Source organism: Drosophila novamexicana, unplaced genomic scaffold (assembly GCF_003285875.2).
Source record: "Drosophila novamexicana strain 15010-1031.04,08,12 unplaced genomic scaffold, DnovRS2.1 tig00001270-arrow-arrow-pilon, whole genome shotgun sequence".
Lineage (NCBI taxonomy): Eukaryota > Metazoa > Arthropoda > Insecta > Diptera > Drosophilidae > Drosophila > Drosophila novamexicana.
The window spans coordinates 738,225-1,026,582 of NW_020824847.1; the positions used below are offsets into that span (position 1 = coordinate 738,225).

The 288,358-nt window shown below is 41.5% G+C and overlaps 18 protein-coding genes and 1 long non-coding RNA gene across 28 annotated transcripts in view; 4 read left to right on the forward strand and 15 right to left on the reverse strand.

Annotated features, from left to right (window-relative positions):
- Nucleotides 1-6,675: 6,675 nt before the first annotated feature.
- On the reverse strand, nucleotides 6,676-20,621 carry LOC115766857 (synaptic vesicle glycoprotein 2B). 3 transcript variants are annotated; one of them, XM_030710913.1, is made up of 4 exons: nucleotides 20,486-20,621; nucleotides 9,700-9,924; nucleotides 8,867-9,617; nucleotides 6,676-7,915 (listed from the first exon to the last, which is right to left on the reverse strand). In XM_030710913.1, exons 2-4 carry the CDS (start codon nucleotides 9,734-9,736, stop codon nucleotides 6,772-6,774), a joined length of 1,932 nt encoding a protein of 643 aa, XP_030566773.1. In that variant the 5' UTR covers nucleotides 9,737-9,924; nucleotides 20,486-20,621; the 3' UTR covers nucleotides 6,676-6,771. The 3 variants fall into 3 exon arrangements, with proteins under 3 accessions (XP_030566773.1, XP_030566774.1, XP_030566775.1); XM_030710914.1 differs by having other exon boundaries at nucleotides 20,482-20,621; XM_030710915.1 differs by lacking the exon at nucleotides 20,486-20,621 and adding an exon at nucleotides 13,310-13,400.
- A 19,087-nt stretch (nucleotides 20,622-39,708) lies between these two features.
- On the forward strand, nucleotides 39,709-41,299 carry LOC115766832 (60S ribosomal protein L17). Its single transcript, XM_030710871.1, has 2 exons — nucleotides 39,709-39,799; nucleotides 40,688-41,299. Exons 1-2 carry the CDS (start codon nucleotides 39,719-39,721, stop codon nucleotides 41,165-41,167), a joined length of 561 nt encoding a protein of 186 aa, XP_030566731.1. The 5' UTR covers nucleotides 39,709-39,718; the 3' UTR covers nucleotides 41,168-41,299.
- Nucleotides 41,300-42,049: 750 nt separating this feature from the next.
- On the reverse strand, nucleotides 42,050-43,545 carry LOC115766831 (zinc finger protein 184-like). 2 transcript variants are annotated; one of them, XM_030710870.1, is made up of 3 exons: nucleotides 43,307-43,545; nucleotides 42,857-43,223; nucleotides 42,050-42,789 (listed from the first exon to the last, which is right to left on the reverse strand). In XM_030710870.1, the coding sequence occupies exons 1-3, from the start codon at nucleotides 43,469-43,471 to the stop codon at nucleotides 42,179-42,181; spliced, it is 1,143 nt and encodes a 380-aa protein (XP_030566730.1). In that variant the 5' UTR covers nucleotides 43,472-43,545; the 3' UTR covers nucleotides 42,050-42,178. The 2 variants fall into 2 exon arrangements, with proteins under 2 accessions (XP_030566730.1, XP_030566729.1); XM_030710869.1 differs by having other exon boundaries at nucleotides 42,050-42,798.
- A 519-nt stretch (nucleotides 43,546-44,064) lies between these two features.
- LOC115766895 (flotillin-2) lies at nucleotides 44,065-163,624 on the forward strand. Of its 5 annotated transcripts, none has more exons than XM_030710969.1 (7): nucleotides 44,065-44,193; nucleotides 45,451-45,596; nucleotides 155,296-155,483; nucleotides 157,959-158,097; nucleotides 161,040-161,607; nucleotides 162,012-162,195; nucleotides 162,267-163,624. In XM_030710969.1, exons 2-7 carry the CDS (start codon nucleotides 45,548-45,550, stop codon nucleotides 162,444-162,446), a joined length of 1,308 nt encoding a protein of 435 aa, XP_030566829.1. In that variant the 5' UTR covers nucleotides 44,065-44,193; nucleotides 45,451-45,547; the 3' UTR covers nucleotides 162,447-163,624. The 5 variants fall into 5 exon arrangements, with proteins under 5 accessions (XP_030566829.1, XP_030566827.1, XP_030566830.1 ...); XM_030710967.1 differs by having other exon boundaries at nucleotides 44,065-44,163; XM_030710970.1 differs by having other exon boundaries at nucleotides 44,065-44,163; nucleotides 157,989-158,097.
- LOC115766811 (glucose dehydrogenase [FAD, quinone]) lies at nucleotides 48,224-50,488 on the reverse strand. The gene is made up of 2 exons (XM_030710846.1): nucleotides 50,320-50,488; nucleotides 48,224-50,260 (listed from the first exon to the last, which is right to left on the reverse strand). The coding sequence occupies exons 1-2, from the start codon at nucleotides 50,486-50,488 to the stop codon at nucleotides 48,546-48,548; spliced, it is 1,884 nt and encodes a 627-aa protein (XP_030566706.1). The 3' UTR covers nucleotides 48,224-48,545.
- On the reverse strand, nucleotides 56,025-58,115 carry LOC115766893 (glucose dehydrogenase [FAD, quinone]-like). The gene has a single exon (XM_030710965.1). It carries the CDS (start codon nucleotides 58,089-58,091, stop codon nucleotides 56,232-56,234), a length of 1,860 nt encoding a protein of 619 aa, XP_030566825.1. The 5' UTR covers nucleotides 58,092-58,115; the 3' UTR covers nucleotides 56,025-56,231.
- On the reverse strand, nucleotides 59,395-61,516 carry LOC115766894 (glucose dehydrogenase [FAD, quinone]-like). Its single transcript, XM_030710966.1, has one exon. The coding sequence runs from the start codon at nucleotides 61,514-61,516 to the stop codon at nucleotides 59,660-59,662; it is 1,857 nt and encodes a 618-aa protein (XP_030566826.1). The 3' UTR covers nucleotides 59,395-59,659.
- On the reverse strand, nucleotides 75,032-76,930 carry LOC115766812 (glucose dehydrogenase [FAD, quinone]; the record flags this gene model as incomplete). The annotated part of the gene is made up of 1 exon (XM_030710847.1): nucleotides 75,032-76,930. A coding segment is annotated over exon 1 (1,899 nt), but the record flags the coding sequence as incomplete, so codon positions are not given.
- LOC115766896 (glucose dehydrogenase [FAD, quinone]-like) lies at nucleotides 90,422-93,741 on the reverse strand. Its single transcript, XM_030710973.1, has 3 exons — nucleotides 92,913-93,741; nucleotides 92,773-92,809; nucleotides 90,422-92,238 (listed from the first exon to the last, which is right to left on the reverse strand). Exons 1-3 carry the CDS (start codon nucleotides 93,734-93,736, stop codon nucleotides 90,517-90,519), a joined length of 2,583 nt encoding a protein of 860 aa, XP_030566833.1. The 5' UTR covers nucleotides 93,737-93,741; the 3' UTR covers nucleotides 90,422-90,516.
- Nucleotides 105,954-119,352, reverse strand: LOC115766889 (glucose dehydrogenase [FAD, quinone]). 2 transcript variants are annotated; one of them, XM_030710961.1, is made up of 3 exons: nucleotides 118,447-119,352; nucleotides 108,264-108,514; nucleotides 105,954-107,895 (listed from the first exon to the last, which is right to left on the reverse strand). In XM_030710961.1, exons 1-3 carry the CDS (start codon nucleotides 118,902-118,904, stop codon nucleotides 106,520-106,522), a joined length of 2,085 nt encoding a protein of 694 aa, XP_030566821.1. In that variant the 5' UTR covers nucleotides 118,905-119,352; the 3' UTR covers nucleotides 105,954-106,519. The 2 variants fall into 2 exon arrangements, with proteins under 2 accessions (XP_030566821.1, XP_030566822.1); XM_030710962.1 differs by lacking the exon at nucleotides 118,447-119,352 and adding an exon at nucleotides 109,569-109,660.
- On the reverse strand, nucleotides 125,252-127,720 carry LOC115766897. Of its 2 annotated transcripts, XR_004018341.1 has the most exons (5): nucleotides 127,365-127,720; nucleotides 126,343-126,761; nucleotides 125,699-126,291; nucleotides 125,554-125,646; nucleotides 125,252-125,425 (listed from the first exon to the last, which is right to left on the reverse strand). It is a non-coding gene; the product is annotated as an uncharacterized LOC115766897 (long non-coding RNA). The 2 variants fall into 2 exon arrangements; XR_004018340.1 differs by having other exon boundaries at nucleotides 125,699-126,761.
- On the reverse strand, nucleotides 128,438-131,330 carry LOC115766891 (glucose dehydrogenase [FAD, quinone]). The gene is made up of 2 exons (XM_030710964.1): nucleotides 130,291-131,330; nucleotides 128,438-129,494 (listed from the first exon to the last, which is right to left on the reverse strand). Exons 1-2 carry the CDS (start codon nucleotides 131,261-131,263, stop codon nucleotides 128,590-128,592), a joined length of 1,878 nt encoding a protein of 625 aa, XP_030566824.1. The 5' UTR covers nucleotides 131,264-131,330; the 3' UTR covers nucleotides 128,438-128,589.
- Nucleotides 133,996-137,594, reverse strand: LOC115766813 (glucose dehydrogenase [FAD, quinone]). The gene is made up of 2 exons (XM_030710848.1): nucleotides 137,271-137,594; nucleotides 133,996-135,675 (listed from the first exon to the last, which is right to left on the reverse strand). The coding sequence occupies exons 1-2, from the start codon at nucleotides 137,592-137,594 to the stop codon at nucleotides 134,071-134,073; spliced, it is 1,929 nt and encodes a 642-aa protein (XP_030566708.1). The 3' UTR covers nucleotides 133,996-134,070.
- Nucleotides 140,188-144,768, reverse strand: LOC115766814 (glucose dehydrogenase [FAD, quinone]-like). Its single transcript, XM_030710849.1, has 2 exons — nucleotides 142,866-144,768; nucleotides 140,188-140,303 (listed from the first exon to the last, which is right to left on the reverse strand). The coding sequence occupies exons 1-2, from the start codon at nucleotides 144,766-144,768 to the stop codon at nucleotides 140,188-140,190; spliced, it is 2,019 nt and encodes a 672-aa protein (XP_030566709.1).
- Nucleotides 146,293-148,364, forward strand: LOC115766815 (glucose dehydrogenase [FAD, quinone]). Its single transcript, XM_030710850.1, has one exon. It carries the CDS (start codon nucleotides 146,293-146,295, stop codon nucleotides 148,213-148,215), a length of 1,923 nt encoding a protein of 640 aa, XP_030566710.1. The 3' UTR covers nucleotides 148,216-148,364.
- LOC115766890 (glucose dehydrogenase [FAD, quinone]) lies at nucleotides 149,100-154,089 on the reverse strand. The gene is made up of 3 exons (XM_030710963.1): nucleotides 153,995-154,089; nucleotides 151,358-151,809; nucleotides 149,100-150,681 (listed from the first exon to the last, which is right to left on the reverse strand). The coding sequence occupies exons 2-3, from the start codon at nucleotides 151,737-151,739 to the stop codon at nucleotides 149,183-149,185; spliced, it is 1,881 nt and encodes a 626-aa protein (XP_030566823.1). The 5' UTR covers nucleotides 151,740-151,809; nucleotides 153,995-154,089; the 3' UTR covers nucleotides 149,100-149,182.
- A 24,860-nt stretch (nucleotides 163,625-188,484) lies between the features above and the next one.
- Nucleotides 188,485-198,372, reverse strand: LOC115766842 (probable 4-coumarate--CoA ligase 3). The gene is made up of 5 exons (XM_030710889.1): nucleotides 197,528-198,372; nucleotides 191,972-192,182; nucleotides 190,584-191,126; nucleotides 190,399-190,513; nucleotides 188,485-189,860 (listed from the first exon to the last, which is right to left on the reverse strand). The coding sequence occupies exons 1-5, from the start codon at nucleotides 197,801-197,803 to the stop codon at nucleotides 189,218-189,220; spliced, it is 1,788 nt and encodes a 595-aa protein (XP_030566749.1). The 5' UTR covers nucleotides 197,804-198,372; the 3' UTR covers nucleotides 188,485-189,217.
- A 25,639-nt stretch (nucleotides 198,373-224,011) lies between these two features.
- LOC115766821 (potassium voltage-gated channel protein eag) lies at nucleotides 224,012-272,877 on the forward strand (the record flags this gene model as incomplete). Its single annotated transcript, XM_030710857.1, has 16 exons — nucleotides 224,012-224,090; nucleotides 245,078-245,198; nucleotides 250,601-250,713; nucleotides 252,550-252,600; nucleotides 256,775-256,906; nucleotides 257,659-257,771; nucleotides 258,397-258,540; nucleotides 261,591-261,687; nucleotides 261,755-262,101; nucleotides 262,164-262,319; nucleotides 262,411-262,483; nucleotides 263,570-263,769; nucleotides 267,542-267,794; nucleotides 267,890-268,302; nucleotides 269,775-270,062; nucleotides 271,768-272,877. Coding segments are annotated over exons 1-16 (3,690 nt in total), but the record flags the coding sequence as incomplete, so codon positions are not given.
- An 8,469-nt stretch (nucleotides 272,878-281,346) lies between these two features.
- The window catches only part of LOC115766822 (E3 ubiquitin-protein ligase highwire), a 66,965-nt gene continuing 59,953 nt past the window's right edge, over nucleotides 281,347-288,358 (reverse strand). The window contains exons 19-24 of the mRNA XM_030710858.1: nucleotides 287,957-288,358; nucleotides 285,552-286,925; nucleotides 285,146-285,487; nucleotides 283,055-283,519; nucleotides 282,788-282,981; nucleotides 281,347-282,022 (exon numbers count right to left, since the gene is read on the reverse strand). The exon at nucleotides 287,957-288,358 is cut by the window's right edge and continues 966 nt beyond it. Coding sequence (XP_030566718.1) covers nucleotides 281,539-282,022; nucleotides 282,788-282,981; nucleotides 283,055-283,519; nucleotides 285,146-285,487; nucleotides 285,552-286,925; nucleotides 287,957-288,358 — 3,261 coding nt within the window. The 3' untranslated portion in view covers nucleotides 281,347-281,538. The remainder of the gene's footprint in view (nucleotides 282,023-282,787; nucleotides 282,982-283,054; nucleotides 283,520-285,145; nucleotides 285,488-285,551; nucleotides 286,926-287,956) is intronic.

Sequence of the window (288,358 nt, forward strand, 5' to 3'; positions counted from 1 at the left end):
AATAACAAATACAAAACGGAAGAAAAAAAACCCCAAAAAAAAAAAAAACAAATACAAATATTAAAATAAAATACAAAAAAAAAAAAAATAATAATAATAATAAACAAAAAAAAAAAAAAATGAAAATGAAAATAAAATAAAAAACACGGGCCGTAATGCAGTTGCGCAAGTTGTTGCATACCAGATAAATACGGAATAAGCGAAAAGTTATATTAAAATCATACTATATAAAATATACATATATATATATATGCATATATACATTTTTTCTCTTCGTGTTGAGCAGCAACTTACACACACACACACAGGCGCATTAGGAGTTGCTGTTTCCATATATAAATGCAAAATTCATCAACATCAATTTTCACATGGCGGCTGTTCCAGTTAAATAATAAACAAAATGAAAGGAAGCAACATGCAAATCAACATAATTATATGCAATAGAATAGATACACTCCAACACACACCCAGGCACAATCACACACGCCCACACACACACGCACACACACGCACACCCACACACAAAGTTAATATAGCAAGCAAATTGTAATAAACCGAGTTTGTAAGAATTGCCCGATTTGCGGCGCCCGTTGCATATGTTTGTGCTTTGTTTGTAGTTCTAGTTTAAACATTTAGCCATTATTTTTTTTTTTTTTAAATGAATTTGTAAACGAAATTTTCATTACTTTTTTTTTAAAACTATTCTCTTTTTTGTTTAACGCTGCATCGATTGCATATTATTTGTCTCTGATTCTGTTATCTAAATATATATATATATATCTGTATATATATATATATATCACAAAGCATATGAACATGTTGTCCATCATTATTTATTTAAGCAAACAATTTGCAATTCGCACAAACAATTTGATTTGTGAGCGATGCAAATTGCAGAATATGGAAGCAATATATAAATATAATAATTATGTAAATGCAATATGTAATAAACAGAATTCAAGTTGTACATGTTAATAATCAACTGGTAGTAATGCACACACACACACACACACACACACACACACACGCACAACCTTAAAAATCCGTAGCTCTTCCTGAACCCACACGCTAACTCTTCGCCTTGTTTCACACGCGTTCCATCCAACTCTACGTTAACTTCTGGTAGTACTCGACGCTGGAGAGCTGCTCCCGATCCCAGTCAAGTACCGAGAATCGATTTCCTTAAATCGTTGTACATATAGTTGAAATTGTTCATGGTTTCTACTTTGGCTGCGCGCTGCTTTGAGAAAGGCGTTCGCCATGCGGCCTTTTGCCTCTGCGTTCTTCTCTCCGTTTGGCATTCTCGATTCTATAGATATACCTACTATACATCTCTATATATATATATAGAAACAAACAAATATATATATATATGTGTACATGTACCAAGTTTGTGCTACCAATAATATGTATAACAAAAGCAAAACTCATTGAAATGCTGTAAAAAGTTTCAAAGTTGTTCGAGTCGAAACAATTGAAAAAAAAAATAAAATAAATAAAAATAAAAACAAAAAAAATATGAAAAAAATAACAAAAAAAAAAAAAACAAAAAAAAGACAAAAATGCTGTAAAAATTATGAGAAACTATGTATGTATAATTAATGATGAAATGTTGCAAAAATTAGTGAAAATAAAAATAAAATTAAAAAAAAAAATAAAAAAATATATTCTCACGACTTCTGCGAATATCTTAACTTAATTTTGTTGTGGTAAATTAATAAATTGTTTACTTCGATTAATTAATTAAAACTATTAATAATTTATTAAATCAAAATTTCGCATGTAAAAACTAACTTTATAAATGAAATTCTACAGTTTTGCAGTTATAATGTTTTTTAATTAATAATTATTATTTATTAATTGTTAAAAATTATTTTATTTATTGCAAATTGTTGTCAAAAATTCTACACTTTGTCGAAACAAGCTGCAGATAATAATTGATAAAAATGATTCACAATCTATGCGAACTAGTCTCACAAATTAAATTGAAGACATTTTCTTTGTTTGTCGAAAATTCATTAAACAAATTTGTATAACTTTTGCTATAACTTTGAGGTTTATTTGTATTTTGCTGGCTTTTAATTTGATTAATTGATAACAATTATGAAAATTTTTATAATTTTGTCATATACAAACTAGTCTTAGAATTCTTCAATTTAATTTGTTTTTGTCAAAAATGCATTTGAAAAGCGTTCAACAAAAAATTGTTTAACTTGTCGCAACACATTAATTGGCATTAAGAGAATTTCTATTTATTTTTAGTTTTATTTGTATTTTCATTTCCCTTGACCATGCTCTAGAATTATTGAGTACTATTATTGTAAATAATTTGTTACAAATTGTAAGACTTGTAATTTAAGTTCGACTACGTTATCCGATTCCAACAAATGGCTGAAACTAACATCGATGCCATTGCCAAATGTCCTTCTTGTGTGGAGCTACAAGGCGGAATCCAAACACATGTATGTACTTATGCAAAATCTCACTATTATTAATAATATAATTGTTACTATTATTATTATTGTGATAACTATTATGTTCTTGTAGATAATATTATAATTTTGTCCTGAAATGTGCATCGCATAGTAGGAGACATCTTCGACCTTATAAAGCATATATAGTCTAGATCAGCAGCAATAGCTGAGTTGATATTGTCATGTCCGTCCATCCGTCCATCTATCAGTCCGTCCGTCCATCTGTCCGTCCATCCGTTCGTCTATCAGTCCGTCTGTCTGTCTGATTCTATGCAAACTAGTCTCTCAGTTTTAAAGCTTCGTCTTGAAGCCTTGCATAGCTCACTATATATTATAGCTGCCATAGGAACGATCGGTCGAAGAGCAGTTTCAGGTTATAAGCTCGGCATTTATAAGTTTTACTGTTATCTAAATCGAAACACTATATCATAAAGCTGTCATGGTAACGATTGTCCAAAAATGAGGTTCTATGAAAAACTTTATTGTTCATCAAGATATCTTGATCAACCCAGGCATTTACAATCTCTACTACACATCCCATCAAGAGCGCTTTACCATATTATATAGTTCTTTTTGCAGAATCAGTCGAAAAATGAGATGAGATATATAAAAAGATAGTTTCATCAAACTCAGCGTGAATGAGCTTCACTCTCCTCACATTTCTGCTAAGCCGTAAGGCAAATGTCTACAAGGGTATTTACTCTTCGGTGTGCCATAGATATCCCAACTTTCTCGCCTTTTAACGAGAGACTATAAGAGTTAAGCGTAGTTAGAAGGTTGCGTAGCTTATAGCGCATTTACATGGACTGGCTATTTAACAAAGATGGAATATGTTATTTAGCTTATTGTTTTCATATCATATCATATCTTAGCTGAGGTGGCATTTCAAAAATGAGTTAAGTTTTTATTATTATAGGTCTTAACTCTCTCGAAATTGCCAGAAATCAAAGCACAGTTCAGTTCTTCAGTTATTTGGGATATTAGTCAGATCTACGGTTTTCTCCTGCTGTTGATTTTTTCAAGCATGCCATGACGCAGCTTTTGCCTGGGGCTAGAGCTATATATATATATATATTTAGATAAAGATATATAGATATACATATATATATATATCTGTACATGTATCTATTAAACGTGTCTATTTGACTCTTGCTGTGTATTTATTTAATTAACGTTAATTCTGGTTTTAAGCTAACTTTGCCAGCATTTGGCTGACGCTGCAAAAATTCATTGAGCAAATAAATATGAGGTAAGTCGCGTGTGCGCGCATCCCACGTACAGCAAATGCAGATACCAGATACAGATACAGATACAAATGTATCTCGTATACGCATTTGTATCTGTATCTCTGAAATGCTTTTAAATGCATGTATATTTAGCTTGTTTGAATGTTTTGCGTGCCGTAAATACCAAAATGTACCGCACAGTAACTGACTGGTCTTGTGGGTGGGGCTGTGTGTGGGTTTGTGGGCGGGGCAGCCTGGCTAGACATCCATTGATCTTCGCCCTAATCAATAAGATACATATCATAAGTGGCAGCTGCATTTGGTGCTCTCAATTCGCACGATTAATTAAGTTACTTTTATGTTCCTAATTTAATCAATATAATCTTTTGGTATGGTCATTTTCTGTTCCTGCATCAATCAGATCTATTGCACAACAAGGAAGACACCCTCTCAGTTAGTTGAACGCAGCTGATGGGGTTTTCTATGGGATATTCCGATATTGTAGTACTAACGGATATCGCTTAGAGCAAACATCCAGTAACTGGTTAAGGTCAAAACCAGAATGAAAACTCTTTTTTAACTGGCTTTAATTGGCGCAACCTTTCCAAATGATCTGTTTTCAGTAGTTAACTGGTTCAACTTTTCGAAATTATCTGTTCCCAGCAGCTAACTGGCTCAACTTTTCGGAATAATCTGTTCCCAGAAGTTAACTGGTTCAACTTTTCGAAATCATCTGTTCCCATCAAGCTAACTGGTTCAACTTTTCGGAATCATCTGTTCCCAGCTGTTAACGGGTTCAGCTTTTCGGAATTATCTGTTCCCAGAAGTTGACTTCTTTAACCTTTCAATATAACCTGTTCCCAGCAGTTAAATGGTTTAACTTTTCGGAATAATCTGTTCCCAGCAGTTAACTGGCTCAACTTTTCGGAATAATCTGTTCCCAGAAGATAAATGGTTCAACCTTTCAATATAACCTGTTCCCAACAGTTAAATGGTTCAACTTTTCGGAATAATCTGTTCTCACCAGGTACCCAGAGAAAAAATGTCGCTGGTTCGGCTTACAGTTCGAACCAACTGCTCCTGCCCTGAGGCTTGGCTCGTGCAGCTGGTTTGCCGCATCCATGAACCCAAATTTCTGCTCAACCCTTGGCTTGTCCCATATTTGCAATATTTTTTGATTAATTAAGTGAGCATTGTAATTGGCTGTACGCAAAATACCCGAAAACTGGCATCTCCCTCGTATGGCATGTACCCTTGTATGGCTAGGTGTATGTCGAACAGTTGAAGTCCAAGTTTTTAGGCCTTGAAACCATGAGGAAAATATTAAGAATTTGGATCTGATTTGTCGTAAGATTCGTTTGATTGTTGAGGCATCAAAATGAGAATTCCGAAACTGTTTTGCAGCCTTGGTTCAATTAATTCATTAATTCTGCGAACAGCCTTACATTAGATTCTGGTAATAAATTATTCGATTCGTATTATTCATAATTCCCAAAAGAATTCCAGTTTTTCAGCTGCTTCAAATTGTCACAATTGCTTCAATATAATTATGCCTTGTTTTCTATTCAGCAATGATTATTCATATTTCTTAAAAGTAATAATTTTTATTTATTTTTTTATTTTTATTTTTATTAATGACACTTGTCTTAAATAAATTTCTAAAACTTTTTTTAGAAAATGCATTTCAATAGAGTGTATATATGTATGAATATATGTGTATAGAACTTTAAAGATATGTAGAAAAACGCGTGATAATTGCGTTAAATCCATTTTCACTCATTTTCCGCGCCTGCTGGCGGAATAGGCCACAAAAAGGAAGTAAGCAGTTCCACTGATAAAATCGTTTAAAATGGAAACATTTAAGTAAAATAAATTAATAAAACATTAACATATTTTTTTTTTGTTGCGTGATGTTTATTTTGTATTTGGGAATTTTTGTTTATATGCTTTTCATTGTTTTATGTAATATAATAACGTTTTTTTTTTTTTTTTTAATTTTTTTTGTTTATATTTTTATAACATATGGTAACTAAAATTTGCAAATTATCGTTTTCTTCCTGTGCTCTGCCCTAAATAACGATTGAGAGAGAGAAAAAAAAAAACAAAAAAAAAATATGTATAATAATAATCTTCATGGTAATAATGTATATTTATACATTAAAACTTTGTTGTTGGTTGTTTTAGTTTTTAGTTTGAATTATATATATGTGTTTGTATGTATAGGCATATATGTATGTGTATGTGTATTATTATGTAACATGCATTAATAATAGCAATAATAATAGTAATAATAATAATAATAATAATAACAACAATAACTGCCAGCAGGCGTTGCTGCTCTCGCATTGATCCCTGCTTGATCCTTCGTCTCTTCTGCTGCCATCCAGCCGATCCTCAACCCAATCACCTCTCTCTCTCTCTCTTTCTTTCTCTCTCACTTCCTTCTCTTTTATATGTTCTTGCTGCTGCTGCTTTTAGCTGGCGCCGGCGCTTGCCAAATTAGTTTTTTTTTTTTGCTATTTATTTTTTTGTGTTTTTTTTTCCTTTTTTTAAAATTTATTTCTACCAACAACTACAAAATACATACATATCGATAGCATGTTATCGATAGACACATAAAGACACATATACATACATATGTATATATATATTTATGGGCATGTGTGTACTATATATGCAATATATATATATATATATATCTTCTCGCTGGCTTTAGGGCATTTTTTAAATTCCGTTGTACAAACAAAAAGAATAATAATTGTAAAGAAGAACGAAAATGAAACGGAATTTCCTCTTAAAAGCTAGACACAAAAAAAATCGTTATCGTTATCGTTATCATTAATCATAATTACTGACGATCCGAAAAAATCGTAATATGCGTAAATACGTACGTACAAAGAAAAGACAATACGAGGGGCTGAGGGGGGGGGGGGGGTGGGGGAAGTTCTGGTATTTTCTTCTGTTATTTTTTGGCTGTTTTGGTATATACCGTATTTTTTTGCTTTTTTTTTTTTTGAGTGGGTTGAGTTGACGCGTTGACGACGCTTATCAAAGTTTTATCCAGTTGGATATTAATTGAGCTCCTTTCGCGTCGTATTGGGCAGCAGGAGGCACATGAGACCACCGCCGATAAGGAGGCCGGATACAATGAATGTCGGCACCGGGCAGAAATGATCGAGCAGCTGGGCAATTACAATGTTGCCAATGATGCCACCAAGACGCGCCGCCACCATCGATATGGCAACGCCGGTCGCACGCAACTTGGTGGGGAATACTTCGGTGATGAGACAATCGAGCGCCGCATTTGCCGCCGATATGGCGCCACTGAACACGGCCGATACGAGCAGATTCTGCAATGAGCTGCGCACCAAGTACATCAGGGCAGAGCATATGCCGGCGGTCATGGTGCCGGCAATCAGAAAGAATCGTCTGCCCAGCATATCCATGCCCAAAATGGCAAACAGATTGGCCGGCAGGGCGGAGGCGAGCGTTATCAGCGATTCCATGAACACCGACGATGGTATATCCGAATTGCAGGTGCCATTATTGCTGGCCGCCTGACTCTGATTGACCACATACTCGGTGACGGTGCAGATGTCGGCCTGTTGCTGGGGATGCGACTTCTCGAACTCCTCGTAGCGATTGAACACCTCGGGGAACCACATCATCAGGCCGTAGTAGCCAATGTGGAATGTAAAATTGATGGTGATCGAGACGAGCGTAAATCTCAATATTGGCGATTTGAAGAGGTCGCGACTGTGATCAACCATGCCGGTGATCATGCGATGATATTTGCCCTTGAAGCCGACGGCGCTCTCTGTGGCCAGCTTCTCGTCGACCTCCAGATCGTATACCAGATACTCTTCGGGCTTTTTGCGTGTGTTTGTCACAAAGATGCCACGGAATATGGCCAGAGCTTTGTCCTTTTTGCCGCGTGTCAGCAGAAATTTGGGCGATTCCGGCAGATAGAAGAGCAGAAAGCCAACCAGAAACGATGGGAACGAGCACACCAGCAAAAAGATGCGCCACGAATTGTATGTAAAATATGGCGATGTAACGCCAATTTGTGTCGGAATAATCAGCCAGGCCAGGCCGGCCACAAACAGATTACCAAAGGTCCAGAAGGCAGCCATGAAGCTAAGCATGGAGCCGCGTTTCGCTTTCGGTTGGAATTCGGCGAAATACGACCAGATGACAGGACCACTGCCGCCCAGCCTGTAAAGAAAACAAAGAAACTCAATCAATTATCAACAAGCCAAAGCGAATGTTAAATGCAGCTAACATGCAGTTTCATAGCAGTCAGCCAGTGAGAGCGAGAGAGAGAGAGAGAGAGAGCGCGAAACGTGACGTGTCATGGCCGATTAATGTTATTGTGTAAAATCGACTCCCAGTTTCAATTCGCATAAGCAATTAGCAAACGATTGGCAAAACTAATGAACATCAACACAGTCACAGTCTGCAAATAGCAGCTGGAGTAGGGCGGCAGAGAGGGGGAGAGGGGAAGGGGGGGGGGCGGGGTTGTGGCTTGCCACTGGGATTTTGCCTACTGACTCAGAGAGGCCAAGGCGAATGCTATTTTTTCCCCATTTTTGTTTTGGGGTTTTGATTTTTTTTGGGGCAATTTCGCATGCGGCAGGCCTGTAATATGATAATATCTACAAAATATGCATGACATATATGTTTGTACGCTCGCACAACTGGCCAGAGTCTTAATTAGCATAAACAGTCACGATATTGCGGCTCAAATATTTTGTTGTTATTTATAACATAGTTAATTGAATTAACACCTCGGCGCCCGAATACCCCCAACCATGCTGGCCGTGTGTCACTAGATCAACACAGAGAGAGAGAGCGAAAGAGAGAGCGAGAGAGAGCGAGAGAGCTCGTCGGACAATTGACTGAATATCCATGTGTATATCATTGAATTTTGATTATGTGCTGTTTGTTTATCTCGTGTTTATGTTAAAGCTCATGTTAAATGTTAACAGCCAAAAGTGAATTGTGTTGGTGTGGCAACGCCAGGCCTAACAGTACCTTGCAGCGGGCTCTCATTGCGCAATGCAGGCAGCTTGTGTCTGGCTTGTAAACTGCCTGATAAACTTGGGTTTGTTTTTTGACAGGGAAATGTGAAAGTAATATATATTTTTGATTTGATGGTGTACTTACGCTGCGCCATTGAGAAAGCGAAAGAGCATGAAATAGACGTAACTTTGCGAAAACGACGAGGCAACAATGCACAGACCGTTCATGAACGAGATGACAATCAGAATCTTTTTGCGTCCAAAACTGTCGGCGATGCTGCCCCAAAAATAGGCGCCCACCATCATGCCAATGAATATGATTGAATTCAGCCATCCCTTCGTCGCGGTATTCAAATCCAAATCACACTGGGCCGATGGCAATATGAACGACATCGAGATGACATCCATCTCCTCCGATGTACTGACCAGCCCGCAAATGGCCAACAGTATATAATGGAATTTGCCATATTCGCACAGCTCGATGGCCCGCTCAAAGTTTGCGACTATGGGCCGATTCGGTGGCGGCAACGGCGTCTTACGTTTCCCATCCTCATCGGAGCTAGTGTCGCCGCCGGCACCGCCAGCGCCAGCGCCGCTGCGCTCTACGTCCTGATGCTTGCCATTGGTATTTGGTTCCGGCTCGTAGCCGCGATTATCTGCCGCAAATTGATATTCCGGCTGTTTAACGCCCGTGCCCAGTGAATACGGTTGGATGATTGCACGATTATCAATATGCGCTATCGCGTTGCTCCTATTGCTATTCGAGCCGGTTAGGCTGGGTGAATTGTTTGGATTGATTGCTGCGTTGCCAGCGTTCCCTGCGCTCCCTGCGTTGCCCGCGACTGCCGCGTTAGTCTGATTGTAGTTTGGTTGTAGGCCAGCTTCTACATTATAGGCTATAATACACAATAAATAGATTGTAAATAAATATTGGCGCAGCAATTATCTAGTGGATCTCGGCTGTGTTTGTTTACTTACATTCGCTTTTACTTTTTGCAGAATCACCTTCTACCATTCTATAGTTCAAGTTTTTGTTTGGTTTTTGTGCGCGTAGCAAAAAAAATTAAATGAAGTGAACTTTGGTGTGGATTAGTTTTTTTTTTGTTTTCTTTTTGGTTTTTCCTTCGACTAGTTAGTAGATCTTCTACTTTGGCAAGCGTTAATGTTCAGAAAAGTACAGTTATGCTTTGATTTCTTAGTGATCTGTAAATAAAAAGAAAATATTGTTTTAGCAGGAGCATATATTATAATACTAAGCAGGGGGGGGGGGGGGGGGGGGGGCGGCTAAGGCTCATTATCATCAGCTGTTGTTAACATAAAGTTAACATGAGTCTTAACATTCGCCTTAACATTCGCTTTAAAAATTGTTTAAACTCTTCCGTTAACATTCGCTTTAACATTTGGCTTTACATTCGCCTTAACATTCGCTTTAACATGCATTGCAATTGTTGTTTTTCTCAAGTATCTATAGGCTCAGCGACCTATCATCGGCCAATACAAATCGACCCCACGCTCGATCGGACGATCGTTCAATTGGGCGTCTAAATTAATAGCCCATTAAAGTGTAATTGAAGAAAATGAATAAATGGTATACAAATACAAATGCAAACACCAAATGTGCGTGTGTGTGTGTGTGTGTGGGTATATACATATGCATATGGCAATGATGATCGACGCCTGAATGTGGCCGTAGATCGTCTAATTGACGCCACAAACGCTCTTCCGAAACGCTCAGTCACATAACGCCCTAATTGTTTAATAAAAAATTATGCCCAAAAATAGACAAGCGAATGAGCCAAATGCCGAAGGCGTGCAAAAAAGCAAATATACAAAAATTAAATAATAACCATAACACACAAATAAATGAAAGCGATCAAGAAATGTAACCAGCCATTGCGACGCATTCATTAACGGGTAATTGCAGTCGCATAATATTAATAATCCCGAAAATGTGCGACTAATCGCTGCGCTGCCCGTTAACATAGCGTTAACATGCGCACTGTTAAGCTGCTGTTATGGCCAGCCGATTTCAAGGCGAGCGGTGAAACTTGTTTGCTTATTAAAGGTGAAAACAAAAGCAATATACGCGTTACTAATCCGCGCTTGCTGCTGCTACTCGATAATTGCATATTTGTGTGTGCGCCTATTGACATTCTTGCGGTAACCGTGCTGCACGTGTCAGCCGATCGCGGTCAAAGGGCAGCCGTTTGCATGTCCAATTGGTCGAACGGACTGTTCCATGAATGTTAACTTACAGCTACCGCTGTTAAAGTACTGTATGTTGGCTAACAGCGAGCATGAGCACTGCTTATTGGGCCACTGTAAGACCCGTCTGTCGGATGTTAATGAACAGCCAGCGCTGTTAAAGGGCGGTGCAATTAGACGGCTGCTCACATGCATGTTAACTAACAGCGACCACTGTTAAAGGACTATCTGTTGGCTAACAGCGAGCATGAGCATATCATATTGGGATCTGTTAATGAACAGTCAGCGCTGTTAAAGTGCAGCCATTGCTTCTACTGTTTTCATTGCCATTTCTACTTCCGTTGATCGTGTGACTGCAAACAGTGATCGCAGTGACGGGTCACCGGTGACAGTGACAGTTGCGTGACTTCTCATTTGGCTGGCTTTGTTGTTGCCGATAGCCGCCAATGCTGATGTTGTTTTAATTTATGATTTATGGCGCGCAACGCGACAATCTTTCACTTTATTTATATTTATTAAACAAAAAAAACATAGCATAGACAACAACAGCAACAATTATGTACATCAAATCGTTTTACATTGAACCTGCCAAGATAACAAACGGCGCTCGCATGTGAAATGAAGGAGAACAGGAACCGAAACCGAAATCGAAATCGAAGTCGAAACGAAATCCGAAAATCGTATCGAAAACGAGCTTTCGTAAAGCGTCAGATCGAGAGAGCAGAGAGACTTGTTGCACATAAAATTAATGAATTATGCATGATTTGTATGCGATTCGCAGCAGACGTGTTTCAATTCCAGCACGTTCCGCTTTCAATAAGCCAAGCGGCGCGTAAACAATGCAAATATTAATAATCGTATTACTAGCAAAGCATCTGCTAAGCATCTAAGCATCTTAGCATCTGGACAATCGCATAATCTTAGAGCCTTAATCGCTTTGACCTCCGCCTACGCTTCCGCAAAATGCATGCCGCGCGGGCCCTTCACCAGATTTACATATGCCGAACGGCCTTCGTGCCAGGCCTGGCCAGATCCGTTGGGTGGGTGCGTGCCTATGGCCAAGATAATGTCTATCGATTCCCAACCGATTTATGCATGCTTATCATTGCAATTAAGCAAGAGAAAGAGGGAGACGGAGGCAGAGAGGGAGCGAGGTAGAGCAGCGCTTAGACAATTTATGGAAATAATATGAGTTTCCAGTTTATTTGTTTATGATCGCGTTCGCGCATTATTAACTCTTAGCGCTGTTAATTTGCCATAGGAGCACACACAATTACAAATAAACGCAGTGCAACTGAATGGAATAAACACTCCGTGCTTTGAATCAATCTCAATCTCAGACTCGGACTCGGACTTGGAGTCGGGCTCGAATAGGCTACAATGTCAACTCGGGCTAAATGGGATGAACATAACGTTGAGGGGGGGCATATGGAGAGGGGTGAGGGGGGGGGGGGAAACTGGGAACTGGCACTCTCTATATGGCGCAGCATGTTTTTTTATTTCGTTTTGTTTTGCATATCTGATACTAATTAGCACCTGCAAACGATATAGAAATTCCATTTTATACAGATTTCTTTATTATTTATGATCTGGCACAGGCCATAAGAAATTGCACTTTATGTGATGATATCTGCTTGACATGCCATTTGTTCGAATGTACGAACTACATAGATCGGCAGATAAATCAAATTGAGTCTAATTAGCCATAGATAACGCTTGGCAATTATCAAATATCTTGCATATTGTGTGGCGTTTAATGGGTAAAAAGTGGGTATATTGGCTTTGTGCAAAGGCATGTAACGAGCAGACGGGGTCTTTAAATTTGAAATATATATATGTTTGTTCGATTTCAGCTTCCATTTTGAGCCGCGTTCTTACTCGAGAACTTTAAGAGCTACCTGCAGCAAAGTAGGTTCGGGCATGTTTTACTTTCTGATTAACTGCACTCATTAGTTCACACTCGGAAAACGCCTTAGTTTTAAAGCCTCTGCCTTGGGACTTGGTATGCACACATTTATGTTAGCCATCTTTAAGCCCTGCAAGTCTCACAAAGATCAGACTTTAAGCAGCGAAGTTATTGAAGAACATATTTTCCAAAGTGTGAGGGTTTGGTGGAAGGAGAATCGCAGAGAGAGGCCTGCGTGCAAGCAGCGCGCGCGCGCGTGCGTGCGTGCGTGCGTGTGTCTTTCTGTTGTGCATGCGCATGTAAAAGGATGCTGTTATGCTAACAGCGCCAGATTGTGGCTGGGCTAAGGGTATCTGTTAGTCGGGCAGACAGGACTCGAGCACTTGGACTTGTTTTTAGCTGAAATGCAGTCGCTAATTTGGAACGTTCGCATTGCGCGGCACTGATTTACACATTTGATTTGCTATATTCTGTTACCTGCTGTTGTAATTCTCAAGTACGCGTCGCACTTGTTGATTTCTATCCGCTTTCGTTTTTGTTTTCTTCTCGATTTATATATATATTCTTATTCCACGAGTTTATGTGTTTGAAAATTATTAAAAAAATGTATAGTTTTGTTTTGTTTATTTTCTTTTTACTCAGCTGTGCGCTGCACTTGTCACTTAATTTTGTTATGATTATGAACTATAATTTGCTTGATTATAATTAATGCAATTTGGTCTAATTTTTCTTTGTGTGTGTGTTTCCTTTGCCTGTGTGTGTGTGTGTGTGTGTGCTTCCTATTCGTATTTTCTAATTATTTGTCAGCTGTGCAGCGTGTGTTTGTATTTGTTATTGTTTTTTTCGCTTGTCGTCTTTTTTATAGTTCTTGTTCTTGTTTTCGTTTTGGCTAACAGCTTGAATTTGGCCTGCGACAACATTAATAACTGTAAATTTGCGGCGAGAAATTCAGAATTCGCATTTGGCTAAACGAAAACCGAAAAAAAATTGATTAAAACAATAAAAAAAATAATATAAATTGTTCAAAGCGAATGCGCGACAAGTGAGCAAAACGCGTCGATTCTCGATTGTATTTCTCTTTTATTTATTTATTTATTTAATTTTTTTCGTATACTCTATGTTATGCGTGTGTTTATAAATGGGTGCTATGTGTATTGGTATTTGTATTTGTTTTTTGTTTTTTTCTGTTTTGTATGTTACTCGGTATTTGGTTAACGGGAGCGATCTTGTTAAACGTTCGAACGCGCCAAACAGTGGAAAGTATCTGAGGCGCGTTACGCGCGCGCTTTTAAATACTTACACCAAGCCGCGGAAAAAATTAAAAACAACATATATATCTGAGCCGGGGGAGCGTGCGAGCGCGCTGTACACGCACCAACAGCGCCAATAACAGTCGCCAATAACATAGCAGCAGATCAATACCAGTGACGCGTTAACACTAACATTTAACGGCGCGCGCTAACAGTGCGATCAATAACAGTGGGCAGCAGAGAGCACAAGCGCTGCTGCCGCTGCCGCTGCTGCTGCTGATAAGCGCAGCGCAGAATGATGGATTTGTGTGTGTCGCTTTTAAGTTTAACATTTCTCTTAACATAGCCCAGTTATGCGAGGCGTGTTATCGTGATTTGATGTTATGAAACATGGACAGTGCTGCCAGATATGGGAAATTGATCTGTTGAGCCAGCAGGTGAAGTTCTTGTCTTTTTTTTTTCTATAATAGCTAAGTTTATGAAAAAGACAACAAAAATTGTCAATCTTTTATATTTGCTTATATCAATATATGTGCACGTATATAGAAATTTAAATCTGGAACGCGTCAAAGCCAGCTCGATTTACAATCATAAAGCTCTCATTGCAACTCTTGGTAAAAAATGTGCTGAAATACTTAAAAATATATATGTATTTAATAACTTATATCTAATAATATATCATATCTGTTATCTATCTGTTAGGGTATTTGAAAAGAACTCTATTTGGCTTACATTGTATTTATCATGTATATGCATATCACGATATGGAATATCACGTTTCTGAGCCAATGCATAAACGCAGCAAATGCGCACAGCTCGGGCTTAATGAATATTAAAAAATTGTGAGCGCAAATGAGATTTGTAATATGCTAATTAATTGCATAGATAACAACAATAACAACAACAACAACAAGAAATCAGAATCGGTTGGGTCCAAGTGTGGCAAACTGTACCACAGCAATTGCATTCTTTAGTTAATGATATTGTTATTGTTGTTATTGTTGTTGTACAATGCTGCTCTGATTGGACTGCTGCTGGTGGGGAGCTGGTCTTTCCGGGTGCGCTGAGACAACAAACAGCTGCTGATAAGCCGACGAGCAGAGAATAGAGTGTGTTTTTATTTATAAATTTTGTATATGTTTTTTATTTTTTTTTTGCGCTGTGCAATGAACTTGATTGATATCGAGAAAAGCTAAGCCAAAGAACTTTACTAATACTAATTATGAAAGTGCGCAATCGCAAGCGCAATGCGCTCAAACCATGGACCTGCATGGCAATAGAGAGAGAGCCCAAGAGGGAGAGAGCGAAAGAGAGAGAGAGACTGAGACTGAGCTAGTTGACAGATGAGTATATATATGTATATATTCAAGGGAATTAAGTACATTAAACAATTCACAACAACTGCGGCTTAACTGATCAAAGACGAACGACATTTTCTAGCCTCCTATATGTATATATATATATATATATATATATGTGTGTGTGTATAGCGCTTATTGATACACTTTAATCGATGCCACATACTACATGGAGCTCGTGTGCGCTCACCGTGTGACTCAGTGTGGCCAGAGTTTCTCAGCTGAGAGATTCTGCTGCTGATTGCAGCTCGTAATTACACACACACACACACACACACACACACACACACACACACACACACACACACACACACACACACACACACACTTGTAAAGGAAAAGGAAAACAAAACAGTTTCTGAATGCATAAGTAAATATTTTGTTGGGTTTTTTTTTTAAATATTTTAAATATTTCATTTGTTTTTTTTTTTTGTGTGTTTTTATAAATATAAAATATTAGCATAAATAACTGAGACGGCAGATATTTTTAATGCCATCTCGAAAACAATTTCAAGAAAGAAACGTTTTTTGTTTTGTTTTCCTTTTCTTTTTGGAAAGAATCAGGAATAAAAAAATGCACTTGCCGAAACTTGGCCAAGAGTGTTTCTACGTCAGCCATATAATATAGTCAAACGATTTGAGATTTGATCTGTCAGCTATTTGGGAAGAACTGTGAAGCACGCTCAAGAAATCTTAAAAAAAGTACAAATTTAATATCTAACGATTTGCCTTATAAAATTATATGGCAAACTACCTCGATTTAAGAAGCCTGCAGAGACTCGCAATTGGCGCATTCTCAAGTTATTGAAAAGGTTTTTATGTGACAATTTCCATTTAAGACCAAACATTTCTATGGCGAGTGGCTCGATCTGGCTGTTGCCTATATATATATGTATATATACTGCCTGTAACAGAAGAATGAAAAGAAACAAAGTTTCACGACCGCTTATATTGATCCTTGCTCAAGAGAAAATAATATAACCAGGCTTCCTTGTAGGTAGGAGGATATATTGATATTGTGTTGATGTCTCTAATGCATAGAAGAAGACATCGCTGAGCCCATAAAGAATATATATATTCCAGATCAGCATCAACGGCCAAGTTGATATAGACATATCTGTCTGTCCGTCAGTCCATCCGTCCGTCTGTCTGTTGCTATGCGGAATTGGCTCTCCATGGGAGAGATCGTCCGAAAAGTAGGTTCTCATAGTTCGCACTTATAAGTTTCATTATGCTTATCATATATATATATATATATATATCTTACCCCATCCGGATTTTAACTATTTAAACTATGCTGCTCACATATGAACCAAATCCTATCAAGCTATATAATCCAGCCAAATGCTATGTTATATAGGTGCTCTATAGGTAGAATCAGTCGAGAAATGAGTTTATGGCATAATATTCCGTTTTTCAAGAAACTCAGCATTTATGGGCTTCCCTCCTCTCACATATTCCCAAAGCCTTCAGGCAAATGTCTGCAGGAGCATTAAATCTTCGGCCTGCCGTAGATATCCTTACATTCTGGCGTTTCTTTCCACTTTCGTGTCAAGAAATTTTTGTGAAACTGGCTAAAATTAAAGATTTTTGGAACGTTCTCTTTTCTCGAGATGTTCTGTGTGAGAAACGTGCCTGGCTTATGGCAACGACATGTCGAGATACTGCACAATCGGCCCGCGGGGTCTTACATAACGGTTGCTTAAATATATTTCAATTATTTGTTTATATCTTCTTCTTCTTCTTCTTTTGGACTAAAGCAGCTCGAGCTCACAAGCGATCGCTGGCTTTACGTGAATTTTGCTATCGATTGAAAGACGTGTTCTCTGCTCTGTTTGGCTTTTTGTTATTATTGTTTTTGACTTGTTTTTCTCTCTTTTTGTTGGTATTTGTTTTTGTTTTGAATCGCAATTGTTTGCCCGGCCATAGTTAAATTAATTAGCATTTGAAATCTATACAAATTGTTCAATTGCAATTGTCCGCGTCCTGTCAGCGGAGTTCAAAAAAATTTTATAATTATTGCAGTTGCTGTTGCCAGTCTCTTGTTGACATGATTGTTAGCTCTATTATGAATATCGGGGCAGCGAGTGTGCTCCAGTCGGGCGTGCTCGACTAGCAAATGCCCTTTAGACAGCGTGTGCTTCTTCCTTTCTAAGGCCCATATTAAGGGGCTTGTTGTCCCGTTTTTTCGAAATCTGCAGTGCCTAAATATGCCGCATGAAGGTGTGTATATAAACAGAAACGCTTAGTTCTAACTCTGCAACAAGAGTGTTTTTTTATCCATCTATTCTAAAGTCAAGTTTCGACAGAGTTAAGCGCCATAAGTGCTCGAAAAATGTTTGTGAATATATCTTTAAGCTTTAAGCAAGTGAGTTTTTCAACCAGCAACTAAATTTTTGATTAATTAATTTCAGTATTTCCATAAGATGCAATACTTTTAGTAGATACATATACTAGTAGCACAATAGACCTGGGTTGGCATAGGTCAGATCTTTGCGATGATAGCTTTATGATATTGTGAGCCGAACTGTATCAAGTTTTAGTTTAAAATGACCTTACATGGAGTCTAGATGTCTAGAGAAAGATAGCTTTAAAGCCAGAACCAGTGTTGCCAATCGTCGCTTCCCAAAAGTAGCTAAATTCTATCATCAAGAAGCTAAAAGTAGCTAAATTTGTAACATGCGGTAAGTTGTCGGTGTTGAGATAGATTCCATTTAAAAGCTAAATCTGTTAAAGACGTGAATGTTTTTCGGCTGTGTCTCTCTAAAAATAGCGAAATATTGGATTGACAATAATACGGCTAAAAGTTCATGTGAAGATGCAAAGCAAGCTTAGATCTAGCTCTGAAAATAGCCAAATATAGCTAGACAATAGCTGAATTAGTAATAATAGGAACTTTCGCTTTCGGCTGCCGACCTCTGAAAATAGCCAAATATAGCTAGACAATAGCTGAATAGACAACATTGGCCCAGAACGCACAGTTCTGCACAAATCTATATAGACCACGGATCTGTAAATATATATTATATATTATCGTTTGTGTCTCAATTCGTACTACTTGACTGGTTGCTGCATGCGCTATGGTTGTTGTCCTCGCTGCAGTTGACATTGCTTTGGTTCTGTTTTGAATATTTTTGCTGCTGTGCTTGTTTTTAATTTTAAAAAATATATATAATATATTTGGGGGCGTGTTCTGAATGGACATAAACAAGCTGCCGAATTCAATAGCAAAATATCAAAATTAGAAAACAAGCTGTAAACAATGGCAACAATCGGCGAATGCTCTGCATTTGTATCTGTATCTGCAGCCGTGTGTATCTGTATCTCTCTTTGGCTGTGTATCTTTGTATCTTTTGCTGTGGCGCATAATTCAACTGCGTGCGCCGAAAACTCGTTCGAATCGGTTTTCGTTTGTTTCTCATTTGCCGCAGACGCCCTTTGGTCAATTGTTTATTGTTTTCTTTTGCACGCAACTTTTTTTTCTTTGCTTTGTTTTTCTGCGCAAACATTTCAATTAATTGTTCGTTTAATTGAAAACAATGTGCGAAACGCAAAGAAAACCGCATCGAAATCGAAATCGAAATTGAAACTGAATTTGAAATGGCAAATTGGGAATTAGGTAAACAACAAAAATATGGTTGCTACTTATGCTCCAAGGCGATAAGTAATAAAAGCATGACTAATGATACGCGGCTGGTGAAATGCTAACTTGACAACATCGATCCCCGATCGAGCCTAGTCCCAATGCTGACTCAGCGAGAGAGACAGAGAGAGAGAGAGAGAGAGAGAGAGATGACTAAGATAGAGGAAGTGAGAAAATGTCTACAAAGTTATTGATCATCAGAAGAATTCAGGCGTCCTTTGCTGATCACGTGATCGTGTATGGGAACTACAATTACATGTGAATTCTTTCAAATCGGATTCTGCAAAGTCTCGTGATTATGCTGAGTGCACGATCGCTGTAAGAACTGCAGTTGCTGGCACTCAAAGATCTTTCGCTGATCGCTGATCTCAGATAGATCGCTCCGAACAACAACTATTAGGGATATATATTTTGAACAACAATGTATGAGATATTGCTTGGCTTGTTATTGTAGGAACTCAAAGATTTAAGTGGATCACTGATCGCAGCATGATCGCTCTAAGGACTGGTGTGGGTATATCGTGTTTATGTTAATTGTGAGACACGTTTTGCCTTGTAATTATTGGTTCCCAAAGGTCCTAAACAGATCTCAGATCGTCCTGCTGAGCACATATACCAAACTTTAGCTACCTTTTGGTTCTAGCTATGAGTTGAGCAGATCACCGATCAGTTAACGCTCGTTAAGAATTGCAAATGACAACTATTAAGATTCACTTGGTAAAAGCACACGATCGTTGCGAAGACGCTTGTGATATCCTGCAAGCGATTGCAGGTCTCAAATTTAACTGATCGCTGATCACACGATCGTTGTGAAGCAGAAAATTTCGTTAAATACTTCAGATATGCTCTGAACACTGATCGCACATGATCGTGATTAAATCCTTTTGGGTTTGTTGACTGATCACGCCTAAGATATAGCTGCAAAAGCTAAAAGCAACCAGATCTATAAGATCCTCAGTCCTTGATAGAATACTCGATCACAATTGCTCACAGTCTATATATATTTTGCGATCACTCTAGACAAGTTCTGTTGTTGTGCTGCGCTTACATGAACAAAGTTCAACAAATTGTTGTGTATTTTTTTCGCTTTCGCTTTCGTTTTCACTTTTATCGAATAATTTTTTGCGGCAATTCATTTTGCATAATTAATTAGAATGCATTATGCATTTGCGTACGAGGTTGTCAACTTAAAGTTAAAAAAAAAAAAACAAAATATTTAAAAAAAAAAAACGAATCGAAATAAAATAAAAATTTGCAAATAGTGACTAACAGCTAGACGCGTCGCGTTTATCGAATATTGCTATCGAATGTTAACTGTTTTTTTTTATATAAATTTATACTTTATCCTGTTGAGGGACTTTTGGCTTGTGGAGGGTTTTTTTTTTTGTAGGTACGCACTTACTTCTTGAAGATTTGTCGTTTTCGCAAATTTACGGCTGTTTCTGCCTTCCGGACCTGTTTGGTTACGTAGCACGTGAACGGTACTCAGCGATTTAACGGTATATCGATATCACTTAATGGAGAGCTCTATGCAGCTCCAAAAGCGATTGGACAATGCGTTCAGTCTGGCGCCGGGGCAACGTTTTTATAATCGCCGACCCGTCCCTCCATTGACCAACTGTCCGCTCTCCCGCCTCCCGCCTCCCGCTTTCGTCTGCCTCTTGATCTCTATCGCTGTGTCCGTGTTTGCTCGCCGTCAATGTCTCTTTGTTTTGCTCTCTCTCTCTCTCTGTCTCTCTCTACACCCTCTCTCTCCAATCTACCATCTCACTCTCTCTCTCTCGCTCTTTTTGCCGCTCTTGCCTGTGCTTGTTCTTGCCTCAAAGTTCTGTTGCTGTCGCTATCTCGGCAGCGGGCCGAGCGGCAGCTACTAGAGCTTCGCCACAGCTCGGAGCACATCTCTCGGAGATGACGACGACCACGACAGATGCTTATCACTTGGGGCTTATCTCCCCGGGGCCCAGACTCTTGCCCAGAAAGATCTAGCGCAACGGCAACAAAAAGTGGCAAAAGGCAGAAGAAGAAAACAACAACAATAACAACAACAACAAAATATGTGTGGAAAAAGTCATACGCCTGGGCAAGGGCAGATCTCGGTAGTGGGTGGACGGGTGTTGCCAAGGTGGGTAAGGGGTGTAAGGGGTGTAGGGGGCAGGCGCAACAACAATATCCGGACAGTAATAGCTCGCCATATATTAAATTATAAAATATATATGCCCAAAACTAAATGCACACACACACACACACACACACACACCTATCGAATATATATATACGATATTCGATACATATTTATGCAAATATATCGAAGTGTGCGTGTTTCTGTTTCTGCGTAATTGTCTTGTTCCACAAATTTTCCAATATAAATATATATATATTTTTTTTCTTCTGTTATTTGTGTTTATTTCCCAGTTTTTTGGCTGGTGATTGGGGGTCTTATTGATATTTAATTGGCCGCGAAACTTTCCAAGTTCAATAACATATTTGAGCATCAAAATTATTGCCTTAACATAACTCATCCTATTATGAATATGATTTGACAAATTTAACTGGAATTTTATATTTTAAAAATGTTCAGAATTGTTTTTAAAGTGCGCGCTGATTTTATGAAAGACCTTTGCACTTATAGGGATCTATTCTAAATATGTTCAAAAGTAAAACTTTTCATTCATTGGTCATCAATAAAAAGGATTCTAAATATATTATAGCAAAAAAACTGAAAGCTTCAACAATAACAAAATTAATAAAAATATAATACAAAATAAATGACAATAATAATTTTTTTAATAATAATAAACTTAATAATAATAACAATAATAATAATATTTATAATATAAATATTAAAAAGAATAATAATAATAATAATTTGAATAATAATTGTTATTATTATCATAATAATAATGATAATGATATAAATAATGCACATTCGCTTTCATTCGGAAATTGGAATTTTCTAGAATAAAATCTAGTATTTATCTAGTATTTCTGTGCACATAATATAGAGTTTATGTATATTATTTAATTTTATTTGTTTTGATAAAATTGTTTGTATTGTTTTCAGTTTTAATGCACTTTTTATAACATGCAAATTGATTTATAAACATCATTTGATTTGCAGAACTTAGACAAACTACTGTTACGGGGTGTCCGACTAAGTTCGAAAGAAGGACTTTTCGGAGTAGTTCAATTCTAATGTCAAGTCACTGCCTCGAATTTCTCATTTTAGGTACAAGCTAAGGCATCGCAAAGTACTTTGTCAATGATCAAACTGGCTCAAAAGAGCTCATCCGGAGTAGTTAGTAAGTAGTAGAATTGTGTTTCGGAGTCCCCATACGAAGTTCTTGAATTGGATTGAAAACAAAACATGAAATGTAAATTTCGAACTGGTTTCAGTAAATATTCATAGCGATAACTGCATATAAATAATCGACTCTAAGTAAACAAAATACTGAAGCCAATTTCGGAGTGTTCAGCTATGAATTGTCCTTTGTGAATAGTTCAATGGTTACATTGGTTCGATTCGAAGTATTTAGTTGGGAGTTTAACTGTTTTTCGGAGTCCCAATTTGAATTGGATTGAATACAGAGCATGAAATGTTAATTTCGGAGTAGTTTCATAAAATGTTCATTATGAAAATTGCATAATGCATAATGAAGCAAAGCTGAACAAAAGGCACTCCTTTTTTCGGAGTTGTCTGATAATATTTAAATTGTTCGTCGGAGTTTTCACTCGAAATACTTGATCAGCAATAAGCTCTCATATAATGCAGGGCACTGTCAATTCGAAGTATGTACTCAAACGAATTGCAATTAAATGAAGAAGAGTATTTCGGAGTGGTTGCAGTCATTCGATGCCAAATCGATGCCCAAATCCGAAAACAAAAGCAAACTGTAGAAAAATGCTCAACGAGCTCAGCAAGAACAACAAGAACAATAACAACAACAAGAGCAGAAAAAATTTGAATAGCAAAGAGTTGTTTATGTTTATCCAGTGTCAGCCGTCAACGCCGGGGCAAACATTTCCCGGTTAACTGTCGAGCCGCCTGACAGTCGCTGTCAACCCTCAACCCTCGTGACCGGGGGCATTGTCTACAGTATCTGTAGCTGTTGTGTATCCGTGTCCTTTCGCTGACACGCACAAAGTTACCGAAAAACTCGGTATCTTGGTTTATTTGTATTTATTTGATTTCATATTAAATTTTCCATTTGTTTTTATTTTTTAACAAGTTGTACAATGTTTGCATAGATCAAGATACTGTGAGATTCTTGTACATAGTGGGCAGTATACTTTATACCTTATACTTTATACGATTATTTGGCTCCAGCTTTTGAGGGCTGACGTCAGTCCAATATACACACCATTGTGATCGTATATGTTTTATGACGCTGCGGCTTATATTTTGTTGATGTTGTTTTGTGGCTTGTGCCACTGATGAAATATGGCCCAGACGCTGGCAAAAACGAAACAGCAGCAACAGCAAAACAGAAAGAGATCTGTTTATCTGATCCGCATCAAAATGCTTGTGATGAGATCGGCTAACCACGTGCAGCGCTTCGACATGCGTAGCCAGCTCAAAAGTAGGCAGCGATTACCTGGGCCGCACCCTGAACTCCAACAAAATCGCAAACACGGCCCGATCGATCGGTCAGCTGATCTCGTCGCGGCACGAGCGTGCCAATCAAGCCAATCACAACAATTGATCGGCTACTGATCTTGACCAAAATTGTAATATTTAATTCGCCCAAGATCTGGGGGGATTTACTCAGCATTTCTTATACCCTGAACCCATTCAAAACAAGTTAAATGGGTATAAAGGTTTTGTGCAAACGAATTGAACTGGCAATTGGAGGGTTATCGATATATTCTCGATCAGCATCAATCCTCTGCACTTTCCCAAGTTGAGCTAGGCAACTAGCTGGCTACTTAAAATTTGGAATACAGCTGCTTCTAGTGCACGTAGAGATGGTATTCATTTCATTTATCGATAACTCGCACAAAATCGATAAAAATCTATAAATCTCTACGGGTTTTTTTTATGGGAGCTAGAGCAGTCAAGTTTTGTATTAAGGTGTTGCTAGGGCTTACTCAGATTAAGAATATCTCATTTTTTTGGAAACCTTGTTCGCTCGAAAATATTAAAAACGCTCATTCCTAGTGGTATAGGCATGCGTCTTGGTATAGATACATAATTGCACTTCACTCTGAAGCCCTGAAAATTTCGTAAAAATCGGACAATAAATCCCGAACATAATCAAGAAAGCATAATTCAGGGTATGGGGCTAGCTCAGCCTGGGTTCTGTGTGATTACAGCAGCCGCTCGCAGCTGCACTTAGGGTATCACCTAGTCGGGCACTTGCAACTAGGCCACTTTTATTTGTGCTGTTTCTTTTGTTTGGCCATCATTGTCGAAAACAAAACGAGCAGCAGCTTTAGCAGCAAGAAGAAGGGTCTATCTGATATTTTATGATCTGTCATTTAATGATCATAAGATCATATGATCATTAAAAAAACCCCAAAGCCACTTATAAAACAAATCTGTTTATGCTTATTTGGCTGCACATTGACGCAAAGGCGTCACGTGAACCCAAATGCCGAGTCATTTTTGGCATCGGTAAACAGCGAACCAGAGCTGGAACTGGGATGTTGTTGGACCTCAATCGAATTAAGATTCGTTTCAGCCTATTTTTATTTTTGAAGGTTGGGCGTTTTAAAGAGTCAAGTCAAATGTTCCGTCATTTTGCTATAGAAAAATAGTTGATTAGTATTGAAACTGGAATTGATATAATCATACTCGATTATAATTCTAATTGATTATAAGCAATGAACCTGATGAACAGGGAAAATTGTGAACTGGAACTAAAAAATGAACTAAAAATGCTGTTGCAAGCAACTTCTTTTCGTAGTGAACCAGTTATGTTAACATGATGTTATCGTGAACTGGCACTGGAACTGTAGTTCGTACAGAAATTAGGGCACTGGACCTGGCTTTACGAACCGATGCTACAAATTTCAATTGCACGCTCGATGACAAATTAAGCCAAGGCAATGGCATAGGAAATAGATGGGGTAAAATGGGGAAATAGCCAACTGGAAGTGGAACTGACAAAATGGGGAAACTGGAACTAAAGCAGTTCTTAAGTGAACTCAATCAAACTGAGACTGAGTTATTATTAATCGTCCATGCTCAATATCAATTAAGACAAGGCAAATGTAGATATATACATATGCATATATGTGTATCTGAAAGATACATCTGATGCTCAGTGCAGTGCAGAGCGTGACTGCCAATTTGTTGATTCAATTCGTAATGCTGCTCTTGTTCTCGTTCTGGGTTGGTTTTTGGGCAACAGTCAAACGCTGAGCGCGATGACTAATTCATTGGGGACTTAAGCAGAAATCAATTCCCGATAGCCCCCGCAGCCCGATGAGCCAGCCCCCTTCTGGCTACCTAGCAACCCCCTAAAAGAATGTCGGATGTCGCGCAATGCGGCGCCAACTGGTTAGAACCGACGTCAATCAAATGATGAACCCTCCGGCAACATCTTTCAGCTGGAACGGGCGGCTGTTATGCCACAATTGACCGACGTATAGGGCCGATATGTATGTACATATGTATATACAAAATTAACTGACCGACTGAGGGACTGGCATTGGGAACTAGGCACTGCGTACTGGGAGCTGGGCAGTGCAACAGGCTGATGATCAACTGACGGCGTGGCAGAAACTCACAGCGAGTGTGTAACAGGTTTGAGGCGCCCGAGACACAGCCAGACACAACAACAAAAATCAACAAAGTCAGCCTAGACAACTAGCAGATACCCAGTACAAACAAGGAACTGTTTCACAGATTTCCAGAGACACAAAATTTGAGAAAGCTAACGAAAAAACAAACTACATTTCGTTGAAAAAGGTTGGTTAACATAATATCTTTTACAGAACCATAACATAAGCCCATATAACATGATATGCCGTAACATGATGGAACCAACGAACTTAACATAATCAATGAAACTTAACATTAGAGGTATTATGAGCATAAGCTTGGACATTTTTGTATGAGTCATGTTCTATGAATTTCTTGTGAAGCTGGTCTTTAATATATGAGTCGGTATTTTAGGTGAAGTGTGCTAGATTTAAAGACTTCAAAAGCAAACTGCTCTGTTAAGTGTTTAGAAATGAGATTAATTATTATTTTGAAATTGTTAATAAAACTAACGATAAACGGTCGCTCCATTTGGAAGTTAGTTTCTTCAGAGATCGCTTGGAAATTGGAGCCAGTTCACATTCAATATACTCCAAATCAAATTGTGTGCCGCAGTATGACTTGAATATAAACAAATGCCAGCAACAACAATAAAAATATCACAATTGTCACATGCGCTGGATCTTCTTTTTTGTTCTACTCATTTTGGTTGCTTTGTTTTGATTTGTTTAGTATATGTTTGTTTGTATGTATACATTGTATGTGCATGTGTATTTTGCTTTGTTTTCGCTTTATGCAAATAAGATTTAGCATATTTCTTCTGTGTTGTTTTATTATTATTATTTTTTTCTTTGCCCCCTCGCATTCGCGTTGTACTAGTCGAGCTTAGCGATTTGATTTAAAATGTTTACAGCTCGTTTTGTTTATCTGCAGGGCGCCAACTAATTCCGTATCTATATCTTCCATTTGATACAAAATGTGCAGTTTTTTAGCGGACAGTTACACGCAGTTGACAATGCGAGCTGTGTGTGTGTGTGTGTGTGTGTGTATTATATATTCTGGCTACTGGTTAAACAAGAGCGCGACACGAGCCGTCGTCTGTAGGGCCCATAAAGATCCATATTAAAAATATAATAGTGCCTGCAATAGAGCGAACCTTGCAGAAGAGAGATTGCAATGTAATTGCACGTGTAAAACGCGACTGTGGCTATTTTGCTTGTTTTATTTTCATTTGTTTTGTTGCTTTAAACAGATTTCAGTTTTTATTACGCTTGCTTTGCTTAAATTGCGTTCTAATTGCACCATTGTTAAGTCACAAAGTACACTGGAAGCTGTTGCCGTGCCACCTCTGCTAAGTTGTTCAGGACTTAGTTGCTGCACATTTTAACAGCGAAATGTTAAGTGTTAAGCATGCCAAGCAGTGCAGGAAGCTGCGTCTGTTGTGAAGCAAAGGGGGACTTCTTCTAGGCTTAACAGTCAGATGTTAGGCAGCCCAAGCAGTGCGGGCGGCAAAGAAGTACTGTTAACTTTAACAGCGGGCGTGAGGTATTGCAAGCGAAGGCATAGCAAGCTGCATTAAGGTAGTTCACGACCCAAACACTGTTAACTTTAACAGCGAACTGTTACGCATTGCAGTGGATGGCAGCACGGCAACCTGTTGCGCCTCTGCTAAGCAGCTCAGGATTCTGTTAGGCTGTTGCACAGCGTCATGCAGCAATTTGTATTGCGCACTAACTTGTTGCCTTGACTCCACTGCCTTTTCCAGGAATTTATTCTTGATTTCTTTAATATGCGTACCTATTATTATTTATCTCGCAGCACGTTTGTGTACGTGCATATACGTCTGGGTTTTTGTGCAGCAATTAAATGACTTCATGTCATTTAAGAAACAGTGTCCAAAGTCAACAACAAAGTCTAATTATAACTTCATTTGTTTGTTTTTATGTTCCAAAAAAAGCCACCTTAATAACCACTTAAACGTTTTTTGTTCTTTGTTATTGAAATATTAACAGTATGTTAATGTGAAACATTAAGTCATGGGTTATGTTAAACGTATGTTAACCAGTTCTGAATTGGTTCAAAATTATAAAGAAACAAAAATAAAAAGAGTACGCAAAATTATTCGAAACTGGTTTTAAATAATTTTCGAGCATTTTTTATTGACATTTAGTTAAATTCTATTGACATAATATTTGATTTTTATGTACTCGAACTAGTATTGAACGTATTCAAATAAACTTTGAAGTACACATATATTTATAGATATATTATCATACATATATGTTTCAAATGCTGTCTAGCTGATTACTAAGCTGGCAAATTTAATTTGGCCACTTTAGCGGGGGGTCATTTAAGGCTAGCTGCTAACCAAAACATTTGAATGCGGCATAAACAAATAAACGAATCTACAGTTAGGCCTGTTTTTGATAATGTGCCAAAAGAGAAAAACGAAAAAGTAATAATTAATATACGCCTCGTTTCGGCTACTGCTCGAAGAGCTAATGTAATTATGCACTAATTGCACAATTGACACACGGCAGCAGCTACCCAATTGTGAACTCTGTTAAAGGTATGCAAAATTTGTCGAAGGGCGCACGTTAATAATTGTGCTGACGACGATCTTTCGCTCTGACGTTCGTTTTGGTTCCGTACGGCCGGAACCAGTGCAGCTCACCTTCAAGTGAGCGAACACATGAGCAGAAGTGAAAACTGTACAACGCTGCGTATGCGTGTTGCCAACAAACAAAGCTGCTTCGCCCACACTCTACTTTTGGGGTTAAAACATTGGCAAGGCAACAACAGCTCTGGGCATAAATAAATTGGGCAGCAAATAAACATATGTAACTGGCATTCAATAGAAACCCCCAACACCTGCGGGCGACTCGCGCCCCGCTGAAAGCTGAAGTAAGCAAATATTATTATTATTTTTTTTTTGATTCAAAACAAGTGAATTTATGAACAATTAATTTATCGTTTTCAAATGCGCACTAAACTGATTTAATTGCAGCGCAGGGGCTGCCCAGAGGCGTGCGAAAGGGGGCGGACATTTGTTGCTGGCCCAGGGGGTTGGGCGTGGTTGGCTGGCGTTTTATTTTATGCATTTTTATGTAAAGCAACTCGCTCAGCGCGATTAGCGCACGTTGAAATTACTCCGCATATTATTTAATTCGATGCATCATCAAATTGATTGCAAACAACAGGCGCACAGCTTGCACGACTCGCACATACCCTGTGGGCGCAACAAAAAAAAGTACTCCAAAAAGAATATTTATTTGTGAAAAAATTTGAAGTAGAATTGGGCTAGATTGTGAAGCAAATTGTTCTAGCTGAATCAAGAGTTCAGTTCAGCCTAGGCAAATGTATTTGCAAAGAATTTGTAGAACTTTTAGCCCTTAACCACGCCCTCTCTGTTTTTGTGGGCGTGCCATGCAAACACGTTTTATTTTTAAATAGCTGCTAGCTAGAAGAGTTCACATACCAAATTTGTTAACGCTCAGACGCATAGTTCTCGAGTTCCGAACGCTTCTTTGGAGACATAACATAGCAAGTCTCTCATTCGGCTGTATCTACCCTCTCTTGATGCACAGGGCATTAACTGAATCGTGCCTAATAGCGTAGACCCATTAAATAGGGTAATTCCCTGCACAAGACACGTGTCTGTTGCTTTTTGTGTCGAGGTTTTTCAGAAATATGGGAAAACTTCAGAATAAACGAAAACACTATAACTAGACTAAACTACGTTTTTTTGCGGAAATGATTAAAATAATAATAATATATTCAAAGTGAGAATAATATACCTGAGCAGGTCTATTTAGAACCATAAATCCTAATATCTGCGCATATCGGAATGCAAGGTTCAACAGAGCTTAAATACTTTGCGGAAAATTGGCATGTACCTAGCTTTATACAACGGTTAACTTTGGAATAAAACAAGAATCTATTGTGCTTGCCTATAACAAAGTTATTGTACAATAGAAAATGTTCCTTAACATATTTGTTTTTCAGTTCTTAACTTAAGTTTCGCACTCTTTTTCTCTCTCAGACTCTTACCTGCAGTATTTTTGGCACTGCCAATGTCGCGTTTGTTGCTTTTTATTAATATTAATATAGTTATTGTTGTTGTTCTTATTGTTGCTTTTTTTGCTGTTGTTGTTGTTGTTGTTGTTGTTTTGTTGCTGTGCTTTGTTATTGTAATTGTGCCTCGGTGCTGCTTCCATTCAAATGTTGTGACTGCGTTCAGTTGCCGGATGAGGTCCTTGCTGCAGCGCTTTAATGGGGCGACTTTGGATACACTTTGATTTGATGGATTTCATACGCGAGCCAGACAAAAGTCGAGGATCAGGTGGACAGTTGGGAGAGAAGCGCAGTATTAGATGGCATTTAGTCAATGTACTTTTAAAAAAAGCCGCTATACTAGGATATATCATAGGGTATATATATACATATATATATATACTCTTGATCACTTTCAACAGCAGATTTAATATATCTATCTGTCTGTCTGTTTATCTGTCTTTTTATTTATATATCTCTCTATTTAATTATTTACATATTTTTATATTGACCTATCCTTCCATATGTCTGTCTATCTCTCCACCCATCTATTCATCTATTTACCCATCTATCTATCTATCTATCTATCTATCTATCCATCTATCTATCTATCTATCCATCTATCTATCTATCTATCTACCTATCTATCTATCTATCTATCTATCTATCTACCTATCTATCTATCTATCTATATATCTATCCATCCATCTATCTATCTATCTATCTATCTATCTATCTATCTATCTATCTATCTATCTATCCATCTATCTATCTATCTATCTATCTATCTATCTATCCATCCATCTATCCATCTATCTATTTATCTATCTATCTATCTATCTATCTATCTATCTATCTATCTATCTATCTATCTATCTATCTATCTATCTATCTATCTATCTATCTATCTATCTATCTATCTATCTATCTATCTATCTATCTATCTATCTATCTATCTATCTATCTATCTATCTATCTATCTATCTATCTATCTATCTATCTATCTATCTATCTATCTATCTATCTATCTATCTATCTATCTATCTATCTATCTATCTATCTATCTATCTATCTATCTATCTATCTATCTATCTATCCATCTACTTGTGTATATCTAGCAGAGTATTTCGTATAAGACATGGTCAAGTCTAGAGCCCTAGGGCTTATGATATGCTTTCTGCCAATAGATAATAATCTAAGGATCTGCCTAAAATATAATATGCCAGGCGAAGCATTAGAATGGGAAATTGTTGGCATTTATTAGACATTTGGTAAACACACATATCGAAAGCAAAGCTCTTCGTCTGATTGATGCAATTGCGATTTCCATCAATATATTTTGGCGTAATCATAATAAACAGTTCGTAATTTTGGCCCAGACGGCGTCTACTTACTTGATTGCAACTCAAATGTGGAACGTGGCAAATGATTTATAAACACAATTCCTCAAATCTAGTGTGAATTCGCTTGACTTATGTTATTGTGGGAAAAACATGAAAACAAAAACAAAAATGAAAATGAAAACGAAATGTTGAACAAATTAGAGGTAAACAAAACAAAATGAAACGATTTTCGCACGCGTTTTACGCACTTTATTCGTTCTCTCTGTGCTCTATTTGCCATGACTTTGTTTTGTTGGCCCGTTCTCAGTTGTGCTTTGAACGAGTCAGTAAATATATATTATATATTCTTTCCATATGCATAAGTAAATGATCTTGTATAGCAACATAAACAATGTGTGCAGCACGTGAGGATATTTCGAGTGATCGCTGACAAATAGGAACCAGCAAAAACGAACGAAAGAACGAAAAGAAACGAGCGCGCGAACTAGCTCACGAGCACTGGAACGAGTGAGTGTAGGAACAAACGAACTTAGGAATTTCTTTTTCTTTTTTTTTTATGGTGCGTCTGTATTTGGGATTTTTCCATTGGCATAGAACACACAAAGAAAACAAACAACATTAACGAGTGTGTTCGAGAGAGAGAGGGAGAGAGATATAAAATGCTTTTAAATTGAACAATTTGAACATTTTTTGTTCATTTTTATGCACATGCTTAAACATAGATGTTTATATATACACTATATAATTCGATTTTAACTAAATTCCTGTTGGTTTTCTTACACACTTGTAGAGGGTATTCGAATTTTGTCATGAAATGTGTAACGCAGAGAAGAACACATCCCATAAGGGATATATATTCCAGATCAGCGTCAATAGCCGAGTTGATATAGTCATGTCCGTCCGTCCGACTGTCCGTCTGTCTGTTTCTATGCAAACTAGTCTTGAAACTTTGCACAGGTCCGTCTTTCTTTTGGAAGCTGTACAAATCTCGAAACCTGATCGGTTGACTATATCATATAGCTGCCATAGGAACTATCGGTGGATAAATGGTTTCTTGTATGAAAAACTTTTTTGTTTATAAAGATATCTCGGCTAAACTCGGCATTTATTAGTTTCCCTATGCTCCCTTCATATATGACATATAGCCTTGAGGCAAATGTGTGCAAGGGTATTAGATCTTCGGCGTGTCGTAGACATCCTTTATTTCTTTGTCTTTATTTATGTTAAGCTGCGCGAATATTATTGTTCATTTTTATTGGGCTCTTAAGTTTGGATACTTTTTGCATACCCTACCCCTTCGCGGCCTACAGCTAAACCAAGGTCGGCTTGTTTGTTATTGTTTTCAATCTATCAACACTTATGTTTCTATATACTATATACTATTCAGATATATTGGTATATATATTTTTCTAGTCATCTAATCTTCATTTGAGGCCTATCTCGGCTGCGTGATGCCTGGCTATAGAGGCCCTAGACTAGGTTCGATCTGTACACAAATAGCTGAGCGTTATATATCATCTATTGGTCTAGGCTGAAAGGCACCCGTTTGAACCAGTTTAACCAGTTTCCGCAGGAAGATTCCGAGTTCGAGTTCGGGTGCGAGTCCGTCCAACTGTGTCAGAGAGCAGCAGCGGCGGTGTCATCCAAAAATAGATCACATATCGAAACATTAATTCTATTAAAAACGAAACAAACAGCAACACAATAATTTCATCAGACGTGGAAACCAACATGTGTGTGTTCTCACGAATATAGCAAAGGTTGTCCACAGACGACGCCAAGTGGTCCAGTCCCCAGACCCCAGACCCCAATCCCCAGTCCCCAGTCGCAGTCTCGATACTTTCGATACCCTAGTCAAAGGGGTATGTGGAATTGACCAATACTTTCGATAAGCTAAAACTAAGTTAAAGCATGCGAAACGCTGTCGATTTGAGAACACAAAATCTCTCTTTCTGGAAGAGGGTAAAGCCAGATTCATGCTACCATTAGTTGTAGATCAAGCAAATTTGTCTATTCACACAAAGATTTGCTCTAATTTGTCCAAATTCCATGTAGAAACAATGGAAATGGAACACCAAATCATCATAAGATCAAATCAAATAGAAATGCAATTCCATAATGAACAGGTTAGGTACAAACTGGAATCTACTTCTGAAAGAGGTCCAGAGTCAGTTTATCACAAAAGTTGAAGACAGAAGCAAAGTTTTCAATTCACAAATCCAACAACATATCAGATTCAACAACAATGTTCAGATTCTATGCAGAAACAATGGAATTGGAACACCTAATCATCAACTGCTAACACTATATCCTACAACGTTAGCCTAGTTCAGGCTTTTATATATATATATAAAACCAGAACCAGCTTAGCTCAAAAGCTGAAGATCGATCAAATTTGTTCATTCATACAATTATAAATGTTCATTTGCGTGCAGAAACAATGGAATTGAAACACAATATTATCTATCATCATCTATCACAATATCATCTATGCATACAACATGAGTTCAGTCTCTTCTAGATCAAAGAGTGAAGCGCATGCCAAACATAATACATATTTTATAATTTTATTTCAGCAATCGCAGTTTGGATGAGACAGCGTGGCATTTGAAATTCTAGCAGGGTGGCAACACTCTAGCGACAATCAACGGCGCCAGTGTAAACAAACAAACAAATATTTCTATTTACCTCACTTGATTTCATTAATTAATTTGTTATGCACATTGCGGCGTTGCCAGAATTCCTTAAATTCGACAGTTAAGTTGAATTTGACGCTGAATTTGTGAACTTTTGTGTCAAAGTCGTGTCCCTGAATTGCCGACAAATGCGCAGCATATCGAATGCATAGAATTTGCACGTTTTTCAGGCATTAAAATATGCTCAATAGAAATAGAAATAGTGTGGAAACAATGGAAACGAAACATAAACTTAAATGGCATAGTAAGAAAGAGAGAGAGAGAGAGAGAGAGAGTCGGACAGAAGCTGGACTTAGCACAGATTTGATTTCAAGACTGAACTCGCGTATAAAAAAGTTGATTTATTTATTTTTTATTAAGAAACAATGGAATCGGAACACAAGATCATTTATATCACGGCGATCTTCAATTTGTGAAAGTGCATAGAATATTCGTTGAGCGTCTTTCAATTGCAATTTACTATTTGTTTGCTCGTGCGTAAATAAAAAAAAAAGAACTAAATGAAAAAAGAAAACAAAAAATTGCTCGATTTTCGCAGACTGGTGGAAATTGTGCGAATGTGACGCAATTCTATTTTTCTTTTTTTTTTTTTTAGCTTTCACGTTTCGCGGAAATCGACGACTGATTATCAAGTACTTGACTTTGACTCTCTCTCTCTCTCTGTCTCTCCCGCTCTCTCTCCCGCTCTATCTTTCACTCTCTCTCTCTCTCTATCTCTCTCTCGCTCTTTCCCGCTCACCCCACATTCAGTGTGTGCCTGTCTGTCTGTCTGGCTGTCTGCAGAGATTTATGCCTCAGGTGGAGGTCAGCCGATGTTGTCTATGACGGGGGGTCGCCGCGTTCCAGGGCCAATTGAGCACTACGCTAGCTTGGACGACATGACAGACATTCGGGTACTCAAACATATATATATGGCTGCCTAGATATATGTGCTGTCTGTACTTAATGTGCGCATGCAACAGATGCTGCGAGCTGTACGCTCTGGAAACGAGCGGAATGGGGCGGAATGGACCGGAATGGAAAAGCAACAATGTTTTTGTCTGTTTTGTTTTTGGGATATTTCAATGTTGACATTGATGACGGCCCGTTTCCCGATCTGTGCCCGATCTGGGTCCGATATGAGTAAGCGAGCACGAATTGCTTATATGCCATATAGTTCAAGCAGATCGGTTTGTTGATGATGTCTTAAGGCCCCGGTCTGACGTCCAATGCGAGAGAGAGAGAGAGAAAGAGAGAGAGAGAGAGAGATAGTTGTAGTGGGTGTTGGGATTGTGCATATCTTTGGGAAGCCTGTGGAACCGGTTGAAAAGTGTGCGTCACATATTATTGCCAGCCCTTATTTTAGTATTCGGTATCGTCGCCTGATTTATATGCCATTTGTCTTCCCATAGTACAGATAACTCGTTACAATTTAAATGTGGCCCGTGTCGAACAACAATTGCATTAAAGTTTCCCAACATTTGAATGCAAATTGGTTATAAACAAATCAATTTGAATATGAAATACATAGGGCAACCGCAATAATTTTGAATAAGCTCCATTAATCCCCCCATCTATACTATATTCACATATTCAAATCATATTTTAATTGCTCTGTTTTGTACATTTGTACAGTTTGTGCGCTCCGATCTTAGCCCCAAAGGGCTAAGGCCAAATTAAATTTGTCGCCAAGTTTGTTAGAGGCCATTGAACCGCACCGTAACAGAAACATTTAACAAACCATGTTTAATGTTTCAGTTGGTTTTTTCGCCACCCCCCCTTTTTTTTGTCACAGAATTTTAACAGCTTTTCTATAAGTATGGGAACAAATACATGTGCACCTGTTTTCGTTTCATGCCCTTGCACAGAGTATTGCAATTAAGTCAACAAAAGTATGACGCACTGTCCAACCGACTTCACATACCCGCCAGTCTATCTGAACTCGGCTCTGGTTCAAGATATATTGCTCAAATTCGGTAAAGGCATACAGTTGGGAGCATAAGTCGGCATGGCAGGGATCGTATGGCTATGTCATATATATAATATATGACATATATATCATCTATGCCATCTATACACCATACATGTCACATATTTCATATATGTCACATGTGTCATACAAATCAGATCATATATATATATATCATACGCCTCATATATCATATATCACATATGGCACATGTGTCATACAAATCATATCATAAATATATATCATACATATCATATATGTTACATATAACATACATGTCATATGTGTCATACATATCATTTACATCATTTACATCATAAGTACCATACATGCATACATGCCATTTATATCATTTGTATTATTATATATCATATATGTCATATATCACATACGTATCATATGTGTCATATATCACATATATATTATAAACTGTAATACATCACATATAGATCGTACATGTAATACATCACACATTAATTATACATACATACATATCATCTATATCACATATATATATAACAAAATTGGGACTTTCAGTTTTTAGTACGATCAGACCTTTCTATAACGAACAGGCCTAAATGAACAATAGCTCGAATGTTAAGAAATAGCTTGGGTATACTTTGAAATTTTCATGATATTGGACGAAATGTGCGCAAGGGCATTTAGTCTTCGGCTATCTGAAGCTATTTTCCGATATCTTGTTAAATACCATTTCATATATATATATAGTATATATAAGTATATACCTATGGATTTGTATTGTTTTGAGTTTTGTTGATGTTTTCTTTTATATATTTTTTTGTTTGTTTATAATTTGCTTGTTTGCAAATATAATTTGATGATGCTGCTTCCCCTTTGGTATTATAATATTTGGCAAAAATTGCTTAAATGTTTTGCTGCTTTTTGTTTATTCAGATTTCATAATTTCTTCACATTGGTATTTTGTTTATAATTTATATTTATTGCATTGCTTGAATTTACACGAATTGTTATTTTGCTCGGCTCAATTAAGGCAAACTTTATGTTTATCGATAAATACCCAAACTTTTGTTTTTCTTTCGATTTTTCGTTTTGTTTTGTTTTTTTTTTATTGGTGAGAATTTTATATTATTTGCATGTCTGGTTAGCTAATTGTTCTGTGGCTTTATTGTTGCTGCATAATTATTATTATTTCTTATTTTTTTTTCTATTTTTTATTTCGATTTTAGGGGCTGTTTTTCACGCTCTGAAAACGCGCTGCGCGAACGGTAAACAAAAACAGAAAAAAAAAACCAACCGATTTTCAAATACAACGCGTGTGCGACAGAGAGGGCAAATACATATAAATGCACATGGTAAGAGCGAGAGAGCAAGAGCCAGAGCAAGAGCGAGAGCGAGAGAGAGAGCGCGCGTGAAAGGGAGATATATGTGTGTATGGCGAGATATAGCTAAGGCTTCGATTCAACGGATAATCGCAGATTTCGTGTGTTAATGTCGCGGCTTGAACTTTAAAACTGGGCACAAAAATTCAAAACGAAAAAAAAAATTCAGTTTCAGAAATTTCGCATTGTTTAGTGCGCTGTGCGAGAGCCACTCGAATGCCTTTTTTGTTGTTGCTGTTGTTGTTGTTGTATTTGTTGTATTATGTTTACTCGTATTATAATTTGTTGCTGCCGCCGCTGCGGCTGCGGCAGCGACAGCGGCAGCGGCATCTACTGTGTAGCTAGGTGCAGCAGCGCTGCCTGCCCTGCCCTGTTTGCCTCCGATCTGCCTCCGATTCGCCTCCGATTCGCCAGATTGGAGCGCTCAATGAGCTTGAGTGTCATCCACTTAGGAAGCGCCAACCACTGAACTCGCCACAGCCCCAACAACAACAACAACAGCGGCAACAACAACAACTAACAGCGCTCTAGTCGGAACTAGTCTGGCAGACTGGCAGATACCCTAAACAGGAGCCAAGCTGACATTGCTAAGATTCTAGCTTCCTTCCACACACACATCTGCTGTGCTTCTTCTTTTTCTTCCTTCAGCTTCATATAATAGATGAAGATTCCTTAAAGTTCTCGCATAACTTGAGTGTTTCTTGTTCGATCTCGTTGAAACTTTCAGGGCTTTATAATGAAATCAAAGTTGAAATCTATACCAAAGCCCAAGGCAATATCAGAAAAAATAAGTTTCTTATATCAGGCATCTGGAAAGTGGAATATTCTGTATACATTTAACCCATAAGAAAAGCCGCATACAAAATTTGGTATCTGCAGCTCTTGAAAACTGCGAGTGATTATTATTATAATGGCGATGAAATTTGTTGATAATTCGAAGGAAAGAGCTGCTCCTGAGATTGGACAGACAAATATGCTAAGAACAAGGCATATATATGCATATATAATATATTCGTGCGTTACATACGTTTGCAGGGAATCATAATGGCCGCTGCACCTATTTTCCATAGGCTGAGGGTATAACAATGAGGGCGGGATTAGCTGCGCAGGCGCAGGCACAGACGGAGGTCGCTGTCGCTGTCGACGTCGACGTCACCGTTGCCGTCGTCGTTGCCGTGATTATAATACAATGGGGACGATAATGCGAGCGATCATGTAAATTAGATTTGTCTCAGTCGGCAGCGGCGTCGACGTCGGCGCTGATGTTGCCCGTTGGCTGACGACGTGCACGTTCCGAGCTGAGCTGAGCTGAGCTGAGCCGCAGGCTCCAGAGCCAGCGGTGGGGCAACAAAAACAACAGACGCCTCAAATGATTTCCTTTTCTTTTCTTTTTGCCACAACATTTATTGCATTATTTCGTTCAAGTGCTGCTGCTGCTGCTGCTGATTCGAATTATTTTCTATGCTTTTTTTTTGTGAATTTGATAAAGTCTAAGCAGAAATGATATCAAGTATGCGCGCTGACTAACTAAGTACATGGAGCGCAAGAAATGTATGGGAAATTTAAGAATGCTCTCCTGATTATACACATAAATATAATATATATATATATATATATATATATATATATATATGTGTGTGTAAACGGCAACGACAGCAGCTAGTCGAAAAGAGCGTAAACAAAAAAGGAAAGAAAACAGAAAAGTATAATAAGCAGATGAAATCTCAACGAAACGCTGTGGCAGCAAATTGAATTAATTCAATTAATTTGCATTGTAAGTACATATGAAAATGGCAGAATTGTAATATAGAAATTGTGGGGAAGCAACTAACTAAACGATTGGAGCTTAAATGAATAACGTTTTGTGGTTGTGCCAAGTACCACTCATGAGCAATTTGTGCAGGTTGTGAATGCGCACAATGTGTTGCTGCGGAAGGAAATGAAAGCAACATATTGCGGCTAGACGAAATTACTTCAATTGCGCTCTTTTCAATATTTAAATTAATAAACAAACAACAAATTAAAAGGCGCGCGCGCTCTTTATCTTTAACGCACAACAGAAAGCTCGCTGATATGATATATACAGCTGCTGGTTTGAATACAACACTGTGTGCGATAGCTGCCACCCATATACACGCACGCTGTGCAACACTGTGTGTTGTGTTGTATCGATAACGATTCGCTGCCATATCAAGCATGGCCGCCCATCGACTGTCAAAGGTTCTTTTCCGGTTTCGTACACGACGAAGGAGGTACGCTGAATTGGCAAAGCCGCAAATAAATTTTTAAACATCGCCATAACATATATATATACACGAACAAAACGCGTAAAATATAAAAGATCATAAAGTGCTGTTTGCTGTGTGCATGAAATTGCAATGCTTATGCAAATACAAACAGCCACAAATTGACTGCAAAAATTGTGTTATTTTTTTTCTGTGTACATACAAAACATATATGTATTTTTTTTTTCTTGTTGAAGTGATTTAACGCATTGGCATTTACTATATATATTTTGTAGATATTAAATAATGGGCCGTTACTCACGTGAGCCAGATAACGCCACCAAGTCGTGCAAGGCGCGCGGTCCCAATCTACGTGTTCATTTCAAGGTAAGCATTCCCGGAAAGATGGCTCCTTTGCGGATGCAGACGGACGCCAAATATGTTGTTGTTGTTGACATTGGCAAAACTCTGCTTAGGCCGTAGTGTGCGTGTGTGTGTGTGAGCGAGCGTGTGCAACATAAATCAGTGAATCGTCTGCCAAATTAAATGCAGGTTTTCACTTTTGCATTGTTGCTAGATCAATATGGACAAGCTCATCAGCTGAACGCGGCGATAATATAAAGACCACGTCGCGCTCTTCTAAAGTCTTGTCCACAGCCCTAATTAAAGCCAAGTCGTGGGCGCACTTTAATGTGTAAAATGCGCGCATTTTAACGCGTGCCTTTTCAGTTCAAGTGTGCCCAAAACAAATTTAGCCATGTTAAAACAGCGGCGAGCAGCGTTCAATGTGGTCGTCTCTACCTGTAGCTTGGCACAACGCTCAAAATCTAGGATTTTTTGACTAATGATAATTACCATTGGACAGTCACACTGGAAACAAAAAAAAAACGGGCGCATTATGTTTGTAATCGTGCATAACCAAGCGATTATTGAAATGCATGCGCCCATAGCGAAAACTTCCAGGCATGTTAAAACAGCGGCGATTTGCTTTTAATGTGATCGTCTCTACCTGTAGCATGGCACAACGCTCAAATATTATCAAAACTGGCGCATTATGTTTGTGATCGTGCATAACCAAGCGATTATTTAAATGCATGCGCCCATAGCGAAAACTTCCAGGCATGTTAAAACAGCGGCGATTAGCATTTAATGTGATCGTCTCTACCTGTAGCATGGCACAAAGCGACACACACACACACACACATGTATCAATTACTCGCTTGCCCCTTTTAACTTTCTGTAATATTGTTAATATGTTGGTTCCTTTCTTGTTAGAACACGCACGAGACAGCACAGGCCATCAAGCGCATGCCCCTGCGTCGTGCCCAGCGCTTCCTGAAGGCCGTCATCGATCAGAAGGAGTGCGTGCCCTTCCGCCGTTTCAATGGTGGCGTTGGCCGTTGCGCCCAGGCCAAACAGTGGAAGACCACGCAGGGTCGTTGGCCAAAGAAGTCCGCCGAGTTTCTGTTGCAGCTGCTGCGCAATGCGGAGGCGAATGCTGACTACAAGGGACTCGATGCCGATCGCCTAGTTGTTGATCACATTCAGGTGAATCGCGCTCAGTGCCTGCGTCGTCGCACGTACCGTGCCCATGGTCGCATCAATCCCTATATGTCGTCGCCGTGCCACGTCGAGGTCATCCTGTCCGAGAAGGAGGAGGTCGTCGCCAAGGCAGCCGATGATGAGCCCACGAAGAAGAAGCTCTCCAAGAAGAAGCTGCAGCGCCAAAAGGAGAAGATGTTGCGTTCTGAATAAAATGTGTTCTGGAACGTGGGCAGTGGCGGTGTACGTCGCCAGCCGCCAGACGCCCAGGCCGGTGTTAAACAACTGAAACAAACGTCATTTTTTTTTTTTTTCAACAATACAAACATAAATTCACAGTTTCAATATGCTCGTGTGTGTGTCTGTGTGTGTATATTTAAGAAAAGGAAAGCAACTGCGATATCATATCCAAAAACTCGCCTCAAATTGCAAGTTAAGCCCAAAATGATGCTTCGATCTTCTCCCATTTGTTAGTCTGGACTAGCGGAACCGCAGCGGGACGCAATAAAGATCATTATTACTTGTATTTCATGGAGGGCTTCAATGGCATCATCCGGGATGTATTCCCTTTGCAATTAGCAGCTATATTATTAACTGGCTTTGCCCACTTCCTGGAAACTCACGCGCTCCATAAAAGCACCTAACATTTTACATAGATCCTTGGCAAATAAGATTGAAAAGAGGCGGACTTATAAGAAACTAACTCGCAATAGCTGGTCATAATCCCAACTACCGTTACCTTCAGCTTCATGGGTTTCCATCAGTCTGGCCATCAAGCACATTTGTTTGGCTTGTGCTTGCAGTCTGGCAACGCAGCGCGTCCAGTGTTGCTCTCCCTAGCATTAATTATTTTCGTCTGGATAAGTTTGAAAATGATATATACACAATGGCACAGAGCCTAAAACAGCTGTTAGTATTTTCTAAACAGCTGTTCGAATATTGACAAGCAATAAGTCCGTTGTGCAACACTGTTTTCGTGCTGCCTCACTCGCACACGCAGCGAGCATATTCCGGCTGAACGTGAATGTTTACTTTGTGCAAAGAAAGAGATAGCATGTTGGCGAGCATCAGTTAAAAAGAGAAAGGAGAACCGGCTATCTATGAAATGTGCCATATATTTGCATTTCCTATAAACGAAATAACATATTTGTGGCTAAATACTTGTTGGCTAGATGACTTGTTTTCAGTTCTGTTTTCGATCTTGGACATCCAAGTCGTCGGGATTCATTTGTTGGCCTCGCCCAGTGGCCGTTGGAGCAGCTTGTCGCTGTTGGCCGCACTGAACTGCGGCTTTCGGCGCACGATCTTCGGATTGGGATGCTTCTGCTCGACAATGTGCTGCTGGAGCTGCTGCTTGCGCATGAAGCCCTCATCGCAGACAATGCAGGCATATGGCTTGCGTATGCTGTGCACAAAATGATGCACATTGCGATTCTCGGCGCGACTGAATTGCTTGCCACAGATCTGGCAGCTGTAGTTCTTCTCGCCGCTATGGCACAGCAGATGCTTCAGCAGGTTGACCGCATTCGTGAACGTCGCCTCGCAGTGCTCGCACTTGAGGTCGCGCAGCTGCGTGTGCTTCGACTTGATGTGATTCTCCAGCAGACGTTTGCGCTTGAAGCTGCGCTCGCACTGGCCGCACTTGAAGTTCGCCTGGTTCTGGTGTATGGTCAGCAGATGGGTGCGCCAATTGGCACGCTGTGCAAAGCTGGCGCCGCACAGGGCGCATTTGTATGGCCGCTCGCCGGTATGGACGCGCTCGTGCTCCTCCAGACCCTGACGGCGGGCGAACGTCTTGCCGCAATACGTGCAGCTCAGGCTGTTCGGGCGTGCAACTGCGGCAACTGCAACTGCAAAAGTTATAAATTACATTGCGGGTAATGGTACGAGACTGTGCATCACCTGTCTGCTGCGGGCTGAAGCTTTGCTCGTCCTCTGTTTCGGAGCACTTGTCCACGGAATCCGTATCGTCGGAGCACTGCTCTATCAGATTCATATCTTCGGAGCATTGCTCAAGCAGTTCGCTTTCCTCAAAGCAACGATCCATAAGCGCATCCGTTGGCTCCGGACACTCTTCGATCAGGTCGTCGACCAGGTCCGACTCCAAACTGTTTTCGTCACTGAGGAACTCTGACTGCCGTTTGAGACGTGCCTCATACAGCCGGACTGTGCGTTTGTGCAGCTCCGTTATTTCCAGACGTGCCGCAAACAATTGACGCTCCATTTCCTCATAGTTGAGCAGGCTCACCTTGCAGGTGCTGCACACGAACTGCCAGAAAGGTGAGAGGCATGGTTTAAGAATCTCTTTATCTTTTATAATTATTATTATATTGTTGCCAGCCAGGCTCTCACCGTCGAGTGCAACTGATCCTCTTGCAGCTGATAGCCCAGCACCATGGCCAAGATGTTGGCCAGGGTTTGTTGCTCGTCGCCCGACGCACTGCAGCGCTTTTCGAACATGTGCTCGTACACCTTTCCGTCCGCGAAGCTGCAGTTGCACAGGTAACAGCGCGGCATTTTCAATTTAACAGTTTAGCTGCGGTTCGTTGGGTAAATTCATCTCAGACAATTGGCCAAAATTTGCTCTAAAATCAGCTAATTGCGATTTATCGATAAACGATAAACATGCAAAATCGTTTCCCGGCATTTACAAAACGCGAGTTGAGCAAAATAAATGAATGTTGAAAATATTCGATTTATTGCTGTCGCTTTTCGCATTCAAACATTTGTTTTATGGCGCTAAATTGAAAGTTCAATTCATTTAATATGGGCATAAAATCAGAATACATTTAATACTAGCATATTTGTCTTGCATTCGCCAACAAATAGCGTATTTTGCAGTCTTGAGTGCAATTTTTTGAATTCCCAATTGTTGTTGATTTTATTTAATAATTTGTTTGCTATATTTATATTGATTTTTCAGTCTGGCGTTTAATCGATTAGGCGCTTACAGCAGTGTTGCATAAAATGCCAAAATTGAGCACACATTTGCGGCAAGCTGGTCACACTTGTCGATGAATCCCATTACATTTCGATAGCAAGCAGCGCACACATCGATAGTCTTAATAGAAAATATAACATTGCCAATTCGATTGCGGAGTTCTGCGGTAAAGTGCCGGAACAATTGCGCGTGGTTATTGACGCCTTCCATTTAATTCATAAATAATACAAATAAAATAACAATCAAGTGTTTGCGAACGTGTGTATTGGTGCGTACTACTTGTTGTCGTTTACAAACGGTATTATTTTGTTTGTTTGTTTTTTTTTTTTAAGTGTAAATGTGGGTGCATCTGAAAGCGAAATCTGTGAAGTGCCGCTAGTTTTTCGCGCGTATCGTTTAATTTTTTTCTCTCATAATTATTTTGCTCTTTTTGGCGCCTTCTGAGCGGCGGAGCATTTGCTGCGTTTGGCGGCAGCAATAATAACAATTCAATAATAAAAATAAACGACAAGTTCTTGTTTACTTCCAATAAGAATTCGGCACAGCAGCAGCAGCGGCAGCTACCCCAACTAGAACGCAAACAGCGGCAGCAGCAGCAGCAGCGGCAACTAGGGGTTATTTTTTCTGTGTATATGTATGTGTGTGTGTGTGTGTTTCTATTGTTGCATTTGCTGTGCTGCTTTTTGTTCTAAGCTAAATAATGTACATATATATATGTATGTATGAGAAGCTGAAGATGAGCTCATGATAAGGTGGCGCGTTGTCTGTTCTCAATATTTTTGTTTTTTATATCACACGCACACACACACACACGCACACGCACACAGCACATATCAAACATCCTCCCATCACATTGACGTCGCAGCGCAGTTGCTGCGCTGCTGCGCCACCCAAATGCTTCAATGTTTGCGTCATGCGGCCGCCACCAGACCCATTCTATGGGACGCCATTAGATATTGTTGTTGTTGTTGTTGCTGTTGCTGTTGTTGTTGCTGTTCTAATTTTATATAGCGTGCGTTTTGCTGTGAGTAGGTGCTTGAATTTTGTTTCGTATGTGTATATTTTTTTTCGTGCGTATCAAATCGAAACAAAATAATTCAATTATCGCGAGACTCATTTTTTTTTGTTTTGTTTGGTTTTTAGTTTTATTTATGCGGGAATCTTGATAAAAATAATTATTAATGGAAATATGTCTGTGCTGGTGTGTTTTACCCATGTGTTATCCATATAAATTGCCGAGAACAAGTTGTCGTTAATGTTGTTGTTGTTGTTGTTATTGTTATTGCACTGATTGCTGTTGTTGACGCTGCCGCCGCCCAAAAGCCAAAAGCAAACGCAAAAGCACAACAAAATAAATGAATAAAATAGAAGCGTGCTTAAGCGCAATAGGGAAAAATGTGTAGCATACTTTCCGGCGGCACAGGAAACACTCGTGGCACAAAAAGTGTTGCCTACCACTCGGGCTGGCAATTGAATTGAAGCTCCGCTTCATTTATATCGGTTTTGTTGCTCGCTTTTGTTTTATTTATGCCATTTTGTTATTGTTATTGTTTAGCCAACACGCATAGTCGAATATCTGCCATACGCAAAACGTGCACACATTTAAATATTACATCCAACAAGGAGGACAGCCCACAACAGATTCTTCCAGCATGGGCAACATACACACAACGGGCCCAAATGAGGCTTTAATTGTTTCAGGTGAGTTTCTGCCATAATTGCGCACTATGGGCAAGTTTCGTATTTATATTAACATAAACATACAGCAGGGCGGGTCCGTAAATACAAAGCAGAAAAAATGATTTTAGTTCGGTTCACGATTGCAACCAACTCAGCCTGCCCTTTGATTTGGTTCATTTGAATTTAAGCTTTGGCTCATGGTTAACAAATTTTTCTGGGAGTTTCGTTTCCGCACCGGCTTGCAGTCCATATTGTGGGTTATTTGTAAAATTTGTAGAAATAAAAACAACATAAACTTCGATATGCAGAACGTGTTACGGTTCGAATCGTGAACTTAATCGCGAGCCTTGGTTCATCACATTTATTTCAGTTTACCATTAACTTAAATTAATATTATTTATATATATCCACTTGTCGAAGTAGGTAAATTGTTTATATTCAGCGCACTTTAACTCTTGTCGTAGCTATCAAAGTCTTGCAATAATATTTGCAATTGATGAAAAATAACATTTTTTTTGATAATACATGGTTCGGGCTTAGCTTTTAATTTGCCTGTTCTTTGAACCGGCTCAAGGTACCGTTCGTTTTGCCTCAAATGTTGTTGACACGCCTTTTTGCAATTTGAAATAGTTTCATATAATCTAAACACAAGCCCGTCGACTAGCTCCAACAAATATCTCTCTACCCAGATGCTATTAATGCTGCCCATTGTGTGGTCTTAAGTACTCGCACATTTGCATATAAATATATAAATTTTCTCTTACCTCTTTCCTGCTGATTGCCGCTCTCCGCCCTTTATACTAACATTTTAAATGCAGCAATTAAGTAAAACCAACCGCATTGTTGACAGTTGCCAGCTGCCACGATTCGTGCTGCATACTTTGCGTCGCTTAGCCAGAAATCGCCAGGCCTGCTCATTATTTCAATTATGCTCAAGTGGGGTATATTAACTTTTTGAAAGAAGTCTGAAGCTTCTACATCAACTGCAGATCGGGCTTGTTTTTAAATTCCCAACATTTCTGCACATTTTCTGTGTTTTTTATACCCTGAACCCATTAAAAATGCGTAAAAAGGGTATTATGTATTTGTGCAAATGTATGTAACAGGCAGAAGGAAGCATCTCCGACCCCATAAAGTATATATATTCTTGATCAGCATCAATAGCCGAGTCGATCTAGCCATGTCCGTCTGTCTGTCCGTCCGTCTGTCCGTATGAGCTAGATACTTGAAATTTTAGATGTAGATGCTCCTAGTGCCTGTGCAGATCGAGTTTGTTTCCGATAATCGATATTTTACTCTGTTTCCAAGCAATCGATAGAAATCGATATCGACATCCGGTTTTTTGAGCAAATTGGGTAAATATTAAGAGCTAGAGTCACCAAACTTGATATGTTGCTTCTAGAATATTATATATATATCAAGTATCTTTCATTTTATAGCTATCGCCACCTCCCCGCTACCACCGCAGAGCTATAAATCAAGTTAAAAACCCGACTAAAATTGCCCACCAATTTAAGCCACAATTTTGATGCAATTGACCTTTTGAGAATACACAAATATTCTATGGTACAATAAGATATACTGTAGAAAATTTCGTTAAGATTTCGTAAAGCAAAGTTAAGTTTTACTGCGCATATGGATTCCAAGAATTTCTGTATACATGTACGCACACACATTCATGCGCGTTTGCTTCGAATTATATCAACAGTATTGCAATTGCGATTGTTTTCTGTGCTGCTATTTTAATTCGGTCTTATCTCAATAATTAGTTGTTATTATGAGTAGAGTCGTTAGCAGATAATGCGGTCGTTTGCGAGCTCGAACCCTGCTGAACATCAAATATTCTTCGAGAAATTCCTGCTTAACTCAGACCTAAAGCACAAGAGAAATTCGATCAAATCTTCGAAACAAAAACCAAAAAAGCACAGAAAGAAAAGGAAAACGAGAAAATTAGAATATCTTTGTCACGCCGAGGTTTGAATACCCTTGTAGACATTAGCCTTAAGGCTTTGAGGATATGTGAAAAGAATGAAGCTGAGTTCGAAGAAAATATATTGGAAAACAGAAAATAAACATACAAAAGCTCAGTTTTCAAACGATTCTTGAAGCATAGTTCAATTACTAAATGCCCGAGTTGGTCAAGTTGTCTTGATAGACAAAAAAGTCTTCCTACTGTTCGATTGATCGTTCCTATGGCAGCTATATGATATAGTGCTACGATCCGACCATTTCTGATATATGTACTGCCCGATCTAGAATATGTATATGCTTTATGGACTCGCAGACGTCTCCTCTACACATTTCAAGACAAAATTATATTACCCTCTACAAGGGCATACGAAAAGCTAGGGTATCGCTTCTCTTGTTACGCGTGCTTTGCGAAAAAATAAGCCTCCTGCTGATGCATATTGAAATTTTTGTACGCATCAACAAAATCAACAACAAGGAGGAGGCTGGCAACCACAGGGGCAACGGGCACGGGCACCGGCTCTGCCTTTGCGTACTGATAACCACTTGTAAGCACACACCCCTTGGCTACGAGGCAGCTCATCTAGTTGCCACCCGCGCCCCCTCTACCGCCGGCTAAACAATTCGCAACCCCCCTTTGAACTGGGCCCCCATGCTACGTTTGCCTTGGGTACAGCCAACAGCATCCGCTGGCAAAGTTTTCAGTTTCATGTTTTGACTATTTTATGACTGGCGACAGCGTCGAAACCACCCCATTGGATATTGCGGCTGTGCCTAGTCGAAAGTGTTTCAACCCTCGTCACTTGGGACTGGGTGAATGCACTCTGCGGCCGGCCGGTCAACCCCCAGCTTGGGCTTGGGCTTGGGCTTAGGCTTGGGCTTGGGCAACGGGGCTTCGGGAGCAGCTCTCGCCCGTCTCTCATTAGGCGATTTCATTTAATTAACTTGGCCGAAGCAAACAACCAACTCGGAGCACTTCTGGCGTTACCCTTTCCTCAGAGCTCAGAGCCAATCGGCCCTTATCAGGTCGGCTGCCTTCTCGCCGATCATAAAGGCCGCCGCATTCGTGTGGGCGGTGGGCGGGAGAGGGATGACGCTGGTGTCCACCACGCGCAGCTTCCGCATGCCGTGCACCTTGAGCTCGGGGCTGACCACGGCGGTGGCATCACTCGCCGGACCCATGCGGCAGGTGGCCACCTGGTGGTGCAGCGTGTAGGACAAGGTGCGTATCGAGCAGCGCCAGTAATCGTCCGACCCGAAGGGCTTATCCTCACAGCCGGGCACTGGACGATCCAGGAGACGAGCGCCGACAGCCTGCAGTGCTGGCATCTGGGCGATGCGTATGGCCTCCTTGATGCCGTCGAGCAGCTGCTCCACATCCTGCTCGGCGGAGAAGTACTTGGGATCAATGCGTGGCCATTCGAGCGGGTTGCGATTGTGCAGCCAGAGCCGGCCCACAGACTGGGGTTTGAATTGCATGACGAGAAAGGTGAAGTGATCCTGCTGACTCCTGGCCAAATGGCGATACATTTTCTCATAGATCTCATCCTTGAAATTGGCGCCCTTTGTGAGCGCCGTGCCCTCATCGCTAGCCAGGCTGCCGTCCACCTGAATAAGCTCAATGTCGGGTTGATTCTCGGGAGATTGCGCCGTGGGCACTTTGATGAAGGTGAGCGTCTCCACGCCCCCGATGCTGGACAGCTGCGTGTCCGCGCGACCCAGCGTAAAGTCTTTTAACGTGGACACCGACAAGCGCGAACTGAACAGCGTCTGGCCCGTGGTGTTCGTCACAAAGGTGGGTCCGAAGTGGCACATGTGATCGTAGAGGAGCTTACCCACCGGCAGGGCTTGGACCACTGGCAAACCGATCGCTCGCAAATTATCTTCCGGACCGATTCCTGAGAGCATCAGGAGCTGCGGCGAGTTGAAGGCGCCCGCCGACAGGATGACCTCCTTGCGTGCGCGCACCTGATAGCGACGACCTCCGTGCAGCAGCTCCACGCCGTAGGCGGACTTAGTGGCGTCATCAATGAGCACGCGAGTGACCCGCGCCATGGTCAGAATGTGCAGATTGTTGCGACGCGGTCGGACGGGCTCAATGTAGGCGCGAAAGGCGCTGTGCCGGCGACCCTTCAGCGTGTTGGCCTGGACATAGGACACGCCCAGCTGCGACTCCCCATTGTAGTCGGTGCGCGGATGACCCGCCTGCTGGGCGGCACGGACATACGCGTGCGCCAAGCTGCTGCGAAAGCGCACATCCTCCACGCTCAGCGGACCGCTGTGATTGTGGTACGGCGACTGCTCCAAGCCTAGGAGCTGGGCGGACTCGCTGCGCAGGAAGTAGGGCAGCACCTGGTCATAGCTCCAGCCGCGGTTGCCCCGCTCGGCCCAGGCATCAAAGTCACGCCGATTGCCGCGATTGTAGATCATGAAATTAATGGAACTGGTGCCACCCAGAACCTTGCCCCGGGGCAGGGCGCAACGGTTGCCGGGCATGCCGCGACAGGCGCGAGGCTGCGGCTGCGATTGGTAGTTCCAGTTGGAGGCGGTCAGCTGCAGTGCGGGCGCCAGCAGCGGCACCAAGTGCATTATGTTCTCCACGCCGCCCGCCTCAACTAAATAGACCTGCCAATTGGGATTCTCGGAGAGGCGTGCGGCCAGCGTGCAGCCAGCGGCACCGGCGCCGACCACAATGAAGTCGTAATTGCCGCGGGGCACTGTTGAGGAATTTTATTTGAATTGGGCAGGCACTGAGATTCGGGTGCACATCACTTACGATCGCTGTAGATGGGCAGGCTGATCACATTGCCCAGTCCCAGTTGACGCAGCTGCTCCAGATTCGCCTGCTGCTGCTCTGTATTTCTTGTTTTCGTCGTTTTCAGGGCCAAGGCAAGTGGCAGCAGCAGCAGCAGCAGCTGCCACAGTGGAAACGGACGCCCGATCATTGTTGAATAACCGTACGCTTGGCCAATTCGCTGGCGACTGTGCCGGTGAAATTTGGTTTCTGGTCCATTTCAATGCTGTCTGCGCACAGTGCTGCAATTCCCATTTGAATTGTATGAATTTCCAAGTTGTGATGTAAATATATAATATATTTATTTGACTTCTACATTTCGGAAAAGTTCTGTAATTATTCCAAACATTGCCAAAGCTATTTGTTATCTTGATTTTTACGTCCTCCATGGTCACATTTCTCCCTTCTTTTTTGAGTATTTAATTTGATCTCGTCACATTCACTTATATAAGTTTGTTTACGTCCTCCTTGATTTGTTGAGTTGTAGTTATTTAAGTCTTGTTCTTGCCACAGCAAACTATTATTTAGAGTTATTTTCTCCTTGATCACATTTAGGAATATCTGTATCTTATTATATATATTGCATATTTATATTTTTGCATATATATATTTAACTGAAGTATTTAATTTTGCATGGTCACACTGTCTTCTTTTTATTTGTATATATCATGGTCATATTTATCTATCTTTAGCTTGTCAATGTTTTCTTTATGGTCTTCATCTTGTCGCAAACAACTTTTTATTGAAGGTCTTTCTTTTTTGCTCTGCCTATACGTACTGCCAACTCCTCCATGGTCACATTTAGCCTGCTTCATTTGACAATTTATAAATAGCCTTAGCTTTTCAGCTAGTCTTATAGGTATATGTTAGCATTATTTTTCCATTGTCACTTTATGTTGAGTATTATATATTCTAGGCTTACTCCTATTCTCCATGCTCACATTATAGTTCTCTACCCATATTGAAGTAATTTTGTTGCATTTTTCAATAAACTTTGTGCCACTGTGCAGCGTTGGCTTCTTCATGGCTTCATTAGCGTGATGCTTGGCTCATCTTAGTTTTCATTTGGGCTCAACGCATTTTATTACCAACTGCCTATTAGCGTTTATTGTGTAGCTTGCTCCCTCTCTCTCTCTCTCTTTCTTTCTCTCTCTCTCGCCCTCTCTTTCCCTCTGTATCACTCGGTCGCTGACTGTTTCTTTGGTCGCCACCTTTCCCCTTAACTTGGCTTTTGTGCGTGGCTCATTTGACCAGGCCCGTTGGCATTTGGACGGCTTCTTTTGCCAACTGCTTGCCTGGATTTCGCTGAAGTTCTGGTTCTGCGTCAGTTTATGTGCTGCCCGCTGTTATCTGCATAGCGGAAACTATAAACACTTGTTAGCTAACAACTGGAGAGTGCTTGACTCGGTGACTCCGACTCCGACTCCGACTCTGTCTTTGAATATTTAGCTTAGCTGGCTTTCTGCCAGGGGATTTGTTAGCTGTCAACCCCATAAGCAACCCCATTAGCGCGTTTTTTTTTGCTTTTTAATATTTATTATACCCTGTAGTCAGTGAACGTGTCCCAAACAGGCGGTATATTGTGTGTGAAAGGCGATAGGTGACATCTACCAAGAGTCAGCTACAAAATATATTAACTTGAGCAGTATTATTGGCCGAGACGAATTACTAATATACGTACAGTGCGAGCGAGAGATTTCAATTTGAAATTGATCGATAAATATCGATTTTAATCGCCGTTTTTTGAGCTTAAATCAAAAGTGAACAGGCCAGAGACTCGAAAAGATTGCATTGAATTATATACATATGTTTTCGATAGTTCGATAGTTCGTACCTTATCAATAAATTTCGATAAATGTCGATTTGCAAGCTTATTTTTTTAAGCATATTTCAAAGATTACAGTTACTGTAAATAACGAAGCTTTCTCCTTTATCAACACAAAACAAATATCTCGCTTACCAACTTCCACATACCCTATAAAAATATATATAAGCTATCGCCACGTAACATTTGATAGAGACAGGACAATAAGAACCCGAGCTACATAAGGCAAAGGGAAGAAGCAGCACAGATAGTTTGTATAGGCGGAAGCTAGAATGTTTGTAAGGGCAGCTCGCCGCTGTGTACAGGGTAACTGCTAGTCAGGCACTCTCGCGTAGAGTCCCGTGACTTGTTTGATTTTATTTTATTTCGCTTTTACACATGACAAAGTTGAAAGAAAACATAATTACGAACCTCGAACGCAATCTGGGCAGATTAAACGGGCTTCAGACTGACAGCCACCCTATGCCAGGCCTTTGTTTAGTTGCAATAAACCACCCCACAGCGGAGGCTGTGCCATGGGATGCAGACACGATGCCTGCAAGCGCCTGTTTGTCCGATCTGTCCGGCATATTGAAAATAGGCAGCAAGTGCGCCAAATCCCCGGCAACCATTCGTAAATCTGGCAACTGGCAATCGACAGGCCGGTTTGGTTTTTGTTTTGGTCAGGCAATCGCTGGATTCAGTCAAATCTGTCTGGCTGCCAGTCGAGTCACCTGCATATGCCCAGCAGCACCTGCTGAACCGTTGGCACTGGCAACGCCCACTCTGAATTCATGAATATTTGATGCTTTGATAATGAAAGTGCCGACTTTTGGGCAGGGGAAGGGTGTGCTGAGAGGGCGAAAAGTCGAGATAGCCACATCCGTGCTCAAACTCCAGCGGGGGTAAATGAAATGGGGCGCGAAATAAGAGCTGCTCGGTGATGTATTCAACAAATGGAAGGAATTAAAGTACTTTAAGCTTGACGTACAGAAATCGGCAGCAAAATTTAATTAAAAGATATTATAAATCAAAGAAAACAAGTAAAACTAATAATAATAAATATTCTATTTGTTGAATAAAACACAAACAAGTACTCAAAGCTAGACGTGCAAAAATTAGTAATTAAATATAATTTGATGGGAAAATAATAATAATAATAGTAAAATAAATAATAGTCAATAATCAATCACATAAATTATATAAATAAATGATATGAATACAAAATTTAATATATTTTTCGAGAGCCAACTATTATGATGTATCTAGACTCTAAGAAAAACCCAACATTTATCGATATTTCCATTTTATTTAATATATATTGAATATTTAAAATTATGTTGCACGCAAATATTATTTAACAGTTTATGTCTGTAGCTCTTAAGCGACATATTACATTGCCTCAGTTGGTTGTTCAGGAAAATAGATATTGGGCTCGTAGAAGCCTTCCTCTGCTGGTATATCCATTAATGTATACATTTTCAATGGATACAGGGTATAATTATTTGAACTTGTCTCGACTACCTTGGTGCATTTGCAGAGCTTAAAGCTGCGCTTCAAAAGCTGCGTTTACTTAAAGTTGTTTTCACCTAAAACCAAACTTTGTTGCATACTTTCAAGCGCCGCACACGAAGTGCTTAAACTTGTTTTGATAAACACAAATCTCGCATTATCGATCTAACAAAATTGTTTTAAATACTCGCATTTGAAAATAAAGTCAAGGTGAAGGCAGAACTTAAACTACCTACCCTAAGGACGGCAAGTAGAAATAAAACAAACTCAATAATTAACACGAATTTGGCAATTAGACAAGATAATTTGATGCCTAGCTAAAATTAGAAACAATGCATTTGTTCAGCGAAATAAAGACTGGAAAATACCCTGTAGACGGAATTAAAATAACATTTTTTGTGATTTATGTGCTTGACATGAACACAATGCATTTAGTTTGTAAATGAATATAAAAATGGAAAATATTAACTAAATTGGATGATTTAAAGCTTGACGAAGTTAGCTCGGATTTCTTGGACATGAAAATATCAGATGCGAGCCCAACTTTATGATACACTTTATAACACGTTTTATGTGCGAACAGGGTATTCGAATGGAACTCAAATGGAATATGTGATTGCCGCTCGCATATTATTTCCGCAACAATAAAAGACGAGAAACAGCATTTAATAAATCTGAAAAAAAAAGAGTCTAAACAAAAATCAACAACAAACAAAAAGGCGGCATTTGATTTGGGCGAAGTCGCAGACTTCATGGCTCTCAATTTGATGGTTTTGTTAGCATTTGTTGTTGTTGCTGTTCTTGATTAGCATGAAAATTGGCAAAAAGGCAGGTGAGCAACAAAGAAAACAATGAGAACAAATGTGACAATGAGTTATAGAAGAAGCAGATGCACAAGAAATAAATGATCAGATATAGATGGAAATGAAGAAGCAGAAGTATATAGAAGCACAAATGTCTTATGTATGTTTGTAAATACGGATTAATGTTACGAAAGAATATAGCTCGTGTGAATGTATAGAAAGAGATACTGAAATAAAAAATAATTAGATTAAGACACAAAAAAGTAATACAGATACAGATTCAGATTCAGATTCAGATACAGATACAGATACAGATACAGATACAGATACAGATACAGATACAGATACAGATACAGATACAGATACAGATACAGATACAGATACAGATACAGATACAGATACAGATACAGATACAGATACAGATACAGATACAGATACAGATACAGATACAGATACAGATACAGATACAGATACAGATACAGATACAGATACAGATACAGATACAGATTCAGATACAGATACAGATACAGATACAGATACAGATACAGATGCAGATGCAGATGCAGATACAGATACAGATACATATACAGATACAGATACAGATACAGATACAGATACAGATACAGATACAGATACAGATACAGATACAGATACAGATACAGATACAGATACAGATACATATACAGATACAGATACAGATACAGATACAGATACAGATACAGATACAGATACAGATACAGATACAGATACAGATACAGATACAGATACAGATACAGATACAGATACAGATACAGATACAGATACAGATACAGATACAGATACAGATACAGATACAGATACAGATACAGATACAGATACAGATACAGATACAGATACAGATACAGATACAGATAAGATACAGATACAGATACAGATACAGATACAGATACAGATACAGATACAGATACAGATACAGATACAGATACAGATACAGATACAGATACAGATACAGATACAGATACAGATACAGATACAGATACAGATACAGATACAGATACAGATACAGATACAGATACAGATACAGATACAGATACAGATACAGATACAGATACAGATACAGATACAGATACAGATACAGATACAGATACAGATACAGATACAGATACAGATACAGATACAGATACAGATACAGATACAGATACAGATACAGATACAGATACATATACAGATACAGATGAATTAAAGATATAGATAGAGATACAATGGAATATTCGTATACATATGCATTTTCATGTATATATGTAGATAAATAATTGTATAAATATTCCCATACCAATATTAATATCTATATATGCGGATACAAATACTCACAGCTGCAGATAAAGTTGAGGTGTTATAAAATAGAGTTCAATGTCAATGTCAAAAGAGCTCGTGCCGGCCTGTTCGAAAAGTCCAAAGTCACTCCGAGATGTTTGGCGGAACGAATCGATCTGTTGCTAAGGGGTGGGGAGGGTTTGGGGGTAAAGCCAAGAACCAGTTGAGAATTGTTAAAAGTTTCTTAAAATATTTATTGTTGTCTTAGGAGCTAGCTTAGATTAAAATCAGTTCATTATGTAGGACAAACAGAGATTGAATGCGGGCAAGATCTAACTAAAGCCCCGTTCGGCGTCTAAAATATTCCGGATCCAGCGAAGATCAGGAACGGGATCAATCGCAGCTAACTGGAACTTGTGGAACGGAGCTCAAACCTGATGTGAAACTAAACCTACACTAGAGCATGCTGACTGCACTGGGAATTATTTGATATAGCCATAATCCTGCTTGATCATATCGGCGGCCTTCTCGGCGATCATAAAGACGGGTCCGTTCGGATGTCCGGACATGATCTCGGGCATGATGCTGGCATCTGCGACACGCAAATTGCGTATGCCATGGACACGCAGGCGGGCATCCACAACCGCCGCCCGATCCGATTTGGGTCCCATCTTGGTGGTGCCCGAATAATGGTAAATGGTGAAGGTGAAGTGGCGCACATAGCAGGCCCAGTAGGCCCAGCTCTTGTAGGGATGCTGCTTGCAGGTGGGTATCTTGCGCTCCCACAGCTTGCCATCGATGGCCTTCATGCCCCGCTGCTCCATCAGGCTGATGGCCTTCAGCAGGCCACGCACCGAGATGTCCACATCGTACGGATGGGCAAAGTAGTTGGCATGTATCAGCGGATACTTGAAGGGATCGCTGCTCTTGAGCATGATGCGACCGCGACTCTTGGGCCGCAAAATCATGGGGAAGATCATGAAGGCATTCAGCGCCTTGTCCTCAATCTCGGCGAACAGCGAATCGTAGATGGACTTCTTAAGGCCAAAGGCGCGTGATATGGCTGGATTGGATGACATGGAACCGCCCACCAAGAATAACTCAATATCCGGCCAGCCATCCTCGTCGCGTTCATGATCCAGATCCCAGAAGGCAATTGCCTCACAGCCGCCGGGCGAACCATACGGACCTTCTCTCCGATTGAACCGAGTCAGCCAGGTGGGATCGGCAAAGTCTTCGAATTTCAGTGAAGTGGCATTCGTTGTAAAGGTCACCGCCGGCGCCGTGTGATCCTGCAGATTGTAGCCCACGGCCAGATCCGCAATCGGCTTTATGCCCACTTCGCGCAAATGCTTGGCCGGACCGACGCCTGACAGCATCAGCAACTGGGGCGTGTTGATGGCGCCCGCCGAGACAATCACCTCCTTGCGAGCGAGCACCTTCTGCATGCGTCCGTCGGTCTGGACCATGATGCCATAGGCGGTCTTTGTTTGCGGATCGATGAGCACCTTGGTGACCAGCGCCCTCTTCTTCACATGCAGATTTTGACGCTTGCCCTTGAGGGGATAGAGGTAAGCGCGATTGGAGCTCCAGCGTGTCGAGTTGCGTGTGGTGGTGTGCAGAAAGGCGACACCATTCTGAATGCGTCCATTATAATCGCGATATTTCAGGCCGTCCTGTTGGGCGGCATCGACAAAGGCCTCCGATATCTTGGAGCGCCAGTTCACATAGCTAATTTTCACCGGTCCGTCGCGTCCCACAAAGTCCTCCTCTGCATCTGGAACGCTGCTGCCCTCGTATTTCTTAAAGTATGGCAGCACATCCTTCCAGCTCCAGCCGGGATTGCCCAGCGCCTCCCATCGATCATAGTCACGGCGATTGCCGCGCGTGTACATCATGTAATTGAGCACGGAGCTGCCGCCCATCACCTTGCCGCGCGGCCAATTGCAGCGATTGTTGTTCATTGCCAGGCAGGCGTGATCCGAGGGCTGGGTGCGATACTTCCAGTTCATTTCGCCCAGCTGCAGAAAGTGCGCCACAATGGGCACATCCATGACCAGACGCTCCGGTCCGCCCGCCTCCAGCAGCAGCACTTTCCACTTGGGATTCTCGGAAAGACGCGCGGCCAGAGCACAGCCCGCTGTGCCGGCGCCCACCACAATAAAATCATATTCGCTTTCCATTTCAATGGTATTATCATAGTTCTCCAGCTCGACATCCGATTGGCCGCGGCGCAGGAAATTGATCGTCTCGAAGAGCACATTCTCGCTCTGGGCGGCGATCAGAGCTAGGCTGCCGAGCATTAGCCCCACCAATAGCTGGCATTGATACACTTTAGCCATATTCTTAGCACTTCACTTGAGGTTGCACACAAAAAAAAAAAAAATTGTTTTTCTATATATGTGTTCAAATTGTTCTTTGGATTGTTTCTTAGACGTTCTTTTGAGTACGGACTGTGCGCGCATGCGTGGCCCGTGCCGTTAGTTCGTCTTGCCCAATCGGACTCGTAACTGGTAATGCTGACAATCGCTCTGGCCAAGTTCAATTTAATATTAAATATAAGCGCTGCCGTCTCGGCCGAATCGTGTTTGCGAATCTTTTCGGCAGCGCGCTCGATCGGCAGCGCGATCGTTGTTCACGTTAACGATTACTGCCAAGAATCTTCAGAGCGGCAAACAGCAGCAACAGCAGCAGCATTGGCATGACTGTGGACACGTTCACAAAGCCAAATTGAAAGCGAAATTTGAGCGAACGCACTGACATTGACTTGAGCTGATCGTTCACACGATCACAGCCCCAGAGCATATTGACCAAATTGCGGAAGCTACGCAAAACTGTCTGCAGCTTGCAGGGCAACCTAAGGGCAATCTCGAGGGTCCAATTTTGACATCCATTTAAGCGGCGATTCTCGATTTATTGTCTGGCCCGAAGATCAAATCAGATCGATTGCCCGTGCTCTCAATGCGGAAGGGCCCACCATACGCGCACAGCCCATTTTTTTGTTTCTTTTTCTTATTTTTTTTTTTAATATTCCATTTAGCAACAATATGTCAACCCATTGGGGAGCAACGCATAAATTGTCTGCAACGATCGCGTTGGCTGATCGACAAGAGCATTGTCAAGTTCACCTATACGTTGTTTTCTGCTCTGCAGAAGGCTTGTAATTAATTTAATTTATGCTGTGCTTACGGAAAACAGTTGGTCGATCGACAAGAACAAGGGCAAAATCATATAAAGGTTCCTTACGGAACACGCAATTTGATTTTATGAGCATCGACTTTGTCAACCCATTGGCTAGAAGCTCTAAAAATGATACAGATAATATCGTCAATAAGATCTTTTGCCTGCAGCTACTGTTGAAGACTTTTAAGACATTTATTAGTTGCAGTAGAAATTTGAGACCAGAAGACTCATGTGGTCTTCAAAGGAGTCGCGACGCACGCTGAAATATATGAAATAGTCAAAAACCTTGAATGGGAAGTTCACAGACAAGCTCTACACGATCTCCAGCCTGTGCAAGAGTCTGGCTTTTATATATTAGTTGGCCAATTTAAGTGTCCCATTCTGTTCATCCAAAGATCGCATGCTTTGTGGAAATAAATAAGAAGAAGAAATAATAAGAAAATATCAGAAGACTTTTGGCAAATATTTATGAGTCAGGATATTGTACACAATGAATGACTTATGATCTAAATATAACCAAGTGGGCTGTGTTTTATTCCATGGAAACAATATCAAAGATCCCAAATATCGTTAGCTAGACCACATGCACGATCCTCACTTATAACTGTCACCAATTGGTATTGGAAAGAAATGGAAGAGCAGACAAAAAAAAACCACAACGATCGTTGGGTGAGCGGCAAGATCCCCGCCAATCCATTTTCTATTAATTTGTGGGGCATCACTTTCGCTAGCTATAGTTGTGATCCTCTTTGATCATATCGGCGGCCTTCTCGGCTATTAAAAAGACCGGCCCATTTGGATGACCCGCAACCAGATAGGGCATTATGCTGGCATCCACCACACGCAAATTTCGAATGCCATGGACGCGCAGGCGCGCGTCGACCACGGCGCTGGGATCGCTGCGTGGTCCCATTTTGGCCGTACCGGAATAGTGATAGATCGTGAAGGTGAAGTGACGCGCATGACACGCCCAGTAGGCGCGGGTCTGACGTCCGAGATGACGGCAGGCGGGCAGCTGCGTCTCCAGCACGCGTGCATTGATCGCCTTGAATGCGGGCTGATCCATTAGGCTGACCGCCTGCTCGATGCCGCGGACTGTTATGTTCAGATCATAAGGATGCGCGAAATAGTTGGCATCGATCAGTGGATGCTGCTGAGGATTGCGACTCTTGAGCCGAATGCGTCCGCGACTCTTGGCGCGCAATATCATTGGCATGATCATGAAGGAGTCCAGTTTGCTGTTCTCCAAATCGCCAAAGATGGTCTCATAGATGTCCGCCCTGACGCCGAATGCCAGCCGCAGTGCTGGATTCAGATGCAGGCTGCTGCCTGCCATGAACAGCTCCATGTCCGCCCAACCCTTGGCACGCGCATCATCGTCCAATCCGTAGAAGGAAATGGCCTCCACGCCGCCTGGATTGCGCAGGGGTCCTTCGTCTCGCAGATAGCCGCCCACTGCATCCGTGTTCACAATGTTGTGTATTCTCAGCGAGCTGGCGTTGCACAGAAAGGTCACTGCTGGCGCCACATGATCCTGCAGATTGTAGCCCACGGCCAGATCAGCAATCGGCTTGATGCCCACCTCGCGCAAATGCTTGGCCGGACCGAGGCCCGAGAGCATCAGCAACTGAGGCGTATTGATGGCGCCCGCCGAGACAATCACCTCCTTGCGAGCGAGCACCTTCTGCATGCGTCCAGCGGTCTGGACCATGATGCCATAGGCGGTCTTTGTCTGCGGATCGATGAGCACCTTGGTGACCAGCGATCTCTTCCTTATGTGCAGGTTGGGCCGTTGGCCCTTGATTGGGTAAAGGTAGGCGCGATTGGAGCTCCAACGCGTACCATTATGGACCGTGGCCTGCAGATAGGAGACGCCCAGCTGAGATGCGCCATTGTAGTCGCGGTGCGGCAGGCCCGCCTGATTTGAGGCCTCCACAAAGGCTGTGGCAATAGGGGTCCGAAAGAAGGAGTAGCTGATGCTGACCGGTCCCTGGCGGCCGGGTCGCGACTTGCCCGTGTCCGCGTCGGGTATGTGCGAGCCCTCGTATTTGCGAAAATATGGCAGCAGCTCGTCATAGCCCCAGCCGGGATTGCCCAGTGCCTTCCAGCGATCATAGTCATGGCGATTACCGCGTGTGTACATCATGTAGTTGAGGACGGAGCTGCCGCCCATCACCTTGCCGCGCGGCCAATTGCAGCGATTGTTGTTCATCGCCAGGCAATAGCTGTTGGAGGCCTGTGGCCGATATTTCCAATTCATCTCGCCCAGCTGCAGATAGTGTGCCACAATGGGCATGTCCATGGCATAGCTCTCCGGTCCGCCCGCCTCCAGCAGCAGCACCCTCCACTTGGGATTCTCGGAGAGGCGGGCGGCCAGAGCACAGCCCGCGGTGCCGGCGCCCACCACAATAAAGTCATATTCAGTGAGCAGCTGGTCGCGCTCGTCAAGGGCCTCGAGATCCATTTGATTTTGACCACGTCGCAGCAGCTCCAAAGCATCGGCCAGGGCATTGCCATAGTAGCTTTGGGCCACTGCAGCAGAGATCAGGCACAGTGGCCACAGCATGAGTAGTTGCATGCCCATCCGGAGAGTTGAGCTGACAGCGAGCAACTGAATCAACAATTAGTTCGGGAATAGAATCCATTAGAAGAAAGGAAATTCACTACTAGTTAATCACATTTATATCCGAGCTGATGTTTTAATTACATCGAACAGCTGCTGGCATCGGGTCTTGCGGAGGGTAGCTCGAGCTGGGGTTAGAGTCTCACAATGCGTTTCGCGAGGCAATGGAAACGGCAATTATTCAATATGCAGTTGCACTTAGCTGCGATTAAGAGCATGATTAATGAAGAGAAAACACTCTTAACCATATACCTATGATACCGATAGTAGATAATATTCAACTGCTGACCTGCCGTATGCTCTTTTCGAGTGAGACATTTAACTGATTTACAGCATTTTTTCCGGGACAATTCTTGATTCTTGCATAAATTTCTATGCAAATTTTATTGTGCCTAGAACTTTCGAAATACGTATACGATAGTATCGAAGATAGTCGGTTATTTATTGCAAAAACATGAATGCAATAGGAACTAATGCGATAATTCGTTTTCCCACCTCAATTTAAAAAAAAAAATCACAGACGACAGGTATAAAGAATTAATTAATCCTATACAGATCAGAGTAGCTGTAAACAGAATGCAATTAGAATTATGTTAAATATAATACAAAACAAAATATAAATAATAAGCTAATAAAAATGTCATCCAATTGCATTAGCAAAAAAAATGGTTCAGATTAAAGACGAATATTTGACGAATAGTTTGAACGAAGAAATATAATTCGAAGATCAAAAAACATGCCAGACAGACCGAGCCAAGCAAAAGATAAATTGTAGAGTATAATGAAGGAAACATATGCATATCCAATTAGAGCAGACAACAGGTAGTTACAACAGGTCTCAATAAGAGCTTAATGCCTGGCTTTAGCATTAGGAAATCGCAGATAAGTTCGAGTGACCCCTAGGAACAGACAGCAATATCTGTGGAGGAAACTAATTAGATAGAATTGCAAGTAAATGGAAGTTTTGCAACTGTCGTGTCGGCTTAACTGGAATGCATAGTAATAACTGAGCTAGAGAGGGAACATGGCAAACGCTCTGACCGATTATAGTATTTAAAAATACGTTAAGAGAATCTGTAAGTTCGCTGTTAATTCGAGTGACCCCTAGGAACAGAGAGCAACAACTGTGGAAGAAACTAATTGGATAGAATTGCAAGCAAATGGATGAAACTCAAACGACGAGTCGGATTAACTGAAATGCATGCTATTAGCACAGATAGAGAGGGAGCGTGGCAGACAATTTTACGGGGTATAGATACGTCAAGAGAAAACCATTTCCGGATCGCTGTAAATTCGATTGACCCCTAGGAACCAAGAGCTAGAGCTGTGCAAGAAACCCTTTAAATAGAATTGAATGCATAAAACTCAAATGTCTTTCAGGTTTAACTGAATTGCGTAATATTACCAGAGTTGGAGAGGGAACATATCGAACGATCCGAACGAGCATATTATTTTTAGATAAGTTAAGGGAAAACCATTTCCGGATCGCTGTAGTCGCACGATCGTCTGAAGACCAGCACTACTATGCTAGTAGCATCAGTAGATCGCTTTGCAAGTTCGAAATTGCAAATTCAAAATTCTAAATAACTTGGCTGATGGCAACGGATCGTGGCTTGTGACGAGGTTTGACTGCAATCAGTTGCATGATTCAACAACAAAATGTTGTATGCGCTCTAGAACTTGCCCAGCTGCCGCTCGAAACCATTGAGTTTCATCATTTGCTGGACTTTGTTTTGTAAATCTTTTAATTATTTCCGTTTGCATGTGAATGATTTAACAAGAGAATGGGCTTCGAATGGGCGACCTATTGTCAGCGTCTGAAGTCGCAGCATTGAATCGTAGAATTTGTATTAAAGCACGAGCGCCGACCCATGACATACTAAAAAAAAAACAACAAAAAACATAGCCAAAAAGATCTTTCAAGTTTTTTTGTAATTTGTTTAAAACAGTGTTTGATCAAATACCAACAACTGTTTAAGTAAACACACTCTTTTGACGGGTTCTACTACTTAGCATAAAGTCGAAACATTGCAAGCGGTTTTGGGATTTAAGTTTGTAAACTTTCCATTGTATGCAAACCGGTTTTAGTTTAGAAATTAATAACCCATAAATGGAAATGGAAAATTATTCGAATGCAAGCACAGAGCTGTAATTATGACAATTACAACTACATTGTTTTACAACTAATTACAACATTGGAAAAGGAGAAAAATTCAATTGTGGAATGTTTCGCCTGCTGTTTTTCAGTTTTCTATACTTAAAATCTGTATGGAATTTATTTTATTTTCTCTTTTTTTAAAGGTTTTTTGTTATTATTATCATATTTGTTTATAATAGTAGATCAATCAGCTTAAATAATTCCAAAGGCAACAACTTTGATATAAATACAAAAATAAAGTTTTTTATATTGAAATATTGAAATAATAAGACATTTTAACTATCTAATCGATCAGGTGAATCTTAAAATTAACTTCTTTTAATAAAATGATTAAGCAAAACAAAACAAAAACAAATAAACAGCCGCAAAGTCAGCTTCTCATTTCGTTTGTCAACACGAGCAAATCACAAATCAAAAACCGCAAGTTTGAGCTTATGTCAAGAACCAGATTTACTTGAATTTGATATACCCTTGAAGAGGGCATTATGAAGAGGGTATTATGTTATTGTCACGAATAGTTGGAGCTGTCTTTAATGCCATTCAACTATGGTTAATATTACAGGAAAACTGAATATTTTATAGACATTTTTATCTTCTGCTTTTCAATATATATCTTAGTTTAACAGGCAAAAAGCTCTTCCACTGAGTTGGGCCCATAAATTGTGAATAAAACCGAGCTGAAAAATGGGCACATACCCTTTGGCTTCATTTACCAGAAAAGCGCAGCTATCTTGACCATAGCGAGCTTGACAATTGTCTTCACATATCCAAAGTATCTGCAAAGCCGCATTTAATCGTATGAAGCTCAATCTGTCAGATATAAAGCTATGCTATGAAAGTATTGCCAGGTCACATGTTGGCAAGGGTGTTTAGTAGGCGGCTTGTCGTTATTGTTCGGGCTCAGTTATTTGTTGTCACTCTTGTGCAGGGTATGCGTCGGCGGCTAAAGCTGCGGCAGAACCTTGCCGGCAAGTTCTTGGCAGAGCCAGTTGGTCCGTTGGCTCGTTGGCCCGTTGGCCCGTTGGCTGGTTGGCGACCAAGGTTTGACAAGAATCGATGACATTCAGGCGGCGGCATTCGAGTCAAGGTAGCGCCGTTGCCAACTGGTGCGCAATTTCGCAATAGTTGGCAACTCTGCGCGCCTAACGGCAATTAAAGTTTTCGGCACAATCGATAGTTAGCTGCTGTTGTTGTTGTTGTTTTGCCAATTTGCTGCTAAGTAGTCAAGAATTTTGTTAGCCGTTGTCTTTGACCGACTTTTCAACCGGCGAAACTGCGGCCAAATGCGTTTGGCGGCTGTTTTTCGTCTTTGTTTTTCCTTTTATGGCGCGAAATTGTCACTGTTATTTTTCTATTTGTCTTTTTAGTTTAGGGGACGCGACTCTGACATTTGTCTGCGTCTGCGTGGGCGTGGCACTGTGGCATGCCACTCATGAACTCTGTGCCTGTTGCAATACTTTGGCTCAATCAGGCAGGTCCGTGTTGACGCAGCTGTTGCTGGAGCATTTCAGCCAAAAAAAAAAGCATGACTGCGATTCGATGGTCTTGTCTAGTGATGATGACTGGACGGTTTTTTTTGGTCTTGGCTTAGCCCCAGCCGCTTCACTAGCCATTAATTTGTCGCCGTGTAGATTGTTCTTTTTGGCGACAGTCGTCGGCATACTTGATTGTGTTCAACTGGGTGCGACTCGTTTTCAGCCTGTTGCGGCTTATTTTTATTAATCAGAATTTACATACAATACGCAGCTACGCACTATTGGGGTTTTTTCTGTATACCCTGTAAATGTTTGGTCTGCAACATGGGGTATACTTTATCTGTGACTCAACTTTCGGTCTGAACTCGGGAATTCTGAAAGCTAGAGCTCTGAAATTTGGTACGCAGTCTTTTTGGCCATAAACAAAGCTAATTCATTTGAAATATTTAATATTGTCTAAGAATTTCCTAAGTTACAGTCATAAACTTTTGGTATACGCGTACTTTTTTATATAGTATTTATATTCTTTGTATTTTGAACTGTCTGAAAAGTAATTTTCCGTTGAGCATGCGCGTTTTTTATACTCATGTGTATATTTAGTTTTCAAACTTGCTTGAACAGCTTTCCGTCTCGATGTACTCTACATTGCTGCTCTAATTGAATGTATATTTTTCTGTGTATATTATTCCGCTGCATTAATTATTGTTTAATGCAAAGATTTAATTAGTTTGAAGCTAAGCTAAATGTTTGTGGAATCGTATTGACTGGTATACATCTAGTATATCGATATCGTTGACTCTTGCTAATGAGTGAATTTCACAATCGCATAGCTTCAAATCGTTTGTATTGTTTTGCTACATTTATGGATTCGATTTGTAGACACTCGTAAATATTTATTTTGCAAACAGCCGTAGAATAAGCATATATATCTGTGCATATATTCGAGTAGAGAGAAGTTGCGCCCTGTTATATGACTAAACATAAAAAATCAACCATAAAAAAAACAAAAAAATAACAAAATGAAAAAAGCCAAACATGAAAATCGTTTTTTGCAGCAATAACGAACCAACACACAAATCTTCTACCAAAGAATCTTCAAGGTTGCCAGCAAAAGACACACAAAAAACACCGTCAAGAAACCAAGAAAGAAACAAACTAGCGCTGATTGCGAGAGAGAACGTTAGAATTGGTAGTAAAAAGCAATAAACCAGTTTTGAAGTACCGCATTCGATAAATGCATAGATAATTTGTGTATCAAAAATATATATAAAAAATTATATCAAAACTCCACAGCTGAAGATCTAAGCCGGTCAAACTGAAATTTTTTTATTATTATCACATGTTGCAAATACTAAAAATAATAATAGCATATTACTTAGCCAATTTGTTAGAATACAGTAGGGTACACTGGGGTACAGAAGGGTACAGTAGGGTACATTAGGGTACATTAGGGTACATTAGGGTACATTAGGGTACATTAAGGTGCAGTAGGGTACAGTAGGGTACAGTAGGGTGCAGTAGGGTACAGTAGGGTACAGTAGGGTACAGAAGGGTACAGTAGGGTACATTAGGGTACATTAGGGTACAGTAGGGTACAGTAGGGTATAGTAGAGTTATTAAGAGTACAGTTGAGTACATTAAGGAAAAGTAAGGTACAGTAGGGTACAGTAGCGTACCGTCGAGTATGGAAGGGTAGTGTATGTTAAAAAATATTATAGTATGGTACATTTGGATTCACCATGTAACTGTACCTTAGGGTACTTTAGGTTTGATAAATTTAGTAAGACTACCATATGCTGCATATAGGGTACGGTAGTGTACCATAATATATAATATACAGTTATGTAAAATTGGGTACAGTTGTTTCAATTAGGTACACTTGCATTCATTGGGCGGCATAACTCTTCTGTGTAGTACTCTGAGTTAAAGTAGGGCCCAGCAATTTTCAGTAGGCTGGAGTACTTAATTCAAAAAACAACAATTCAAAAAGCTCTGCCTTGTCTGACTGAAGCTACAAGCATTCAAATTCCGAAAAGCAATCAAATTGTTGGCATACATCTGCTAGCCAGGTACTGTGAATACGACAACAACAACAAGCGGCAGCAAGATGTCCAGCTCCGGTGCACAGGAGCAGCAGCAGCAGCATCAGCAGTTAAATAGCAGCATTAAGAGCCACAGTGCGGAGGAAGTGGCCAGCACCCCGGATCAAGTGGAGTGGGCGCTCCATGCTAAGCCGGGACCCTCAGCTGCCGCTTTGGCCAGTGAGTTATCGCCGGTGAACGGCTATCAGGAACAGGTGGCAACATCTGCCCCTGCTGAGCAGCCAGTTGACCCCGAGCATGAACAGGAGCTGGACTCGCGCTGGGGCCGCATGTTGCGCACGATGACCCGTTGCCTGGTCTACTGCACCGAGCGCCTGGCCGCCGGCTTTGGACTGAGTCGCCAGCAGACGGCCTGGTACAAACACTGCTGGGACAATCCAAGTCCACATCCACGTGGCATCACCATCCTGGGCGCCACGGATAGATTCATAGCGCCGCACTCCATGATGGCAGCAGCTGCGGAAGAGAACACGATTTGATTGCATCTGATTCTCTTGATATTTCGAAATATGATGAAATGATAGCCTAGCTTCTCGATAAATTATATAATAATGTCTTGTTCCCTGAATACACTGCTTTTTTGAGCTGTTACCACGGACACACCCCAAGACCAGTTTCTTTCATCTCGGGTGTCTAGTGTCACGTTTTTGACGTGTGACAAATTAATTAATTCGTTGGAATATAAAACGCAGAGCTATTGCTTTAATATCTTTGTGATGCAGTCGCTTCTGTTTTATTTGATTATTTTCTTGTGGATAGTATTTCTATTTTAATATGTGTCAGATATCCAATCTTGAGCACGTGCATAGCGGGTATTAAACGGTTTTGCACGGTGATTGAATAGCACTTTTTCAATACTTCTCAAATTGCTCTACTACTTTGAACACACATGCATCCATTGGTTTGATTGATTGATTGATTTCCGCCTTTGATGATTTACGCACTTTTTCCACACTTGCGGTTGAAATGAACCAAAACTTCATCTAAACGTGAAATTACATGAGATTGGGTAAATACAGTAGGAGCTGTCCGTCTATCAATCCATCCGACAATCCGTCCGTCAATCTGTCCGACCATCCGTCAGTCAATCAGTCAGTAGAAATAGTTTTTTGTATAAGTATCCGTCTGTGGGTTACCATTCGTCTTATTGAGACACTAGAAAAAGATCGTTAATCTTCTCTCTACACATTCCATATATATTTTTTTAGGCAAATAATTATTATAATCTTGATAGTGACAACTATTTTGACAGCTGTCTACACCCACTTTGTGCATTTCCTTCCTTCTTCTTCCGTTCTGCAAGTGTTTGAACTCTTGCTGAATGCCGACACTTAAAAATGTTTTATGTATATTTTTTTATTCATTTGATGTGGCGGATCGTTGAGCCGTTGACGTCACTTCCAGCTTGTTAAATACGAGAAAAAAAATCTCAAATAATTGCACACTTTAAAGTGCTCACGAGCTGACCGCAAACAAAAGTGCTACCAAAATAATTATGAGCCCAGTCAACTGAATGGCACTTGACTGACAATCGGCAATTGTCAGAGCTAAGATCTGATTCAAACTGAACAATTGTCCACATGCTTGGCAATTATGCATTATATGTTCAAACAACAAAAGAAATAACGTCTAACTTCCACACGCCGAAGCCCTAAATGCCCTTTTGATTGTCGTCAATAATATTATGGAAGTGCAATTTGATACGTTTATGCAGATATGTGGCCAGAATAATGTAGCTTGTGAATGCTGATTTTCTTGAAGGTAGCTTGGAAAATGGAAAAGCTCAAAAAGCGAATGATTCCTCTTATAGAACTGTATAAAATAGAAAAGGGGCTCTCGAGAAATTCCACCCGCAAGTGTGGAAAAATCGTGTTTTTCATGTTGGTTTGCAACATTTTGGTTAACTATTCGATCGGCCTTAAACTCATTTTCTAAGAGCTTTGCTCGAATTCATTTGAGGGGTGTTTCACACTTTTTGGAAAATCGATTCCTTCTCGGCATAAATGGGAGTAAAAGTGGGTGTAGACCTATAAAACGAACTTATAATAGCGCAGATACAAGTCTATTGTAGCTGGAAATGAATTTGAATCCGAAACATCATCCACCAAATTTAATATCTTGTAATATATTTAACTTGATTTGTCTTGCCTCTTCACAAATATTATAATAGCCTGGGGAAGGGTATACAAATGGGTTCACACTGAAATCGAAAATGTTGTTCAACTGCCAAACGTTGGGCTAGTGAACTTCAAGAGCTGCGTCACGGCAGTCATCGGCCGGACAATCGGCTTATCGATGGCCGATTGTCCGACTGTCCGATTGTCCGACTGTCCGATTGTCCGACTGTCCGATTGTCCGACTGTCCGATTGTCCGACTGTCCGATTGTCCGACTGTCCGATTGTCCGATTATCCGATTGGCCATGCTACGTAATGATATTCTATATGCACAATCGAACAATTAGCGATTATAAGCGCACATATTAGATAGACGATTCAGTTACAGCAAAACAAAGCAGTTACATTGATGAACCGCATATATGCGTACATTGTCTGTTGGGTATTTTAATTGGCGGGCCAGTGGCCTATTTCCGGGCATTGAGTAACGCCCAGCGCTCTTGAAATTAAGTCAAGGTCGCCGCTAAGAATTCTAATAAACCAGTCGCCGAGAGCCAAGTGTGATAATGATGCCGTTGATTATGTTGCCACTTATATTAGTGTAAGCCGTGGAAGCGATTATAGCTACTTAAATACAGGGCCAAATCTAGAGAGGGGAGACCGGTTGGATGCAGCGTTAGATGTTCTGTAGAAGCGTTCAAAACATTTCCGTCTCCAACAGACAATCATTAATAACAATTTCAATGTGACGTTGTAATTTTTAAAATAGCTTCAATAATTAATACACAACCTCTCACTCTCTCTCTCTGTCTCTCTCTCTTTACAGGTGAGCCCAAACTTAAAGTCTAGCTGGTTGCGAAGCGTGCGTGGTAAAAACTTCTTAGCCCTGAAATTCTTAATATTTTTTTCTTTTTCAGTTTAGTTTTTATTGTTGGTGTTGTTGTTTTTTGTCTTTTGGCTAGAGATCAAGTTCACTGGGTCTGGGTCAACTGGGTGGGCTGCGTGAGTTGGCTCTTGTCTAACGGATTCGCATGCAAATGCTAATTGACAAATCATATCAGACTATAACAAGTTTATTAACCTCTAAGTGGCACGTAACGACGCCGAACAAAAAAAGGAAGTTCATGCATTCGATACTAAAATACAAAAAAAAAACAAAAACAATAACAACTTGTTGCCCGCGCAGAGTTTGTTGATGCGATTTAACTTCCGTCAGCCATTGACCCAGTTAATGGCTCGCTTTAGCTTTGCTTTGCATTGCCAAATTTTTATGTATCTACGTCCAAGATTTGTTTGGCTCGGCGAAGGGCACACCTGGTGACAAACGGCAGAATAAGCCAACAGCAGCTGCAGCCAAATGCTGCATGTGCTGCGTCTGCATGCAACGTTGCGTATACGTTATGCTCAAACCAAGCTTTTCAAATGCCATAATCACGTGTAAACGTAATTTGTAAATGCTCTGTGCTCGTTTCTATAATTATTTAAGTCCACACAATGAACCAAATTTGCCAACTCAAACGCTGTTAGACTCCGAGCTCAGGTGGTCTGTTTGGGCGGACGCTGTGCTCAGAGCTTATTTATGAGGGAACTCTTCTAATGGCTGCGTATACGTAATGCATCAAATATTCTAAATGCTCGAGTTGAGAGTGCCTTACAGTCACATACCCTGTAATAAATGTAACATACAAGCGACCACAAGAGATGCGAGTGCTTCGCTGTCACATACCCTGTACTAAGTGAGGGGTAGCCTACACACGCCCACGAGAGATCACATGCCAAACTAACTCTGAATTAATTTCTGCGTGTTCCTTTCTAATACTAGAATCGAATACGCAATGCTTAAATAACTTTAAGTGCTCTAGTTGTGAACGCTTTACGATCACATACCCTGTACGGGACAGAGATAGCATGCAAGAGTTAAAAGTGCCTTACAGTCACATACCCTGTAATGTAGATGTAACATACAAACGATCATAAGAGATGTGAGTGCTTCACAAACACATACCCTAGATATAGGCTACAGGGGTCCAATAGACCACATACCCAATATGATTTCTCTAGCTAACTCTGAGTTCATTTCTGCTCAAGTTGTGAATGCCTCACAATCACACACCCTATAGTATATATAGTCTACAAATGCGCAGAAGAGATCACAAGAGGAAGTAAAAGACAGTAAATAGTTTGAGCTCTAAGATACCCTGTATTCGCTCTTGGCTTAAACAAATGTTATTATGGGCTACTAAATATCTTGTGCCTGCACACAGCACACATATGTATGACCCTCTTTGCCTGAGTACAGGGTATAAACAGGTATAACAATTTGCTCGCTTTACCGCACCTCCTCGACGACCTTCAACTGCGTATTTAACCGCCTGCTGACCGTTAGCCAAGTGTAAAATGTAGCTGTAAAATGGTCAAGAGTCAACTCTTAGTTTTTTTTTTGTTTTTGTTAGCTAAACTTTATTAATTAAGTCAACCAAAATTAACATTTTATCGCAGAGCCAGTTTTTTTTTTGTAGTGGAATGTTTTCTTGTGCCATTTGGGAAGGCTTTCCGGGCAGGGTCTTAGCTTTTAACACCTTGTGTGCGTATGTGTTGGACACACGTTTCCGTTTTTTCTTAGCCGGAAAAATACCTAATGCAATTTGCATTGATTAGTCAATAGTCAGTCGATTCAAGCTGTATTGAATCAATGGAGTTTCCGGCTTCCGATGTTATGGACATGAAAATTGCTGTTCAAGGTCGCCAATTTTAAGCTCTTGAGATGATTTATGGCCAAATTGTTGGGCGTTGTTCGCGGCGAGTGGCTCGTGTTGTGGCCAAGTTCAAAGTTGAATTTATCGCTGATGCGCCCTTTGTCAGGGCCAAAAAGAAAACAAATAACCAAAAACTTGTAACAATGGGAGTGCTCGACTAGGTGATACCCTCATCTCTAGTTACCTTCTGCACAGCGGTTGTGTTGCTTCTTTTCATTTTTTTCTTCCACATCATCGATAAAATGTTCTTCAGTTTCTTTCCGATTCTTATAAAATTGTAAGGGCTTAAATATGCTAAACCCTACTGTGAATACATTAAAGCGCAAGTATTTATCTTGATTTGTGTATACCATATGAATATCTACATACATACATAGTGCGCCTAGCTCTAATCATTTTCGAGCTATGCTTAACGAGTTCAAATAGGGAAACAGCTTGGAGAATTGGGGAACTGACCTGATTAGCTCGAGTCAGCTCAACGTCCTGATCAAGAGAATATAATATCGATTTCTGACTGTTGCATACATGCTCACACAATCATTATACCCTTTATTTGACCCATTTTCAATGGGTTCAGGGTATCAGAAGCCGTATATGGCGTCGATATCAGGTTCTGTCGCTCTTTGGTAAAACTGAAGCAACGAGCTATTAATTCAGCTAATTTCATTCAATTTGCATTTGCGTGTCATTTTGTGCTTTGTCATTTAATGACTGCGCCCAACTGTTGGGCTATATAAATTTCTCATAAGCTAGATATGCGCCTGGCGCAACTATCGTTTGTATGAAGCAAATGCTGCCTTGCTGACAAATCAATTATTTACCAAATGCAATTGATTTGCATTTGATTTAATACAAACGACAAAAAGTGATTTTATCAAAACAAGAATTAATAATCTAAGCTAAGCGATTACTTTATTTCAAATTGTATCGATATTTAATTTTTGTAAATTTTAAATTTAAATTGATTTGCGATTAATTGCCCCATGGAAAGGAACGTAAATATTGTGTTGTTTTAATATTAAAAGTGAGCGTAAATAAATGATGTCAACACATTCAATGAACGTATGCAAACAGGCCAATTTATAGCTTATAAATAGTTAAAAGCAATTAGTTGAAGTTGAGCGTAAATAAATCATGTTATCAAATTCAATGAATGCCAATTACTTTAAAAAACGTTTATGAAACGTTTATAAAGTATGTAAATAATTATAAAATTGCCTATTTTAAAGTATATTTGCGTCTACTTTCATATACTCGTGCATTTATTCATCGTATGAGGCAGCCATTCATCGTTGGCTTAGCCATCTCTATGGACACGCCCCAGTTGTTTGCTGTTGACAATTTTTGTGTTGCCTGCTTTTAGGCGGACGACATAAATTGTTGATGTGGTTGGGCCAAGCTCTGGGCTTGTTGCTGTTAATGTTGCCGGGTATATCTATTAAAATGTATGACACACAAAATTAATAGAATTATGTAATTAGCAAACGATGGCAACAAACAAGTTTGATTATTTATATTCTTGAGCGCATACGAGTTGATTTATCCTTTATTTAAACTAGGGCTAATTTATTTGCCATCAGCTTTAAATATCAACAAAACAAGGCAAAACAGCAAGTCGTAAATCAAATAACTTTGGGGATATGAAATGATATAGGAAAGCTTTATTTTCGAACAACTGTTCCCATGGGAACAGATTATGCAGATATTATCTGAACGCAGTCAAGCTAAATTATAGCTGAGTTTATCTTGTGTTTACATCTTGAAGAATAGAAAAGTTGGACATACCAGAAATTATTGTTCAGCTGATTCTTGCTATGAAGCTTTATGTTATAGCAATCCGACCTGATCATGATTTCGCTCATATATAAGAAGCTTAGTGAATCTTATAAGTGAGAAGCTTGAACTGCAGAAAGTAGGGTCTAGTTTTTCTATCTAGAACTCCTAGCCTAGTTATATGATCTAGTGGCTCGATCTGGCTGAATCTGATATACATACAGCCTGCAGAAAGACGCTAGCTTTTTATATTTAAGAAAACCCTTTGGAAAAAGTGAGATATTAAACTAAAATAAAATGAATATTAAACAGATATGTAGGGTATACGCTAGTCAAGCATTTTAATAGTACTTCATTTCAATGAGTTAAATTTATTAAATAAACTTTAGTTCAGATGTTTTTTTATAAATAATTATTATGCTCGTAAGTGGCTTATAAATAGTCAAAAATATTTACTATACAAATATTTCATTATAAATTAAATAAGACAAAAAAAAAAAGAGAATATATATAAAATGTAATAATAATTGCAATAATTATGTTTAGCTTAACTAGAGTCTAGAAATTATATATGGTACATAACTATGACTCGATTTCATGCTTTTCACGCCATTACATCATTTTGGGATAAATGTTTGCATGGGAAACTATTTGCTGTTGTTGTCGTTGTTATTGTTGCTAATGTTGCCAACTATTGTTGATTGTTGTTGTTGTTGTTGTTGTTGTTTGGCGTTATGTGATAGCAGCCCAAAAAGGCGAACTTTTGTTTGTTCGTTTGTTTGTCTTAACACTAGATTGAAACAATGGCAAACTTTTGTTCGGGACTTGATAATAAAAAAGCAACACGCTGTCCATGAAGGCGACTGTCCGACAGTGCGACAGTCCGACAGTGCGACAGTCGGACTGTCCGTTCGGTTGTTTGAGTCTTGTAAAGCTAGTTGACCCCTGAGCACACCTGACCCCTGCCCAACGACAGGCACAGCTAACTGCTTGTCAGGCTGTCAGCAGCTGTTGCTGCTAGCGTTAAATTGTTGCTGCTGCTGCTGTGAATGTTGCTGCTGTTGCTGTTGCTATTGCTGCTGGCGGCCGGCTCGCTGTCGCTGTAGCCATCCTGCCGCTTGACTTTATACTCGGGATTGTTGAGCCAATCCTCCTTTATGAGATCGGCGCCCTTTTCGGCGATCATAATGACCGGAGCATTCGTGTTGCCGCTGCTGATGGTCGGCATAATGCTGGCATCAATGACCCTCAGCCCGCGCACACCATAGACGCGCAGTCGTGGATCGACAACGGCCTCCGGATCCCAGCTGGGACCCATTTTGGCGGTGCCACAGGGATGATAGATGGTCATCGATATGGTGCGCACCTGGCACTCCAAATAGGCATCGGATAGAAACTTGTGCTGTTTGCAGTTGGGCAACGGCTTGCGCCAGAGCCGGCTGCCGAATTGCTTGAATACCTCCGCTTCGGCAACGCGCAGCGCAATTTTGGCGCCCTCCACCAGCGTCTTGGCATCCAGCGGATCATCAAAGTAGTTGGCATTGATGAGCGGATAGTGAAAGGGATTGGCCGAGCGCAGGCGAACGCTGCCCCTGGAGCGTGGACGCAACAGCAGCGGCATTATAGTCCAGCTATCCTTGTTGGCAATGGGATGATAGACCTCCTGATAAACGGACTCCTTAAGACCCATTACCTTCTTGACTCGCGCACCATTGTCCGAGTTAATGGAAGCGGGCGCCATGTGGAACTGTATGTCCGGCCAGTCGATGCTGCGATTGGAGTAGGGTGTATGCACAAAGGCCAAACCCTCGACACCGCCCAATGTGGTCATGGGTCCGCGTTCGCGCAGCACATACTGGAAGGTGACCGCAGTTGGATTGAAGCGATCCTGCACTATGGCCACGGGCTTGTCCACGAGAAACGTTAGTCCGCCCATGCCCACATGATCCTGCATATTCTCGCCCACAGGCAGATCCTGCAGCACACGTATGCCATGCTGTTCGAGATGCTTTCGCGGCCCCAGACCTGAGAGCATCATCAGCTGTGGCGTATTGATGGCACCCGCTGACAATATAATCTCGCGACGTGCCGCAATGCGATAGACCTTGCCATGCTTCACAAACTCCACGGCCTGGGCGCGCATGGTGCCCGGCTCGATGATGATGCGTGTCACATGCGAGTTCATGGACAAATGAAAGTTGGGACGCTGGCGTATCGGGCGCAGAAACGCCTTTGCCGTGGAACAGCGTGAGCCGCGTCGTATGGTGCCTTGGGCAATCATAAAGCCAGCCTGTTGGGCGCCATTGATGTCCCGATTGTCGTAGCCCAGCTGCGTGCCCGCCTCCACGAAGGCGGCGACCAAGGGCGTGTGCCAGGGCGATTCCTGCACGGTCAGCAGCCCGCCACGACCATGGTAGGCGCTCTTGGCCAGATAGGGATTGCGATTGTCCTCGGACTTCTTGAAGTAGTGCAGCACCTGATCGTAATCCCAGCCGGTATTGCCCAGCGAGGCCCAATGATCGTAGTCATGCCGATTGCCACGCACATAGAGCATATAGTTCAGCACGGAGGAGCCGCCCAGGACTCGTCCTCGCGGCCAATTGCAGCGATTGTTCTGCATGCCCAAACAAGCCTTCGTCGAGGGTTCCGTCTTGTAGGCCCAGTCGAGTTTGCTTAGCTGCAAATAGGCGGCTAGCGAGGGTACATCCGAGATCTCGTTCTCATCCGGCCCGGCCTCGATCAGCAGCACCTTCCATTTGCGCAGCTCGCTCAGTCGATTGGCCACCACCGCGCCCGCCGAGCCGCTGCCCACCACTATGAAATCATATTCGGGCCAGAGATTCAACTGGTCCAAGGGCCGCGATTCCGGATCCACTGCATCATAGCGATAATAGGTGATGGCCGCTAAGAGCAAGGGTATCAGCCAGAGTCCAGTGGTTACCACACCGAATGTGGACTTGATGACCGTCGTGATAAAGAGGAGATTTAGCACCATATTTGTCGGGTTCTACTATGATAATGATGGCAACGATTGGATAATTGTTTGGGGTTTTCTGTTTCTCTTCTGGCTTTTGATTTAGTCTCTCTCTCGCTCGCTCGCTCTCTCTCTCTCTCTCTAGGGTCTCTTTCTCTTGTGCATGGCGTGGCGTCTTCTTCGATCCTTTCAATCCGCTGTGTGAGGCTGCTGCTGCTGCTTTTTCACACGAGCTATTTTTATTGTACGTTCGATAGCTGCAAGAGAAAGAAATTTGTTTTTATCGATAGGTATTTAGATATGTTTTCAAATAAAAACTATAGGAGTGTCTAGTTCAAAATTTTCTACGAGGTTTAATTACTTGTCTTGCTGATTTCTGTGACTCTTCCAACTTCCAACGTTTTAGGGACCGTCTTAATCTAAGCACCAAGGTCACGCGATCCCAACGTCAAGGGGCCCTACCTTCAGAGGGTGTATCTGAGTATCTTCAACAGATTATTGCACTACCAAGTGGCAATTCAGGCTGTTCAGCTTGTACTCATTTAATTAATTAATTTTAAAGCGATTAACCGTGTGCAGCCTCGTAAATCCCCCAAACGAATATCTGCCGTACCGGTACGGCTACCTTTAAAGTGTTACACTTTATGCAATCGAAGTCATTCACAATTAGTTGAGCATTGTTGTTGATTGCAGTGGACGCTTGCATTTCAAATTTTGTTGCAATGGCTTTTAAGTGTCCCGTCCCTCACCCCCCGCCCCCTTGCTCTGCCCAGAAAAGGGCCATTGGCGTTTGGCACTTGCAGCGCCGACCTTGACGTCGATTGGGGCCAATATCGTTTAAGTGTTGAAAAAAAAACGCAACCGCTTTGGCAGCCGCAGCCACAACAAATGCGGCTTGTAATGAATGTAAACCACGCAAAATGCCGTTAAAAACTGCAGCAACAACAAAGATACAAAAGTATCTTTTGTTGTTGCTGCTGCTATTTTTTCTTTCGAATCGTGGGGCCATTCGTTTTTATTACAATATCTACAAGCTCTGATGTAAGAGCTACCAAATTGTTTATTGTTGTTGTTGTTGCTGCTGTTGCTTTCGGTTATAATTGGCGCGCGCTCGATTGGTAAATTTAACAAATCTACATACGAAATATCTTTTTGTTGTTCATTTATTTATCGGACTAAACATAATTCATTCGCCTTGTCACTCGATCAGCCGTTAAGACTGAACAACAACAACAACATCAGCTGTTGTCACGTTGTTGTTGCTGTCGTTATTGTTGTTGTTGTTGTTGTTGGCTTGTTATCGTGCGGGTGTTGAAACGTGCAGCATTGCGTTGTTTGTCCGTCTAGTAAACAGTTAAGCTCTTTGGTTTTCTGTTTTTTTTTTCTCTCTCTCTTAGGCTAGCCGGCTATGCAGCATGGGTAACAACAAACGAAACAACAATAAGTAAGAGTGCTTTAGCTGGGCGTGAACGACTAGAAGATACCCCGAATCCAGTGTCAAGGTGCCCTTACAAACATTCTAGGTTCTTTTTTCCCAGCTTCAGCTGCTTCTGTACTTATCCCTTTATCCGTATATATTTGGCATAATGCATGTTGATATTGATTACTTCGATATTTAATGTCCGATATTTATGAAAACTCTCAGGGACTATTTTTAATGTACAAAACACATACCAAGCAACAAGGATCTCGCTTTAAATTGTTTTCTTTAGAATTTTGGGCGAACTGAATCAAATAGTGAAATCTTTAAGATCTATTTAAACTCAACAAGAACCTCCACTTAAAGTGAGGCATATCTAGCTCTTGTAATCTTCAAGTTCAAGAAAATATTGAAAGTGTCTGTAGTTATCCAGATCAGCCTAGCTCTTCGTGCTGATCAGGAATGTGTACATAATATATGAAATCGGAGCTGCAGCCGTTTGCCTGTTACAAACACTTGCACAAAACCAATATACCTTTTCCAGGGTATATAGAAATAAGTAGTTCCCACCAGTTGATTCATACATTATGCACTGTAAATAACGGTAAAGATATGAGAAACTACCTTTTAAGTAACGAGCCGAGCCGCATTGTTTGCCTGGGCATTATGCTTAGACAGTATATATATATAGAGCATTAACATAGTATCAGACAGGAAATGACATATTTCAGCAAAATTCATTTAACTGAAGTGTTATCCAATTATTTGAGTCTAACTGGCAGCTTTGGTGTACAATTTGATAAGAACTGCTCTGAGATTTTTCTTAAGAATCTTTAAAGACTTAATAGAGAGAGAGAGTAACATATACTTAAGCCTGTTGACCTGGGAAATTACACATAAATTAATGGGTAATATTGGCTAAGAGTGTGTAATATCTGTAGCTTTAGCTGGCACCCATTAATTTGCTTCTAAAAGGGTATACTGAGTTGTGAGTTCATCAGTTGATATACTTGTGGTTAGATCAACCCGCTCAGAGACTATGTAAAGTTAAAGCCTTTAATGCTGGAAAGCAGCTTCTTGTTTATCACATGCACACGTTGTTTCCTTTGCGTTAGGTCTCCACATCTCGAAGAATTTTATATATTTAGCCCAAAGCATATATTATCAAATATTTAATTCAAGCTTCCTTACGAATGTTGTTTGAATTAAAACGTTTACGAATGCGACACATAGATGAATTCGAGGAATTGGAATTGGAATTGTTAAAAGTCTAGTTGGGGCCTTTAGGCATGCAAATTACAGGGTATGTTAGAGTGGTTGTCGAATTGTTGCCACATTCACACCTGCCACTGTGCCGCCAAATTGTTTTTGCCGCTTGACTGCGCTCGAGTGAGAGGCCAAATGGCTGCGCCCAGAGCTAACTCTAGCCCAGCTTCAACGACTTCTTCAGCTCCAGCTCTAGCTTCAGCTCGATCTTCAGCGCTGTCTGAGCTCACCCCCCTCTCTGTTAAGGCAGCTAGCCGCAACTTGAAGCTGTGTCTGAAGTTGTAATTGAAACTGAAACTGAGACCCGGGACCAAAGCGCACGCATTTCAGATAAATTCAGTTGTTGTTGTGCAAAAAAAAAAATAACCAAAGCCAAAACTAAATAAAATATTTGTAAAAAGTCGAAAAAAAAATAAGTGGCATGAAATTGGGTCAGCGGCAAACGAGTTTACTGAGGCGGCCCAAGTTGGGGGGCTAGCCAAGAGATGGTGGGGAAGCGGGGTCGAGTGAATGGGGGAAGGGGGAATGGTATGGCATGGCATGGCATGGCATGGGTTTGCCTGTGGTGCCAGGTAGGCCAGACAAACCAGTTGGGCATCTCGACAAAAAGCTGCTGCTATTGTTAGCCATTTGCTGTTGCCAAATGAGCTGTGTGTGTGCGTGTGTGTGTGTTTGTTGTGTGTCAGCCAATTAGCTGTAGCACTTCCTGGGCCCAACAATTGAAGGCCAAGCAAATGCACTGTCAAGTTTGGCACGCCCACGCGCTACATAGATACAAATGTATCTTGTATCTGATGGATGCGCCGGCACTTGACTGGCAACAACAGCTGTTAAATGTGCGCGCAATTAAAATGATTTTGTGCGTTAATTTGGCGTAAGCCACAAATATAAAAAGCGACAAAAAAAAAAAAAACTAAAAACCCAAACGCTGCTCGGCCAAGAGGCCAAAGTCAATGGCCAACAACAAGAGCAACAACAACAACACGAGTCTGGGCTACAAGTTGTTGCCGGGTTGTCGCCTGCTCTCGGGGTTGTTAGGTGTCAGTCACCTTGGCAGGCGTCAAAAGCACAAAGTCACAGCAATCAGTTCAGGCTGCGTGTCACTTGGGTCAATGTGCCAAAGGCAACAGCAACACCAACAGCAGCAACAGCAGCAACAACAGCAACAACTTCATTTAGTTGCAGCCGCAAGAGCAATTGTTGCTATTAATAATTAAATTAACAGTTGAGTGCGTTGCGGCAAATTTATGTTGTTCAGTTGTTATTTATTTAGCTGCAACAGCACCCAAGTTAATTGCAATGTTTAATTGTTGTTGCCGCTGCTGCGTGTTGCCTCTTCATTAGTTTGTGTCCTAAGTCTTTAGTTTTGTGCGCAGCGTAACTGCAGCAGACCGAAAAGTTCAAGCCATTGCAGAGAACCACTCAGCCTGGCAGAGCGTTGCCAGATGTAGAAAGTTGCTGCTGCAGCTTACTGTCAAAGTTAACCAGCACTTGAATCATTTGATATATGAAAGACATTCTTCTAGCATGCTGCTAAGCTATCTGCATATCAATTTATATCCATTTCTGCTCGCTGTTAGATCCGTTAGCCAAATGTCAGTGTCAAAGTTAACAAGCACTTTAGCGTAATTTCATTCACTCTCATGTTCAACAAGTGCTTAGCTGCGCAGCGCTGCCAATTTGTGGCAAAATAATTGCACCCTTACTATCACGGAGTTGCCACTCTTGCAAACAATTTATCGTTAACTGGCACTTACTTTTAACCATGACTTCTAGTCAGCTAATAAAGATTTTTAAATAATAATGTTTTTCTGTCAACTTGCTGTGTAGCTGCTGCTTTTGATTTATTGTTCTCCGAAACCAGCACATTTAAACTTCTAGTCAGGCTGAATGCAATAAAGATACTCTTGACGTTAATGTGGCAGTCGGCATTGCCTTGAACATTTTGCTAACAAGCAGCTGATAAAGTGTTGCACAATCCAAGTGGCAGTTATTTAAGTTAGCCGCGTAAATTCTCGTCACATAATTTGTTTCTACATGAATATTTCCTTTTTATGTTTATAATTCGCAAACAGTTTAAGCGCAGGCTTGACAATATCCCAACCAGGGCTTAAGCGTGGGCGAAGTTTGTTGTGGAGCAGGGCTTGTAGTTGGCTTTGCTTTGCAGAATTGTTGTTTGCGCAAGCTTGCAAAAAATAGTCACAGTGTGTGATTGCTGTTGTTGTTGTTGTTGTTGTTGTTGTTGTTGCTGTTGTGTTGTAGCCTACTTATCTAGGAAAGTGCTGCGTCAATGTTTTACTTGCTTTTCCTTTTACTCATGTATTCCATATATATTTTCAAATGTATCTCGCAGTCGTGTGTCTCTGCGCGCAGTTGTTGTTGTGGGCGATTGCAAAATATTGCCGCTTGCAATTGCTGCTGTTGCTATTGTTGTTGTTGTTGTAGTTGTTGTTGTCTCACTTGAGTGCCTTTTTGCATTTAGCAAAAACGCAGAGCATATGGGTTTTATTATTTTTGTGAAGGGTACTAGCCAAGCTGAGTTGCCTTTTTGCCAGCAGCAATGTCAACAAGTCCGCCAAAAGTTTTTGTTGCTATTTCTGCTGCTGCTGCTGCAGTTGTTATTGTTATTGTTGTTGCTGCTGCAGCTGTGCTGCACCTGCCCCTACGTTAAAGCAGCGGATATAATTTGGCAGTGCTTTGGCCAGGGTTTCACTTTAGCTGCATTTCCTTTCACACACATACACACACAGACACACACAGACACACACTCACGCACACACATGCTTATCGATAGAAATCGTTGCTTACTTGAAATTCTACGCGCACGAAACACAAAATTCGTTTGCTTCAGCGGTTTTTCTCGACTGCAGCTCAGGCGTATCCTGTGTGCATCAAAGCAAGTAAATAACAACAACAACAAAAAAAAAACAACAAAATATTGATTTATATATGTCGTTAATCGATCTGAGTGGAGCGCTGCGTCCGTGCGGCTGCGTTGCACGCTTTCAACTGAACGCAAACTTTAACGCGAAATCCGTGCAAACAAGCCAAGCGGCGACGGCGACGGCAGCATCGGCAACTGTTTGGCAACAGCAGCAGCAGCGGCAGCAGCAGCAGCAGCAACGACAGCAATTGCGATGACAACAGCAACAACAATAATAATAACAACAACTACGACAAATGGTTGGCAAGCGAGCAGCTGTTGCATATTATTGGCACATCGGCGTCAAACTTGTTGCAGATCAAACATGTTCGAAGCGCTGATAAGACAAGCGAATTAACGTGCTGATGATGCTTATGATGATGATGAAGATAGTTTAGATAATGATAGCAAAGACAGAAAAAGAGAGAGGGAGAGAAAGAGAATGGGAGAGAGAGAGAGAGGGAGGGAGAGAGAGAGAGAGAGAGAGAAGTTGGCTTCCATTAAGAATATGTGCTCGAAAGATTTTCTTGTCTGTGAAGTTCTTCTTCTGCAATAATAATGATAATAAATATTACAAAATTATGAAATATTATAATAATTATTAACTTTTGAACACTTTACGTTTATTATTATTAACATTTGAGTTTGCACACATTGATAAGAAAGAGAGGAGAGATAAGAAAAGTAATTTAAATGTTTAAAAATTTAGAAACTGGTTTTAATCAAGTAAATATGTTTGAACGACTTTTTGATTGTGCACAGCAATGATAAAGATAATGATGATATTTTAAATAATTACGATAAGCAAGATAGTAATAATAATGATAAAGATAAAGATCTTTTTGCTTGGGTAGAGCTTAGTTCAAAGATTCAGCGATGCAGTTAATAATACGCTGTTGTACACAGTTGAGAAGATAAGCAGATTAGCTAAAGGCTAGGAGCAGAAAACGAACAAAGACAAAGAGAGAAGAATAAAAGTAGCTAATAATGAGAAGAAGAACGAGAAGGATGGATGCGACTCAAAGAACTTGTTACGATCAAGCTTGTAGATTTCAGCTAAGCCGAGATGGACTCAAGTCAAATTAAAAGTCCGAAGTTTAGTAATGATGATTACTTTAGAGAGAAAAACTAATCAAGATAATTATGGTAAGAGTATGTGTGAGAGAGAGGGAGAGCAAGAGATAAGAAAGAGATGAATGATGCGAATAGTTTCATGAAAGAATTAAGTACTTAAGCTCAGATAAAGATTAGATTTAATTGATGAAAGAGAAAGAGAAACAAGGAGACATTTATATGACTTGCTAACATTTAGAATGTCAGCCGGAAAACCCAAGCTGTACTCAGACAACAATCGTAATGCTTATGAAGATAGTTAAGTAAATGCCATTGAATGGAAAGGTGAACAGAGTCGGTTAAAGGATTAAGAAATGCAGGAACTGAAGAGAGATGCAAGTAAAGCAAGAAAGAAAACAATACATAATCGATAAGGAAATAAGAAATAAACGATAGCTTGCCCTTGCCGTATCGATAACTCTTAATAACAATAACTTATTGATAAATTTTCGATGACCTATCGATAACTTGTTAATTAAAAAGCTACCGTAAATTTATAAATTAATAATGCCACGTTATCGATGAGTAAATAACTAATATATCGTTGAGCTTTCGATAACTTATCAATAGCAGCTACTCATAGAGCACTTGTCAACAAGAAGCTCGTTTACCTATCGATAACTTGTTAATCGTTAAGTTGTACTGCGTTCAAAAATAAGTAACGACACGTAATCGATCAGTCAATAAAAAAACGATATCCTGTCGTTGAGCTATCGATAACTTTTTGAATAGCAAACACTTAGAGAAAATTTGTCAATAAAAAGCTTGTTGGGCTATTGAAAACATGTTAATATCTATTACTTATTGATAACTTATCGATAGGTATGGTAAGAGCAGGTCGATAGCTTATCGGTAAATTGAAGTCTTATCTTCCAAGCCGACGTCTTTTTAAGATTTTCTATGCATGAAATCGATAAGAAATCTTCTCCCATTTCGAATGGCACATTTTCTGCTGGACATTCAGCCAACAACCGGAATTCTCGCGGAATCTGGCTGCCGGGAGATCATTAAGAAAAGCTGCAAGAATTTTTTGCGTGTGGCCAAGACGCGATCATAACTTGGTTAATTAATGTTGCCCCCAAAATTGTTGTTAACACACTTGTTGCTGCTGCTGCTGCTTAATTTGCTGTCGTTGTTGTTGTTGTTGCTGTTGTTGTTGTTGTTGTTGTTGCTGTTGGTGCCGCTTGCGTGACCGCATTCCGCGAATTACATTCGCATTTCCCACCCCCCCCTCTCTCTCTCCGGCAGCAGATGAATTAATGTTGGAAAATTGTTTAAAATGGAAAATAAAGTTATTTACTTTTCACTTTTTGGCTGAGCAAAGATTTTCGGCACAATATGGCAACGCGTTGCAACTGCCCACAAGCTGTGCCAAGCAGGTGTGTGGGGCAGGCAGCCAGACAGTGGGCCGTTCGGGCGGACAGGCTGCAAATGCGTTTGCTCCATTTGCTGCTTTTTTTTTTTTTTTTTGTCAACTAACCAACTGGCGGCGATAATTTATGTAATCTGGAGAAGAAAAAAAAATGGCAAATAAAACGCGACTAAAACTGAAGATTTAGTAAATCGTGTTGAAATATTTTTCCAACTTGTTGTCGCTTCTGTTGTTGCTGCTGCTGCTGCTGCTGCTGTTGGGTGTTAATGTGCAATTAGCGTGCGTTTTTCGACTGGAGGGGGATAGGTGGGCGACTGGGTCTGAATTCGCCAAAAATTCATTGCTCTAATGTTGCAAAAATGAAATGCGAACGCCCTCTAAATATGGCCAAAGGCCCAACAGGTAAAAGCAGAAAGCATTGGCTCAACTGGCAGATACCCTCTGCTCTTAAATGAGCACCAAAAACGCACTCATATAAGGTGTCTGAGCGTCGGGCTGGCAAGCGAGAGGTCGCTCGTTCAAATTAAGCAGATACTTTTAATTTTTTTTTCAATTTGTTTGTTAGGCTTCTAAGCATTAGATTAATAAGGGAGAGATCGCCGGTTCAAACCAAGTACATGTGTTCAATTTCGCTTATTTGTATATTTAGTATCAAAGCAAGCGAGAGGTCGCCGGCTCAAATCAAGCTGCTCTTTAAAACATTTTCTATTTGTTTATTTAGCGCATCAGCTTTAGACTAATATGGGAGAGATCGCTGGCTCAAATCGGTTAGCTCTTAATAATGCTGTCAAATACACAGACGTTTTCTTGGTTTGCTTTTTAACAGGGGCAACGCCGAGCTATTTCTGCTCGTTGTTAAGAAAAGGGATCAGAGATAAGATTTAATCCAACATAACTATATGAACAAGGCTTAAGTATAAAGTGATATATAAGGGTTCAGTTCAGGATTCGATCCATTGGCTCACCACAAATTAAGTGAGAGAAGATCGCTTGGTAAAGGGCCAAGACCCAACTAAAGCCCGGAAACCTAATCGCAGAGCTTAGTGAAACCCTTTCTGTGCACACTTGTGACCTACAGGGTATACAAAGTCAAAATGTACTTTCGCCTCGAGAAGCGTCAGGAAGCGAATGAACCACCGAGATGTGAGCGAGCTGCTGGCCACTCCGGCTAGCTGCTCTGGTATTGGTGCAACCGCATCCAATTAATGGCCAGCCAGCTAAAGACTCTTGCTCTGGCTAAGGGCAGTTACCAAAAGTTTCCGCCGCTATCGCGCTGCCTACGTGAGCCCAATCAAGTGCCTGGCCAGACACCTTCCATTTTGCCCATGACGTAAGCATTTCCATCGAACTGCTCAAAAAAAAAAAACAAAAAAAAAAAAAAAAAAAAATGAAGTGATTTTTTGTTTTTGTTTTTGACAATGCTGCCAAGCGTTTCCCAGATTTCTGCGCACCGCCCCGCCCCCCGCCTACCCACGGCCGAATTGCCAACAAAATTACATGTCTCCGTCATTCGTTTGGGACTTGCACCGCCCCCGTCCCCGCCCCCGCTCCCGTATCGCACCGCGTCGCCTGGCCTCGCCTCAGCTCGCATTGGGGCTCGCTTTTGCTTCGGGTTCGGTTTTGGCTCGGTTCGTTTTGGTTTGGATTCGGGCGGCATAATTGACCGAAATTAAGCAGACATTATTCAATTTGGTGCCGTATCTGAAGACAGCTGCTTTTGCCGGCTCTGCTTTAAATACCCTGTGCCCCATTTGCACAGGGTATGCTGACTTTGTGCGAATATGGCTATTCCAACCACTTATATTATATATAGTAGTATGTATAGAAATATGTGTAGATATATATATTTATATTATGTATAATATATATTCTTGTCCAGCATTCAATGCTGAGTCGATTCAGTTGAAAGCTTCAGTATGCGATTCGAGATCTCAGACACTATCAGAGCTGAAGATAAAGAAGATCGGACTATAAACACCGAAGCTATTCAAGATCGCATTTATTCAAGTCAAAGGGTTCAAGGGAAGAAGAAAGGGCCGCTGCCTTTAGTTTCCAGCTTGTCTGTGCTTGTATATTTGTGTGTATTTGCATCAAGTAAAGGGTATCTGCTAGTCGCGCACACTCGACTAGGAGCACTCTTACTTGTTTTCCTTTTCTACTTTTATTTTGGTGTGATTTTTTTGTTGCTTTGCCTGCATCGTCAAATGTGTTCGACATCACGTCGACACATAAACTCGACTCGATGCCGTCTGTTGCGGCATTTATGGGATAGTCATGGGGTGGAATTTCATATAGGGTATTTGCCAATGCATTCCACAGCCATAACTCGAGTACTCTGCAGCTTTTGATTGATTCAAACGAATCGCACACAAATTGATTTGAGTCTCTTTTCAATTTGTATTGTTTCTTGTCTGCGACTCACTGGCGGATGGCTTTCCGACATGACATTCGATAACCCTTGGTAAATGATCTTTTTACAGCTCTGCTCCCAGCTTTCGTGACTCAGTCACAGATCAGGCCATTTGGACGGTTTGGATGGGTTTTTGGCGTTGTTTTTTATTTATACTATTTTTCTCTGTATATTTGTTATGTTCATTTCATCAAAATGATTGTAGGTACGGATTAACTATTGTTTTTTGGTTTTTTGAGTAATTCACATTAAGCATAACTTCAATTACCTGGACAAACAAACAGATTTCAATGGGATTTGACCAGGTTGAGTTTTATTATTAATATTGTAAATATTTTAATATAGTACGAATACATTGTAATGCGCTGAATCCATTTAAAAAGTGTTTGGAAAGGGATGTACGAACCTGATAAATATAAGTTGTATCGTATTTCTCTGTTTGTCCTGACTGACTGACTGACTGACTGATTGATTGACTGATCAACGCAAAGCCCAAACCGTAAGAGATGGAAAGCGGCTTTAAACTCATTTTCAAAGATCTTTTAGAGAATTTATTTGTGCCACGGGCAAGGCCGGGTATACCCTCAAATATTCTATATAGACATAGGTTAAAATTTCGCACCCTCATAACTTGGTCAAATCTCATCCGATTTTCACGAGGTTACCCTTTTTGTTTTTGGTTTGGCCTCTAGGTAAACCACACATGTGATTGCCACATTAATGCCTAGAAAGTTTCACAAAGATCGGACCATAAAGTCCGAAGTTACACAAGTTAGCATATGCCATGAAGTGGATCTGCGGGAAGAGGCAGCTTAGCTGCTGGTTGTAAAGCTCGTAGCCTCAGCATAGTATTTACACAGACGTGTAATATCTGTTCGCGCTGGTGTTGTAACACTTCATTCAAGTCTTCTTCGCCAAGGTGTTGAATTAGCCGCGTGTTGATCCTCAGCGAAATGGGGGAAGAAAACAACAGAGAGCAGACATGTCCACCACGCCCAGCTCAACTTGCAACATACATTTGCGATGAGCACAACAACAACTGGCCGGGCAACATCTTTTACAAAAACCAAAAAACTTAAAAAAAAAATTAAATGTGCCAATTGCTTTTTCGTTCCCGGGTTGCGTGTTGCATTGTTTTTGGCTCGCGGCTGCCGCTCGCAGTCGATTAATGACCCAAATTCGTGTTGCCGCACTGACCACAGACACTTTGAGCACTTCGCACTGTGTGTCATCATCATCAACAACAACATCATTATCACCATTGCCATCATCATTGGCATCTTGGTCTTCTGCATTGTGATGAGCTCTGACTCTGTTGACTGTTTTATTGTTTACTCACTCGCTTCTGCTTTGGCCCAGCCAACGTCTTTCGCATAACACTTTCCCATTAATTTTGGACTCACGTACGCCGCATCGTTTCGTCGTTTTGCCACACCCCGCCCCTCCCGCCCTCTCCTTGGTCCAACTTTCGCACTGCCCTGCCCTTTGTGCGCCCACAGTTTGCCCTCAGTTGGCCATAAAATGACTGGGCATTTCGTTTAAATCAAATCAAATATTTACTTCGACGTCTGTCTAAAGGTCCTTATATAAGAAACGCCTTGGGTGGTTTATGTGCAGCTCTGCTCAGCACAATTGCGTATGCGTAGCCTGGTCTTTAATACCCTGTAGTTAGAGCCAAAATTAGGGTAACTGCAGCTGTGTATTAGATTCTCGAGCAACTTAAAGCAGACATTTCTAGCTGCCTCTCTATCGGAACTCTGCAGTTACAAGCCTTTGAGTTGTGTGAAAACATATTTGCATGCTTCTGGCTACGCATTTAGGGTATCCTGCTAGTCTAGCTATTTGCACTGCTCGGCATTCTATTTTATGGACGCACTCAAATTGCAAATTGTGAATTGTTTATTGGGAAACGGCACTGTCAGGCCAAAAATTAGCGCTGCGTCTTGCAATTGAATTGGTCAACCAATTGGGCCATGCCCCGGCGTATTGATCGACCGCATTAGCTGCACGCTGTTAACTTGGCCAACTCAACTAACGGCGCTAACCGTTTTAACTACCTGGTTTAAATGTTGTCTGGGCCGTTCCCCGGCTGACACCTACGAAATAAAACGTGAGCGCTGCCAAATATGTCGCCAATGCGTTAATTTTAGTGCTTAACCTTGGCACAGTTGCACAGCAATTGGTGTGAGTGTGAAAGAGAGGCAGGGAGCGCGAGAGCGAGCAAGAGCTTGAGAGACAAGCAGATGCAGAGGCTAATAGGTAAAATCGGTTGTACAAGCAGGAAATACTTGATGGCCACGCCTCAGCGTTCGCGCGGCTAGTCACGGAAATTGTATTATGATTCCATTTGATTGCCACTCAAGCAATTTGGTAATTTGACATTTGGCCAGGCTTTTAATTTTGACCAAATAGCGGAAGCCAAAAAACGCTCAAATGGCCAACGTCACGTATACGTGACAGCTGGCAAACGGCAGCTGGTGTGTGTATGTGCTAAATGCCAAACAGCCGCTAAATTAATTAAGTGCAGCATACTTTTCAGCGGCTCTGTTAATTTATTTTCGCTTAAAATATAAAACAGCGGACAAGTTGCCTGTTTGAACGTGGGCTTAAATTAAACCATAATCATTGATAGTTTTAGGCAACAAGTAATACTCACAAGACCCTTCAATTTCCTTTAATATAAATAATGTGTAAATGTAAACCGATTTGGCCACATCACTGTGGTGCGTGTATGTGCTAAGCGCGGAGCAGCAATCTGGTTAGTGCATTCGCTGCACAAAAAACTGTTGCATACGCGCAGGCTGCGGCTGAAAATGTAAATCAAAAAATTCAATTGCTCTAAGAGTTAAAAGTTTTTATTCGTTTATAGCTACTAAAAACAAATAAAAATACATGCACGTGCATTAAATTATATCAAATAGAAATAAATAAAAATATTTATATAAATATTTAACAAAAAGATAAAATAATATAGCTGGAGTTATAAAATATAACCTAAAACTAAACAAGATGTTGCTGCAACAAAAACAAAAAAAAAAATACGTTTTTTTTATAACACATTTGACTAGTTGATGGAAACGAACAACAGCAACATTGAGTGCAGCTAGCCAGCGGCTGCTCGACGTGCGCCCCAATCCTCCTTGATCATATCCGCCGCCTTCTCGCCAATAGCTATAACTGGCGCATTCGGATTGCCATTGACAATGGTTGGCATAATGCTGGCATCCACGACACGCAGTCCAGAGACGCCATAGACGCGCAGACGGGGATCAACAACGGCCGTAACATCCCAGCTGGGTCCCATGCGGCAGGTGCCCGCCGGATGATATATGGTAAAGGTGAACTGTTTGATGCAGCACGCCCAATACGCGTCCGATTGGAAGGCCAGATGCCGGCAGCCCGGCAGCGGAATGTTGTGGAGGCGCGAACCGAACCGCTGAAAGGCCTGCGTATTGGACACATTGATGGCCAGCTTAATGCCCTCCACGAGCACATCGATGTCCTGCTGATGGGCAAAATAGTTGGGTATCAGCTTCGGCGGCTGCAGCGGATTACGCGAATTTAAACGCACCCAGCCGGTGCTCTTGGGCCGCAACAGCAGCGGCAATATGGACCAGGTCTCGCTGTGCTGCAGCGGCTTATAGACCGTATTGTAGAAGCCATCGCGTAGATTCAATATTTTGCGTATCTGCTCACCGCCATCCGAGTTGATGGAGCTGGGCAGAAAGTGAAACTGTACATCTGGCCAGTCGACGGCGGGATCCTGGTATTTGGTATTCAAGAAGGCAACGCCCTCAACGCCCGAAAATGTCATCGGGCCGCGCTCCCTCAGTATGTACTCCATGGATACGGGTATGGTCTGGAAGCGACTCCGTGTCACCGTCAATGGGGCATCCACCACAAAGGTGAGGCCGCCCAGGCCCACGTGATCCTGCATATTGTTGCCCACCGGCAGATCCGATATGACGGGTATATTATGCTCCTGCAGATGCTCGGCGGGACCGATCCCGCTCAGCATCAGCAGCTTTGGTGAGTTGAGCGCTCCGGCGCTGAGTATTACCTCGCGGCGTACAAAGACCAGTTGCTTGCGGCCCGCCTTCATGTACTCGACGCCAATGGTGCGTTTCTCTTTGTCGAGCAGCAGCCGTGTGGCCTCCGCATGGAGCAGCACGTCCAGGTTCTTGCGTAGGCGCACCGGTCGTATGAAGGCCTTACCGGTGCTGCAGCGAGCGCCACGACGTATGGTGCTCTGGGTGAGCATGAAGCCCGTCTGCTTGGCTCCATTGATGTCCCGATTCTCGTAGCCCATCTCCATGCCCGCCTGCAGGAAGGCAATGGAGAGCGGTGTGCGCCAAGGTGCCTCCTGCACGGTCAAATAGCCGCCCGTTTCGTGATAGGGCGTGGCCGCCAGATACGGATTGCGCACATCCTCCGACTTTAGAAAGTACTTGAGCATCTGGTTGTAGTCCCAGCCCGGATTGCCCAGCGAGGCCCAGTGATCGTAGTCGTTCTTGGAGCCACGCACATAGACCATGGCATTCAGAACGGAGCTGCCGCCCAGCACCTTGCCACGCGGCCAGAAACAGCGATCGCCCTTCATCGCCTGGCAATACTGGCGCGTCGATGAGGGCGTCGTCTGGTACTTCCAGTCCAGCTCGGTCAGCTGCAGATAGCCCGCCAGCGCGGGCACGTCCGATATCTCTGTCTCATCGCCGCCCGCCTCCAGCAGCAGCACCGTCCAGTTGCGCACCTCGCTCAGGCGATTGGCCACCACGGCGCCGGCCGAGCCGCCGCCAATCACCACAAAGTCATACTGGCGCCGGATCTGCAAAAATTCAAAGCGAACATTAATCAGGGCCTTTGGTTGCTGCGAATCTAGCCTAAACACTCTGCACGGGCAACTTGACTTTATATGGAATAATATGTCCTAAAATGTCTTAGACTCTTGACATTTTCATATTATTTTCAGTGTAGCCTGTCTTTCTGACAACCAAAGTACGTTGAGGCACTAACAGAGTTCCCTTTTAACCTTCCCAATTCCCTATCTTCCTATAACCTAACACAGGTTTATTTAACTTGAATGGAATGGAAGGAAATCCGACCTTGCAAAGTTAAACCTTCACTTCGAAATTCCTCTTTAACTATCAAATTTCCTCAAGACTACCGAAGACCTTTCTGAACTATATAAGATTCGCGAGTTTCTTTTCCTTGATCTAATATTTCCAGCACTTGACTTGGAGAGTCTACTGTTCCTTGGAAGTTATTTCCCAAGGATATTAACAAAAAGCGACATCTGCACTTAACTAGTTCCTGGAACACTCCTAACTCAGAGCACTTGCAGCTTGGACTGGTTACTCACGATTGATGGCTCCTGGACTTTGTTCTCGGGATCGACGCTTTGATAGCGATAGTAGTTCATGCCGATCGCCAGCAGCGGGATCATGCCAAGCAAAGACGTCATTGTGCCAAACGCCATGTTTCAGTAATTGTCAAATCCACGGATCTTCCGGACAATTTCTGCCACCAACAACAGCGGCCGCTGAGCAATTGGAGCTAACGCTGGCCCGTTGCTTGGCTGGCGGATTTGTGTGCGGATAACCAAAACTGGCAGCGGGCGCACTCTCTGAGAGCGTAGAGCTGGCCGCTGAATCGCCGCCTCCCAAGATTTTTGGCGTATAGTTGCGTATGCCGCCGGGACGTGCCGACTTGAAATGGGCGCGCGCCCGTTCGTCCTCCTCCAAAATGTCCAAATACGATTTGATATACAAATGATGGCTCAGATAGTGCTTCTGCTTGTCCAGCGAGCGACCGGACCTGCTGGACAGCAACGAACTGGGACAGCCGCTGCTCGAGCTCGCCGAGCTGCTGCTGACCGCCGATAGCGATGACAGCGATGAGCAGTGGCACGAGGAGTTGTAGATTCCACTGTCGCTGCTCTGGGAGCTGCTGCGCTGCAAATACTTGCCGTTCAGCTTGGCGTAATGCGAATCACTGTCCGTTGGCAGGCTGCTGCGATTGGCCAGGATTTTGGTGCGCTCGTATGTCTGCTTGCTCAGATTGTATTTGTGGCGCAGTCTATAGTTGGCCTCGTAGTCGTCCGTGCTGTTCGAGCTGCAGCTACTCGATAGTTGGCTGGCCGGCGTGTATATGGTATCCTTGTAGCTCTTGCGATGCGGCTGTCCACGCTTTTGGTTCAGGTTCAGGTTTAGGTTGTGGTTCAGGCTGTGGTTCTGGTTCTGGTTCAGGTTCTGGTTCTGGTTCAGGTTGTGGTTCTGGTTCTGGTTGTGGTGTTGCTGCTGCTGTTGCGATACCTCTTGGCCCATATTTCAACTGCAATATGGACAGAACTGCAAAAAAAAAAAAACAACAAATTCTTAATAAAATAATGATGATGGATTTGCATAGATTAGAATGGCGATAAGCTGGCCTTGAGCCAAACCGCTTTGAGCCAAAATATTTTTGACATTAAGCCGAATTGGAGTCCCGAATATCTAGATGTTTTTCTGATTCTTCTTCCCATAACTCCATAATATGGCCCATAGTCCGAGCCATACGAAATGAAAAGCACTTAAATATATGCTGATCTATGCTAAGTTTCTTCAAAGTATCTTTTAAACAGAGAGAATAGTTAACACATAACTATATATATGGTATAGAAGGTGGTCTAAAATGCATAAGAGCTTTTCTGTCGCTGTCTCTCAATAGTCAACCCTTGCAATTAAAGCCTGACTCTGGGATATATTCGGTTGCATAAGATGGGAAGCTCGAACAGTCGAGAAGGCTGCAGCTGAATTGAGCTCAAAGCTAATTCCAATTATATTCCAGATAGCGCATTATAATTAAATAGTCTGACTTCTGGTTAGATAAATGAAATCATCTCTCTGCTGTTTCGTTTCTGCCTCTCTTCTGCCTATTCATTTATTCTCATGAAAAAATGAGACATTATCCCACGCCTCGAGCTCTCTGAACTGGCTAATCATTAACGGGGGCTCAGCGCGGAAGCGATGATGCCTATTTTGCAATCCAATTGGCCAATTGTTGACGTTCATTTGCATGGCCAGCACGCACACACGCGCAGCGGACGCTGCACGCGGTCACAAACAAAAGACTTAGGCAACGAACTTGTTTACATTTTTCGCAAGCAACCAAAACAAAAAAAAAAAATAGTTTTCTTTTTTTTTTTTTTTAAATCGAAAAATTGAGAAAATGAACGAAAGACAGAAAGAAAAAAAGTTATCAAATCACAGATTGAAAATCAAATTCAAATGATGTCAAAACGGCATCTCATTAAAGACATGCGCGAGCCCCCCTCCACCTGCTCTCTTACTCTCTCCCCCTCTCCCTCTCTCTCTCTCTCTCCCTCTGTTTTGCTGAGCTGCGATTATGCGACGCAGTTCAAGTTTTTCAAGTTCAATGCCGCCAGCCGGAAAAGCGCAACTTTGCATCGCGTCTCGCAATACTCGAGTTTTCTGGTTTTTCTTTCTATATGTATATATATATATATATATATTTTGTTTTTTGTTTTAGTTATTGTAAAATGCAATATCGTTATTTGGTTTGTTTGTCTGAATGTCATTTGCCGTCTGCCGCCGCCCGTTCGAGTGTCAGCTTTAATTGCGCACTGTCCGTTAGATGCGGCTGCTGCTGCTGTGGTTTTTCCAGTCTACGGCCACAACATGTTGTCGTGGTCGATTTAAACGATACCAGTGAAAGCAAACCCCACACAGTGCGCACAGAGACAGGCTAAGCCAAGCAGGAGGAAACGAGAGAGGGGGAGAGTTAGAGAAGGGCAGAGAGAGTGAGACTTCCTGACACTTCCTGCTCCTTGCTCAAATCGAAAGTTTAAACTTCTTTATTATTTGGGGTTTATTTTTATGTAATAGTGTAAAAACTTTTGTAAAAGCGATAAATATTGATCTTGAGACATGTTTTGTTAAGCTTAACTCGAAAAGGATTTGGGTTTGGGTATAGACACACTTTTCTATGCCATATTTAGGCACTCAAATTTTTTTATAAAGATCGGACTATAAAGACCGAAGTTACTCAAGAATGCAAAGCACATGCAAAGTGTGCGGCAGAGGGAAATATGGAAAGGGAGTGTAAGCCAAAGCAACGTCAGCTTGGCGCTGTGCTCTAAAGCATTTTTTTTTGCTGCTTAGCTCATAATAAAACAAACAGCTAAAATTTATGTCTTGTTTAAATAACAACTAATAAACAACAAGGCATGAACACAACAAAAACAAAGCTCTTTAACTGTTTAACTAATTAAAGTAACCATTGGCTATCGACACTCGGATGGCAAGGCATGTTTGCCCTGCTCGCAGCGCTAACTGGTTGAGAATTGCAAGCGTTAAGCCACGAAAAAACCAAACAAATTAAAAAAAAAAAAACACTTGCAGATATGTATATCTATATACTCTGATTTATATATGTTTTAACTACCCGCAATGAAAACGTGAAAATGTAATTGACTTGAAGTCTGGAAGTTTCCGAGTCGCGTTTAGAGCCCGTCGCGTCGCGCGGTTCGCTTGTAACTGAGCCATAAACCAAATACCAAAAATCTACACAAGCAAACTATAATTCAAATCAAAAAGCGCCGTTAACTGCCAAACGCAATAGTACACACAAAATAATAATAGTAAAAAATAAAAAAAAAAAAGATATAAAAGTAAAACGGCAAACGTCGAACTCGGCAGCTGCTGCTGTATGCAACATGTTAATTTATGCAACGCCCTTGGGACAGACCCCATTTGTGATTTGGGCCAGCTTTAGCCGGCTCGAACCCCAACTTCAGCTTCCCGAGGCTCAAACCCATCTTTGACGCCATCTCGTGCATGGATAAGGTGATGATGCAATCGAGCTCTTTTCAGCTTTTCTTCATTCATTGAATTTGTGTGCCTCAAGCTTTGCATCATATATATATTTATGTATATAGAGCCCCCCCCCCCCCTCCACACTACGCCCCTGCTCAGCAGCTACTCCCAGCGAACTATGTCTGTGGCTTTAGCTCCAGTATGATGAGCTCTTGTCGATTGTTCATTGTTGTTGCTCTCTTATGCAATTTACACATTGTTGGGAGCACAGTTGACATGAAGTTATGGACAGTTATTTGTCTGTCCGTCAATTATGATTTGACAGCTTTTAATTATGACTGGGCTTAGTTTACGGCTCATAATTGATGACATCTGTCTGCATATTTTCGGTCGTTTTGTGTGTTTTATTTGCATAGCTCAGCTTTTTAGTGGGTCACTCAGCGTGGCCGTAAAGCCAAGTTAACAGCCAACTGCAGGTCTTGACACTTTCTCACCTGAATCACGCTCGCTGCCGTTTGCCGCATCGAAACACATTTATTTATATATATATTTAAAAGACCGCGACTAATTAGTCAGCTGGCTTAGTTGATGCGTTAGTTAATGGCGCCGAGTTCCATTCACATTTCCGGCCGCGTTTGCTTCTGTTGCGGCACATTAGCCAAGTCTGTCTGTCAACCGACAACAATAGCTAATTACTCACGCGACATGCGCTGGCTATCGATAACATCTGTGCAAAGTATTTTCTTTCCTTATTGCAGTGAATTGTGCTCCAAATATCCGCCAAGCATGCCAGCGATAACAGCTGCGTGATTATTATTATTTATTTTCTTTTTTAATGCAATCTGCACGTAGTTTTCACATGTTATCGATAACAACTGTGACAATATGTTTGCGGGCTTCACTCCCTTAATGCAAAGAAAAGTTTTCAAGCTCAAACTAAGAAATGCACATGTAATCGATAACAGCTACAATTATTCGATTATTTTAGTTGTATTTTTGTAACATATTATCGAACACAAGTGTAATATTTTTACCTTTATAAGTTCATGTTATCAATAACAGTTGTTATCCACTTTTATTCGCATAACGCGGCGACAAGCAGCACGAATTATTGATAGCACTCATTATCGATAACAACTGAGCCATAACTTTCCATTTTACTTGTGACTTTCATGCTGTAAATGTTATCGATAACTGGCGGCTTATTAGCAAGAGCTGTTATGCCCAGTAACTATTATTATCGATAACAACTGGGCCATAACTTTCCATTTTACTTGTGATTTTCATGCTGTAGATTTTATCGATAACTGGCGGCTTTTTAGCAAGAACTGTTATGCCCAGTAACTATTATTATCGATAACAGCTGGGCCATAACTATTCATTAAGTTGTCAGCCTTATGTTGTAGATGTTATCGATAACTGTCGGCTTTTAAACAAAAGTTGTTATGCCCAGTAACTATTATTATCGATAACAGCTGGGCCATAACTTTTCATTAACTTGTCAGCCTTATGTTGTAGATATTAACGATAACTGGGGGCTAACTAGCAAGAGTTATACCCAAATTGTTCAATAATTTTGGCTGCTACTGTTATCGATAACATTTACTGTACAACTTTCGTTTGCTGCTGCAATAGCTGGCATGTTTTGCGTCTATATCATTCACCCACTCGTTTGTTTTTTTTTTTGCAACTGTGCAGTGCATGTAATCGATAAGATCTCCGCCATAACTAGTAGTTTTTGGTTGCCTTATCTGCCTTTCCCCATTGTCCAGATTGGCTGATCATGACAAGCTGCTGTCGCCTTTTGCATTTCCAGTTTTCCTGGTCTACGCCTTGGTCTATATCCGCCAACTTGGCTATGAACTTGATTTCAGCCAATGCCAATCAAGTGGCGCCCGAGCAGGGACATTTTTGTTGTTTATGGGCTTGATATTAGTTTGGTGACTGTGGCTATCTTTCAAACGTGTGTCTGCTTATCGGCGCTTACTTTCCTTTCGGCTGGTTTTCCGTATAATCGTTTTTTATGCCGCGGTAGCCGCATGATCGACTATTTATAGCTTCGACGTGCACAAATTGATAATAATTTGCGCGCGCAGATGTGAGGCGGCGGCACGGCCGAAAGGTAGAAAGTGTCAGCTGCCAGCGAGCACGTTCGCGGGCCCAAAGGGAGCTGGGCTTGTGGTGGGCGGTGTATGTGGGCTAAGGGGCATCGATTGCAATTACATAAGAACGCGCAACACGCACGGAATTCAAATGACGCAAAGAACCGGCCGAGAATTGGTAATGAAACGGAAATGAAATTGAAAATGGAAATGGAAGTGAAAATGAGAGAAATGGGCATAAAAGTGCCATCAAAATGGTATTAATCAAATGTCATGATCGGAATTGTTATTGAAATGAAATGGGATATGCACAAATGACAATTAAATGAAATGCAAGTGAAATTGAAACGTTCTGGAATGTTATGCATACAAGTATTACAGAAATTAGCTAAAGAAATAGATGGAAATGGAATGGGAAATTTGATTGAAATTAAATAAAGAACTAGATGAAAATGTAATCGAAAATGGAGTGGAAATTAGGTAAAGAAATATATAGAAATGGAATGGAAAATGGTATTGAAATAAGATAATGCAATAAATGGAAATCAAATGGAAAATGGTAATGAATTTAAGTGAAGCTAATGCATAATATAATTACATAAAATGAATATGGAGAAGAACTCATTGGAATTAATATGGAATTGATTTGGTTCTGAAATGAAATCTAGGTGTAATAATATATCTCTTTTATATAGAAAAAGGTTTTGAAATAGTTTCAAAAATGTCCAAAAATGACAAGAAAATCAAAGTAATAAATGACATTGAAATGGAAGGAAAATAAAATTGGAATCCTAAAGAAATTGAAACGAACATTAAAATAGTTATAGAATAATAAGTATTATAGTAAAGAAATAAGTAGAACCTTAAAAGTTAAATAGAAATAAAAAAAAACTAATGAAATTCAATGAAAATTGAGAAATGACAATCAAATGGAATTGAAACGAAATACAAGTGAAATGTGCGAGATATGGAAATGGAGCTAGGCTGACACAAAAATCGATATGAAACTGGAATACTCTGGAATTCGAATAGTTTCTTTGAAATGAAATGGAAATGGAAATAATATTGTACCTAAATGGAAATGCTTTGGAAATGCTATAAAACTGGCAACAATATGGAATGTGGCGGAATGATATTGGGAATGCCTATTGGCATATAAATTAAAGTTAAAGTTAAAGACAAACTTAAGATTACATAAACGAATTGCAAGCGTTTTGCGCTTTCCAAAAAGTGAAAATTAGGACAAGTAAATCAAGTGCGTGGATAGCTGCAGGTGTGTGTGTGCGTGTGTGTGCGAGTGTGTGTGTGTTTAGTACAAGACACTTTGCCAACTTGCCTCCGCTTGTTGTCGCTGTTGTTGCTGTTGTTGTTGTTGTTGTTGCAGCTACTGCTGCAGTTGCTGCTGCAGTTGCCGCTGCCGCTGCTGCTGCTGCTGCTGCTGCTGCTGCTGCTGCTGCTGTTGTCTGCGGCTGCAGGCGTTGCCTCGTCTGCAGTTACCACAAACGCAACCGCTTGCCACTTTCCTTTGTTTTACACATCTCTCTCTCTCTCTCTCTATATATATATATATATGTATATGTATATCTCTTCACTGTTTTTTATTTGCGTGCAACGTCTTAAAAAAAAAAATTAACACAAAAAAAAAAAAACGACAATAAATAAAAGTTTTTTGGGCATACGACGCAAAGTTCACTTGGGATTTTTAAGGCACAACACGATTAGCTTCAGCTGATAGCGACTTATTTAGTTGTTAGCTTATTTTGGTGCTACTTATTGTCTCTTTTATATAATTGTTGACAGTCACTGTCACGGCGTGGACGACGACAGCGGGCGCTTACTGTACGATACGCACGCCACGGGCTCGTCTTGTTCAATGAGCAAATCGCTTGAGCGCAGTCGCCGCTCAAGTCCCAAAATAACAAATATATAAAATAAAGCTCTTCGCTTAAGTCACGCCAAAAGCAAAGCAAGACAGTCAAGAGATCTTAGGCACACCGAAGTCTAAATACCCTATTTCGGTTTGGCATATGTGTGAAAAAGAATTGTGAAACTTTTTTGCGAGTGATTTGCTTGAAAAAGAACACAATCGTTTGTCGTCCGATTGCTCCCATAAAGCTATATGATATGGTAGTCGGATATTGCTAAGATTCGGAACATTTGCTTGTTCCATACTGAAATCAGCTGAAAGCCAGTTGACTTGAAATATCTTCAAAATAAATATCTTGTAAAGATTTTCATGCAAAAACTTAATTATATTCTTTATACTGAAGTTATGTATATATATTCATGCTGATCAAGTGTATACAGATATATACGCTTTCACAGCGCTGTCTTCCTCTATGCGTTGCATACTCTGTGACAAAATTAGAATACCCTAAGGCAGGGCATCAAAAGCTGCCGCCTGACCATTGCGGCTGCACTTTCGTTTTCATTCGTCTTCGTCGGCGTCTGCCTCTTCTCTGGCTCCTTCAACCAAAATGGCTTTTGTCTTCGTCTACGTCTTCGTCTACGTGCGCTGGCCAACGTTTGAGCTGGTTTTCTTTTTCTCTCTTCTGCCCCTCTCTGCATCTCTCGCAGAGCGTGCAGCTTTTGCCGAAAGCTTTTGCTTTTGCTGCTTCACACTTGACACTGATCGTAAACGATCAGTTTCGCTTATCGGCCTATTATTGATTGTTTTTCCTCTCCGCATGCTTAGATCACCTGCTGATTTTATTGGCTACCTGGCATATGAACACTCTACTTTCAGACCTGTCTCTATAGCTTTCCTGTCGAAATTCATTTGAGCTCTTACTCTAACTCTCTTCCCTACATTATTCTTATGCCCTAAGTCTGTTCTCTATACGAATCGACATTTTACCTGAATTTCTATACCCTTCCGGTGGGCATTATAATTTTGAGAGAGATAGGTTTCTGTTGCGGGCAGTACGAATGTCGCCCGGTCAGATCGGATTATTCATGTAAATGTTGTAGAAACGATTTAATTTGAATTTCAACATGTTTCATGAATAAAAGTAAGTAAAATGAGTTTTGGGGTAAGAGAATTTTTGATTTCTTTCTTTTCAAACTTTGCAAATACGATCTTCACAATTCTTCTTGCATATCAGCAAAACCCCAATTGAATTATATTCTTATCTTTCTGTTCTCTCTTGCTGACTTTTATAATTCTCTATAGAATCGACTGTTCCTGCATGCTCTTCCTACTTCTGGACTCTTCCTATGTCGTCTCTCTGTGCATATATTTAGCTCTAGCTCTCGCTCTCTTGCTTTCTTTCTCTTCCCCTCTCTCACTGATTTTTATTTCTCTCTCATATTCTGTAACTCTTCCTTGGGCTCTACCAATTCTAATATCAACATACTTTTTCTCTTCCCTTCTCACTCTGCCTCTCTCTCTTTTTATCTTTCCCTCTCTTCTCTTCTCACTTTCCCATCTCATTCTCTTATATTCTTATATGCTTTCTTCTTCCTAACTGCGAAGTCCTCTTTAAACTCTTCTAAAGCAAGTATATTAGTCAAACTTATCTCTCGCCTCATCTGTTTCTTTTATCTCATTTCCCACAAAATCTTTAGAAGGCTCTACAAAATCTAGTCTCTCTATTGCTTTCATATCTCTCTCTCTCTCTCTCTCTCTCTGTCTCTCTGTCTATCTGTCTATCTCTCTCATTTTCTTTCTCTTTTTTCCGCGAAAGGTTCTATTAACTCTAGTGCATAATTATAAGCAGAATCTCTCCCTGCCCCTCCCTGCCTTTCTTCTTCCCACGCTCTCCAAAAAGTTCCACCTTTGACATTGACAGTTGAGGTTCACATTCAGAGTGCAATGTCTTTCAGCTGAAACGTTGAACGACCCCCCGAGATGAACCCACACGATGCTTGTGAATTTGGTGAACCCACATTGCACCACCGCAACGGTGCCCACATTTGCTACTCGAACTGTCATTCATTCATTAAGTCATTCAAGTGGCTTGAAATGCTTTTTTTTCTTGCTTCTTTCTTTCTGTTTTCTGTGAACTCTGCGGGGACACACACGCTCAGCGCATTCGCAGCATGCTTGAATCAGAGCGCCAACATTGAACCCACACTAACACACTCTCACACACACACACACACACACACACACACACACACACACGCAGACGCACACCCCACAATTTAGCCAGTTAAATGAAGTCAAATAAATTTTCTTCCCAAGACATTCGCATATTTCTTGCCACTTCCGGCACTTCCCAGCCAGCTGGGGCTTGACTGGCTTTGGCCACGCGGTGAGTCGCAGCTGTGAAATGGTATCAACAACAACAACAACAACAACTGCTTCGCTTGGCCAGCGGTTGACATTGGAGCCGTTTTTGGAGTTGGCAAACTTTCGTTTCGCACAATTTTGGGCGGTCAATGCGCTGGCCAGGCAGACAGTCGCTGCTGCCGAGAGAACGGGGGAGGCTGGGGGTCGGTTGCTACAGCATAAATATTTATGCGTTGCACTTGAGAGCATTTCTAGCTGTAGCAAAATCAACCCCCTCGCCCTAGCCCCCAATCACAGCTTCAACATTGAATTTATGGCCATTTTCCGCGACCTAAGTCGTAGGCCCCAGTCGAGGAGTCGGAACGGCAAATCCATTGCGGCCATTATCAAAAAACCAAAAACGAGTAGAAATCAGAATGCTAGAGATGCTCAACTAGGCAATACTCTGTTTCCAAAAAAAAAAAAAAATAATAAATAAAAAATTAAGCATTGTTGGCTGAAGCTGATTTCTTGTAAAGAGGATAGCCCTTGCTTAAAAAAAAAGGAAATAAATAACATTTTAATCTTCATGTTATCAAAACTTTGTTCCATAATAATAATAATATTTTGGTGAGCTTAGCTTTAGAGCTGCAGGGCAAACCTAACAAATAAAATAAGATTGTCTCCAACCCCATAGTAAATCGTAATATATAATACAGCTTGACTGACTGATTGACCAACTGATTGATAGTTGACTAACTCAATCAAAACCCTTGAAGCTGACATTTGTTCCACCACAGTTCCACCCGCATGTGCGGAAAAATCGCGGAAAACGATTGCATAAGAACTTTTCTGCTTATCTTTTGATACATTTCTAAAAATTTAGTAGTCAAATTTTATTTCGCTAGGTTTCACACTTTTCGCTAAATCCACCTAGGTGGAAATGAATGAATGAATCATTATGGGCGAATTTTAAAGTTTCTTTCTGCATTAACACCAAATGAATACTTGTTTTGTTGAGAAGATCTTTGTATCAAGCTCAGTTTTAAGCTACAATATACCCCAGCCTCCCATTCCACACGCAACTGTGGAAAATGAGTGGAAAAGTTTCTTATAAAAAAGCTTTGTAAGCCAACCACTTGGCTACAAGCTGCAATATACCCCATCTGCCAGCTCAGTAAAGAGTATTTATTAACTGCGCTATGTAATTATAATGCATTTTGTTAACAAAATCATTGGCCAGGCCCAACCGAATGGCCACCACCTCCATACAAAAATAATATTAAGAAAAGCAAAAAATGCAATGCATTATTCAATACGTATATGTATCATTGTTCAAGCATCGTTAAGTTTTTTTTTATAATCCCAGCCCCAATCAGCATTACGGTACGGCCCCCGTCCCCAAAAACCTCCTGCGTAAAGCCTAATTGCAATCATCTTCGAAATGAGCTTGTAATTGCAATCGCTTCGGAATTCCATTTAACGCTTCCCCGGCGCATCTAATTGGACAACGCATTGAGTGAACTTATTTGATTTAATTAATTGGTTTTTTCTTAGCTAATTTACGCACTCATTGTTTGTACAATGAGGAAAAGTCTATCTATTGCCTTGAATTATTTGCTGGCCAGATTGCGTAACATCTGCCTAAGGCCATACTTAAAATGCTATTCGAATATTCGTAGCGGCTTTTCCGCTTTTCCCTAATAAAAACTCAAAAAAAAAAAAAAATAAATAAAAAAAAAATAAATAAATGAATAAATAAATATCTAATCAATAAAATGTATCTAATTGATGTTTCAGCTTCCTAGCTTTCTAGGATTCAGTTTTCTTGGATTAAATCCAGCAACGGGTTATTTAAGCGATCTGGCAGCATTAAAAAATTTGATGGGTTCGTTAAGTTGGCTGCGCCAACTAAATTTGATTAATGATCAATAAAGGAAACGTGCCATAAATCTTTTGTAAACGATCTGGCAACATTAATCAATTTAATGGGCGTGTTAAGTTGGCTGCGTCTGAAATTGATGATTATTGCAGAATAGTTTAATTGTTAAGATAGCTGTGGCTAGCAAATACTGATATTAACGTTGTCAATCGATTATTCGACACTTGTTGACGCTTTTATTCAGCTGCAACTGTTTCCTTAATTATCTAATTGATAAGTTTTGCACGTTCCGTGCGAAGCCTTAAACGTGTATCTTATGCCGACGACGTGACAGATTCAACAGATTTTGTATTGTAAGCTTGCATATAGATAGATGCGTACATTTATACGAATAATGTCACATTAGAATGATGGATGATCTAATGGATGGTCCCAAGGCATGCCTGTTCGTACTTCTTTCGCGAAGCAAGCTTAAAGATCTTGAATGTGATACAAATTTTACTTCATTTCAGATAAGTTGTAGAGTCTTGATTCAAGTAGCTAGTTACAAATGGTTTCGTTCGATAAAGCATTATTCATTATCATGTTATATATTTTATGTATCATATATATGTATATATATATCATATAATATTACTTTCTTTTCAACTTAAAAGAATTGAAAGGTATTTCCAAAAATTATATGCGAACTCTAGAAAATAGACTCAACTTGAGGAATTCGAATTCAACATTCGAACTAATATTTGTATCGCATACTCTTGGGTTCGGCCTAAATGAATAAGAAGTAGAAGACCAAAATATACGAACTGCATTAAGGCGTAAAAGCTTAATAGGTTTTTTAAATTAAGTCAAGCTTTATATTACTTATATATTGCATTTAACCAAAGCTTACTTTAACGTTTTTTATTTTTTTTATTGCAGGTAAGCTTCAAAGTTAAGCTAAGCTATTGGAATGGCAGCGACAGCAAAAGCTCGCAGTAAAGTCAATAGTAAAGTAGACTAAGGCTTAAGGTTTGTGTGCTCGCTGATCGCAGATTGCGGTTTGTGCGTTCGCTAAAAATGCGCAGGTTTGGAAAGCACTGGGAAATAATATTTCCCTGGCTTGTTGTTTATCGGTTTTTTATTTCTTTTATTTGTATTCGTTTAATATAACACCTATTTAAATTCAAACACTGATTACTTCGTTTCCAACTTAAGTGCTAATTGAGGTACTCCAAGTGTACGCGGCGAAGTATAAAAAAAATGGTTCATATTTAGTATCAGACACTCGCACAAAAAAAATAGTATATATATATGTAGGTAAAGTATATATGTATATCCATGTATAAAACAAACAAACGTATTAGCATAAATGACTCGATATTTACAAGAAGCGCTTATTTGACTAAGGACAACGCACAGAAATAGGAGCAGCAAAGCGAACTAAAGCTTAATAAATTAAACGTGCGATGTGCGCACATGCGACGAGAATTAACTAACTAAAACCTATTCCCGGTTAAAGAGCCTGGTTCAATGACACGAGCTTAAAGTAAAGCTCTAGCTTGAGATTAATCTTGTGCAAGCAACAGCACGCAGAATGAGCCTTGGAAAATTATTTTATGTGAGGGGAAGTTTTTAAAAGCTTTGCTTTAGATTTGACTTAAGTTGACTAAAATTAATCTTGAAATGGAAACCTTTTCTTCAATTCATCAAAATGTACGAAAGCTTTTGGCGAGCTTTTTTACGTTAGTTGACCAAAATTAAGTTTAAGCACATGAAAGCTTGAGCCTAAGCTTATAAGCAGTATTAAGCATGATAGCACGCTACGAGAACCTTTTGAAAGGATAAACGAGCTTTGGCAAATGGTTAAGAAAGCACATTAAAGATTAATTTAAGCCTAATTCTATTGACTGCTGACAATTGAGCTCAGTTGAAGCCCAAAGCTCTACAAACTGTTCACGATGCGCTTTCGATTGTCTCTCATTTCTTTTCCACAAAATAATTCTCAAGCTCAAAAAGCTACTTTAAGCAACTGTCACTGATTGATCAGCATATGCCTCCGGGCCGGCTCACAACTTCACCCTCAAACTCAAACCCGCCGCCCGCACCCGCGCCAGCTACGCGCTTGGCAATGGCCATTGTCGCACCCTTTCCGCGCGCGTCTCATTGGTGGCGGTCAGCGAACGCTTGGTGCGCCATTGCTGATCCGTCGGCTTCGTGGTGGGCGTCAGCCACAGCTGCTTGATGAGATCGGCGCCCTTCTCGGCGATCATGACAACCGGTGCGTGTATATTGCCATTGGTAATGGCCGGCATGATGCTCGCATCGATGACACGCAATCCGGGCACACCGTAAACCCGCAGCTGTGGATCCACCACGGCCCAGGGATCGCTGGGCGGACCCATTTTGGCCGTGCCGCTCATATGGTAGATGGTCATCGTGTACTGCCTGATAAAGCAGTTCCAGTACTCGTCGGTGAACAGGGTCAGGTGCTTGCAGTTGGGCAGCGGCTTGCTCCAGAAGCGTGCGCCGAAACGCTTCATCGCCTGCGTCTCGCCGACGGCAATCGCCGCCTTGACGCCCTCGCGCAGCACATTCACATCGTCCGGATGGGTGAGGTAGTTGTGGTAGAGCAAGGGATAGCGCAGGGGATTCTTCGATGCCAGCTTAATGTAGCCGCGACTCTTGGGCCGCAGCATCATGGGGAATATGCCAAAGACGTCGCGATTGTTGACCTCGCCAAAGACCTCCTGATAGAACTCATCGGTCAGACCGTGGGCGGTCTTCACCTGAGAGCCGCCATCAGACATTACCGAGGCGGAGGTCATCATGAAGTTCATATCCGGCCAATCATCGCTGGCATTTGCATATTTGGTATTGATAAAGGCGACCGCCTCCAAGCCAATGCTGGATGTCAGCGGCCCGTCCTCGGTGATGGCATACCGCAGCGCCGTGTTGATGTTCACCATGCGCTTCATCACAATCGAGATGGGATAGTCGATCAGGAAGGCAATGCCGCCCACCGCTATGTGATCCTGCAGATTCTGGCCGACGCCGGGCAAGTGCTGCACCAGCGGTATGCCCACGCGGGCCAGTTCCTCGCCATGGCCAATGCCCGAGAGCATCATCAGATGCGGACTACCAATGGCGCCAGCGGCCAGCACCACCTCCCGCGTCGCGTACACGTTCTGTAGCTGGCCATCCCGGATGAACTGCACCCCGGTGGCGCGTTTCGTCTGCGGATCTGTCAGCACCTTGGTCACGTGCGAGAAGAGCGCCACATGCAGATTGGAGCGCAAACGGGCCGGTCGCAGAAACGATTTGGCCGTGGAGCTGCGCGAACCGCGACGCATATTGAACTGGTAAAAGCCAAAGCCCGTCTGCTGGGCTCCGTTCACATCGACGATATCGTAGCCCATCTCCTCGCCGGCCTGCAGAAAGGCCGGCCCAATGGGCGTGTTGTAGGGCGAATCCTGCACTGTCCAGAGACCACCTGCAATGAATGTGTTTTTTTATTGAACTATTTCAAGGTGGACGAAAGCCTAAAAAGGGGAGGTGCGGGAAAGCTGCTTGAAAGCAACAGAAGAAATTAAATGTATGCAGCTTTCTTTGTGTTAGGCTTTGAAAGCTCTTGAAAATTAACTTAAAGCTAAAGCTGCTTGTAGGTCAGATCATATGCATTTGACAACTTTAAAAGTGTGCTTTATAGACAGCTAAAAAGCTTTTCTTTCAACTGATTGGAGTATTCTCTTAAAGCACCCGAAAGCTTTAAGTAATTATACAAGCACTTAAAGCTTTAAAGACGCTTTAAAAACGCTTTAATGTAGTCGGGCAATGTTAGTTAATTGTACGAGAACTTACCTGTGCCATGGTAGCGCTTGTTGCGCGCCAGGTACGGATTGCGCTGATCCTCCGACTTGCGGAAGTAGGGCAGTATTTCTTCGAACGACCAGCCGGGATTCCCGAATGCAGCCCACTGATCAAAGTCCCGCCGATTGCCGCGTATGTAGAGCATCGTATTCAAAACGGAGCTGCCGCCAATCACCTTGCCACGTGTCCAGCAGCAGCGTTTGTCCTTCATGGCCTGGCAGGCCGTCGGCTGAGGCTGTGTGCTAGAGAGAGAGCAAGAAAGAGAAAGAGAGGAAGATAGAGAGAGAGAGAGAGAGAAATGGAGATGATAGAGAAAATGTAAACAATTAGCAAATGTGTTGGCAGGGCTTTCATCATTAATCAACAGGTAAACATCGCACGACAATAAAATCGCATTAGCTAACCTATTCAAGGGCCACGCCCACCCACACGCCCTTCCCCGGCGGCGACAGCCACTTTGTACGCGCCATTGACCGTCCGCGGCAGTAATACAAACAAAACAGAAGCTGGCAACAAAACGTAGACGGGGCAACAATTGTTGGCCAGTGGGCAACTTTATTACAGCATCAACAACAACAAACAATAACAACTAACAACTAACAACTAACAACTAACAACAACTAACAACAACAACAATTGCCTTCAGTGTTGTTCATTAGGAAAAAGCTTTGTGCAATTGAAACTCAGACCACAAATTGTACATGATCTGCGGCATTATTTGGCACTTAACTCGTTTGCCTTGGGGCAAGAGCGTACGTTTTAGGATTAAAATACCAGAGTACTCAAAGTACTCATTATCAGTAGCAATGAGTATTAATGAATAGTTGCGAGAGTCTTGGGCTTGCCTTCGGGCTCAAAATTTTGTTGACTTTGTTGCCAATAATCAAGACAAGCAAATTTCTCAACTTTGTGGGTTACTTTGAGCCAATTAACTAGTGAAGAATAAAGAAACATTTTGCTATACTGCAGTTATCAACCATATTGAGTAGCTCTCAAAAGGCACAGAGTCTACACATTTTCATAATATCGATAAATATCGATTTTGAAACATGTTTTTTATTACCCAAGACTGCATTTCCCACAAATAGTATGGAGAGGCGAGTCTAGGGTATCTGCTAGTCGGGCTCATCTGTTGCCAAATGTTTGCTTCGCTGCCTTTCTTTCATCATGCGTAAGGCCTGAGGGTCTACAACAGTTTAGTCAGGAATTTCCTGCCGCTCCCACGGCCAGCTTTCGTCGCTTGACTACAAATTGTGTACAAAACGCCTACAACTTTTGATCTAATTAGCCGCCTACCTGCCGTGCACCCTCTTCCGCTCGCTCGCTGCGCTAATTAGTTTCGTCCATTGTCCCGTTACGCGTTTGTTAAACATACAGGAAACTGCAGTCGGCAGGCGACACGAACTGCAAATTGAATGACAGCAAATGAAAATAACAACAATCAACAATGAGCTCAGCAAGTGCAGCACAACTGCAGCTAACTTAATTCATGACAACACAATTAAGCATGCCCCAGAGACGCGCACTCGACTAGCAAATACCCTGTAAAATCTATTGCTAAAGTCGAATGAATACAACTCCAGAGTGTGCACAGCTGCCCGATTAGCTCTGCACTATGAAGTTGCTTTTTGTATAAATATTTAATATTTAATGAACTTTACGGCATAACTTGAAAGTTCGGAGAGCTAATGCTTATATCTAATAGGCTCTAGATAAATTAAGTATACGAGATCTCAGTTAGCTAATTTACTATGCCTAGCTCTGATTGGAACTGAGTTCAGCTGGTTCATGCGATAAAGAAATAAATTGGGAACATAGAGAAAATATCTTAGGGGTATTAAACAGTTGAGTAAGATCTAATAGAATAGAATAACTCTCGAATATATAGGGAATATATTTAGTTGGCTTTATGGCATAACTCGGCCGTGCGATGAGCTAATCGGAATCTCCAATGAAATTCTTTAATAATAAGCATAGGAGATCTTAGATACCAAAATTGTTATGTCTAGCTTTTATGGTAACTGAGCTCAGCTACTGTATTCGATAGTTCGATTCGGGAAATAAATCAAGAATATATAGAAAACATTTAATGGGCTTTAAGTAGTCTATACTATTCGTATTCATTGAATCGCTGAGCCACAGCTAATTAGAAATTCTTTTGAAATTCAGCGACTGAGTTCACAAAGAAAGTTAATCGAACAGAACTGAAAAGCCACAAAAAAAAAATGGTCGGTTTACGGTGCGAACCAACTGCCTTTAACCCTTCGAGCCTCATGCACCTGGCTTTCCACATTGATGAGTTCAGGCTTGGCTTCAAAACTCGGCTTGTCGCATATTCCCAAAATTTGATACAAGAATTTAAATCTTTAATAAACAATTGCCCCACAACGAGCATCAAATTTAACCAAAGTACAGTTCGGCTTGCAGTTCGGGAATTTAATTTGCAAACGGGTTTTTAAGAGCTTCTTTTACCTTCTTGACAAGACCACACAACACATGATGCCCACCCGACTGCTACAAATATATACAGGGTATTTGATAATTAACAATAAAGAAAAAAGGAAACGAAATGTCAGTTGCGGAAAACTTGGTCAAGTCAAGACAAAGATCGATGCAGATGGAAGACGGCAGACTTCAGATTGCGTTCAGTAAATTGAAGATTAAAGAGTCAGAGTTTCGGATATGAAAGTGTTTAAATGTCATGTAGTTGTTGTTGCTGTTGTTGTTGTTGTTGGTGCTAGTTTATTGATTCATGTCCATTTGCTGCTGATTATCTATGTTTGTTTATTGTGCATTGGCTTTGATTGTTTGCGCTTCTTCACGCCTGCCCGAGCTGGCGACTTGATTAATATGCTGGCATTTGTTTTGGCCCTCTTCTTTTGGGCGCCACTTGCCACCTGTCAGCTGCTAGCTGGCGGCTGGCAGCTGGCATCGATTTTCGTACCACTGTGCCGCATTGTTGGGCGTAGTTCGGCCATTCGGCTATGCGCCTTGACTCAATAAATCATTCGAGTTATTCGAGTCGACTTGGCCCGGAGTCTGTCATTAAATATTGAACTTTCCCTCTGCTCTTCGCAGTTCACGTTTCATTTTACATGTGACGCAATTTTCGTGTGCGTATTTTTATTAGCCATTTAACAGTTGGCGCACATAAATGTTACCAATTATTGTTAGCTCAGTTTTGCTTGCCCTCTCTGGGAGGGCAATTATTTTGCACATTAGTTATTTATGGACGCTCGCCCCGCTTCTTTTATGCTCTGCCATTTCGAAGCGTTTCAAATGCCAACTAAGTGGAGTCACAGCCTGAGCCGGCTAATGCCAACCATATATAAATATATATATGTATAAATATGCTCATCTATATACTCACATATATATAAATTGGCATGGCGCTTGTATATTAACATATAAATTGAGTCTCGAATTAAGCACAAAGCCTGCGAGCAGTTGACAACTCTTCAACTATCTGGAATAATACAAATGTTGTTGAAGTAAAAGATAACTCAGAGCGAAAAAGTACGAAAGGATCTTTGCAGACATTTGCCTGAAATGAGAATATCTAGAAAATCAGAATATATTGCCATACGGATCTGACTAGATTAAGCCTGGCTATTACGAGCTCGGAGCAGCCTACTTCTGCCTGTCACAATACCAATACCTCTTAATAACCCTGTTCTGTTAACAACCAGAAGATCTATTATCTATTTAGTATGTCTTTTACATGCTAAGAATGTATTTCCTAAGCCCTAAGGCGATGTCAGCTTATTTTTCGTTTACAATTGTGTGGAACAGCTGCATTTGTTTGGGTTTTTAACGCTGGAGTTTGACATCAAGTGGAATTTAAACAGCTTTTTATTTTATAGTTATGTTAACGTCACGCTGTTAGCGTCACATTAACATTTAAAGCCTTAACTAAACGCAGACACATTTGCATGATGGGCTCGTTGTTTATTTGTTAAACTAATTTCAGCGACATTTTGTGCTTCGATTATTGCAAATTTAAATGTAAATTCAATTGACAGCCGGAACAAACTGGCCAGTAAAAAGCCAGACACTTATGCATTAGATATATATCTATATAATGTATATAGATGTCGCGAACTGAAGTCAAGGTCTCCATTTGTGTCACGCTGATAATTGCAAACACTTGTTTTGACATGTTTTGCTATTTGCCTAATTTGGTTGTTAGTGCGCGCAAGTTCGTGTCCTAAGTCTTTTGATTTGCACTGGCCCCAAACAAAAAAAAAATCGGCAGAAAAGGAAAATTGTGAAATGTTTTTTAGCGCACAAAAATTGTTGATGACGCTTTAGACATATCAGTGACAGGTGTGTGAGTGAGTCAGTGGGTGTGTGTGTGTGTGTGTATCTCTTACTGGCCAATCTCTCGAACATCTCTGCTGAGCGTTTTTTTCACTTTAAAGCTACTCACTGAAGCCTGTCGCGCTCACGTACCAGCTGAGACGCTGTTGTTGCTGTTTTTATTATTGTTGGTTGTTGCTTGTTTGCGTTTCATGTATTTTTGATTGGCAATTGTGCTCATTGCAATTGGCCAGCAAGCCAGCCAGCCAGGCAAACAGACAGGCCGCGCAGGCAGCTCGCTTCAACTTTCAGCGCTGCTGCTGCAGTTGTTGCTCTTGTCGCTCTTGTTGTTGTTGTTGTTGTTGTTGCTGTTGCCTCTCCGATCTGGTCTGGTGTTTCATTTCATTTCATACCATTTCCAGCCTGTAACCGATTAACCCACTTTTATGTGCTCCGATCCGGTTTTGGCCATTTGGCATTCGTCGCATTTAGATTGAGAAATTGCTGTAGGATATGCCGGTTCGGGCCAGTTCCTCTACAAATTCGCACACACACACACACACACACACCTGGCCGCCCCTTCAGCATTTCATCTCATGCTTTTGGCCAGCAAACATTTTTGATTGATGTGCAACATCCGAACGCATTCGCTTTGGGTGTTCGCTGTCGGGCCAGGCGAATATATGCACTTTTCGGCGCTAACTATCGGCGATGACATTTATGACTGCATGCTCCAAACGATGCCGATTTGTTGGGGTCGTTCAGGCATTACATAAGAAACAACAACAACAGCAACAGATCTGCAGCAGGAGATGACTAGCCTGATCTCTGGAGTCAGGCGTGTGTGAACCTAATGGGCGTGTTCCTAATCTACGTGTGTTTGAGTGTATGTGTGTGTGTGTGTGTTGCCCAAGAACTCATTATCACTATAAATGTTAAGCTTCGCTGTTATTACCAACATTATTAATTTAACAGCATTTTAATTGCCCACACAAGAGTCAAATGTTGCAAAATGCGCTGTAAAAATCCAAATTTGTTGATTTTAAGGCATTGGTAATCCCCGCCAATTAACCCACTAAGGCCTAGTTAACCCCCACAGCTAACCCCTTATGCAGTGCCTGTTAACAGCTCGTCAACTGTATGTAAAAGCGCGTCACAACTGTTACATAGCTTGATTTACATTTGCTCTACCTACTGCTAAAGTAAACTACTGCAAATTTAGCATGTTGTTAAGCACCATGTTGTTGTTCCAATTGAAGGCAGTGTTGCCACCTGTCAGTGTTTTGCATGTATGGCAACTAATGTCTTGTTTGTGTTAGACACAGTTCTGTTTTGTATGTTATGAATTTTATTCGACCGATTCCTTGACAAGCTGCTGTCAACTCTTTGACGTGATATTGCCACATATTTGTATATGCATACAATTAAAAACGCGTTAGGCGGATAGTGTTGCCACCTGGTTATTTATATCACAAAAAAAACTCTATTTAGCTTTGAGATGATCTAAAAGAAGCTGGAGTATTAAAGAAGAAGCAACAATGTATAGTAAATGGCGTTGCCATACGATATAAAATTTTGTCTGAAAAGCGCGAATAGCTTAAAACAGAATTCATAACAAATTAAAAAAACGCAAATATTGTTAGCAAAAGGCTTAACTGTGGTCAAGTCTACGACAATATTAAATAAAAAGGTTGCCATCTTTGCGACATAGCGTTGCCATACGGTATATTCAAATTATCTCGCTAAAAGAAAAGGATAAAGCAAACATCAATGTAGCTTTCTGTGAAATAAGTGTAAAAGAAAGAAAAGTTACTGGCAGCTCAGTGCAGAAGCGTTGCCCTATTTCACATTTCCTTTGTTAGATTACAAAATGTAATTGTAATTGTAATTGTAACAGCGCGCCAAAGCGTTGCCACATGGCATGTGATTTGAAAAAAAAAGAGGCTGAGCGCGAAAAAAAAATGCACGAATTCTTGAAAAATGTTCAATATATATTTCCAAATATTTGTGTATCATATTTCGAAATACATTTGCCACATGCAAATCATTGGAGTGCAACAAAAACGATGTGGCAAGCAGTGTATTTCAGTTTCGGTTAAGAGCTAACACACAACTCGAATCTGGCCGATTGCGGCACAAACATTAAATACCAAAATATGTAAACGATGCTGGACCAGGGATTAGGTTGCCGCCCGTGGGGACAGGGCTCTAACCTTAGCCATCGCACACCAGCTAAAGCCAGCTAAACAGGCAACATGCAATCGCCGTTGCAGCTTGTTGTTGTTGTTGTTGCCGTTGTTATTGTTGTTGATTGGCCGCCACCGCTGCCCCTGCCACGCGAAAGTGATGCAATGGCGCGGAAAACAGGCGCTGATTGCCACACACTCCATTCAATGTAGGCGCAGGTGTATGTGTGTAGCTGTGTGTGTGTCTCTCTATCGATTTCGTATGCATTTAGCCGGGAGGCGGCAGGCAACAAACCTGGCAACTGCCCCGCTCTGTTGCATTCAATTACAAACAAATGCAGGCGCCGCAAAGCGAAGCGAACCCAAATGAAATGAAAAATGGAAATGCTCTGCGCTGTTCCAATTGGAAATTGTGGGTCCGTGTGTGTGTGTGTGTGTCTAATAGCTTTTGGCCGCATGCTAATGCCAATGGAATTCTGACTAGCCAAAAAAACGCATATATATATATATATATATATATATATATATATAGAGAGAGAGAGGGAGCGAAAAAAACGAACTAGCTCGAATAAAAGTGAAATTTTTGTGGTCGCTACAGGGCAGGGTCCAAGCCGGGCCCTACCGAAACAGTTAAATAGATTACGGTATTGAAAAGCGTTCGAACACAAAATAAACGCCAGCTCATGAATAATAAGCAGACAGGTGGCTAGCAACAGGTGATCAGGTTCAAGAGTTAGAAAAGTTGAGATTAAAAACAAACTGTTCCTAACGGTAGTGCGTTCTAATTTCAGAAGAGTTTTCATTGCAGAGACACAGAGAGAGAGAGAGAGAGTGAGAGAGAAAGAGAGAGAGAGAGAGTGAGGCACATTTATTTGATTTAATTGCAAACTCGATTCTATTCGTGGGGGGACTCTTCGTTCTAAAAACCGCAAGCAATTCAAGCTGCAAGTCACGTAGGCAGCGCGAGCAAACGCTCAAGAGTTTTGACTACCAAATAACACAAATTGGAACAGCTATCAGCAGCATGCCGACCTTTAAATACTCTTTAAGACATGTGGCTGGAGGTTTTGCAGATATGCTAGGGGTAGAAATGAAGCTTGTTGGAGCTGAGTCCGTCCAAGAAATCTTCCCTTAGCATCTATCTAACAGAATGATCTATATCAAAACTCATTCGTATAATCAACATAATTCAAAAAATGTCATATTATAGCCTTAACATCGAACACCTTAGCATATAATAGTATGAAGGTTCCAAAAGTTTTTCCCTAGAGCTATATTATAAAGCAATACCATGTTGATAAGATATTGCTTATATGCATGGCAAAACTGTTATATGCTTAGTTTAATTAAGTTATCTAGACTAACGAAAACAGTTCTCATACAAGAATTTTATCTTTAACCAATTCTTCCTATGCCAGCTATATGATATAGTGTACGAGGTTTCATGACAACTTCCTTTATTCTTCCTTTACTATTTGTTAACTCTTTGTCTAAATTTAGCCTTTTACTTTTAGTAATATTTGTCAACTCTTGACATTTTGCGTAGCTAAGCATCAGTTAAAGTTGTCGAGCATTGAACGGCAACTGTTTGCATACTCCTAATAAATGTCTCTAATATTGGCCTTTGATAACTCCGAATTTCGGAGTTGTACGTGCCCAAACGCAGGCTTTATCGATTTGAGAGACAAAGACGAGCCTACATACATAATTTGTTAATTCCAACTATCAGAGTCTTCGAGATAATAAAGACAGATAGAAGTAGCTGATTTTAATCTTTAACTTTTAGATATATGCCTTATGTAGTTGAAGATACTTTCCGTCTGTTGCGCGATTATGCTCCTTTTGTTAATAGAAAATATGACAGGCGGCTTTTTGTTGCACAATGTGCACACTGTAGAGTGCATTCTCTTTTATCTTTCTCTCATTTATCTATTTGCTTTTTTCTGTTCATTATAAATGCATTATTCAATGCAAAAATCTGCATGGTCCAATGCGGCTTTGGCAGCAAATTAAAACAGTCTATAGGCAAAGTGTTTCCCCATAAAGTCCATTTGCCATTTGTGTGTGAAAAGAGATCGCAAATAGCCAAACACTTTGACAGATTGCTGTTAACTGAAAGCGTTGCCAAGCGTTGAGGCTGTGGTCGAGCCTGAAGGTGTGTAGCCAGGTAAATGAATAGCGCTATCAAACCAAATATTTCGATTTGCCAGCCTGGCTCTGGGCCCTAAGCGTCAGACTAGACAAACTTTGGCTTTTCAAATTTGGGCTAAGCCGACCAGCAAAGTCTGTGGCTGAATGTGTTGCCAAAGGTAAACACGATTTGGAAACGATTTAGTTGACATTTGGCTTTAAGCAATGAAAATGTAATCAACTTTGTTTAACTGAAATATTAATCAATCTTGTATATTCGTAGTTATGATTGCTTTAATGTTGATATTAAGATGTATTTTCATGGTGGATACGTTTATTCAATTCAATCTAAATCATAAAAAGTTAACTGCGTTTCTGATTAACTTCTTTTTCTAAGAGAGAGATTTCCTCAAAAAGCAGTGCTTCGATATCGATTTTTATCGATTGCTTGGAAACGGGCTATCGAGTTATCGACTATGAGAAACTCCAACTGGGCTGGGGCACTTGGAGGACCTACGTTCAAAATTTCAAGTCTCTAGAGGTTTTGAGATTCTTGCGTTCATATATACGGACAGACAGACTCGACTATTGATGCTGATCAAGAATATGTATATTTGCACAAAAACATGACATCCTTTTCACCCACTTTCAAAGGGTTCAGGGTATAAATATATTACTTTCCAATTCTAGGAGAAAAATTGAACTATTTATCATTTGTTTATATTATATGTTGACCTACATGCCAAGTTTGGTGTATTTAGCTTCTATAATCCTCGAGTTATGCTTAAAAAACCATGTCTCAAAATCAATATTAATCGATATAATAGATTTGGGTTTATCGAAATAGGATTAACGCGTTCTACTTATGGCTAAGTATAATACATTTGCTGAACTTCAAATCTGTAGCTATTGTATCACCCGAGAAAGATGCGTTTGCACAGACCAAGATCAAGATCAAGATCAATATACGCCTGGGACATAGGTTTGTATAAGATGATTTTGGTTTAGGCGCATAAAAATCGTATGGTTCGGCTGGCTTTGTTGACAGCTAGCTTTAGCTAGTAAAGAATAGATTGGGATTCCCGCTGCGAACCGGTTTGCAGCCTTGGTTTGGCTAGCCAGAAATAAACGTTGTCTTACTCGGACACGCATCCAATGAGAAAAAGGTCTAAATCAATGAACGATGCGCAGCTCTTGGCCATTCAGGCATTTCACAGTCAACAGCCAAGCGACAAGAGCCGAGAGATTGGCCTAAATGGATTTGAATATGGAAATGGCGAGTCATCAATGTGACGCATCAGCAGACAGACTCAGACTCAGGCCCAGACCCAGACCGAGTCTCAGACCGAGTCTCAGACTCAGACTCGGCAGCAGCTCGTTGCGGCCCAGTCGCCGGGGCGTGTTTTGTTTGACTTGACCGAAAGGTGGCAAACCGAATGACAATTGTGTACTTGGGGCTAGTTGTTGTCGGCATTTATATTGTTGTCATTATAGCTATTTGGCTGCTCGACTGTCCCTCAGAGCAAAGTGGGTCACTGTGAAGGTTCTGTGCGGCTTACCGATATTTCCAGTCCATTTTGCTTTTGTGCAAATAGAGCGAGAGCAGCGGCACATCCGATATTTCCGTCTCCTGTCCGCCGGCCTCCAGCAGCAGCACCTTCCAGTGCGGCACCTCGGACAGACGTGAGGCCAGCACCGTGCCCGCCGAGCCGCCGCCAATGATAATGAAATCATAGGCCAGCTCCACCTGCGGCACATTAAACGGCCGATTCTCGGGATCGAACAGATCGTAATTATAGTAGGCTATCGCGGCGATTAGAAATGGTAAAATTGTCAGTTTGCCGACGCCGACAACGGCGGTTGTCAGCTTAATGGCGCTGGCTATGCCCAGGCCCAGTTTCGAAGCGCCCACAGCTGCCACGCCCGCTGCGGCAGCCGCCTTCGAGGCGGCGCTTGCCTTGAAGAGCAGCCCGCCCACCGAAACGGCGGCGGCGCCCAGGGCAGGCACAACAACCATAATGACAGCTTAATATATCGCACTCTCCCTCGGACTCTCCTGCTCTCTCTCTCTCCCTCTCTCTCTCTCACTCAATTCTTGAGCTCCGCTTTGATTGCTATCCTTAAACGTTGCTCGCTGCTCGCGTCGCTCCTTTGTCTGGTGTCTTGCACTCAGCACATCTTTTATTCAATTTCTTCTTTCTTTTAGTCAAGAATTCGCCTTGCACGCTTTCATTCACAATCACAAATCACGCGTCACGTTCACCAATCAACAATTGTTGTTATTGTGCACTTTCATTTGGGCAGCAAAAGAAAATACCACAAAAAAAAAAAAATATTGTTTCTTTTCTTTCTTTTTTTTTGAAAATAAATAAACAAAAGTGCGAGTCGCGTTGCATTCCTCGTCGCGTTCGAGGCGTATCGAAGAAAAAAAATTGTTTCTTTTACCCGAAAAAAAAAAAATTTTCTAAAAAAAAGGCAACCGACTTGTTTGGCAGCCGCTGCGTTTCTGAGCCACAAACGCAACTCGTGTGCGACGTTTTGTCTGCTTCGCATTTCTTGTTGCAAGCCCGTTTAAGCGGCCGCCGCAGCTGAAGCTCAGGCCGAGGCGGTTGCGCATGCGCTCGCCCTGCGCAGCTCGTCAGCCGAGGAGCTCTGTCTGCGAGTTGTCGCTCTGCAGCTGAGCTGGAGCGGAGCGCGTGACACGAGCCAAGCACGAACTGGCTGGAATTTTTGGAATTTTTGAAATCCAACTTGATAATAAATGACAAGCATCAAAGGAAAATGTAGAAGATATTATATTATTTATCTACGAAGAAGCATTTACCTCACTGACGCTTACTTACTCTCCATTTGTTTCTCTATCTCTCTCTCTCTCTCTCTCTTATTCTCGTTCATTCCCTTTTTCTCTCGCTCTCTCTTTATCCTTACACTTTTTGGCGTGTTCGCTACTGTTTTCCTTTCTTAGTTCATCCTTCTGTTGTTTTATGATCAAATACATATGTAAGCAGTACTTCTCGCAGCATTTTAACAGCACTTGATCCTTAAATTCTGTCTATCTTTAATTTCATGTGTTTTCCAAGTACAAAAGCTAAATATATCCTAAAAAAATCATAAAATAATGTTAAGCAGTATTTTTTGAGATTTCTCTATTTAAAACTAAACACATTCGAGGTACTTCTCTTAACTTTGCGATAAGATATATTTATAAATTGACAAAAGCTTTTCTTCAAGAAAGGTATATCTAAAATAGACTGTGGTCGCCGGGAAATTGGAAATTCCTGAAATTAGAGTTGCATTAAATGCAGAAAGCTGCCAAATTTATTTCAATTTAACTATATTATGTTAATTGTTTCCTGATATCAAACAATTTTCAATTATAGACTTTTAAAGCTCCATTTAACTATGACACAGATATTAACAAATCTGAATAATAGTTGCTGTACAACTGGTAATCATTGAGAATTTCTTTTTACAATGCAATTCGTGAATCAAAATCTACATATATATATTGAAGTGTTGACATGCAATTCAACACGCGCTCCTCTCTAATCTACAAACACACTAACACACAGACAGAGCGCAATGGGAGAGCGGTGCAGAGCAGCGCGTTCCAGCTAGTTGGCTCCTTTTCGGCTGCTGCTGCTGCTGCTGCGGGAGCTGTTGCGAAACGGTTGAGTACACGTACATGTTGTTGTGCTCGATATCATGGCGAGCGCATAACCGTTTGCGAACCGTTTGGCAACCGATTGGCGCTCCTGTCGCAGCGCTCTCTGGCAGCTTAATTCGCCTGCCGATGGGCATTTTGTATTTTTGTGGTTTTCTTTTTGACTCTTTCGCATCTTACTTTACTTCAATCGCTTCTCTTTTTATTTCACTTAACCAAACGACCTTCATGCTCACTTAACAGTTATGTGCACTTAGCGAACGATTGCCGGCTAGTGTGTGCGAGTGTGTGCGAGTGTGTGGGGTGTGTGGGGTGTGTGTGTGCGCTCACGTAAGCCAGCGGAGATAAGGAACTGAATTAATGTCGTCATCTCTTCAGGCAGCGGATGCAAAATTGTATCAGAAGAATTGCTAAAAATTGTTTTAAACAAAAAACCTGTTCGAAATGTTAGTCGCAATTGCCAAAATGATTGGAAAAACCCGCAGGAAAACAATAATTTTGGTGTGTGCCAATCAATTGGTTTCAATGGAACGAATGAATTGAATGATGTTTAATCATATTTAATGATATGCATTTTCTTTACATGTTCATGTTTCAAGTATCTATAATACTCGTTCACTAACAGAGCGTATTGCTGTTAAAGTGACGATTTCGCTGTTAAAGCGCATATAACAGAACAACAATTACACACAGTTTACCTAATTATTATATTGATACGGTTGTGACTATATTGCGAGGGGTATCATTATCTTATTTCCATCATAAACGGTTTTATGTAAAGCGATCAAATCTGTGTAAAATCGGGATAACAGAGTCGCTGACTAGCTGTGTCTGTTAATGTGACGCTGTTAGAACTGCAATAAATACGCGATAGTAAATTCATGTAATGTATAAGCTTGACTGGTGTATTGAATTTATGTTCGAATTGGGAAGCACGTTGAAATATTCATATAAAAGGCATGCAGAATAAAGCTGAAGGCGATAAGTTAACGAAGTCAGATAACTGAACAACAAGTATACGGGCTTGAATCTAATATGTTCCATACTTATTGTTATAATCATAAATTAATATACATTTTTAATATGTTTATTACTTTTTATAATAATACACTAAAAGATATCAAAGAATTGGTGCTTGCATTAAGCATTTCACATAAGTTTCGTAACATAACAAGCAGTTCTTGTTCGTCTGTAGAACAACTGTTAAGCTCGGTTTGTTACTGTTAGCATAACAGCGCATCTCACAGCTGTTAAGCATAACAGGCGTATGTATGTTATTAACACTCGCTGGCATTTAGCGCGTGGGATTCTCAATTAGAATCTCATTCAGTTGACATCAAGCTCGATTCGGTTCTTCTGCCGAAATGAATAATAGAAAATGTAGCACAACATACACTTAAAAAACGGTACTCTCCCACCTGCCTAAGGTTTAACCGCGCGCACATGTCTCAATCAAGTGTTTGAATGTCATCGAAATCCATTACGCAAACGAATCAAAGGAGAGGGGGTCGCAGCGGGGGGCACCCCGCGAGTAGGCTCCTCCGTGTTTGCCCTCAAAGAGCCGCCGCCGCCCCCGCCGCCCAAAGAAGAAGAAGAAGAGACGAGACAAAATGTAATGACCGCAAATTAACAGAGCGACAATAAAAAGCGCGAAGCGACGCCAGGTCGATATGCGATGGGATTGTTTTTCTAGCTGATGATATGGCTAATGTCACAAGGTCAGACGACGATCGGGTTTGGTTTTTGTTTATGTTATTTTTGGGCATTTTCTTTGCTGTGCGTGACTTTTCCATGCGAAAATGTGTCAGTTCCGCTGGGGACAAACGCTTTGCCCGAGCGCCGTTAAACAAAAAAGAAAACATGAAACGTCACTAACCAAATAAAGTTGACCAGCTTGTAGAGCTTGGCCATGTGCTGAGAGGGCCCTTCAATGGGATGTGAAGTCGTTTATTGCCATCCAAGAATGGTCAAGGGCTGAGAAGTGGGGCATTTATGACTCGATGTCATTGAGGAATGTGCAGCGCATGAGGCACTTATGGCCGGGGGCAATCTCTGGGGTTGTGCAATAAGCTCTCGTGCTGCGCCCATAAAGGCAAATGTATTGCACTGAGGCTTACGAAATTTGGTATGCGTTAATTGTGAGCTCTTTTCTAACTATAATTCAAATTTCACAAGTGTTGGGCTATAAATAATCGAGTTATTAAGATTTGAAAATTATTGCGAGGCCTTCAATCTATCTTATGCCCTATTGGCCCAACAGATGGCGCTGTTCGACATGGCTTTATTTCTTTTCCCATTTTCACACCTACCCTTAAGATATTTGGTACACCTCGACTATAAACCGTTCTCTTACTATCTGCTGAGTCTTTCAAGTCTTTCAATTAGGCTTAAGCCCCTCTCCTGCATTTAGTCGCATGCAATGGCAACGGATGCCGCTGGCTTGGCAATTGTTTAGCTTAACACTTAACATTTTCATAGCGAGATGATAAATAGTTGGGAAATGGTTGGGTGGCTAAGTGACCCACTATAAACCACTTCCGCTACAATTACGGACGGCACATAATAAAGCGCACACAAGTTTCCGGCTCGTTTTCTATCTATTTAGCTCTTTGTCACTTTCCCAATCAACACCGAAATTTACTCAAAAGCAATTAAAAGTGAAATGCAAAAACACTCGCAAGACGCACAATGATTATGGTATGTGAATTGAAGAAGAAGCAGCAGTAGTTGTAGGCAATCCGGTTGACATAACGTGTGCCGCGATATTTCTTTGACAAAAGATTTTGACCTGATTGATGATCAATTTTCACAATTTTGCATGGGAAGTCAGCTAAAATGGAGTTTTGAATAGTTCGAACTTCAAGTGGAGAAAAACTGTAGGAAAATCGTCGGCAAGTAAGCAGGTTAGGTTAGGTATCTGAGCGTTGAACTAGCAAGCGTGAGATCGCAGGTTCAAACCAGCATTATTTCCAACTCAAATACTGTCGATTTCGATTGACACGAAAGCCACAAACAATTTGTTTGTAAGTTGAATGTTTAAATTAATTTAATCTGGGCAACGCCGGGTAATTACTGCAAAACATATTTCTATTAGCTCGCATGAGGCAATTGAATGAATGAATCGAATATGAAGTTTATTAAATGACAAGCATTTTGCTGCAGCGAACATAAGGCGGCAAGTGCGACATGCATTTGTATCTGAAGCTCTGCAAATGTATCTATGCATTTGTAACTGTCAATATATGTGTATATAGATATATGTATATATATGTAATATACAAGTGCGCACAGCTGAGACCAAGCACAAAGCCAAACGGAGCGTGGCATATTGCACGAGCACTACGTGACCTATTCCCAAAACTTACAAGCGAACCACAGCAACCGCAACACTCGGATGTAACTTCCCAGATACAGATACAGATGCAGATACAGATACACGTGTGTAGTACTCGCATGTGGGTTACCGCACACACACACACGGTGGTTGTGGCAACAAGTAGCTCTTGGCTGACATCTCTCATCTAATCTGTTGCCTAAATGCCTGCAAATGAATTTGTGCCCGTCATCGTTGCCACGCTCACTCGTAATTCATTGTCAAATCTGCGTAACGCATCTCTCATGGATCTCATTGCGTACTTACAGACTAACCGACTCGATTTCGTATTACCAACCCGGCCAACAGCTTATGTCCGTTATGTGTGCGACAATTGCCCAACTCTATCCTCTGGCCTGGCCATAGAGCGCTTACTATGTGGAACTAGTTCATATGCCAACGATAACGTCCCTGTTTTTACCGTGAGTTACTTGGGGGAATATTCTGGGAGAATTACTCACACGACTGTCTTAAGAGATATACTCGAGAGAAGTATACTGCGATGAAGTACCAGAGATTTACGAAATGGAAAGTCATCATGCGCTTGCTCTCTTCTAATCATTCGTTGCCAGACTGTTGACTGATATTTACTGCTGTCAGTTTCAGTGTTGCCAGATTGAGAAGGTAGAGTTAGCCTTTTTGAAAACTATAACTACATTTTGTTTTTAATTTCAAATTATTGTTAGGTTACTGTAGAATTGCAACTTCTTACTCCTTTCTAATCTCTCGTTGCCAGACTGATTTACTTCTGCCAATTCCAGCGTTGCCAGATATAGCCATTTTTAAATTTAAAATTATATTTAAATTAAATTAAATATTTTTTTAGGCAGCTGCAGAATTACAACTTCAAGGGGAACGCTTGCTCTCTTATGTTTCGTTGCCAGATTGTTGGCTAACATATACTTTTGCAAATTCTGTGTTGCCAGCTTGTTAACATACATTTGCCTTATGCAAATGAATTACATTTCGAATTATTCAGAGCTAGTCTTGGCAAATTAGGTACGGTAGCTCGATTAAAACTGAATCTTTATTGAAATTGAATCTCAAGCCAACTACCCTGCAAAGTAGCTGAAACAACAAAATGGAATATCTGCTAGTTCCGAATTGAAGCCCCCTCGCTGCGTGGGGGCACTTGTGCGATACATCAATTAACTGCCATCGGTACGCCGCCAGCTGCGTTGTGGGGCGCCAAGTGGTATTCGCGGCATAACAATGAGCCAAAATTTGAAGCGATTAATTGTTGGGCTGAAAGTGAAAGCTATCCATCAATTGGCAAAAGCCATGCATCCGACCCCGACCCAGACCCATTCAACAAAAGAGCGTTACATAAGCTCATGTTTTTTCATTTATTTTAATTATTTATAACAAATATATAAATTTGATGCTGGAAGACGAACTACTGGGGGCAGTCGAATCCACAGGCGTGAGTAGTTTTGCGATGTGAACTGAAAATTTGCGACGACGTCAGGAGATTATTATAAATATTTATAATTCGCGCCAACTGAAAGAGATGGGAAAGATTGGGCGAGTGCAACAAAAAGAGAGGATTAAGAGAATAAATAATGTGCTAGAGCTTCCACTCTTCCACTTGAGAATCGCATAGAAAGGCAAAAAAGAGAATGCACTCACCTGTGCGCACCAGTTGCCGAGTCTGTGCCCCAACCAACGATTAAGAAAATGTTTTTATAAATTTTTAAAAATTTTATTCAATTGTTAATATGTCTGAAAATAGAGAGTCTTGAATTATTTCACTTTCAATTTAAAAAGTACTTACCTCGTGTGAATTGTCCCCAATATCAACAAGTATCCCCATCGCGTTCGATTTTTAAAGGGGGGTAGGGGCTGGGGGATGTCTGATCTTGTGATTCTTGGGGGAGGGATGGGTGGTGTTGGGGTTTGTTTATAATGTGTGTGGGTGTGTGTGGTGTTGTATGTTGTCTGTGTTGTGTGCGTATTTCCTGGCTTCCTAGTTCTTTATATAATTGTTTCTGTCTGTTGTCGTTCTCTCGTTCGATTATGTATTTATGTACAAGTTGCAGAGAGTCTGTTGCTATTGTTGTAACCAATGAAGAACAACGTGATATGTTATATCTATATATATATATATATATATATATATATATATAACCGAGAGCAAACACAAGGGATTTTCTCCTCGGACCTTGCTCCCCTGCTTTGTCAATTGGAATTGTTTAGATATATACACACGTATATATATATTGATCGGAATATCATCTATCGCAACAATTCGATTAAAGCATTTGCTTAAAGTCCTGTGTGTTTTTTGCATTCTAATTGGAAATGAAGCACACACAAGTTGGGGCTCGGACCATGCTCCACATTCTTGTGTATGAAACTAAATTTGAACTGAAGGAATTTGCCTTTAGCCATAAATACAATTAAAATAATATTACTTACAGTTAATCCACACTACTTTTGGGTCAGCGTTGTTTAAAAACTATTAAATATATTTATATCGGCAGCCTCCTGGCCTCTAATCTGTATCAACATTAAATATATAAAGCTTATAATCATGCAGAAGAGCAATTTTAGGCTAAGCTCCAACTTGGTTTCATATTTTGTGTCCGTGTGTGTGTTTGAGAGTGTGTGTGCGTGTGTGTGTGTGTGTGTGTTGCAGAGTTACTTGAATGATGTCTTCTTTCAGCTTTTGTTAGTTTTCAAATTTGATTTGGATTTGAACCAGCGGAGCAAACACAAGGAACCCGTCGTCCTCGGACCTTGCTCCACAAACCAATCAATGTTGCCATTATTTATGGGCATTCTTGCATATGCCCTATGATGCCAATGCCAATAAGGCCCAACTTCAAATGGGCGAACTGCAAATTAATTAATGTTAATTTACAAAATTGAATAAGCAACTAGTTTGTTTAACATTTAATTCGGCCTTTCTCTTCGGAATTTGACGCCTATTTTATACATTTAATTATTAATTATTGTAAATCTTGGCACGAGCTGCTGGGCTGAAACTGTTCATTACTTGGCCAGAATGAATCATTCGCTTAAAAGCATTGTTTAAGTAAAACCAAGGGAAGGAAGAAGCATATTTATTTATAAATTTTGGCAGCCATTCAAATCTAGGGAGCTCGTACAGTTGGACAAGAAAGTTGATGCCTTATAGACGTTATTAACACCCTGAATCCATTGAAAATGGGTAAGAACCCAATGAGTTGAACAGGTATCTCTAACACCCCATATGCCATACGCAGAACCGAGTAAATTTTGTTATTCCTATTGTCATATTGGTTAATCTCTATTTGAGCACAGCTCGATGATTATAAAAGCTAGATAGACCAATTGTGGGTTGTGGTTTTATACCATTAAGAATATTTAAATGTTCGGATATTGCATATTTGCATATGCCATAATGGAGCAAAGGGCAGGATCACAGCTTCGTTTTTCCTACCGCTGCTTGCACTTACCTTGGCGTTGTTAAAGGTAAATCCCATTTGCATTTTCAATAAAGAAATTTTTCCAGCAATGTTAAAACTTGCAAGGCCAGCAAAAAATCTCTTTAACCGTGTCTTTGTGTTTTTGTGTTTTGTGTTTTATAACGTGTTCTTGGTAACCAAATAAAACAACAAAGAGAAAAAACAAACTACATGTCCAAAACTTTCAACTCTGATACTTCATCTCCTTCTACCGACACTTTTATATAACCAAATCTGATCAAAGGTCCCGCAACTGATTCCAAATCGACGTCCATTTTTACATAACAAATTTTGAAGCACAACGAATTTTGTACAATTTTAGATGTTAGCACTACAAAACTCAGAAGGTGAATGAGCTCCCCACAATGCTCTGCTGGACTCCTGAGTCGGGCGCTGACAATTTCCGTGTCGCCGCCTGCTTTAATACACTCGAACTGGGTCAATATGTAAGCAGAGTGCTTACCCATTACCTGGCCTACTGTTTTGACAGTCACTGTACAAAGAGTTTTGAGAGCCACTGCGCTGCGCCAAGAGCTCAATTCGTGCCTCCAAGCCGGTAGCCTACTTGCCTAAATGTGCGTGGGCTTAAGAGCTCTCGGTGTGGTTTTGAAGTCATTGTAGAAATGCGCTTTCGCATTGAGCGCTTCTGTGCGATTTGTGGTTAAGCTTTGAGAGCAACTGTGCGTTAAGCATGCATCATGTTTTAGAGGCCACTGCGCTCTTAAGGCAACTCACTGCATGCAAGTTAAGCGCAGCTTTCAACCACCAAAGTTTTACAGCCACTGCATAGATAAACATAAGCCGAAGCGCGCTTTCGTGTCATGCAAAGCCTTCTAAGTGCATTCTAAACCATGCGCAAACGCTTGCAACTGCGGTTTGGGACTCACTGCGCGAAGCGCTCAAAGTGCCCTGCGAGCCAATGTGAGAAGCACTGTGCAAAAACTTAAGAAAACTTTGAGAGCCACTGCGCCAAGCTATGCAATTGCTCTAAGCTCTTGCCCTTAGCGCAGCTTCAAACCACAAATGTTAAGCTTTTTAGTGTGAACTGAGCAAATACAACTACAAATGTTTTTGAAGCTTGCTCAATTTATTATCTAACTACAAAATATTAAAAAAAAAAAAAAGAAAAAGATAGATCGTATAAATGATTAAAGTGTGTGCTGCAGCTACCTCAACCGAACAGAACTCGGAGGCTGATTCACAGGCTGACGGCACATTAAAGCTCCGTGTGGTGGCTGGCCCCACCCAGATAATCCTCCTTGATCATGTCGGCACCCTTCTCACCGATCATAATGATGGCGGCATTTGTATTCGCGCCGACAATATCGGGCATGATGCTGCCGTCGATCACGCGCAGTCCGCTGGCGCCATGGACTCGGAGCCGGGCATCGACAACGGACGTGGGATCGGTGGCGGGTCCCATGCGGGCCGTGCCCACCGGATGGTAGACGGTGGTGGTCATGTGGCGTATATAGCAGCGCCAATAGTCGTCTGACTGATAGGCCAGGCCATTGCAGGCCTCCAGGTCGACCTGGTGCAGCTTCGCTTCACGCTCGCCAAAGGCACGCGTCTCGGGCAGACGCTTGTAGATGTTCAGGGCGCGTATATAGGTATCCACATCCCGTTCATCGGTCATGTAGCCCGGATCGATGAGTGGTGCGTCGAGATAGTCGGCGCTTTGCAGCTCCAGGCGGCCGGCTGAGAAGGGTTTCAGGTGCAGCAGATATGTGATATACGTGTTGGACTTCTCGTTGGCCGACAGAATGCTCTTGGCGACGCGCTCATTGAACCCGGTGGCGGCCACATAGCCACGCAGCTCCGGACTCTGCATTAGGCTGAAGAAATTCGTTGTCTGTATGTCCGGATTGGGACCATGCAGCGAGGTGGTATTGATGAAGCCCGTCAGGGCAGTCGCCTCATGATGCAGCAGCTTGCTGTAGCGACCCATCAGCAGATTGTACATGGCATCCACCAGCTCCTCTTCGGTGGGCTTACGTGCCGTTGACTTATCGATCTGGAAGATAACTGGCAGGCTGGCATGATCCTTCAGATTGTGACCGACGGGCAGATCCAGCTTGACGGGCACGCCAACGCTTCTCAGATGCTCAGCGGGTCCAATGCCTGCCGAAAGTAGGGGGAAGTTATTATCATGAGGGATGTAAGCAGGGATTTTAGAGGGAGAAAGGGCGAGGATGGAGTATTGAGAGGGATATTGCAGAAACTTTTCACCCAATTTGCTTAGGCTTGGACCTTACCGAGTGAAACCGAATAAGTCAAATATAGTTTAATATGCTGAATCTTAATATCTCATAATGTCTCTTAATATGCTGCGAATCTGGCTGAACATCCTAGAAAGGATCCAATCTAAGATGCATACGGAACTCATTAAAACATAGTCAAGAACAAGGAACCTGATGACCTCTACGGATAAGGATAGTTTGTTAGTTGGGTCTAACACAAAATAACAGATTGGAATAGATAGCAAATGGGTGATACTCAAGGACTAGTCTAAGCTCCTAAGGTCTAAGGAAGACCAATCCTTTTTCAAAGAAGTATGCAAGCATTCAAATTGGAGTATTGGCTTGGGTCCAACTGAGCAAGCACTACGAATGTAGAAAGGTATCTCCGAGTCAAGTGTTCTTCGTTGGAATAAAGCGCATGTAGAAGCTATTATTGTTTTCTTTGGGCTTTATAGAACCTACAACTATCGGATAAGCTTATCACGGCCATAAAAGTCTCTAACTATTCATTCATAACATTTCTATTATTATTTTTGGACTATCTTATCGGGTTTATGCGATTCGGGCAAAGATTAAAGAGAGCAGCGATTAGCTGGGGATACGCAGTTTGACATTGAGAAACCTTGGACAACCTTGGGCTGCTTTGGAATACATTGTTTGGCTTTGCCTGCACCTACCTGAGAGCATGAGTATCTGTGGGCTGCCAATGGCGCCAGCCGAGAGGATTATCTCCTTGCTGGCCCGCACCGTGTACTCCTTGCCGCCGCGATGGACAAAGGTGACGCTCTCGGTCCTCTTTTGGTCGTCCAGATTCAGACGCTTGACGTGGGCGTGTCGCACAATATGCAAATTGGGCGCATCCTTGGGCAGATGGGAGCGCGCGGTGGTAATGCGTCGACCACCATCCTGGGTACCCAGTATATCCATCTGGCCGACAAACGAGCCCTCGGTAAAGTCCGGCGCACTGCCATAGCCCATCTCCAGCATGCCCGCCCGTATGGTCGAGCGGAATTCATTGTCCGAGACATAGTTGTTCAGTTTCATGGGTCCGCCGACGCCATGATCGCCGGGCTTGTAGTCCGCTCGGGTGGAGCGCAAATCCTCGGCCTTGCGGAAATGTTTGAGCACCTCGTCATAGCCCCAGCCGGGATTGCCCCTCTGCTCCCAGTCATCGAAATCGGTGCGTGTGCCGCGCGCATAGATCATCGCGTTCATGCCATTGGTGCCGCCAAGCATCTTGCCGCGCGGCCAGTGACAGCTCTCGCCCAGCATGGCCATGCAGGCGCGTCCGTTCGGCTGCGTATGGTATTGCCAATCCCACTTCGAGAACTGTGTGGCCATGTGCCAGGCAACGAATTCCGTTTCGATCGGCGGATCACCGCCCGCCTCCAGCAGCAGGACGCGCCAATTGGCCTGCTCCGCCAGCCGGCCGGCGACCACAGAGCCCGCACTGCCCGCACCAATGACAACAAAATCGTATGGTTCCTCAAAGCCGCCCGCCTGCTCCAGCCAATCGCCGCGATCCGCCGGCCACTGCTGCTGTCCGCTCAGATCGCAGAATTTGGTAATCAGCGTGTGCAGCAGCAGCGACATCAGCGTATTGGCCGGGCCCGCCGATCTGGCCGCGCACTCAGCGCTCAGGAACTCCATCTTCGTACCAAATATTTTCAAATAGAATACTCCGGCGTTCTGCCCACTGGCGCTGTCCGTGCGCTACTGTTCGCCGGCCGTGGCCGGCAGCCGGCATTTGTACGCTCTCCGGCCGCCGGCTGGCATTCGCATGCCGCACGCGTCGCCGTAAATCACCTGCGCCATTTGCATTGCAAATAGACCACAAATGCGTATATAATATATAGTTATGTATTTATGTGTATGTCCATACACCACAGCGAGCTCTGCCGGACGCGCCTTTATCACTGCCACACAGAGATTAGATGTGACATTCGAGAGCGGGTGCAGCCAGAGCTAAGGCGAAGCCGCAGCTACGACTGCAAAATACTAAACGACCACCGACTAGAGGTTGCCCCTGATAAGCGCCGGTGGGGTGGCCCATTCAATTATGGGCCTCAAATTGTTTTTTATGATCCCACTTCACCTGCCATCCATCCATCTATCCATGCGTCCATAGCTGTCGTGCCGCCTCTTTATCTCTCTCTCTCTCTCTTTCTTGCTCTCTCGCTTTTGATAAGTCACCAGCGCTGACTCCGATAAGCCAAAAAAAAATCCACTTGCAGGGCATTTCGGTATCTTGATGCGCTACCTGTGCGCGCACGAGCCGGACGGTGGGCGGCTTGTGCCACGCCCCTGGGCCAGGCATAAACATAACCTCACCCACATTTGTGGGCTCGGTCACAGCGACGCGCTGGGCACACTGCCAAAACAGTGCAGTCTAGCCAGGGGCTGGGCTCACTCTCCCTCTCCCTCTCCCTTTCTCACTCATTCGATAACCCAATAAATCTCTTTATTACTTGGTCTCTCTTCCATTCTCTTTTCTCTCTTTCCTCTTCCTTTTCTTCCCAGTCGCTTTCTGTTTCTGTTTTATCGGTCTCTCTCTGAGAGAACTCTTAATCTATCTTTCGCTTTCTTCCTGTCTTTTCCCTCTCCCTATCTCTAATCTTCTCTTTTCTCTTATGTTCCTCAATCGTCCCTCTTTCTCTTTTATTCTTTCTCGTTTTCTCTCTCTTCTATCTACTGCTGACCTATATCTAGTAAGATATTTAGTCCTCGATCGACAACGCGAAACCCTGTCGCCAGCTTTATCAGCACAACAGTCAAGGAGTATTTGTTCGTATCTGCCTGACCCCGAGATATCCTCTAATCAGTTGTAAGACACTCTCTAAGAAGCTCTCAACCACCCGCACCTACCCACAACAAGACTCCGCTCGCTTCTGTCTCCCAGCCCCGCTTTGTGGAAAACTGGTTCCTCAATCATTTCTGGTTTTGTTGTCGCATCGATGTTGGCTTCTCAGAGTATCAAGAATGTAGTTAAATGTGTGCCAAAAATCTAGCTAGAGCTCCAAAAATTCATTTACTTTTGCATTTTACGAAGAGCAGGGTAACCTATTAAGAATTAAAATATTTGTTATCTGTTTACTATGTTGTTGCCCGACTACATAAACAGGAGTATCTATTTTGGGATTGCCCGACGAGCAGATACCCTGAACTTAAAGCCCAGCTGCCCCTCTTCTCTTTAGTTAACTTCGGTGCTTAAGGTCCGATCTTTATGAAGATTTCATGACTTTAAAAGTAAGCGAGATGGCTGACGGTGTTCAAAAAGGTTTCTGTATTGACAAACTCATTCTGGGAATGGTATACGAGGATATTTCAAGTGCCTAGCTCTTGTTCAGATTGTCATCTTGATCAAGAATATATACATATATAATTGATGGGTGCAGCGATGCTTCCTTTCGTCAGTTACGTACAGCTGCCGAGGACTAATATGCCCGTTCTGCTAATTTTTAATCAAGCTTGGACTATAAAATTGTTGTGTTTAGCTCGTTTGATCGCCGAATTATGATAGAGCAAAATCTGGTTTGCTGATCGCTTTATTTATATTCGAATAATAGAAGAGAACCTACATTCTAAAATTGGCCTCTCCAGCTCTTATTTTGGTGGACGGACGGACAAGACGAGGCAGGGCTGCAAATCCGATAGCAATATCAATAATTCGGTTCTGGGTTGGAACCCATTTCCTGATTCAGTGCGGTTTTTGTTTGGCAACTTGAGTAATTGTTCTGTTTGTCAATTTGCTTTGATATAGTTTCTGCACTTGCATTTCAATCCATCCAATTGCGAAGTCACAAAGCAAAACATAAAGCGTAATAATGCATTCGTATGGTTCAAAAGCTTGTGAACTCTGCCGGGAACTATTTTAATAATTCAATGACCACACAGAATGACAAATAGAATGACAGAAATGTGCCATATTCGACTTGGCAGTTGAGGGAACGCACTCCAGACTCACTACGCAATAAATTAAGTTAATCGATCTGAAATTTGCGCAAGAAATTAAGTCTGAAGTCAGAATTTTTTGTTTAAGCTGCTTTAAAAATGCGGTTCTTCCAAGTTCCCACCGCCTAGACGTGGGCGCTTTGTCAATCAGTCAGTCAATCAAGCAAGCAATCAATCAATCAGTCAATCACATGCAATCGCAGAGCGTTTTTCAAAGGTCTCTGGTTAAGAGCCTGAAAGTAAAACGAAGTGGTTTCCTAACTTTCACCAATTTCCACCAATTTTCCACCGCTGCAGGTGGAATTCTTCAAAACGTCGTCTTACTACGCGCTTTCATCACAGAAGTGACACAATGTGAACCATTCAGCCTAGAAGGCTCCCACGGTTTCGGTTAAAACAATAATAACTCATGGGGCTTCCGATATAAATATATAGCTTTTATATTAATTAAATGTACAAAAAAAAAAAAAAGAAGATCAACTCCAGACGTGCCCTCGCCCGAGCCTCTACAGTTCATCGTCGTGCATATGCAGTCCCTTTTGCTGCACTGCCTCCGCCCAGTCCTGGGCTATAAAGTCGGCGACCCGTTCACCAATCATCACCGTGGCGGCATTCGTGTTGGCGCTGACCACGTTGGGCATAATGCTGGCATCGGCCACGCGCAGATTGTCGACGCCTCGCAGCTGGAGCCGTGGATTGACACAGGCAGCGGGATCCGTGTCAGGGCCCATCTTGAGGGTGCCCACCTGATGGTAGCAGGTGACGGTGAAGTACTTCGTATAGCATCGCCAATACGCATCGCTGCCGAACTTGTGCGCTCCGTCGCACTCCTCGATGGGCACGTGCACCAGCTGGGCGTGGCGCTGCATGTAGGCCTCCGTCTGCGTCATGCTCTCCTGGTGGCGAATGCCACGCAGCAGCGTTGCCAGATCCGCCGGCTTGTCCAGGTAGTTGCTGAACAGCTGCGGCGGCTGCTTGTAGTCCGTGCTCTGCAGCTGCAGGTGACCCGCCGATTCCGGCTGCGAGAGCTGGACAAAGATGCAGAGCACATGGGATTGGGTTAGCTGGCCCTGCAGATGCTCTATGTAGCGTTCCTGGATGGCGAGTCCGTTGAGGAACAGGGCCAGCGAGTCGTGGCGTCCGCGCTGAAAGTACAAATGATGGAACTCCAGGTCCGGATAGCGTGGATCGCTGCTGCTGTTCGCCGTGTTGATGAAGCCGACCAGGGAGGCAGTGCTGTGGCTGGCCAGCGGACCGGTGCGATGCATCAGGTACGTGTAGATGCTGTCCAATATCTCCTGCTGGCTGGCGGCATGGGCCACACCCTCGTCCAGCTGCATGAACAGCGGCACCAGGACATGATCCTGCAGATTGCGGCCCACGCCGGGCAGCTCATGCTGCACACGCAGCTGCAGTTGCTCCAGCTGCTCGCGTGGTCCGATGCCCGAGCGCAGCAGCAGCGCCGGCGAATTAATGGCGCCCGCCGACAGCACCGCCTCCTTGGCCACGCCCACGCGATAGGTGCGCTCGCCACGCACAAAGCTGACCGCCTCCAGACGTGCGCCGGTCGCATCGAAATGCAACTGATTCACCTGCGCCCGCTTCACCACATGCAGATTGGGGCGCTCCGCGATCCGACTTAGATGCCCCTTGGCCGTGGACATGCGCCGACCGCGCTGCACGGTGCCCGGCACCGAGGTATAGCCCACATAGCTGCCCTCGGCGAACTGCGCAACGCTGGGCACGCCCAGCTCCTGGCCACCGGCGCGTATCATGGCCTGTATGTCCTCGTCCTGCAGCTCGAAGGGGTTCAGCGTCATGTAGCCCTGCGGATGGGTCACATTGCCCACCGAACGCACCGAACGCTCAAAATACGGCAGCACCTCGTCATAGCTCCAGCCTGTGTTGCCCAGCTCCGCCCAGCTATCGAAGTTGTGCCGATTCCCACGCACATAGAGCATCGCATTGGCGGCTCCGCTCCCCCCAAGCATCCGGCCGCGCGGCCAATAGCAGCGTCCGTTCCGCTGCGCCTGGCACGCCGTGCCGCTGTTCTCCGTGAAATAGTTCCACATGAAATCGCTGAACTCGAGCCCAAAGAACAAAGCGGGCAGCTAGAGAGAGAGAGAGAGAGAGAGAGAGAGAGAGAGAGAGAGAGAGAGAGAGAGAAAGGGAGACAGTTAGTATATTGAAAAAAAAATAATATAAAAACAGAAATCGGACCAAAATCTGGAAAGAGATTTCAGGTGATCCTCCCAGATCCTCACCGTGCTCAGTGATAACTGGCCCCGTTTCCAAGCAATCGTTACAAATATCAAGTATCTTTAATTTTATAGCTACCCCTGGCGAAGATGGTTTAGTGTATCCCCTAGTCGGGCACTTGCGACTAGAGCTCTCTTAGTTGTTCTTCTTCTTTTATCATATTGATTAGTCGTAAATATGATTATAGCTTCATCTCATCTTCAATTTCTTACTCAACCCACAGCTCCTAAGATATTTTCCCTTATTTTCACTTGATTTTGAACTTATCTAGAGAGTTTCTCTAAAGAGTTTCTCCCTCTTGCTGAACAGGAACAGGATAAGGGATTCTATTATAACGTGAAATAGTTTTTAATATCTCTGATGGTTGATTAAAGATTTTTCTCGATATACCACTCAATTTCGAACTTATCTAAAGAGTTTCTCCATCAATTTTACTGTTGGCTAACGGGCAAATACAAGAATTAACCATAAATACTGTAGATGTTATTATCTTCTTTTTCTTTTTTGTAATATCTTCAAATAAGTGAATTCGCGTATCTCGTTAAGAATGCATTAGCTTGTAAATTGCTGTCTTAAGATAACCATCTCTTCTTCTTATAAGTACTAAGCAACTCCCTTATGTATGTAATATCCATTTACATTTCAAGTGTGTTCGAGTTTTGTAAATGTTAACATATGAGAATGCAAATTCAGCAGCTGATAAGCTGAAGATTAGTTAACAAAAATCCTCCTCCATAAATTTACGTGAATTCTTATCGCATATTCTGTTAACATAATGTTAACATGCAACTGATAACAGTGCTCGAAAGGGGGCACTCGGAGAAATTCTGAATAAGAGCAGTTATCACAAATGAATTGGCGGCAGATCGCAGGTTCGAACTCAATAGTTTATTTGTTATCTAGCAGAAGCGATAATAAATACATTACGAAAAGGGAGGCGATAAGGAATTGTATGAGCAATGTGTATTTTTCTCGGTATATTTTTGTGCATATTTAAATACCGCAGGTCGCCGGTTCAAATCAATTAATAATAATAAAAACTAATAGTTAAACATTGCCTTTTCGACATTATTCATTTCACATTATTCATCGGCACCGGAAAGTTCCTCTGATACTCAATAAAAATATTCACGTTTGCTCGTCGCATATTTTAGTATATATTGAAGTACTTGAAGTACCCTTTACGCAAAAGGGCAGTATATATGCATATGTTTGATTAGCGCAATGTCAATGCACACACGGAGCACATTAATCACTTGAGATACCCTTTTATTTGTTCAATATACCAAGCGGAGTTAGCCACGTCTGTGTCTGTGTAGTATTTTATATGGGCATAGCTGCCGCTTTTATGTCAATCCCGTTCATAGTTGACATTGTTTGTCCACCAAATTCACACAGTTGACGCTGAGTACAAGTGCAAATATGGGTTGAATTGCTTGAGACTTACCTCGGACTCGACGGGCGGATCACCGCCCGCCTCCAGGACGAGCACACGCCAATTGGGATTCTCGCTGAGGCGACTGGCGACCACGGAGCCCGCTGAGCCGGCGCCAATGACCACAAAGTCGTAGGGCTCGCCGAAGCCATCCGTGCCCACCACATCGCCATAGTCCGGTGGCCAGAGCGTGGTCGGCGCCACATTGCACTGGGCCGCGAGCAGGGCCTGCAGCAGCATCTGGAACAGTCCGCTCCAGAGGCCGGTGCCGGGCGGCGTGCACTGCGGATCGCCGGGACTGAAGATGTGGCTCTGGTTCGTTGTTGTTGCCAGCATTGGGAATGCGTACGCTTTGAGGCGACGCCAGCGAATGCATTTTGCTTTTATAGATGCGATAAGCGGGCAGCTGACCGAATGACAAACTGACTGACTGACTGACTGACTGACTGACGGACGGACTGACTAGTTATCATGGTGTTTGTGTCGCCTTAGCCAGCAAAAACAACCAGCTTTGCCTTTTGTTGACTTCACGTTTAGCTCGAAAACAACGAGAACAACAACAACAACAACAATTGTGACAACAACTATTTTTAATAGCACGAGCTGCTTCATGTGTGCCAAGTCGTCTCCCCAGGGACTCAGCACGTGAGCAGCTGCGATAAGAGGTTGACTGACTGATTGAAAAGCTGATTGACTGACTGATTTACTAATCGATGGACAGACTGATTGGTTGACCGTTTGATTGAGTGACTGACCGCTGGACTGATTCACTAGCTGATTGACCGACTGATTGATTGACTGATTGATGGGCGGACTGATTGACTGACCGATTGACTCTAATTGAACGATCGATTCACTGACTAATTGACTGACTGATTGATTGACTGACTGATTGATTGGCTAACTGATTGATTGCCTGATTGGCCGACTAATTAGTTGACCGACTGACTGACTAGTGGACCGACCGGTTGACTGACTAATTGACAAACTGATTGATTGGCTGACCAATTGGCTGGCCGATTGACTGACTAGTTGACCAATCGATTGACTGACTAATTTCGTGCTTTTTACAGCGTCTTTGGCATGACATGCTCACAAATCACGTCGGCATTAATATGAGTAATTCATTAAACTCAGAAACATACTGACAGCTCAGAGTTTAATTCTAGAAAGCCTAACAAAAGCCTGTGCCCAGCTTTCAGTCTTTTAAAATAGTTCAAGGTTCGGCTATATAAGCATAGTTCAGGCGAATGTTTTGCATTCCTCTTACTAGATCTTGTCCTTTGTATTAAGTTCTTGTAAGGGAAAACTTTCTTAGCCAAACTGGGCTTTTACGGCTTCCAATAGAGTTCTATATACACTATATCTATAGAAAGAATCGATTAGAAGATGACTTGTTAAATGGAAAATTTCGCATTGTTTTTCAATTTTTTGCTACAGTCACAACTGGTCGGCAATAAAGTTTTCCCAACAAAGCATTTCTGAGCCACTTATCTGGGAGATTATTTATTTATATATGGGATAGTCGTTCTTTCTTGTCAGCATTGTCTGGAATAATCTTGAATTTTCCATATATACAAACTCTCTGAGTCGTAATTCAAACAAGCTTTTAATTGCGTAAGCCTTTAAAGAACTTGTTGAGCTAATTGCTTTATGGGAATAATAGAGGCATAACAAAGGAAAACAGTCTCGCATAGCACCTGCATTTTGGCATTACCAGGCAGTGCTCCTGGCATGTTGTTATCTTCAAACTTCGAGTTTGCCAGAACTGACCTGCCTAAGGCTGAGCCCATAGTTTATTGTTCTATTATTAAATATTTTCCATTTATAAGTTCAATAAAGCATATTAAGTACTATCATCTTATCAAGCAGTTACTGCACATTTTTAATCGCCCGGCTGTAATTAGTGTATATATTATGACTGTGTTGTGCTGCTGTTAACCAGGTGTAACCCAGACCCAGACAATGTCGTTCAAGGACAGGCACTCTGTAAGCGCCAACAACAACAACAACAACAGCAGAAACAATGACATTAAAAATTGCCAGTTTTTTGCTGACCGATTAAAGTTTTTGTCTTATAATTGCCATAAAAGGCGCCTTTTCAACAAGCCCCAGAATAGAACCGCATTTTAAACAACAAGTCAACGCAACAGGCAACGCGATTGACATTAAGTAACGTGAAATAATGCCCAGCCAATGGATACCCTGTAGAGAGTTGTAGAATGGGAATGTCAAATATGCCGCAATTGAGCTGAGCTCTACGAGAACTGGACTGGCAATATTTGTCCTTCTTTCTATTAGCCTATATGATGGTGCATAATATTCCCGCCTCGGCTTCCTCCCCTAGTCCTACACCATGAGAAATGTAGTCTTTATTATATAACTTGGCTGTTGGCAGTCCGATCCTTATGAAATTTTTAGAGCCCAACTGTGTCACCCAAATGTGCGTGCATTCCAAGGCGGAAGGTTCTGTCTCAACAAATGAGTATTTTACAATTTAGCGGATAATGGGAGCAGTTAGCCAAAAAGTGAATTGTTTCTAGTACGCAAATACCATACGTCAACCCACTTGTCAAATTTGGCGCAGCTAGCTTCTGTAGTCTTCGAGTTATGCCTAAGAAACCAAGTCTTAAAATCGATATTACATTTAGGTGGCAACCCTGGCAAATGCTATCACAGAAATGGCGTCGCACTTATAATATACCTTGGGTATCCATTTATCCATACATGTTCCCATTGATGCACTTATCATTTACTGCTGTCTATGCACAATATTTTATTGTATCCTTTGCAGCCTCTAACTGATGGGGCGTTCAAAAAAAAAATGTATATATAACAAAAAAAAAAAAAAGGGAAATTAATTAAATTAAAACACAAGTTGAGTATTTGATGGTGCAGCTAGCGCCATCTGTCGGCCGACGGCAGCGTCTCACAGTCCGCTGTTCATGGCGATGCGCACGAATTGGGCGGGCGCCGGCGGCTCAGCATTGGCGGCAGCCGCAATCCAATTGCTCACGGGCAACAGATTGAGGCCAGCACTGAGATCTGTAAAGAAATCATCAGCAGATATAACTGAGAGTCTAAGCTGCGGCAGCAGCTCCCGTCCAGGCAGCCCGACAGCGCTCGCAGGCAGAGTAACTCACCCGAAGGATCGTTGAGAGCTGGCGCTGTTGCTGCTCCAGATGCTGTGCCTGCTGCTGTTACTGTTGTGTCCGATTGCGCCGCCTCCAGCAGCAACTGTTGCTGCGGCCGTGCTGCAACTGCGGACAACAGTTGCAGCAGCCCAAACAGCAGCAGCAGCAGCAGCAACTGCAGCTGCAATTGTCGGCGGGGCTGGATCTGGCGCTGCTGGAGCTGGAGCTGCTTGAGTCGCGTCATTTTGTCAGCAGGCGATGTCGTGTACTGGCCCGTATGAAAATCTCGGAAACCTTTTTGAAAACTTCAGCACAGCCGACCACTGTAAATGTGTATCTGTGTGTGTGTGTGCGTGCAGTGCACAGGCGGTCGGCAAACTGGTAAAACTTGTCGCGTTTGCCATTTGGTTCAGCGCCCGCTCATAAAACGCGCCAAAACGGCAACTGCGACAACAACAATAACAGCAACAATAGCAACAGCAGCAGCAACAACATGCAACAAATTGCAGGCGCCTGCTGTCAATGTCGCCAGAATGTGCTGGGAACTGATTCAGCTTGACTCCAGCAACAACAACAAGAGGCAGCACTAACAACAGAGGCAGCAGCAACAATAGCAACAACAGCAACAGCAACAACAACAACAGCAGGAGCAACAACAACAGCAGCAACAGCAGCAGCAACAATAGCAACTGCAGCAGCAACAACAACAGCAACAACAACAGCAACAACAGCAACAACATCAACAACAACAGCAGCAACAACAACAGCAGCAACAACAGCCACGGCAGCAACAATTGCAGCTGCAGCAGCAACTGTTGCTCCGGCTGACATTTCGAGCACAATTAGGCGCAAATGCGCTGATCGATCTTTCATTTTGATCGCCCCCGCGCCACACTTTGCGCGCCCGCAAAGAAAAAATTAGCAGAAAAAAAAAACTATGATCCAATCTGGTTTCCCATTCACATAACTCAATTTAATCTGAAGCATTTATTTATTTTCAATTGTTTGTACAATTATCTAGTTGGGAATTGTAAAAATGCTGCATAATTATGAATGAATGAATAATTTATTTATTTAATTTTTTTTCATATAAATGCATTTTGTCATGCCTTGAAGTACACACACATATTATACTCGGTCTTCCGCTTTCTCGCTGGTTCGAACCCTAAGCTTCAAGCTATGTGTGCTCAATGCGAAATATTGTTATTTATTCTCTTGTGACAAACAAATTTAAACACAAATTGCTTGTTTTGAACCGGCGACATCTCGCTTCTTAGTTCAACGCTCTTTTTTTTTTAATTTCTGTCTGTGACTAAGGAATTTGGCACTACGTTTCCCATAATTTGGGTTAAATATCCTTTTGGATGTGCCTGATCTTTTGGACTTGTAGCATTTAGCTTTTGTTAGTAAACCAGCTAATGCCATGCCTTTGGAACGTCGCTTTCAGTAGCTTCTGCACGTGCACATTTGCAGCTGGGCTGTTTTGTCTTTGGATTTGGATTTGGCAATTGTGGTGCGGCCAAGCAATTGGCTCTTGAATGGGACAAGGCTGCCAATACTTGAGCCCGCCAGAGGTCAACTCAGCATTGACCCCTGCCATTCGGCTCGAGTACACGAATACAGTTATTGTTTGTCCGCTTTGTAGCTCAGTTAAAACACAGCTTTTGACCTTCGCTAGGCCAATGTGAGTTTCGATTATATTTTGAACAATTTATTTGGCCACGAAAAGTTTGACGATTAGAAAGAGAGGTCTTCGAGCCCATAAAGTGTGCACATAATATATATATACAAAAACATATATATATATATATATATTCTTGATCAGTTTTAGTCAAGTCGATGAATGTTCGCAACGGCCGGAACGGACTTCTTTATAATATAGCTGCCTTAGGAAGAGTCGGTCGACAATAAAGTTGAATCACTTTTTTCACCTTCAAAATATTCCGATCATACTTGGCGTAAAAGCTTCCAAACTCCCTTAAAATTCTCTTTATATATGAAAGGAATCTTATTAAGATCGTTTTACTTCGGATAATTGGAATAATGGGAAGACTCTACCAAATTTTGTATAAAATGCTTTTCTTCTTCCTCAACATATTGGGACCAAACTTGGCATATAAAAGTCTCAGAATGCTCTTTATATAGGAGCACAATATTATTAGGATCTTCTCATTATATCACATAGTTTAATTTTGTGTTCGTTCTTCGAGAAATCTTGACGCATCCCAACGGACGACTATATCATATGGCTGTCATGGAAAACGTGCTCGGGAGAAGAGTTTCCCTTTTACAGCACTTGCAAGCCACAAGCCTAAAGGGTATTCAGTTGTCGGCATACCCTACTTTTGGTTTATGTATACATTTATTTATAGATTCTTATGTTAAGAAATATGAGCTACAGCTTGGATTTAGTTCATAGCCAAGATCAGGGTGCGAGAGGTACACGCGAGAGGGGGGCCAACTTAGAGCCAACCGCCGTGTGGATAATGATGCCAGTCCTCCTTGATAATGTCCGCGCCCCGCTCGGCTATCATGAGGGTGGGCGCATTCGTGTTGCCGGTGGGAATGGTGGGCATGATGCTGGCATCGATGACCCGCAGATTGCGCAGGCCGCGAACGCGCAGCCGTGGATCGACAACACCGTACGGATCCTGAGCGGGCGCCATTTTGCAGGTGCCAACCGGATGGTAAATGGTCTGCGAATAATATCGGGCCAGGCACTCCCAGAAGGCATCGCTGAGGTACTCCACCTCGGGACAGTTGCGCCACTCGTAAATGTTGAGCGTGGCATTCAGCCGCTGCATGGCCGGCGTCTGGGCGAGCCGATGAGCCATCTTGAGGCCCTCCACCATGACGGCCATGTCGAGCGGATCATCATAGTAGTTGGCATGGATCAGCGGATGGACGCGCGCATCCGAGGAACGCAGCTGCAGATAGCCACGCGAGCGTGGACGCATCAACAGCGGTGCGATCACAAACGAATCCTGGTACTGTATGGGCTCGAAGGAGTCGGCATAGTTGGCCAGCGTGATGGCGGCGCCGCGTCGCCCGATCATGCCGCCGTCGGCGCCGTAGCCATAGCTGCCCAAGAACAGCTGGACATCGGGCCAGTCTGCATGCGGCATCGATGCCACTTGATATTTGGTGCTGACAAAGCCCATCACCTCGCTGACGGGCATGGCATAGAAGAAGCCATTCTGGTCGTGGACAAACTCATCCACCGATTCCTTGGTCAGCTGCTCGGGCACTATGAAGGACATGTGCGTGCCCGGCTGCAGGCTGTCGAAGGTGTATATGGCGCCCGAGGTGGAGATGTGATCCTGCAGATTGCCGCCGACACCGGGCAGATGCTGCACCAGATCGATGCCCAGCGGCAGCAGCTGCTCGGCGGGCCCCACGCCGCTCACCATCAACAGCTGGGGACTGGCCAAGGCGCCGGCGGCGAGCACCACCTCCTTGTTGGCCAGCGCCAGATGCTGCACCAGGCCGTGCTCGAAGCGAACGCCGCGCACGCGCTTGCTGCCCGGCTCGATGACCAGACGCTCCACGAACGCCTTGAGCACAATGTCCAGATTGGGTCGCTGCCAGCTGCGACGGATATAGCCCTTGTTGGCGCTGCAACGGAGGCCATCCCTCAGCGTGCCGTGGGGCGGGGCGAAGCCCGTCTGTGTGCGTCCATTGAAGTCGCCGTCGGGATGGACCATGCCCAGCTGGGCGGCTGCCTCCATGAAGACTTCGAGCAGCGGCGAGGGGGATCTATAGCGTTCCACGCTAATGGGTCCGCCATGGCCATGATAGGGGCTCTCCTCGAAGCCGGGCACGCGCATGTCCTCGGCCTTGCGGAAATAATGGAGAACATTGTTATAGTCCCAGCCGGGATTGCCCAGCTGGGCCCAAAGATCATAGTCGCGCCGATTGCCGCGTATGTACATCATCGCATTGATCGAGCTGCAGCCGCCCAGCACCTTGCCCCTGGGCCAGAAGCACTGCTGATCCTCCATGGCCAGGCAGTAGCGATCGGAGGGCTCTGTCAGATACTTCCAGTCCCAGGGACTGCGCTGGAATACCGGATACAATTGCGGCAAATCCATCAGCAGCGGCTCGTCGCCGCCCGCCTCCAGCAGCAGCACACTCCACGCCGGATTCTCGGAGAGGCGTGCCGCCAGCGCACAGCCCGCCGATCCGCCGCCGACAATGACAAAATCATAGCTCGGACGCAGCTGCTCAATGAATATGGTGCGCACGCGCTGCAGCTCGTCGACAATATCCGGACGCTGATCCTTGATGCCCTTGTTCAGCATCAGGATGACCAGCGCCGAGGGGCCCAGCGTCAGCAGAAACCGCCACATGGTCACAAACGTGTTCACCGCCGTCATCTTGGATCCGAGTCGAGTCTGGACTGAATCGAGCCGGCGCGTGTGGCTTCGCAATTCCCCAAAAACGCTGACCCCGCCAAAACGGGTGCAATGACATTGTCTCTCTCTCTTTCTCTCTCTCTCTCTCCGGCATTTCGTAATAGTACTTTGCCTACCCCACCCACCGCTCAGCTAGAATTGGGTCGTTTGCTTTGTCGAATACCCTGTAAACTCACAAATCGCCCACATAATATCTATAGTTTATACATATATATATAACTGACTGATTGATTGACTGACCGCATGAATGATTGATGATCAGCACATCGTAAGAGCTGGAAAGCTAAAAGGCTGCAGTGCAAATAATTCCACCCGCAACTGTGGAATATGGGCGAAAAGCGAAACAGCTTGTTTGCTTTTGATCGGCCTGAAACTGATTTTCAAAGATTTTCGCAAAACGGGAGGTCGAAGGAATAATTTTTCTACAAGCGACGCACTATAAGGATGAGGGGGCCAATCAGGGCAATTGAGTCAAACTTACTAATGTGCCATTTGGAATATTTATTTATGTCCAAGTCTAGAATATAAAACTTCTTAGCCTGGCAACGCCGGGTACTACACGATTTTATATCTATACAAAGTATAGTATTAGTAGACTGCGGGGCATTCAATTTCAAAGTACACGACCGAAAACTGCACAAGCAAACAGAAAAAGAACAAAGGAAAAAGTGCTGCGACTAGCAGATACCCTGTGCCCAGTCTCATCGCATACGGAAGCACGCGTCTACAGCATTCATGCGATGTTAAATGGAATTAAATCAAATATAATAATAATAAATAAATATTTCATTTATATCGAAGTGCTGGTGACTGGACATAGCCCTTAGAACGCAATTCGTGTGTACAGGGTATGCTGTAGAAACGTCGCTGCTGCAGCTAACAGCGTTTGTCAACGCCGCGCTGCTCAGCACTTAACATCTACTGTTAATTAACAGCGAAAGCTTGCGCTCTGCCTCTCTCCCTCTCTTTCATTGTCGAGTTCATTGTGCATTGCGCTTGATTGATGAGCGTGGAGGGGAGGGAAGGCGGGCTGCATCCACAGCTGTTACTTGGCCGACATTAAGTACTTATTTACAGCTGAATGCAAACAAACGGATACCGAAAACAGGCAAAACGCACATAAAGATAACGAGTGGGGGAAGATAACGGCACGTCGCACTTGAAATACCCTTTCCGATGCGCTTTTGTAGCCTAGCCTTAAATCTGTCCGATTGTTCTTATGCAGGTTTTGCAGATATGCAGGGTAAATTGTGCAGCTCGTAGTTTGATAAAGATTCTTTGAAGGGCAGATAATTTTTCATTATCCATTCCATATCCGTATATGTATACTCTACACACGTATCAATACCTGACATATCGGGGCATTACAAGCTGCGCGACATTTTCGTACTACCCGCTGTGAGGGTATACGGATAATATTTTTATTGCGCTCACATTTGATGGGCACAAGGCGCACAGCCTTGGCCCGGCCGCGCACAGTTCAAAATGAGACACGCGCGTCGACAAGCTGCAGCCAAATTGGCAGCACTTTTTCTGCTGCTGCTGCTGCTGGCAGGAGCTGGTGGCGAGAGCACCAGCGATTGGCCGCGCCGGATCGAGCCGCCGCCGAGCGGCGCCAGCTTCGACTACATTGTGGTGGGCGCGGGCAGCGCGGGCGCCATTGTGGCCAGCCGGCTGGCGGAGCAGCCGAACGTGACCGTGCTGCTGCTGGAGGCGGGCCAGGAGCCGCCGTTGGAAGCAGAGTACCATGCGCTGAGCGGACGGCTGCATCACGACGTGCGCTACATGTGGCTGGACGAGGCGGCGCCAAGTCCGCGCTGCTGCCAGGCGATGCAGCCGCCGCACGGCTGCAGCTGGTGGCACGGACGCATGCTGGGCGGCAGCGGCGCCATCAATGGCAACGTCTATGTGCCCGGCAGTGCTGCCAATTTCCACGACTGGCGCTGGCGGCTCGGCCTCCGCGGCTGGGACTGGCCGCAGGTGCAGCTCGCCTACCACCAGCTGCAGCAGCGCCTGCAGCCCAGCCTGTTCCCGCTGGCGCCTTCGATGCAGCCGCTCGTCGAGCTCATCTATGCCGCCAGTGCGGAGCTGGGCGTGCAGCCGCTGCAACAGCCCCTGCTGGCGGGCAGCAGCATCGGCTACACGCATCTGGTGCCCGCCACCATACACCAGGCTCGACGCGCCAGCAGCGCCCGGCAGTATCTGGCCCGTGGCCAAGGGGCGCGGTCCGGCGGCGACAACTTGCAGCTGCTGCGCGGCGCGGAGGCGCAGCGTCTGCTGCTCAGCGCCGACGGGCGACGCGCGCGTGGCATCAACTACCTTCACTTGGCAAGCAATCGTACGCTGTGGGCGTGGTCGCGCCGAGAGCTGGTGCTGAGCGCGGGCGCGTTGAACTCGCCCAAGCTGCTGCTGCTCTCCGGGATTGGGCCTGGGCCGCAGCTGCGCCGGCTGGGCATCAAGCCGCGCCTGCAGCTGGCGGGCGTGGGCCGGAATCTGCACGATCACGGCATGCTGCCGCTTTACCTGCGCTTCACGCGCACGCACACCTGTGCTTTCAATGGCAGCGACGACAGCGACGCCACCGACGCCAGCTTCGCCATGATGGGCTTCATCAACTCGAGCGCGCCGGCCTGCGGCATGTGCCAGCCGGATGTGCACGTGGCGGCGCACACGCTGCTGCCGCGCGGCAGCGCGGGTAGCTTTGGCTACCTGGGCTTCCGCCCGGCGCTGATCGCGGCGCAGCGTGCGGCACTGCAGCAGACGGCCATGTTGCAGATCATGGGCTCCTTGCTGCTGCCGCGATCGCGCGGCCATGTCGAGCTGCGCAGCGCGGAGCCGCAGCAGCCGCCGCTGGTGCAGCATTGTTATGCGCGGCATGCCACGGACCGTGCCACCTTGCTGCGCTACGTGCGCTACGTGCAGCGCCTGGCGGAGACGCGCGCCTTTCGCGGCTGCGGCCTGCGGCTGTGGCTGCCGCCGCTGCCCGAATGCGACGCTCTGCCGCCGGACTCCGACGCCTATTGGCTGTGCCACATGCGCTACATGTATGTGGGGGCGTGGCATGCGGTCGGCAGCTGCCGCATGGCTGCCGCCGGCGATCCACGCGGCGTCGTCGATGAGCGGCTGCGCGTGCGCGGCATCCGCGGGCTGCGCGTCGTCGACGCCAGCGTCATTCCGGAAATAACGGCGGGCAACACCAATGCGCCCACCATGATGATTGCCGAGCAGGCGGCGCGCATGCTACGCGAGGATCAGCTGCAGCTGGACCGACTGCAGCAGCCGGAGCAAGAGGAGCAAGCGGCGCATCTACAGTCAAATGAGGTGCAGCAATCGGCCAATCAGCCTTTCGTACCACAAGCAGCTGCGGCAACCAATGAAATACCTGGTAGCTTCTATGCCAATCAATAGAACCAAAGAGCCAAAGCGCGTACAACAGCTGATAGGGCAAAATATACCCTCACTTAGTCCAATAAATGATAATATATATATTCATATATATACTATCGAATTGTGCCCATATATAACAGAGCAATAATATCCGATCTGCTATCTGTTTTATGTATATAAGATTTATACTGAGAATATTGAACATATTAATATTAAACAGAATATAACCCACATTATATATAAATGTATATATATATTTTGATCAAAATATATACATAAATCAGCACCCTTTTCAAATGCTTTGGGCATTTGCGCATGCGTAACTTTTGTTCATGAACAGGCTTGAAAACTTCTCGTTAGCTTAGTTTTCGCACTTATCTGTCATATAGAAGGATGCTGGTTATAATACTTATTAATATTGATAGCAATAATTATAATAAGAATGAAGAATATAACAAGGCATAAGAGTCAGCTTTATATGATATACAAAAACCCTAGTGCGAAAGAAATTTGTTCGGACTCCGATTCCTTCTATAGAACTAAACGATATGCCAGTCCATGTTGGGGCATGTTCGAACTTGTGCGTAAAGTTTAATAAGAACAAAGAAATTGTTTATACAAGAGCCATATGATATTGTGGTGGAGGAACTATATCGACACGGCTGTTAATGCTGATCAGGTATATATAAGCTTATGCTACCTTCGAATTGGATTGTCGTACGCATTTCAAACCTCAAATTCAGTGAAATACTCATTTTAATGGACGCTGGTTCGATGTTTCGTTCAGTTACAATAAATACATACAATTTGCTTATGAATAACAAAAAAAAAACTATTAATAAAGAACTTGCATTAAGTCTAAGAGCACAAAAAAAAAAATAAACAATATAAATACACGGACTCACACACAGATACAAACACACACACACACGCACACACACACAGATACAAACACATACTCGTAGACGCACAGTTGAAGTTTGGCTTATCAGACTATTGTATTCTTGATCCAGAACTCCTTGATCATATCGCTGCCCTTCTCGGCGATCATGATCACCGGCGCATTCGTATTGGCCGAGACCAGCTTGGGCATGATGCTGGCATCGATGACGCGCAGTCCACGGATGCCGTAGACCCGGAGCTTGGCATCGACGACCGCATCCTTGTCCCAGTAGGGTCCCATTTTGCAGGTGCCGACGGGATGATAGATGGTCGATGTATATCGCCGGACCATGCACTCCCAGTAGCTGTCCGTGAACGGAGGCAGCTGCTCGCAGCCCGGCCAGCGTATGCTCGAGAGCCGGGAGCCGAAGCGCTGCATCGCCTTGGTGCGGGAGAGCGCGACGGCGACCTTGACGCCCTCGATGAGGGTCTTCAGGTCGAACTCATCCGCCAGATAGTTGGGAAAGATGTATGGATAGTCGAAGGGATTGCTGCTGCGCAGCTTGATGCTGCCCGTGCTGCGTGGACGCAACAGCATCGGTATTATGCTCCAGGCATCCCGATTGTTAATCGGCTCGAACACGGACCGATAGAAGGCGTCCGTCAGGCCATGCGCCTTGCGCAGCTGCGAACCGCCATCGGAGTTGGTCGAGCCGGACACAAAATGGAACTCTATGTCCGGCCAGTCCAGCGAGCTGTTCGCATACTTGGTATTCACATAGGCGAGACCCTCGACGCCGCCCAGAATGGTGAGCGGACCCTGGCCGAAAACCGCATACTGCAGCACCGTGGACATGGTGTGAAAGCGATTCTCCACTATGGAAACCGGCTGATTGACCAGAAACGTGAGCCCGCCCAGACCGATGTGATCCTGCAGATTCTCGCCCACGCTCAGCTCCTTGATGAGCGGTATGCGATGCTTGGCCAGTTGCTTGCGCGGGCCCACGCCGCTGAGCATCAAGAGCTGGGGACTGTTCACCGAGCCGCCGGAGAGGACGACCTCCTTGGTGGCACGTACATGGTAGAGCTTCTGGTCCTTGACAAACTCGACGCCGAATGCCAGCTTGCTGACCGGATCGATCATAATGCGCGTCACATGCGAGTTCATCGAGATGTGCAGATTGGGACGCAGTCGGGCCGGACGGAGGAACGCCTTGGAGGTGGAGCAGCGCGAGCCACGCCTTGTGGTGCCCTGGGCAATCATAAAGCCCGTCATTTTCTCGCCATTCAAATCGCGATTGTCGTAGCCCATCTCCACGCCCGCCTCCACAAAGCTGGCCGCCAGCGGCGTATGGTAGGGTGCCTCGCCCACCGTCAAATAGCCGCCCGTGGCATGATAGGGCGTGCTGGCCAAGTACGGATTGGTATTATCCTCCGACTTCTTGAAATAGTACAGGGCATCGCGATACGACCAGCTGGGATTGCCCAGCGCCTCCCAGTTGTCATAGTCGTGCTTCGATCCGCGCAAATAGAGCATGTAATTTAGCACGGAGCTGCCACCCAAAACCTTGCCCCTGGGCCAGTTGCAGCGTCCGCCTTGCATAGCTGTAAGAAGCAGATTGTTAGAAGGATGCTCTTTGAATGGAAATTCCTTGGGGATAACTACCTTAGGATGGACCTTAAAGTAAGTTCTTAGAAACAAAACTTAACAAAGACATCTTATGAGAAGCCTCTTACCACGAGAGAGAGTTCTTTTTGAGGAATACCTTTAAGAGGGAGCTCCTTGGAAGGGAAACCCTTCTTCAAGGAACAAGCTTAAAATTGAAATTCTTGCAAAAAATCTTAGCAGTGAATGCAAAGAGAGTACATTATTGGAAGTCTCTTTAGAAAGGAATTTAAAAAAACATCATTCGATTGCTAAAAGGGAAAGGTTGCCTCTTCTTATTGAGGAATACCCCTGATGATATAGTTAAAGAAAGAAAACTTGGAAAAGACATTAAATATGACTTGCTTAAGGCAAATATCTTTAAGGAGCGAATCCTGCAGCGATTGCTTTGCAAGGAAATCCTCTTTGTCGGCACTAACTTGGTGGAGAATCTTACAGGAATACCCTTTTGGAAAGAAACCTTGTAGGGAAAGTGCCTGCAGGGTGAAATTCCTCAGCAAGAAATTGTAAAGGTAGCGTAAAGGTTGGAGAACTAAGAGGAAAACTCTTAGAGCCTTGGAGGAACATAGGTCAGTAAGAGGCACTTCTGTAGAAGGTCCAGTTCAACAGGCTTACCCAAACATGATTTGCCCGATGGCTCCGTCTTGTACTGCCAATCAATCTTGGAGAGCTGCAAATACCCGGCCATGAGGGGCACATCCGTCAGTTCCGTCTCATCGCCGCCCGCCTCGAGCAGAAGCACATTCCAGTTCTCCACCTCGGTCAAGCGATTGGCTACGACAGCGCCGGCTGAGCCGGCGCCTATCACTATGAAATCGTAGTGATCCAGTATGTCATCGCTGCTGACATCGCTGGGCTTCGACTCGGGATCCATGATCTCCTCGTACTGGAAATAGGCCACCGCTGCCATAAGCATGGGTATGAACCAACTGTTGCTGGTTGCCGCCGTCACCGCGCCACCGATCGCCGAGGCAGCGCCCACAATAGCCGAGCTCATCGCTGGAAGCCTTCCTTCGATCAAGCTGTGTCCAAGTCAAGCGATGGCGATCTTCCAATGCGCGACGTGTCTGCAAAACAGCAACAGCAACAGCAACAAAAACACGATGAATATGTCATGAAAAGTCACGTTTGTAATGTATGTAATCGGGTTAGGCGATTCGCTTGCTTTGGGGACGCAGCTTTTCACGCGCCTCAACATTTCGATCACGAACTTGCCGCATTTCGGCGATTTCGTAACCCGATCGCGGCTGCCGTTTGTCATGCATACCCCATCCATTTGCCCAACGGGGCATTACAACACGCCCGACTCGCTTATCAGAGCCAAACGATCTGCATGGAGTTTCAAATTTAACGAGCCTTCAACTTAACCTCAATGGACTAGTTCTAGTCAGCGCGAAAGCTCTATTGATTCTACGAAAGCTCTCACGTATGCAGCGCACGTGTGTGAAAGCTTGATAACTTAACCTCATCATTTAGCTAGATGGAAGGAATGAGAATGGGATTCTGGCAGGTGAATCTATCGCCGAGTATCGCGCTTTTATCGCTTTTGCATCTTCTAGCGATATTCATTCCTTTAGTTTGTCAAAGAATCTAGCGAAAGTGAATCATCAGGAAATGGGCAATGCATTCGCAGAGACATTATGCAACAGTGTCGCCTGGAAGATACATTAGCGATACGATAGAGATAACTTTGGGAAACAGGGTGCGTGATCTGATCATATTGAGAAACGAAAGACGTGATGTCTGAGAGTTAGGAATAGGTGTCGCCTGGGAGATATATTAACGATACATCAAAAAGAGATTCCATTTAGAAAGATTTCATTAGAAAAATAGAAATAGGCTTCGCCTGGGAGATACATTCGCGATACATAAAATAGAGATTGCATTGGGAAACAAAAGCTAGGAAGAGGTGTCGCCTGGAAGATACATTGGCGATACATAAAATAGAGATCACATTGGGAAACGAAAAGCGAAGTGTGCGACAGCTAGGAGGAGGTGTCGCCTGGGAGATACATAGGCGATACATAAAATAGAGATCACATTGGGAAACAAAAGCTAGGAAGAGGTGTCGCCTGGGAGATACTTTTACGACAGGAATGACTACTTCCTAGCTAATTTGTCAATATTTTCAAAGAGCTGTCAATAACCCGAAAGTAATATATTAGTTTTTTTGTAAATCTCTCAGCGATGAACATGGAAAACATTACATTTGATTTAATAAGGGAAACAACGGGCTATTGTTGCACGTGTTGCACAGCTGAAGCCAGCGGAGTTGGAGTTGGAGTCGGAGTTGGGGTAAAAGGCCTCCCGCATAAAAGTGAAATCTTTGCTGGCTATTATAAAACCTCAAAAAAAGAAGAAGAAGAAGATAAATAACAAATAAAAAAAAAACCCAGCGAATGCCGCTTTTCACTCCATTATTTCTGGTCAATAAGCCAGGCAACAATTGTTGTTAGTGCACACATACAAATATATGTATGCATGTGCGCATATGTGTATGTGTGTGTGCATGCAACCAGTTTGTTGCGCTTGCAACGAGGCGTGGCAAGCCGCCCTAGCGCTAGGCGCTGCACTTGTGGAATGCCAAAAACGTTTCCTGTCGCTGACTTTGCATAATCTTTGGCTAGCTTCGAGCTAAACTAACCGCTAACTGTGGCAGCACTAGCCAAAGCTCTTGTTGTTGTTGTTGTTGTTGTAGTCGCAATTACAAACTTGTTGTTGCAAACAGGTTGCCACCGCGCCGAGTTGAATGCGCGCAGCGCTGCTCAAGTTCAAGGTACCAGCGAAAAATACAAAAAAAAAAAAGCACAGCAGCCGCAGCGGCAGCAACAGCGGCAGCGCAGCTTTTGTGCAGTCAGCAGCAGCATGCGAATAGCCGCTAAATAGTTGAGCACACAGCGCTAAAGAGAAATGCATAACAGCAACAGCAACAACAACAACAACAACAGTTACAGTTATCACAACGAACACTTAACGAAGCGACTATGAATCACTTTCGTTGAGAAAGCTTCTCTGGCGTAGGCGTCGCTGTCGCTGTCGCTGTCGCTGCTGCCGCTACGCAAGCGTCGGCTTAGAATTTTGTTTTCTGCGCGTGCCTTGTTGTTGCTGTTGCTGCCGCCGTCGCTGCTTTTGTTGACTTTGATTTCTTTTTGGCGTTGGCACACTTTTGCATTCTGATTGTGTTTGTTTACGCGCGCGCACACACACACACACACACATGTGTACTTATAAGTTGCCCTGCTTTTTACTCACTTGCGCTTTGAAACTCTGTCAAAGGAATCAAAGCTTTTGCTTGCTGCTGCCTTTGCCTTTTGCTTTTGCTCACACTTTAAGCCTGCGTTCGTTCGAATGGGTAAGCTTTTTTGAACGCTTTCTTTAACACTTTCTTTCTGTGCGGTAACTGCGGCCGCGCGCTGCGACGTTCGCTGGGCAACTGAGGCATTGAGGCAATAAAACGGAGCCCAAACAGCCACAGCTAGAAATGGCCACTCCAAAACGCTCTCTTTCTCTCTCTCTCTCTCTCACACACACATAGGCGCACAGTCGAAGCTTGTTCGTGTGCGCCTTTGCGGCTGCGCAGCCATCGCGCTGCCCTTTGGCTTTGCGCAGTGGGCTTGCCGGCGGCGGCAGCGACGCCAACGGGCAGCGGCGTGCTGTTGTGTTGCTGTGTGCAGCTGGCGAATTGACCCGTTAGCTGGCACTTCAAATGGCCAATCGCTTCCTGTTTGGCGGCTCTTGCCGACCCTCTTGGCCCAATACCTGCTCATCCATCAACTCTTTGACGCGCCGTGACGTGTTTGCCGGCACGTAGACAGCCCACACACACACACACACACACACACGCGCGCAGAGCTTTGGCGACAGCGAAATGCTTTCACTCTTACTATATAAGCCACAACGACGCTGCGCCCCTAGCCAAAAAAAAATGCGTGCGACATTTGTGGGTCAGCTTCAGTTCAGCAGAGACCTGGCCTGCCCCAATGACGTCAGCAGTGCTCACCGAGCGGCAAGTAGCCAAATTGTTAGCGTTAAAACGGCTAAGTGTGGCTTAAAGCGCAGACAGACTATTGCTATACCCTGTAAAATGTAGCTTTCTGTGGCAGTTGATATGTTTCAAGTCGCTGGAAGTTTTAGACCTCACATCTTTAATAAATATAATATATTGTAATTAAATATGAAAAGTTTATTAGTTGCAAGTCAAAAATATTTCGTCTTATTTTTTCTTTTGTATACTTATTTTTAATGTTTAGTTCTCATAGTACTGTCGAAATGCTTATTTTGTATACATATGTTATACAAAAGTAACAATTAAAAAAAATTAAAATTTTACCAACACTTTTTTAAGTAAATTTAATAGGTTTATAAACACTGAAATACTGTGTTTTAATATATTATATAATATTAATACTTATATAATATTCTATTATGATATCATGTGCATTTGCAAATTTAGCTTTAAAAAGGCTAAATTGCCTGCACTATTAAATAATAACTCACACACTCACCCTTCTCTCACTCACTCTCTCTCTCTCGCTCTCGCTCTCTTCTTGCAGGTGGCTGCTGCGGCTCGACGAAGAAGCGAACGATCGTCGGCGGCTGGGCCTGGGCCTGGTGGCTGGTGACGGACGTGCAGCGGCTCTCGCTGAATGTGATGACACTGGATCCGTTGTGCGAGAACGTGGAGACGGCTCAGGGCGTGCCGCTGACCGTGACGGGCGTGGCCCAGTGCAAGATCATGAAGGTATGTGGGCGGGCGGGCGCCAGCTTTAGCCGCAATTTCTTCTTAGTCAACCTTCATCGAGTATCCTAGCAACTCTCCAAAGTGAGAGAAGTATTGTTGCAGCTTTTCAGTTATGTTATGCAAGTTTTCTAGCTTCTATTTATGCGCCTCTCCCCCCCTATTCTACAGATATTTATATGCATATATATACATATATGTATATCGTATATCGTATATCGTATATCGTATATCGTATATCGTATATCGTATAGTTAATTACCTATCTGAACTCTTGTATTTGGCATGCATTTTGGTAGCTACGTAGAAACGCGTCTGAAATTTGGCTTCCTTTGAGCAAATGTAACTTATTTTCAATGAATATTATATAAATATATTGACACCTATTTTAATCCCATTTAGCTATTTTGTTTTGTTTTATGTATGTTTTAACATTTTCCGAACCCCCTCCCCCTAACAAAAAAAAAAACACAAAAACAAATTCAATTCAATTATATTTAGCCTTGCAAGCGAATTAGATCTGATCCATCAAAAGTAAGTTTAGAATGAATCATAAATTTGTCAAAATTCTTTAGTTTCACACAAAACTCAGTCGACACAGTTCACATAGTTTCGAGTAAAGCGTTTGAGTCATTCTTGTGACTCGTACTATATCTCTTATGCACAACATTCACAGTAATCACAGTCGCTGTGAATCATTTGTCGCACAGTCATTTCAAGTATTGCTGTAAATAAGCTAAGAATAATCGGAGCAACGCATTTGCATGAGGAATCACAGTAGCTGTGATTCGAATCACACTTTGAAATATGCACCATGAACTAGGACCAGCACATTTCAATCATAGTTCGGAGCTTTAGCAAATGATTCATTCATTCACAGTAGCTGTGAACTGATTCATTGTTGTACCGTAAACAAACTCCTGCTAGGAGTGCAACACATTTGAATCATTCTTCACACAGATTCACACATTCACAGCAGCTGTGAATTGAATTACATTTCGCATTGTTGTATTTGACGCATTAGCATCAGGGCTATTTGAAGTACATATTTCGTATTATGTTCAGCGTGAATCAAAAATCACAGTACCTACGAATCAACCATTCACAGTGGCTGTGAATCGAATCGATTGTATTCGATAGATTATTATTTATGCTCACATACGTAATCGCACACACGCTCGCCTTTCAGATATTAGTTATTGTGTTTCACTTACGATTTGATTCGCAAAGTTGAGCCTATTTGGATCAATGATTCGAAATTATGTTCTTACTTAATTATTTCATTTCATTATTACAGTCATCTTCGTATAAAAATAATGATTATGCTAACAACGAGGTATGTTTATTGCGTTTACATCATTTCTTCTTCTTGTTATTCTGCTATATTTTCCTTTCGATTCGGTTTGGTTGATCAATTTTGCAGAAATGACTCACTCACACACTTACTCATCCATACACACACGCACACACACAACACGTGCACACATTTGAATCGGAACTCAGAGATCTGAACTCGAAAGTCCTGTTTTTAGCTGCCATATTATTTGCTGCATGTTTGTCGTTTGAATATTGAATTATGATTTGTAACACATAGTTAGCCAGTATTGATTCATTCATTTTAGAGTATACTCGTGCCTAGCTTAATTCAATGGAGTCTACAGTGTATACATATATATAACAGTCGAAATTTGTTGACATTTGTGTTTTTTTTACCTTTTCTCTACTTTCTTTTACCAACCACTTACCCTGCGCTCGAATCGCTCGAATCAAACTCCAATCAACTCAACTCAACTCGCCTCGAATCAACTCAACTCATCAAACGAATCCGACTAAAAAAAACTCAACTGTAAATGATAACAAATCAAAATTAACAAATCGCTTGACAAAAAAAAAACAAAATATCTAATATATAATAATCTTAACCAACAACATCATCTGATTGAATTACGCCTACTGCCAAACGTCTGCTAATGTTACTGCTAATGTTACTGTTAATGTTACGGTTACTGTTATGGTTACTGTTATGGTTACTGTTGGCAACGCTCAATGTGTGCTCGTGTGTGCGTGTGCCTCTGTGTGTGTGTGTTTTGGTCCATATTAATCACAATTCCTCAAACTAATCAAAAACTACTCGATAAATACCCGATAACTATTCAACAATTACACAAAACTACTCATTTATTTGGCTGTGGCTTTGGATCATCAACTTCCGCTGTGGCTGCTGTGCTGCTCTGTCTGTGTCACTTTCTCTCTCTCTCTCTCTCTCTCTCTCTATCCTATCTCTTTCTGTCTGTGTGCCGTGTTGATCAACAAATACCAATTAATGAATAACACTTACATCAACCCATCTAACCAATCATTCGCCTACCCAAACACACACACGTACACATCCAACAACATCACTATACACTCACACGCATATACACACGTGCACACACAAATACACACACACACACACACACACGCACACACGCACAGATGATGAATGTTTATTATTTTCATCATCAGGCCGACGAGCTGCTGGGCACAGCCAGCGAGCAATTCCTGGGCAAGAGCGTCAAGGAGATTAAGCAAACCATTTTGCAAACCCTGGAGGGACACCTTCGCGCCATATTGGGTAAGATATAATATATAAATATAAATGTGTTTAATTCTGACTGACTGATTGATGATCAGAAGAAAGGCTAGTAACAAAATATATGATTGACGGATTGGTTGAATCAGTGATTGATGACATAATAGCTAGAAAGCACGAAAAATATATATAGTTTATTGATTGATTGATTGATTGACTGAATTAGTGATTGATAATTAACAGCAGAGCTAGGAAGCTTGAAAAAATAGAAATATATATTATTGGCTGATTGAACGACTGGCAGAGTGATTGATGGTAAACGTGAGAGCAAGAAATATATATATTTACAAATTACCGACTGAGTGACTGACGGATTGATACAATGATTGATGATATATATTTGACTGGCATATAGAGTAGTCAGTTACTCATGATTGATGGTGATTGATGGTCCTTTACATTGACCTAGAAGATATAAAAATGTATACATATGCTATTCTGACCGGCTGATTGATCGAGTAAGTGATTGATAATAAACATAAGAGCATAAGAGCGAAATTTGGCGGAAAGAGCTCGTGTGAATGTTTATAACTCTTTTTCAAATATCTTTGTGGAAATTTATTCAACACGTGTTTCACTCTTTTTGAGCCTTTCACCCACAACGGGGGAAACACAAGTACTTATTATTGACTCATCCGAAAATACTTGACTCAGGTCAGTTCCCAGATGAGTTGAGATCTAATACCTAGATAACAATTCGCTGATGTAGAGCTCGCTCATTTGCATTCATTACGCTCAAAACCACTTGAGCTTTTCGAGTAGCTGTTGATTAGAACAGTTGAATCATTAAATATTGAGTGGATTCATTGGGTCTCAAGTCTAACATCATCAGCTTCTGATCAAGTTATATAACGCGAGTTGGCCTTGGCTGCCAATTGATTACACTAATCAAACTGAACTTGAATGGTTTTACGAGTGCATTCAACCGAACTGTGAGTGTTATTCGAATCACACCAAATGGCACTCATGAATGCGCATAATTGCGGCTTGGCTCGACTCGCTGGAACCCTGGCGCCATAATCGCTATATAGCTGTTATTCGTTATTGTCGGCATATAGCTATATAGCTCGGTATATATCTCATTCTCAAGGCGATTTCCATTTGTACAACACACGTTCACAAATTCAATTAGTTTAGTCGGCCCGCTCTCTCGGCTTAAGTAATTTTGTATTTCTCTTCTTTTGTATTACTTTTTATGTCAGTTGTAAGCGCGTCGAGCAACGCGTCGGTCGCGACGTCTTCGAGCGGGTCTCAAGTATATAGCCATATAGCCAGACGCACAGTCAACTGACCCGGCCTGGCACGCCCCTTCCCGCCCCCAATAGGTCGTTTAGCTAACATTCAATGGAATCGCGTGTGAACGGCACAGCCGGTGTGTGTGTGTGTGTGTGTGTTTTGTTCTTGACCTTGAACTTGCTTGGGGCATAACTCTAGATATCTGAATACTTAATTCAGCTGGAATATGTAGTTTGAGAAACCAAACCAATTTCCGTATCAGCCAAATGGAAGGTTAACTGAGTATATGTCATCAGGTTTTGTGTTGAAAGGCTTGAATGGAAAAGCAAAATATAGTGTCAAGGAAACGAATTGATAACTATTCAGAAATTTAAGATATATATATATATATAGAAAAATCGATTGTCAAAGAATATAATTGATAACTGAAACAAACGATCAATATCTATATTTATAGGTATACTTAGATTAAATGCAAGTCTTGGGAACATATTACTTGGAGTCCCATTAAAATAGTGTAGCTACTATCTAAAGTAAATATACTTACTTCAGCTTCAAGTCTTGATACTGACATATCTGTTAAGGCAAAGGCAACTTAACGATATCTTGCAGTGCCTGCAAATATTTGAAAATATGTCTATGTGTCTACATATATATGCCTGAGTTCTAGATGCTTGTGGCAATAACTTTCTGTGCCACAGGTGGCAACTCTTCTCAAGCAAGTTGGCAACTCTTCTCTAGCAAAATACAACAAACTAAATACCTTAAGCTTCAGACATTAAGCACGGAAATGCAACTTAATCTTGTAATAAATAGCCGAAAATCAAAAAGCAGAGTTGCCACCTAAGGGAAAAAAGTCAAGCCATAAGAATTTTAGTATTGCATTACTACAAAAAGTTAAATTAATAACAAACTTTTTCTAGAAACCTACAAAAATGGCTAAAGAAACCAATTTTTTGAGCTCGAAAGCCGCAAGCAAAAATGTTGCAGATCCGAGAACTATTTTGTGTATTTGTGCTCAACTGAATTTTAAGAGTATCTAACTTAAAACAAGGCAAATTATGCTTACTTCATATTAATGAATATTAAAGCTTATCAGCGCATCTAGCTCGCTCTGACAAATGTTGAAGAGCATGAATTAAAGCTTTTAAGAGAGAGAGAGAGAGAGAGAGCCCTGTGCTTATCTCGCTCTGACCAAAGCTCAAGGGTGCAAGCTTTAAGCATCTTTCTAGACAAGTGTGTGCGTGCGTGAAAAGCTTTGGACGTGACGTGCGCTGATAAGCCCAAGACTGGGCCGATAAGACTGCGCCAATGACGTCAAGAGTAATAGGAAATGTTTTAATTAAAAGTCCAGGGCAAGAAGAAGAAGAAGAAGAAGAAGAAGAACATTCGAGTGAACAGCGTGTGGCTAGATTAAAACAGTTATTAGGCGTGCTCGCCGCCGTCAGTACAAACTTGCCCGCTTTGGGGGACTCAACTGGGGGACTAACTGGGCCTAAACGATCAGAGCCATGTCTATGGTATGGATGGGCACCTTCAAGGTGGTCATGATTGTGGGCATTACCTGGCTGGTGGTTAGACGGTAAGCGGCTTGCGCAGCTGAGACCTGTCACTGCCAATTGATTGATGTGTCGCCCTGTCTCTCTCACTCTCACCTTCTCATACTCTATCGCTGTTTCGCTTTATAGGAACGCTTACAGTCGAGGAGGTCTACAAAGATCGCGACCAGTTCGCAGCTCTGGTGCGCGAGGTGGCCGCACCTGATGTCGGCCGCATGGGCATCGAGATCTTGTCCTTTACCATCAAGGACGTCTACGACGATGTGCAGTATCTGGCCTCGCTGGGCAAGGCCCAGACCGCTGTGGTTAAGCGGGATGCCGATGCAGGCGTTGCGGAGGCAAATCGTGATGCCGGCATTCGGGAGGCCGAGTGCGAGAAGAGCGCCATGGATGTGAAGTACTCGACGGACACCAAGATCGAGGACAATACGCGCATGTACAAGCTGCAGAAGGCCAATTTCGATCAGGAGATCAACACGGCCAAGGCCGAGTCCCAGCTGGCCTACGAACTCCAGGCGGCCAAGATACGCCAGCGCATCCGGAACGAGGAGATCCAAATCGAGGTTGTCGAGCGGCGCAAACAGATCGAGATCGAGTCGCAGGAGGTGCAGCGCAAGGATCGCGAACTTATCGGCACCGTCAAGCTGCCAGCCGAGGCCGAGTCGTATCGCGTCCAGACCATTGCCCAGGGCAAGCAGTAAGTAAACACTCTAAGAACGAGCTAATTCCGGTTATATCTCAATTACAGGACTTTCAAATTCAGTTGTCCAGCTTAGAACTTAGTATAATAAATTAAATGGAAGATTTGTTGAGCTCAAATTGAGTAGGAGCCAGAGTTAATCCCGGATTTGTCCCTATTCCAAGACTTCCAAATCCAGCTTAGAACTTTCCTTCTGGAAGCACTTTGTATTCTTTTCATAAAGACATGGATAAGCTCTCGAACCCAGGTTCGAACACAGAGCTGACCTCACAGATGTGAATCACCAGGCTCATGAGCCGAACCTTGCTTGGTCATTCTAGATCTTGCTAGAGAGTGCTATAGCAGCATGTGTAATTCTTTTGGCTAACCGATTTCCGATTTCCACTTTCCCTTCAACACAGATGCCAGACCATTGAGGGTGCACGGGCCGAGGCGGAGCGCATACGGAAGATCGGTTCCGCGGAGGCTCATGCCATTGAGCTGGTGGGTAAGGCGGAGGCGGAACGCATGCGTATGAAGGCGAATGTCTACAAGCAGTACGGCGATGCGGCCATCATGAATATAGTGCTGGAGTCGTTGCCCAAGGTAAGAGCGAGAGAGAGAGGGAGGGGGAGAAAGTGCGGAAGAGACTGATCAACTTTGATATGCGCTTCCAGATTGCCGCCGAGGTGGCCGCCCCATTGGCCAAGACGGATGAGATTGTGCTGATTGGTGGCAACGATAATGTGACCAACGATGTGACACGCCTCGTGGCACAGCTGCCGCCCTCGATCAATGCGCTGACCGGGGTGGATCTGTCCAAGGTGCTGGCCAAGATACCCGGCGCCAAGGCGTGAAACCTAATCGAATGGGATGTGCAGCAAATGGCATTGACGACGTAACCCCCAAAGGAATTGCAACTGGAAATGAGAGAGGGAGCTGAGACAGAACGAGAGAGGAGTTGACCGAAAGCGAGAATGAGAACGAAAGAGAGAGCGAACGAGCGAAAGAGCGAAACGGAGAGAAAGAGAGAGAACGCATTTGTTAGAGCGAGCTGGCGAGCGCATCAGAAATCAAGGGAATCGAACGATAATCTTACATGTATAGATATATATATATATATACATATATAGATATATATTTATATATATATATATATGTCTAGACATAGCAAAATGTACTCCGATATTATATATATATGTGTATGTCAGTGTGTGTATGTGCCACACGACGGCAAAAGGCCTGGCCCGGGCATAGTTGGATAAATCAGTTAAGGAATCAGATATCCAGCTAAAGCTAAAGCTTATATATAAAATTAATGCATTTCGCACGCATTCGCAAACGCATTTTGTGGCCTTTTCTCGATAAATAAGCAGAAATTACCAAAAAAAAAACAAAAAAAAACCAACAAACAAATTTTGTAAACAAAAGTTAATTGTGCCGTGTGTTAGTTACTTACATATAGATACACTTATATACAGACATATAGATATATATTCACATGCGTACACACACACACACATGCACAAACATGTGTATTTGTATTTGCATTCGCAACTGTATTTGTATTTGTATTTGTATTTGTATTTGTCGTCATCGCTGTCCATTTAGTCCATAAGCTGAACTACAATCGCACAAAACCATCCAGAAAAAAAACGTTTCTTTAACATGAGCATCAACTGAAACAGTGCTGCGAGCTTCAACAAGTTGTTGCATTGCAACACTTGCCACACTGCTAGCTGCAAGAATTTGTTGCTTTGCAACACTGTCAAACTACAATTACTGCCCGATCGCAATGACATCGTCCCACTGTGCCAAACGGAAACAACGGGCAACACCTTTCACTTACACACACTTAGTTCAGTGCACACTTTACAACACTACTTTTACTATGACGCTTCTGTCGCCGCCGCTCTTCCACACACACACACACACACACACACGCACTCACACAAAATGCGTTCGAATTTTTACAAATTCTTTGTAAAATGTTTACTTTTTATTACGCACATTCATTTATATTGTTTACATTTATTATTATATATATATATTTTTTTTGTAACAAATTCTCTCACCATTTTTTAATACATTTCACAAATTGTTTCTTAGTTTTTAGCAAAAAAAAAAAACAAAAAACAAAAATGCAAAACTTAAGCAAAAATTACAACAACAACAAATTATAACAAAAACATAAGAAAATATCAATTTAAACAATTTAAATTTAGTTAAAGCAATTTTGTAAGTCCACATATTGTCATTATCCCCTGTAACGAGTAATAAATAACTCTGTGAAGTTATCAAAAGACGATATTTGTGCGAAATCTAAATCTAAGTTCGATTGATTTTGCTTTAACACAATTTGATTTTCTAGCATAATTAGACAAGGCTGCAATTCTGCAATTCTTTCAAATATTTAACGAGCTGCAAGGCAATTAGAAACTAAGATTCCCAAATAGTTCGAAATTGGAGAATACTTCGAGGAACAATTATAATGATATCTTAAACGATTGTAACTCAGTCAAATGAAGTCGGATCTGAATGTATTATAGCTGCCTAAACTGTTCAGTTGGAGTACGATAGTAAATTGAAGGTGCAGGAATTATAATCACGCTATAGATTCTAATTTAAAACAAATCAGTTTATGACGTACTTCCTAGAAATCTGCAATGTCAAATCTCATACATTTACGACTCATCAAGAACGAGAAATAATAATTTCAATTAGTTCGTCGGGGAATACTTTTTATTTTCCTAATAGCTCGGAAACAGTTTTTGCGGCCCTGTAAAGAACACACAAACACACACACACACACACAGATTTGTTTATGACAATGATAAAGCCGAAATGCGAATACACAAAATGTTAAACTGTGCATTTGTCGATAAGAAGCAACAATAATAATAACAATAACAATAATAACAAAAGCTAACAAACTCTAGATGAACCGAAGAATCCGCAAAGTAAAAGCATTTACACACAATTCAAAATAACAGAACTATAAATTTACATATATATATATATATATATATATATATATTTGAATAAAAATTAAAGATATATATATGTATATATATTTTTTTTCTATTGTATATTAAGCGCAATTAACCTAAATTGAATTGAATTAAAATATGTTTCAGAGTGCAGGAGAACAAGTAAATAAATCGAATCAAAAATTTTGTGTATTTTGTCGTAAATAAATAAATTGAAAAGAAATAAAACAAATATATGGCAAAAACCGAATCCTTTTCATGTTTTAGGGCATAATCATCGAAAAAGTTTCGATTTTAGCACCGACCTCGATTTTGATAAAAAACGTGATGATTTGGAAGGGCATATCTCCGCGCGGAGTTATGTCGTTTTGGAACGTCATATCTCCGCCTGGAGCTATGTCGTTTTGGAACGTCATATCTCCGCCTGGAGCTATGTCGTTTTGGAACGTCATATCTCCGCCTGGAGCTATGTCGTTTTGGAACGTCATATCTCCGCCTGATGTTATGTCGTTTTGGAACGTCATATCTCCCGCGGAGTTATGTCGTTTTGGAACGTCATAACTCCGCGCGGAGTTATGTCGTTTCAAAACGACCTTTTCGATTTTCATATTTTTGATGCCAATCGATAGTACTGATCCTTACGAGCTCAAAATGGTATAAAATCGAAAATCGGACATTATTTGGCGGAGATACTCCGAAAAATCATCAAAAAAGTTGACTTTACAAGAACCAATTGGTTTTTGGTCAACAACTTTTTGTAACCCATCGATATTTAATTTCTTTGAATGCAAATTGATATTAGGGTTCCGTACGAATTCAAAAACGTATAACACTTCAAAATCCGACAATATTTACCCGAGATATCCAACAAAAAAGTATGAAAAAAGTTTTGGTTTTCGAACCGACCCCGATTTTGAGATAAAACGTGATGTAACCCCTTGCCATTTTGGTCGATTTGGGTCAAATTTTGGATTTACAATTTTTTGATGCCAATCGATAGTACTGATCCTTACGAGCTCAAAATGGTATAAAATTCGAAAATCGGACATTATTTGGCGGAGATACTCCGAAAAATCTTCAAAAAAGTTGACTTTACAAGAACCAATTGGTTTTTGGTCAACAACTTTTTGTAACCAATCGATATTTAATTTCTTTGAATGCAAATTAATATTAGGGTTCCGTACGAATTCAAAAACGTATAACATTTCAAAATCCGACAATATTTACCCGAGATATCCAACAAAAAAGTATGAAAAAAGTTTTGGTTTTCGAACCGACCCCGATTTTGAGAAAAAACGTGATGTAACCCCTTGCCATTTTGGTCGATTTGGGTCAAATTTTGGATTTACAATTTTTTGATGCCAATCGATAGTACTGATCCTTACGAGCTCAAAATGGTATAAAATTCCAAAATCTGACATTATTTGCACGAGATACTCCGAAAAATCATCAAAAAAGTTGACTTTACAAGAACCAATTGGTTTTTGTTCAACAACTTTTTGTAACCCATCGATATTTAATTTCTTTGAATGCAAATTGATATTAGGGTTCCGTACGAATTCAAAAAGGTATAATATTTCAAAATCCGACAATATTTACCCGAGATATCCAACAAAAAAGTATGAAAAAAGTTTTGGTTTTCGAACCGACCCCGAGCTCAAAATGGTATAAAATTCGAAAATCGGACATTATTTGACGGAGATACTCCGAAAAATCATCAAAAAAGTTGACTTTACAAGAACCAATTGGTTTTTGGTCAACAACTTTTTGCAACCTATCGATATTTAATATCCTTGAATGCAAATTATTATTGGGGTTCCGTACGAATTCAAAAACGTATAACATTTCAAAATCCGACAATATTTACCCGAGATATCCAACAAAAAAGTATGAAAAAAGTTTTGATTTTCCAACCGACCCCGATTTTGAGAAAGAACGTGATGTAACCCCTTGCCATTTTGGTCGATTTGGGTCAAATTTTGGATTTACAATTTTTTGATGCCAATCGATAGTACTGATCCTTACGAGCTCAAAATGGTATAAAATTCCAAAATCTGACATTATTTGGACGAGATACTCCGAAAAATCTTCAAAAAAGTTGACTTTACAAGAACCAATTGGTTTTTGTTCAACAACTTTTTGTAACCCATCGATATTTAATTTCTTTGAATGCAAATTGATATAAGGGTTCCGTACGAATTCAAAAAGGTATAATATTTCAAAATCCGACAATATTTACCCGAGATATCCAACAAAAAAGTATGAAAAAAGTTTTGGTTTTCGAACCGACCCCGATTTTGAGAAAAAACGTGATGTAACCCCTTGCCATTTTGGTCGATTTGGGTCAAATTTTGGATTTACAATTTTTTGATGCCAATCGATAGTACTGATCCTTACGAGCTCAAAATGGTATAAAATTCGAAAATCGGACATTATTTGGCGGAGATACTCCGAAAAATCATCAAAAAAGTTGACTTTACAAGAACCAATTGGTTTTTGGTCAACAACTTTTTGTAACCCATCGATTTTCAATTTCTTTGAATGCAAATTGATATTAGGGTTCCGTACGAATTCAAAAACGTATAAGATTTCAAAATCCGACAATATTTACCCGAGATATCCAACAAAAAAGTATGAAAAAAGTTTTGGTTTTCGAACCGACCCCGATTTTGAGAAAGAACGTGATGTAACCCCTTGCCATTTTGGTCGATTTGGGTCAAATTTTGGATTTACAATTTTTTGATGCCAATCGATAGTACTGATCCTTACGAGCTCAAAATGGTATAAAATTCCAAAATCTGACATTATTTGGACGAGATACTCCGAAAAATCTTCAAAAAAGTTGACTTTACAAGAACCAATTGGTTTTTGGTCAACAACTTTTTGTAACCAATCGATATTTAATTTCTTTGAATGCAAATTAATATTAGGGCTCCGTACGAATTCAAAAACGTATAACATTTCAAAATCCGACAATATTTACCCGAGATATCCAACAAAAAAGTATGAAAAAAGTTTTGGTTTTCGAACCGACCCCGATTTTGAGATAAAACGTGATGTAACCCCTTGCCATTTTGGTCGATTTGGGTCAAATTTTGGATTTACAATTTTTTGATGCCAATCGATAGTACTGATCCTTACGAGCTCAAAATGGTATAAAATTCGAAAATCGGACATTATTTGGCGGAGATACTCCGAAAAATCTTCAAAAAAGTTGACTTTACAAGAACCAATTGGTTTTTGGTCAACAACTTTTTGTAACCAATCGATATTTAATTTCTTTGAATGCAAATTAATATTAGGGTTCCGTACGAATTCAAAAACGTATAACATTTCAAAATCCGACAATATTTACCCGAGATATCCAACAAAAAAGTATGAAAAAAGTTTTGGTTTTCGAACCGACCCCGATTTTGAGAAAAAACGTGATGTAACCCCTTGCCATTTTGGTCGATTTGGGTCAAATTTTGGATTTACAATTTTTTGATGCCAATCGATAGTACTGATCCTTACGAGCTCAAAATGGTATAAAATTCCAAAATCTGACATTATTTGCACGAGATACTCCGAAAAATCATCAAAAAAGTTGACTTTACAAGAACCAATTGGTTTTTGTTCAACAACTTTTTGTAACCCATCGATATTTAATTTCTTTGAATGCAAATTGATATTAGGGTTCCGTACGAATTCAAAAAGGTATAATATTTCAAAATCCGACAATATTTACCCGAGATATCCAACAAAAAAGTATGAAAAAAGTTTTGGTTTTCGAACCGACCCCGAGCTCAAAATGGTATAAAATTCGAAAATCGGACATTATTTGACGGAGATACTCCGAAAAATCATCAAAAAAGTTGACTTTACAAGAACCAATTGGTTTTTGGTCAACAACTTTTTGTAACCCATCGATATTTAATTTCTTTGAATGCAAATTAATATTAGGGTTCCGTACGAATTCAAAAACGTATAACATTTCAAAATCCGACAATATTTACCCGAGATATCCAACAAAAAAGTATGAAAAAAGTTTTGGTTTTCGAACCGACCCCGATTTTGAGAAAGAACGTGATGTAACCCCTTGCCATTTTGGTCGATTTGGGTAAAATTTTGGATTTTCAATTTTTTGATGCCAATCGATAGTACTGATCCTTACGAGCTCAAAATGGTATAAAATTCCAAAATCTGACATTATTTGGCGGAGATACTCCGAAAAATCATCAAAAAAGTTGACTTTACAAGAACCAATTGGCTTTTGGTCAACAACTTTTTGTAACCCATCGATATTTAATTTCTTTGAATGCAAATTAATATTAGGGTTCCGTACGAATTCAAAAACGTATAACATTTCAAAATCCGACAATATTTACCCGAGATATCCAACAAAAAAGTATGAAAAAAGTTTTGGTTTTCGAACCGACCCCGATTTTGAGAAAAAACGTGATGTAACCCCTTGCCATTTTGGTCGATTTGGGTCAAATTTTGGATTTAAAATTTTTTGATGCCAATCGATAGTACTGATCCTTACGAGCTCAAAATGGTATAAAATTCCAAAATCTGACATTATTTGGCGGAGATACTCCGAAAAATCATCAAAAAAGTTGACTTTACAAGAACCAATTGGTTTTTGGTCAACAACTTTTTGTAACCCATCGATATTTAATTTCTTTGAATGCAAATTGATGTTAGGGATCCGTACGAATTCAAAAAGGTATAATATTTCATAATCCGACAATATTTACCCGAGATATCCAACAAAAAAGTATGAAAAAAGTTTTGGTTTTCGAACCGACCCCGATTTTGAGATAAAACGTGATGTAACCCCTTGCCATTTTGGTCGATTTGGGTCAAATTTTGGATTTACAATTTTTTGATGCCAATCGATAGTACTGATCCTTACGAGCTCAAAATGGTATAAAATTCGAAAATCGGACATTATTTGGCGGAGATACTCCGAAAAATCTTCAAAAAAGTTGACTTTACAAGAACCAATTGGTTTTTGGTCAACAACTTTTTGTAACCAATCGATATTTAATTTCTTTGAATGCAAATTAATATTAGGGTTCCGTACGAATTCAAAAACGTATAACATTTCAAAATCCGACAATATTTACCCGAGATATCCAACAAAAAAGTATGAAAAAAGTTTTGGTTTTCGAACCGACCCCGATTTTGAGAAAGAACGTGATGTAACCCCTTGCCATTTTGGTCGATTTGGGTAAAATTTTGGATTTTCAATTTTTTGATGCCAATCGATAGTACTGATCCTTACGAGCTCAAAATGGTATAAAATTCCAAAATCTGACATTATTTGGCGGAGATACTCCGAAAAATCATCAAAAAAGTTGACTTTACAAGAACCAATTGGCTTTTGGTCAACAACTTTTTGTAACCCATCGATATTTAATTTCTTTGAATGCAAATTAATATTAGGGTTCCGTACGAATTCAAAAACGTATAACATTTCAAAATCCGACAATATTTACCCGAGATATCCAACAAAAAAGTATGAAAAAAGTTTTGGTTTTCGAACCGACCCCGATTTTGAGAAAAAACGTGATGTAACCCCTTGCCATTTTGGTCGATTTGGGTCAAGTTTTGGATTTACAACTTTTTGATGCCAATCGATAGTACTGATCCTTACGAGCTCAAAATGGTATAAAATTCCAAAATCTGACATTATTTGCACGAGATACTCCGAAAAATCATCAAAAAAGTTGACTTTACAAGAACCAATTGGTTTTTGTTCAACAACTTTTTGTAACCCATCGATATTTAATTTCTTTGAATGCAAATTGATATTAGGGTTCCGTACGAATTCAAAAAGGTATAATATTTCAAAATCCGACAATATTTACCCGAGATATCCAACAAAAAAGTATGAAAAAAGTTTTGGTTTTCGAACCGACCCCGATTTTGAGAAAAAACGTGATGTAACCCCTTGCCATTTTGGTCGATTTGGGTCAAATTTTGGATTTACAATTTTTTGATGCCAATCGATAGTACTGATCCTTACGAGCTCAAAATGGTATAAAATTCCAAAATCTGACATTATTTGGACGAGATACTCCGAAAAATCATCAAAAAAGTTGACTTTACAAGAACCAATTGGTTTTTGGTCAACAACTTTTTGTAACCCATCGATATTTAATTTCTTTGAATGCAAATTGATGTTAGGGTTCCGTACGAATTCAAAAAGGTATAATATTTCAAAATCCGACAATATTTACCCGAGATATCCAACAAAAAAATATGAAAAAAGTTTTGATTTTCGAACCGACCCCGATTTTGAGAAAAAACGTGATGTAACCCCTTGCCATTTTGGTCGATTTGGGTCAAATTTTGGATTTTCATATTTTTGACGCCAAACGATAGTACTGATCCTTACGAGCTCAAAATGGTATAAAATTCGAAAATCGGACATTATTTGGCGGAGATACTCCGAAAAATCTTCAAAAAAGTTGACTTTACAAGAACCAATTGGTTTTTGGTCAACAACTTTTTGTAACCCATCGATATTTAATTTCTTTGAATGCAAATTAATATTAGGGTTCCGTACGAATTCAAAAACGTATAACATTTCAAAATCCGACAATATTTACCCGAGATATCCAACAAAAAAGTATGAAAAAAGTTTTGGTTTTCGAACCGACCCCGATTTTGAGAAAGAACGTGATGTAACCCCTTGCCATTTTGGTCGATTTGGGTCAAATTTTGGATTTTCAATTTTTTGATGCCAATCGATAGTACTGATCCTTACGAGCTCAAAATGGTATAAAATTCGAAAATCGGACATTATTTGGCGGAGATACTCCGAAAAATCATCAAAAAAGTTGACTTTACAAGAACCAATTGGTTTTTGGTCAACAACTTTTTGTAACCCATCGATTTTCAATTTCTTTGAATGCAAATTAATATTAGGGTTCCGTACGAATTCAAAAACGTATAACATTTCAAAATCCGACAATATTTACCCGAGATATCCAACAAAAAAGTATGAAAAAAGTTTTGGTTTTCGAACCGACCCCGATTTTGAGAAAAAACGTGATGTAACCCCTTGCCATTTTGGTCGATTTGGGTCAAATTTTGGATTTAAAATTTTGTGATGCCAATCGATAGTACTGATCCTTACGAGCTCAAAATGGTATAAAATTCGAAAATCGGACATTATTTGACGGAGATACTCCGAAAAATCTTCAAAAAAGTTGACTTTACAAGAACCAATTGGTTTTTGGTCAACAACTTTTTGTAACCCATCGATATTTAATTTCTTTGAATGCAAATTGATGTTAGGGTTCCGTACGAATTCAAAAAGGTATAATATTTCAAAATCCGACAATATTTACCCGAGATATCCAACCAAAAAATATGAAAAAAGTTTTGATTTTCGAACCGACCCCGATTTTGAGAAAAAACGTGATGTAACCCCTTGCCATTTTGGTCGATTTGGGTCAAATTTTGGATTTTCATATTTTTGACGCCAAACGATAGTACTGATCCTTACGAGCTCAAAATGGTATAAAATTCGAAAATCGGACATTATTTGGCGGAGATACTCCGAAAAATCTTCAAAAAAGTTGACTTTACAAGAACCAATTGGTTTTTGGTACTGATCCTTACGAGCTCAAAATGGTATAAAATTCGAAAATCGGACATTATTTGGCGGAGATACTCCGAAAAATCATCAAAAAAGTTGACTTTACAAGAACCAATTGGTTTTTGGTCAACAACTTTTTGTAACCCATCGATTTTCAATTTCTTTGAATGCAAATTGATATTAGGGTTCCGTACGAATTCAAAAACGTATAACATTTCAAAATCCGACAATATTTACCCGAGATATCCAACAAAAAAGTATGAAAAAAGTTTTGATTTTCGAACCGACCCCGATTTTGAGAAAGAACGTGATGTAACCCCTTGCCATTTTGGTCGATTTGGGTCAAATTTTGGATTTTCAATTTTTTGATGCCAATCGATAGTACTAATCATTAGGAGTGTAAAATGGTATAAAATTCGAAAATCGGACATTATTTGGCGGAGATACTCCGAAAAATCATCAAAAAAGTTGACTTTACAAGAACCAATTGGTTTTTGGTCAACAACTTTTTGTAACCCATCGATTTTCAATTTCTTTGAATGCAAATTGATATTAGGGTTCCGTACGAATTCAAAAAGGTATAATATTTCAAAATCCGACAATATTTACCCGAGATATCCAACAAAAAAATATGAAAAAAGTTTTGACTTTCGAACCGACCCCGATTTTGAGAAAAAACGTGATGTAACCCCTTGCCATTTTGGTCGATTTGGGTCAAATTTTGGATTTTCATATTTTTGACGCCAAACGATAGTACTGATCCTTACGAGCTCAAAATGGTATAAAATTCGAAAATCGGACATTATTTGGCGGAGATACTCCGAAAAATCATCAAAAAAGTTGACTTTACAAGAACCAATTGGTTTTTGGTCAACAACTTTTTGTAACCCATCGATATTTAATTTCATTGAATGCAAATTAATATTAGGGTTCCGTACGAATTCAAAAACGTATAACATTTCAAAATCCGACAATATTTACCCGAGATATCCAACAAAAAAGTATGAAAAAAGTTTTGGTTTTCGAACCGACCCCGATTTTGAGAAAGAACGTGATGTAACCCCTTGCCATTTTGGTCGATTTGGGTCAAATTTTGGATTTTCAATTTTTTGATGCCAATCGATAGTACTGATCCTTACGAGCTCAAAATGGTATAAAATTCGAAAATCGGACATTATTTGGCGGAGATACTCCGAAAAATCATCAAAAAAGTTGACTTTACAAGAACCAATTGGTTTTTGGTCAACAACTTTTTGTAACCCATCGATTTTCAATTTCTTTGAATGCAAATTGATATTAGGGTTCCGTACGAATTCAAAAACGTATAACATTTCAAAATCCGACAATATTTACCCGAGATATCCAACAAAAAAGTATGAAAAAAGTTTTGATTTTCGAACCGACCCCGATTTTGAGAAAAAACGTGATGTAACCCCTTGCCATTTTGGTCGATTTGGGTCAAATTTTGGATTTTCAATTTTTTGATGCCAATCGATTGTACTAATCATTAGGAGTGTAAAATGGTATAAAATTCGAAAATCGGAAATTATTTGGCGGAGATACTCCGAAAAATCATCAAAAAAGTTGACTTTACAAGAACCAATTGGTTTTTGGTCAACAACTTTTTGTAACCCATCGATTTTCAATTTCTTTGAATGCAAATTGATATTAGGGTTCCGTACGAATTCAAAAAGGTATAATATTTCAAAATCCGACAATATTTACCCGAGATATCCAACAAAAAAATATGAAAAAAGTTTTGACTTTCGAACCGACCCCGATTTTGAGAAAAAACGTGATGTAACCCCTTGCCATTTTGGTCGATTTGGGTCAAATTTTGGATTTTCATATTTTTGACGCCAAACGATAGTACTGATCCTTACGAGCTCAAAATGGTATAAAATTCGAAAATCGGACATTATTTGGCGGAGATACTCCGAAAAATCATCAAAAAAGTTGACTTTACAAGAACCAATTGGTTTTTGGTCAACAACTTTTTGTAACCCATCGATATTTAATTTCATTGAATGCAAATTAATATTAGGGTTCCGTACGAATTCAAAAACGTATAACATTTCAAAATCCGACAATATTTACCCGAGATATCCAACAAAAAAGTATGAAAAAAGTTTTGATTTTCGAACCGACCCCGATTTTGAGAAAAAACGTGATGTAACCCCTTGCCATTTTGGTCGATTTGGGTCAAATTTTGGATTTACAATTTTTTGATGCCAATCGATAGTACTGATCCTTACGAGCTCAAAATGGTATAAAATTCGAAAATCGGACATTATTTGGCGGAGATACTCCGAAAAATCATCAAAAAAGTTGACTTTACAAGAACCAATTGGTTTTTGGTCAACAACTTTTTGTGACCCATCGATTTTCAATTTCTTTGACCCATCGATTTTCAATTTCTTTGAATGCAAATTGATATTAGGGTTCCGTACGAATTCAAAAACGTATAACATTTCAAAATCCGACAATATTTACCCGAGATATCCAACAAAAAAGTATGAAAAAAGTTTTGATTTTCGAACCGACCCCGATTTTGAGAAAAAACGTGATGTAACCTCTTGCCATTTTGGTCGATTTGGGTCAAATTTTGGATTTTCAATTTTCTGATGCCAATCGATAGTACTGATCCTTACGAGTGTAAAATGGTATAAAATTCGAAAATCGGACATTATTTGGCGGAGATACTCCGAAAAATCATCAAAAAAGTTGACTTTACAAGAACCAATTGGTTTTTGGTCAACAACTTTTTGTAACCCATCGATATTTAATTTCTTTGAATGCAAATTGATATTAGGGTTCCGTACGAATTCAAAAACGTATAACACTTCAAAATCCGACAATATTTACCCGAGATATCCAACAAAAAAGTATGAAAAAAGTTTTGATTTTCGAACCGACCCCGATTTTGAGAAAAAACGTGATGTAACCCCTTGCCATTTTGGTCGATTTGGGTCAAATTTTGGATTTTCAATTTTTTGATGCCAATCGATAGTACTAATCATTAGGAGTGTAAAATGGTATAAAATTCGAAAATCGGACATTATTTGGCGGAGATACTCCGAAAAATCATCAAAAAAGTAGACTTTACAAGAACCAATTGGTTTTTGGTCAACAACTTTTTGTAACCCATCGATATTTAATTTCTTTGAATGCAAATTAATATTAGGGTTCCCTACGAATTCAAAAACGTATAACATTTCAAAATCCGACAATATTTACCCGAGATATCCAACAAAAAAGGATGAAAAAAGTTTTGATTTTCCAACCGACCCCGATTTTGAGAAAAAACGTGATGTAACCCCTTGCCATTTTGGTCGATTTGGGTCAAATTTTGGATTTTCAATTTTTTGATGCCAATCGATTGTACTAATCATTAGGAGTGTAAAATGGTATAAAATTCGAAAATCGGACATTATCTGGCGGAGATACTCCGAAAAATCATCAAAAAAGTTGACTTTACAAGAACCAATTGGTTTTTGGTCAACAACTTTTTGTAACCCATCGATTTTCAATTTCTCTGAATGCAAATTGATATTAGGGTTCCGTACGAATTCAAAAACGTATAACATTTCAAAATCCGACAATATTTACCCGAGATATCCAACAAAAAAGTATGAAAAAAGTTTTGATTTTCCAACCGACCCCGATTTTGAGAAAAAACGTGATGTAACCCCTTGCCATTTTGGTCGATTTGGGTCAAATTTTGGATTTTCAATTTTTTGACGCCAAACGATAGTACTGATCCTTACGAGCTCAAAACGGTATAAAATTCGAAAATCGGACATTATTTGACGGAGATACTCCGAAAAATCATCAAAAAAGTTGACTTTACAAGAACCAATTGGTTTTTGGTCAACAACTTTTTGTAACCCATCGATTTTCAATTTCTTTGAATGCAAATTGATATTAGGGTTCCGTACGAATTCAAAAACGTATAACATTTCAAAATCCGACAATATTTACCCGAGATATCCAACAAAAAAGTATGAAAAAAGTTTTGATTTTCGAACCGACCCCGATTTTGAGAAAAAACGTGATGTAACCTCTTGCCATTTTGGTCGATTTGGGTCAAATTTTGGATTTTCAATTTTCTGATGCCAATCGATAGTACTGATCCTTACGAGCTCAAAATGGTATAAAATTCGAAAATCGGACATTATTTGGCGGAGATACTCCGAAAAATCTTCAAAAAAGTTGACTTTACAAGAACCAATTGGTTTTTGGTCAACAACTTTTTGTAACCCATCGGTTTTTAATTTCTTTGAATGCAAATTAATATTAGGGTTCCGTACGAATTCAAAAACGTATAACATTTCAAAATCCGACAATATTTACCCGAGATATCCAACAAAAAAGTATGAAAAAAGTTTTGATTTTCGAACCGACCCCGACTTTGAGAAAAAACGTGATGTAACCCCTTGCCATTTTGGTCGATTTGGGTCAAATTTTGGATTTTCAATTTTTTGATGCGGAGATACTCCGAAAAATCATCAAAAAAGTTGACTTTACAAGAACCAATTGGTTTTTGGTCAACAACTTTTTGTAACCCATCGATATTTAATTTCTTTGAATGCAAATTGATATAAGGGTTCCGTACGAATTCAAAAACGTATAACATTTCAAAATCCGACAATATTTACCCGAGATATCCAACAAAAAAGTATGAAAAAAGTTTTGATTTTCCAACCGACCCCGATTTTGAGAAAAAACGTGATGTAACCCCTTGCCATTTTGGTCGATTTGGGTCAAATTTTGGATTTTCAATTTTTTGACGCCAAACGATAGTACTGATCCTTACGAGCTCAAAATGGTATAAAATTCGAAAATCGGACATTATTTGGCGGAGATACTCCGAAAAATCATCAAAAAAGTTGACTTTACAAGAACCAATTGGTTTTTGGTCAACAACTTTTTGTAACCCATCGATTTTCAATTTCTTTGAATGCAAATTGATATTAGGGTTCCGTACGAATTCAAAAACGTATAACATTTCAAAATCCGACAATATTTACCCGAGATATCCAACAAAAAAGTATGAAAAAAGTTTTGATTTTCGAACCGACCCCGATTTTGAGAAAAAACGTGATGTAACCTCTTGCCATTTTGGTCGATTTGGGTCAAATTTTGGATTTTCAATTTTCTGATGCCAATCGATAGTACTGATCCTTACGAGTGTAAAATGGTATAAAATTCGAAAATCGGACATTGTTTGGCGGAGATACTCCGAAAAATCATCAAAAAAGTTGACTTTACAAGAACCAATTGGTTTTTGGTCAACAACTTTTTGTAACCCATCGATATTTAATTTCTTTGAATGCAAATTGATATTAGGGTTCCGTACGAATTCAAAAACGTATAACACTTCAAAATCCGACAATATTTACCCGAGATATCCAACAAAAAAGTATGAAAAAAGTTTTGATTTTCGAACCGACCCCGATTTTGAGAAAAAACGTGATGTAACCCCTTGCCATATTGGTCGATTTGGGTCAAATTTTGGATTTTCAATTTTTTGATGCCAATCGATAGTACTAATCATTAGGAGTGTAAAATGGTATAAAATTCGAAAATCGGACATTATTTGGCGGAGATACTCCGAAAAATCATCAAAAAAGTAGACTTTACAAGAACCAATTGGTTTTTGGTCAACAACTTTTTGTAACCCATCGATATTTAATTTCTTTAAATGCAAATTAATATTAGGGTTCCCTACGAATTCAAAAACGTATAACATTTCAAAATCCGACAATATTTACCCGAGATATCCAACAAAAAAAGATGAAAAAAGTTTTGATTTTCCAACCGACCCCGATTTTGAGAAAAAACGTGATGTAACCCCTTGCCATTTTGGTCGATTTGGGTCAAATTTTGGATTTTCAATTTTTTGATGCCAATCGATTGTACTAATCATTAGGAGTGTAAAATGGTATAAAATTCGAAAATCGGACATTATTTGGCGGAGATACTCCGAAAAATCATCAAAAAAGTTGACTTTACAAGAACCAATTGGTTTTTGGTCAACAACTTTTTGTAACCCATCGATTTTCAATTTCTTTGAATGCAAATTGATATTAGGGTTCCGTACGAATTCAAAAACGTATAACATTTCAAAATCCGACAATATTTACCCGAGATATCCAACAAAAAAGTATGAAAAAAGTTTTGATTTTCCAACCGACCCCGATTTTGAGAAAAAACGTGATGTAACCCCTTGCCATTTTGGTCGATTTGTGTCAAATTTTGGATTTTCAATTTTTTGACGCCAAACGATAGTACTGATCCTTACGAGCTCAAAACGGTATAAAATTCGAAAATCGGACATTATTTGGCGGAGATACTCCGAAAAATCATCAAAAAAGTTGACTTTACAAGAACCAATTGGTTTTTGGTCAACAACTTTTTGTAACCCATCGATTTTCAATTTCTTTGAATGCAAATTGATATTAGGGTTCCGTACGAATTCAAAAACGTATAACATTTCAAAATCCGACAATATTTACCCGAGATATCCAACAAAAAAGTATGAAAAAAGTTTTGATTTTCGAACCGACCCCGATTTTGAGAAAAAACGTGATGTAACCTCTTGCCATTTTGGTCGATTTGGGTCAAATTTTGGATTTTCAATTTTTTGACGCCAAACGATAGTACTGATCCTTACGAGCTCAAAACGGTATAAAATTCGAAAATCGGACATTATTTGGCGGAGATACTCCGAAAAATCATCAAAAAAGTTGACTTTACAAGAACCAATTGGTTTTTGGTCAACAACTTTTTGTAACCCATCGATTTTCAATTTCTTTGAATGCAAATTGATATTAGGGTTCCGTACGAATTCAAAAACGAATAACATTTCAAAATCCGACAATATTTACCCGAGATATCCAACAAAAAAGTATGAAAAAAGTTTTGATTTTCGAACCGACCCCGATTTTGAGAAAAAACGTGATGTAACCTCTTGCCATTTTGGTCGATTTGGGTCAAATTTTGGATTTTCAATTTTCTGATGCCAATCGATAGTACTGATCATTAGGAGTGTAAAATGGTATAAAATTCGAAAATCGGACATTATTTGGCGGAGATACTCCGAAAAATCATCAAAAAAGTTGACTTTACAAGAACCAATTGGTTTTTGGTCAACAACTTTTTGTAACCCATCGATATTTAATTTCTTTGAATGCAAATTGATATTAGGGTTCCGTACAAATTCAAAAACGTATAACATTTCAAAATCGGACAATATTTACCCGAGATATCCAACAAAAAAGTATGAAAAAAGTTTTGATTTTCGAACCGACCCCGATTTTGAGAAAAAACGTGATGTAACCCCTTGCCATTTTGGTCGATTTGGGTCAAATTTTGGATTTTCAATTTTCTGATGCCAATCGATAGTACTGATCCTTACGAGCTCAAAATGGTATAAAATTCGAAAATCGGACATTATTTGGCGGAGATACTCCGAAAAATCATCAAAAAAGTTGACTTTACAAGAACCAATTGGTTTTTGGTCAACAACTTTTTGTAACCCATCGATTTTCAATTTCTTTGAATGCAAATTGATATTAGGGTTCCGTACGAATTCAAAAACGTATAACACTTCAAAATCCGACAATATTTACCCGAGATATCCAACAAAAAAGTATGAAAAAAGTTTTGATTTTCGAACCGACCCCGATTTTGAGAAAAAAACGTGATGTAACCCCTTGCCATTTTGGTCGATTTGGGTCAAATTTTGGATTTTCAATTTTTTGATGCCAATCGATTGTACTAATCATTAGGAGTGTAAAATGGTATAAAATTCGAAAATCGGACATTATTTGGCGGAGATACTCCGAAAAATCATCAAAAAAGTAGACTTTACAAGAACCAATTGGTTTTTGGTCAACAACTTTTTGTAACCCATCGATATTTAATTTTTTTTGAATGCAAATTAATATTAGGGTTCCGTACGAATTCAAAAACGTATAACATTTCAAAATCCGACAATATTTACCCGAGATATCCAACAAAAAAGTATGAAAAAAGTTTTGATTTTCCAACCGACCCCGATTTTGAGCAAAAACGTGATGTAACCCCTTGCCATTTTGGTCGATTTGGGTCAAATTTTGGATTTTCAATTTTTTGATGCCAATCGATTGTACTAATCATTAGGAGTGTAAAATGGTATAAAATTCGAAAATCGGACATTATTTGGCGGAGATACTCCGAAAAATCATCAAAAAAGTAGACTTTACAAGAACCAATTGGTTTTTGGTCAACAACTTTTTGTAACCCATCGATATTTAATTTTTTTTGAATGCAAATTAATATTAGGGTTCCGTACGAATTCAAAAACGTATAACATTTCAAAATCCGACAATATTTACCCGAGATATCCAACAAAAAAGTATGAAAAAAGTTTTGATTTTCCAACCGACCCCGATTTTGAGCAAAAACGTGATGTAACCCCTTGCCATTTTGGTCGATTTGGGTCAAATTTTGGATTTTCAATTTTTTGACGCCAAACGATAGTACTGATCCTTACGAGCTCAAAATGGTATAAAATTCGAAAATCGGACATTATTTGGCGGAGATACTCCGAAAAATCATCAAAAAAGTTGACTTTACAAGAACCAATTGGTTTTTGGTCAACAACTTTTTGTAACCCATCGATTTTCAATTTCCTTGAATGCAAATTGATATTAGGGTTCCGTACGAATTCAAAAACGTATAACATTTCAAAATCCGACAATATTTACCCGAGATATCCAACAAAAAAGTATGAAAAAAGTTTTGATTTTCGAACCGACCCCGATTTTGAGAAAAAACGTGATGTAACCCCTTGCCATTTTGGTCGATTTGGGTCAAATTTTGGATTTACAATTTTTTGATGCCAATCGATTGTACTAATCATTAGGAGTGTAAAATGGTATAAAATTCGAAAATCGGACATTATTTGGCGGAGATACTCCGAAAAATCATCAAAAAAGTAGACTTTACAAGAACCAATTGGTTTTTGGTCAACAACTTTTTGTAACCCATCGATATTTAATTTTTTTTGAATGCAAATTAATATTAGGGTTCCGTACGAATTCAAAAACGTATAACATTTCAAAATCCGACAATATTTACCCGAGATATCCAACAAAAAAGTATGAAAAAAGTTTTGATTTTCCAACCGACCCCGATTTTGAGCAAAAACGTGATGTAACCCCTTGCCATTTTGGTCGATTTGGGTCAAATTTTGGATTTTCAATTTTTTGACGCCAAACGATAGTACTGATCCTTGCGAGCTCAAAATGGTATAAAATTCGAAAATCGGACATTATTTGGCGGAGATACTCCGAAAAATCATCAAAAAAGTTGACTTTACAAGAACCAATTGGTTTTTGGTCAACAACTTTTTGTAACCCATCGATTTTCAATTTCTTTGAATGCAAATTGATATTAGGGTTCCGTACGAATTCAAAAACGTATAACACTTCAAAATCCGACAATATTTACCCGAGATATCCAACAAAAAAATATGAAAAAAGTTTTGACTTTCGAACCGACCCCGATTTTGAGAAAAAACGTGATGTAACCCCTTGCCATTTTGGTCGATTTGGGTCAAATTTTGGATTTTCAATTTTTTGATGCCAATCGATTGTACTAATCATTAGGAGTGTAAAATGGTATAAAATTCGAAAATCGGACATTATTTGGCGGAGATACTCCGAAAAATCATCAAAAAAGTAGACTTTACAAGAACCAATTGGTTTTTGGTCAACAACTTTTTGTAACCCATCGATATTTAATTTTTTTTGAATGCAAATTGATATTAGGGTTCCGTACGAATTCAAAAACGTATAACATTTCAAAATCCGACAATATTTACCCGAGATATCCAACAAAAAAGTATGAAAAAAGTTTTGATTTTCCAACCGACCCCGATTTTGAGCAAAAACGTGATGTAACCCCTTGCCATTTTGGTCGATTTGGGTCAAATTTTGGATTTTCAATTTTTTGACGCCAAACGATAGAACTGATCCTTACGAGCTCAAAATGGTATAAAATTCGAAAATCGGACATTATTTGGCGGAGATACTCCGAAAAATCATCAAAAAAGTTGACTTTACAAGAACCAATTGGTTTTTGGTCAACAACTTTTTGTAACCCATCGATTTTCAATTTCCTGGAATGCAAATTGATATTAGGGTTCCGTACGAATTCAAAAACGTATAACATTTCAAAATCCGACAATATTTACCCGAGATATCCAACAAAAAAGTATGAAAAAAGTTTTGATTTTCGAACCGACCCCGATTTTGAGAAAAAACGTGATGTAACCCCTTGCCATTTTGGTCGATTTGGGTCAAATTTTGGATTTACAATTTTTTGATGCCAATCAATAGTACTGATCCTTACGAGCTCAAAATGGTATAAAATTCGAAAATCGGACATTATTTGGCGGAGATACTCCGAAAAATCATCAAAAAAGTAGACTTTACAAGAACCAATTGGTTTTTGGTCAACAACTTTTTGTAACCCATCGATTTTCAATTTCTTTGAATGCAAATTGATATTAGGGTTCCGTACGAATTCAAAAACGTATAACATTTCAAAATCCGACAATATTTACCCGAGATATCCAACAAAAAAGGATGAAAAAAGTTTTGATTTTCCAACCGACCCCGATTTTGAGAAAAAACATGATGTAACCCCTTGCCATTTTGGTCGATTTGGGTCAAATTTTGGATTTTCAATTTTTTGATGCCAATCGATTGTACTAATCATTAGGAGTGTAAAATGGTATAAAATTCGAAAATCGGACATTATTTGGCGGAGATACTCCGAAAAATCATCAAAAAAGTTGACTTTACAAGAACCAATTGGTTTTTGGTCAACAACTTTTTGTAACCCATCGATTTTCAATTTCTTTGAATGCAAATTGATATTAGGGTTCCGTACGAATTCAAAAACGTATAACATTTCAAAATCCGACAATATTTACCCGAGATATCCAACAAAAAAGTATGAAAAAAGTTTTGATTTTCGAACCGACCCCGATTTTGAGAAAAAACGTGATGTAACCCCTTGCCATTTTGGTCGATTTGGGTCAAATTTTGGATTTTCAATTTTTTGATGCCAATCGATTGTACTAATCATTAGGAGTGTAAAATGGTATAAAATTCGAAAATCGGACATTATTTGGCGGAGATACTCCGAAAAATCATCAAAAAAGTTGACTTTACAAGAACCAATTGGTTTTTGGTCAACAACTTTTTGTAACCCATCGATATTTAATTTCTTTGAATGCAAATTGATATAAGGGTTCCGTACGAATTCAAAAACGTATAACATTTCAAAATCCGACAATATTTACCCGAGATATCCAACAAAAAAGTATGAAAAAAGTTTTGATTTTCCAACCGACCCCGATTTTGAGCAAAAACGTGATGTAACCCCTTGCCATTTTGGTCGATTTGGGTCAAATTTTGGATTTTCAATTTTTTGACGCCAAACGATAGTACTGATCCTTACGAGCTCAAAATGGTATAAAATTCGAAAATCGGACATTATTTGGCGGAGATACTCCGAAAAATCATCAAAAAAGTTGACTTTACAAGAACCAATTGGTTTTTGGTCAACAACTTTTTGTAACCCATCGATTTTCAATTTCTTTGAATGCAAATTGATATTAGGGTTCCGTACGAATTCAAAAACGTATAAGATTTCAAAATCCGACAATATTTACCCGAGATATCCAACAAAAAAGTATGAAAAAAGTTTTGATTTTCGAACCGACCCCGATTTTGAGAAAAAACGTGATGTAACCCCTTGCCATTTTGGTCGATTTGGGTAAAATTTTGGATTTTCAATTTTTTGATGCCAATCGATAGTACTGATCCTTACGAGCTCAAAATGGTATAAAATTCGAAAATCGGACATTATTTGGCGGAGATACTCCGAAAAATCATCAAAAAAGTTGACTTTACAAGAACCAATTGGTTTTTGGTCAACAACTTTTTGTAACCCATCGATTTTCAATTTCTTTGAATGCAAATTGATATTAGGGTTCCGTACGAATTCAAAAACGTATAACATTTCAAAATCCGACAATATTTACCCGAGATATCCAACAAAAAAGTATGAAAAAAGTTTTGATTTTCGAACCGACCCCGATTTTGAGAAAAAACGTGATGTAACCCCTTGCCATTTTGGTCGATTTGGGTCAAATTTTGGATTTTCAATTTTTTGATGCCAATCGATTGTACTAATCATTAGGAGTGTAAAATGGTATAAAATTCGAAAATCGGACATTATTTGGCGGAGATACTCCGAAAAATCATCAAAAAAGTAGACTTTACAAGAACCAATTGGTTTTTGGTCAACAACTTTTTGTAACCCATCGATATTTAATTTCTTTGAATGCAAATTAATATAAGGGTTCCTTACGAATTCAAAAACGTATAACATTTCAAAATCCGACAATATTTACCCGAGATATCCAACAAAAAAGGATGAAAAAAGTTTTGATTTTCCAACCGACCCCGATTTTGAGAAAAAACATGATGTAACCCCTTGCCATTTTGGTCGATTTGGGTCAAATTTTGGATTTTCAATTTTTTGATGCCAATCGATTGTACTAATCATTAGGAGTGTAAAATGGTATAAAATTCGAAAATCGGACATTATTTGGCGGAGATACTCCGAAAAATCATCAAAAAAGTTGACTTTACAAGAACCAATTGGTTTTTGGTCAACAACTTTTTGTAACCCATCGATATTTAATTTCTTTGAATGCAAATTTATATTAGGGTTCCGTACGAATTCAAAAACGTATAACATTTCAAAATCCGACAATATTTACCCGAGATATCCAACAAAAAAGTATGAAAAAAGTTTTGATTTTCGATCCGACCCCGATTTTGAGAAAAAACGTGATGTAACCCCTTGCCATTTTGGTCGATTTGGGTCAAATTTTGGATTTTCAATTTTTTGATGCCAATCGATAGTACTAATCATTAAGAGTGTAAAATGGTATAAAATTCGAAAATCGGACATTATTTGGCGGAGATACTCCGAAAAATCATCAAAAAAGTTGACTTTACAAGAACCAATTGGTTTTTGGTCAACAACTTTTTGTAACCTATCGATATTTAATTTCCTTGAATGCAAATTATTATTAGGTATAAAATTCGAAAATCGGACATTATTTGGCCGAGATATGCCAAAAAATCATCTAAAAAGGTTGATTTTGAAAACGAATCGGTCTTTGGTCAATCATTTTTTCATACCCATCGAATTTGTATTTCTTTGAATGCCAATTTATGGTAGGGATCCCTACGAATTCAAAAAGGTATAATATTTCAAAATCCGACAATATTTACGAATAAATCATCGTCATATCTCCGCCTGGAGTTATATCGTTTTGGAACGTCATATCTCCCGCGGAGTTATGTCGTTTTGGAACGTCATATCTCCCGTGGAGTTATGTCGTTTTGGAACGTCATATCTCCGCCTGGAGTTATGTCAGTACTATCGATTGGCATCAAAAAGTTGTAAATCCAAAATTTGACCCAAATCGACCAAAATGGCAAGGGGTTACATCACGTTTTTTCTCAAAATCGGGGTCGGTTCGAAAATCAAAACTTTTTTCATAGTTTTTTGTTGGATATCTCGGGTAAATATTGTCGGATTTTGAAATGTTATACGTTTTTGAATTCGTACGGAACCCTAATATCAATTTGCATTCAAAGAAATTAAATATCGATGGGTTACAAAAAGTTGTTGACCAAAAACCAATTGGTTCTTGTAAAGTCAACTTTTTTGATGATTTTTCGGAGTATCTCCGCCAAATAATGTCCGATTTTCGAATTTTATACCATTTTGAGCTCGTAAGGATCAGTACTATCGACCGGCATCAAAAAATTGTAAATCCAAAATTTGACCCAAATCGACCAAAATGGCAAGGGGTTACATCACGTTTTTTCTCAAAATCGGGGTCGGTTCGAAAATCAAAACTTTTTTCATAGTTTTTTGTTGGATATCTCGGGTAAATATTGTCGGATTTTGAAATGTTATACGTTTTTGAATTTGTACGGAACCCTAATATCAATTTGCATTCAAAGAAATTAAATATCGATGGGTTACAAAAAGTTGTTGACCAAAAACCAATTGGTTCTTGTAAAGTCAACTTTTTTGATCATTTTTCGGAGTATCTCCGCCAAATAATGTCAGATTTTGGAATTTTATACCATTTGGAGCTCGTAAGGATCAGTACTATCGATTGGCATCAAAAAATTGAAAATCCAAAATTTGACCCGGATCGACCAAAATGGCATCACGTTTTTTCTCAAAATCGGGGTCGGTTCGAAAATCAAAACTTTTTTCATACTTTTTTGTTGGATATCTCGGGTAAATATTGTCGGATTTTGAAATATTATACCTTTTTGAATTCGTAGGGATCCCTACCATAAATTGTCATTCAAAGAAATTCAAATTCGATGGGTAAGAAAAAATGATTGACCAAAGACCGATTCGTTTTCAAAATCAACCTTTTTTGATGATTTTTTGGCATATCTCGGCCAAATAATGTCAGATTTTGGAATTTTATACCATTTTGAGCTCGTAAGCGGAGTTGTGTTGGAGTTATGTCGTTTTGGAACGTCATATTTCCATTGGAGCTATGTCGTTTTGGAACGTCATATCTCCAAGCGGAGTTATGTTGGAGTTATGTCGTTTTGGAACGTCATATCTCCGCGCGGAGCTATTACCCGAGAGCTATTACCCGGGGTAGGTTCGAATATCAAAACTTTTTTGAATATTTTTTTAAAAATCTTAGGTAAATATAATCTGATTTTAAAATATTATACCTTTTTGAAATTGTTGAAAGTTGTTGACCAAAAATCGTTTCGTTGGTATAATCAACCATTTTTCTTGATTTTTTTAGACTATCTCGGCCAAGTAATCTCAAAGTCGAAGCATTCGCCAACCCATACAAGAGACCTCGCTGAGAGCTGTGTAGTCAGAAGGCTCAAGAAAAGTTCCTTTGGAGACCTCCTCCAACCACGACACAGGAGCAGCCCCAGAGCCCACCGACTACCTACGTGACGGTGCAGCCTTACTCAAAGAAGACGGCTTTGACGTTTGTCCACGATATAGTCTGAGGAGCCAACCAGGATTGGCGAGATACCACCTAAGTTAACGGTTTTGTAATGGAAATGTATGCTATTTTTTGATTTAATACAATAAACATATACAAAAGTTAAAAAAACAAACTTTTTTGACGATTTTTTTGGAACTCTCGGGTAAATATATCCTGTTTTTGAAATATTAAACCTTTTTGAATTCGTACGAATCCCTACTATCATACGGCATTCAAACAAATTAAAAATTGATGGGTTCAAATGAGTTGTTGACCAAAAAACGTTTCGTTTATAAAATCAACTCGGCGGGAGTTATGTCGTTTTGGAATGTCATATCTCCCCGCGGAGCTATTACCCGGGGTAGGTTCGAAAATCAAAACTTTTTTGAATATTTTTTTGAAAATCTCGGGTAAATATAATCTGATTTTAAAATATTATACCTTTTTGAATGCGTACTAATCCCTACTATCATATGGCATTCAAACAAGTTAAAAATTGATGGGTTGAAATGAGTTGTTGACCAAAAAACGTTTCGCTTGCAAAGTCCACCTTTTTTGGGGAATCTCAAGTGAGATTCATTAAATTATGCTAAACGAAGTACTGTCCCAATCGAGCTCTCTCCACTGGATTTATTCAATCCATATAAATAGGTAGCTTTATCTAAATCAATATACTTACTTTGCATACCCAATCCATTTGCATGAACATAATATTAAACAAGAGGTTCTAGTCGGGAGCTCCCTTCTCTTCTACCAACATCAAATGCATATACATATTCTATTTTAGAAGCTATTTGTCAAGTTTGGTGACTCCAGCTATTATTATTTACCAAAATTGCCCAAAAAATATGATATCGATATCGATTCTTATCGATTGCTTGGAAACGGAGTAAGTTATCGATTATCGGAAACAAACTCGATCTGCGCGGGAACTAGGAGCACCTACATCTAAAATTTCTCTAGCCCTTATAGGTTCTGAGATCCTTGCGTTCATACATACATACGGACGGACGGATGGATGGACGGACGGACGGACAGACGGATATGGCTAGATCGACTCGGCTATTGATGCTGATCAAGAATCTATATACTTTATGGGGTCGGATATGCTTCCTTCTGTCTGTTACGTACATTTGGATTTTGCACAAATACAATATACCCTATACCCATTTGTAATGGGTTAAATATGTGGTCTCAACGTTGTTGGTCAATAAAATCTTTATTACAAAACCCTCAAATACATACAATACATATCGACGTGCATGGTATACATAGAGTGTTACGAGTAAATATATTAATATCGTTGCGTTTAACTAAATATACACGTGTAACTATAGCTTACGATCTATATATATGGATAACAACAAAAAAAAAAAAAATATATATATATATATATTTAAATATATATATATATTTATATATATTTATATTTCATTAGCTTACGATTAAGTCCGCACTGGCGGGGACTGATACAATTTGCATGTATATATATTTATATATAGTTTATGCAGGTCCAGTGTTTCGAACGAGTATAACAATATATTCTGTTGCAATTTAGGCACACACAAACCTGAGACGCTGTGCATAAGAACCTAAGTTAGGTCTTTAAATAGCCCTATGACACTTACAAGCTATGGACCAATCCGGTGACTATTACTCGCTACTCGTTACTCGCTACTCGCTACTTGCTACTCGCTACTCGCTATTGTCGCAGCCACCCTGGGGGCCGCTCGTCTAAATGCAATGCTCACAAGGCCCGCTAGACTGCCGGCAATTGCCAACATTGGCGGGTTCCAAATTATCTGATCTACGTAGATTCCAAGCACTAGTCAAAATTTATAAAAAAAAAAAAAAAAAAATACATTTATAACAAACAAAAAAAAAAAAAAGAAAGGAATTTGCAACAAGTTTGTCTCTGGCTCAGTCCGAATACTTTTGTTTGAGATCCTTGCGCAGTATTTTGCCCGTCGGATTCTTGGGCACCTCGTCGACAAAGATGACGCCGCCCTCGAGCTTCTTGTAGTGGGCCACACGGGCCGCCACATGGGCGGCAATCTCCTCGGCGGTCGCCGTCTCGTTCTCGCGCAGGACAACAATGGCGCGCGGCGCCTCGCCGTTCAGCTCGTGCGGAATGCCAAAGACAGCGGCCTCCAGGATCTTGGGATGATCGCGCAGCACCGCCTCCAGCTCGGCGGGCGGCACCTGGAAGCCCTTCACCTTGATCAGCTCCTTCATGCGATCGGTTATATAAAAGTAGCCGTCCTCATCGTAGAACGCCACATCGCCCGTGCGCAGCCATTTGCCCGGATAGAAGGTCACATCGTTTGCCTCCTGATTGTTCAAATAGCCGGACATCACCTGTGGCCCGCGCACGCACAGCTCGCCGGTGGTGCGCGCTCCCACGCCCTTCGAGTCGGACCCATCCAGCGGCACAATCTTCGCCTCCGTGCTGCCGGGCAATACGCCCGTCGAGGCATAACGCGTATTGCCCATGGGCGTCATCAGGACAACGGGCGAGGCCTCCGTCATGCCGTAGCCCTGCATGAAGCGCGTCTTCGGGAATCTACAGAGAGCAAAGTTCAAGAGATTAGTTTTCATATAATAGCTACGATTTCTATCCAAGAGAGGCCCTACAACTGCCAAACATACGTGCAATACGGCAAACCCGGATTATATAAGGTGGCAACATTATAATAACAAGCTGGCAACACCAAACGACAAGTTGGCAAAGTTGAGGTTAACATAAGTTTATTTGGAGGTAAACAGGAGCACTTCGAGAAGCATATTCACGGATTAACCTTGCCAGGAGGTTGCCCGCAGTTTGTTAGGAGGTTAACATAAATTTATTCGATGGATAACAGGATCTTATTAGGAGGTTAGAAGGAGCAAAGCAGTAGGTAAGCAAGAGCATCTTCTAATAACATAAGTTTAGTCGGAGGTTACCAGGAGGTTGCCAGAAGCTTGTTAAGAGGTTAACACAAGCATATCAGATAGATAACGGCATCTTATTAGGAGGTTAGAAGGAGCTAACTAGAAGGTTAACATTAGCTTCATATGTTACCAGGAAGTTAACAGAAGAGCTTAACAGGCGCTGTACTTACTTCTGCATGAACCGCTCGACATCGTGTTGGCCAATGGGCGCAGCGCCAGACATGACGACGCGCAGCGCGTCGGCGGTATCCTTCGTCAGCTTGGGATGGTTTATCATGAACAACGCTGGCGAGGGTAAAGGGGAACCATTCAGTTAGTTTCAGATGGGCGCAAGAGCGGACAGTATGCCGCTTACCAATGGGCGGCACTAGGTTCAGAATGCTGCCCTTGTACGTGTCCAGGGCCTTGATGAAGTCGTCAGGCTTGAAGGCGGGCATGGTGGCCAGTCGGGAGCCCTGGCCCAGCTTGGAGAGCATGACCACGGTTAGACCGTAAATGTGAAAGAACGGCAGCACGGCGGGCAGCGTGTCCTGGAATTGCAGCGAGTCAATGGGCAGCGCGTCCTGCACCTGCTCGCAGTTGCTGCTGATGTTGTTGTGGGAGAGCACCACGCCCTTCGGCAGGCCGGTGGTGCCCGAGGAGAAGGGCAAAAAGACCATGTCCTCGGGACTGGCATCCTTTGCAATGCGCAGCTCATCGTAGCGCACATTCTCCGTGCTCATCACCTCGAAGAAATCAATGGCACCCGCCGGCAGCGCCTCACCCGCCGTGCTGCGCACCACCGCAATCGGCAGCTGCTTGCCGCTCAGCTGGCACGCCTGGCGCAGCGTCTCATAGCCCTGGGCACTGCCCACCAGGAACTTGGCATCGCTGAACGTCAGCTGGCGCGCGATTTCATCTGGAATTTGTGGGGTGTTCGAGAGATGCGAGGGATTAGATCGGTTAGTAGAAGGTTTCAGTTATGTCTCGCGAATGGTTTTTCTTGCTCATTTTGCGCATTCTTCTTTGTGCGACATTCGTAAACGTTACAGCTTTAAAGCATCTGCTTCTTCTATGCTATTCCCTTTTATCCACTTTCAGGCTAAATCTCTTTTGAGCGCATTTTATGTTTGCAATTTTGTATACCTTATTGAAGCTTTTCTTCGTTTCTTCAAATTTATCGCTTCTGCTGTGTGTTTTATGTACGTAAAAGTTTCTCAATTTTGGTTATTTTTCATTTTGCGACATTCGCAAACATCTCAGCTTCGCATTTGGGGAAATGCTTCAGCTTAATAATATATTTCTCTTCTGCTCGTAACTTTTGCAAAATCCCTTTCCCTTTCCCTCTTGCTTCACATTCGTAAACGTTTTAACGGAAATCTTAAGTATTAGCCTGGGTACACTTTTGACGCCCCCCACACTGTTCTGCTCATGCTCTAAAACTGTTAAGCAGCTTTTGCCTAGTTGCTTTGTGTCCTATTCGTAAACGTTAGCACTTAAACTTAGCTTGTTATCGCAAACCTACGTCCATCTTTTCGAGTTCGCAACCTCGCACCGCATTCACTCGCAAATAATTGGGCGGTCGGCTATCATTGACGGTGATCTTTCGACTTGGACTACGCTCGCCCATAAAGTTAACAATGCTCGCTGTGATAAGAGCTAATTATACGAGATTTAACGTTTAATTGTGTCACCTTATCACAAGTGCGACATTCAGCTGATGCGACACGAGTTCGCAGTCCAGTCCCGCAATAGCTCACTCACCTGGCGTATAAATGGGATTGATGGTGGTCACCGCGAGTCCAGCCTCGATGGCGCCCAGAGCTGCAATCGGATACTCTGGCATGTTTGGCAGACAAATGGCCAGAACGTCGGGCTTGAAGAGCTTGAACTTGGTCTGCAAACGAACCGCAAAGGCGGCGCTCGCATCGCGCAGCTGCGCATAGGTATATTGACGATCCGTAATCACGCAGACCTATATAAAGGGAAAGGGAAACAAATATTATTGATATGCCTATATATGCGATACGATCATAAGATATATATTAAAGTTCTTTTCATTTCATTTTAATTTGATATTTACAAATATCTTAAGAGCATTCCATTGGGATCTTATCAAGGCAAGCAAATTCCTTTTGCGACTGATTTTTTTTCTTGATTTCCATCACAATGTTAGAGAATAGGAAATGCTCAGGGAATACTCCAGACATGATTCTGAATATAATTTCCATATCTTTGCAGCATTAAAATACTAGAAAATACTTGAATAATTTAGAAATTTGTTTATTCCTAAATTGAACTGCGAAATGAAATATTAAGATTCACACTGAGTTCCAACTATTTCGTGAGGCTCCTCAAAGTATGTAAGCATTAAAATAGGGGGAAACAATATCGTTTGTCAGAGCTCTAATGCTTAGTCCAAAGAATAGGTCATGGTTCGAACTCATTTCACTCAATGAATAGCGCTTAGCTAAGGCCATGACCTAGCCTGAACCTCAATGGAAACACAACTAGACCAAGTAACGTATTTGCATGTAGATAAGACATATCACACGCTATATAGGCATATAACGTGCTTATCAGATAGTAAAACATATCGTGAATACTCGAAATATGCAGTGAGTACTCAAGATATGCAGTGAATACTTAACATGTGCGGTGAATACGCAAGATATGCAATGAATACGCAAGATATGCAATGAATACGCAAGATATGCAGTGAATACTCAAGATATGTAGTGAATACTCATGATATGCAATCAATGCACCAAGACATGCAGTGAATACTCAAGATATGCAGTGAGTACTCATGATATGCAGTGAGTACTCAAGATATGCACTGAATCTCATGATATGAAGATCAATTAGTTATGTGTCTGGATATGCGCAGTAATTTTAGTTTTTCCAGTTTTCTTTCTCTCAGCGGTTCGGATTTCCAAACACTTGCCCATTTCCATTCCCGTTCCCGTTTCCAGTATGGAAAATTGAGAACTTTATGAATATGATCGACCGAAGGTCGTTGTCCTTCAATGTTGACGTTTCAGCAAATTGAAAGCGTACCCCTCCCCACCCCCCCCCCCCTTACTCCACCCACAACGACCTTAGTCAAGGCCAAGTTAAAGCTAAAGGTTGAGCCCACGTTTTCTTCACTGGACAGATATGAGGTTGGGTTTGAGTGAGCGGCGGCAGTGAGGCGGGGAGAGTGGGGGGGGGGGGGGGGGGGGGGGGGGGGGGGGGGGGGGGGGAGGTCATTCTGCGCTATTATTATTTACGCAGCAAAAATTGGCATTAATATAGGTTTTGGGAATTATAAATAAACACAAACAAACACAACGTGGGACAGAGACAAACAAGCGCATAAAAATGTCGAATTTAAAGAAATCAACTAAATTAAACCTCAAAAAAACAGAAAAAGAAGAAGAAGAAGAAAACGAAATAAAGAATTCAAAAAAATAAGAGCACAAAAAAATGATTTCGAGCATTTGACGCGTTTCTGTGTTCCGCTCGAGCCGCGCCGCGGCCACTGATCAAAGTTCAGTGGGGCAAAGTACAAAGTCTGCAAAACACTGAACTGTGAGAGCCAGAGAGCACTCTACCGCACGCTCTCTCGCTCTCTCGCTCACTGTGCATGTGTGCGTGTGCATGGGTGTGTGTGTGCGCGTTGTCTCTTGCTGCTGCTTTGCGCGACGCTTGTTGACTTTTTCGTTTGCCCAAAACGACTCAACGACGCAGAGCAGCAAATTTCAAAGGCACTCGACGAGTGACGCGAGCGCTCACCCACTATAACCCCACCCCGCCTCCACCCACCCCTTCGCATCGCTTGCACTCATGCAACGCCACTGCCACTGTCACGCTCAAGCGGAGGCCAGGCCCACGAAAACCAAAAACAAAAGCAGAAAAGGCAAATGCAAAAAGAAAGAAATCAAATAAAACGAGATGAGCTGAGCTGAGTTGAGTTGATTTGAGCAAACGCAAATGCAGAACAATCACAATTGGCATGCGTGTGTGTGCATGATTGGAAATACATGTGTGTGTGTGTTGATTTTTTTGCATGTTTTTATAGTTCTAATTTGGCAATTAAAAGCATATTAAAATTTGAACAGCGCTCGAACAGTTTGATGCTCTTTGGCGTTTCACTCAAGGGCTTGTCTTCATAAGAGAGACAGAGAGGAAGATAAAGAGAGGGAGGGGGAGTCATAATAAACAAGACTTGGCATTTTAAATTGAAAACAACATTCGGACTAGTCGACCAGCCGATACCCTATGCTCAGCTGCATTAACTACATATATTTTACATGCATGTCGCTCAGATCGAAGTTCTATATCATAGAGAATTACAATATAATTAGAGCTCTACTAAAACAGAGTAATCTTTTGTTAAACTCGGCAATCAGTAGCTTTAGCATGCAGCCAGATAACTGGAAGAACCCAAGCCGTATCTCTGCAAGTCTATTTAATCTTCCACATTGGGTTCACTTGGGCACTTAAATGATAAAACAAAAACAGGCATCTAAAATTAGACTATACTAAAATATAGTTGTAGACACGAATATGAACTTTGTATACTCGAATACTATCTGCTAATTAAGACTAACTAAAAGAAAAGCACAAGCCAGTTGATTGTCAAGCTAATAGCTAGTATTATCAAGAATTTTGTCGTATAATTTACTCAAAACTTTTGCAACTGTTTGCTGATAAGTTAGCCCTAACTTGCGACCCGTTGTTAGAGGGGTATAGAATACCATATAATGTAGGGTATATATATGTATATATATAAGTATATTTAATTATCTGCGGCATAAACAAGTGTGATCAAATTGATGGCTGTGTGGTTCCAAAGTTTCAAGTCGCTTGACAAAATAGCACAGTTATATACATATGTATATACTCTGTGCGCTATATAGTATAGGGTATATCGTATAGCGCAACAATTGCGCGTTTGTGCATTTCGTGTTTATTATGATTTTCTATTTTCCAGCGCACATCGAAATTCAATTGGCACAAATCGCACTTTGCACCCACTGTGCAGCCAATTTACAGTCTACACATGTCTACACATGTGTGCATGTGTGCATGTGTGCATGTGTGTGTGGTATCTATGTGCCTTGCATTTAATTGCATTTAATTCAAGCACATGTCAATCATAATCATACATATACATATGTACGCATGTGTGTGTGCGTGTGTGTGTGTGCATGCACAAGCCGCTGATTACGAACCTTACACACATTTAGTGTAAACAAAACTTGATATCGCCCCACTGTAGGCTAATAAATTTCAATGAACAACATTTGCACTTTGATTTTGCCGAGCAAAAAGTGAAATGCGCTTTGCTGCGGCGAGCGGGGAAGGGGGAGGCGGGAGAGGGGGGTCTGGCCAGCGTGTGTCTACCTAGGGCTACTTAAGCGCAGTAAGCTGGGGGGGGGGGGGGGGGGGGGGGGGGGGGGGGGGGGTTTGGGCGATTAGATGATCGCTTGGGCTGAGCGTGGGCGTTGCTTATGCAAGCCAAGAGCTGTTCGCTGCGTCTATTTATAGCATCAGCAGCGCCGCTCTCTCGCTCTCTCGCTCTCTTCCTCTCACACATGCACACACACACATGCACATGCACAGCCTATTGCTGTCGCCATTGCGCCTTGCATTTGGTTTATTCACGGTTGCATTTATTTCTCATACTCTGTTCGCAAGTGTAAAAGGAGTATATTGTGTTTACTTTTTCGTGCTGTTGAAGCGGAAGATGAATGTATATTCGCTTTGACTAAAGTTAACACTTTTTTATCGGACATATATATATGTATGCCAGAATATATATCTGGTCACAGTTTGAAAGGCACTGCATTGCAGCTTTAGAGTCTCGACGGATTTCAACGTTTCGTGCACTGTGAACAGAGTATGGCGCAGTCGACTACAGTCGCGCTTGCATGTTTATTAATAGCGAGGCTGGAAAGCGTCATGAGTTCCCATTTCACCCTTTCCCGCATTCCCGCTTTCCACTTCTCATTCTTATCGGGCATGTACAGCAATTTGATGCCATTTCACACTCGAGTGGAACCAGGCGTGGGGTTGGGACTTACGCCAGTATTACCACGGCATTATCCCAGTATCCTCCCAGCAAAGTGGTTGTATTTCATGTTCAACGTTATTTCACATTCGCACTTATCTAGAATTTTGCGCAAAGTTCTCTTTCCTTTTCTCCTTATACTTTTTGCTTGTTTTTTTTTTGTTGTTGAATATTTCACGTCGTCTTATCAGTCAGCCGATAAGCTACATATGTATATATATATGTATATGTAGACGTGACCCACATACATATGTTAAACACACAAGATGTCGTGAGTTATCGGCGGAACTGAACACCAAAGTTTCTTTTGCGAATCTACTCGTGATTTGACTCGTGATTTGAAGCGTACGTCTGACCAACCTGCTGCTCCATATATATATATATATAGATATATATATATATATATGGAGCAGCAGGTTGGTCAGACGTACACTCACACGCACAGGTATTGGCATAGGTTCAGGTTCAATAAACTGGGCATAAACAAACAAAATACGAATATATATGTATATATATATGTATATATATATATAGACGCGATAAGGCTGCTTGCAACACAAAAGTAAGGGTATTCTATGGAGTTTTGGGGCCTGCATTATCTCTGTTAGACGAACAAATTCCAAGGGTTTTCCAGTTGAAGAACGATCTAATCAGTTGAGATTTCACACAAAGCTCAAGTAGCTGCTATACATTTGTTTTTATGGTTCCTCAATGGGTTCTATCTAAAACCTGATTTCTATATATATAAAGTATAGAGCTTGAACGGCAGCATTTGGTAGCCGTAAGAAACTTGAGGTACAGTTATATAAGTCCTAGAGAAATCGTGATGATAAAAACAAGTTCGAGTTCTCGAGGAAAACAAATCTTTCATTTTTGTATATATTTTTGAAAAAGCAAATAGAAAATTCGAAGTAGGAAGGAGAAAGTTTTCACTCTCGAAAAGTTTGGAGTTCGGATCTAATTTCGAAATAATATAGTTGGCATAGCATATTGAAAACTTGGTCTAAAAAGTATCTTTATCTCATTACGGAAGGAAAGAGTCTTATGTCTACCATGTAAATATTCACTTAACCAACACTTTTTGGCTTTACCAAACACTGGCAAAAATAAGTTAAAGGTTTTCACAGAAGTTTTTCGGATAGTAAACCCTTTGTTTCATTTAAGCCATAAAAGGTTTTTCTTTCTACTATTTTCAACAATTTTGAACAGAGTTGTTTTTTTTTTTTTGGGGCCTTTACAACACTGGAATTTGATGAACTCACCGCTGCTGTGGAGTTCTCCCACTTCTTGAAGTCGCGCCAAACATACTCGTGCAACGGCACATTGGGCACCTTGATGGGGTCATAGGGCGAGGTCTTGTAGTAGCCGTCCTCGGCATTGTAGTGCAGAAACTTGTCCCGTTCGTTGATGCTCTGGGCGCGCTCAACGCTCGCCGTGTTGCGCTGCCGCCGATTGGTTGTGATTCTGCGACCGGCTGCCGCGCCGAAGACATTCGCGGCGCTGCGCAGTCGCAGCATCTGGGCTGGATACATGTTCATTGATTAACTGGGAATCGATCGCTCTCGCTTACGCTCGCTCACGCTCGCTCTGTTGCTCTTTGGCTCTCTTACAGTCAGAGCCGCACAGTCTCTCGCGCGTATGTAACGGCTGATTTTGAATTGGCTTGAGTTGGGCTTTGGGTTTCTTGTAGTTTGTTGTTGGTGTGAGTTTTGTTTTGACTGAACTGCTGGCTGCTTACTGCTGGCTGCTAAACACACGTCTGTCGCTTTGGAGTGCTGAGGCACGACTGCCCGTTGGCGTCGCAGCGGCAACGTTGCCGGCTCGCCGGGCCCACCAATACGCTGGCAAGCGAACGTGTACACACACGCACGCACACAAACAGATCGCGTTGGCGTTGGCGTACAAAATGGGCGTGTGTTGTTGTTTCTCTTTTGTTTTGTTCTACGCTGTGCTCATCTGCGCCTACGCGTTTGTTGTTGTTGCTGGTGTTGGAGCTGCATGATCAGTCTCGTCCGCTAGCTCTCGTCTCGCTCTCTCTCTCACGCTCTCGCTGTCGCTGTTTGAGTGGCGCATGCTGTTTACGCTCTCCGTTTGTCTGGCCGCATATCTGTAACAGTAAAGTAACAGTAAGTCAGTGATGCAATTTTATGCTTACATATATTTGTCTCTGCATATAGAAATGCGTGTGTCTGTGTGTGCGTGTGTGTGTGTATAAAATTAGTAATTTTATTGGCATGTGTGCATGTCTCTCTCTCTTATGCATCTAGTGCAAGCACAATCGAGTTGTCACTCAACTATTTACGATATACAAATGTACATATATACAGGCAGGCATGCATGTGTGTGCATATGTTGATCAAAATTCCTGAAAGAGTAAAATCACATGCTTACACGCACATGTACACAGGCATGCAGATATGCGCATGTGTGCATATGCATGTGTGCATATGCATGTGTGAAATTTAAGCTCTGCTTCAATTGGAATTTAACGATTGATACACATGAAACATACTTCGGATTTTAATTGTTAATTGTCACTAGTTAACACGTTTTATCAAATGTGACACGGGTGTATAACAAAATATGCACAAGCACACCCAATTTAATACCCTATAAAACGCACTCAAGAGGTGCATATACTTTTTAACATTAATTGCAAATATTGCCAGATTACATTTCTTTATATACTAATGCACATGCTCATACACACACACATATATATATGTACATATACACACACACACACATATGTATGTACACATAAGTATAACAACTAAAGAGTATTTTCCAATACATACATATCTGTTATAACTAGAAAGCATGTATGTAAATATATCGAATCTGTTATAATTTTGCATGAATATACTAAAAACATAGAATCTGTTATAACAGAAAAGATAATCTATAACGGAACGGTTATAATTTTACGTGAACATATGACATTATAACAGATTCTGTTATAACTGAAAAGATTATATATATCAGATCTGTTATAATTGATAAACATGCATGCTTACAGATCTCTTTGTTAGATTTCAAATGATCTATAATTAATTTATATAATATGTTCCGACAATTTTCTATAAATAACGAGCATATATGCACATGCATCTGAATATATATGCATATATGCATGCCTAGATAGATATTGACTTTACAGATACCTTAAATGTTTTTGTATCCTAACTCTAAGTTAAAAGATACAGAATCTATTTACACATATATTCTCTGATCTTGGGTTTTGTATCTTTCCGAGTAACTTATTAGAAAGGAATCAGCTCAATATATATTGGTTCTGGCATTAGTCGAAGTTTGGCATGCTTGATCTATTATGTTACCTGACTCTAAACACGCTTCGTATTGCTCGCATTCTAAACCCAATTCCCGGAATTCATCTATAAATATGTACACATTTTGGAGGGGAAAGAAGAGGGGGGGGGGGGGGGGATCGGAAGCTACATCAAAAGTTGCAGTCACCTCTCTATCAGCACACACCTCCCCGCCCCCGCCCCCTCATTTACACACATCAACAAGTTTATTGACAATTACAAGCATCTATTACATAGTCAACCCCCCCCACGCCCCCACCCCCCCACCCCCACTCACGCCCACCCCCAACGAGGTCTACCTCGATAAGCTTTATCGCCATCTATTGTCTTTCGGGCGCATTTCGGCCTTGTGGGCATGACTTGCAGGCTTCTTATCACTCGGCTACGATTGTTATTATAATAATTACGTTTATGGGCGAGCTCAGATTAGCCGAGAAAGTGTAAATTAGATAGTACCAGACGCTGGTCTGGGATTACGGACAGTCCAAAGTCCTACGAAATAGAAACGAAATTAAAACCGAAAAAAAAGAAAAAAAAAGAGACACGCACCGAAATTCGATACCGAAAACCGGACCTGGGTTTCGGCTGGACCTGCGCCCGGAGGGCATTCAACTTTAGCGGACTGTGCGTAAGGCGACACCTGGCGGCGAGTTGCAGCACTTTATGGGAAATGGATCCGTGGTTTTATCAATAGCCACATTTGAATACTTGTTGCTGAACACAAAGCGTAAGCGAGGGGGGGAGAGAGCGAAAGAGATAGAGAAGGAGAGGTATTTCTAGCTCAAGGCCAGTTTAGTCTTACACACACACACACACATGCACACACAGAGAGTAAACGGCTCGATTTGCATTCGTTTTATTTGTATCATGTTTTATCTTTTGCTTTTCTTGTTCACATTCCGAATGCACTTTTCTGCTAAGTGTATCAGGACTTTGTCATCGACTTGGTGGCAAATCAGAAACGTGGCTGTGAAAAATTATCAATTCTTTGGAATTTGGTTCGTCACAGTCTCGATCGATTAGCTTGCTTGATTACAAAAAAAATAAAATAAAAACTATATATATATATATATATATATATATATATATATATATATATAAATAAACAGCAGCTGACTCAAGGTGTCTTTAAGCGTATTTATAGGGCAAAGTGCTGCGCCAGTGACTAATCAAATAATTGCAAGCACATTTTGTTAAAAACTTCAACGTTAGAATGTTGACTTTCTTGAAGCAGCTCAAGTATATGCAGGGTATAGCATAAATCGCATTGAATGCGTCTGAGCAATGTGCAGTTATTCTAGCTATAAAAGCACTCAAGCAGTCAACAGGATTAATTTGCGCTCAATGCTAATAACAGCTAATCCCACTAAGTGCCAGTTAAGCGCGCTCTCTTAAGCGCTGCACCCGCGCTCGCTCTCCCTGCCACTCTCCCGCTCTCGCTCTCGCTCTCACTCGCACTCGCACGCTGTGTGGTAAGTGCACACGCAGTTCGTGTTGTTGCATTGGCCAGACACTTGTTTACTTTCTTGTTTGTTGTGAACTTTGGACTCGGCGCACGGCGCTCAGCGTCAACGCCGTCCAAATTGTTGGCGTCTCCGCTTTCAGTTGCGTCGCAGTCGCAGTCGCAGTCGCAGTCGCCACACAAATAAATATATGTAAATAAATGATGGTAATGCGAGGCAAACCAGTTTACCGTTTGTTGTTGTTGTTGCTGTTGCTGCTGTTGTTGCTGCTGTTGTTGTTGCTGTTATTGCATATGGTACGTTTTGTTGTGTGTGGCTCAGTTTGTTTACTTTGGCTTTGGCTTTGCTTCACGCATTTACTTTTACTTTTGCTTTTGCTTCGATCTTGATCTTACTGTTAACTGTCTGTCGTTCAATTAATGCTATTTTAACAGTCGCTGTTAATTGGCAAATTTCACTTGACTTTTTCTGTATATGTAAATAATTGCCACAGGTTTGCACAACACACACACGCACATGCGTTAATCGTTAATCGATATATCTTAAATCGGTTTAGTGCCTCGAGATGCGTGCCTGTCGTGGCCTGCGTGTATCTTGCAACTGTTGGGCCCACAACTTGGCCTGGTTTGGGGTTAGTTGCTGCCATTTGTGGCAGGGGCACGTACAATAAAACCCACCCTAGCCAGGCCAAGCGGCCAAGTGGCGCAGGCGCAAGCCTCGGCTAACAGACGACAGGTGGCGCCACCCCATCAAAAGCTCAAGCTGAGCTTTCGCCTGGTTGTGAGCCTTGCCAAGCAGCTGTTGAAAGCGCGCAAGTTTACAAAAGCAAGACTTGAACTTAAGCTTGAGTTGGAGCTTTTACAGTTACAGCTGTTCGACCGAAGTCTACACGGCAAGAGTGTGGGCGCGCGTCACAGAGAGAGAGAGAGAGAGAGTGAGAATGTGAGAGAGTAGGTGGCGTTGAGCACGAGTTTCTGTTGTCGGCGCCGCTTGAGTTCGTAACGAGTTCGTAGTCTACTTTTAGGTGCGTAGCCGCGCGCAACATACGCCACAACTGAGCCAATTCTCTCAAGCGAATTCTCTAACACTCAAAACGTTGCCCAACCGAAATACAAATCTAACAAATTCCGGTGTGCTGTGCCATTTGTACTGTGGTGGCTGTTTTTTTTTTTTTTTTTTTTTTTTTGCGCTTGTTTTTTTTTTTTTTTTTTTGCAACAAGCCAAGCCAAAAGTGTGCCGCGTGCCAATCAAAAAAAAAAAGGACATCAAGCTTGCAACCTGGTCAGAGTCCACGTTCAAGTCGGCGGCGGCGGCAATTGTTGCATATAACGGAGCCTTTGGCTAATTCCCGTTACAAGTTTCCCTTTTTTTTTGCGGTGACATCCGAAGCACATAGATCTAGCTGAATATATATATATATTTATATATATATATATATATATATATATATATATATAAATATATATATATATATATATATATATATATATATATATATATATTCATTCTTTATTCTCTCTTTCCTGCGACAACGACTGCAGTGCAAAATAGAAAAAAAAAACACACACAAAACAAAAGTGAAAGGCGAAAAACGCGTTCAAAGTAATCAAAATTAATACAACAAACAAGCAGAAGAGGAAGCAGCAGCAGCAGAAGCACAGCGAGAACACAACAAGAAAGCAAGAAGCGGGCCGAAGCAGAGCGCAAAGCAAAAAGGAATACATTATTATTATCCACAAAAAAGCAATCAAAAAAGCAACAGCAACAAAAGGTAATCACTAAAGAGCCATTGCCGCTAACTTACACACACGCACACACACACACACACAGACACAGCCACTGTCGCCTTCCCTCTCTGTCGCACACTCTCTCTAGTACTTCATGTATTGTGTAATGAAGTTGAGTTCGCCTGCCCCGTCTGCTTCTTCTTATGCTTTTTTTTTTTTTGGTGTGGTGGGGGAGAGGGGGAGGGGGCAAGGAGCAAAACGCCGCCAACGAAATGTGCCAAAGTTACGCACAGCGTGTGTGTGTGTGCGTGCGCGTAGTGCGGCACTTGAAGAGAGTAAGCGGCAAAGAGAGAGAGCGGCATAACACACACACACACTTGTAATTGTTGTCTTGGAGAGTTGTTGTTGTTGTTGTTGTTGTTGCGCTAGGCAAAAAGTTCGAACAGCAACAAAGCAAAAACTTTGAATACTTTCAGCTATTGTTGTAGTTGTTCTTGTTGTTGTTGGCTGAAATGTGTGTCAGTTGTTAAGGCATAAAGGAATGCCTAGCACACACACACACACACACACACACACACACACACACACACACACACACACGCGCGCGCAGCACACAGCACAATTATGTCAGCAAAATGGCAACAACAATTGATCGCCTTTTTCTTTTTCAAGTGCAGCCGAAAAGTATGCAACAGCAACAAAGTATCAAAGAGAGCGCTGCCGCTGCCGCTGCCGCTGCCAGCGCTGCGGTTGCATAAGTGTCAACCGCAGCAGCAGCAGCAGCAGCACGCGTACAGTTTGAGAGCCACTGCAGCGGAATGAAGTGCGCCAATGTTGCGTGGCAGCAAGCTGCAAAAGGGGTTAACAGCAAGAACAAGAACAAGAAGCAGCGGCTGCGACGCTAGCGCTAGACGCTGACGCTGACGCTGACAGCGCTGTTGAGTAAAACGCAACGTGACACTAACACACACAGCGTGCATTTAAGTGTGTGTGTGTGTGTGTGTGTGTGTGTGCGGTTAGCAGAATGAAAGAATAATAAAACAGGAACTGAAACTGAAAACTACTTAAATATTTAAAGCAATTGCAAAAAAGGGCCGCCTCTGCGTGTGTGTGTGTGTGTGTGTGAATGTGTGACAAACACAATGGAAAAAAAAAATAAAATAAGCAAAAAGAAAAAGACACCAAAAGCCAAATGACAAGCAAATCTATTGACAACAACAACAACAGCACATGGGGTCAAGCAAGTGGGCGGGCGGTAAGTGAGTCTGTATGTGTGTGTGTGTGTGTGTGTTGTCTTTTTTTTTGCTGGTAACATAAAATAAATAAAATGCGAAAAAAGTTGTGACAGCAACAGCATGAAAATTCGTTGTTTTCTTTTTTATGTTCGCTTTTATGTTGCCTGCTTTTAGGCGCCGCCTGAAAATCGACAATACTGACTCTCTAATACCCTGTAGTCATGGGAAATCTTTTATGTGACTTAACATAAAGATAAGCAAGTGGAGAAAGAAAAAGTCTGACAAATATATAATATATGTATACATATATATATATATATATATATATAAAACTGAACAACATAAAATAGTCGAGCGACTTTTCGTCTTTACAAGCTACAGATAGAGAATTTCTTCTAAATAGAACACGTGTATTCAACAAATCCGATTGTTTATTTGAAATGTGATTATTGTGCCAAATCGATAAATATCGATCTTTAGCATCGTTTCGTAGATACTTCATCTATTCGCCCTAAGCAAAGCCGTTCGATCACTTTTGCAGTGCCAACATTTATCGATAATTATCGAATGTGAAATGACTTTACATATTTCGCCGATTTCGCAAAATGAATAACAATTTGAGGTTAGGTTATTTACCTAGCTGGAAGTCCATACAAGTGCTGCTTTACAGGGTAGCTGCTCAGTCGCAAGCAAGTCGCAAATTGTGTTCGTTTCTTTTTGCATATTTAATATGACAATTCGTAAATGCGATTTGTGTGCGTGTGTGCGTGTGTGTGTGTGTGTGTGTGTGCGACAGTTGCTGTGCCTAATGAAGTGTAGCCCACGCTTATTGCTTGACTGATTCGACTAGGCCCAAAGTCGTAGCGCCTCAACTAGCTAGTACTCTCCCCCTTTCTCTCCCTCTCTGTCTCTCGTTCTGGCCTGCACATGTTTATTTATTGCATAACCAAAGCAGGCGTCGTCCATTTGCGCTACGCTGAGGCCAGCATCAAAAGCCAAAACCCAAAGCCAATCAATCAGTTTCGCCAGCTAGGCCGGGGCTGGGGCCGGGGCTGGGGGTTGGTCTTTTTGGGGAAGGGTTGTGGGGCATGTGGGGCAGGATGCTGGCGGCAGCTGCTTGGCCAGCAACTGGAGGTGGCAATGAAATCTGTGGAGTCCGTTTGTCCAATCATCTCTACGATGACGGCCAGAAATGTACGCATGCTGTTTGCCCAAAATTGAGTTGCCTCTTGCCAAAATCCGTTGCAGAGGCAGAGAGTGCGGCAAGGCAGGGCGAGAGCGGTTCGCATGACACAGTGCAAATAAGCACATTAGACAGCAGCAGCAGCACAAGCCAAACAGTTTAAATTGACTTTGCCAATGACTTTCAGAACCTCTTATTCAACTCGACGCTTTAACTGGTTGGGAATTATAAGCGGAGCGTGAAAAGCAATGCAATTGCTTGACTTAGATTTGATGCGTTTTACCTTCCAGTTTGTCGTGCAAATTTAAAGCTCTATTGCTTTTGGAAGTATGATTCTAGATATATTTCGGGAGTAGCTCAATTCTTATTTCATATACTCGAACAGTTTTAAAGCGATTTGGGAGCTTTTTATTCCGTTTAAGTGTCTACTTAGCTACCTGGAGTCTTCCAGCGAAACTTGTCAAGAAATCCATAGCAGGTCTCTACTCAAATTCATTTCCGATTGTCCTTTTTTGCATTACAGTCCAAAGCAATTTCCAGTTGTTGGCGAAATCATGGCGAAATCATGGCGAATTCATGGCGAAATCATGGAGAAAGCGTTGCGAAAGTGCACCTGGGAACAGGTACCCAACAGAAGCTTTCATATATTACGTTGCTCTAACTAGTAATTGGCTTTCGAGTTGAAAAGTTAGCCCAAAGCAACACTGTTTTCGCGCCTAGAAGTAGGCAGCAATAACGATATTTGCGCAATTGAGGCGAAAGTGAAATTGAGAACACATTTAAATGAGACATGGCTGAACTATTGACTCCTAAATGGAAGAGGGCACTGCAAGGCACAAAGCAAGTTCCTTAAAAGGATCTGCAATGCATTAGGAGGTACTTAAGTATTTCCCAAGTGAAAGACGTGCTCCCTCAGCCCAAGTCAGAAGCACAAAGCAAGATTTTTCGAAGGATCTGCATTGAGTTTTCCTTAAGAGTTTCTCAAGTGCACGACGTTCGCTTTCTGTCGAAGACATGAGCTCAAAGTTAAATCCTTAGAAGGAGCTCCACGACGAGATTCCTAGAAATTCTCAGGTGGAAGACCTACTTCGTCCGCCGAAGCCAAGAGCACACAGCAAGATACTTAGAAGGATGTGCATTGAGAGGTCACAAGTGGAAGATATACTCGCTCAGCTCAAGTCTAGAGTACAAAACAAGATAAGTACGACTAGAAAGATACGAAGAAGAAGAAGCGATGTCTTCTAGAGAAATGACTTACTCAAGGTCAAGTTGAGTAGGTCTAAAGCGTTGATCGGCCACATCAAATGAAAAGAAAAGCAAATCCATTTTTTTGTTGTCAAAAAACCGGAAAACGAATTGAGTTTATCAGGTGCCCCCGCCCCCTAAACGGATGTGTGGCTCAGCAAGGCGCAATTTATTATGCCCCAAAATGTATGCCACAAATATTTTGGACTTGTGTTTTTGGCATAGAAATTGATTCGAGTGGGCAAATGAGAACAGGGTCTTATGCACTTTACGGTCACACAATTGCCACGTGTCACATGCCCGATGGGGTTGGGCTTGGGCCGAACACAGACCGCAAAACAAATCAATCCCAGCTTGCCACGCCGCGCCGCGCCGCGCCTCCTCGCACTGTTGCAGGTTCGCCATATCCGTTGGCCATATTGAAAGGCCATCTGTCTTCCGCTTCCGCAAGGGGTCAACTGCTAACCGACCGCTTCCTGCTTCCAGTCTTAACGCCCCCATCTCGCCCGGCAGCCCAATCATATTTGTTTTTCTGCATTTCGAATGCATTTGCGCTGTGACCACCTGCTGACCACCTCCTGGCTGTTGTTGTTGTTGTTTTTTTTTTGGCATGTCCTGTCCTTGTCCTCGTTGACCTTGTGTCAAGTGCTCGGCCCAAAGATATGGTCGTGCCTGCTGCCGCCGTATCAAAACAAGTTTATTAACAGTCTATACAGCCCCCCCCCAATTCCCTGCCCTGCCCCCTGCCACGCCTACTCCAGCCCTCAGAGCAATAGCCACTGGCAGCTGAATTTTATAGCTCCCCAGCGGCACAGGGAACACATGTGTATGCATAGCTCGACAGCGCCTGTCAAACCCCGCGGCGACAGTTTAGGCAGCACTGTGCGCCGGGCCACACAATGGGCAAATATTGGCACAGTTTGCGGGCGGCATCAACTAATTGCATGCGATTTGCGGTCATTTTGATACCCTGTCTCCATTGAAAATGGTTAGAAGAGGGTATACTAGTTAGGTGACAATATATGTAACAGATAGCAGCAGGCATCCTGTGCGTTACAGTTAGAAAGTCACAGTGTATATATGGTCATAGCTATTGGGTAACGGTTTTAGAATCACAGTGCTGATAACCTTTTAAACGTCTATAGATGCCGAGATTGCACAGTCATTATAGTCACAGTTTTAGAGCTTGTCACACAGCTAAACAGTGACAGTTTTAGAGTCACAATAGTAATATGTGCAAAGTATGCACAAAACGTAGCGTATATTCATCATGTGACTCCAAAACTGTCACGGCTAAGCATGTCTAGAGTCACAGTTTATGGCTAACAGTTTAAGAGTCACAGAATCAGTGACTTATTAGCTACCCTCATTTCAATCAGATTGCACAGTTATAGAGTCGCTATAGTTTTAGAGTCACAGCTTTAATCACTTAGCTGCTATGATAGTTTTAAATGGATTTGCTTGAGAGTTACAGTTGCAGAGTCACAAAGTTTTAGAGTCACAATTTTGAATTGTAGGTTTTAGAGTCAGCTTCAGTCACAGTTAAAGCAGCACTGCACAGCAAAGCACAGTTTTAGATGCACCAAATATTATGATAGTTATAAAAGAAAGAACAGATATGTTAAAACCCGGCATAATGCAGTTATGTTAAGTTAAGTAATGTTAAGTTAACAGCTGTCACTTAACAGCTGTTAGCTTAGCAGCCGTCGCTTAACATAGCTGTTTTTAGAGTAGCGAGAATTAATGTGAAACTTGTGTTGGTATTATTAGCTTTTTTTATGGGCTTTGCTTTAGTTTGCTTCTTTTTTTTTTAATAATAATGATAATATATATTTATTTATTTTTTTTATTTTTTTTTGGCATACAAAATGCAGATTTGGCCCACGGTGCGTGGCCGTCGCCGCGAAGACGCCTTTTTTCGTAGCATACTTTTCAGCGGCGCTCGGTCAAGCACGTGCGCAATATGTAAATTTTTATTTTGGGACTACGCTTCTTGCTCTTCTGCGTGTGTGTGCGTCTTGGTGTGTGTGTGTTGGAGTGTGTGTGTGTGCTGCCTAAGCAGCTTGTACGCTCACATGCGCTCGCTTGCTCATTGCTTTTAATAGCCAACAACACGCCACGCATTAATTTATGACTTTGTCCGCTGCTGTCCGCAATTGGGGCGGTGCGGTGCGTGGGGGGGGGGGGGGGGGGGGGGAGGCATTGCCAGGCAGCAAACGGAGTTGGCAAAACGCTCGCTATAATTAAAAATTAAAGCAAACCGACTTGGCTGGCCTGGTGCCGATGCTGCAGTGCCTGCCAAACTGTAGACGCCAGCCTGTCGTCTGCCGCAAAGTCGCAGCATACTTTCCGGCTGTCGCTGTAAAACTATTACGCCCAATTCTTGTTGTTGTTGTTGTTGTTGTTCTTGGCGGGGTCTTTGTGCTTGTTGTGTGGCATGATTTGGGGCGGCTGGGCGTGGCTCTGCTGCTGTTGTTGTTGCCTCTGCCTTGCTTGGGCCCATTGTTTGCCTGCCGCATATGAGTGTGTGTGTGTGTGTGTGTGTGTGTGTGTGTGTGTGCGTGTGTGCGTGCGTGTGTGTTTGCTTACTGTGTCAATATTTTTTGGCGTGAGCCTTTGCTTTTAGCCACATGACAAGTAAATATGGCAGCTCGACTGAAAAAAAGCACAGCTTGCCCAGTCGCAATCGCAGTCGAAGTCAAAGTCTTCGTCGCAGCCTCCACCTCAGAACCTCCCCTGCCCCTCACCGCCCTCTGCACTCTGCTAAAGCCTTCGCCGCAAAAGCAAGTGCTGAAGTTTTTCCAAGTTTTTCCATGAGAGCTGCTGTCGCTGTTGTTCTTTTTATATACCCTTTCAAAGGGTTTATTAATTATGTTAAAAGCCGAGCAGCTAGGCAAATTGAATGCCTTTATATACTTTATATACACTATTAATAACCCTAACTGCAAGTCTCGAGTTACAATAACCTTTGGCCCATGGTTTCCACCAAAAGAGGTTAAAATTTTGCGAAAAGCGTGAAATACGTGTCCGACATATTTGCATAAAGAACTTTTAACATGAGTTTAAAGCGAATCGTAAGCAAATGAAACGTTTTCCGCGACTTTTCCACGCTTGCGGGTGGAATTAACCTAAAGTAAACTTATATCAGCTAAGTTAATTACAATAAAATGTCAACTTTTCAGCTCTAAAAGTCAATCAGTCAATCAGCCAAGCAGTGTTATATAAAGGGATTCAGTTACAGTGTTCACTCGACACATAGATTACAAAAATCGAATCGAATGGAACGGAGTGAAAACTGAGTGCTAGAAACTGCATGAATTTATTTCCACTTCATTTTTCACTATTGCATCTAGAATCGAAGCGAATTCGAAATGTTTAAGTTATCAAATAGGTGTCGAACAACTTTTGTCAAGCCTTAGCGAGCGTTTACTGTATCGCTGTCCCAGCAAACAGAAGGAAGAAGATCTTTTTCTTATGCTTTTCATGATATCCCAAGCGAACACAAGATATTTGTCGAAAATCAAAATTCCTGTCAGCGAGACTTTTTCCATTTTTCAAGATCTTGGATAAGCTGATAAATCCTTTACAGATCGAACTACTATATCATATATGTATTGCTGTCGTGGGCTGTCTCAAAGATTTGCCCAGTTTTCCACTGCGTTCATTTTGCTGACTCTATATTGATATGGAATGTTTGCCAGAGAGTATTTATGTTTTGGCCACATGCAGATAAATGTTGTTGTTTCTGCTTCGTCTTCTTCGTCTTCTTCTTCTTGCACCCCTTCTGCTGGTTCTTTCATTTTGTTGTCGCGTCGCGTCGCGCAATCGAAAAAGTTTTTATGACACAATTTTCTATTGTGTTTGCCATTTGCTTTGCTGCCGCTTCCTCAGCTGCTTCTTCTTCTTTATCTGTCACTCTTCTTCTGCCCACTGCTTGGCACACTTTCGATTTTCAATTTGGGATTAGGTTTTCTAGGTTCTCGGGCTCGAACTTCAATGGCTGTGGCTATCTTGGCTCCAGCCTGGCCTGGTTGCCGAAAAACCCTTGTGCAAACCCTTGACTGCCACGCCCAACGCCTTCAGTTTGCCGTTGATATATTTTTAGCTGTCGCTGGGGCGTCAAAACTGGGGCGTCTAGTGTGGGCGTGGCCAGGCCGCGCGCGCGAGCGTGCAAACGGCACAAGGATACAAAATATGTCGCTGGGGCCAATGCAAAGAAGTTGCATGCAAGGAAATACCATGTCATGTGCAGGGCTTGAGAGGGGGCGGGGGGCTGAGTGGACGACGCAGGGCAGGGGCGAGTGGGGAGGGGGGGGGGGGGGTCTGGCGTTGCAGTGTTAGACACTGAAACGAAACGACGTTTTGCAATTTCGCGCTGCAGCAGCGTGCAAAAGCAATGAAAAAGAAAATGAACTCAAGAGAAAATTATGTGTTGCATACTTACGTGCGCCGCACTGACCTTGCGTGCGCCGCAGTCCAACGGGGTGGGGAAGGGGCAGATTGCAAGGTGCATAGACTTGGCCAGGTGTACGAATGTTTGTGTGTCCGTGTATTTTATTGCTCTGCACGTTTTGGGCACAGTTCTAATTGGATAGGGAGACGCGCTGCTCAACCGGTCTCTGGGTCAAAGCGAATCGATATGGCGCCCAGCGGGGCGTGGCAAGGCGACTCGCAGCGCATTCCATTTGCAGCAGAAGCGCGTGCAGCGAGCGACACGGCCATCGAAAAGCTGATAAGCCGCCGCAACAATCAAGTCAAGTCAAACCAAGTCAAGTCAAACCAAGTCAAATCAAACCAAATCAAATCAAATCAAATCAAGTCCAATCACGTTCCCTTAACCAGGCGCCAAGCGCCGAGCTGGCTGCCTGCCACTTCGCTTTCATTTCACAATTCACAAAATTTGATTGATTTATGAGGCGCTCGTAGAGCTGTGCAGCTAAATTGAATGAGCATGTGATTAGATGCCATTGTGCGTGCCCGAATGCGGCCTGAAAGGATATAATGGCCATGGCCATGGTCAAAGCCATCTCTAATCGCTTAATAGCCTAGCAAACGAGCCAGTTGGCAAATTCAATGGGCAATACAACCAAATCAACTCGAACGCGTGAATAATTCAATGGAAGTTCAGTTTTTTTCGGAAATTCCAGCGATGCCAAGGACTGCATTCCCTTATTCCCGCAATCAGGCCTGAATGATAGATATGTTTATTCCCAGGAATCTTTCTAGATTTTCCAGAATCATTAAACATTCAAAATTTCGGTCTATCCCACTTTCTATTATTCCTAGGGGTAAACCCTAATCAAAGCTGCATGTGATTTCTAATCCCAGGAATTATTCAAGATCTTCCAGAAGCCTATTTATTCCTAGAGATTTTCCTTATCAAGGCTGTCATCTTTATTTATAGGAATTTTTCAAGATTCTCCCTAAATTCCAGGGGTTTTTAGGAGTGCATTCCACTTTCCTTTCGTCCAACTTGCTTACTTTATTCCTATGGATTTGCATAATCATGCCTGAATCAGAAATCTTTCAAGGTTTTCCGGAAATTCCTATAGGACTGAAAATCCATTTACAACAGACTTTGTCGCCTTCTTTTAAAAACATTTCAGTTTTCATTTTAAGCCCATGCCTTAGTCTATTCCTAAAAATTTGCTTTATCAAATCTTAATGTTATATTATATTCCTTGGACTTTGGCCAGATTTCCCAGAGTTTCCAAATAGGCCTGCAATTCAATAGCTATTTTTTAGACTTTTCTGCAGTGCGTATTCACTTTATTCCATCGTGTTTCGACGCGTGTCCAGCGATTTGTTTTATAGAATATAGAACTTTGGTCAGGTTTCTTAATGAGTTTCCTTTATAACACAGTTTCCCTTTATGCCATGCATCGAAGGGATACATTTTGCACTTCAGACTAGGTATGTGCTCGAGTCGCAGATCTGTTTTCAATTAAGGAACTAGCAGTACCCTAGATAAATCCATTTGTGCTAAGAATCATCATCAACTAAAGAATTTCATAACAGCCAAACTGCAACTGCAAGCCTTTTGGTACTAGCTTATGCCTTTTTGCTATTGACATGGAGGTAGCTGAAAGAACTGCCCTGATTCGTGAGGTCTCCTAGTATTTTACAAAACAGTTCAGACAATATCCTGTTTTCAATTGATATTTATTCCTTAAGGAATATGTCTGCAACTCGCGTAGAGTATGACAGCTTCGGCTAGGCGCACACTTTACTCATTTGCCATACATCGTGGCTGGTTAATCAAATGCCTGGCCCACACAGATGAAGGCCCGGGGCAGTCCGAGCTACATGCAGCGTGAATAGAGAAGCCCAATCCTCCTGAGCCCGTGCCCTGAAAGCCGTCTTGCCACAATCAAGGTTAAGCAAAAGATATAGGTTCTGCTGGTTTGGGCTTTTGCTTTGCTCGCGAAACGATGGGAAATGCCAATCAGTTAGCTGAGCCTATGGCGAACATTGGACTTGGACTTGGACTGAGAACAAATTAACCCGATCTGAGCGTCGCAGAGTCGCGCGCGCCCACGCTTACACCAGCTGTTGGGTATAACAAGGTTTTTGGGTGCATCTAAACGAGATTTTAAGCCTTCGGAATTGTCAAGTCTAATCAGCTGCAATTAGAAAACAGAATTTCCAATCTTCATCCGTTTAAAAGGCAATGCATAATTAAATTCTTCGACTATGGAGTCCCAAATCAGCCTATTCGTAATGCACTGCATTCTTCTTTGCTCTAATCTCCATTTCAACATCAAGCTATGTGAATGATTCAGAATTGATGACTTCCGTTCACAGTGAACCCAAAACAATGCCCAAAAATACATCTCCCTGGTAACAATTGAATGCATGTGGGGCGCACAATGCACTCACCCATTGATGGATGGGAGTTGAGGCCTATCTCTAACTGCTGTAGAGCATAGTTTAAGCCGCATTTGTGTGCAAGCCACAGCCACCACAAAGCGGCCACAAAGGAAGCCAACTCTGACTGAGGCTAGCCCCGGCACAAGCCCAGTCCGTGAACATTCTGTGTCGACTTATTTTTGGTTCATTCCGCAACCAATTCCATCTGGTTGTCGGATTAGGGTTTCGTTAGCATCATGACTTGGATGAGCTCGAGTCAAGTACCGTCCATCAGTCAATTGACTCGTATCCAGGGCTATCAAATGCAGGTCATAGAGAGCTGCAGGAATCCGGAGTCCATTGTGTCTGAGAATCGACTAGTCCAATGACTTGTGTTTAGCTGTGATCTTTCCTGGAACCCCGGCTGTAGGAACAATCGGTCTCAAGTATTACCTGTGCTAGCTAGCTTACATGCATTTAAGTGCACCTCCGTGCATTTACCCGTCCCTGGACTAATATCCAGGGCTATCAAATGGAGGCCATAGAGAGCTGGAGGAATCCGGAATCCATTGTGTCTGAGAATCGACATGTCCAATGGAGAGGAGGTCATAGAGAGCTGCAGGAATCCGGAATCCATTGTGTCTGAGCATCGACTTGTCCAATGACTTTAGCTGTGTTCTTTCCTGGAACCCCGGCTGTAGGAATAATCGGTCGAAATTGTTCGGTCAAGTTCTTTCAAGTCACATGTCAACTCTTGCTGCTCTACATTCCATATTCGAAGTGTGGAGATTTCCTTTAGACCTTTCTGTGTGCTCAAGTATTACCTGTGCTAGATAACTGGCAGGCATCTAAATTTAAACTGAAATCTAGTCCTTGCTTATTTTTAAGAAATCCCTTGGCTTGCTCCCAGCTATTCCCGCAATTCCTTTACCGTTTAATTTCCGCTAACGGACTTCATTTCGCCCCAACTCTCACCTCTCAGGTATATGAAGCTCACATGTATTTCAACTGCGCTCGCTGGCAATTCAATCTGCGATGGCTTGTGTGCTGACTTTGCCCCCAACTGATTTCCCTGGCCCGGCATTCATTCTGTTAGTTATATTCCAGCTGAGTTCCAGCAAGCACACACACACACACACAGAGAGAGAGCGCAAGCATTGTCTTTGTGAGCTCTTTGTTTTCTGAGTTGTGTTTTGTGTAATTGTTGCAACAATTGTGTACGTGGCAGATGCAGAGCGAGCCGGGTAAGGGTCAAAGGGGCAAAGCCAAAACAAATAAGCAAAGCATATTATGTAGTACGATGCTGCGAGCTATGCCACAGCAACATCAGCAGCAGCAGCGACAACAAGAGCCCATCAGGCGGGCATGCCCGACTAGAAGATGCCCTGTGGCAAGCATTCCAGCCTTGTTACCATTGCCCAAATCTTGCTGGACTTCGGTATTTAATGTCCGATCATTATGAGAACGGGAAGGAATATATATTGTAGATATTATGGATATATTGGGAATCTACATTCTTAGGCTAGAAACTCTAGCGCTGAAAAAAAGCTGTATTTCGATATCTATTTTGATCGATATCGATTATTTAAAATAAATTCAAAATTCGTATAGTTCCGCAGCAAAACTTGGATCAAGAATTTGTGCCCTTTGCGTCGGAGTTGCCTTCTTCTGCCTGTAACGTGTGTTTGCTTCAGACTAGTATGCCCTTTAGCAATACATTTTTTAATGGGTATACAACAAGTGTTGGCTGGTTAGCGTAAAAATGCCGTGTAATAGGAACGGGGAACGGGGAACGGCGAGTGAGAAAGGGGCGCAGGGAAGCCAGAAAGTTATATCTATGTTATATCTATGTTATATCTATGTTATTGTTGCATTTTGTTGCACATGCAACAGCAGAGCACACACACACAGAGACACACGCATCTGAGAAGACGTCAGCAACATTGACAGGACAACAGCCTGCGCTGTGCAGAGAGATGGAAGAGGGGCTTAACCCAGTTTCGAGCTGGGCAAAATATTAGAGATCTTGGCTGCGAGTTGATAGCTTGGAAAAATCAAGCAATTAGTCAAGTGCAAGTAAAGCTAAGATAAGCCCGTGTAGAACCCTTAACTCAACTCGACAGCAGAAATGGCAGAGCAAAGTACATGCTATCGAAACTAAAGAGCTTACGAAATTCCAGGAAACTTGACTTAGCAACAGGACCAGACCTCTGGCTGGTCTAAGGAGTTTCTGTTTAAGCTCTAGAGCTTGAAGTAGTCAGCTATGCTATGCTACAAATTAAAACTTGAATGTGAAGGAACGAGAGCAACAGTCTAATTTGCAGCCTTGGCACCGATTTCACTTGGGGTTTTTATGTGTGCTCTCAACTTTATGCAACATTTTCTGCCATAGATAACTTTGAGCATTGGATTGGGCTCTCGTTGGCAACAGAGCGAAACGGGCCCCAAAAGTTTATTAATTTTTAAATAGCCAAGAACGCCAGAAATGGCCAGAGTTGAGACACTCAAAGCCGAAGACGTTCAAGTTGAGCACTCGGCTGGCTCGACTGGCTCGACTGGCTGGATTTAATGGAGCAGAGTCGTTGGCTCGCTCGTTGGGCGGCTGCTAACACACACTGCCAGAGCCTGTTGGCTGCTTCATTTACTTGATGACAAACTCTCATAAATAATGCGAATGCTCTATTAATATTTAAAGCCTACCGGAAATTAAATGTGTGCACGCAGCAAGAGCTGACTCTAACCGAAGCATCCACTGGCATACAGAACGATTCGGGCAACCGATCGTTGGCAGTAACTATATATATTCAATTCATAGTTTAAACACCGAAAACGTTTGCTGGATCGCAGCCATAATAATGAAATTGTGCCCCTTTGGGTGCACAGGCAACCAGGGCAGACCTGTATAAATCTTCCATTCTACAGACAGGGTTTGATTCTATGAGATTCCTAGACGCCTAGACTTTGCGTCCGTTCAGGAAGAGGAATATGCCGTAATCAGCAAAGCCTTCTTCCATTACCTAAAAAGGTGCTCGACTTCACTAGATAACTTATGGTATTAGCATAGGAATAGTAATAAAGAGAGGTGGAGGGAATATAATTAAAGAGCATCGCATACTCCCACAACAAACTGGTCAGAGCGATGTCAGCTCATCAAAGACGCATCCAAATCTTCCGCTGGACTGTTGAGACATCCATGAAATAGTGGATATATAGAAAGCTATCAGAGGTTAGCTGAGAGAAAGGCTTAAGGGAAACTGTTTGCTCGTGACTCATAGATCCCAGCCCAAAGCTCTGACAGACAAAGGGTTGACCCCTTAACCCTTTGTCCCCTTTGAATATGCTTTGATATCTTACCTCTTTAGCTTAGGAGTTTGCCAAAGCAAAACTAATCGGGGCCACAAATTCCAGGGATGAGCTAGCACAAAGACTGACAGCGGCAAGTCAACGAAATCTTAGCTGGAATTCAATTTGGCTCTATCAAAGGAGCTTAAGAAAATACCAAAAGGGATTAAATCCATTCAGCTGCAACAGCGGCAAATCATCGACTTTGCGATGCTGTTGCACGGCAATTTGTAGCTCCATTTGATGCACTTGGGCTCGTTGGCCTTGTCCACTCATGTTTATTTTTATGACGTGCTTAAAGTGAGCCATAAAATAAACGAACGAGCCGCGCAAATGAACGGAACGGGGCAGGCAGTAACAAGCAGCTTAGAGTGCTCCAGGCGGACGTGTACGACTAGCAGTTACCCTGTATCCAGCTGCATATGCAGAGGCAAGCACACATGCATACATATGCCCACACACACATGCACTTCGCTTCGATTTTGGCTTCCCTAAATTTCCCACAATTTACAAATCTTCAGCTGGAAAGTTAACCCAGACAGACAGACATACAGACAGCTTATCGTCGTTATCAAGATTATATATATGTATATATATACATATATTTCAGCGCATCACATACATTTCAACACAACTATCATAGCCTTTTCTATGCATTTTCTGTGGGTACAGGGTATAATTAAAATGTATGTCCAGCCCATTGAGGCCAAGAAAAGCTGGCCAGCAGCAGCTGCTGGCGCTGTGTGCACTTTTTTGTGGGGCAAGGTGAAAGCTGAGACCCAAACGTTGACGCGTGCTGCCTGTCGCCAGCGTCAGAGTCATCGACAGCAGCGACGTCAGCGTCGACGTCGGCGTCGACGTCGACGTCAGAGGCGAAACGCCGTGCGGTTGGTCATTCGGTCGCCAAACGACGTCAACGTTAATGGGCCAAAGCCAAAGCCAAAGTAGTTGTGGTTCTTGGCAGCAACAGCCCCGCCTCCCCCTGTTTGACAAACCCTTGCCCCCCCCCCCCCCCCCCTGTCGCACAGCATCTGGCCGCCTTTCCAGTGGGAGAGTTGGGGCCACAGTTATGCGGTTCGCATTTAAAATGCATGTGCCGCTGACAGCGTCGGTTTAAGGCTACCTGCCACGCCCACATTGAAATATTGACCAATTTTTGACAGGCAAAACGAAAAGTATATATTCCACTGACGTCACGGCGAATATTGTGCGCCCGAGTTGAATGTGGTTGTTGTTGTTGTAGCCGCAAGTCCTGTTGCTCCTTAATTAAGTTTATAACAAAGCGGGGAGAGCTCACGAATGTGCCTGTATCCGACTGCGATATACCCTGTATGAGCACACACGATCGAAAATGCATTCTAAAATCAAGTTTGTGCTTCTTGCAAAAAGTGCTTCAATGGCACAAAACTCAATGCTCATGATCTCTAGAAATAGTTCAGTTTGATTTTGGTTTTAGAAATGTAAAAAATACTAGCTAAAGGCATGCCACAGTGCCTAGGTAGCTGCTGGAGACAAATCGCAATCGATATTTATCGATTGAGCAAAGAAATTACAAACTTTTTGCAAGCGCATCGCGAGAAATTTGAAATGTTAAAGCCGTTCGCCTCAAAGCCAATATGCCTGCCTTGCTTTTAGATCACTTTCAGCATAATAAGCTGCATCTTGAGTCAAGTTCTTAACTGGGTCAGCTGCGCCACAATGCACTTTGCCGCCAGACTCGAAAGCTGCAAACTCATGAATGCCTGAGAGCCTCTTTGGCCAAAATGCGCGTCGACTAATAAGCTACTAACTACAACAACAACAACAACAACAACAACAACAACAATGTGCCTGGCACAAGAGAATCTGTCGCTTGTGTTTTTTTTTTATTCCTTTTTGCATTTTAATCAAATTAAACATTACTGAGCCAACATCATGAGTAATAATAACAACAACAGAGGGCGCTGCAGCTAAATGGCGCTTGGTTCGAATGTTAGTTAGTCGCCATTTTCCGCGCCGCTGGAAAATTGTTGAAAAGTTTTTAATGAGCCAACACGCTGCCAGGCGGCCAGTTTCTGCTGCATTTAATTGCAACAAGCTGAGGCGTTTCCTGTCTCAGTTCTTGCTGTTGCCGCCAATTTGCGCTGGCTGCAACATTTACTTGAGACATCTCTGTAACTAATAGGCTATAATTAGACCGCGACTAACACCTTTGGTTATGCCTGCAAGGGGCCAGCCATAATTAACTGTGGCGCTGCGCAGCAACTCAGACCTCCTTTACGCGTAATATATACTATATATCTGCCTTTTCTGACTCAACTTTTGCCCGCTTTCGTCTTAATTAGGCCGATGAAATGTTTACCCCGCATTTATGCGCAACCCCTATCAATGTCTTAGTTAACAAGGTAATAATTAAACGCAAGCATTGACCCCATTTCCGCTGTTCAATATAAGAGATAATTGCGGGCAATTAACCGACATGGCCGCGTCATCTTACAAATGCCATGCATTACTGAATTTCACACTTGTTAAAAATTGCTGCGGGAGTTGAACCAGCTACTTTCGTTGATGCGACGCTCAGAACCCTCAGCCACACAGACTCAAGACGTCAGAATTGCAAACTGTTATTATACGTCAATGTGTTTGCCTCAGAAAGTTTACAAAGTTGAGCCAGCGACTTGCCGCTAGCTGGTCCGACGCTCAGATACCTAAGCCACACAGACTCAAGACGTCAGGATAGCAAGCTGCGATTGCGCTTTGGTGTTTTTGACTTCCAAAACTGAACAATTGGTGCGGGAGTTGAGCCAGCGACTTGCAGCTAGCTGGTCCGACGCTCATATACCTAAGCCACACAGACTCAAGACGTCATAAATGCAATGCACAACTTGTTTTTATGCATTTCATGCGAACTATGCGCATATTTGTGGGTCGATTTTTTCAAAATCCCGCCCAAGTGCCAATTTTTTACCCAAAGGAACAGGCCCGTAGCTCTTTCAGCTTTGGCTATGCGTTCGTTATCGTTCAGTTAGTCACTAAAAATTCGTTTTTGCACATTAAAGTCATTGAAATATTAACAATTCCTGATCTGAGCACTGATTTTGGTTTCACTTGGCACCAAAACAAGATTTTGCAAACTATTTCCACACTTGATCTTTTCAAAATTGTACGTCTCTAGCGCCTGAAAATTACCTAAAACGGTTCCGTTTCTTTTTAAATCAATTTGTCAATCAATCGAAAACTTAATCTGTGCGTCATTACCGAGCACTTATGTGCAAGCCTTTTATACGCTGGCTCTTACAGTTAACGAGCTCGGCGCGTGCATGAGGAAAGACAGTAGATGCTTCCTACTGCCTGCCACATGCACTTGGATGCACAGTTCGAGTAGGGCCAAGAGAGGGAGAATAAAATAGAAAAGTCTTGAGCCAAACTAATTGGGATCGAGACAATATTGGCTGCAGGCACACGTTACATGCGTGGGCGAGGATAAGCCTCTCATTAGGCATAATGCAACCTGCTGACGCACATGGAAGCTACTACACGTAAATAAATAATGACCAATTATAATGGATTTCAGGCTAAAAACAACAAACAAGCATTTGCAATGCGCGTGGCAGCATTGTCGAGTGCAGCAGCTAAGAGAAATCCATCCAGATGCAGATGGTTATTATTGCGTTTATTGTATTCGGGCGTTGCGCTGGCTTGAGCCGCAATAAAGCCGCAGCTGTTGTGAGTGCTGTTGTCAGTTGTCAGTGAATTAAAGCCGCAGCCACCGCATATTCCTATATCCAGCCATGCATATGCACACACACACACACACACACACACGCATGTATATATATATATATATGCTTGAACACAGATTGCGCATACGCCCGGTGCAACGTCGACGGCAACTGCTTTCATAATTAATTGCGAAACAAGCTTCCGATTTGCACAATTTCTGCATAAATGCACACGCAAAATCAATGTGATTAGATAAACGTAAACGAAATGGGGCGGGGCCGACGTTGGGCGAAACGAGCATGGACATCACATACTAATTGCATTAATAATACAGGCGCGATTCGAGCCGATCAATAGACATGCCCGATTACCACGGACAACGGGCTGCATCTAACACGATTTGCCCCACTTGCCTTCAATTACGCGACCTATTGCATTGCGATTTAACAATATTATTTGCAAATATATGTTATTTATAGTGCTTAACGTGTAATTTGCATCAATTGTGTTTCAGTGAGATTTTTAGAGCGCATTTTCAAGAAATATTTAAAACTTTTAAGGCCATGTATGTATGCAAATACGATTGTTATAGTTGTTACTTTCATTTTCAATATAATACAAAATAGTTTTGTTGATAATACTTACCCGTTTTTTGAATGACCTCCGTCAAAGCCATAGCCACGGCCTCCTCTATTGTACAAGCCGTCGTCTCCTTCATAGTTGATGCCCTCATCTCCTCCTTTGCCTTAAGTCTCCTTTACTAAAGGCGCCGCCTCCTCACTTTTGAGTGAAGCATATGAAACATATTTGAGTTCGTGAGAATCGCATAGTAGGGCATTACCTAAAAATACGTTTTTATTGTTAAATTATTAGCTCAGCTTGAGGTAAACTTGGTCTTGCATATAAACATATCAAATATATGCATACATTCAAGTAATATAAGATATATACAATGAATGCATATATATACATGTACACATGCACACATACATGCAAACATACACAAATTCTTAGATGCACATACACGTACAAACATAACCTCTAATGTACATATTACAAACGTACCTTCATCCACATATGCATACATATATATATATATATATACATATACATGTGTATACATGCGCACATACATTCATACATACGGTATAATGCATACATACGTTCACACATGCGTGCACATATGCATACACAGTTACATACGCTTATACACACACATATGCGCCCACGTACACACATAAATACACACACATACATACACACAATCATACATACAAAATATTAATATTTTCCACTTATATTCCATGGTGAAATTTCTCAAATCCCAGAAACATGTATTCATTAGATTTTTATGAGTCCGATCGGACGAAACTCAGGGCTTACTTAATCAACTTTTGAACCGTGTTTTTCATCTAAGAGGGGCGGATTTCGAGAGAAGTGTGACACTCGTAGCTGATGAGTTTTCACAAAGTTTCATCCAAACGTTTTCCGCGATTTTTCCACACCATCGGGTGGAATTTACCGAAACACCGTCTTACAGTATGAACTGTGCGTTGATCACCAATCAGTCAGTCAAACAGTCAGTCAAACAGTCAGTCATTCAGTCAGTCAGACAGTCAGACAGGACAAACAGTTTTATATATAGTGATATCTGATTTTACTCAACTCAGTGCTCACTTATATAAGCACCCTACACCTCGAATCATTACGAAATAGAAAATATGATCTACTGGAAAGGAATACAAAAAAAGTATAAATAAATTCTTTATCTCAACGTGCAAAAGCGTTATTTGATATAGCATCAATTCTTGCATACGGTGCATTTAATTGCGTCACGAATTGCATTTGTCCTAATAATATTTTATTGGCTATTTGGTTACCTTTATAATATTTATATAAAATGTCAGCTAGCTCAAGTTCAAGTTCAATTTTTTTTTATATAATCTGCATCACTTATATAAGCCTTAATCGAGCACCCTACTTCGAATCATTACGTGATAGAAAATATGATCTACTGGAAAGGAATGAAAAAATGTATAAATATATTGTTTATTTCAACGTGCGAAAGCGTAATAGGATATAGCATGAATTCTTATGTCGACAATCCTTGCAGAGGGTACATTTAATTGCGTCACGAATTGCATTTGTCCCCATAATATATTGTTGGCTATTTGGTTACCTTCATAATATTTATATAAAATGTCAGCTAGCTCAAGTTCAAGTTCAAGAGTCAAGAATTTTAATTTAAAGAAAGTTTGCAAGTCCAAGCATCAAGTTGCTACATATATATACCCCAGGCTTGCCCGTTATACGCATAAAATAAATTCTCTGGAACATTTTGGGAAATGAGTTTGAATTCCGATCGGACGCTGTGGGTGGAATTTTGCAAATCGCTGAAACTCGTATTCATTAAGTTCTTATGTAGAGCTTGGAAAATATGTTTGAAGCAAAGCGGATAAAACTTAAATTTCGGTCAAGAAAATCTTTGAATCGCATTTCTAGCAAAGGAAAATTGGATTCTGCGAAAATGTGTCTCAAATGATTTATCATATAGATCCTTGGAAATGAGCGCCATTTTCACCAAGCAGGAATGAATTTTCCGAAAAGTGTGAAACACGTATCAGATGAATTTGAACAAAGATCTTTGAAAATGAGTTTTGGATCGATTGAATTGAGTAAATAAACAAAAATGTTGTATATACATTTTTTCATGATTTTTCCACATTTTCGGGTGGAATTGCACAAAATCGCGCGCACCTCCAGTACATTAGGTAACTGCAGTGAATATGGCAGCTTCAGTCAGTCTGAAGCTGGGGGGAAATCTGATATTTTGCGTAAATGTTTGCTTTTATTTTCACATGTGATGCTTCACGTATTGCACAGTTGCGGAGGAGGAGCGTAGGGGGAATGGGGGGTTAAGGATTAAGTACGCATTTGCGTGGGCTGTGCTTGACAAGGGGCATATGTTTAGGGGTTGACAAAGCAGCAAAACGAACACTTTTTATTTGCTCATTATATCCATTTGTCTCGCTCAAACTCGTTATCTGTGCAATCCATGAACTTGCTCTTGAAAGTATGCTACAAATTAGTCTTGTTTTGTCCTCTTCTTGCCTATCTTTGCAGTGCCATATGCAACCGATAAGACTGTGTGAAGTGGTCAAAAACAACAACAACAGGAACAGAAACAGGAACAGGAACTGAAGCAGCAGCAGCAGCAGCAGCGTTGCATTGCGCGCGTGTGTGCGTGTGCGTGTGCGTATTTGCGAGCGTGTGTGTGTGAGCGAGTGCTTAACAAAATGGCGGGCGGCCGGCGCAGCCAAAATGCAGCGCTGCTCAGCAACGTCGTCGTCGTCGTCGTCGCCGTCGCCGTTGCCGCGATGCTGCTCTAAACGAATGCGCAAAGATCGAGCGAGCAAGCGGCACACAGCACATTGAGAGCAAGAGAGAGCGAGTGCGAGAACGAGAGAGAGAGAGAGAGCGCGCAACCGAAAGGAAGCGAGTGGCAGAGTGCGAGATAGAGAAAGCTACAGACGGTAACCAGGCAGCGACATCCATCCATCCATCCACTGCTAAGTTGCGCAGCAGCCGCCGTAGGCTAGCGGCTAAGCGGTTCAGGTGCCAGTTTTCAGTCATCGCAGAGCGGCGACGCAGCGCACCGACTACGCACCAAAATGCCTGGCGGACGACGTGGACTTGTTGCTCCACAGAACACATTCCTTGAGAACATAATACGGCGCTCCAATTCGCAGCGTAAGTACACAAAATACAACAATTTATTAAGAACATATCAAATCAAAAATACAAAAACAAAAAACAAAACTCGAATTGCTACAAAAAAAGCTACTCACAAAGTTATCGATAAGTGAACTAAACGAGTGTCGCAATCATCTTGTTAAGTGAATACCTAAAGTGTTTGATGGTGTTGATCCGGGCAACTGTTCTCCATTAGAAATAACGCTAAGATCCGAACTATAACAAGCACTATCGAAAATATCGATTGGCGCCACGTTCGATAGACATTTATCGAAGATTTTGTCGAACATTTCAATGTGTAGAGTATCGATAAACAGTTGAATACATTTCAATGTGGATAATAATCTATCGATAACATTCATGTGGCGACTATCGAAGTTATTATTGTGTAGATAAAATGTTAAATTGTATATATTGAATATAATATCAGAAGATTCTTAACTATTGAAATAATAGTGTAAGCCCTTAATCAATACACTTTTCAAAGATATATCAATGTGACAACTATCGATAACTGAAAACTATCGTGTAAATCCTTAATCAATATGCTTTTCAAAGATTTATGTGTTATATCCATGTAGAATCTATTGATATTATAGTGTAAAACTGAAATATAAATGGGGGAACTGGCCATATTATAGTGTAAGACCTCAATCAGTATGCTTTTCAAAGATGATATAAGCCTATTCATTATATGAATGCGGCGTCTATCGATTTCCGAAACGATTCGTACATGCAATAACTTGTTTTATTGTATCGATCGTATTAATAAAATAACTAGACCGATATTTTGCACAGTTAGGCAAAGCCAATGTCTTAAGTATGCCAGAACAGCTATCGATAAATTAATTTACAAATCAATCCGAGTCATCGATAACAATTGGAAAAATTGTGGATATGATTTCCAAAGAAATTTTCCAAATTCCCTGCATTGCAGATCAACTCGCATACATGCCGAGTCCTGAGGTCAGTTTAGTGTTGGGGCAAAGGCAATGAGGTGCCAGAAGAGGGTTGACAACAAACCCACGCAAAGTTCTTAACACTACATCCAGCATTTAGGTACGGGTCTTTCATTTGTGGTCAGCTATGGGCAAAAGTTCTGCGCTTGTCAACTGACGGCTAATAGAATTGAATGGGCTGGTCTGGTGGAATGACACGGAATGTGAAATCATTTTCCGTTAAGTTGTCAACGCTTGCAGCTTCAGCCGCAATCAGACACCGCGCACAGCGAGCGTGTGTGCGAAAAGAGGCGCAGCGGGGCGCAGGGGCCAAGCACATACGCAACCGCTTAGCTATATAAATAGACCAACACACAGCCAACCCACACAACCACCAACCCACACACACACACACAGAGAGAGAAGAAAAAACACACGTCGATTGCGGGTTGTCGTCGCCGCTGGGCCAATTAAAACGGCGGCAGCAACCTGTTGACCAGCTGAGAATGGAAGGAGAAATGGGAAATGGGAAATGGGGACTGGGACTGAGAATGAGACTGAGAATAGAAATGGGAATAGTAATAGGATTGTGAATTGAAAAGGTAAAATGAATAGGAATTGAAACAGGGGGAATCGTAGCAAAACTAGATAAATGAATAGAAATTAAAATGTGAGCATGACTGGAAATGCAGATAGGAACAGGAATCGCAGGAATCGCAGGAATCGCAGGCAAACACAAATCGGCAAAAATATGTGAATAGAAGAACTTTGAGCAAAGATGTGAGAATTAAGCCAACCAAAGGGATGTCATCGAATATAGCTGTGACTACGAAAGGCAAATTTAATTGGAAGAGCAGAATAAGAAGTGAATAATGCATTGATATACGCCGAAATGAATACATGAATGTTCGCAGGCAACATATTCAAATTGAAATAGGAGAAGGAAATTGAAACGGATTGTCAATAAAGTCTCATGAATGGAAGGAAGACAAAAGGACTTCAAACAGAAATGACAGTCGCAATACGTTCACGAACTTGAATCGAGTTTCAAATTGGATGAAAAGTTAAAGCCGAAAGCAATTGGCCTATAAAGGACTATAAACATATAAATGAAGGAAGGTGAAATAAGTAATCAAATAGTCATAGAATAGGAATTTCAGATGGCAATTAGGACAAGCAGGTGCAAAACTGGGAACGGAAGAAGAACCGAGTTGAATGGTAGGCAGATAAAGGCGCACGAATATGAATAAAGATTGTCAAAATGAATGAGAATGGAAGAAAGGAATTTCGACATGAAGAAGCGAGCGGCATATCGACAGGAAGTAATATCCAATAAGGGCGAAAACAAAAAATAGAAATTTCGATGGAAAACGAATTCCAATCGATAGTTGACAACTCATATGCACATATCAGGAGCATGGCGGAATGTACGTCGCAGTACGGATATAAAAAAAAGGGGGGGGGGGGGGGGGGGGGGGGCATATTGATGGGAATTGCAATAAGAGGTGACACATGGACGTGAATTCCCATAGGTGGGAGTGCATGGGCAAATGTGGCTGGATAAACCAATTATATGCGTCAGGTTTGATCAGCTGCACAATGTAAAACGTGGCATGTTGCAGCAGCAGCAACAGCAACATCAACAGCGACAGCAACACGCAGATAATTAACAAGCTGATGGCTGAAAAGCCACCCAAAGCCAAACCCAACGCAATTCAGGCGAACCACACAGTCAAACAGCTGGCATTTATGTCACAACCACAGACACAGCTCCAGTTGCAGTTGCAGTTGCAGTTGTTGTTGCACTTGCAGTTGTTGTTGCACTTGTTGTTGCAGTTGTTTTCTGTCAAATGATTGCGCGTACAACATGCCTGGCTGTCGGAGCAGATGGCTGACTATTGTCTGGGCGTGCGGTTGCACATTGTCGCACTTAATGACTGCAAATAACCAGAGTCTGTGTACAAAATCATTTGAGCTCAAAGCATAGCCGAATTCGAGATACAATTAAAGCAAATGGCACATATTTTCAGTGCAAGCTAGTTCTACCAGCTATTATTCCATCAAGCTGGTATTTAGACTAAGCTTGATTTAAGCTAGACTTAAGAGGAATTAGCGTAGCGAAACTTTCAAGCTTGTAAGGGTGAAGGGTATTCTAATTCGGCTATCAAATGTGTAATCTCCCAGCCCAAAAGGTATATATCATCTAGATGAGCAGCAACAGTCGAGATATCCGTCCGTCTGTCCATCCGTTTGTTTGTTGGAGGTCTCTCAGTTTTAAAGCTAACATGTGAAAACTTTGGCTAGGTCAGCCTCTCTGTTGCAGGCAGTACACAACATATCTCAAAGCCGGCCGGATCGTAGCTATATAATATAGTAGCTGTCATAGGAACGTTATTACATTTATTAGTTAATCTATGCTGCTAATATATGAGCCAAATCTAATATTATATAGCTATATAGGAAGTACCAGACGTCAAAAGAGTTTCTTTAAGGGAACATATTTTGGTTTACACGATATTTCCATCAAACTCAGCATTTACGAGCTTCACGTAGATATCCTTAGCTTCTCGTTTTAATTAATTATAATTGTTTTTTTGCAAGTATGAATAGATTAAGTAAATAAAAGTATATATAAATATTATAAATTTCTTATGGTTTGAACCAACGACCTTCCGCTTGCTCGTCCGACGCTCTGTTAACTCGCGTTGGCAAAGCACATTTATACGGTTTAATTCTTCTTGATGTTATTCGTCTAATCTTATATAATTTACACTTTGACTAATAATCAATCAGTCAATCAGTCAGTCAATCAGTCAATCAGTCATTCAGTCAGTCAGAACAAACTCTGTTAGTCTGATGTGTTAGGCTTCCGCTGCACAAGCAAATATATGCTAAGCCTATTATGTTATAGAGTCTTACATTTTGGAATTTCCAATGCTAATGTTAACTAAGTGCTTGCCTTACATAAAAACTGCTAAGGCGCTGCTGTTAATGTTAACGCACGCGAATGTTAACGAAAGCGCGCCACAGCTGCTAATACAATTTGAAGCGAACACGGACTATATGAAAGTTTGACTGGCACATTTCATAGAGATGTCTACTTAAACATTCCGCTTGTCATACAAGAGACCATTTCAAGGTCGATGTGCGTCATCAAGCGGGTGCACGTGTGGGTGGGTGGGCGATTGGGCGGTGCTTGTTTAATGGGCATGCATTTTATTTTTATATGTATCGAGAAGGGGACTTGAGCTAGTCAAAAGCGGATTACCGGGCAGCCAAATCAGACATAAAGCCTTTTTCAAAAGGATTTGCCGAGCAGGGCAAACTGAAAGCCCACCTAATAAAAGCACAGGTAGAAAAAGGCCAGCGAGAGAGCGAGATAGCAAGATGGAGAGATAAAAGCTAGTTAATGTCCACAGCCAAGCGAACTGCGAAAAGATGCGACTATCGCACATTTATTTTCCTTTTTGTCTGTTCACATTTTCGTTTGCTTCTTCGGCTCGTTTTTTGCTCGAGAGCCTTAAATGAAAACGACATAAAGGAAATGCACACAGACGCAACAGAATGGGGGACGAGCAAAAATGCTAGCGCATCGGGCATGGCAATAGGGATAAGGAAGTGCTGCTGGATGGATGCAGTGGCTGCCACAGCGAATTAAGGAAGTGTCGCATATTAGGACAAGTAAATTGCGTTTGTTGCACGGCACAGCCAAGAGAAAGTCCCCCTTGCGTCCGAGTAAAAGTAAACCTGAGCATCAGACACAAAACGAGCAGAGAAAAGAATGGTTTTCTTTGGCAGATTAAATAGACTTGTAGACTAACAAACGCGTTTATACGAATGATGTAGTTCGATTTGATAGGGATTTTGACTGAGAGAATATTGCTTGATAAGTTTTTCACACTGAGTGATGTGCTCTCTATAGAGCCTCAAGATATGGTAGAGCGATGATGATATTACTTTGATTTATATGTAAGAAAACAGAAAAGATTTTCAACTTAATGTTCGACATATCAGTGCAATGGCAGCTATATGATAAAGCTTTAAGACTGAGAGACTACCTAATATAAGAACAGGGAAATAAATACTAGGGGAGATACTGATTCCGAATATATATTATACATTTTGGAAGTATGTTAAGATTTGGCTAGCTTGCGGCTTGGGCTTGGAGTAAATAGCGAAAAAAGAAAGTATCGTTGTTAAAAAACTTTAGAAATCGCCAAATATCCAGATATATATCATAAAGCTCGACACACATCCAATAGTACGTCAAGAATACCCATGTTTAAACTTGAGGCTTAGATTTGCAGGCAATAATGAATTTACTTCAACCTTACTTTACTTCAATTTAACCTGACTTAACTTAAATTGAAATTCTTGACTCTTGAACTTGAACTTGAGCTAGCTGACATTTTATATAAATTTTATTAAGGTAACCAAATAGCCAACAATATATTATGGGGACAAATGCAATTTGTGACGCAATTAAATGCGCCCTCTGCAAGAATTGATGCTATATCAAATAACGCTTTTGCACGTTGAGATAAGGAATATATTTATACATTTTATTTATTCCTTACCGGTAGATAATATTTTGTATTTCGTAACAAGTTTTATCTAAGTGATTCCGATTTAAAAACGAATTTAAGCAATAACGCATTGAGTTGAGTTAAATCAGTTATATTTGAAGTATGTACTGTACTACTTACATATGCTAGATTTCACGGCTCAGTTGGCTTCGAGAATCGGAGTGCGTTGCAGATACCCCTTGCAATAAGCTATTCAGCTAGGGTATACAAAATTGACGAAAAATCGCGAACATAAAGGAATTTTCATGTTTTGTAGCATGGCTGGTTGTGTATCGCCCCCGCTGCCCCTCCACCTCCACAGAGCCCTTCAGCTATAGCCGTATTGCGTTACCTGAGGCTGTTACTCAGCGGACTGGCGGACTGGCGGACCGGCGAACCCTCTGTCCGGGGCTGTGTGTATATGCCACAGACGGAAGGCAAAAGCAATGCCGCAATTTGAGTTTCGTTTTTCGATTATTGCTCAGGGCTACTTCACAGTTTTGCAGCTTGTAATTCAATGAAGTGGAAAACAAATGTGAGCTGCCTTCAAGCACTGCCATTTCCCATGACTTCTTAATGCATTTAGCTGTATTTTTGTTGGTTAAGGATGGCACGAGGGGGAAAGTGCGGGCAAGATGGGGTATAGCTCAGCCAAACATTTGCATATCGAATCGCGAGACTCCAGAGCTGGCACATTACGTATACGCAGCGTGTGCCTCCGTTTCGGACTGCTCGACCATTTTGTTTCGACGGTTTTTCAATCATGCCACCAGCCCCGAACCGTTCCGGGCCCTGCCCCCCGCCCCCTGCCGCCTGCTGTTTGTTTGGGTCGATTTGTATTAGTTTTGTGTGTGGAGGCGTTTTTTCGAGCAAAGTTAACAAATCGTCGAACAGCCGCCGCCCACTGAGCCGGGCACATTTTCACAATAGCTTTGAGGCCATAATGCAATATATTATGACAACAAACTTATTAACGAGCCGCAACTCGGCCACAGCGACAGCTGCTTGGCCAAGGCCTTGTCTGGCCCAGAGACGTGGCTTTAACTGTGCCAGGCAAATAACCAGCTCGTTTAAAAGCTTCGGCTGAAGTGACTTTTATGTTTGGCTCGCAACGCTTTTGGCTCGACGTTAAGTGGTTAGCCCAAACAAGAAGCAGACGGTGCTCGTAAAGCTCAGTCGGGCATAACTGCGGTCCGTGCTTAAACCATTTGGGAATTATAAACGAAAAACGGTCGCCTTTCAACCCTTTTTATGTGTTCAATGATTACGGTGTTTCATAGAGCGTCAAGCTCAAACTTGCCCTTTTAGACAGTTCAAATGTTTGAATCGATAATGCTCGCCCAGCAGATACCCTGTACTTATGTAGAGTAGTTAAATTAAATTATGATCAAATTTTATTAAGAAAACTTGAAAATATGTGTTTAATAAATTGTTAAGTTTCATTTAAATTGAAGCTCTGAAAATTGTTCATATTAATTTTGTTATTAACTATTTTATGGCTTTTTGGCTTGTGAAACACTTCCTCAGCTGTCTGCTCATATGAAATGAAGACAAGAAAAGACGGAATTCAACATTTTGAATAACGAAGCAGCCATCTAAGGAGTAAAGTCACGGTCGAAGGCTATCTAGAGTCAAAAATTCCAAGCGAGTCTGCAGCATTTTCATAAGCAAACAGATTGCGATTCAGCTCACCAATTACAGGGTATCTAACTAGCACATATTTAAAAGCACAGCTAACAAAATTTGTTAACTAAAAGCTTTTCCATTTTCTTTAGAGTTTGAGTGCTTGTTTTAAGATTTAAGTGCTTATTCCAAGTGCAAAATAAAAAAATCTAATTTTAATTATCGTTGGATGTGTTCTGGCATTAACGCCAAGGGGACGCAACAGGGGGGGGCATGTTGTGGCCCAACCTGTGAGCATTTCGATTTGCTGCCAATCACAAACACACAAACGCACACACGCACACACAGACACACACACACACGCAAGTTAGGTGTTTGTTGTTTTTTAGTGCAAACTCATTAAAGTCGAAATTGAGGCCAAAAGTTTTTCACATGCTGAACCCGAGAAAAACGAGCCTCGGCACGCCCAGCCATGTCCGGACCCAAAGCGTTGTGCCGTGGTTTTCAGCTTCTGACACACACAAGCGCACACACACACACGCACACATACGAGCACACACTTACACCCTGCTGAACATTGGCAATGTTTGAAATTTGTGTTGTCGCCTTTGCGGTGCGCCTCGCACGTTTATCTCGCCTCGGCCACGCGCTGTTTGATCTTTGTCAGCAGCCAGTGGCAAGCGGCAACAACAACAACAACAGCAACAAGAACAACCGCAACAACAACAACAACAAGAACATTGTGCAGAAAAGTGTCAGCCACTCGTTTGACTTGCCAGCTTTGAAGTTTTCCTTTTCACACACATTTTATTTCCCAGAATTTTCTTCATTTTTATTTTTTTTGTCAATTTTGCGCTTTTGTAAATTTTGCTGCCGTTCTCGAGATTTTCACTTGTTGTTGTTGTTGTTGTTGTTGGCATTTTGTGTGTGGCCAACGATTAGGCTTGGGCCAATTAGAAAAGGTCAATTTCATGTTTGTTTGCCGCTTACTCAGCCAAAGCAGAACGCAAAAATTTGCATAGGTCATGCTCAAACACTGTGAACTAGTTCTGGCCCTGGCCCTGGACACTGGACACTGGTTCATTAGTGGTTCCGCAAGTGTTTTAGCCTCTGACATTGAACATGTGCAAAGGCGTTTCACATAGAGCTCCGTTTCACATAGGCAGATAGTTAACAGGCCAAACTAGATGAGCTTTAAAGAGTTGGGTTTCAGAACCAAAGAAAACAAAATGGCAAGTTGCAAAGAAGAGTTGTTGACGGGAGTGTCTGACAAGGCAATACCCTGTAAGCAGCGACAAGCTGTGCCCACAAAGTTGCTTCCATCTATAAAAACAAACTCAAGCTCACACACACACACACACACAAAGGCCTTTTCTTCTTCTTCCATTAGCTATGCTAACAAAGCGTTCTTGATAAACTTCGGTGCTTAGGTTCCGATCTTTATGAAATTTTCAGGGCTTAAATAAGACACATCAAAATGTTTATATACCAAAACGCAAGGCTCTGGACATATAAATGGAAATGGAAAAATGGGGCTGGGCATAAAAAAAGTGAAGTATTGTCAATCAATATAAAGTAACTACTCTCCAAAGCGATATTACGGAAATGAGAAGAGCTAATGGAAGATATTGCGTTAAGCCCGTTCTGTGCGATTCCCAAGAGAAAATATATTATAAATTGCAAGTCTATTGTTTATGCTTTCACACATTGGGATCTGGCTAGGTCGACTCAGTTCGTCGTCCTCTTTTGTTCGCAGAGGCCTACTTGTTGTTGCCTGTTACAAACACTGGCACAGAAATAATATGCCCGTTTATTAGCCATTTGCCATGAATTCAGTGACTTGGCAAGCCTCAAAGAGCCCCATTGTGCAGTTGAAAGCAATAATCGCGTCATAAATATGAACAGATTAAACACGAAATGATTGTGCAATGATGATGACTGAATGACAATCAATTAGGCGCTGATTGCTTATGGAATGAGCAACAATCGAATAGTATGTGACAGCTGAATGTGCTGGGAATAAGTATCAATAACAGGCACTAATTGAGCACTGAATGAAAAATGAATGCGCTCTGAATGACTGACAGCCAAATGAGCACCAAAAGAGAGACTACGGCTGAAAAACCAACAAATATTTGGACAAGAAATAAATACTAAATGAGCACAGAGCGCAAACTAACCAAGTTGTGAGGAGCTGACTGATCCGTGAATGATCCTTGAATGCAAAACCCGAATGAATGACAACATTGAATAACAGCTGCAGCCGATATGCAACTGAGAAGTGAATGCCCATGGAACAAGCCTCTAATGAATGCTGCATGGGCAAGAGCAAATGGGCAGGTCTCGTAGCTGGGAATTGAATGCGATCCGAGCGGCACGCAGTGCGTACTGAATGCCAGCTAAACGAACGGATAGTGCAAACTGACTGAACTCGGTTTAATTAACATCAAATTTAGCCGCAGTCGCGTAGGTTTTGTGGCTTGCGTTGGCTCGTTCTCCAGTTAGTTATTTCAATTGGCCAAACATTTGCACAGTTCGGCGCGCCGTTTGTGCATAAATATTTGAATGCGTGCATTTCTGGTAGTCCGCACGCTGGCTGTTACACTGTTACAGTTGCCGTAACCGGACACGGTCAAGCAATCAAGCAATCAGCAACCACCCAGCCACAGTCAAATGCAACAAGCCACGTGAAACTGAATGTCTCTGCAGGTGGGCGAAGGATATCAGCGGGTGCTGGCTTGCCACGAAGCAGCAGAGTGGGCGAGGCGGGGCGGGGGGTAGTAAATGTAAACGCAGCAGCAGTTAACAATTGCAATTACGACACAACAACAACAACAACAGGACAGCAAGACAACAGCAACCCACTGAACCGCTGACCCCCAGAAGGACCGACCCGACCGACCGACCGACCCGTCCGACCGACCCGTCCAACCGACTATCCGTCCAGTGGAATACTTCGACGGCTCTTAGCCAAGCGAGTTATTGATTTTCCTTAGCTTGTTGTGTTTTATTTTAGTTGTTGTTGTTGTTGTTGCTGTTGCTGTTTCGCTGTCGCCGTGTAAATTAACGTTGACTAGCACGACTGTGGGGCGTGTGGCGCTGGAACTGGGGTTCGTTCTGCCGGATGCGGGTTTGGGCAGCGGCTGCCTTCAAGTTTTGCCATTACATTTATCGATTTTTGGTGGGTCGCCCCGTTTGGCTTTGCCATTTGCATGTTGTTGTTCTTGTTGTTGTTGCTGTTGATTGTTTATTGTTGTTGCTGTGCCATTTGTAACCTTAGCGTTGCTTTGCTTTACTTTACTTTGCTTTGTGACACTTAACTTTTGACGTGGTTGCGTCTTTGACCTGTTTTTCTGCGTTTTTTTTCTTTTTTGTTGTCCCTTTTTTTTGGGGGGGTAGCAGGGGTGTGTGCCCGGAAATGCGCGAGTGCGGTACCCTGGCCTTCTTCTGCTACCGCCGCTCCACTCCCGGCCGAGAAGGTCAAACGTCGCCGTGGCCGGAGCAGTAGAAATAACACTAACTTCGAGTGTTCGGTTAACCCAATGGAGAGCTGGCTTTGCGTCAAAAGAAGGTATAAAACATGGCTAATGAGTTGGTTAGTGCACCGTAAATCATACGCCATGTGGTACAAAGTACCGATTGGTGCTTAGCACCTTCACGAACTGTCCCTTTTCAGACGATTTTCTTGCTTTGACCTTTTGATTCAACGACTAACACATTCCAGACAGCTGAGTCAGGGCCAGGCCCATAAATAGCTATAGGGTTTCAGTGATTGAAGACAGTTGTCAAGTTCAATTGAGCAGCTGTACGAATCAGGACTCAGAGTAAACGATAAATAGACGGCTTCCTGCTCAAGTCCTACCTCAGACTCTTAGCCCTCAAGGTTTCCTTTCGTTTCTTATCCTTCCTAACCCCCATTTTGCTTAGCCTTGATTCCTGCTACAACTGGAACCTCCCTTTCTACCTCATATTAATTTTTTTAACATAGCTGTAATTCTTGTCCTCCCCTTTCAGCCTCACACTCTATCTCCCATTCTACGAGGTCTAGTTCAACGTCTCTCTTCAACCCTACCTTACCCTCTAGCCTCAGACCTTATCTCCCCATGAAGTCTACAATTGTAACCTTGTCTCTCGACCCTACATTATTTCCCAGCACGAACCCTCCACACTTACGTGCTAGCCCTAACTCTAGACCCTCTCGTGCCATCTCACACTCTATCACTACTCTACCCCCTGTTCCTAGCTTAAGGTCTAGCTCAACCGCATCCCCCAAAGTGACCTACGCATGCTCTAACCCAACCAACACTTTCTAAACCTTTGCGTTAACCATAGTGCCTAACTCTGTTTGGCCTTCAATACCTTATTCACCCACCAGACCTTCTTCACGCTTTGCCTTTCACTTGTAACCTTGACTCCGTGGGTGGCCCCCGCGTCTCGCCACTGTATATGACTACCTAATTTCCTGAACTTACCTAGCCCCCTATCATTTTAACCCCAGCTTACGGCCCACACGTTAGCCCTCACCTTAAGCACTGACATAATTCATTAGCATTTGATTTGTGGTCAAGTCTCGGGCAGGTCGTATTGCATTGGATCATAACAGGATTTCTCGATAAATCGACATGCGTTGCCGCTATAATTAGACAGCAAGAGCGGGCACGGAGGGGTCACTGGGGTCGGGGCCTGGATTGCTAGCGACACTTAGCATTAAATAAAATGCCATTTAAGACCTGCCCCCAGTCTGTGGGTCAACATGATTATGAGGTTGGGCGGTGGGCGGCCCTGCTAGCCTGCTACGCTCATCAAATATGAGCAGCCAGAGCTGCTGCAACTATTGTGGGAGAGGGCGGTAGTTTGGGAAAGGGGGGTATATTGACACCGACCACTGTGGAACTAGCCTCCAGACCAGCTGGTGAGGCCAATCAAATTGGATTAAGTTGTTGCTGCCGCTTTTGTTTTGTATGGTTGGCGGATGGGGGCTTCTGTGTGGTGTGTCATGTGTTTGCCGTCAGGTGTTGCGCAGGTGGAGGCAAATCAACGGTGGTTGGATCGGGGGCTTTGCTATCAGCTTGTCATTCCTAAGTGCCGGCCCGTGGCTGACGATGAGGCCACATAAAAGCCAAAGACCAAACTCAGCCAAAGAGCTCGCACTCATGAATCCACTCATAACTATTCACTTGAGGTCATGCTCCAATTGAAGGAGTGCAGAAGCAACTGCAACCCACATTGGTACTCAAATGGCGTTTGAATAGCCCATGAATAGTCATCAGTGTCGGACAACACGCATTCACCTCAACCAGTTCTGACTAGGATGCAATCGAAGTCGATGGAATAAGAGTTTGCAACCAGGACGCAATACAATACAATAATAAAATAATCGATGCATATAAATAAGTGTGTCTCCAGCAGCAGCAAGGACTAAGAGCTGGTAGATAACGACAGGGAAACAACAGTTAGGAATAGGGCTCATCGGCAGAAGAAGGGAAAATGGGCTACGAAGTGGAAGAAGCCACAAGAGAAGATTTACCACTAAGATCCTCAGTAAAGATACATCTAGGTACTTACGAATACTCATCAATTGCAGTAGAAATAAAAGATTAAAATACAACTAAATAGAAGAACCAAAAACTAATGACTAAAGACTAGGGACTTAAGGTCCACGATACATAGCACTAAAGAAAATGGTACTAAGGACCAGACAAGTGGCTACGGACTCGGATTTAAATGCTAAGAATGCAAAGGACTGAGACTAAAAGTAACGAAACGTAACGAACAAGGTACTCAAGGCTAGCTTCCCAGGCTTGATTTATGATACCTTACACTAAGTACACAAGGCACTCGAGACCAATAACTAGGGGTTACGCACTTGGGACTCAAGGCTTGGTAGTCATCCTTGATACACGAAACTTAACTTTGCAGTAACATGGAATGAAGGACTTATAAATAGGGGACGGACTAGGGTCTTAAAGTTATTTATATGCCTTCATATACAATGCTTTACACTAAGGATAAGACTAGGGGCAAAAAGAGTAGGGGTCAAAAGGCCAGATGCATAGGGTTGATTCAAGAACAAAGGACTAGGGATTAGAAACTAAGGCTTCCGGACTAGGGTCTGTGCAGAAAGGAAACTTACGACTATGGATGAATAGCTAGGGATTAAAGACGGGGCTTACCTGGGCTTTGAGTTCCAAGCCAGGCTACATGAAATAAGAAGCTTGCAAAAAAGGATCAGTGAGGCAGCTAATTACAAAATCCATTAATAGGAAATTACGATTTGGAGAATCTAAATGACTTAATGCAAACATTTGAAAAATGTTTCTCTAACAAAGTTCTATGGAAATCATGAAATATTAAATTTAGGCAGCAAAGTTTTGTTATTTTTATTGCGTGAAGTCAAGTTTGCCACAATGAATACTTGATGTTCACATTCATATGCTACTCACAAACTGATTCACACGCACTCACAAGAACTTTGTGACGTCGCGTGTCGAAAAGCGACGAATTTGCTTAGTTGACGCTGCCCCAAGCCAACAAATATCGCAGAATATGAAAAGGTAACCCAGAAAGGAACGAAGGCAAGTGCACGCACAAGGCGCACACACACACATATACAGGCGCAAAGGCGTGTGTGTGTATGTGTGTGGTTTTGTGTGTGTGTGTGTGTGTGTGTTGCCTAATTTGGTTAAAGTATTGCAAGCTTCTCGGTACGCTTGCTGCACGCAACCCGCCCGCCCGAGTTGCCAAAAATGCAAAACAGCAACAATCCAGCGCACACACACAAACACGCACATACACACACACACACACACACACACACACACACACACACACACACACACGCACGCACAAATAGCGCTTGCAGCGGCCATTGGAAAAGTTGCTGCTTGAATTTTGCTTTTGCTGCTTTTAGCCAAAAAAGTTTACGCAATCAACTATTTTTGTGCTAGCGGCGGGGGCAGCTAGTGGGGCGGCGCTGGCAAAAATGTGGAGCCACAGAGCAGCACACACACACGCACACACACACGCACACACACGCACACACAAATGATAATGAGGCAAATGAAACGAGGACAAAACTTCAGCAAAAGCTGCGAAGCATGAAAACCAATGGCGCCGCATGTGTGTGTCTGTCTGTGTGTGCATGTGTGTGTGCATGTGACCAATTACACATAAACTTTCACCCACACACACACACACGCACACACACACACACACACACACAGCTCTAGTGATGTGGCAATAATTTGAGTTTCTGGTTACCAAATGTAAATGATGACTCTCTGATGTGACCTGACGACCCCCCGCAGCTACCACAATCTACACACTCACACACCCTACCCCACTACACCCCCCCCCCCCCCCATTCCGCAAACCACTTCACGCGCCCACTTTGATCCAGATGATGACTGGGCGTGGCAGTTGCTGCACGAAAACACAATTGACCTTGAATTCCTAATGGCAATTGCGACAACAACAAGCAGAACCCCAGTCCAAAGTCCGAATTGGCCACATTTCAAAATAGGCCAACAACAACAACAACAATAACACAGTCCAAAACTTGAAATTTGTGGCACAAGCGCGGTGCAAAAATTAAATTGGATTTTCAACAGAAAAGGGAAACATGTCTTTTACTTGAGCCAAAGAAAATGAAATGGAAAAAAGCCGAAATGTTTCGATTCCCAATCTTCGAACCCACGACTAAATACGCTTGAGAAGTGCATAGAAGGGCATTTTTGATACAAAAGTTCGACTTCTTATTGATGCTTGGCTAACCAATAGATATTTTAAGACGAAAACTTGATTGTACTCCAACTGTTTTAAAGCAGACTTCCATATCATACAGCATCAATAGGGACAGATGTCTGCGAGTCAGACTTTTGTATCGAAAACGCCCTTCTACGCACTTCTCAAGCGTACTTAGTTTTTAGATTAAATGTTCGCTCTACTCGCACAACTAACTTTTGGATCGCTTTACAGAATGTTCTTGAACTAAGCACTCTTGATTAAAGCTTTATGATTGCATTTTTCTTGTTCGTGTGTTTAATAATGCAACAGAAATTTATCAACTTGTACCTAACACGCCACACCCATAAGCCAACCCATCGCCCTCTCCAATGTGTAAAGTTTCTAATTATAAAACAAAAGACCCGAAAAAAAAAATGAATGAAAAACAAACACTCGCTGGCAGCGCAACGCATCTCTGGGCAGGTTTGCACTTAATTATGCAAATTTAATAACAATGCAAAGTGCCACACACACGCACACAGAGAGAGCGAGAGAGAGAGAGAGGGAGAAGGGGAGAGAGGAGGGCATGTGTGAAGTTTATTATAAATGCCATTAGGTGAGCGCGTGAAAAATAAGTTAGAGGGCCAGGCGAAAAAGGGAAAGAGGGCCAACAGCCAGCATAGTTTGTCCTTTAGATGTGTGTAGAACATAAGCGAAGGGTTGTGCGGGGGTTGTAGCATTTTGGGGGGGAGTGTGGCAAAAAAAAAAAACTTCGCTGTTGCGAGGCTGTTGCAATTCGTTTGAAGCATGCCCCAAGGAATTGTTGCGCCGTCAACTAAAGCATATTACCTTGTACCCATAGCCCTATTAACTGGCTACCTCACCTCACCACACGTACAACCCCCCGCCCCGCCCCCTCTCTAACATTACTGCAGCTGCGGGTCTTGGAGCTGTTGCCCAGGTGCCCCTCACCTGTCTTTTCCGCCAACCCGTTGTCATGTTATTAATTCGCGTTGCTAAAAGGGATTAGATCTCTTTTTATACTCTGCGTCCATTTCAAATGGGCAAAAGTAGCTTATACTTTTTTTTTTACAAAGGTAACAGGTGAAAAAAGGCTGCTTTCAGCTTCACAAAGATCGGACAATAAGCACCGAGGTTAGGCAAAAGCGCATTTTGCATAGTCTGGGGAGAGGGAAAGAAGAAGCATGTATTTAAGCTCGCATAGAAGGGCATCCCACGGTCGGACACACCCGACTAGCGCATTCTTAGTTTGCAATTTTTTTTTACAATTCGGACAATAAAATTTATGCACTCGACTGTGCAAACTGAGGCCAGAGCTAAAGCGTGTGTAGGTGTATCAGACGTGGCCTATGGGGCGTGGCAGGTGGCGGGGCTGGAATGCGGGGTTTGGGGCTCTGCACAAAGCGCAACTAAATGACATGCCCAGCTGGCAATCTGTGGCCTAATCGCCAACCGTGCGGACAAAAACAAAGCGTGGGGCGGCTGCAGCTGCAAGGGAGATAGAGGGGCGACGGGGGGACGGGGGGGAGACTGGAGGGACAACAGGAGCCAGCTATTGTCAGTGCCCACTTATGTGTGGCAAGTAAGTGTGTAAGTGTGTGAGTGTGTGTGCATGTGTGTGTGTGGCATAAAGGATAATTGCAAGGCACGCGCCGTGGGGGCAAGAAAGAGAAGGCAACAAACGGCGAGCGCTCGCTAATGTCATTAAAACCAGCTTTTGTCTGTGTGTGTGGTATTTGTGTGTGTGAGTGTGTGGTATGTGTGTGAGTGTGTGGGTGTGGCAAGCACGAAACAAAAGGCAAACGACAACAAGATGGAAAATGTAAAACCACAGAAAATAATGACACAAAATGGCTTCAACAGGCAGCAACAGCAGCTGCTGCTGCGGCAGGGTAGCGGGGGAAAGGGAGCGGAATCGGGAGGGGTAGGTGCAGCAGAAGTGGAGGCGCATGCAGTCAGGCAGGCACAAATCCTGGCGAGCAGCAGCAGCAGCAGCAGCATCGTCCATGCGGAAATGAAAGTTTTATGCAACAACAAACAACTTGCAACCGCACACACAGTACCACGTGTGTGCTCGTGTGTGTGTGTGTGTGTGTGTGTGTGTGTGTGTGTGTGTGTGTGTGTGTGTGTGTGTGTGTGTGCTGCATATATAGTATTTAGTTAATGGACTAGTTTTGTTGTGCTTCTGCTGCCGAGTGGCCACTTACGACCAGCTAAAGCCAATACAAAAACCAAAATCCAAAACCAAAGTCGAATCAATCAACAGCCCCGCCCCGCCCCGTCCCAGCTCGCGCACAGTCCGTCCAACATCCTGCTTAAAGTGTAGTCCTCGAACAGGGCGCGGAGTGGGAGGGGAGGATACTAGAGTAAGCAGAGTAGCTCATCAATCATGCGCGGCGTCGCAGGGCTGACATTTCAACTGGAGCTGTCACATGGTTTCGATGCCTGGCCCCGGTGCGAGTCCTGTCATATCCTTGCCAGAGCTTCTGCACTGGCCAGTTGTTAAATTGCTGCTGAATTTATTATAATTAAAATGCTCTTTGTTCGCATTTTGCAGCTTTATTTATCTCCATTTTGTACACGTTTTTTTTTTTCGTTTTGGCTTGTGGTGACATGAAATTCGCATTAATTACCAACTGACTGCGGGCTGAGCTTTGACTGTGGCTTATTTCTGACATTTATGCAGCATTTGATTCATGTCAACACAAATGTGCAACAGGAGCAAAGAGCAAAGCAATGATTCATATTTATGTATAGTTGATCATAAAGGAGACTCCAACTACTCTCTATCAAACGATTCTTCTTTCGCCCAATTCAACATTTAGCATACTTGTTTTACAGCTACACTTTTTGTTAAAAGCCATGGAAAAACTGAAATTTATTTGATTTTTATCTAAAGCAGGCCACATAACAAATTTGCTGACCGCAGCGCCTGTAGTTCCTGAGATCGTTGAGTCGACATGGTTTGGATTATAAAAACCCCGTCTTTCGTTTCGATAGAGTGAAAAGAATGGAACTAGTTTTATTTACTTTAGGCCTTCAACCCGAACCCAAACAGAACTTATATTTCTAAACTCTCCACACGATTTCTGCCTTCCCTTCTCTTTGCTCGACTTTCAAAATCGAAATCACGCGTAGCTTATTTGAATGAATTTTCATATTACTAAGTATGCATAACAAATTATGAAAGTGGAAAGAATTTTAAATGGAATTTGAGACTTATATGCATAGTCTATTATTTTCCACATTTTCATAAGCATATGAAGTTCGAAGTTTATATCAAGGCTGCAAATCGGATTCCTACCACGCCAACAGGAGCTATAGCTGCCGCTTAACTAGAACTATTTCGAACTCTGAACAGAGACAACTGAACAAAGACAAAGACTATTTTCTGGCTTATGCGAATCGAACTAATCTGCGCATTTTATGCGCGCAATCTGTATGCATAACAACCTTATATTGCCCGCCCCTTTGAATGTACTATGAGACACTTTGGCTCATTTGGCATCCACTCGGCTACTTGGCCCTTGGCTCGATGTGGCGCCTGGCTCATCGGGCTTAAAAATAAATCGCGTCTGTCAAATGACCCAAACACAAATTGCAAAACTTTGCCAGCCAACAGCTTTGAATGCCATCAAGTGTTGTGTAGTGCACACTGCAGTGTCGTGTTAGTGTTGTACAATGCAGCTATGCCACCGACTGACTACCTGCCTGTATGCCTGGCTGCCTGCGTGCCCATATCGGTGGTTCCCTTGTCCACTCTGCAAGTGGCAGTTGATACAGTAAAATGTCATGACGTTGACATAATGGCAAAATCAAACACACACACACGCACACACACACACACACTGAAACACGGATACACCCACAGGCTTAAGTGAGTGAGTGCCACTATAATAACAAACATACTCGAAATGCGAAGCGTTACGATTAGCGATGGGCACGTGCTCGATAGTTGGCAATTAAACTCGTGACACGCTGTTCCAATAATATAATCAAAATACATAAGTTCCCAATTTTTGGTCAAAAGGGTAATTTCCTTCCAATAATAAATATATTATATATATGAAATATTTACTTGCCTTAATTGCTGTCAAGTCGTGCTTGTGCGCTCATCTCTAGTCGGACTCGACATCCAGATTCAGGCCACGTTTTGGATCCAAAGTTAAAGCGCAGGTGGGCGTGGCAAGCGGAGGCATTGGCGATGGCGCCGGGCCGTGCAGCAACTGTTGACACTGTAAAGTAGCAAATGTTGTTCTTGCTCTTGTAATTTCTGTGTGTGTGTAGGTGTGAGGTTGTGTGTGTAGTTGTGTGTGTGTGTGTGTGGGTGTGCATGTGTCTAGCGCATAAATATGCATTTGCCCATTTCCCGACTGCCAGCGATTGCATGTGCATATTTTTTTAAATCTCACACCCACACTCACACCCACACTCACACCCACACTCACACCCACACTCACACTCACGTGTGCATTGGCCGGCCACGTGAATTGTGCATCTAAATAGTTGAATGTATTTGTATGTGGGTTACTGTGCTGCTTTTGTGCCCGCTTGGCATGCATCTCACCGCACACGGCACCTGCTGGCGCCCACCTGCAATCGCTACTCCCCCCTCCCCTCCCCGCACCCTCCCACGCCAGCCCACTTTCCACGCCCACTCAAAATATAGTGTTTGTAAAAATAGAGTAGATAATCAACGTCAACTTATTTTGAACTGTCGCATGTCGAAAGATATTGCATTCTACTGCTGTCGATTTGGCAGCTCATTTTGTTCGGCGCGCTGGTTCCAAAGAACCAGTTCCCGACACACACGCACACTAGCTCGAGCTAGTTTATAAGCTGCGTAAATGTTATAGCTGAAAATTGACAGCTGATGGAGCAGTTTAAGCTTAAAAGAAGTAGCAAATATATTTGCATAGCTCACGATGTAAGCTTTATAAAAGGAACCACACAGGCTCCTTAGTCATGATCATTTTTGTTCATGAACCACAAGAGTTAGAGCCGAATCACTTTTAAGCTGTTGCGCTATTGGAACTACGCGAAAGTTTCAGCAAACATAAGCTGACATTTTTGATGAATTAAGTTCAGTTCATGCAGCATGTGAGTCCTAGCTCCAACTAGTTGCGACATTAAAGCGATGTTTAGCTTGGGAACTAGTAACTAGTTCCATACAATAGAGTGTGTGTGTGTGTGTGCGTGTGCCACAGCAATTACTTGCAATAACAACAGTAACCAGAAGGTCCCCTTCGGAAAAGGCAAACATGAAGTCAGGCAATGGCATTTTGAAAGCCATGCGATGCCAGCGCGTGGTTTTCACGAACACATGTTCCATGTACCCGGTTCGTTGTAACACGTTACCTGCACCCGAATCGGCCAACAGCAACAGCAACAGCAGCAACAACAACAAGAACAGGGCCAATAGCAACCGCCATTAGTTGACTGACTGAAGGAAGCACTGAGAGGCGAGGGGAGAATTGGGTGAGGCGGGCTGCACTATCAAATGGCATTTTATTATGAATGACAACATTTGAAATGTTCCAATTACGCGCAAATATTTTGATAGATGCGCGTTGCTTCACTAACTAAATGACAAGCTGACAGACGGACAGACCGACTGACGGAGTGACACGTTCAAGCGTGGGCGCAATGTCAACACCGGCAAAGCAGTGCCAGCGACAGTTATCGATAATCAGCGATTATTATCGAAAGTAAGTGTGCTGGGTAGTGTTGAAAAGTGGCGTAGTCTTCAATTAAATCTTTTCTTTTATTTAATCTGGTCAATCAGTCAGAGCAGACAAATAGGTTACGTATATACATATATACATATATAGATCGAAATCTAACACTTGGTATGGACAGATCCGTTCATTCAGGTAAACAGTTTAATATTTCCTGACTAGGGAAGGAAATATACCTATGTATATACTTCTGTCAAGTCGTAGGCCCCAACTATAGGTATCTGATATAAGTCTATTGCGAACTTGTCTTACAAGTAAGACAAAGGTAAGTTCTCGATAGAAATATAACTAATATTCAACAAGAAAACGAATCAATCTCAAATCGGTTCTCACTCTCTCTCTCTCTCTTTTCTTTTCTCTTGATCTCTTTACAGCGGACAGCTCGTTTCTATTGGCCAACGCACAAATCGTCGATTTTCCGATCGTCTACTGCAATGAGTCCTTCTGCAAGATTAGCGGCTACAACCGAGCCGAGGTCATGCAGAAGTCGTGCAGGTATGTGTACGTATTGCCGATTTATATTCACTCGCTCTGTTGCGCTCTCTCGCTAAATGTTATTTATCTCTATATATACATACATATATCCATATATGTATCTGGCTAGCCTAAGTATTGTATTCCACGCAGTTATTGCGCTCAACAGCTGCCCAGCGCTCTCTCTCTCTCTCTCTCTCTGTCTATCTATTCATCTGTCTCTTTCTCATATTCACAGCAAATCAGAGTGTTTCTCATCTGAGATTATGCTCTTACTATATATTGCAACCCCTTAGATATATAGCTATATAGCTTTCTTTTTGCTTGGTTTTTATATGGCATGTCTAGCTTTTTACTCCCTTAGATACATTTTGCATTTGCAGTATTTAAACATATGAAATTTAGATTAATCTATAAAATGTTCGCTTTATAGTTACAATCTAGAATCTTTTTTTAGCTGATCTTTTGTGTTTCGAAACCCTTTTCCAACACTATTAAACTATTTCTGCCCTATTTTCTACCCTAACTAAAAAGTTGCCCAGATTCATTTCGTACTCTTGATAGTTTCAACTGTGTTTTTCTTTCGTAATTTGTTACAGGAAAAAAACTGCTTTAATTTATTCGAACACTTAAGCTCGACCCTTTGCGCACTTACTTAACACTGGCTCTAAAAATGTCCTCCTGCTTCAACTATAAACACACTTGTGCTCATTTTATGGCTGACAAGCAAGCGGATTGACAGTGACAGCGCACTATGAAAGGAAGGAAAGATTTCAGTCAAAAGTCAGCAGACAGCTGGTTCACGGCCAGTTTGTAGCCCCCGAGTCCATTTATCAGGGCATTAAGTAGGCATTAAAGGCCAAAACGCCGCAGTTCCGGCTAACTGTGCTCTTCCGCCGGGCGATATTCACTGGTTGCTGCATGCGAGAATGCGGGACAATTAAAAACAAAAAAAAAAAAAAAATAACAAAATAGAATGCCCGACTAGACGATACCCTGCACCTTGCTCCACGCAGGCTGCTTGCTTCTTCTAACCTTAACCCCACTTTTTGGGAAATGTAAAATTTAGGGTTTTTATGAATAACGAGGGTAAAGATGTCGAAAATTTCCATAAGAGCTTCTATAAGCCATATGCTCAAATATAGAGTTTCGATATCGATATTTATCGATTCCATGCAAACGATCTATCGATAATTTACAATTTCCTCTAGATTTTCTTTGAAATGTTCTCGAGTCTCCGACAAATCGATAACTAGTTCGTCTCGTCTTTTGATGCTGAGAGCAAGAAAATATTGACTTTATGAAGTCACAAATGCCGAAAAAATGGGATTTTAATATCGATATTTATAGATTCCATGCAAACGATCTATCGATCATTTACAATTTCCTCTAGATTTTCTTTAAAATGTTCTCTAGTCTCCGACAAATCGATAATTCACAAATAGAGACAGACAGACATAACTAGTTCGTCTCGTCTATTGATGCCGAAAGCAAGCATTTATTTACTTTACGAAGTCACAGACGCCTCCTTCTGCCTGTTACAAACAATTGACAAAAGCCTGCTATGCCCTTGATAGCCCGTTTTTCAATGGGTTCGGGGCATAAAGAGAACGCAAAGAAAATGCGGTTGGCTTCAATGTACTTTTACTGGCTGTGTGCAAACTTTTGTGTAATGAACACAAATTGTTTGTAGAGGTAGCAAAGCCCAAAGCCGAAATTGTGCCGCAGGCGATTTTTCGATACATTTACTTTATATCTTTTATGTTGCAAATCAGCTGGCAAATTAGCTTGAAAAATGTAAGAAACAGGGGGGGTCGACGGGCGACTGTTGCATGACCCAAGTGCCTGCAAAACTGTAAAGTTGCGCACAATGTGAAATTCTCCAGCGAATTCTTTATAATTTGTAAGCGAAAATTGCCACAGCGGTTGGCCTAGCCAAAAAACAAGCCAACAAAATAAAATGGAAGCGTATGCAGTGCCAGACCAGCAATCCCTGCCCCATGTCCCCAGCGACCCACCACCTCCCACCCCCGCCCCGTTACTGGCTGGTTTTTTTTTTTAATTTTTTTTTTCTTTCCTCGGACAAGCCAAACTTTTGTAATGCCAATCTAGGCGTTTAGCTGACTGCGCTATCTTGCCCCTCTCCTGCCTCTCGCCCTTCATCTCTGTTACTCTAGAGTATGTACGTGTGTGTGTGTGTCAGTTATTTATTGTTGCGCTTTGACCTACTTTGCTGCAGTGTGTGTGTGTGTGTGTCTGTGTGTCTGTGTGTGACCGCGCGCTAAAAGAGAATCCAAGCAAAAGGTTGACCAAAAAAGAAAATCCTTTTATTTGCTGCCCTCTCTCTCTCTCGCTCTCTCTTTCCCTCTCTTGCACTCTCTGTCTATCTCTTTCTGTTTGTTTGTTTGTTTGTTTATTGCTGTTTGCTTAACTGCGCGCACTTTCTTTCAATTTGCCAGTTTGTGGCGCCTTTTAACTCCAAACCTCTCGCTCCTGCCCCTGCCCCTGCCCCTTGCCTGCTCTGCTGTTAGTTTAGAGTTTATAAAGCGGAACCTTGGCCAATGCTTCCCTTTAACCTGTTTGGGCCTTTGTGTTGCCTGCCTTCTAACCCAATTCTGTGCCTGTCTCCCTCACACACACACACACACACGTGCATTGATATCTACTGCAGCAAAACAGTTCATTGCACAAAATGGCCGGCGAAGAGGAAATGAGTCGCTTTGCGTTTCTATTCGTGACGTCGCTGGGCGACTTAACCGACGCCAGCGTCGCCGCCGCCGTCTCAGTTTGTTGAACCTTTGTCATGGCATAAATAAATACATGTGCACACATAAACACACGCACACACACACGCACACAGATGCATGCACATAAACAGCATTCGTCTAAATGCAATGACAGCAGCAGCAGCAACAGAAACAGAAACATCAACAGCGACGGCGACGGCGACAGCGACGGCGGCAGCGGCAGCGGCAGCGCCAAATACAAATTAACAGTTTTTATTGTGTCTCCTTTTGCACTCGCATTCGAATTCGCCTTCACCCATTGCTGGCTGCTGACGTCATTGCAATTTGCGCACTCTGCCCCTGTCGCCCCTACCACCCGCCCGACCGCACCAATCGACCGTGTCTCTCGCCCGCTCGCTCGCTCGCTCGCTCCTTCACTATGTCATTTAGCTGCTCGCTCGCACGCTGAGCGCTTGGCCATTTTTGCATATTTTTGAGCGCGCCCTAAAAGCATGCAACACTTTTTTTACCACTCTGTTTTTCTTTTTTTTTTGCTTGTAGCTCAGCACGTGCGCTGCCTTGGCAACGGTTTTCTATTTTTCATTTCACTTGCTATTTGGCGTTCCTCTTCCACTTCGTTTTCAAGCTATTTTTCAGTATTTTTGCCAGCGCATGTGATAGCATCAGCTGCAGCAGTGGGCCGCCAGACCGTAGTGGCTAGCCATCAGCTTAGAAGATGTGCCATACGATATGGTAATTTCTATCATCGCTCGTGCTCGACGGCCATTCGGTGTCAACTTGGCCAAAATAAATGGCCGCCACCGTGGCCAGAGGCAGGCAAATTTAGCATATTACCTGACCTTACAGCACAGGAGTGTCAACCATGAATATATCTACATATATCTCCTTCGAATGCAAAGGCAAAGGAATATGCTGCAGCTTGCGTTAACTCATTTATTAGATAAAAGAGCGAGATTTCTGGGAATCTCGTATTTATTATCTCAAGCCAACTCTTTGCAAATTTGCAAAAAAAAAAAACACGGCGAAAAGATTTCTGAGAATTGTATTCTATTTCAAAGTGGAAAACCACTTTAGCCAGAGTCTACTCTACGCTCAATTTAAAGCTGCGAGTCAATAAAGATAGATTTCTGGCAATTTAAATAAAACAATTGTGAATGCGACCACCCCCCCCCCCCCCCCCCCCCCCCCCCCGCCCACTCCCCTCGCCCCATCATTGTGCCCTATCTAAACAAAGCACAAATAGATGGGAAATATGAAATGTAGTTTCTCGCTGTAGCTCAATCAAATAGAGTATATCGTGTATTCCCTTATATAAACATTTTTAACCAAATATTTGAATAGAAATTTGCAAAACTTACTCAAATACAATATTGTATATCCGTTTTTCGGTTGCATGTAAAACAAATTGAAGGAAAGAAGAAAACAAGTAAGAGGTTCTAGTAGGCAGCTCCCGACTAGGGGATACCCTGAACCCTCTTCATCCAACATCAAATGCATATATATATTCTATTTTAGAAGCTATATGTCAAGTTTGGTGACTCTAGCTCTTATTATTTACCAAAATTGCCCAAATCGATATCGATATCGATTTTTATCGATTGCTTGGAAACGGAACAAGTTATAGATTATCGGAAACAAACTCAATCTGCGCGGGGACTAGGAGCATATTCATCTAAGATTCAAGTCTTTAGCTCTTATAGGTTCTGAGATCCTTGCGTTCATACATACGGACGGACGGACGGACGGACGGACGGACAGACGGACAGACGGACAGACGGACGGACATGGCTAGATCGACTTGGCTATTGGTGCTGATCAAGAATATATATACTTTAAGGGGTCGGAGTTGCTTCCTTCTGCCTGTTACATACATTTGGATTTTGCACAAATACAATATACCCTTATACCCATTTTTAATGGGTTCAGGGTATAAAAAAGTGGGCAAAATAAACCAAATGGATATTGAACCAGAAATAACAACTAGAGATACATTTGAACCCAACAAACTCTGCGAAATGTACATGAAATAATAATCCCTTATAGTTCCCAGAAAAAGGCAGCGAATAATTTTCGCATAACTCAATTGAGTCGGATTAATAATTTCTAGGAATTTATCTATCTAATGGGTCTATTATATCTAACATATAGCCCTGGGACAATCATTTCGAGCGTCAGAAACTAATTAATATAAAATCAATTAATTAGTGCACATTTTACCAAAAAATATATATAAATATATTATTAACATGAATTCGACTGAATATGGCCTAGAAACAAAAGTTTATAAAACTGAAGCCCGTTTCAGGCTGCATTCACGTTACTCTAGACTTTTAGCCAATTAAGAAGTAGAACAACTTTTGGGCACAAATTTGAATTGAACATTTGTGAAAGAAAGTCAAGAGCTAGAGCTCTCAGAATTCTGAGCCAGTTTCTAGCCAGCTTTCAGGTAAGAAGATGTTTGCTGCTGCGTCTGCCACTTGCGCTACCTTAATTTCACAGCATGTTCTCAGCATGCTCTAATTAGATGAATCACATTAATTATAATTAATTAGTATAATAATTAAATCTGTGTGCGTGCTTTATGTACTGCTCCCAGCTGACTAAAACTAATCAAGAATAATACCTCGTATATGTGCGATATTCTGCTCTTGTGTATTCCCCGATTTCTCAAAACAGATGCGGCTTCATGTACGGCGAGTTGACAGACAAAGAGACGGTGGGACGGCTGGAGTATACGCTCGAGAATCAGCAGCAGGATCAATTCGAAATATTGCTCTACAAAAAGAACAGTGAGTATATATATATTAAATAACAACTATTACAGCGATTACCCAATAGAACATACACTCAGAGAAAAGCCTCATTGGCATAGAAATCACAATTGTACTTGTTGGAAATCATTCCTAATTGTGTCGCTCAATATTCCGAGAGAGATCAGAGTAAACAATTTATATCAAATACAGGACAGCACGAAAGTATCTCCATTCCAGACCGAAAGCGAATCGATGCGAGCTTCTAATTTCAAGTAAGATGACAATATGAACCAAGACCTTGTTTCGTGCAAACAAAATCCCACGCCAGAAACTTAGTTCGATTCGACAGGGTATTAACATTTTGTCATGAAATGTGTAACGCATAGAAGGAGAGATGTCCAACCTCAGAAAGTATATATATATATTCTACAACAGCAGCAATGTCTTTCTGTTACATCGGAACCATAAAGCTGCCATAGGAACAATCGCTCCAGAACTAAGTTCTAAACAAGGCTGCCTTTGTATAAGGCATATCTTCTCAAGATCACACTACTATATTATATAGAAGAAATCGGTCGATAAGTGAGTTTTTGTATGGCAAAATATTATGTTTTCCAAGATGTTTTGAGCAAACTCAACATTTACGAGCTTCAGCCGTCTCACAACATCTGCAAAGCCTTGAGGCGAATCTCTACAAGTCTTAAGTCTTCTCTCATTCTTCTAGTTTTTGTATTAATAATTGTCCACATTCAAAAACTAATACTTAAACCAAGAAAATTGATATTTTCTCTGAGTGTATGCGCATTTATCTCTCTCTCTCTCTCTCTCTCTCTCCATTTCTCCCTCTCTGTAGCTGCAGCTATAAATGGCTAATTAAAAAATTACCTGTATTGTAGCTATTTAAGCCAAAACGTAAGCTAGACTATGTTTAATTGGCCGCGGTATCAAGGTGTAGACACGTGCCCTGAAATATATACATAATTGCCCTACTCAAAAAACAAACCCGTTGTGGGGGATGGGTTGAAGGACGATTTAGATTTATGTTGCGTCCCTTACTCCATAATAAATTGTTGCACTTTGTGTGCGGTCGCCCCTTCACACGCACACATACACATAGACGGACACACACACACACACAGACAGATACACATATATGTATGTGTACTCATATATTTCATGCCACCCTAATCCCACTCAATCTTGTTACTCGTTACTCGCTACTCGCCCTTTCCACACACATACATTTAGACAGATATATGCACTTACACACACACATATGTATATATATTCATATATAATTCACTCTAATCCCATTCTAATCCTAGTCACTCTTCAACTTCCTCAACTCGCCGCTTGCCACTCGTCACTTGCCACTCGCCACTCGCCACTTGTTACTCGCTTCTTTACACACACATACACATAAACAGAAATATACACACACAGATACACATATTTGTTTATATATTCATGCATTTCATGCCACTCTAATCCCGCTCACACTTCAACAACTCCCTCAACTCGCCACTCGCCGCTTGCCACTCGCTACTTTATATTCGTTACCCGCTTTTTATTTGTTGGCTGCGTCTGTTTTTCTGGCAGCTGCTGTTTTTTGTTTCTCCGTGCCAGCTCTTTAATGCAAACAAGTTGAGGTGGCGCAACAATTTTTGAGTGGCGCCCATCAATCAAGCAGACCACCTCGCCGAAACCCCAACTGCCCCGCCCCCCTCTCCGTTAAGACCACTCTCTGCTTACCCCGCCAGACACCTAGAAGTCAGCTGTTGTATGTGAAACTGTTGCTAGTTGAAGCTCGCTCGTTTCCCAATTTGAACTCGCAATTATAATGGATTAACGCCTTCGGGTATCAATTTACAGATATACAATGTGGCTGCGCCCTCTCGCAGTTTGGCAAGGCACAAACCCAAGGTACAACCAAAGCACTCATCTAGTTATCGTATATCGAATGTATATATGTATCGAAGAGTGATTGTGCAGCTGGCCTGGCAGCATCCCGCCGCACAGTCGCCTTCTGTTTGTATTTATTGGCAATGTTAGGAACTGGCAACTGGAGGGCATCATCATAAAATATGCATAAATCAATTGCAATATGGTGTACGCGTGCGTGTGTGTGTTTATGAGCGTGTGCGTGTGCGTATGTATCAACACACCAATCGATTGTTATGCATTATGCAAGCGACCAAATCAAAAGAGTCTCAAACTTCGATTAACTAATATGCTACGGCTAATCAAATTGAGGCACGCTTCATAAAAAGGCTACACAGCAAAATTATAAATGGAGTAATTAAAAGAAGGACAGGAAAAACGAATGCCTTTAAGCCAAATATTTTCAAGTCCCTATCAATTTATTCTTAAAGGCAAACTAAACACAGCTTTGGCCTTGTTTTTTAATTTGTAGCCTACTTTTGAGGGCAGCCTGAAAGAATTAAATATCTCCGTTTAAATGATATACGGCTGATTTATGTTATCTCAAATTATATTTAATGCTATCGGAAATTACCCGGTCTTGCCCGTGATAAGTTTTTTATGCTAAGTTTGAGACATGTCTTAAATGTTGACCTATCAAATCTTTGACGGACGGACGGACAGACAGACGGACATGGCTAGATCAACTCGGCTATTGGTGTTGATCAGCATCAGAATATATGTACTTTACTTTACTTTACTTTACAAATACAATATACCCTTATACCCATTTTTAATGGGTTCGGGGTATAATGAGCTAGGTGATAAAAACCTTAACTTTCTATGCGTTTTAGAAGCCAATCGCTTTATACAAACATTTTCCGCCAATTTTCGTGGATTGCGCGTGGAATGAAAAGAACGCCACCTTAGCATAGATTTCTATTACAATTACAGCTGTAGACAGGGAAAACTATACAAGAATTGTAAATATTTACAAACTTTAGATATGGCAGCCATTTAAACTAATTCCAACCATTTTCCACGCTTGCGCGTGGATTTAAATAAAAATGCCCGTTATAGCGTGAATTTGTTTAACAGTTTTTTAGATGGAAAAGAGGCAAAGACTTTGAATAGCTATATTAGCCATTTAAACATTTGAGAAAAAACTTAACAATCCATAAACTATCTAATATACACAGCTCATGCATTATGGCAAGGGTATTTCAAGTGCGACGCGAGCCCATAGGCAGTCGGAATATATCAATTTTAATTCCAATTTCGTGTAATTCCAATTAATATTTGATGGCAAACATATTTGTGGGCTTGTCTAAAAATTAATATTTAATAGTTTCCGTACGCCGCAAATTGTATGCGATGGAAAATTTGTGGAAAATTGAAAATTTAATTGAATGCATTAAATGAATTGAGTGAGAACGGTCAAGGACGTGCATATAATTACGGTCGATTATCAAACATTATTATGATTATTAGGATAAACATATCAAAAGTAAATGCAGCTACTTGTAAAATATTAGAGCGGGCCATCGAAAAGAAAAGTGCTCCATCGAAGCTGAGCAAAGCACATTTGGTCGCTTTTCTTTTTCTTTCAGAAGGGGTCTTATACGTTTGTCAGGAAATGTGTGACGCTTAGAGATATATGTATCCGAGCCCATAAAGTAGATATATATTCATATACATATATAGTTGATAGCTTGAGTTGATGGCTTGAGTTGATATAGCTATAAAGCTATCCTCATCAGATTTTGCACAGATTCCTCTTTCTGAGCAGGCAAGTAATTATGTCGAAACCAGCCGGATCGAAGCACTATATCATAAAGCTACCAGAGGTATAGACAGTTGGGGTTAAGGTTAAGGTTAAGGTTCAGTTCGAGTTAAGGTTAAGCTCTTGTCTGACTTTCTCAAGTTACCTCAACCGCATCATATCGTATTGCTATACTATACACTACACTACACTATGCTATACTATAGACAATAGGCCAACCGATCAAAGGAGCAGCTCTTATTTGACGCCAAGCGTATTTAAAGTTCGGTTTTGCGCATTTCTTTCTGGCTTCGTTTTTCATTGCCATTAGCTATTCGTTTGCTCCCACGTTTACAACATTTTATATATATTATTTTTGTTTGGCCGCCTTCTCTTACCTATTGCCGGCATAATCGTGGTATATGTGTGTGGCACGTAGCACTTTGAAAAGTTGCCACAAAAGGAGGCGCGCTGCCATGTGGCGGCAATTCGATATGCGAACAAATTGAATTGGCTGACAGGTGTCTCTGGGGCGCCGTGGATAAGTTTATGGTTGTCTTGTTTGGCTGATTGCTGTCGAATAAAAAATTATACACATACATGCATAGCTGCACAGATATATATATATATATATATATATATGTATATGTATATATATATTTATATATATAGAGCTCCGCGCTCTTTAAGCTTTAAACGGAAACGGAAGTGACAGCGGAAATGTTAACAGCAAACTGTGCATAAAATTAGCCAATAATTATGCTATTAATATGCCGCCCGCATAGCAGGCACGTGCCAGCAAGCCCCCTCCTCAATCGCCCCTTTACCCTTGCACTCGCCCCTCGCTGAGCTCTATCAACACAATGACAGCAGAACAATTGCGCATACGCCGTGTGGGTCAGCGCTGCAAATGCAAATTGAATTGCAATTATTGTTGATTGGACACACAGACACACGAACACGCACGCACACACACACACACACACACACACACACACACACACGCACACATATGTGCATTTAATTTAAACTTGCACACTTTCGTTTTAACAATTCTTTGAGCCTCGCGCGCGTAATATCCGTAATTGCAATGCCAAACTGAGCACGTTCGTGCCCCTGCCCCTCTCTCACTACCGCCCTCTCACTCTCCCTTTCCGTTTCCGTCTCTGTGTGTCTATTGTGACCTCAATGCATTCGACTGCAATTCGATTATCGTTCTGTGTATTGCAGCACTTGCCCTAAATAATTGCTTAAATTTCACATTAATTCGCAACTTTCTGATAACTGTCAATAAATAACATTAAGCAAATATTGCAACAATTGCAACAATTGCAACAATTGCAACAATTGTTCAAAGTTAGTCAACATTTTGCCCAAGCATCTGTTCATTTACATGCCTTTGTTTTCAATACGTTTATAATTTGAATAGTTTGGCGTGTTAGGATTTTTGCATTGCGAGCAAATTAAAAGCATTTTATTTAACATCAAAAATTGATCGTAAGCAAAGTTTTAAGGCAGAGCATTTCATGCTTTGAACTCTAGATGAATTTGGCACTTAAATCAGGGAACATTATTCTTGCTCACAATTCATGTGAAAATCGTAAACTCAAATATCCTAAATCAGTCGAAATTTCCCGACCCCTTGACTCGGTCATATCTCATACGATTTTACCGAGGTTTGGATTTCTCTGCATTATTTGACCTCTAGATCAATTTGGGATCTAAATCCGGCAACATTATTTTTGGTCAAAATTCATGTGAAAATCGTAACCTCAAAAATCCTATATAAACATAGGTCAAAATTTCCCACAAAATTTCCCAAATTCTCCCATTTTCACGAGGTTTGGCTCTTTGCTCATGGCTTGACCTCTAGATAAACTTGGGATATAAATCGGACAACATTATTCTTGTCTTTAGTTTTTGGGAAATTTGGGAAATTTCGTGGAAAATGTTGACCTATGTTTATATGATTTATATTTAAAATCATTTTCAAATATAGTATATCAAATATACTATATATATAGCACAATAGGAGGAATCGGTCGATAAGTGAGTTTCTGTATGGCAGATATTCTGTTTTCAAAGATATTTTCATTTACGAGCTTCAGCCTTCGGTCAACATCTGCAACCTTAAGATAAATGTCTGCAAGGGTATTAGAAGATCTAATGTGCTGTAGATATCCTGACTTTCTCATTTTGTGGTTTATTTATATACTTAACAGAGCTAGATTGTACTCGAAATATACTCAGGACTTTTCTTAACTTGAATACACGAATATGTTGGAAATGCTTCCAAGGGAAAGGTTTATTTGAGAGTTATTAAGCCGAATATTTGTACACTCACTAATGACTTCTCTTTCCCCTCTCGTCTCTCTCTCTCTCTTTCTCTCTCTCTCTCCCTCTTGACTGTCTCAGAAACGCCGCTATGGCTGCTGCTTCAGGTGGCGCCCATACGCAACGAAAGGGATTTGGTTGTGCTATTCCTATTGACGTTTCGGGATATAACGGCACTGAAACAGCCCATCGACAGCGAGGATACCAAAGGTGGTAAGTACATCCAGCTCTATGGTCCGGCACCCCGTTACCCCCGCACAATCGCTCTACACACCGCCCTTATATATATATATATATTGCCAGCCAAGCCAAATGCCACACACAATTTGAAAATTTGTTTAAAATCAGCTCAACGAATTGGTTATACACTACACTATGCACTGCACACACACACACACACACACACACACACACACACATACACACTCCCCTGCACACCCCTGCACTCGCTCTCTCTCTCTCTCTGTCGCGCGCGCGCATGCACCCTTTGTTACAATTTGCGCTCTTTGTCTCTCTGTCTCTCTCTCTCTCAATCTCAATCTTTTACCAAAATGTACATCACTCTACTCTTTTATTCTCTTTTTTCTCTTTTGTCTCTGTTTCTCCCACATTTATCCCGATATCCAAAAACTGCACACACGCACACACGCTTACGCATTGTACAATATTTGTATATAATACTATATATGCATATGTATGCATACATATATATGAACTGAACCGATGTACTTTATGTATATGTCGAATGTCTGTATATATTCTTGATGATTTTGCATTTTTCGTTCATCAATCGCTTTTTTCGATTTATCGCTCGTCTCGTCTCTGTGTATCGTTTGCCATTTACTTTATTATTTATCTTTCTCTCTCTCTCTCTTTCTGTCTCTGTCTATTTTTTGCTTGTTTCTCTGTTGTCTTTGGCCTGTGCGTGTCTGTCCATATCGTAGCAGTTAATCTATTCCTTCCAGTTTTAGGTCTCTCCAAATTCGCCAAACTGGCGCGATCCGTCACACGCAGCCGCCAGTTCAGCGCCCATTTGCCCACGCTCAAGGATCCAACGAAGCAGTCGAATCTGGCGCACGTAAGTTCTAAACGATCTCAACATCTTCCATAATGTATATACATATATTGCCCTGACTGGCATGTCATAAAAGCTAGAAAACTGTAATTATCTCGTCTAGTGTCCAAGTGAAACAAATTCCACCCGTGCCAGTGGAAAATTGGTGTGAAACGCTTGTGTGAAACCTTTTTACCTACGTCCGAACTGCTTGAAACTTATTTTCATATATAAAAAATCACTTGAAGTGTGTTTCGAACAATTTCAATTGTCGTCCGATCCGCTTTTAGTTCAAACTCGCAAAGCTCTGCATAGAAAATGATTGCGGTTCTATAAATTCCACCCGCAGCCGTGAAAAACTAGCGAAAAACGCACGCATTTACCTATCCAGGTTCTAAATGTTTTCAAAATCCACCTTTCTTGGTGGAAAATACATGGCATAAAAGTAGTATGAGCGCAAATTAAATTTCGGTTCAAAAGACACGAAAAAATGCTCTTAAAATTCATTTTGTATTCTCCCCACTTGCGAGAAACGGATGGAAACGGTCACAGTTTTGGTGAAAATATCTTTAGCCCGGGCCAAATCGGGTAATACCCGCTAGAATATAACTTAGACTTATACATGGCTCGCTTAACATAACTTTTGCAGATGATGTCACTGAGCGCGGATATTATGCCACAGTACAGACAGGAAGCGCCAAAGACGCCCCCACACATACTCTTGCATTATTGTGCATTTAAAGCGATTTGGGACTGGGTGATATTGTGTTTAACATTTTATACCGCCATCATGGTAAGTAAAGCCACCAACTAAATAGCTAGAGTTTATCGAAGAGTTGAAGATTATTCTAACGTGTTCTTAATGTCTATGTCCTACGTCCAGATGGTTCCGATGGGCGCTTTATATTTAAGTAGAGCGAAGCTGTGCGCAGCATCATTTACTTAAACTATTTTAAGTCTTGCCTTGGCTTACTTATTAACGTACATTTATAGGTACATGAATTTCTTTCTTTCTGACACATTCATAATACCCTGTAAAAAGCAGTTAGCTGCTTCCGTTTATTGGCGACATTTTTCATCTGCTCCGCTTTATGGCCTGGCTGTAAACCACACACAGCTAACTCATTTGTTTTTCTGGCACGGTGCTATAGGTCTGGCTACTTAGGCGTAACCACACTCACTTGCCGCATGCCGCATGCCACATGCCACAGGCCACATGCCGCAAAGCGGGGCAGCTGTTGTTTCGTCGCTTGTCTACTCAAATTGTGCCTATTTCCGTCAACAAGATGTTAACATTTTCGCTTAAATTGCGCACAGCCAACTTGGCTCACACATACACATACCCTGTGAGTATGAGTGTGTGTGTGTGTGTGCGTAGCTGGTGTAAACATCCTCGAGAGAGTTTGGGTTCGAAAGTTGCTTTGTTGCTCTTTTAGTTTGCGAATTACTGTTGTTGTTCCGTTTGCAATCGGTTTTACATTGCTTTTATACCCTGTACGCATTTAAAATGTTTAAAAGGGGTATATTGAAATTAGGTTAAGATATGTAACAGACAGCAGAAGACATCTACGAGCCCAGATTTAATCACTGAGCAGCTTTGTCAAAACAAATTTAAGTACAACATGAATTTGCAAGGTATTACATTTGAGACGAGCAACGCCGGGTAATTTCTGCTAGTAAATACGTGTATACAGAGGGACCTAATGAATGCCGACTAAAACCTGAAGTTATTTGAAAATCAATTTTCACTCTTCCTTGGCATTGAGGCTGAGAGCAGCGAGAGCAGAGTTTAAAGCCTGGCTACAGGGTATCTGCTAGTCGCTCGCACTCGCCTGGTGCATTCGCACATATATTTTGTTATTGTTGAATGCAATTTGGCGGCGACGACGCAGTTTGTTGCTCTTCGCAACTTTGGTAACAACTGCGGCTTCTCGCCTCGGCTTAGTACCCGACAGCACAATAGCCGAAAACAACTTTTAAGCCAAACAAACTGAGGCGAACCGTTTGGCAGCCGGGCGAAACAATTTTGAGATATGTACGCTTAAAATGTTGAAAATGTTGTGCAAAGCCAAAGCTCCCTTAGACAGAAAGACCAAATGAATGCGGTTCCAGTTTCACAGAACACAGATTTAAGACTTTTAAGACCTGTCGAGAATATTGCGAAAATATTCTAAGAAATTTCAAAGCATTTTAATGCCTGCTTTGATTGTGGTTTCATGTCAAGGCTAGCATTAGATTGCGTATGCATTTTCCGAAATTCGCTAGCAACAGTAATATCAATTAAATAAATAGAATTCTTTAAGCAAATATTAATGCAATTTTCTGTGCAGCGCTGATTTCTAACAAGGAGTTCCGAGTCGAGTTCCCAGTTAAACAATGATAACAATTAGGAAATACTTTCGTGATACTTTCTTCCGTTTTCTAGCTTCAGTCTTTACCTAGATACATACATACATACACACACACACACACACACACACACATATCTGAAATGCATTCTTGATAAACTTCGATATTTTTAGTTCGATTCTTGTTAAAATGTCAGAGCTCAAATATGCACATGCCAAAGCGGCAGACCAGGCCCCTCTTTCCATTTAGAAAGGGGGCTGGGGGAGCTATGCAAAAAGTGAAACATCTAAAAGCTTTATAATACATACAAAGACCTACAAACCAAGTTTGATCTATATAGCACTTAGAATTCTCGAGTTAGGCTTGAATAACCTATTCCCGATATCGATATTTATCGATATTATAAAAATGTGAGGGAGCTTGTAAAAGAAATTAATACGTTGATCAGCTTATATATATATATTTCGAATATTAAGAAGCTATCTTTTGTAGTTCCCGAGAGCGTGTCATTAACGTGGATAGCCAGAGAGTCGGACATGGTTAGATCTACTCGGATGGGCTCAAAGATGCCAACTTCTGTTACCTACTTTTGCACAAAGCTATCTAGTACTTTAGGCTTAGAGCCTAAGCTAGACGAAAAATACCTCTCTCTCCACGTCTCTCTCTCTCTCTCACCACTCTTCTCAATATAAATAAAGAGAACTAACAAGTCTCTTCAAATAAAGCAATTGTTTTCTGTCCATAAAACCAAATGCTCAGCAGATTTGCTGCTCAGCTGAGAGATGGGAGTTAATATTTAAATGTTTGTGTATCATTTGAGCGGCAATCTAACAAATTGGCCTCGTTAAGGCACTTCACGCGCACTTGTTGCTCGGCCCATGCCCGACCATAACTGGCACTAACAGGTCGCCGTCGGGGGCATCGGGGGCGTTGCGTGGCCGGGATGGCAGCGAGAGGGATTGCATTAAGTGCTCTTCACCCGTTCGCCAGATAAAAGCAAGTACAAGTCAAGAAATCAGATAATAGTCTCGTCCCACTGACACTTACACGGACTGCGACAAGTGCAGACATTTACATGACCAAGTGCCTAGGCGGCCGCTCTAAGCTCCAACGTCCGGGGGTTGGGTCTATGTCGACGTCTACGTCTACGTCTACGTCTGTGACTGTCTGGCCATGCGGCGTGTATATGTTTTATGTGCTTAAATTAATATTCGCCAAGAGAGAGCGAGAGAGAGAGCCAAGCCAAGACAGACAGAGAACTGTGCCTAAGAGGCTTGTAGCATGGCACTTAAGAACTTGGGGGCGTGGCACATAACAACGTTAAGGATTAAGGATAACAAACTGTTGGCCCAACCTGTTGCATAGTCAACATCAGCTAAGCAGCTTTAAGTTGACCACCGATTGACTTGGGCCCTTAGCACGAGTCTCATCAGCTTTCCCAGTATCTACACTTTCCCAAACTTGAGCTAATTGTGGGTTCTTTCTTGTCGACAGGTGCCATATAATGTAGCGTTTAAAAATAAAACCTCAGAGGATGTTTCCCTGCTCGTTGTGGACTCAATTGTTGACGTCATCTTCTTCATAGATATTGGTAAGTCCAGCCAAGCTATATACTTATATATATATATGCATATATATTAAAAGTGAGAATCGTTTAGTGTTAAATTTTCACACCACTTTTGTGGGGCCCGGCGGTGAGGTGGTCAGCGATCCGAAGGTCATACGAATGAACTATCTGAAGTCATGGTTTATCATCGATCTGCTTAGCTGTCTGCCCTACGATGTTTTCAATGCGTTCGATCGCGACGAGGACGGTATCGGTTCGCTCTTCAGCGCCCTCAAGGTTGTGCGTCTGTTGCGTTTGGGCCGTGTCGTACGCAAGCTGGACCGATATCTGGAGTATGGTGCGGCCATGCTGATACTTTTGCTGTGCTTCTATATGCTGGTGGCCCATTGGCTGGCCTGCATCTGGTATTCGATTGGGCGCAGCGATGCCGATAATGGGGTAAGCCATTATATCGTGCTGATTTTTGGCATTCTCCTGCTCAAACCAGCTCCATGCCGCAGATCCAATATAGCTGGCTGTGGAAGCTGGCGAATGTGACCCAATCGCCGTATTCCTATATATGGAGCAATGATACGGGCCCCGAGCTCGTCAATGGCCCATCCAGAAAGAGCATGTATGTGACGGCCCTTTACTTTACCATGACCTGCATGACATCGGTAAGTTGCACTTTGGCCAACAAATGGCTGGCGATATGCAATTGGCCAAGTTTGATTAATATGTGTATATTTGCTATCTTGTTTCCAACAGGTGGGCTTCGGCAATGTCGCAGCGGAGACAGACAACGAGAAGGTGTTCACCATCTGCATGATGATCATTGCAGGTGCTGTGTCCAAACACGTTCCGTTGCCGCGTCCAAGTTTCTCAAAAACAAAAAACCCGCTAAACAATCCGCAACGCTTTAGCTATATGCAAATACTCTCATTGCAAAAGCTAGACACAATTAAAGCGCCGCTAGAACTAATAAATTGCCGGAATTGGTGTTGCCAAAAAGCAAAGACATAAACTCATTATGCCTTCAGTCATTTTGCCATATGAGAATCTCATCTATGGTAGTGCCACGCCCTACAAATCTGAGCCTCTAGCGTCAGCACCCCACCCCCCGCCCCCCGCCCACTCGAAAGCGTTACAAGTTTTGATAGTTAACACATATTCTATTTTGTTTGTTTGTTTTTGATGATAATCATACCGATTGAAAACACGCCTAGTTGCACAATTCGTCGCCATGTGTGAGTTCTCGTTAATTTACGTCTCGTTACAATTTGTTGTGCGTATTTACTTTTATTTTTAATTTTGATATTAATCATAACAGACATTATCAGATGCCATATATACCCAGCTTGCATCTGTCGTTCCATTCAATATTTTCATTTATAGAGTCGAACGTCTTGAGCATATTGCGCATACGCACCGTCAACCCTTAAAGCAGGGCTAAAGCCTCAACAGCCATGCCCCCGGTGCGCCTGTGTAATGTGTCTCACTACCAGTTACTCTTCCTCTCCCTCTCTCTCTCTCTTCGCATCTCTTCCTCCATCTCGTTGTATGTCGCTCGTCCAATTCTTCGCATTTATTACCGTTCTAGCTGTGCGCTTGCGCGTTTCATCTGCAGCGAGTAAACAATTCTGACACTCTGCCTTTAATCTCTACATCAGTCTTCAACTCGTTGACATTTTGTACTCGTTACTGTTGCTCACTCACAAACACACACATACACACACACACATAGAAGACCTGGCACAAAACAAAACATAACGAGTAGACTTGTCTCGCTACTTCTGCGTGTCTAAATGTAACGAATCTTGTGTCTCAACTCGTTCGTTTTAACGCTCGGTTATTTTCAATGCCACACCTCTTTTTCTTCTCCAATCTCTCTCTCTCTTTCTCCATCTCTCCCGCATAACAACTATAGCTCTGCTTTATGCGACGATCTTTGGTCACGTGACGACCATCATTCAGCAAATGACCTCGGCCACCGCCAAGTACCACGACATGCTCAACAATGTGCGGGAGTTCATGAAGCTGCACGAGGTACCGAAGGCGCTTAGCGAGCGCGTTATGGACTATGTCGTCTCTACGTGGGCCATGACCAAAGGTCTCGATACCGAAAAGGTAAGTGCGGCCAAGTAGTTGGCACCCACATCTACTCTATCTATATCCATGGGCAATTACGTGTGAAGAGACTTGGGTACTGGGCCGTGGAATCGTCTATAATATAAGTGAATCCAACAAGTAGTTCGCAATTCCTTAGTCTACAAAAACAGTTAATTAAACTTGTTCATTTGTCTTTAGTTTGCCAGCGTGCTTGTTAAATATTGCGCCCAACGTTCTAACAACCAACTTAGGCATCATTTTACTCCTGCATTACCTATTCATTGTTTTTTATTTACTCTTTATTTATTTACTCGCTGCTACAATCACTTGCCAATCACTTTTGATCCTTATATAGCTAACATCAAAAGTAAAATCCATCCACTTATGCAGCCCAAAAAGTTATCTATAAGCGATCGTAGTATTCGTTAAATGCTAATGAGTGGCTAAATAGAGTTCTTGGCCCACGGGCTACTCGCAGCTTTCAAGAACTTCCACAAGAGCCTTATGATAAAACTAACGAGTAGCTTACTCGTTACTTGTCAATTGTTGATCTCAGCCAGGAAAATATATTGTGAAATCGCACTTGTTCCTAACTAGTTGCTAACACAAGAGTCTTACAACGAGTAAATCTCTAAGACCACTCGTTACCCTGTAGTCACCACTCACTGGTCACGTTATGCTATTAAAATCATTATAATTTGCAATCTTATTTAAATACTAACGAGAAACGCTTACAGCCAGTAAACACTCGGCATACTCGTTACTCGGCCAAATAAAAGGGTGATTTACTCGTTACTGGGCCTGCTCATTTCCCGGTCTACTCGTTAGTCGGCATAATAAGAATTATTTACTCCTTACTTTTCCTACTCGTTATTCGCCCCACTCGTAACTTGGCTGGAGGAGTGATTTACTCGTCGCTCGGCCTTTTTTGTTACTAGCTCTACTCGTTACTCGGCCTACTCGTTACTTGACACAATAAGAGTGATTGACTCGTTGCTCCGCCCGCTCGTTACTCGTTACTCGCTACTCGCTAGAAGCAACTCGTCAGTGGTTGTTTGTCCACGAAAATACGCTGCATAATTTTTTACTTTTAACACTAAAACAATATTTACCATCTCTCTCGAGCTTGTATCTAAATGCTTATAACCGTATTCATCTGTTCTCTCGCTACTCACATAACCCATTCGCTACTTTCGCTAACAAGTGCTAAACAAGGGGCTACCCCTTGCTTTGTCACACAGTTGCTGTGCTTAAAGACCAAAAATTGTACATGCAAACTCACACAGCCCAAGGACAGACAGACACAGACACAGACACACACACTCTTACACAGTCACACATCGACATACGCGAACTTACAGCAAAGTTCTTCACATTTCTCAAGTACTTTCAAAATGAAAATGGGAAAACTGCTTTTGCCATTTGCCGCTGCTCGCTGCTGTTTGCTTTGTTTTTCCTCTTACGTTGAAATCGCTTCTCGCATCTAGCAGCAAACGCTTTAAGCAAAATATTAGAACTTGAATCAAACGCTTCCCAAATGAAAAAAAATAAATAAAACAACAACAACAGCAAACAGAGGATATGTGCGATACGAAAGAAATTTGCCAATGGCACGTTTCCATTCTGTTGCCGAAACTTAGAAGTAGTTTGCGAATTTTCACCCAAAGCAAAAAGACAAAAGTTTAAATTTAAGTGAACTGACAGTCATGTGAACAAGAAGCAGCACAATGCTCAAGGTTCAAGCAAAAAGTACAGGTACATAACCAGCTAGAGGTCCAGCCACAGCTACAGGTCCAAGTCGAGCTCGAGGTCGAGGTAAGCTCTCTCTCTCTTTTTCTCTCTCTCTCTCTATCTCTCTCTCTTTCTTTCTGTGCATATCTCTGGCAGTTGTGCCAGACTACTTATAAAAAAACAAAACAATAACAAAAAAAACCATATCTTATTAAAAACAAAACAATATTCTTTGTAATTCCATTGAAATGTATGCCGTTCTTCTCTTTATTCGATGCGCGTGAGCTAAATCCGTGCCAAAACGAAAAGCGTCCGTCAAATTCATGCCTTTAGATGAACTTAAACCAAACGACAAACGCCAACGTTTGTTATATATTTGAAACAATAACTGAAATGTTTGGTTTAAAAACAAAGTAATCGAATTGCATTTTACATAAACAATTCATAAATTACCCGAAGCAAATCAACTGACCTTTATACCTATTTCGTTGACTGTAGTTTGTGCCGCAATTCGACAAAAATCATATAAATACAAAACAAAACAAAAAACAAAAAAACAATGAACAAACATTCAGGAAAGTACAAACCACATCGGCTAGCCGATGCTTGAATACCCTTGCAGACGTATTATGAAACGAACTGGCCACAAAAACAACGTCTAGGAGTTGTAAAAACTTAGTTTCCGGCCGATCTGATAGTATCTAAATGTAATAGTTGTCCGTTGTTGTATAATTTAACTTATACAACATTTTACTGAAGAGTTTTGTTAGTGTATCTGAAGAAGCCCACAAAAAATATTAAATATATAAACTATATTTAGCTGAAGATTAGTTTGAAGTCCATTTAGAAACCAAAAGTTAGAGCCAACATTTTCTGCCTGTTTCAATAGCTTGATGTGAATCTAAAAGCATTAATTGAAAACTTTCGTTTTCTTATTGCATACAAACGTTTTCCGCCAATTTTCCACAGTTGCGCGTGAAATTTGCACAATTAGCTGAAACTCGTAGTCAAAAAGTTCGTATGCTTTGAAAATAAGCTAAAAATCGATCTGCCGAAACTAAAAACATCGCCCATGCAATATTTACCTTCATTTTCCATGCAAAAGTGACGGATTTTGAAAAAAATTGATAACCCGTCTCAAATAAATTTTTATATAGATGCTTGACAATGAATTTAAGCGCGAAACTCCAGGCTTGGATATGCGAAAATTTTTGAAATAACTCTCAAAGGAATTTGAAAAATATCATGCGCTTCATCGACTGGTGAACAAAGAAGTTCCAAACAAACATGTCTTCAGTTTTTTCATGTGAATGGAATTTCCAAAACCCCATCTTAGAGTGCAGCATCAGAGGAGTTAGCTCTCAACTTTCAAGCTCCTACCGAGTTGTAACAAAAAACATTTTGTCAAGTCTCAGAAGTAGATCTCAATCAATTATAATATTCTCTGCAAGGGTTTAAAAGAAAGCAATAGAGCACCAATTTGTCCAGCTTAACATAAAACCAAGAAAAATGTTCAGTCAGCTTCAGTTTGAAATTCAATTAAAACACTGAAAAAAAATAGTAGCTTATATGCGTCTGTAAAGGTTTTGAGCTACTTGATGTCTTAACTGACCAAAAAAAAAAAAACCAATCCAAATACAACCAATACTCACACACACACACACACACACACACACACTCACACAGCCAGACACACAACCAGAATGTAGCCGAAACACAACACCTAGACAGAAACACAGACACAAGTCTTTTGTACACTGTTCAATGTTGTATATGTGTATTAGTGTATGTGTGCGTGTGTGTGTCTCTCTCTCTATTGTGAATCACTTGACTAACCATCATCCAGAGCCCGCAGACAATGTCCGTACCTGTCCCAGAAACCAAAGATAGAACCGATACCAATTCCCGCCTCCCGACTTTCCTGATACTTATAAACCAATCCCATGATGGGTGCTACGATTCCGATCCGATCCGGGGTGGGGTTGCGGGTTACTGGTGACGACAATATAGAGTAGCAGAGCACACAGAACGCAACTCGCAACTCATTCACAATTCGCAGGTACTAAACTATTGTCCGAAAGATATGAAGGCTGACATATGTGTTCATCTAAATCGCAAAGTATTTAACGAGCATCCAGCATTTCGTCTGGCCTCGGATGGTTGTCTGCGCGCATTAGCGATGCACTTCATGATGTCACACTCGGCGCCGGGGGATCTGCTCTATCATACCGGCGAGAGTATCGATAGTCTCTGTTTTATTGTGACTGGCAGTCTGGAGGTTATACAGGACGACGAGGTTGTGGCAATATTGGGTATGTACACACAATTGATAGAACGCACGGCTAAACTATCTATCTATCGATAAATATCGATCGTGTACGATAACTATGCATGTATATCATTCAAGGCAAAGGCGACGTCTTCGGCGATCAATTCTGGAAGGACTCGGCCGTTGGCCAGAGTGCCGCCAATGTGCGTGCACTGACCTATTGTGATTTGCATGCCATCAAACGTGATAAATTGCTCGAAGTCCTCGATTTCTATTCGGCATTTGCGAATAGCTTTGCACGCAATCTGGTGCTCACCTACAATCTCAGACATCGACTGATTTTTCGCAAGGTGGCCGATGTGAAGCGCGAAAAAGAATTGGCCGAACGGCGTAAGAATGAACCGCAATTGCCCCAGAATCAGGATCATCTTGTACGCAAAATCTTCTCCAAATTCCGGCGTACACCCCAGGTCCAGGCGGGCAGCAAGGAGCACGTTGGCTCCGGCCAAAGCGATATCGAGAAAGGCGATGGCGAGGTCGAACGCACCAAGGTTAGTAACTTATTCATAACTTATTTTGCTTGTTTCGAATTCCATGTGTTCCGTATTCCGTATTCCGTTTCCGTTGTGTTTCGTGCAATGCTTTTAACTGTTTGTTGTCATACCGTTAGCGTTGCCGTTACTCATATTCTGTTATTGTCATCCAATTCCGTTTTGTTCCCGTTGAGCGCACACCAGAAAACGTGAGCCTACGAAGAGAGCGCGTCTTGTCACACTCTCTCTCTCTCTCTCTCTCTTTCTCTGTGACTCGCTCGCTCTCGTGCCTGGTACTTTTTGTGTGGCGCCTTCTTTGATTGAGTTTCGTTTCGAATTTACGTGCTTTCAAACTTAAATTCGACTACGAATTTTGATCTTTCGTTAGTTTCAGCGACGTTTTTCGTTCCACTTCATTCATTTTGTTTTATACCCATTAAATGTTCATTTTTGTACTTCAGAATAATGTATAAGTGTGTGTGTGTATAACTGCCACAATTATTGTTAACAAAGTAATTAAACTAACGTTATTTTTTTTGAAGCATTATCGTTACTAATCCACTCACAGCCACAGCCACAGCCACAGCTCAGGTTTGTTGGGCCATGTGGCCAAGCTGGCACCGTAAAACGTTTACCGTTACCGTTTACCGTTAAAGCGTTAACTGTTAACCGTTAACCATTTGAAAATATCGTATTACTGTTATATCAAATGCATACACAAGTGACTTATGCTCGTTGTATATCTTTCTTTGTCTTCCATTCACATGCTTTCGCTCTAACTGACAACATCAACTGCATAACTCTCTCTCTCTCTCTCTATCTCTCTCTCTCCCACTTTCTTCTCTCTCGCTCAAACACACACGTATGCTTGTCACTCACTCACGCACCCAAACGCTCGTTTTGAATATCGATGTTATGCCTTCTTCCGTTCCGCCAAACTCCCAACATCACTCTTCCTCTCTCTCGCGCTCTCTCTCTCTCTCTCTCTCCATCTTTCACTCTTTCCTTGTTTCCTGCTGTTGTTGTTTGTCAAACTGTTCTGTTTCTGTATAAATCTTGTTGACAATTGGCTTTATTGAAAATATGAACTAATCAAAATTACTAACGAAAAATTGTGAATTATTTTTCCCCCCACCACCGCGACCAACCATGACTACAACCAACAAATTGACATTAACACGATTTGCAACACTGAAAACACAAATGTGAATTTCCCACACAAATTTGTTTTTTGCCTTGATCAAATGCTCCCTTTACCAATTCCAACTCCAACTCTAACTGTATATGCATCCGACCCCCCCGCTCCCCTTTCCGACAACATGCTGTTTTCTTTTCTTTCTCTCTCTCTCTCTCTCTCTCTCTCTCTTTTCTCTCTCTCTGCCTGCGCTCACCAAAACTCCAATTGATAAATCTTCCCAAATTGCTCGTAAATAAACCAAAAACAAAAACAAAAACAAAAAAAACTGTAATTTACCAAACTATCCAAGAAGCTACCCGCTAAACTAACATTAACCGAGGACTCACGCATCCTAACAACCGCCGCCGTACCCTCACCATCGCCATCACCCTCGCCCTCATCGGGTCCACCATCTGCACGTAGTACCCGTGCCAGCAAATGGGGACGCCTTCTGGGCAGTTCAAGTGTCGATTCAGCTAGCGATACTAGCGCCAAGGTAGCCGTCTCGAGAAGTTTGAGCGCCCGCGAAAGTCTGCGTGAGAGCACTGCCCAAGCGCGGCAGAGTAGTACTTCGAGTAGCAATGGTGGACAAGGCAATAAAGTAATTACCGTTAACCAATCAATACAAATGCAACACAAAATAAAAATATAAAAAAAACAACAACAACAATTAATAGCAACAAAATTAAATAGTCAACCGTTAACAGGCGAATGCAAGAAACTCTTCACTGAGCAAAAAGAGAAAAGTTTCATAATTCGATTTGTTATGAAGATTTTGTCACTCGATTTATTTAACTATATATATACATATATATATATATGTATACTAAACTATATGTATACTTTAGCAGTGAATTTTAATGCTCACCTGTTTTCGTTTTGTTCTTTCTTCTCGATGCCAACTCTTCGCCATTTTGCTTTCATTTCGTTTATTCGATTTGTTCTCAACTTTTGCGTTCGGTAATACAAACAAAAAAACCAAAAAAAAAAACATAAAAAAAAGCATTTACAATTAAGCAAAGTAAGTTTGAATCGATCATTTTGTTGTTTAATTGCTCACAATATAAGTCAATTTGATATTTAGTTGCTTTGTTCACCAAAACACACCACGTTTATCGCTATCGGTAAAGGTATATCGATATTTTTGTACACGCAACAGACAGCACAGCGACGCATTTGATTAATTGATAGCTTGCACTTAGCAGATGGGCGCCTGTCGTATTGGTAAAAGCAGGAGCGATGCGACACGCACACAATCACACACACGGCACAGCATGGACTTTTGTAATGCTTGTTTATTTTATGTTTCATTTTTATTTGACACTTTTATTATTTGTTCTTTCGGGCTGCTATGTTAATTTAAAGCAAGAAAAAGAAAACTGCTCAATACGCAATTGCACAGCATTCGACATTTCAATAAGAAAATATCGTCGAGGGAAATCACGACTTGCGCCCAACTCTAGTGCAGATCGCTGCTATGCGATATTTGTATGTATGCATGTGCCTATCGATAAGCATATCGATATATTGCTCGTGCCGGCAATGCGTCGCCGTTCAGTCTGTTCCGCCTTCTAGTTGACATTTTAGTCTAGCGCCGCTGCTCTGCTCCCAACACACACACACGCACGCACGCACATACACACACACTGCACACACACACACACTCGCGTCCACTGAACGTGGTCGTGTGCGCATGTATGTATGTGTCCGTGTGTGCTTGCACCGAACACGATTAGCAAATGCTGCCAATTAGAGTTTCTTGCGATGACTATTAAATCGATTGATATGTTTCTATTTTTCGTTTATTGCTTACCAACAAAACCAAAAAACAAACGACTATAAACAAAATAATAACATTGCTTGCCTTGCTACAACAAACAACAACAACAACTTGAATTCGCTTTTTGCATTGGATGCTGACGCTCAAAATGCGCGCCAAAAAAAAACAAAACAAAAAACAAACCGATTGGAAATCAAACTGCACTATTAACACCTTTAACAACAACAACAACAAAACCGATAAACACCAACTTTGAATGCGCAACAACAACAACAACAAATGCAACTTTAACCAAACATAAATGTAAATCCACTTTTCTCACTTCTCTCCTGTCCCAAAACAAAACGAATGATTTAAAAAACCCCAAAACCCGCCCGCCTGCCCGCCATTAACTGTCATCGTCACCGATCGCAACTGTCTCCACCTTCAATCTGTCAAACTGTCAATCTGTCAATCTACCGTCTAACTGCCTGTCCGAAACGCCTCTGCATCCCGCTATGCATCCATTAAATACGTCACCCTGCAGGTATTCCCCAAGGCGCCCAAGCTGCAGGCCAGCCAGGCGACGCTGGCGCGCCAGGACACCATCGACGAGGGCGGCGAGGTTGACTCGTCGCCGCCCAGCCGTGACAGCCGGGTGGTCATCGATGGCGGCGCCGCAACAACTGTTGCCACAGTGCCCGCAGCCACGCTGGCGCCTGGCGCAACGGCCAGTGCGACCGGCGTGGCAGCTGGTGCAGCAGCAACGGCAGCGAGTGGCGTCGGCAAGGAGCGCAATCTGGCGCTGGAGCGGGAGCGCCAGATCGAGATGGCCAGCTCGCGTGCAACCACATCGGACACATACGATACGGGGCTGCGCGAGACGCCGCCCACGCTGGCGCAGCGCGATCTGATTGCCACCGTGCTGGACATGAAGGTGGATGTGCGGCTCGAGCTGCAGCGCATGCAGCAGCGCATCGGCCGCATCGAGGATCTGTTGGGTGAGCTGGTCAAGCGTGTGGCACCGCAAATGGACAGCAGCGGCCAGACAACGCCCGGTGACGAGATCTGTGCGGGCTGCGGCGCTGGCGGCGTCCCAGCAGCCTCAACAACAACGGCCACGGCAACGGGCACACCGACAACGTCAACAGCAACAGCAACGGGAGCGGGAACGGGAACGGGAGCGGCCAGCACGCCGGTGGACACTGTGATAACGATCTCATCGCCGACAGCTGGCGGCGGCACGGCCATAACAACAGCGAGCGCTGGCGCTGGCAGCGGTCTACTAAATCCAAGCGTCCAAGTTGTGTCGAGCACGGGAGGCAACGGCCTGGGGCCGCTGATGCTCAAAAAGCGACGCTCGAAGAGCAGGAAAGCACCGGCGCCTCCTAAGCAGACACACGCCGCAACGGCCGCAACGCTAACGGCTGCTGTTGGATCTGTCACTGGATCTGGTACGACGAGCGTGACAGCGTCAGCGTCTGCCACTGCAACTGCAACTGGAACTGGAACAGCAGCAGCAGCAGTCACGACTACAGCTGCCGCTGTCGAGCTGCTGCATCTGCGTCTGCTCGAGGAGGACTTCAGTGCCGCCCAGCTGATGCCGGCCAGTCGGGCTGGCACGCCCACAACAACAGGCGGCACACCGCCGGCCGGCACACAGACGCCAACGACAACAACAGCGGCAGCAGCAGCAGCAGCAGCTGCAACAAGCGCGACAACAACGCCAACGGGCAGCGGACGGAGCATCAAGCGGGAGTTCCTCTAGCCCAAAATACTGGTGCGCCATCAGTCGGCGGATAGCAGCAGCTTCGAGCAGTAACATTTGCGCCGACTGACGCGGATCGGGGGCCCAAGCCATACAGAGTTAGCCTATGCATACGCTTAGCTAGTCTCTGGTCCATAGATTGTGCATACAAACTAGTGTCTATGCCCAAGTCCTTATATTATGTATAGCTCTATATTTATATATACCTATATATATATATATATATATATATATATATATATATATTTATGTATACACGATGTATGTGCAGCTGTCAACTATTTTAGATACACGTACACTCGCACTCGCTATCTACCTATCTATTTCTGGAAGTGTCTCTTTTTATACTACACAAACTTGCTGACGCTTTGGGCAATCAGTTGATTGATTGTTTGATTGATTGATTGACTGATTGCTCTCATACTCTCGCTCTCCCAACACGTGCACTTAATGCTCTATCTCTCTATGTCTCTCGCTCTATCCTGACTCGCAGGCAACATTTTGCTAGCGGTACAAATTTTTCTCTCCCTCTCTCTCTATCTCTATCTCTGATGTATCTGATGATGTATGTAGGAGCTGAGATGCTCGTTTTTGATTATGAATTAAGGCATTAAGCATATAGCATATTGCTTACGAATTTGCTACATTTACTGCAATTATTTACCTTTATATACGAACAATATTATATTAGATCAGATCAGAGGCGAACACACACACACACACACACACACAGATGATGTATGCATGATATACATGATGTAAATGAATATTTTTGTGATAAACGCTAAAGCAGGCAAACAGCAAAAAATGCCAGTGAATTGTACATACAAGTAGAATGTGCTAAAAAAAAAAAAACAAGAAACTAAAAAAAGTCAGCGCTACTAAGAAAAAATAGTTACTTCGAGCCGAACCCAGCAGAATTTTGTTATATATATATATATATATATATGTACAGATGTCATTTTTCGAATCTCACTTGAGACTCAGTTCCACAAAATATTGTTATAATGGATCGATTGCAGTGGCAAACCGGCTCAGATATTATAGATATTTTTAAGTAGAATCTAATCAAAATTCCAAAAACCAGCTCTGTTGCACCTTTTGTTTAGCCAGCCTAAAAGTATAATACACGTATCGCTAACCAACTAAAATTCCGCTTCATTTGCCGAACATAACCTCAAAATAATTTGTTGCATATTTTTGGCAAACGGCTAACACGAAATTTGTAGCAAAATTGTGCATTTTACAACAACAAATGCCGTAAAAAATGTCAACGTACAATAATTGAAGCCGCTTCATTTCATGAATATGTCAATATTCAAGCGAATCGCTGAGTTTCCAGCTGAAAAAGTAATGTGTTAAGTCAGCTTCTCGGCCAAGAATCGGCTGAGCTAGGCCTAGCTTCGATGCTCAAAGCACTTGGCTATCGAGTACTTTTTTTTTCTAGCTGTACTCACTCGCAGTAGTGTAGTGTTTGCTTGGGGGCGTGGCCCAGCTAGCCCCCCCCCCCCCCCCCCCCCCCTAAACTGGTTTACATTGTCATGATACCCGTCCTATACACAACTCGAGCACTTGCTAACAAGCATAACAAACTATACGAAAGATCCCAGCCACAAAGAACAAAAAGAGAAAATCAACAAAGACGAGACAAAGACACAAGAAACTGTTGCCGCAAAACGAAACGACAATCGACAAACCCAAAACAAACAAAAACCAAAACAGAAATCGAGAGAAATAGAAATAGCAAAAGCAAAAAAAAAAAAAAGCAGTTAATTCAAAATAAAACCAACTAACATTTGTATATACATATTTATATGAAAAACAAACGTGTACATTAAATTTCCCAAAAAAACAAAAAAAAAAAATAATAAACAATATTTGTTTATGTAAATATTTGAAATGCAAATTAAAAGTCGGGCAAACGATATAAACAAAGTAAATACAACAAATGTTAATTGCAAATTCCAATTGTTTAACACATACACATAAAATACTTTGTGATAATAAGAAGCAAGTGAAATACTATAAAAATTAATTAAACATTTCAACAATATGGTTTTAGCAAGCGCATCAATTAACAAAACCCTTGCACTTGCATATAGTTTAAGCGAAAACAGACAAGAAATTTGTTAAAAAAAAAAAAAACATAATTGATCAATTCGAGCAGAAAAAAAAACAATTTTTTGTTCAAACTGGACATATGTTCCGGAGCATTAAAACAATATAGACTACACACACACACACACACACACAGACACACACACACACACACACACAGACAGACACATGCATATATATTGCAAAGGTTTCATAACACTTAAGCGCATTATTTCTCTTGCCCCACTTGAATGATTCAGATTTATATAGTTGACATTATGTTAGTTCCATAGTTAGTCTGAGTTCGCTAGTTTCAGGCTAGAACCCTGAACAAGTTACACACATACACACACACACACACACACACACACACACATTAAGCAATACGAATTTTGGTCTTCCCCTAAAGTTCTGGAACTGTAGCGAGTTACTTAGTTAGTTTTACTTAGTTGTACATAATCAGGCTGACTAAAACCGACAAAACCGAAAAAAAAGAAAAAACAACACAAAAATAGCCCAAATCGCACTTAAGATCCTTTTCAACAGTTGCGACTACACTGAAAACAATTTCTCAAAAACAAATTACCTTGAAAAATGTTCCAAGTTTTTAGTTTATATATAAATTATATAAACATTTATTGCAGCAGAACATTTTTAGAAACGAAAACAAATTTTTACTGAATTTACTCAATTTTCAATTTTTTTTTTAAGTGTTGCAAAATTTTTTTTTTTTTTTGCCAGCAACCAAAAAGCAATTCAAGTGGTATTAAAAAAAAAAAGTGAGTTTAATTTTAATTATAAAATGTACATAAAAAAAAAAAAAAACAAATTTTACATAAAATGATATTCATTCAAAAGTTTTGATAATAATGTTAAAAAAAAAAGGAAACACGAAATATATTCGAAATTTGTTGCATATATTTAGAACAATTCCCCCCCCCCCCCCCCCCCCCACAAAAAAAAATATATATATATACATCCATCTATTTATATATATCTATATGTATATGTACTATGAACAGAAACTAGCTGTGGGCTCATTGTGTATACATAGTCTAGAAGGTTAAGGTTTATAGTCGTATGGTATTTTTTTTCTTAGTAGTCCAAAAAAATATGAATATGAAAAATACTACAAATAATATTAATACTAATAGAAACTACTCAGTTTAAGGCGCACTAGTCGAATGGCAAATTGAATGACTCAACTAGCGTTAGAGCATTAAAAACAAACATTAGTATACTCTAAAAGGTATTTTTTTTTTTTTTTTTGTGGTATATACCATGCATATGGTGCAGGCTAGAAGCATGGCGAGGTAACTTACCTAGACAAATATATATAGATATACATAAATATATATATATATATATATATATAGCATAGTTTAGCATAGTTGAATATGACTAGCGGTACTAGAGTTAACTGTATAACAGTTTTTGAAACTTGGTTTAACGGACTTTTCTTTGCATACAATATATGACATATGACAAAAAAAAAAAAAAATACCAAAATAGTACGCATACAAAATACATAAATTATTGAACAGCGTTTGCGACATGCTTTCGCTTCCAGCTCATAAACTCGCAGCGGCATCCAATTTTCATATACCAGTTTAGTATTTTTTTTATTTTTTTTTGGTATTTTCTGTTGTCACCTTTTGAGAGTTTTGAGTGCTAAATAAATACACAGAGCCTTATACACTTATGAATAAACCAATTAACCACATACATGATATATAAAAAGATACAAATTTAATGCCTGCATACAAAAAATACCACAAAAAAAAAAACTGAAAAAAAAAGAACCCAAACAAATTAAGGTGCAATTACAATTTATAGTTCACGCTTAATGCAAGCGATAATTAGTCAAAATTTATATTAAAAGTAACATTTATGATGAATAAGATCCGATATTTACCTATAATATTTATATATATATATAAATATATATACATATATTTATATGTACATATGTAGATATATATGTCTACATAATATTATATACACCAGACAGACGAGGAATTGCCTAACTCATACGCAAAAACAAAGAACTCCAAGTCAGCAGGCTCACCCAACTAAATACTAACAGATACTAGACTATATTCAAGAAATTAAGCAAGCCTATGATGAATTTATGCCAGAGATCGAATGTATATACATGTAAACACTATATATATGTATATATGCATACTATATATGTATACATATAGATATAGCTGCTTCAAATGCTTAGAAGCGCCAAACTGACAAAAAAAGAAAATACATTAAAAAATACTAAATATACCGCATACAAAACACTTTAAAGCTTAAACAGATAAACACAAAAAATTACGATTAAAGAAAAAACCGAAAAAAAAAACATATATACATATAACTTAAAAAGCTTTTATACGCCAGAATTTTTTTTCTAAGCAAAATCATTAAAGAAAAAATACTAAAAATAATATATGATGCTATTAATACGATAAACAAACAACAACAACAACAACAAAATAACAAATACCAACAAAAAAAAAAAGAAAAGAAAAACAAAACAAATAAAAACATGCCACTTTATTATGAATTATGTATACAAAAACTAAATGGATTGTAATTAAATTATACATACTATATACATATATATATATATACAAGCATACATATATATGTGTATACAAAATACCAAAGCCTTAAACACATGAATACCAAAACATTTTTTGAAAATCCAACACTTCTGGCAAGCATAGCGAAAAGATACCAAAAAATACTAAAAAAAATACTGAAACAAAATACTAAGCGTTACGCGCTAGACGCTAGTTTCTAGTCTCTAGACGAAAAAGAACCAAAATTTTACAAAAATCGACAACCAAGAAACAAAGAAAAATGAAAAACAATTCCAAGAAATCGAACATTTAACTATATCCACCAATTTGATGAGCATAATTAAAATATGTATATATATATAGATATATATATGTATATGTATTATACAACAATTTGAACAATGGATTCATGAAAATGTTTTCGAATACGCGCCCTTTCTTTTTGAACATGAAAAAGCTGCCTATTTGTACATTTACAAACAAATTAACAGACAATTAACAGACAATGAAAAATGTGAAAGCAGTGTATGCTCTAGTCGGGCATGCACGACTAGTTGATATCCTGAACCCATCACAAACGTTCTAGCAATAGCTACCCTTTAAGCAAACACACACGCATGCACGCGCGCTGCTTGCTGCACTGCTTGCTGTGCTGCTTGCTTGCAATTGCACTGCTTGCAGTGCTGCTTGCGAAGCAACCCTGTTTATTCCTCCCTTAGCTCCCAGCTATGGTAAATCTGTTCTTGATGAACTCCGGTCTCTATGGTCCGATCTTTATAAAATTTTCAGCTTATAAATATGGCATACAAATGTGCGCAAATAATGAAGCCCAAGACTATACCTCGAAAAATACGTTGCCCACAATCCCATAACTCAAATATTCGGTATCTGTGCATACTAGACGAGTACCTACACACCAAATTGCTAGACTCTAGCTTATAAGCCTCGAGATATGCTGATTTCAAGAGTCTAGGCCTTGCAGATCAACGCGACAGAGAGATCGATAGATAGATCAATTCGTCTGTATATATATATATATATATAGATATATGTATATAAAATCATAGAATCCATTTTTACAAGATTTGACTGGGTTCAGGGTACAAAATAGCTAAATAAATGCATCCAATAATAGTACGTTCGTAAACAAAATTGAGATTTTTTTCGTTCAATGGCGCCCGAAAACTTCGAGATTTACAACTGCATATTTAGGTAATACGAAATACCGCAAAATGCTTGAATAGAAAAAAAGCTGAACTTATGAAAAACAGATTCAAAAAATACCAAAAACAAAATAAAGAATAAAAACAAAAGAAAAATAAATTATAGTAAATCCCCAAAAATTATAAATTTATAAAACATAGTACTTACATTTATTTGAAAAATCAATTAATTAATGCTGTAATTAATGTGTATAGTAAATTAATTATTATGACATTAACATTGATATTAACACACACACACACACACACGCACACACACACACACACACGCACACACACACACAGACAGCTACACACAAACTCATGTTAATAAATTCTTGAATTTGTTGAGGAAGCATAAATTAAAAAAAAAAATAAAAAAAAAATTAAATATTATCTGTATGCATTCATTATGATAAATATTAAAAAAAAAAAAACAAAAACAAAAAACATGAAATAAATACATCCAAACACAGCAAAGTATATGCAGAACGAGAGAAAAATGCTGATGAAAATGGGAAGTATACAAAAAAAAAAAACAAAAACAAAACACAAAATAAAACAAAAAACAAATACATACATGTTTTTAAAAACAAGCTGGTTTTGTTTTTTTCATTCCACAAAAGTTTTGGAAGGTTTTTCAAGAGCTTTCCAAAATGTTGGCAGATCTTTTTTTCAGCATGTTCTTGAGAGTCCTTAAGCAGGATTGATTGGAAAACCTGAAAGTTCAAAGCACATTTTTTATGGCACAAGCTAGATTCTTTCATCAAACAGATTATTCTAAGGGGTAAATTGAATAATATAATCGACTTACTGTTCCAATATTGATAGAAAGATGGATCTAGCCCTAAGACTGAGAGACTAGAGTTCGCACCGAAACAAACAGACGGACGGACATGGCCATAGCAATTCGGCTATTGATGCTAATCTGGAATATATATAGATATATATATACAGTTTTTATGGGGTCGGAGACGTCGCCTGCTATGCGTTACACATTTCATGACAAAACAAGTGAGAGGTTCTAGTCGGGAGCTCCCGACTAGGGGATACCCTGAACCCTCTTCTTTCAACATCAAATGCATATATATATATTCTATTTTAGAAGCTATATGTCAAGTTTGGTGACTCTAGCTCTTATTATTTACCAAAATTGCCCAAAAACAGGATATCGATATCGATTTTTATCGATTGCTTGGAAACGGAGTAAGTTATCGATTATCGGAAACAAACTCGATCTGCGCATCTACATCTAAAATTTCAAGTCTCTAGCTCTTATAGGTTCTGAGATCCTTTGACTCATTCATACGGACAGACGGACAGACGGACGGACGGACAGACAGACAGACGGACATGGCTATCTCGACTTGGCTATTGTGCTGATCAAGAATATATATACTTTATGGCGTCGGAGATGCTTCCTTCTGCCTGTTACATACATTTGGATTTTGCACAAATACAATATACCCTTATACCCACTTTTAATGGGTATAATAATAATACCCTCTACAAGGGTAGACAAGGGAAATATATAAATAAATATACTATGTGTACTTAAGATAAATATATATAGATAGATATACTATATAATCTACAGTAGATAGTATACTATATACTATGTAAATCGAAACTCTTGAATGTTTTTCCCTTTCGTTTACGTTGGCGTACTTCAGGGAGAAGCCATAAGAACTTAGATTTGCTGCTTTATTTATTTATTGTTTCTTTTGGTTTCTTGTCACATTCATAATAAACATTATTGAGTTATTACAATAAATTGTATATAAATATGCTTTAATTTTGTTAACATTCTCTGCGAATGGAAAATATATATATTATAAGAAAATGAGTCTGTTCTGTGAGTATTACAAATAATATTGCATGTGTGTAAATATATTTCTTTCGGTGTATGCATTTATATCTTTCTTGTTTTTTTCTCATTTTTTTTTTATTTTTATTTTTTATTTTAATTTTCTTTTTTATATATTTTCCTTCCATCAATCTTTACACAACTATAAAGAACCACGCCCAATTCCCGTAACCATTTCGAACCTACTTAAGAGTATGTGTGTGTGTGTGTGTCTGTAGTGTAGTGTGTGTGTGTGTGTGTGTGTGTGTGTGTGTGTGTGTGTGTGTGTGTGTGTGTGTGCCCGTGTATGTGTGTGTGAGTATGTGTAAAATTGAGTTAAAGTAATAAAAATAAAAGAAAAAAAATGCCGTTTAGATTACAATTAGAATAAATAAATAATTTAGTTAAATACACATATAGCTAAAAATTGCAACTTTTGAAATATATAATAAATATACATACATATATATATATATATATATATTATTTATATAAAAAAAAAAAACATTTATGATAATTTACATACATATGTCTATAATTATTATGCCTAATTGCGCTCTCCCTCTCGCTCTCTCTCCCTCTCTCTCTCTCTCTATCCCTCTCTCTCTCTCTCTCTCTCTCTCTCTCTCTCTCTCTCCCTCTCTCTCTCTCTCTCTCTCTCTTCATATATATGTGTGTGTGTGTGTGCCTAAAAGTCCTCCTCTCTAGGCGCGTATTCTGGCGGCGGCGGCGGTTCCGCTGGCGAGCGATCTAGTTCCAGCTCCAGTTCCAGTTCCAGTTGCAGTTCCAGTTTAAGTTCCAGCTGCAGTTGCTTGGCACGCAGTTGCTAAAATGTTTGGGCATTACGACAAACGCCACAGCCAAGAGCGAACTCCTCGCCGGTGGGCGGATGGATGACATGAAGGGGACACTCGTCGCCCAGCAGCTGTTTGGCCTTGGGCCCGGCGGGGCATTGGGGCAGCTTGATCTTGGGTATGTTGGTCAGGCGCTGAAAGTCATCGTGGCACGTATCGCAAAAGTGGGTGGTGCCAAAGCAAAAGAACACCGCCACCGAGCAGCAGTAGCGGCATTTGTATTCGAGAAAATCGGTGCCATGTTTGGGGCACATTTGGGCGCGCGCCACATCCGAGCAGCCGCCGCAGACGAGCTCCTCGGGATCGAATTTTTCGCCAATTTCCGCATCGCAGCGCGCCTCGCCGCCATAGTAGGCCTTCTGGCATTTGAAGCATACGTAATACGCATAACGATCCATTGCCAGCTGTGTCACATCCTTGTTGTCCGTATCCTTGACCACGCCCTCGTATTTGATGCTTTTGGATTTTGGGTTAAAACATTTGGAAGAAACAATTAACTGATATTCCTGGTCTGGGAGGCGATAATGTCTCAGATATATGTATGTGTTTTAATGGTTTTGATGCGTTTCCACCCCTTTTCCGAATGTGAAAGTGAATTAAGCAGACTCGATTTTACGAAAACGCCTCCAATGAGTGCCTATGACATAGAACTGAAAATATATATGGCCTGGCAGTGTTGCCATATAATAAAGTCAAGCCATTCGACACAACTCTGCAGATAGATTAGGCGAAAAGCGAAGCTGAAGATATCTTGAATAACAGACAAGTTGGCCATACTCCGATTTCGTTTAATGATATAGCAGTCCGTTGATGAAACGATTTTGGGTACCGATTTTTCAAATACCAAATTGTTTTAAAATATCTCAAAAGAAAAGCATGTTTTTTATAATTTCCGATCATTCCATAATACCACATTTCGTGGTAAAATCATAACAGACTCTACAACCTTTGCAGGCATATGAAAAGGTTTAAAATATTAACATAGTTTTCCACCCTTATTCCGACCATAAGCGAGATTTTCTATAATGCCTATAGAGAAATAGTTTTCAGAAATTTTGCACACATTTTCCGCACAGTTCGGTGAATTGGTTGCTTGAAATCGTTAGCTTGGCTTTTAGCCAAGAAACTATGCATGGTATACGTTTTTTTTCAGCCATTTTCTGTTTTCACCCTTGTTCGTGGAAATTGAATATGAATGTTGAATTGATGCATTGGACTTACCGCATGAGCGCCTTGCGCTTGACATCTTGCTTGAGTGCATTGATTGGCTCCAATATGTCCGATAAAAGGGGATGCTGTATGTCCGCCTTGCAGATGGGGCATAGCGAGAAGCCAAAGGTAATTCGCGGTCCGCTCCAGCGCTTCTCCAGCACGGCCTTGCAGCAGTGAAAGTGAAACACATGACCGCACTCCAGCTGTTAAGAGAGAGAGAGAGAGGCAGAGATTAGTTGACTTGGCATTTGTCTGGGTCATCATCTTCACACTTACATGTATGGATGGCGCACAGGAGACGGCCTCCACGAAGCATATCATGCACATGTCGTCCGCATCCTGTGTCAGCTTGGGATCGCGCAGCTCCTCGGCCAGCTCATTCTCGCGGGCATGGCACACATGCTGCAAGCAGGGCAGGCATTTGCGTTCGCCGGCCACGCCGCCGCAGGCATGACCGCAGGGCTTTGTCTTGAGGCAGGAATTGGCTGCATATTCCTGGCATTGGGCATCGGCGCACACGTTTCCAATCTCCAGCAGGCCCGAGTTGCCGGTGAGCCCGCAAAACCGACACCGACCCACAGCCTCCTGGGGGCCCGAGATGATCGTGTGGCTGCCATCGCGAAACTCAACCATTGCCTTCAGCGTCTTCGAGTCGGCCAAGGCGAGCAGCCAGAAGAGCTTGGTGCGGCCGCAGGACTCGTGCAATTCCACGCGTATGGCCTCCTCCTCCTCCTTGCAAACCTGTTAAGTTGATAAAAACAAACATTGATTGATTGATTGATTGATAGCCAGCAAATATATGAATATTTATTGAAGTGCTTACATAATTGATTGAAAAATGATATATGAATATAATTTGTTGTTTGATGAATGCAGTGCTTGATTGATTGATTGATAAAAATGACTAATTGATTGAACGACATATTGATTGATCATCAAAAAATAACACATTTGTTGTTTGATGAATTCAATGCTTGATTGATTGACTGAAAAACATAAATTGAATGATCATCAAAATACGTTTCAGTTTGAGGAATGCAATGCTTGATTGATTGATTGATTACTTGAATGACATATTGACTGACCATCAAAATGTATATTGTTTTTACAAGTGCAACGTTTGATTGAAAAATATGACTAATTGAATGATTGGCAAATTGATTGATCACCAAAAACAAACAATCTTTTGTTTTGTGAGTACAAAGCTTAGTTGATTGTTTGAAAATGATAAATACTTGATTGAGTGGCAAACCAATTGACAATCAGATATAATAAACAATTTTTTCGGATGAGTTTAATTGATTGAATGACAAATTGATGGTCCATATAAAATATATATTTTGTTTCGGTGTGATGACTGAATTGATTGAAGCTGGCTGATTGATCAATTCGAATAAAATATAAGCTTTGATTGATTACAGTATATGATTGATTGCATGACAAGCTGATTGACCATCACATTGAATGCTTGATTGAACTTGTGATTGATTGAATCGCGAATTAATTGATCAATAGTAAAAATATATGTGAGAAAAATAATATATAACATTTAAATGACTGAACAGTATGATTAATTGCATAACAAGCTGATTGACCATCCAAATAGATGTATACTTTGTTATTTGATAAGTTCAATGCATGATATGATTAATTCATTGACAAATTGGTTGGCAATCAACATTAAAGTATTACTTATTGGTTGATAAGTTAAGTGCGCGATTATAAAATATGGCGAACTCATGGTGGGCCTTTTTAATTGGTTAATGGACTGTTAAAGATTCGTTATATCATTGGGTTCGTTGACTGATTCTTAAAGCTTGGTAGATTGAACAATTAATATTTTGATTTAGAATCGTCTAATTGGTTTATTGATTGGCTAATTAATTGGCGCAATAAGGGATTGATTGAAGGATTGATATAAATTCATAGACACTCATTAAATGAATGACTGATTGAAGCTTAACCCATCTGATTGACTCAAATATAAATGTTGATTGACTGACAGCGCAACTGATTGACTAACAAATATAAATGGAATGATTGACTGAAGGATTGATATATCAATTTATAGATATTTATAATAAGACTGATTGCAGCTGGCTTACTCAGCTGATTGACTGTGCTTACTCAGTTGATTGACTGACAGCTCCACTTATTGACTAACAAATATGAATGTTGATTGATAGACTAACAAATATGAATGTTGATTGATGAATAGCGCAACGGATTGACTTACAAATACAAAAAGAATTATTGATCAAAGTATTGATACATCAATTTATAGATATTCATAAAGTGAATGATTGAAGATGATTGACTAACAAATATAAGAGTTGATTGATTGACTGCTAAAATGATTCCACTTACCGTGCGCTTATGTGTGCGTGTCTTGCGATTGAGATGCAAAAAGCGATCACAATCGCCGCAGAGCGAGCCGCATGTTTCGCATTGAATGATGGCCGCCGTTTCGCCATCGTCATGATTGGTGCACATGGGTCGCGTGTCGCAGAGCTTGGACCATTGTCCAGACGACAGTTTCTCCACATGATCACGCTCCAGCACACAGAGACTAGCCAGCGCTAGCCACAGTGTGGCCGTCTTTGTGCAATGCTCCGGCGTGCGGTAGATCTCCTCGAGCCGTGTCAGATTCAGGACAGACTCCGCAATGGCCGCCTTGGTGATCTGCGACCACTTCTCACTCAGCTTACCCTGCAAACAAGTGGTTTATTAGCTCGATTTGCAACATCTGAGAAATATCAAAGCAATAACTTACGCTAGCCAAATCGCGTATGAGTCCAATGATGCTCTCCGCCTGTTTGGTGGAAATGACTCCGTTGAGGAACCAGCGCTGGTTCAAATTGCGCTTGGACTCCTTCTTGGGTGGTGCGGAGTCAAAGCGAAACGGATCACTGGTTGTGCTCGGTGCCGGCGCCACCGCCAGCTGCTGCTCCGCTGTGGTTGGACGTGAGCGCAACAGCTGCACGGACAGATCCAGGGAGCTGCACAGCCGCACAAATGCGGGCGTCTTCTCCAGCTGCCCAGACTTAACGCTGGACGCAGGCACGCCCCCACCGACGCCGCCAGCTGCATTTGCTGTGTTGGTCTTGACCTTGACCTGCAGCTGCAGCGACTTGGCAATGACGGCCAAAAAGATGTCCAACAAGCCCAAACGACTCATGTCAAAATCGCTGGCGCTCTGATGCGCAATGCTATAATCGGCCGGCGGCAAACGCTGCACGCCCAGCAGATCCGCAAAGCTCTCCGGCGTAATTTCCGGCAGAATGCGACGCAGCAGCGCCGTCACCTGCCGCTGCACCCGATCGCTGCCCGTATGCAGCAGGCCCAACAGATCGCGCAGCAGACCGTGCTGCTGCGATAGATACGAGCGACCCACAACGCTGCCGGACAGGGCCAGCACCATGCTGAGCATCTCGAAGCAATAGGTGTCCGGTGCGCGGCTGCGCTCCGAGCTGCTCTCGCTGGACGTGGCCGCAGCTGATCCGCCCGCAGCTCCTGCTCCTGCTGCTGCTGCTGGCGGAGGAGGCGGCTGCTGTTTGAGCACATGGGCCAAATTGGCCAGCTCCCAGTCCTCCTTGGCGCGCTGCGCCTCCTTCTTGATGGCGTGCACAATGTGCACAATCACCTGCTTCTGCAGATGCGACAGCTTGCTGCGCGAGAACAGAATGCCAACCATATGTTCGCGCAGATCCAGCGAATCCGCCAGCATTGAGTTGGCTGCCTCCGATGTGGCTGCGCCAGTTGCTGTCACCGCATCGCTTACATTGCTGATCAGCTTGCCGAATACCTGGCCGGTTATTAGACGGAAAACGCGCAACGTTTCCGCCTCACAGATTTGCTGTTGGATGCGCGCCGCGTGCGCCAAACGCACATTGGCCCGCTGCTCGACTGATGGCGGCTCCTCGTGAACGGCGCCCACCTGACAGCTGGGCAGACCGAGCAGCTTGATTTGACGCACACGCAGCGTATTCTCCGGGCCGTGCAGTTCCAGTCGAAAGTGCGTGCAGGTCTCGTCGCTGATCTTGGCCGCAATCCACACGCACGCCTTCTGGTCCACGTCCACTGTCTTGATGAGATTCGTGTCGCCCAGCGACTGGCCCGCATAGAATACCACATTCAGCACCTTGTTCTGTTGAGATTAAGCAGAAAGTTTTTGATATGCTTAATTCTGCGTGATTTTTCGTTCGTCAATTGACAAAATACTGCTCTATCTACTCTGATAAGTGGGTACTCGGCTTCAATTGTATGTTAATGATTGATAAAGTGTACTACAGAGACTCTGAAAGGTGGATACCCAACTCAAGGACAAAGTAGAACACTACCCGATTTCTGAAAGGAGGATGCCCGGCTTCAATTGCATGTTAAAAACAAATAAAGTGCACTACCGGAAAAGTGGGTACCCAACTGCAACTTTTCGTCAAATCACAAAGTAGAGCACTACCGGGACGCTGAAGTGGTTCCAAGCTTTTACTGACAAAGTAGTACACTACCAGGCATTTAAAGACTGGCTACCCGACTGCACCTTTACGTAAAATAACTAGAAAGTTGCCGGTAGTGCACTTTCTGTGACAAGTGGGTACCCGACTGCAAGCGGCAGTTATATAACAACGAAGTGCCACACCGGGTCTTAATCAGCACCTTATTATTTTGGCAACAAAATTATGAATACTTTTAAAAGTGTTCACTTCAAAGAGTATTGATACCAGTTTCTGTCACTGACTAAAGTATACCTCCCTCCACAGTGCAATACTCTACTGTCAAACACCATAATCACATTTGAAATTATTGGAAAAGAGAGACATTCGATCAAGTTATTATATTATCAAGGAGATATTCGGTACCATAAACACTAAATAAATACGGTAGAAGCATTTCTACTTAGAAGAGCATGTGTCTACTACCTTAAGCTGCACCCTGCTGCACAGACAGGGCCCTACCGAGCTAGCGCAATACAGGGTGCCAAAGAAAATACTTTATATGCAAGTCAAGTGCCTTAAATAACGATCGCATATACCGCCAAAGAGTACTCCTTACTAATACTAATACCTATCGGTACAGTTAAGCTTGTCACTGAACTACCATTGGAAAGCTCTAGAAGGAGCTGACTTGGAACTAAGACTAAGAAATGAAAGGAAATGCGATGTCTTGGTATTTACCCACCTGAATGTCGCGGCTGTTGTCGATGTGGACGAGCACAAATTTGCAGGCATAGCTGAGTTTGTTCATGGATAGCTCGATAATTTTGCACTTGTTGCGATCCTCCTCGTCGCTCTCCCAGAATGTTTCCGTTGAGTTGTCCGTCAGGGATTCGGCCATGGCCGGCCGTGAGGAGACCGTCACCTCGAACATGCCCGACAGATCCGTATAGCAGATGACCCGGGCGCCGGGCACACTGCCAGCGGCCAGCTGATTGCTAGCGCTGGCAATATTATGCTCCGCATCGCAATGCGTTTCGCCGGTGGCGGCCAGCAATGTGGAAACGGCCATGGCATCGTTTTGCTCATCCGATTTGGACAATATCTTTGAGATGTTGCCAAAGACATGCGAGCTGTGCAGAAACTG

Excerpts from the sequence above, each read along its gene's own strand:
- LOC115766857 (XM_030710913.1), bottom strand. The coding sequence starts at position 9,736 with ATGGTAGAAGGTGATTCTGCAAAAAGTAAAAGCGAAT. Across the intron at positions 9,618-9,699 it reads TGCAAAAAGTAAAAGCGAAT|CCTATAATGTAGAAGCTGGC; the intron begins GTAAGTAAACAA and ends TGTGTATTATAG. Across the intron at positions 7,916-8,866 it reads CGCTTTCTCAATGGCGCAGC|GCTGGGCGGCAGTGGTCCTG; the intron begins GTAAGTACACCA and ends TTTTCTTTACAG.
- LOC115766832 (XM_030710871.1), top strand. The coding sequence starts at position 39,719 with ATGGGCCGTTACTCACGTGAGCCAGATAACGCCACCAAGTCGTGCAAG. Across the intron at positions 39,800-40,687 it reads ATCTACGTGTTCATTTCAAG|AACACGCACGAGACAGCACA; the intron begins GTAAGCATTCCC and ends CTTTCTTGTTAG.
- LOC115766831 (XM_030710869.1), bottom strand. The coding sequence starts at position 43,471 with ATGCCGCGCTGTTACCTGTGCAACTGCAGCTTCGCGGACGGAAAGGTG. Across the intron at positions 43,224-43,306 it reads AGGATCAGTTGCACTCGACG|TTCGTGTGCAGCACCTGCAA; the intron begins GTGAGAGCCTGG and ends CCTTTCTGGCAG. Across the intron at positions 42,799-42,856 it reads CTTCAGCCCGCAGCAGACAG|TTGCCGCAGTTGCACGCCCG; the intron begins GTGATGCACAGT and ends TTGCAGTTGCAG.
- LOC115766895 (XM_030710969.1), top strand. The coding sequence starts at position 45,548 with ATGGGCAACATACACACAACGGGCCCAAATGAGGCTTTAATTGTTTCA. Across the intron at positions 45,597-155,295 it reads TGAGGCTTTAATTGTTTCAG|GTGGCTGCTGCGGCTCGACG; the intron begins GTGAGTTTCTGC and ends CTCTTCTTGCAG. Across the intron at positions 162,196-162,266 it reads TGCTGGAGTCGTTGCCCAAG|ATTGCCGCCGAGGTGGCCGC; the intron begins GTAAGAGCGAGA and ends ATGCGCTTCCAG.
- LOC115766811 (XM_030710846.1), bottom strand. The coding sequence starts at position 50,488 with ATGATCGGGCGTCCGTTTCCACTGTGGCAGCTGCTGCTGCTGCTGCTG. Across the intron at positions 50,261-50,319 it reads CCTGCCCATCTACAGCGATC|TGCCCCGCGGCAATTACGAC; the intron begins GTAAGTGATGTG and ends ATTCCTCAACAG.
- LOC115766893 (XM_030710965.1), bottom strand. The coding sequence starts at position 58,091 with ATGGCTAAAGTGTATCAATGCCAGCTATTGGTGGGGCTAATGCTCGGC.
- LOC115766894 (XM_030710966.1), bottom strand. The coding sequence starts at position 61,516 with ATGGGCATGCAACTACTCATGCTGTGGCCACTGTGCCTGATCTCTGCT.
- LOC115766896 (XM_030710973.1), bottom strand. The coding sequence starts at position 93,736 with ATGGGCCAAGAGGTATCGCAACAGCAGCAGCAACACCACAACCAGAAC. Across the intron at positions 92,810-92,912 it reads AGAAATTGTCCGGAAGATCC|CGTCGATCCCGAGAACAAAG; the intron begins GTGGATTTGACA and ends TCGCTATCAAAG. Across the intron at positions 92,239-92,772 it reads AAGTCCAGGAGCCATCAATC|ATCCGGCGCCAGTATGACTT; the intron begins GTGAGTAACCAG and ends GAATTTTTGCAG.
- LOC115766889 (XM_030710961.1), bottom strand. The coding sequence starts at position 118,904 with ATGGTTGTTGTGCCTGCCCTGGGCGCCGCCGCCGTTTCGGTGGGCGGG. Across the intron at positions 108,515-118,446 it reads AAAATGGACTGGAAATATCG|CACACAGCCTCAGCCGACGG; the intron begins GTAAGCCGCACA and ends CTCTCTCTCTAG. Across the intron at positions 107,896-108,263 it reads CAAGCGCTACCATGGCACAG|GTGGTCTCTGGACAGTGCAG; the intron begins GTAAGTTCTCGT and ends CATTCATTGCAG.
- LOC115766891 (XM_030710964.1), bottom strand. The coding sequence starts at position 131,263 with ATGGAGTTCCTGAGCGCTGAGTGCGCGGCCAGATCGGCGGGCCCGGCC. Across the intron at positions 129,495-130,290 it reads ACAGATACTCATGCTCTCAG|GCATTGGACCCGCTGAGCAT; the intron begins GTAGGTGCAGGC and ends TACTTTCGGCAG.
- LOC115766813 (XM_030710848.1), bottom strand. The coding sequence starts at position 137,594 with ATGCTGGCAACAACAACGAACCAGAGCCACATCTTCAGTCCCGGCGAT. Across the intron at positions 135,676-137,270 it reads ATCCGCCCGTCGAGTCCGAG|CTGCCCGCTTTGTTCTTTGG; the intron begins GTAAGTCTCAAG and ends CTCTCTCTCTAG.
- LOC115766814 (XM_030710849.1), bottom strand. The coding sequence starts at position 144,768 with ATGACGGCGGTGAACACGTTTGTGACCATGTGGCGGTTTCTGCTGACG. Across the intron at positions 140,304-142,865 it reads GCATCATTATCCACACGGCG|ATCTCAGTGCTGGCCTCAAT; the intron begins GTTGGCTCTAAG and ends ATTTCTTTACAG.
- LOC115766815 (XM_030710850.1), top strand. The coding sequence starts at position 146,293 with ATGAGACACGCGCGTCGACAAGCTGCAGCCAAATTGGCAGCACTTTTT.
- LOC115766890 (XM_030710963.1), bottom strand. The coding sequence starts at position 151,739 with ATGAGCTCGGCTATTGTGGGCGCTGCCTCGGCGATCGGTGGCGCGGTG. Across the intron at positions 150,682-151,357 it reads ATCGGGCAAATCATGTTTGG|CTATGCAAGGCGGACGCTGC; the intron begins GTAAGCCTGTTG and ends TGCTTCTTACAG.
- LOC115766842 (XM_030710889.1), bottom strand. The coding sequence starts at position 197,803 with ATGAACATGTATCCAGCCCAGATGCTGCGACTGCGCAGCGCCGCGAAT. Across the intron at positions 191,127-191,971 it reads CAATCCCATTTATACGCCAG|ATGAAATCGCGCGCCAGCTG; the intron begins GTGAGTGAGCTA and ends CACAAATTCCAG. Across the intron at positions 189,861-190,398 it reads GTCGAGCGGTTCATGCAGAA|ATTCCCGAAGACGCGCTTCA; the intron begins GTAAGTACAGCG and ends TGCTCTCTGTAG.